The sequence below is a fragment of the Mustela erminea genome, chromosome 6 (assembly GCF_009829155.1).
Source record: "Mustela erminea isolate mMusErm1 chromosome 6, mMusErm1.Pri, whole genome shotgun sequence".
NCBI lineage: Eukaryota > Metazoa > Chordata > Mammalia > Carnivora > Mustelidae > Mustela > Mustela erminea.
The window spans coordinates 119659856-119937624 of NC_045619.1; the positions used below are offsets into that span (position 1 = coordinate 119659856).

Below are 277769 nucleotides of genomic sequence, written 5' to 3' on the forward strand. Positions count from 1 at the left end.
GATGACAGAAATGAAAAACGAAATTTATTATCTGATCTGAAGTGGGGAGTCAGAAGTTGCTGAAGAGATACATATGGCTGATAGAGAGGAAGAGACAAGAGCAAATTTAAAATAAACCCAGGAAAGACTTATTGAAAAAGGTTTTTGTTTTTTGTCTACAGACAATAGAATATGACTCTTTTTGGACTGTAATACAGGTCTAGTTTGTGGATCTACCAGTCGGCTGGGTTAGTCTGGGTCCTCTGAGGAGTAGATACCAAGATGAGATTAGTCCACAAAGGTAGAAACCTTTGAAACAGGAGAAACACCTGTGTGAGAAAAAAAAATGTAGGGTGAACCAGGAAAGGAAGGAGAGCCATCAGACCACAAGGCAAGTCTAACCCTGAGTGAAGAAGAGAAGGAAGAGGTTGGGTGGAATCCTCCAAGATAGCTGTGTGGTTCAAGGAAGGTTCAGCATGGCTGCTAGGGAGTCCTTGAGCCAAAACCAGGTTCTGTGTCTGAGAGAGGTCCTGTGCCTCCCAGGTACACTCTGCTGTGCTCAGCCATGGGCTGGGAGAAGCCTGTGGGAAATGTGGCCCTGTTGCAAAGGTGAAGATGGATTTCAGAGGATCAGCTGGACCTCTTGGTCAATTACACCTCCTCTAGTGGGAAGTTTGCATGACAAATTCTCATGGCCACGAGTTATCCAGTGGAGTGTGCATGATGGCAGTACGATCTTCTGTGGAGTTGGAAGGGACACTGAAGATCAGTGTTCTAAGCCTTTCATTTTGCATATGAAGAGGTGTGGGCATGTAGGGCTAGTGACTTCATTTTTGGATAACCATGGCTGATGGAGCAGATTTTCTCCTTAGAACATTCCGGTCTCCTGAATCTAGTGCTCTTTCCACTGAGCCAATGGCACTAACAAAGTTGTGGGCTGAGTCACAGTTCTTAAAAATTGAAGTTTATATTTTTGATGATAAAACTGTACACATTCTAAAAAATCTGGAAATAAAAAGAAATAAAAAGAAGGAACAATATAACTCATAACTGATCCAACCAAACCCCCAAATTCTCAAACTTTTGTGGTATGTCCTTAATGTTGATCTTCTAAGCATTTTTTTTATATACTGGACTTTATACTGTATAAAATTTGTATCCTGGTATTTTCACATGGCATCATGTGAAATATTGGCATTTCCCATGCTATAAAGATTTTATAAACTTAATTTAAATGATTATATAACTCATTCATCTCTGATTCACTTATCATAAACTGTGTGAGAAAACAAAGGAAAATTTCAGAACATTTATGTTAAGCATTGTCTTTCAAAGGAAATTTCTGAAACTTGTTTCAACATGGGATATATATCAGACAGGCAAAATTTGCAGCAATCCTTCTAGTTCATTCTTCACAATATCCTTTCTCTGATGTTCAAAGAAAAAATTCAGACTGACTTTTTAAACTTCAGAATACTCCTTTTTGGTAGAAAGGACTTTTATTTGTTCTCTATTATTTCAATATATCTGCTTGGTGTATCTACCTATCTGTTTTTGGAGGTTTTTTTTTTTTTTTTAGCTTTTAGAAGCTGGAAATTGGTTAGCAATTTTCAGACTAACTGACCTTGTACAAGAGGATCCTTCCTAGCCAGCCTTTCCTAGTAACTGACTTTCAGAAGAGGATAAACTAGAAGTGATTAAAATCACAAGCTTTAGAATCAGATTTGACTGTGGGCCTCAGCTTGGTCCTGGTCACACAAGTGTGGATAAGTTCTTTAATCTCTGTGAGCTGCAATTTAATGATCTCTGAAATGGGAATAGTGACATATATCATTTGGCTTATGTAAAGGTCACAAGGATGTAAGCAAGGAAAGTTCTTCACACTTATCTTGTATACGGTTGACTGCTAAGTAAGATCACCATTATTACTGTTTCAGGCTTTCCTTTGTTAATGTTTTATTTATTACTTATTTACTAATCTGCTAATGATTTAACCAGAATGACATATCTTGTTCATGTAGTAAACACAGAGGTTTCCTTTCCTTGTCAATGACAATGACAAAGTAGCTTTGCCACCATGTATGTCCCCATGATGTGCTCATTATCCATCAACTAGATAATGGGTCATTACTATAAATGCACAGAAGTTTTAGAGTGAAACACTGAATATTCAGTCAATGACTTATCAATACTTAGAGTTATTAATTGTGGTTAGTATCCTCTGTAGCCAGGGAGCACTTGTTTATAGCTTTGTGTAGGAAATACTGTGCCTCAATCTCAGAGTTGGATTCCAAGCTCCCAGTACAGGTAGTAGGAAGTCCAGCTGGATCCAGTTCAGGGCCCTAATTCACTACTCCTCACATGTGTAGGAATCTGGTGTGTTCCACAGACTCTGGTGATAGAGTGAACAGTTCTGTCCCAACCACTCCCACCTCAGTGTTTGGGGCAGCTGCCCTTGCCTATGCCACCTATAGCTGGAGCAGAGTAGCTGCTAATGAGGCTATGGTGAGGTGGGTGTCTGTTCCCCCTGACCAATCTACCGAAAAGTATCCAGTCAAACCGGGTAGAGCTTCATGGCTGTGCTCTTCTGTTGCTTCATTCAAGATTTCCACGTCGCATGAGGTTGGTCATAACTGCCTCTCCATATTTGGTGAGCCTGGACAGTGTCTTGTGGAAGGTATTTTTTTAAGAAAAATCTCATGTAGGTCTGAGAACGTCTTTCAGTTGCAAAGAATATGTTTATATGGGTTGAATAAAAAATTCATGACCTTTCCCCCACTCCAAACTGAGTAGACTTTGCTTCTTTGTCTTTCTGGTATTAATATTGCAGGGTCACTTAAGACCACACTCACTTTTGTTCCATAGTCAGTATTTTTCCTGCCTGGGTGCTTGTAGAATTTATTTCTTAATTCACTGGATTGGAGGTTTCAGTAATTTCCTCTAATTCTGTAACCCCTTCCTAGCAAACATGGAGCAGCTCTAATCACAGTATGGCCCTGCTTTTTTGGTGACAGCTAATTGGACCACGCCAAAGCTGGGCCATCAGTAATCTTATCCAGAAACTTCTAAGCGGGGAGGAGAAACTGAGTTCTTTTTAGTTGTAGGAATTTAAGCTCAAAAATAATGTGGACTCAAGTACCGATGTTTCATTGAGGAGTCGCCATTCTGAGCTATGTATAGGCAAATAAACAAGGAGGTCAGTTCATGGGCCAGTTTGGATGAAACAGTCAGGGAGTGAAGTTGAATTGTGGGAGATGAAGGTAGAAAGAAAAACAACTGATTATCGTTACTTTTCCCTGGAAGTCTAGCCAAACTGCCATTAGTGGACCTCTGTGAGCTTCTCCTGTACTCTCCCCACGGATGCACAGTTAATCTATTTGCAGAGGTTTCTGTTTCTGTCAAAACATTGACTGAGGCATTCTGATAATTCATTTTTTTTCCCAAAAGGATATCTAATTATGGATTTATATTAACTGTTTTGTTTGAAGGGTTTTTTTTTTCTTTTAATCTACACACAGGGAAATTTGTTTAAGTTATTGCTTCTATCTCAAATAGTCTGTTTTCTTTTTCAGAAACTACTGCAATTTTTAGGTTAAAACACTGTCTTCTCTATCACGTCTCTTGCTCCTTCTTTTTAACTTCTCTCTGCATTAGGGAAGCTTATTTGAATTTTCTTCTATTTACCATGTTAAATTATTTTCAGAGTGGTTTTCTTCTAAAACAATTCCTTTTCTCCTGTTCTACTTTCTTGTTTTGTTTTTTCTTTTCCTTCTTTTCTACTCTAGAATAGTAGCTATGGAAAGTGAAGATTGCCCTTAGTGACATTCACTGTCCAGTTGACAGGTGTGGTGTTTCCTAAGATATAACTGAAGGGCCACTTAATATACATATCTCCTTGCTGATTTTCCAGTGTCTAGGAGGCACTTATTTGTTTGCCTACATATTTGTTTGTTGGGGTAAAATTCACACAGTATCGCATTTAAAAGCGTGCTCCAGGAATTTGCATGTCAGCTTTGCACAGGACGATGTTAATCCCTGTACTATTTTTTGAAGCAAGCATGGCACATAGTGTGACTCTGACTAGCTGAGGTGAAGGGATACTCTGTCCACTGCCTCATTCTCTAAAAAATGAAATCAGGGAAGACCATGCATTGCAGGACCTTCTTTGTACTCTCTCTCATCTGTTCAAGGGATCATTCTCTTCCCACTGAGGCTGATCTGCAGACAGCCGAAGAACAATGTCTGCTTGTCACCGCATTGCTTCCTGGAGCGAGTTAATAAAATGGCACCATGGGAGGCAGCCCTACTGCTTCCTAGCCAGGAGCAGAAGCTCAGCTGGAGCTTCTAACTGAGCCTGAGAATCACCAGGTGGGAGATTTTGGCTATTGTTGGTAGGTGTCCCATCTCCACAGAGAGATGCCATCACCTCTTCATAGAGTGTTCAAATAATTGCAAATAGAATTAAGAAAGCAAATGGTGAGGTTTGGAGGTTGCTTCCAATTGCTGTGAAACACTGAGAATGTTTATGGGAGCCATCTGCATGGTTATTAAACTTATAAAAATTACCTCACAGAGTGTGGAGAAGTCCAAAGTCTTGGTAATTATTAACTGTTTATCCCAAATGACTGGCAAATTGCTAACTGAGAGAAGACTGAGAAGCCATTTGGTATCGGGAAATTCAATCAGAGTTAAAGATTAATCTGCTGTCTCTTGAGGAACAGTTAGAGAAGTTGCCGAAGGGTCTCAGGAGCCGCAGAAATTGTCTCTAAAATGTATTTGCTATTGAGAACACTGCTTTGGGCTCAATGCCAATTAGGCTACTGTCCAAGTGATACATGAATGGCTGAAGTTAGCTAGATAGAGCTTTGGTTCTTGTTAAGTCAAAGAAAATCTGTGATGTAGTTCTCCTTGCTTTCATAAGATGGGAAGAGGATCAATGGATTAGTGTTGAAGTTACACCAATAACTTGCATTAGTGTTGCAGTAGTGTTGCTTTGTTTTCCCCCCCTCTAAGAGTAGGATGAAATAGCTTCGCTGGCATGGTTTTCATTATGTGAGACTAAAATTAGAATAAAGCGCTTCTGAAAACTAAGATCAGTTCCGAGGAAAACAAAATATCCTGACCTATTTAAATCATCATCATTGCCCTTGTTACCTCTTTGGCCTTGTGAAGTGTGGGAGGTAAAACAAGTTACATACAAATTAAAAGTGTTGAGTACACAATGGGAGGAGATGTTGTAATATATTGCATGACCTCAGTTATGTATGTTCATTTAGTTAAAAACCATATTGTGTACCTATTATGTGCCAGACATAGCACATGTGGTCAGCACTATGGGGAGGATGCCATCAGGGAACAAAACAGTTTCTGCCCTCCTGAAACTTACATGTAATAATACTAACAAAGGACTCATGTAATGTTAAATCTCATCAAGGCCATTATGCGCTGCTGGAGACAGCCTCAGTGGCAAAGAAAGAAACCTATGCTTTAAACCTAATTGTGTCACCACAATAACTTTGTGTCCTTTGAAAGTCGCTGGTACTTTCCTTCCTAAAGCTCTGTAAACTCGTGAAGATTGTCTGAGTCTCTTACATTGTCTGATTCTTCTTCTTCTTCTTTTTTATTTTTTTAAAGATTTTTATTTATTTATTTGACAGACAGAGCTCACAAGTAGGCAGAGAGGCAAAGAGAGAGGAGGAAGCAGGCTCCCTGCGGAGCTGAGAGCCCAATCGATCCCAGACCCTGGGATCATGACCTGAGCCGAAGGCAGAGGCTTAACCCACTGAGCCACCCAGGCGCCCCTGTCTGATTCTTCTAATAGATGTTCCATAAATTTTTTTTCAATGAATAGACCTCATATTCTCTTAAATTTGTAGCCTTATGTTTAAAGATTATGGTTTTACAGTTTACTTTTGTCACCGAGAGTCAAGCTTTATGTCTTGCATTTTCCAGTTTTTAGACAAACTCTGTAAAAAAGGAATGGAGGAGAGATGTCCCCCCCCACCATTCAAATGCTAAAGAAGCCAAAGATTGATTCAGCAGTTCCCAGACACTCCTTAACCTGGCATTCCCCTGGTTCTTCTATTTGTGTCTCCATCCAAGGTGATCTTGACTGGTTGGTCATCCATTGTCCATCTGCTTGTCTGTCTGATCTTAGAAGTGTAGGTTATGTCCCTGAGACACAGGGCCCTCTAAACTGTGAGTGAGTCCTCCGCAAATTTAAAATCCCATTTTAGATGTCCCTGGGGGCTCAGTCAGTTAACCATTTGCCTTCAGCTCAGGTCATGATCCCGGGATCCTGGGATCAAGCCCTACATCTTGCTCCCTGTTCAGTGGGGAGCCTGCTTCTCCCTCTGTCTCTGCCTGCCTCTCTGTCTACTTGTGATCTCTCTCTCTGTCAAATAAACAAATAAAATCTTTTAAAAAATCCCATTTTCTAAGTAAAAAGAATTTTTCAAGACTGGCAGTACGATGAAAGATGTTGGGTCCTGAGCCAACAAAGGGATTCCCATTACATGGTAGCTATTTCTCCTTGCTTCTGAGTTCTCCTCTACTGGCTGAGGTGATCTCCAAAATACAGGGAAGGTGTCTGTCTTATATATCTCTGTGGGTCTGATGAGAAGCTTATTTACTGAATAAATGAGTGAATGTATTCAGGCTCTGTCCTTGTCAGTTCAGGCTGCTATAACAAATTATCACAGCCTGGGTGGCTTACATAGCAAGCTTTTATTTCTCAGTTCTGGGGACTGGAGGTCCAAGATGAAGGTGCTGGCAGATCTGATGTCTAGTGAAGGCTCACTTCCTGGTTTAGAGCCTGCTGATTAATTGCTCTACCCTCACATGATGATCTTTTAAAGGTACTATTCATTTCATGAGGGTTCCGCCTTCATGATCTAATTTTCTCCCAAAAGCTTCACTCCCTAATGCCATCACACGGTTGGGGAGAGGATGAGGATTTCAACATATGAATTTTAGGGAGATTAAAAATTAAAAACATTTAATTGATAGCAGGCTTAGTCTCTTTTTCCGGGATCTCTTCTTCCTTTTCTAACATTTCTTCACAAATTATTATGACTATTGGGTTTGTGATCATCATCATATTAAATTTTGTTATAATTTCAGTGTCTATACCTATGTCTGTATTTAGAAACTCAAATCTCTATCCAACCAAGAGGAGCATATTGCAGTTATCACCAAAGGAATTAAAGGAAACCTTTGAAACTTGAATATGGATTAGAAATTATTAGATATCAGAAAAATAGTTAATAATTTTCTAAGGAATGATAATAACACTGTTATTCTGTAGGGAAAAATAGATTTTTAGGAGATGCATGATTGTATATTTAAGGGTAAAGGGACATGTTTATCACTTATTTTCCAATGACTTGCAGTATCTATTTATTATCTATCTATATCCATCCATCCATCTATCTATCTATCTATCTATCTAAAACAAATATGACAAAAAGTTAATATTTTGGATTCTAGATGGCATATCTATGTGGGATCCTCATTCTGTTCTTCCATATATTTGAGCATTTTTGTTAAAAGCCTGGAAAAATGATGTAGAAGATGTTTATGATTTCAGGCATAAACGTGACCCCAAAGTGTCTGCTTCAGGCTTCTGTCCCACCGGAACTGCACATGAACCATGAGTGTTGGAGAATAATCTTCCCTTCAGGAAAGGATTCCTGTGTCTTGTTTGGCAGCCTGTTTTCTGTTTTCCTAATCTTCGCTGTCAAGAAGGTCTCCCTTATGTCTATTGCAAATGGTAAGTGAAATCATTGAGGCTTTGGGGTATTTTGTAATCTTCTGATTTCAAAACTTAGTTGAAGGTTTGGATCTACACACTAGGTTTTTTTGTTTGTTTGTTTGTTTGTTTGTTTTAAATTTTCCTTGAGATTCAAATTCCCATAGGCATTCTGGAATGGCTGGTAAGGCATCCAGTGTAGTCTGATGTTTACCGGAAGCTCTGAAGGGAGACAGGAGGTGGCAGTGATGCTGGGTGGGCTCTGCATCCCTCCTCCACTGTGGCTTCATGCTCTGCTTCGAAGCGAAGCTCTCCTTCCCTGACACTCTATCTGACATAGCACCCCATTACTCTCTCCTTGTTTCCTCGAGTTACTTAAAAAAAAAAAAAAAAAAGTTAAAAACTGTTGCCTAACATTATATCACACATTTGTTATTTATTCATAATTGCCCAGAGTGCTCCTCCACAAGTGGGTGCAATCTGTGAGAGTGAGGTCCTGGACTGTGTCAGAGGCTCCCTAACTTAAATGTGCCTCTGAATCTCCTGGGGGGCTAGCTAAGAAACCAGATCACCAGCCACCCTCCTTGAGTATGTGGTAGGTCTGAGGTGGAACCCAAGCATCTGTATTTCTAGAAAGCTCCCCACTGAGGCTCCCGGTCCCAGCATCAGGTTTTTGGGGACCACAGTTTTATTATGCGCCAATGTATCCCAGGTTGTGGAGTCACCAGTGCTCCCTAAGGACTTGTTGAATGGATGAATGAAGGGATGAATGAAGCTGGCTTGCTGATGTGATCACTGGGCTCTGCAACGGGATAACTTTGAAAACCAGATAACAAGCAGCTGAGGAAGCCAGTGGATTTCCCATTCTTGTGGCTGCTGACTTGGGGCCTATGTCCAGACTTGCTTTCCTTAAAAGAACTTGAACACCTCAAATCATTGTTTTAAGTCTTCTTACCAACCCTTGATAGGGAATTTAGGGATGTTTAGGAAAATTTTAAACTTCTGAGGATGATGTCATAGAGGATAAACTCTATTTAATTCATCCTTAAACACGACAGTGATGTCCAGTATCACCACTGCTATTCAACATAGTACTAGAAGTCCCAGCCTCAGCAATCAGACAACAAAAAGAAATTAAAGGCATCCAAATTGGCAAAGAAGTCAAACTCTCACTCTTTGCAGATGATATGATACTTTATGTGGAAAACCCAAAACACTCCACTCCAAAACTGCTAGAATTCGTACAGGAATTCAGTAAAGTGTCAAGATATAAAATCAATGCACAGACATCAGTTGCATTTCTATACACCAACAGGACAGAAGAAAGAGAAATTAAGGAACCAATCCCATTTAAAATTGCACCCAGAACCATAAGATACCTAAGAATAAACCTAACCAAAGAGGCAAAAAATCTGTATTCAGTAAACTATAAAGTATTCATGAAGGCAATGGAGGAAGATAGAAAGAAATAGAAAAATGTTTCATGCTCCTGGATTGGAAGAACAAATATTGTTAATGTCTATGCTACCTAAAACAATCTACACATTTAACAGAATCCCTATAAAAATGTCATCATGTTTTTTCCAAATAAATGGAACAAATAATTCTAAAATTTATATGGAACCAGAAAAGACCCAGAATAGCCAGAAGAATGTTGAAAAGAAAGCCAAAGTTGGTGGCATAACAATTCCAGACTTTAGGTTCTATTACAGAGCGTTAATCATCAAGCCAGTATGATACCAGCACAAAAACAGACATATAGATCAATGGAACAGAATTGAAAGCCCAGAAATAGATCCTCAACTCTATGGTCAACTAATCTTTGACAAAGCAGGAAAGAATGTCCAATGGAAAAAGACAGTCTCTTCAATAAATGGTGTTGTAAATTGGACAGCCACATGCAGAAAAATGAAATTGGACAATTTCCTTACACCACACACAAAAATAGACTCAAAATGGATGAAAGATCTCAGTGTGAGAAAGGAATCCATCAAAATCCTTGAGGAGAACATAGGAAGCAACCTCTTCCACCTCGGCTGCAGGAACTTCTTCCTAGAAACATCGATAAAGGCTAGGGAAGCAAGGGCAAAAATGAACTAATGGGACTTTAGTATCAAAAGCTTTTGCACAGCAAAGGAAACAGTCAACAAAACAACAACTGACAGAATGGGAGAAGATATATGCAAGTGACATATCAGATAAAGGGCTAGTATCCAAAATCTATAAAGAACTTTTCAAACTCGACACCCAAAGAACAAATAACCCAATCAAGAAATGGACAGAAGACATGAACAGACACTTCTGCAAAGAAGACATTCAAATGGCCGCAGACACATGAAAAAGTTCTCCACATCATTCAGCATCAGGGGAATACAAATCAAAACCACAGTGAGATATCACGTGGTGCAGCCACTCTGGAAAACGGTATAGAGGTTTCTCAAAAAGTTGAAAATAGAGCTACCCTACGACCCAGTAATCGCACTACCAGGTGTTTACCCTAAGGACACAAATGTAGTGATCCAAAGGGGCATGTACACCTGAATGTTTATAGCAGCAATGTCCACAGTAGTCAAACTATGGAAAGAACCTAGCTGTCCATCAACAGATGAATGGATAAAGAAGATGTGGTATATATATACAATGGAATACAATGCAGCCATCAAAACAAATGAAATCTTGTCATTTGCAATGATGTGGATGGAACTAGAGGGTATTATGCTGAGTGAAATAAGCCAATCAGAGAGGGACAATTGTCATATGATCTCTCTGATATGAGGAGTTTGGGGGGCACGGCAAGGGTTTGTGGGAAGTGGGGAGAGAAAGAATGAAACAAGATGGGTTTGGGATGGAGACAAACCATAAGAGACTCTTAATCTCAGGAAAAAAACAGAGGGTTGCTAGGGGGTAGGGGCTAGGGATAGGGTGGCTGGGTTATGGCATTAGGGAGGGTATGTGCTATGGTGGGTGCTATGAAATGTGTAAGCCTGATGATTCAGAGACCTGTACCCCTGGGGCAAATAATATGTTATATGTTAAAAAAAAATAAATAATTCATCCTTAAATGCCCTAATTGGAAAGAAAACCTGGAAGTAGATGATCCAGTGATGTTTATCAGAATGACCTAGTGGTCTGCATTTTCTTTTTGGCTTTGGTGTCTTCCTAGGATGCTTTTCCTTTGTTAGGGATATTGCCTTCTAGTCAGTTCTTTTTCTAAGGGAACTACCATCATTAGAGATACCTCAGCTGGAGTTGCGTGGTTACTTGGGAGGCCACCAAAAGGCTGTTCTCCAATTGTATCTAATCTTCAGAGTCTCATGGAAATCGAATTGTTTTAGTTAAGTGCCATGAATACTTTTCCTCGAGCTACATGTGATAATTCTCTACTGATATAAAAAAAAAAAACAAAACATGCTTTTGGCCCTGTAGAGAACTGGTTAGTGAACTCAGTGCTGGATAATAAGAACAGAACAATCCTAGGTATTATTATTAGCAGTGTGCTGTGTTTGGGTAAAACAATAGTTTCCAAATGACACAAATGATCTCATCTTTCTTGGAATTACTCTGTAATGGACAGTTTGGTGTTTAAGGAACTTAGTTGGGCAGTTTGTGTTAACAGATGTGCATTTGGTCAAGACTGTATACATGTTTTAGAGTGAAGATAAGTTCTAGTCTGAAAATGCATGTGTATGCATATGTACACACACACACACACACACACACACACACACACACACACAGTCGCCAACTAAATATATGGGTGTGCCCCTGGAATCTGAGCTGAAAGAAGGAGTGCTGCCTGGGTGTTGGGGGAGCGGGGGTCTGGGATGTTTTCAAAGTTCTGTTTTGGTGTCAGATTGCGTGGAGATAAAGCATCCATTAATTTCTCAGAGCATCTGGGATCTTTAAAACCAGAAAGAGCCCTACAATTTATCAATCTTAATTTGCTCACACTGCAGTTAGAGAAGACCTCTAGGAAACTCTGACAGGACACAGATGTTCCCCATTCGGCTGCTATCACACACACCAGCGAAGCTGCCCAGCTCCACCCCAACTTCCTCAGCCACCCCCTCACCCCCACCACTGTGCGCTTGGTCCCTTGCATCTTTTGTCTGCTATGCGAGTGCCTAGATAGCACTGAGCAGCAGAAACATGTAAGTCTGTTAGGTATCCTGTGGGCAACCCTCCTTGCACCAGAAAGCTCCCCTATTTTCAGCCATTGGCCCTGGGGGCCAGGCGAAACTTTCAATCTAATACATGTTTGTGTTCTTAATACGGAGATGGAGAGGGTGTTCAGGACACTTAGTTCTCAGCAATGCTGTCCTGCATCAGCTGTGTTGCAGGCTAGTAGAAGGGTTATGATTGTTCCTTCATTATTTTAAGTTCTTTGAAGGCAGGAATTGGATCTAACAAACCTTTTATTTTCCTGTTGTTTCTTCTGTAGTTCCTTATATGGCAATGTTCAAATAGTATGGATGGCTGAATGGGATCATTAGATTCTCACTGCTGTAGTGTCATATATTCATCTTCTCCTTTTAAATTTCTTCTTGGAAATGGGATTGTTAGTCCTGTAGGATTAAAAGCCAACCAACAAACACATTTCTGTATTCGTTAGGTGATTGATTTCCTGCGATGTCCCCTGTCCTGGAGCAGGTTCTGGGCACACAGAAGAATATGAGACAGAGAAAGCTGGTGTCTGAGACAGATAAGTGAGCTGCTGTGGTGTACAGAATGATAAGTGGTATGGGGGCAGGGCAGGGGGCATCCTGGGTTTTATGAATGTGAATAGCCCCATTTGCTATTCTAGTCCAGGGGTCAGGGAGGAGGAAGCAATTCTTATTTTGATCCCTAAAGCATGACAAGGTAAAGATGAGGGTGAATGTTAGCACATATGGTATTTTGTTGTTGTAGTGGTTGCTTTGATGACAAGGAGAGGGATTGTAACTTCCCTACATCTTCCTGATGGGGAGCCTATGCACGGGAAGAAGAGCTGACTTTTCTGATGTGGCACAGAGGCATGAGAGTCTTGGCATTTGCACCATTCCTTTGAATTTAGCCATTATATTTCAGAAGGCTTCAGTAAAAATGTAAATTCTCCCAGGGAGATGTAATTAAAAAGTCGTTATCCATAGATGAATTAAATGATCTCTTCATGTTTTTTAGTCACCTTTCTGGGCTCCAAGGAAATGAGCAATGTGGCCATTGACTTTTGAAGGGAACAAGTGAGGTTCAGAAGGAAGGAAAACCAGAGGGGTAAGATCTTGTGGTTCCCAAGAGGGTTTTAGGAAACACTGTTTCAATCTAGCGTTATGGTCATAGTTTTGTTCTCTTTAGAAGGTTTCATGACCAAGTAAACTGGGAAGCACATGATTAAGAATGGTCTTACTTTTGTTCTCTTTAGAAGGTTTCATGACCAAGTAAATTGGGAAGCACATAATTAAGAAGAGTGAAAGTTTATTTATAAAAGACTTCTCAGAGCCTCCATGATGTCAAGATGCATAGTGATTCTCCAAGAGACGTTATGACACTAAACATTTCCTGAATGTCTTGACTATGGAACCCTCTTGATGGAAATTTTTCTGGTGTTAGTGTTCCAGGAAGCCCACTTTGGAAAATTCTGGTTTGGTATATGGAGTGGTTGAAAGGAAAGACAACTCTAGGAAGGGCCAGAGCATTGGCCAAAGCAGTACATGGTGAAGTTTTGAGTTGACTCATTTTACCAAGGATAAGCCTGATTTCTTGCTTGAATATTTGTTTGTGCCTGACCTGCTGTAGAGTTTGAAATATTTTGGTTCTGTGAACAGTCTCCCCTCATTTATTTATCCTCGTTTTTGAGATTAAAGTTTTATACCATGCTCTCTAAAATAAGGTAGACCTGGGACGCCTGCGTGGCTCAGTTGGTTAAGCGGCTGCCTTTGGCTCAGGTCATGATCCCAGCGTCCTGGAATCGAGTCCCACATTGGGCTCCTTGCTCAGCAGGAGCCTGCTTCTCCGTCTGCCTCTGCCTGCCACTCTGTCTGCCTGTGCTCACTCTGACAAATAAATAAAAAAAAATCTTAAAAAAAAAAAGGTAGACCCATAGAGTGTCTGAACTGTTATGCACTTGCTTTCCAGCAAAATGTGCCAACCTCGTCTATAAATGTCCTATGCAATCCATCTTGTCCACTTGACCTCTTTTATCTCGCTTGGTTTATCAGTTCATCTTGGAAACACACACTTTCACCAGGCTGACCGTGACTATTTATATACATTTGGAAGACATTCCACTGGAAATTACTCTCAAAATGTCCTGTTCAGTATAGCAGGGGAGTGGTAATAGTGGTAATAGGACCTTATAGTTTCATCACTGTTTTCCTTAAGCTAGTTTCCTGCAGTGTTATCAGCCAGTTAAGGATTAAGAAAATCTCCCACAGGCATTCCAAAACTTCCCTCCAACTCTTTTGGTTTCTGGAGCAAGAAACATTTAAGCAATCTCTTTGCTAAAAGCTGAGAAGGCAAAATCTAAGAGCAGAAAAAGGGGGAAAGCTATTTGTTTTCTTTATTTCAACTATTTAATGTTTACCATGCCCAAAGCCTCTGCTTTGTACTGCAAAACATATGGGAAGGGGCACAATGTGGCCATGTAGCCCTTGCCATCAGGAGGCGGACAAGAGAGGAAAACAAGGTATCTGCACAACCGAGTAACGGTCAGGCAGATAAACACCAACACAAAATGCTCCAAGAATCATTCTCTAAGTGGAGTAGAGGAAAAGTTTTCTGTGACTTCAGGAGGTAGTGCTGGAGAAAGGCTTGAAGTATGGCTTTTTCCCTTGAAGGCAATTGGGGATGATGTTCCTTGGGAGGGAAGGCTGAGAACAAAGATGTGTGTTCAAGAAGAAGAGCAATTGTTTGGTTATTAGCACTGGCTCATCGTGGAATGTCAGGTGGAGAGCAGGGGTCAGTCTCGATGCTTCCTCTGCCTCCCACCCTTTTGCTCAATAGGTCCCTAAATCCTATGGGTTTTCTCTCTCAAACTGCCCACCGATCCATGCTTAATTTGTCTCTTCTCACCCATTGCCTTGCAACCAACACCTCCCTGGTTGTCCTCTTTTCCTCCTGGGAGGCTTCTGATCTGCTTTCCACACTGCCACCAGAGCAAACTTGCGGAAGATGAATCCACCCCTTCTATGTGCCTCCTGCATGCCTTCCACAGTGGCCAGCCGGGGAGAGCCCGAATTCCCCATCATGGCCTGCGCTCCACAGTCAGATGAACCTTGGCTCAAAAACTTTATCATTACAAGTTATGTTCCATCTGAGCTGTGTAACTAAACCTCAGTTTCGTCATCCATAAAGTGGGCATCACGAGCAGCCCTCGTTGTTGACTCCACTCCTTCTCTTGCCCTGCCCCCGGCTCCAAGGCCCTGCTTACATCCCCCGGGGGCATGGTGTTCTCACTGTGTCTTACCACTGTCCTCCCATCCCTTCTGTTCCTCCTTCTGCCTGTCTTTTGAGACTCAACCTCCAGCATCTCCTCCTCTAGGAAATCTGCCCAATATCCTCTCTTCTGTCCTCCCTAGTCCCCGAGACCTGTTGTCCATCCCTTTGCTGCATTCCCATCCCCCCTTTACTGACCTCACCATGTTTGTGCCTTCCTCTTCCCATACCTGGCTGACTGTTTCTCCAGGACAGATTCCCAGAAGTGGAATTGCCGGTCAAATGATACATTTTGAAGTTAGATGCCCAGTGCCAAACTGTGTTCTCGAAAGGGTATCAATTTCCACTTCCACAAGCAGGACCTTATTTCCCTTGGCTATTGTCTAGTCGGCCCTGGGTAGGATCACTCTTTTCAGTGTTTGCCAATCTGATAGGTGAAATATGATATATCATTGTTGTTTAATGAGACTTTCTTTGATCTCTACCAGCATTTTGTGGTATTTGTATTTCTACCTTTGTAAATTGCCTCCTTGTTTTATGCTCATTTGTGTGTGTGTGTGTGGAAAATCCCTCTTCCCCTTACTGATTTATAAGATGCCTTTCTATATTCACCTTTAAAAAGATGTATCGCAAAATTACATTTATTTACCTATAAACATATGTCATATGTCTTTTTTTTTTTAACAGTAGAAAAGTTTAAACCTATAAATCTTTTCCCTGGCTATTTTATGGGATTTTTTTTTTTTTTTTTAACATTTGAACCTTAATCTATTCAGAACTTATTTGGATATGGAATGGAAGATAAGGCTCAATCTTCATTTCCCACCCCCCAGACTGGTAGTCCATGATTTTAGTAGTATTTGCTAATAGTCTTTTCCCTGTGAATCACCCATTTGAAATATTTGTATCATATAATAAATTTGTAAGCGTGTGTGTGTGTGTTTGTGTGTGTTCATGCTTACATTTAATCTCTAGATGCTTTATACTTTTCCATTGATCTGTCTTTCCTGTGTGAGTTCTGTGCTATTTTTAGTTAGCGTGGCTTGATAGTACGTTTTGATATTAGCATGTCAACCCTCAACAGTTTTGTTTTTGGTAATTTTCCCTTAGCACTGACCTTGTGACCTGGGAAGGAGGAAAGGAATTATAACCACCTGTCATCCCAGGAGGTGCTAGGGATCCTGGTGACCCAAGCAGATCTGAGTGCCCTGGAGTGGTGTGTTCTTTTAGAAATCCTAAGATTGGGGTATAGTGTCAGATTTGAGGGTGCTTGCAGAGCCTCTGGGTCTCTGTGTTGGCTCAGACCTTCAGCAGTACCTGTGCACTGTGGATGGTTTCTGTAACTGTGAGGGGTGGCTTCTAGAAAGTAGATATGTATCTTCTGGAGAATGATGATAGTGGAGGGCAAGGATTATGGTGAGCGAGGGCAAGGGTTATAGTGAGTGAGGGCCAGAAAAAGAATGACATGATTTTGAACCCTGTTGTCATTCTCATTCATGCTCAGTACCAATGTGATCTCTGTGAGAGGAAGATTTCCACATTCCTAAAATTAGGATAGCTAAGCTGATCTGGTACTCTTAAAATAAGAATATGAGAAATGAAGGATTGCAAGCATGAACGCTGGGTACTAGAACGCTGTGTAAAATGTTCCTCTACAGGAGGAATGAGATGTTGTTTATTCATGCCATGAAATTCTTTTCATTTATTTTTAGGTCCAAGGGGAGAGAGATTTTATCCTCATACATTACCTGGGCCCCTTGCCTATCCTTTCTTGAAGTCAGAGCCCTTGAATTCGCATGCCTTCATTCATATGTTCATGCTGCTCACCACTGAAACTCTCTCGGTCTCTTAACTCAATCCAGTCCCACAAAATACCGACTGCCAGAAACGGATCGGGATAGGCAGCAAGGAAGGTTTGGATTAAGCCCACAGAGAAGTGCTGCTGGAGAACGGTTATGAGAGGAAGGGACATGGTTATACAGGTCAAATTCCACTGAAGCAGGGCTGGGGTTAAGCCTTCTGTGGTCTGCGCTTTCCTAGAGACCAGTGGTTTTCCTTCAAGTAGGTTATCCCCTAGGGGTGTAACGATCTTTTCTTATTGTGCGTTTTTGTAGTGACTAGATTTAGCCTATAAATAGAAATTGCATGAATGTGTTCTTCTGGGAATTTGGAGCAAATCAGCCCTAAACTCAGCATTTGGAAGCAACTTGCCAGATTATGGGCAAAGTATAGTTTCTCCTTTGTAAGAAGAAAATGTCACATTTCTGAGTGGTGGTATCATCAGCAAATGTGCAATATGTGGGATTCTCTGCAACACTGCTGGAGTGTCTTGATGTCTTAGGGCACCTTACAGTCTGCTCTGAGTTTACAAAAATGAAACCCAGATTTTCTTTCTAGAGATGTAAACGGAATTACTCCCATGTAGAAACATGGCCAGGATGAGTACAAATGAGTATTTCATTAGCTTCCAATTGTGTTTTATTATTTTCAGTGTCTGCATTCCTGAATGCAGTAAGTTCAGGGACAGACTCAGGGATGGGAAAAGTGCTGCTTTCAGTATCACTCCCCTAGCATAGGGTAACACTTTGGGGGACAGTCAATAGTCCAAAAAACCCAATCTTCCCCAATCAAGATTTGATTAAATGTGTAATGAGTGCACTAACATATGTCTGGTGTTTGTTTTGTTTTGTTTTATTTTTCACTGGTACCTTGTCTTTACAACTTTTCCCAGGAAATACTGAGTCCCCTTAGTGGGGACCACAGATATTTGTTGAGCATCTACACATGCCAGGCAGATAGATGGGCTCTGGTGGCCCAGAGGCAAAGGCAAAGTCCCTGACCTAAGTGCTGACAACCAGGTGGATGGAGAAATGAACGTACAAGGAGCATCTGTGAGGTTGGGAGGACACATCTGAGGGGCGACTAACCCAGATAGGGGATGGGGATGGGGAGTCACCAAAGGCTTTCAGGAAGTGGTGATATCTGACCTGACTCTTGACAGAGAAGTGAGGGAGGGGATGAGAATGGCACTCCAGGCAGGAGGGAATAGCACTGAGACGTCATGGAAACCTGAGAATTAGCACAGTGTGGGGAGTGAGCTGGGCGCTGTGAGAGAGGGTGTGCCCAGGAGGAAATGGGCATTGCTGGCGCTGTGAAGAGTCTCACGTACCATTGTCTGGAGGGTGAAAAGTGGGCAGCTGAGTCAGGGTGGCAGGCAGGTGACGCAGTTAGACTGGTACTTTGGGATGATCTGTTTGGGGACCGGTGGACAAAGGATGGAAATAGATTGAAGGTATTGAAAGCAATCAGCAAGTCGTCGTTAGTGATCAATGTGGAGAATAAAGCAGACCTGGACTAGAGCAGTGACACAAAGGATGTCACTGGCTTCTGGCTGAACAGATGGTTTTGATGCGGGGATGGAGAAAGAGAGCATCTAGAATAATTCCTTGGATGTTCAGGCAACTGAAAGCAGAGCTATAGGATGAGATAGAGAATGGAGAAGGAGGAACGGGGAGTGGATTCTGGAGAGAGGAGGGTGATGATGTGTTCAGACAGGATATGTGGAACCTGTGTGTACATTTTGTTTGTTTGTTTGTTTTGCATTCATGTCTGTAGCTCAGGAATAAGCCTGGCCTAGAGACATTCCTCCCTCCTTCTGACACCTGGTAACCACTATTCCACTCTCGATGAATGTCACTACTCTATAAAGTTTGTATTAGTGGAATCATACAATATTTGTACTTTTGTGATGTTATAGTATATGTCAGAATTTCCTTCTTTTTTTTTTCTTTAAGATTTTATTGATTTATTTAACAGAGAGAGAGCACAAGCAGGGGCAGAGGGAGCAGGAGAAGCAGGTTCCCTGCTGAGCAGGGGCCCACTGCAGGGCTCGATCCCAGGACCTTGGGATCATGAACACAGCTGAAGACAGATGCTTAACTGACTGAGCCACCCAGGTGTCCCCATTTGTTTGTTTGTTTTGATAATAGTTTGGCAACTATTCTTTCAACTTTTCTCTCTTTGGAGCTTGTGGCAGAGATTGTTGTGTATTCACCAAACTCCATTTCCCTTTGTCTTTGGGGTACATGGCTAAACCACTTTTCCAAGCATGCCTTGTCTTTAAGCAGGGCCGTGTGTCTGACTTCTGGCCAATTGAGTCTATGTGCTGCTTCCAGGCCTGGCCCATAAAAACTTGCTATATCCTGATCCCACCCACTGGCTGAACGCAAGCCTCCAGGGACCTCAGGGAGGGCAGAGCCACAGGACACAAATACTGTTACTGACCAAAAGATGCCATTGTAGATTGTTACATAAGCAAGAAATAAACTTTTATTGTGTCACATCACTGGAATTTGGGGCTGTTTATCATAGCAGTTACTGTACCTTCATATGGGACTGCATAATCTTTCACTTTTGTCTTTCTCAGCACTGCTGCTTCATTGCCTTAAAAGATTAGCTTTGGGGTGCCTGGGTGGCTCAGTCAGTTAAGCATCTGCCTTCAGCTTGGGTCATGATCCCAGGGTACTGGGATGGAGCCCTGCATCGGGCTTCCTGTTGGGCAGAGAGCCTGCTTCTCCCTCTCCCACTCCCCCTGCTTGTGATCCTTCTCTCGCTGTCTCTCTCTATCAAATAAATAAATAAAATCTTAAAAAAAAAAAAAAAAGATTAGCTTTCTTTGTTTCTTTCATCCAGGAGGTAGAAGACAACGCCCCCCCACCCTGCCCGCCCTCAAATTTGCATGTTCCTGCCTCCTTCCCTTCGGAGAATGAGTGGAGAGAATTAGTCTTGCTGAATTCCAAGTTCGAGTGGTCAGGATAGAGAGTCTGACAGGCCCACCCTGGGGCAGATATCCCTCCTTGTGCCAGTCTGCTATGGCCAGAGCAGGGGACCTCTACCCACTAGCTGTGGGCTGCATGGGCTCACCCTGTGGGGAAAGGGGTTCTGGGCTTCACAGGCATCTCTTAAGGTGTCTACCGCAATGCGCTTTCTCGAAATGAGGTCAGAGCTTCCCTGATTTAGTGTCATCTACTGAGCCAGTACCTCAGTGGTGGAGTGGGAGTGGGATGGCTTTAGGAATCTGTGGTTTGGACACTCCAGGTGCTGTGGACACCCCACGCCCGTCAGAGAGCTGCTATATTACAAGACTCCCAGTGATATTTTAATGCCTGATCTTCATGAAAGTGTATACACAATCATCTGAGACACACAGTTAAATGGCCTGCCATCAAAGTTCATCAGAACAGGCCTGTGAAAGCTCTCTTTGATTTAAACCTGAGCCCTATTTCTTTGTGTTTAATCACAATCTCTTGATGGGTTCTCAGTTCCCTTTCGGTTCTGAACCGAGGGTTTCCTTGGACATTGCAGCCTCACATGCTTTTAGGGACGAGGCAAGGGTCATAAATAAAAGCTGCTGAAGGGTTTAAGGCAGTTAGAGACGACTGGATCCTGAGAAAATGGACCATGTGTGTCACGTCAAGGCTTCCAGATTCACAACTGAGTGAACCATCCTAGTCTAACGAACGCGTGTCCAGAGCCTGCCCTCGACCAGAGAGGCTGACAGTTTGGGACCTTCTTCCTTCCAAAGCAAACTGTTCCAAAGCCTTTCATCTTTATTCACGTGACCTCTTTGCCGGGAGTCATTTCTGCGCCTTGTTTTCAGACCCTCCTGCCTTTTTGAAAGAAGAAAAAATGTAGAGAAGGAAACTTCTGAAGTTCGTCTGAACTACATGAAAATCATCAGTGCTGAGGAAAGGCCTTTTGTCTCATGCATCATCATTTCTATTACTATATGTTAGCAACGTGTTTCCCTAAAACCATAGTTGTTTAAATGTTGAAATTAAGGTAATACATAAGCTCAAAGGCAAATTTGGTAGAGAAAAAGTAAGCAAAATGAATTCATCGTTTTCTTCATCCAAAAACAATCACTGAGCATTTGGATGTATTTTCTTCCAGTCTTTTTTCTCTGTGAAGTTTGAGAAATGTATGTATGTATGTATGTATATATATATATATATATATATATATATATATATATATAATTATTTTTTTATTTTTATTTTTTTTAAGAGAGAGAAAGAGACAAAGAGAGAATCCTAAGCAGGCTCCACACCATCCAGCACAAGGTTCAATCTCATGACCCTGAGACCATGACTGGAGCCAAAATCAAGAGTTGGGTGCTCAACTGCCAGAGCCACCCATCTTCTTAAAAGGACATAACATTTATCCTTCCCCAAAGGGTGAAAGACAATTATAAAAATCACTTTTAAGTGATTATGTTCATCTACCCATATGCATATATTTATATATATAATTGCAGTCATCCTGGGTGGGGCATGGGTGCATGTGTCTGAAGTAGCCATTGGATTTCTATCCAGAATCTAAGAAGGAATCCCAAAACCAATAAGAAAAAATAAAGAACCCAATAGAAAAATGAGCCAAGGCTCTTGACCAGCAACTCACAGAAGAGAAATTAAAATGACCAATAAACATATAAATCATCACTAACAATAGAGAAAATGCAATTTTTAAAAAATGAGATGTGATTTTTCATCACCCATTACCTTAGCAGAAATGATCATTGCCATGTATTGGCAAGGAAACAGTTATTCTCATAAACTGGGCTGGAATACAAATTTGTAGAGCTTTTGTGGTACTATGTAATAAAACCTTAAATACCCATCAACTGACTATTCAGCCACACCCATTGCTTAACATCTATCGTAGAGAGATGTGCATCTGTACACCATGCTATCACTGTCATATTGGCCGTAGCAGGATTTTTGGAAGTACCTGTCGATTCACATTGATAGTTTTAAAAAATGGTGGTAGTGTCTACGAATCACTGGCCAATATTTCAGAAGCAAGAGAGGCAGTTACAGCGTGATGGGTGACACTTACGGACTCGTCAGACCTAAAGGTATCCCCATCCAGTTACATCACTGTATAAACAGCAAGCTCTGATCCTCTCTGTGCCTTTCTTCATCTGAAAGTGGGACTTAAAACAGCCCCCACTTTGGTGTGAGAACTCAATCAGGTAGTACCTGTAAAAATCTCAGAATGGCGTCTGACACCTGCCAAGTGCTCCATAACTGTTAGCAGTCATTATAAGTCACCCAGAAAGGTAACCTAGATACATGGTTTAAAAAGAAAATGCAGACACATGCACCCATGCCCCACCCAGGATGACTGCAATTATATATATAAATATATGCACTGCGCAGATTCAGATCTTCAGTCTGCCACCAGCTAGCTGTGTGACCTTGACCAAGTTATTCAACTTCTCTGTATCTCTGTTCCCTTATCTGGGAAATGGGAAGGGTAATAATAGTATCTACCTCATACTGTGGTAAGATTCAGTGAATGGGGGCACAGTGGAATGGTAGTATCTGGGCACTCTGCAGTGGTGGGGGAAGGAAAGTCAGTGTCATTGGATCTGTGCATGGGCTCCACACCACAACCCCCAGTTCATCACACGTACTCCGTGCCCCAGGAGGCAGACTGCCTGCACCTTCCTTGTCTAGGGTTTCCTGCCTTCTGGCATCTGTTTGGGGGCTGGCTGTGTTGGTAGGGGATAGGACAGGGATGAAAGAGAGGCCAGAGAATTCATCCCTCTTACTCTTTCCCTGTGTGGCCATAGATTCGCCCTTTTAAATAATATTTTTAATGTTCTTCGGTTTAATCCTTTCAGTGTTCAGTAAGTGTCCTGCTAGGATGTTGATTAATATAGCCATGGAAAGGAAATGAATGCAAATATGAAACTGTAAGACAAAGCTGTAGAAGAGAGGAAGGCAGCCAAGACTGACACATGTGATATCTTGTTAGTACTCTGGCCACAAATCTGCAGGTTTTAAGGAACCACAGTGACCAAAGTCTCTAGTTGATGACTGCTCTTATGATGTTGCTCATTTTGGGGCACAAGCTAACAAATTGTTTCCACAATATGAGGGGCTCGGTGCTCAGTTAAGATTTTTAGTTTGTGGTCATGTGGTATAGCACAAAACTCTCTTCCGCGGTGAGTATCTGTATTATTTCTGTTGGTGGAGGAAAGTGAATGGGAAAAGGAGGGAGTAGGCAGGCTGCTGTCAACACATAATTAAAAGGATTTTTTCAAGGTCATGTTTTTAAGGAACCTATGATTCTGAGAGATAACAAGGATAAAATGTGGCTTGAGCTACAGAAGCATTGAAAGAATTTTTAGTGATTGTATACAAAACCCTTTGACCTGTGTACTAAGACTTGCCTGAGGCCTTAAAACTCCTTTCAAAATAACCTCATTACAGCTGTGTGAAGGATTGCTACATTTTTACCCACTTCCTATAAATAAGAAAACTATGGCATAGACTTGGCCAAGATGATACAACAGAAAGACCTAATTAAAAAATTAAGCCTCCTGTGAAGTGTGTAAACCTGGCGATTCACAGACCTGTACCCCTGGGGATAAAAATATATGTTTATAAAAAATAAAAAATTAAAAAGTTAAGCCTCCTACGTGATGGAATAATAATTATAGGCAGATTATATTTAAGGAGCAGGAAGCCATCCCACATAACTGTGATTATCTTCTTCTTGTCTCTCATTCATTGGACCCATCGAAAATATCCCTTTTCTCCCATTTTGTCCTGAGTAGCTTTGCATTTACTACTTAATATAACCAAAATGATGTCAGATGTGAAGTTGTTAAAATGTAAATACTCTTTTTTTTTTAAAGATTTTATTTATTTATTTGACAGACAGAGATCATAAGTAGGCAGAGAGGTAAGCAGAGAGAGAGAGAAGAGGAAGCAGGCTCCCTGCAGAGCAGAGAGCCCAATGTGGGGCTCGATCCCAGGACCCTGGGATCATGACCCGAGCCGAAGGCAGAGGCTTTAACCCACTAAGCCACCCAGGCACCCAAAATGTAAATACTCTTAAATAATGAATAGTTAGGCCAAAAATAAATAAAAAATAAATTTAAAAAAATGTAAATACTCTTTAATCGCTGCTTTGGCAAGTGTGGGGAGCATGGGTCAGGGAGATGCTGTCATTTAAAGATGTTACACCGAGAGTCACGGCCATCCTGTTACCACACGGCCATCCTGTTACCACACCATGGGCATTTTTCTCAAATGCGATTCTCAGCAGGAAGTACCACTTTCTGTCTACGCATCTCAAACAGGCCATATCCTCTCTTCGGTGTCCTGAAGTCCCCTTGAGGGAGTGCAGACCGAGTCTAGTTAGAAAAACAGAGAGCAGAAAAATTTTGAAGACAGCCATTATTTGCAAACCAATTTAGAAAAAAAATAAAGCCTCCATCGAAACAGGTTACTAATAACTAAGTAATTAAATATTGCTTGTCAATCAGGTTATTTATGGTCAGTTCATCTATGAGATCATAAACACCAAGAGGGAGGGGAATGTTTTATTTACCATTATATATTCAGTGTTTGCTGATAGTAGCACTGAGAGATAAACCAATGACAGCATATTGAAAATTCCAGGAGTTTATTTGAGCAAAAATTGATTCTAATTGGATAGTGATAAACTAGAAGTATTTAGGAGTACTCAGCTAGACAGGAGCTAGGAAAAAGACATATACAAGGAAAGGAAATTAGTTTACAGCTTAAGGAAAGTCTATAGCTTAATTCTTAATTGGCTGTTTGTGATTGGTTGTTCTCAGATTTGAGGGTTTTTTTTTTTAAGATTGATTTATTTATTTTGAGAGAGAGAGAGAGGACGGGGGGGGGGTGAGGGGAGAGGGTGAGTGAGAGAAAGAATATCGAGGAAACTCCCTGCTGAGCACAGAGCCCCATGTGGGGCTCAATCTCATGACCCTGAGATCATTTCCTGAGCTGAAACCAAGAGTCGGACACTCAGCCAACTAAGCCACCCAGGTGCCCTCAGATTTGAATCTTGTGAGCTTGAAGATTTACACGCTTACACTGGGGTCTGCTTACATAGGCCAAAACAACATCAGAGCCACCATAGTCCAATGGCCTCCTTGTTTAATTAACTTAACAGGAGCCACTAGTGCTTATCTATTAAATGCATAAACGAATGAATTCATAAGCAAAGACTTAGCAGAAGGGGCTGTGGAGAATGAAGAAGTCCTGAGCAGAGAGTATAGAGTTGGATCACGCTGAGATTACAGAAGATAATTCCATTTGGACTTTGTGGCAGATAAATCATAGTCCCCACTCCATCCCGCCCAAGCCTGTGTTCGAATCCATGAAACATGTGAATGTGCTGTGTTCCATGTTGAGGGGAAATTAAGGGTGCAGATGGAACTAAGGATGCTAATCAGGTGATATTAAAGTAATATTATTCTGGATTATCCAAACGAGCCCAGTGTAGTCACAAGGGTCCATTAAAGCAACAGAAGAGGTAGAAGAGGAGGTCATAATTGGAGACTGGCATACTGAGCTGCTGGTTATGAAGATGAAAGAAGGGGCCACAAGCCCATGAATGAACAACCTCTGGAAGCTGGAGAAGGCAAGATAATGGGTTCTCCTGGGGAGCTTCTAGATGGAACATCATCCTCCTAAAACTGATTTTAGCCCAGTGAGACCCATTTCAGACTTCTGACTTGCAGAACTGGAAGCTTTCCTCCTTCCTATCAGAGGTGAGTGTGTGATTTCAGACCTGGCCAACTGGAACATTGCATTTGCCTGGTCATAGTTACTACTTAAGATGCGGACAAATATAAGTCAATTAAGGTAAAAGACTTTTCCTGGGACCCTTGGAAGAGAGGCTTATGGGCTTGAACCCTGGAGATGTGGGGAGCCATCTAACCACCATGGAGAGCCAAAAACTGAAGGCCATGTGAGGAGCTCGGAACCAACAGAGGGAGACAGATTGGATCCCGGGATCAAGCTTCTCTTGAATTTCTATGTTACATGAGCCAATAAACTCCTTTCATATATTTTCGTCATAGAGTGTGGGTTCAGCATGCCTAATACTTTTTCATCTTTGAGAAGATCAGTATTAAAGCAGGCCCATTCCCAACACAGCCAGTTATAACTCTGTGTAGACATGTGGTCAGTTTGAATTTATCTAACCATTAGTGTCAAGATTATATCAGCGAGACAGTACCCTGTGACGGAATTTTGCTGTCACAGATCTCACTTCTGTCTTTGTGTTCTCCACATTAGAATACTGCTGAGCATAATGAAATTCCTCTCTTCATCATTTGAAAACATTAGCTAGTAAGAGTTCTAAATATTACCAGGAGGTCATTTTTAAAGCACAGTAAATTTTTTTTTAATGATTTGTCTTCACTAAAAAAATTTGTTTGGTTTTCTTGTGGTTTATCCATATTTAATTAATCTGTTTCTTAAAAACTCACCAACTTGATTTTATACACATTGGCAGTTTTATTAGTTGAGGCCTATTTGTCACTGGGTTATTCCACATCAAAGAGCAAAATTTTCTTTGTGTGGATGCCTCTTAGGAGGCTTCATCTTGGAGGCAAGCCTGCCTTCTGTTCATATGGGGGGATTTGCCAGTTCAAGGGCTTGCCAGGGCCTGGTGGGTCGTGGGCACAGTGGACTGGGTAGGGACCGTGGTTATCAAGAGAGCCCACATTGGCCGGAAGGGGCCCTGCTCTTCAGGGCCAGCTGTTTCCTGCTGCAGAATGGAGACTCCATTGCTCATCTTCTAGTTTTTCAAACATGGCCATAAATCTGTATATTTATGTGCAGCTCCAAAGTTTTATATATAGGAAACAATTTTTTTAAAAGTACTTTATGGGCCAAATAATTCCAAACAAACAATAAAAGTCATGTCCGCAGGCTGCATTGTGTTTGTCCTTCTAGAATACACGGATTCATCCCCTGCTTCAACAGATGGCATAGGCTTCACTTTGATCATTAGTCTAGTTGTGTTCACTGTGCTGGTTCTTCATCATCATGTGTTTCAGGGCGTTAGTAGTCCTGACACGGCCAACACTGTTGAAAACACTAGCACGGGAAACCCACAGTCATGATGGGAAGATACTAGAGGAAACACAATACGAGAAAATGGTCAGAAAAGAGCAGAAGTTACGCACCCCTAGTGGGTGAATTCTTCAGGGGGTAGGCATGGTTCTAAAAAAGAATGAGAGAATCTTTTAACTTGTGAAAAGTCCACGTCCATGTGATCTTCAAAACTAGCAAGAAGAGAAAAGTGATTGACAAAATGGGAAGCATGGTGAGTGCTGGTTGCAGGACTCAACAATAAAATAGATGCTTATCAAGCTAACGCTTTCTCAGAGAAGGCTAACGATGTGTTGACCTTAGGGATTATACATGGTGGAAGTCCCGTAGCTATTTTTGTGGTGAGCTGTTGATATGTCCATGGATCAAGTCCTGTTTGGGTAAGGAAGTAGCAAAAGTATGAATGTTTTAGCCATTATGGAGTTTGCTGTGACATTTGTGGGTATCCTCAGTGAAAAGATTTATTTGCCTCATCTGATTTTCATTATTGATGGAGATGTTCTTTATTTAAAAAATTGTGTTAAAATATATATGATAAACAATTGACCATTTTAACCATTTTTAAGTGTACTGTTCAGTACATTCACATTGTTTTGTGACCAGTATTACCATCTATCACTAGGAAATTCTCATCATATCCAACAGAAACTCTGCACCCATTAAACACTAACTCCCCATTCCCCTCCCACATCCCCTGGCCACCACCATTCTGCTTTCTGTCTGTATGAATATGACTGTTCTGGGTACCTCATATAAGTGGAATCACACATTTTTTTTGTCCTTTTGAAGCTGTTCTTTTTTTACAAAAGAACATTCAGAAATATTTAGAAATATTTAGAAAGAATATTCAGAAATATGTAACATTCAGTTAAATATTTGTTGAATCCCTAGTGTGTGCTAAACTTTGATTTACATGTGAGGATATGATAGTGGTAACAACATAACTGGTCCTTGCTATTTAAGTGAATGACAGGAGAGAGACGGTAAAGCAATAGACATAAAACAAACAGGATAGTTTCATCATAGAATTTGTACTAAATTTGAGAGGTGCCTGTGTGGCTCAATCGGTTGAGCTTCCTGACTCTTAATCTCAGCTCAGATCTTGAGCTTAGGATCATGAGTTTAAGCCCCAAGTTGGGCTCTACTCTGCGTATGGAGCCTACTTGAAAAAAAAAAATGGAATATACTAAATTTGAGATTCCCATGTCCAAGAGAAGGTGTTGAATAGGAGTTGGGTGGTGAGTGAGCCCACATGACATAACTGAAAGTAAAGAATCAGAGTCATTGTCATAGATACAGATGGCATCTAAATCCATGGACTGGCAGAGGTGAGTTAGAGAGAGTGTAAATATATCAAACTGGGAGCCTAGCACAGAGCACCACAGAACTCCAAGATTTAAAAGTTGAGCAGTGAATGGAGGAGAGCTCAAAAAAGACAAAGTAAGAGTGGTCAGTGAGAAGGAAGATAGGTGGGTGTGGTGATTGAAAAGCCTGGAGAAGAGACTGTCTCCAAAAGGGCAGAGTGGTCAGATGAGCACAGGTAGCTGAGAACTGAGCAGGAGGTGGCTGTTGGATTTGGCCTTATGGAGAACACTGGGGAGCAGGTGACCCCAGGGGTGTGAGGCAAGTGGAGATGTCAACCCTGCACAACTCCTGCAAGAGGTCATGCTATAAAGGAAGTCATGGAATAAGAGACACTTCCTGAGAGAGAAGTTATCATTAAGTGGGAGAAGTCCATGCCCCTCTTTCAAGATTCCAAGAGCTTGCCTGTTCGCTCTCTGCTTTGAGGCGACACCTCAGAATTGCCACCTTTGAACTTATTAACAAATCCACTTATGAACCATCCTTGAAACCTAACATACTTGTAAATAAAACAGCATTTCTAAACACTTCTCTGTTATTAAACCTGAAGTTTAAAACATTTTGGCAGTTTTTTTTTCCCTCTGATCAACTTGTAGCAGCCATTTGTGTAGTAGGTCATATTTTAGTGTAGCTAATATTTTAGTGTAGATAAAATGCTGTTTCATGCTCAGGTGGAAACTTCTCCATTTCAAAACAATTTTATGTGGCAGAATTATTCTTTATCATTAATTAAATGGTGCAGATAGACAGATAAGAGAGGAAGAGAAGGGTTGATATCCTCTCAGGTAATTCCAACAAAGGCACAGATATTTGAGGGGAGCCTGGGTGGCTCAGTCAGTTAAGTATCTGCCTTCAGCTCAGGTCATGATCCTGGGGTCCTGGGATCGAGCCCAAAGTTGGGCTCCCTGCTCAGTGGGAAGTCTACTTCTCTCTCTCCCTCAGCTCCTCTCCCCACTCATGCTTTGTTGCTCTCTCTTTCTCTCTCTCTCAATTGCACACGTGCTCTCTCTCTGAAATAAATAAATACAATCTTTGAAAAAAAAAAAGATGCAGATATTTGAGGAACACCGCTGCTGGTGTACTCAAGGCCATTGGTCACCATCCCTTGACAACAAGCTTGGATTATCAGGCTGCTTAGTACGGAAAGCAAGAGCAGTGTAGGTTTTAAAGAGGAACAGATTAAAAAAAAAAAAAAAAAAGACTACCTTTTTGAACAATTTAAAAGAGGAAATCCACAACATCTTGTCCAAAGCTCTCATAGTGCCCAGGAATTAGTGGCTATATGAGATTTAGAGTTTCCCCAAGACCTCCCAATTTTCGTCAATAGTATCAGCTTGGTCAATAAATTTAGGGCAAAAAGTGGTTTAAGAACATGAATAAACTTAAATTTCCTCTCTGAAAATGCTCTATTCCTTCTATCCAGATAAAACCCGAACCATTCAAAAACCCACGCATTTTCCAGCCAAAGCAGAATGGCTGCGGGAGGGAGGGGCCACATTACATCGTCGCAGCTGCTTCATGAGCCACAGAACTTAACTCTCTCCAGATGTAACCCTTCACTCCTTCCCCCTCCTCATAATTTTTGTCTTGAGTAAAACACAACTAAGTGAGTTTTTTTTTTCCTCATGTGAACTCAAAAGCAGGAGACAAGAAATTGCAACTTCAGTGATAAATACTTGGTGGAATATGCTTTTTCTCCTGCCCTTTGGATATACATATAAGGGTGATGGCATTATGATTTCAAAAGGGTACTTAGAGTGGGATAAAAAGGACTAGATTTAAAAAAAAAATACAGTTCTGTGTATCAAAGGAAAATCTCGGTTCTAAACTAAGAAGGACAGTTTATCAGTGACAACTCTTTTAGAGATAATAGTTTAAGGATGAAGAAGTGTGTGTGTGTGTGTGTGTGTGTGTGTGTGTGTGTGTGTGAGTGAGAGAGAGAGAGAGACCCTGGTTAAGCAGCTAAGGCAATACTCTATGTAATGGCTCATTCTGGCTGTGTTAATAGCCTTCATGTTGTTTTCAGAGTTAGTTGTATGAATACAAGCTGTTGTCTTGGTCTGTCTGTGACCAAGTGAGCTCAGGATCCCTCTACTCCACCATCTTCCCTGACTCTGCAGGTGGTGGTAACAGGATGACTTCAGGAAAAATCCCTCTCAAATAAATAAATAAAATCTTTGGAAAAATAAAACCAGACCCCCAAACTTAGGACTTACAAATTACCAAGCACAAAATGGGCCCAAATTTTATATGGAAAGCTATTTATGGGCACAATCCAAAAGGCTGGATGCCCATATTCCAAGCCTAGGGTGAGGAATCCAATAGCATATCTGTGTATGATCAAGAGAATATCATTTTAATTAATTGACATGTTCTTAGCTTGAATGCAAAATGCAAAAATGTCATGTGTCTGCTTGTGGTATTTATGTATATATGTTTACTTGACTGGAAGAGGGTATGAAGTTCAAAGAATTTTTAATATTTCACGTGCAACTTCAGCTTCATAATAACACTGTCATTATAAAAGCAGACTGTAGTGAAGTCTGGAGATGACAACACTTCAAAGAATTGCAGGGTTGTTAACATCCTAGTTACCTTGTTATAGTCCCATCGATATATACCTATGACACTTGCCTGTATACATTTTAAAATGCTCGGTGCACATATAATACATATATAGATACATTATATATGTGTATATATATATATGATCACATACCCAAGAGTTTATTATTCTTAAATCATGACATGTAGCCTAAGAGGTATTGTTCGCTTTTCTGCCTGGGAACCTTCCTCTTGTATATGTGAGGGAGAATCATCCTTTGGTTATCTCAAGACCTGGCATATGACTGGCCAGGGGATAGGGTGGTGGAGCAGAAGGTTAAGGTGGAAGATCTTCCCTGCTCCCAGGCCACCACGGGCCCCACTTACTGCAGGGAACTCCTGGACATGGACCCCTCAGTGGATACTACTCCCTGCATACGAGCTAATGTGGAAGTAAGGTGTCAGGGCATGTCACACTTCCTTTTATTTGCCCTGCACCTTTATCCTCTACGGGAACTGCACAGCATACTGTTTAAGAGTGGGCTTTGGATTCAGGTCCCTGCAAGCTTGTCTTTCTCTCAGATGAGCTACTTATTACATATATCATTTCTCTTGAGTCTATGGGTTGACAAGAGTCAGGTAATCTACACTGGGCTTGGGGGCAGGTGGTGCTGCTCCAGGTGTCTGTCATCCTCCTCCTGGGAGAAGGAGGTTAACCCTGGCATGTCCCCTTCGTGATGACGAGGCAGCTACTGGACAGCAAGCTTTATTATACCTGCATCTTTTCACGCCCCTGCAAGCTTCCCATTGGCTAACAATTCCCTGGCCAAAGCATGTCATGTGGCCAAACTCAGAATCATGGTAGAGAAGGATAGGCAGCCTTTTGATGGGAGGGACTGCAAAGCCAACCTGGCAAAGGGCATTGATGTGGGGAAGCGTGAAGAATTAGGGCCATTCATACAGTCTGCTATCGAAGGATGGGTCAAATTCCACAGAAATGGGATTCCCAAATGGCACTGCAACATAGGAGGGAAAGAAGTTAGAAACTTCATGCTAAACTTTACTTTCCTATTGTCCTTGGGCAGAGCACCCAGGAGATGATGTTCTTTGTAGGGGACTCCTGTTTCTCCTTGCTCCCCTGTCCTCAGTTTTGTCACTCTACAAAGCTTCCCTTTTCTAATCCCCATGCTGCAGGTCTCAGTCTGTCTTGAAGGAAACGCCACTTCTCCCTCACCAGAGCTCCACGTGGTGTCCATCCCTGCCCACAACACGACGTGTCTGCCTGTCTGAGCATCCAGGCTTGCAGAATGTTCCTTAGGAGACTTTACAGCACGTTCTGCTCTCCCAGTGCAGCTCCCTTCAAGGATTTTCCCACCAGTATGCATTACAGATTCTCCTCTGTACACACACATATTCTCTCTGTCTCTCCTACACAGACACACACACTCATATGTCACATACATACCTTCCAACACCTATGGATGAAAACTAATTCTTGAAGAGAATGTAACACTTAAAGGGAAAATATGGTGTCTTCTGTATACCCCTATCTTCTACCCAGCCCAAAGGAAATGCCCGCTGGCCCCACGATGTCTTCACATTACAGCACTGGGTAAATTCACATCATTACCTTTCCTTGACCCATGGTTCAAATCAAAAGAACCCCAGTCTTCCTTGCTGTTTGTCCAGCAGGGGAGTGAGTTATGAGAGATTCGTTCTTCCAAGTGTACACATGGCATCTTGATTTAAAAATAAAGTATAACATTTCAACATCACAGAACCTGAATTACATAGGAACAGACGTTGATGCTGATGTAGTTAACAGACCTCCTAGGTTGAGGATTAAACTGGAGTTCTATTTGCCAGGGGTTAATCCTTCATTACCTCTGGTTTCCAAAAGATGGAAACAAAACATCAGATTTGTCTTCTATGCAATGAGGTCACTAGACAGCGATGGTTTGTGGCCTTGGCAGGACATTATATGAGCTTGCATTTCCCTAAAATGAAACTGGAAATGTCTAGATATTTTGATATGACAAATTAAATTTATTCCGCCGTGTGGCTTCTAACCAGTAGCTTTTTAGTGTGAGGAGAACTATTTAAAGCACACTGTTCTCAAACTCTGAAGTCCCTGTGGCTTTGGGAGTCAGCTTCAATCTTTGTGAATGTTCTAAAGAATGAGTTTCACTCTCTATATAAATAAAAGTTCTATCTAACTTTTTTGGTGTTGAAGGATGTTGAGAATGTCTCCTCATTCACATGAATCTAAAGAGAGTTTGCACAGCAGAAGAGGACAGGAGTTCTGTGGTTCTCATCTGGACTCTGTAACTAGGTGGAGGGCTCAGCTCCATACGTTCATACCCAGAAGCCCTTATTATTTTTAATAATAATAAATTCTGGGAGAATTTCAAATTAAAATGAAATTTAGAATTTAAAATAAGTTCTGGGAGAATTTGTTCTTTTTAACTTCATCTTTTTAAAGATTATTTATTTATTTGAGAGAGTGAGTGAGAAAGCGTGATTGGGGATGGGCAGAGGGAGAGAGTGAAGTAGACTCGCTGCTGAGCAGGGATCCTGAGATCAGGACCCAATGTAAAGTCAGATGTTTAACCAACTGGGCTAATTTTAAAGGGATCATGGAGGCATGAAAAACCATTTAACTGTTACTTAAATATTTCCTTCTCCATTCTCTGCAGAGAATAAGTAGGTTCTCTTAATTTGGCCGTGGCTTTTGGAGTTAGGCAAACCTGGGTTTGAATCTCAGTTCTGCCACCAGCTATGGTATAGACCATCAAACTACTCACTGCATCTAGACCTCAACTTATCCAGAAAGCAGGAATAATCCTCTTATCTTCCTCGTATGGTGGTTGTGGGAACAGAATGAAAAATGTGTGGAAGGTACTTAGCAGAGGGTTTGACACAGAGGGCAAGCTTAATGCATTTCCATTGTTATTACTTAAAAAAAAAAAAGATTTTATTTATTTATTTGAGAGAGAGGCGGAGAGAGAGAGAGAGCACAAGCAGGGGGAGAAGCAGAAGGGGAAGGAGAGGGAGAAGAAGATTCCCTGCTGAGCATGGAGCCCAGTGTGCGGCTCAGTCCCAGGACCCAGACATCATGACCTGAGCCAAAGGCAGACGCTTAACTGGCTGAGTCACCCAGGTGCCCTTCCATTGTTATTACCGTTAGTATTCCATCCCAAATCCTTCCTACTTCCACTTTGTCCTCATAATAGTCCTTCAGGGACTTCCAGTCAGATAACATCCCCCAGATGTTCTTTTCTCCAGAGTAGCCATCCTCTTCGTGTTGCATGCTTGAGCCTTGTCCTATCCTTGCAGCTTTTCTCAATGATGAAATCCCATCAGGTCAGCTGATGCCTGCAGCTTGCCAGCTTGGACAGACTCCCAAAGCTGAGTGTGGGGTGAGCGTGGGTGGTGGGCAAAGGAGAATCTCCAGTACCCAACATTTACACTGATGGAGATTCCCTGATAAGCACTGGGAAGGAAGATGGTGAGAAGAGCAGAGAGGTGCAGCAGAAAGAAGAGACTGGCTCTGCTCAGTGGGCTCTGATTTTAGCCCATTGGCCAAACCGTGAGAACATACTTATGTCCATTGTCAGGCACTGAGGGATCCACCTTCTTTCTTTCTTCTTTTATTCCCTCCCTCCCTCCCTCCCTTTCTTTCTTCCTTCCTTCTCTTTTTTGGGGGTAAATTTCCTCCTACCACCAAATATGTGGCTCAGTGACACATGCAGCACGCACCCAGTGAATGCTGGTTATATTTGCTTTATTTTCTCAGTCCTGTCATCCATGGTGGTAGCTCTTTTTCTCAGCTATGAGTCACGGCAGATTTAAGAACTATGTGGACCAGCATGGTTAGGGATCAAACCTTATATCCCCTGGTAGAGGCTTCCCTAGAACTTCCCTAACTCAGTAGCAGCACTCTTTGTTTCTAACCAGCAGGGAATTCAAGTCTCTCATCACAAAGCCCACAGCTATCCACTTAGTCTAGAGAACAAGATGGTTATTTCAAGAGAGGAGGAAAGTGGGGGATGAGGATGTGTGTGCTGGTGATGGTGGTAGAAAATTGCAAAACAGAGCACACTAGTAAATTATATGACATGTACAACCGTTTTAATTTCTAATAGTGCATGAAGGCAGTCAGTGAGAGGGAACATAAATATGTATGCATTTATTAAGTACTTGGTAACACTAACCTATTACCTGTGTGGGTAGAAATCAAAAGACTGATACAAAGACACCCTCTTTAAACACTTGAGGCTATCTCTATTATGTGCTGCATCACCTTGTCAAACTGTCCTCCATGGTAGATATTTTTGAACAGAGGATATTATGATTTGAATTTTGTCCTCCCAAAAAGCCTTGTTGGAGTCCTAACTTCCCTTTATCTGAGATGTACCTGGATTTGGAGATAGGTTCTTTAAAACGAGGTCATTGGGATGGACTCTAAAGACTTCTGGCCTAAAGAAATATGTGACAGTAAATTTCTGCTGTTTTAAGCTACCCATTTTGTGCAACTTTGTTATGGCAACCCTAGGAAGCTAATATAGAAGAGAAACATGGAGTTTTTAATAATTACAAATTCTTATGAATTAAAAATTATTAAATATGCTCTGACCCTAGAACGAATTAAGTGAATAAAAGTTAAGTAAAAAAATTTAAAACCAGGAGGTCCACTGTTACTGCTTAAAAAAAAAAAAATCCACCTACATGTTGGAGAGCACAGCAGTTTGCTGTTAACTTGGTTGTTCCTACAACACAGCGCATAATCAAAATAAGCAACAGCACAGAGATATTAAGAACATCCACACTGTGTCATATCATGGTGTCGATAGAAGCTAAATTCAAGACTTTTTATTGTCAAGAGGCACTAGTACCAAGCTACATTTCATGTGGATTTCGGCCAAAAGTCATAAATAACAGAGAACTTGCTCATAAACAATTCCGAAAGGCAGTGTGTCAGGCAGATGGTATTTTGGGGGTGGGGTCAGGGAGAGTTTAACATGGCCAAGCAGAGTTGTACTTTACACACACTGGCCATTCTACACTTGCTGTTGACTTCAGCATCCCTGGGGGCTTATGGTTTTACTCAGCTTCCAATGGAGTCTAAAGTTGCAATGCTTTAAACGTCTCATGCTAAAGAAATCAATCTTTTCATGTCATTAGAGTTTTGAAGGAGAAAATCTGCAATATTTGGGGCAAAGAGCATCAGACCTTATGGATATCAAGTCAAGGTTTTCATATTTTAGCTCTCCGGGAGGGCGCCAGGGTGCCTTATCCTCTAGGGGTAACCCATGAGTATGGCACAAACTTGTCCGACTCCTAAGGGAATTCCACCTTGTCACAGAATTCTGCCCTGAGTTTAGAAAGTACTGACGCAGTTGAGTTTCCACATATAAAATGGCCGGAAGTTACAAAGATGTCAACAGAATTTGTTGAGAAGATCGAGATTTCACTGTACACATCTACATGCAACTACAAAGCCTTTTACTCCTATAAAAGGCATGCTAAGATGTTTTTTCCTCTCACTGTGAACATGCGCAGGGTTCCAGTGGGGCTAGCCTGGAATAGATCCTTCTGTGTGTGTTTTGGTGGTCTTGCCCCTCTCAGACGAGTTTGTGCTGGGATGGTGCTTTGATGGTCAACTACGATATGACTGTATCCCAGATTGGGTTTTGCATTTTTTTAATCTGGGATACGCAGGTACCCTTGAACCATCACAAGCCTTTAGCTATATCGAGGCTTTGAAGCGTGAGTGACATACAACATGAAGTGAAGGATTCATCCTACTGCTTGCTTTAGGCTATAAAGAAAGCATGGAAATACAGGGTTCTTCTTATTGGGATTCATGATTATTGGCCAGAGAAACAGCAGGTATGTATGTATGTATTTATTTATTTATTTAAAAGATTTTATTTACTTATTTGAGAGAGAGCGAGTGTGCACAAACAGGAGTCGGGGGGTGGGGTGGGGACAGAAGCAGGGAGCCCAAAGCAGGCCCTGATCCCAGGACCCCAAGATCATGACCTGAGCTGAAGGCAGATGCTTCACCAACTGAGCCACTCAGGTGCCTCAGAAGTGACAGGTATTTAAATATCTCATAGGGTATAACCAGTAAATTGCTGTATATTGAATTATTGATAAATATCAGAACTCAAAATTAAATGTGTACAACAAATAAATGAGTTCTAATGAAATACAAATTGAAATATTGCTTGAAAGCAATTACCAAAATATCTTAAAATAACGACAGAATTAGGAAGGAAATTTAGTATATTTAGGTTAATGCAAATTGATCTAGTGTTCAGAAGAAACAATGTTTTTAAGAACTAAAAAATCTTTATATGCTTTGACCAAGCAAAGACATGTTAAGTTCATTCACTGAAGTAACCAAAAGAAACCTCATCTATGGAAATATTCAATTTAATGTTATTCTTAATATGGGAATCTGTGAACAAGTATTCCTGATGGGAGGGGAGATGGTTAAACATTGGGAGATGGTCCACTAACTGAATAAAACTTTGGGTCACTATTATAGTAACTTTGCATGGACACTATTCAATAGGAGGATATAAAAATTCATTACAAAGACCCTGGGACTTTGTAATGAAAGCAGATTACAAAAGTTCATGTTCCCCATGATTACTGTGGACATAGGTATATTCATTCATTTATTCTAGAAATGTTTTAGAGCACTGATTATATAGCAGATATTGGTGCTAAGTGCTGTAGACACAAGGTAAAAAGGTATATTTCCTGCTCTCATTAAGGGTTAGTCCAGCTGAAAGATAGTCATGCAAACAAATGGAAAAGTGTAGTTATTCACAAAATGCCATTGGAGGGCAGGAGGGGCCTTCAAGTTGGCTGAAGACACTGGAAAGCTTCAAAAAGAGATAAGATTTTTATATGGACAAAATTTGAAAGGCAGTGTAGAGAAAAACAATCAGTTGTATAAGGGTGGAGGTATTTGAAGTAACTTAAATTTTTAAAAATATCCTTATTGAGATTTGATCCACATATTATAAAACTCACCCATTTAAAGTCTACAATTCAATATTTTCTTGCTGTGTTCATAGAGTATGCAAGCACCACCACAATCTAAGTTTAGAACATTCTCCTCATCCCAAAGAAATGTTGTATTTTCTCTCTTTCAAATTTCTTCCGTTAAATGTTTTTATAATAATAGAAAATAAAAGCATAAAGACAGAAACTTTTGATCTCTGCCATTGTGGAAAAGCTTTACATTGTGTGCAAAACAAACCACAAGTACATAATCGTGTCTTTATTTTTTCCATTTTATTAGTGACAAGGTAAATAGGTTATGTGACAATCTTCACAGATATCTACACATGTATTTAAATAAGAGAAGAAAAAGAAAGGAGTTGAGTTGAAAGAGTGAGGTTTAAGTGGCAACTAGTTCCTGTTGTTTATTGTATAAAAATCTCCAAGAGTATGAAATTTGATTTGCCCATTTTTTCCACACCTTCAAACCAGATGCAAGGATTTCAGCAGGGATATCTAAAATACACATAGACTCTAACAGAGGCATGGTACAACATGAATTATGAAAGTGATTGGCAATGCTATATGGGAAGGAAATACTCTCAGTGCATTGGTAGAGTGTTCCTCAAGTGGAACGGATGCTCAGGAACTGATGACTGGTGAGTTCACCTGATCTCAGGTGTCCCCCTTCCTCCATTTGCTTTCACATCTGAGGTGGCAGAGGGGACCACTGTTTGCATGATGATCCTCTGTCAAGTGCCTGTAGGTAGCAGTGCCCATCCCTCTTGAGAGGACCAGGACCTTGCTCCTTCTGGGTCCCAGTCTTGTTCTAGCATCTCTACTTTCCTCCAGCTATCTATGCAACCCGGTTCACGGGGTCCTACACTTATGTAGCTCTAGGAGTTCTGAGTTTCTTCACATATGTTAGCTTACAAGGCAATGGGTATGTTTTCCCAGGGACATTTTATGACCCCAAATCCTGAGGAGCTAATCCCTGTTGGCCCAAAGTCAGGCATGATGACAAGAGTTAGGGCATTTCTTGGGAGCAGAGAAACCTATTGGACACTCTTCCAATTATAAATAGACAGCCAGCTCCCTGTAAAACCAATTCTACCTAGAGGATTAACATGGAAGACCCCCAGAGGCTAGTGTGGGACCGTCAAACTCTCTAAGGCACCTGCGGTTCTCACCCACAGTCAGCCATACACGCCGGGAGCCAGACTTCAGTCCTCACACACTTGAAACCGCTACCATGACAGGATTTAATTCACAAGTGGGAAAAATATGAACTGCATCAGAGTATTCTTCCATGTGCCTTGCATTTGGTTTCCAGTGAAGCTCTGCAGCTGTAGCCAAATGGCTTGCCTCCAGGTTAAGGCATGACAGAAAATTTAGTGTCTGTGAGTTTGGCTCATGTTTCAAATAAAGTGTGATTGTTGACATTGGGAATACAAATTTTCCAACTGCATTGTAAACTGAAGGATTTTGGTCTGCTTGCTCTATTATATGTAATATTCAGGATATTAATTTAAAAATAACTAATGCCAGTGTAAACATGCTTTAGATACATAGGTCTATAAAATATTGCACATAAATATAAAATTTGTTCAGCATCTCTTCATAGTAATTTTTCATTATCATAAAAAGGATACAAAATTGAGCAGGTTACATGAATTTGGCTGGTCAAGTTTACTTAAAAAAATGATGACATGATGCACGGTTATGGATTATTTACAAGAGTTTTAAACATCAACTTTTTGTGATGGTTAAATTTTAGATGGTGGGAGAATAGCCTAAATAAAGATTAGTTTCCAACGGTATGTACTATAAAGATTAGCAGTAGAAATGAGTAGTAAAGTTAGAATAGGCAATGGTAGATAAAATTCTTAGGAATTCCTTTTCTGGGTTCATCTCACATCTGCATAACTTTATATTTCTTTCCCATGTAAGCTTCACATGTCCTCCCTGTGTATATAAATTTGAGGTATAGTGGAAAAATAGGTATTTAATCCCAAGCTAAATATTGGTATTGCTTCTTATAGATATTAAGAATAATGTTTACCCATATTGTAAAATTGCTTTTTTATTAATGGACTCTAGAAATTTTACCATTACTTTTAATTACTAGACAGGTTCAGGAATACCTTGAAATTTGTGTATTGCTAATTAAGTCAATAGGATTTTTGTTTCTATAAAAGGAACTATAAATACAACATTTGCAAAGCTAAATGAAGCAGACGTGAGTTCCTGGAAATTGTGAATAAAAGTGATTTCAGTTAGCAGGTGATGTAGTCTTAAGTGAAACTGTCTGTGTTTCTTTAACACTGTCTAAATCCTGAAGAAGCTCTATTAATTTATTTGCACAAGATGGTTATCTTAGAAGGGAATTTAGTGAGTGATTTTGAAAACCAGCTAACCAAATTCTAATGTCCAAATTTTCTAGATGACCAGACTATCCGCCTACAGACATGGAAAATAAATAAATAAATTGTTATCCTCAGTTACAAGATCATCTTTGTCGTTTCAAAAGTACTTTCACAGTACCAACAACATATGCTTGTCTCCCTGAGCCATAACTTCATTAGAAACATATCTTTTCCATAGGGAGGTGTCAAATGTTCTGTTGGATGCAGTAGTGTTGGAAGGTTTGGTCCTAGTTCACCTTCCGAAGTCAATTGTGATTCAGACAGTTCATCTCTGTGGCTTGAGTTGGATTTACCTGGAAAGCAACTTGAGTTCCCATGCCCATTTCAGACATCTGCCAAAGACAGAACAACTAAAGCAAAAAACAACTTCCATGATCGCTAATGGTTTCCACAGTGTTGAGGACAGACGTTGCATCGCCCAGAAGGGTCTCTGGGCTCTGTGGCAGCTTCTCCAAAGTGCAGCATAGAGGAGGTGACATTTCTGGGGTGCTTCCATTTCCTAGGTCACTGGCAGGTACAGGGAAATCTTTATTGAACCCTTGTGTTCCTTCTTTTCCTTGAACAGGACCAGTGTTCGCATGCTTTGAGTTTGGGTTTTTCCTTTTCATGCCTCCGCTGCTTTCTCATCTGTCAGTTGCTCCCTGTCATTCATATCATCTTGGGGGGGTCTTGCTCTGTCAAAGAATCCACACTATAAACCAGAGAAAAGAGAGCTATAAAATCAAATCACTCTGGGAATGGGCTGAACTCCTTATTCTAAGGATTTTCACTTTCTGTGTTTTCTAAGGAAATCAGAACTCTGTGGATATTATCTGTCTGATTCTCCAAATGAGGAGGGGAAAGCAGAGTATTCTTTACTTGCAGAGAAGAATTCATTGAGTAGGGCAGAGTGTTTGGGTCCTTCCTCCTATCACGTTATGGTAGTGGGGTAATGTCCCTGTTTTGTATAATCCACTTGTGGACCTGGCGTTTTTTTCCTGATATTATAGCTGCAAGGCCCAAAGACTTCCTGTCTGCTTTTCTGGATGCTTTTTGGAGCCTGCAGAAGCACTAACTGCTGAAGTGTACTGTAGGCTACCTTGGAATGGAATTTTAGAAAAAGAGAGGAGACGTTTGCCTATCTCTCTGTACTTGTGGAACACATAGCATACAGAGGAAAAGTAGATTGATCATTTCTTTTAATCTCTGAACATCTTAGTGACTTTCCAAAGATCAACCATCAGCTTGAGGAAGAAGTGATTCTACAATCTTCATCCTCCCAGATTTCTATTAGTATTTGGTTTAGAAACCTGGAACATCAGTTCTTACTGTTTCTTACACTGAAGCCAAATTCACTGGGTTTCATTGAGAACTATTGAGTCGTCTTTTTTTTTTTTTTCAGGACTAGTACCATATTCTGTCAATTGCCGTATGTCATAGTATCATTTATGGAAACAAAGATAGTGGAAATAAAAGAATAATATAAGAGTTTCTTTCTAAAGGCAATCTATGCTGTAGACTCTGTAGGCTCAGGATGGCACAAAACAGCTTACAATAATGATCAAGAAAGCCATATTTCACTCACATGGCAAGGTTTTCTCAGTTTACTAAGTAAGCCACGTAACTGTTTTAAAATTAAAATACACTATGATTTTGGGGAACCACAACGAAAGTAGTTAACTCAGATGTGACCAGATTAATTACTCTTATAGTTATGTAATTGTGACACTGTTCTTATTTTGGAACGGAAAGCTCTGTGAAACTGGGTAGTCATATTGGTTTTGGGCCAGAAATTAATGCCTTTTGTAGATTTTTACAATAAATTTCAGTAAAACACATGAAAGAGTACATTAAATCGTCCTAATGGAGTTGGACTAATTGGCAAGAGACAAAAAAACAAGTTCCAGAATATAACATGCACAATCTATTTGGCCTGATAGTGCAATTATCAGTTAATTACTATATTAATCGCATCTGCATAGTGCTTATAGAGAAACATCTCAGAGGATTGCTGATAGGACCATGTCAGTAAAAAAGCTTGAGATCTTGATCCAAGCATACTGGAAAGAGGATCACAGGTCTAAACTAAGAAAGTCTTAACTCTCTCCGTATTTATTTACAAGAAAACTCAAGATAAAAGCGGCATTAAACACTCTTGGTCTTCTTACATGTCAGCTATACATGCATAGTAAGTTTGCCAAAACAAACATGATGCAATTTTCCTGTTATGCCTTTTGGTCTGTTAAAAATTCCCAAATCGTTACTCTGGCATTGTCTTTCTAAATCTCTAGGTGCATCCTTGTAAATCCTCTCAGTGGCTTCTCTAATCAACAAAAAAAAGAAAAGAAATAAACTTACCTTCCATAAAGCTAAGGTTAAGATGGCCAGAACCAATAATCCAAGAAGTATTGCTAGTATTATTACCCATAATGGGATTGAGAAGGAAACATTTGGAGTTGCCCAAATAACGGATGTCTTAATCTGAAATGGAAAATAAAGCAAATGAGCTCGAACTCTTGGGTGAAATAAGGCAGTAATTACCACTATAATACTGGGGGGGGGGGCGGTTCGTTCTGAAAATTTCCATGTAATAGTTGAAATCATCTCAGGGGAGATCTGAATGTCTAAAGCACTCAAACATAGAATCTTAAAAACCAGCACATTCTCAGGTCCCCCAGGTTGGATGGAAGATCTAATTACAGACACCTGGTGTGTGTTTGGCTTAGATAAGCCCAGAAACCCTGACATGGAATTGAGGTAGACCAAGACTTAGAACCAATGAGGTGGAAAGGAATGACCTTAAATTGGGCTGGACCTCTTATGGCAGTAATGACTAAACGTAGACCCTCCACAAAGCCAAGTCTGTCCACACACATTTCTCCACAGAACTGAGCTAACCTCATTGAGAGGTGAGTTGAATTGGATCCATCAGACTGCTGAATATGAAAAAAAGTTTAGAAATCACCTAATCTAACCCCCTATTTTCCACATGAGATAAATGAGTCCCAGACAGGCTCAGTGAGCAAAGTGAATGCTAATTGTCCAGATGCATTGGGGCTGACTTCAATCCTAAGTCCACGTTTCAGTTGCTACTAGAACTCATTTTACTTCCCACTGTTGCTAGGGAATTTGGAGGAAAAGGAGAACCTCTCAGCAGACCTGCATGCATCACCTCTCCCTCCCCACATGGGCAGAGCAGCTCTTCTGCCCACGTGCCCTTGGATAGCCAGTCAGCAAAAGAAGTTGTAGACGCCCAGACAAAACCAAGAAGAGCCTAGCCATGATGCTAACACCCTCTGCCAAAGAAGAGAGAAGTAAAAATATTCTTGGATCTAAAATATCCTTCACCAAGGCAAGCCTATCTGGTTTTAAAGAGAAGTAAGCACTGCTCAGTTAAACTAGTCCAAGTTCTCCTTACTTTAAGTATGCTGGTTGGAAGGATCATGGGTTGGGTCCCGACACCTGCTCAGGAGCTCTAGGCCACAGTTCTCTAACCTACCAATCAGGAGATAGTAGAGGCATGGCCAAGGTTGATGGGTCTGGGATGAGTCCTGGAAGGACACATATGGGTGTTTTCGTAGCCTACACTCAAGCATGGGGTCCTGACCATGCTCAGCTCTTTCCTCTGCTTCTTAAATTGGAGCATCCTGCCTCTGTGCTTCTCGGCTTGTCTGGCTTTTCATCGCTCCTTCATCTTGGTCCATTTCCTCTATGCGGCGGACATCCTGATGACTTAATTCACTAAATTCTCCAGCCCCAGATATCATTTACATCCAGACTAAACAAAGGCATCAGGAGTAGAGAGACTGCTAGTCATTCCACATGCACAATGGTGCCAGGGACTTGAATCCCTGTTCTCAGTGAGAAAGAGGCTGGCCTTAATCTGCTCACCTTATCCCTGCCTACTTTGCATGCTAACTCCCGTTGCTGAGCAGTCCCTATTTCATCCAACACATCAGCGGGAAATGCAGCATTCCAAGACCATGCTGCGATGAGCCTCACCCCTCTTGCTGCGGTCTAAAGACAGGACACCTGGTACATGAAGCAATGCACCGCAAGAACTCAAAGCAGTCACGATGCCCCTGGATTCTGTAGCTACGTAACTTATTCCACACTGATCCTTTACGTGTACATGGCTGCATGAGCAAGACAGAGACTGATGACTTCTGAATCACCTTTCTTTATATTCCTTTCCCTTGGTGAATTACATCTAGTACCACCTATGAAAGCAGTGCTCAATCCTCATCGTAAGGTGCTCAGAGAAAGGACATGAAGTGGTCTTTCAAAATGATCCTAATGAAGCAGACTCTTAGAGTTTCAGTAATGAGAATTTCAGAATTTTAGAACCACAAGGGATAGTAGTGATCATGTACTTACCAGCCAGTTACAGTGAGCCAGGAGAGAGGAAATATGGAGCCATGGAAAATTCTAAGGTTTCTTTGCTTTGCCTTTTTTTTTTTGTTTTTTTTTTTTTTAAGGTTTTATTTATTTATTTGACAGAGAGAGAATGTGTATGCACGCAGGCAGAGCAGCAGGCAGGGGAAGCAGCAGACTCCCCACTGAGAACCCTGGGATCCTGACCTGGGCGGAAGGCAGAGTTTTAACCAGCTGAGCCGCCCAGGTGCCCCAATTCTGAAGTTTCTTATAACTGTTTCTTCCCCCTGAGTATACCTCTAAGTGCACTGAGGAAACAACATAGTTTCTGGCAATATTTGGTACATGTACTAGAGATCCCAAAATTTATCAATAGGTAATTTACAGTAACACAAGGAACCATATTCCTGATTTACCTTATTAATACCTTAATTTGCCTCTCATGGTGTCATGTTAAGCATAGGAAGCCATCCCAGTTTTATGGAGAAAGAAAGGCCAGAGGGCCACACACTGTTCTGTTCAATTTGTTAGGTTAGTAAAAAGTAATAGAGCTACCAGTGACTTTGTTGGGTTCCTTTGCCTCTTGGCTAGTATAGGTTTTGATGTTATTATCTAAAAAACTGGTCATTTTGTAGAAACAAGTAGGGAAGGTCACTTACAAAGAGTTAATAATGATATGTGAAGGCTTTTTTTTTTCCCAGCAATGATGGAAAAATATAAGTAAAATATTTAATTGAACAGGATATGCTTATTAGGGTCTCCCGAAGCAGAAAACAGCTTTATAGGTATAATTACAAAATCTATTGGCTTTTTATTTACAGTTACTTCCAAAGTTCCTGACAGCAGTGTCTTAAAAACATTTGAGAGTAGATGATCCCTCCTGTCTTTTCAGTTCCAAAATTCTGAAAATCTCATCACCCAAATGGTCATCAGTCTGCTCCCAGTAACATTATGTTCACTTAAAAAATACCATGTTATTCCCTTTCTCTTGAGTATTTTACAAGTTAAGATTACACATGTCATGTACATTTCCTGTAAGTCATCATATGTAATTAACCAGGAGGAAAGGACAAAGAGTTTTAAAAGAAAGCAAACTGGAAAACTTTCCCCCTGCGCCTGCATTCTGCTTTTCTTGCCTGCTGCCTTTAGGACATCCACTTGGCACTTAAGCAGGCCAAACTTCTCAATCTAAAATGCAAGCAGCTGCAAAGACCTTCCTTGGCCCCTGCTGTTTTCCTAAACTTATCTAGGCTTTGCACCACATAGTCAAGAAGTCACTACGTTGAGGACAGTGGAAATACAGAAAATCAACAACAGTGCCCCAGAGCATTTCTCCGGATTTCCAGTGCAGGGGAGCTAATTGGTTGTTGCTGGAAAGAGATGGATAAAGAATCAAGGGTGACGCATCATTGGAGGAGTCGTATGTGTCTTGGAAAGGCAGGTCTTTCTGAGGACACATTGATCAGGGAGTCATATGACTTATTCATGTGTATAAATGCCAATGGGGCATTTCCTTTATGGGTGGAAACAGATAAAGCCCAACTTTTCCTGAAAGTCAATGCTCTGAATAAATTAGAAACTTAAACTACAAAGGCGAGATTACTAGGGAAAGACACTGGATCACTTTTATAGGGCCAAAGTTTATTTAAATTTGTATTAGAGCTGTGGAAATTACAGAATGGTTTTGGGAACGGTTGCCAAGAAATAAAATGTTGGAAAATGCTAAAACTTTGTTAGTATTTATCTTTGTCTTGCAGCTCATTTCGATAAGCCCACAAGAAACTTAGGTACCCACTGGATAACTAATAGGGAGAAAAACAGGTCTTAATTTTCAGTTTCTTATGACAAAACACTGATTTAGTGTAATAATTTTTCATTCATTTTAAATAAGATTTATTAAATACCCCATGTTCTCTGAAGCTCTGTAGATATGATCATCAGCTCTAAGTTGAAACATTCTGTAACCCTGCTCTAGATCAGTGCGAGCCAATAGAAATATAATGTAACCCACATGTGTAATTTTAAGAATTTTCAGTAGCCACACTAAAAAAGAGGAGAGGTTAATTTTAATAATATATTTAGCCCTAAATATCAAAACTATTATTTCAATATGCAATTGATACCAAAATATCCCCTAAACATTTTAAACTCTGCCCATTTTTAAAATGAAGTCTCCAAAATTTTTATATGTATTTTATATGTGCAGCACATAACAACAAACTAGATTTTCAGTGGTTAAAGGGAAATGTAGTCTCACAGAAAAAAACACAGCTGCATTTAATGGACAAACACCTTACACAGCAACAGTTTTTAGGTTTACATTTAAATGAGTTAAAGTAAAACTACTAGTTCATGCTCACCGTGGCCACCTCTCAGGTACTCACTAACCTCATGTGGCTGATTGCCACCACACTGGACTGCACAGCTCTAGAACATTTTGTATAATCTCACACAATGTTGTATTCGCCCATTTACCTAAGTCCCTCTTTATAAGAGTCATTCCTTAAGAAGGTGGTCCCAAGGCAGAAGGTAGGGTATACTGAGAACTAAAGTTTCCTTGAGAATATGGGCAAGCGATTACAAATATCCACTGTTTTAAGAAAGAAGGGTAAGGTTGACTAACTGAAGTAAGTACTTAAAATTTAGGGAGAAAAACTCAAGTGTGTGCCAACTAATCAATAAACTGTTCCAGTTTATTTTCATGTATCAAGAACCTATAGCTATTTAAAGAAATGGCATAGAATTTTAACAATTCACTTATAATTATCTGCAACTTTAGGAAGTGAGATTCATAAATTTTAAGTGGTTCAGATTTTCTTAAAGTGATGCTAAGTAGGGAACATTTAATCTTACTTTCATCATGTCATAAATCTTGTTGTTCTTCATTATGGTTGAAAGACTATAAATAAATTTTTAATATGCCTACATTTTATCATTGACATTTATGATATGTTTTTGTATATTTTGACAAAATACTAAGGTAGGAAGAGAAAGCTCCCTTGTATTTGCAACTGTAATTAATGTTGACATCTGACAAAATCTTGTATAAACATACTTCATAGGGGTCACAGGAATGTTTTAAATGAATATACCAAGATACCCTACCTACAGTGCCATTTAGAACAAAATAATATCATGAGGTGGACCAGCTGGATGCAAATTTTAACAACATTTAAATAACCCCTGTGAGATAAGCGGTTTGAACTCCAAACAGTTGTTTAATATAGTAATTCCATTTTAAGGTTCTGAAGTTGTGCTAACAAATGAAATGGATTCACAGTTTTTGTATGAGGTTTTCAATAAGGATTCTCATGTACTCTTCTAATAACTACTGTTGGAGTTATACTAGACAATAATATTCCCTCCTAGGTGTCAATTATGGAATTTAGCTTTAGTGGGACAACATATAAATGCCAATGTTTGTTGCTAAGCAAAGAAAGTGTTCAAGTAACTGAATCCTGTTTTTACTGCTGTGCTGTAATGATTGAGCATTCAATCATAGCCCTTTGCATCAGACCACCTTTCCCTTATCTCTGAACACAGCAAGGGTCATGTTTCAAGAGTTCCTTACAAACACAGACATGGGGCAGGCAGTGATAGGGGGCGCTCTTTCCTTCAATGTGTGAAGCTCACATGGGGCTCCAGAAATGGTTGAATCATGACCATGTTGACAAAGGAATACAAACTAATTATCCCATGCAAGGGCGTAGGAAAACAAGTCTCCTTACAAAAGAAGTATCTGAGAAGGTCTCCCCTTTGGCAGAGTATGGATAGGAGCTGTTATGGTTCAACCTAGTCCAACTGATAGAGCACCTGAAAGCAATTCCCTTTTGCTGCATTCTTTTCCAGATAAAAATGACCTTTGAGAAGAACTCACTTAAAAAAAAAAAAAAAAAAAGTCAGCCAGCTCAGAGCACAGTCCTCTCAAACCAAGCCACAGGAAAATCATTTCCCTGCAGCACAGAGCAAACTATCCACCAGCCAGATCTCCACTCTGTCAGGTATTGGGAGACCCGACAGCACCTTCATTCCTAAATGTTTTTCCAATAACCTTACCATAAATGATGTGGTAAATCATCCACCTCAGATAATAGGGCTTTTAAAAAATACAGTGACAAGGGTGGTGGGGATGGGGGAAGAACATGTATCAGATGATTTTGTGGATCTTTTTGAGAGGAGTTGAGAGCAGCAGGCTGTCACCTGTGGCCAGTACAGAAAGACCCAACACTGTTGACGGGATTGGCTGTAACATATGTTTCTGGTATGGAACACATGCTCTGAGAAAACAAAGGGACCCAGATTTATCTCCCTGAGAGAGACAAGCCTTTGAACCTCTTTGGATGAACATTCTATATTAAAACCCAAAGCCTCTGTCTTCTAGGTTGAACGTAAATCCAAACTATAGCAGACATCTTGTGAGGGAAAGAAAGTTGAGATAAATGAAGAAAGATGTGGCCGTGCTTACTTTAAAATGCCACCAAAATTTATGAAAATATTTAGACATTTCCAGGCTGGGCTTCTTTCACTTAACTAGGGAGGGTGAGACATTTTGGGAGGGTTACTATTACTGAGACTTGAGGTGTACCTTGTTCCAGGTATAATGCAGGGCTTCAGAGACATCATTTTACTAACCTTCTCAACAATGCTTTCAGGTGAATGTAATAGCCTGAGGGAGGTACAGTGATTCCCTGAAGATTTCCTAATCAGAGAGGGTGGAGCCAGGATGAAGCCCAAGAGAATGTGTGTGTGTGTGTTTAGTAATATAATCCCATTTTTGTTATTTTTTATTTTTCAAATTTGATTTTCAAAAATCTTCTTAATTTACCCGTATAGTATATTCTTAGTTTCAGAGGTAGAGTTTAGCGACTCATTAGTTGATTATAACACCTAGTGCTCATTCCATCAAGTGGCCTCCTTCATGCCCATCACCCACTTATCTCATCCCCTGCCCCTCTTCCCTCTAGCAACCCTCAGTTTGTTTCTGAAACACGTTTGAAATGTGGGTCTTGCTCTGTGTTGCCTGGCCCTGTGCTAGAGAGTCCTAGTGCTTTTATTTAATTTTTAATTTTTTTAAAAAAGATTTTATTTATTTGACAGACAGAGATCACAAGGAGGCAGAGAGGCAGGCAGAGAGAGAGAGGGAGGAAGCAGGCTCCCTGCTGAGCAGAGAGCCCGATCTGGGGCTCAATCCCAGGACCCTGAGATCATGATCTGAGCCGAAGGCAGAGGGTTTAACACACTGAGCCACCCAGGCGCCCCTTGATTTTTAATTTTTTAAGTAAGTTCCATACCTGGGGTGAAGCCCAACACAGGGCTTGAACTCACAACCCTGAGATCAAGACCTGAGCTGAGATCAACGGTCTGACGCTTAACCAACTGAGCCACCCAGGCGCCCCTCTCAGTACTTTTATTTTATTTATTTATTTGCATTTTATACTTTCAATAGATGCTGAAAAAGCATTTGACAAAGTACAACATCCTTTCTTGATCAAAACTCTTCAAAATGTAGGGATAGAGGGTACATACCTCAATATCATCAAAGCCATCTATGAAAAACCCACAGGAAATATCATTCTCAATGGGGAAAAACAAAGCTTTTCCTCTAAGTTCAGGAACATGGCGGGGCTGTCCACTATCACCACTGCTATTCAACGTAGTACTAGAAGTCCTAGCCTCTCAGTGTTTATAAAGCACAGTGCCAGGGTTGTACCTGATAGACATCCTCAATCCTGATAGTTGCAGTGAGGTCTTAGCATATATGTATTTAAAGTTGCGTGAGTGATGATGCTTTGGATACTCAGGGTTGAAAATCACTAATCAAAGGATTCATCTAATTTAAATTGCTAGAAGTAGACTAGGCTAGAAAGGTTAAATTTTATAACTACATTTTAAGACCTAGGCTGATAAGATGTCATGACAGCATCAACTTATATACCTCACCAAGCAGTGCTTCTCAGACTGAACTGTGGACCTGATGCCCTGATGATTGTAATAAAATGCAGGTTGACTCAGCAGGTCTGGAGTGAGGCTTGTTTCTGAATTTCTGATGATTTCCTAGGTGATGCAGAGGCTGTTATCTGCAAATTGCACTGCGAGTAACCAGGGTTCAAGTCAGGGTTGTATCCAGGGAAGGACCCAGAGGTGAAGATTTAAATCTTACTATTTTTCCCAGAACTCTGGCTGTGATCATCTTCATTGTAAACTCAGGGTTTGGGTGACTATGCCTGCTCATCCTCTGTCCCCTGTGTCTGCATTCCCTCTCTGTGGCCCTGCCATCTGCTGAGGATGACAGCAGTTGTATTGTGATAGAGACCCCCATCAGTAAAGTTTAATAGCCCCAATTTAAAAATAACATTTCAAGACAATAGAGCAAATCAACGAAACTAGGAGCTGGTTCTTTGAAAGAACAGACACATGAAAAAGTGCTCCATATCACTCGGCATCAGGGAAATACAAATCAAAACCACAATGAGATATCACCTCACACCAGTCAGAATGGCTAAAATCAACAAGTCAGGAAATGACAGATGCTGGCGAGGATGCGGAGAAAGGGGAACCCTCCTCCACAGTTGGTGGGAATGCAAGCTGGTGCAGCCACTCTGGAAAACAGCATGGAGGTTCCTCAAAATGTTGAAAATAGAACTGCCCTATGACCCAGCAATTGCACTATTGGGTATTTACCCTAAAGATACAAACGTAGTGGTCCAAAGGGACACGTGCACCCGAATGTTTATAGCAGCAATGTCCACAATAGCCAAACTATGGAAAGAACCTAGATGTCCATCAACAGATGAATGGATCAAGAAGATGTGGTATATATACACAATGGAATACTATGCAGCCATCAAAAGAAATGAAATCTTGCCATTTGCGACAACATGGATGGAACTAGAGCGTATCATGCTTAGCGAAATAAGTCAAGCAGAGAAAGACAACTATCATATGATCTCCCTGATATGAGGAAGTGGTGATGCAACATGGGGGCTTAAGTGGGTAGGAGAAGAATCAATGAAACAAGATGGGATTGGGAGGGAGACATAAGTGACTCTTAATCTTACAAAACAAACTGAGGGTTGCTGGGGGGAGGGGGGTTGGGAGAAGGGGGGTGGGGTTATGGACATTGGGGAGGGTATGTGCTTTGGTGAGTGCTGTGAAGTGTGTAAACCTGGCGATTCACAGACCTGTACCCCTGGGGATAAAAATACATGTTTATTTTTAAAAAATTTTTTTTAAATTAATTAATTAATTAAAAAAAATAACATTTCATTCAAATGAAGCACATATTGTACTCTTTTTTTTTTCCACCTGAAAATTCTAGTTCTTTGCATGGAATGGAAAGATGACTAGGGTCATCCGGTTGTCCCTAAGGAGGAGATTCCCCCCACCCCCAACCCCACCTCACTCCTCATGCTGTCTTTAAAATTAAACAATCAGGACAATTGCATTATAATCATTGCTATCTGGACTTCTTCCAAATAAAATCGCTTGCTTAAAAAGTAGTTGGGGCAGCAGCTCTTCCTGCCCACGGGTCCTGTCCCCGTGCTTTAATAAACCACCATTTTGCACCAAAGATGTCTCAAGAATTCTTTCTTGGTCATCGGCTCCTGACCTCAGCCCACCGAACCTCACCTAGGTTCTAGAACCTCATCATATGGTGTCCCAACGTGGGGCTGTGAGTCCTTACATTTGGACTCTGAGTTTCAGTGCAAAATTGGTGAGTACTTTCTCTTTCCTTTTCCTTTAGTCTCATTTCAGGGGCTTTTCAAGGAGTGTGGTCTTATTGGAACACTTGCATGTCAGTTGCTCAGGCTGTAATCCTCTAGCTCGTGGCTGCTCTGGGAGGAGAGTATCTGTTTTTTGGCTGTAAGTTAGTACCCTGGCCGGAATGGAAATAAGACCCAGAAACTTGATACCCTCTCTTTATTCCTGTTCTTACATAAAGTTGTCTCTCTTGGGCACGGGACAGCCACCTAAGTCACCAGGACGGCTGCCAATCTTAAGACTCCTGTGTGAGGTTTCCTCCTGATAGATCTAATGTGATCCCCTCCACATCCCTGGTCTAGCCACTTCTGGCCAAGAGACCTCCACTGGGAGCCGACTGAAACCAGTACCCGATTGAATTAAAACGCAACCGGGGACCGTTTCCTGGGGAAGTTGGCTGCAAGGACCACATACATGTGTTGGAATGTTGCATAGATCATGATGGATTTCAGTCTTTACTGTTTCTTGTCAGTGTCTTCTACAAACTGCTTATACATTTGAAAAATAACCGAATAAACGAGAACCTTATATCCTTTTTTTAAAAAAAAAAAGTAGTATTGGTCCTGTCCTGTGATTTTTTTGAGTAGAAATTAATAAGTAAATTGAATAAATAAATATAACTATCAGTTTAAAAATTTGATCAAACAATACTAAGTCATTTCCAGATGTAGATAAGAAAATAGTGATCCAGAGAAGGTAACTTTCCTCAAGTCAATATAATAAGCACTTAAACATAGCACAAGATGAATGGTGATTTAAAAAATAAGTATTTAATGAAATTATTGTGCCTCTATATTTTTCAGATACTCACTGCTATGCTTCCCTCTGGGAGTTTTGCTGGTTGATCTTTATAAGGCATCTTCTTAACTTTGAAGGACACCAGGGATGCAAGAGAATAGGGATCATTTTTTCTCTGAAATTAGAAATATTTATTTCAATGTATTCCATGCAAATATTTTTAAAATTACACAGGAAGGAACATTTAAAAAAGTTATAGGAAGCCATACAGTGGTTTTCAGTGTTTTCCATTTCCAAAGCAAAATGTCATTTTCCTTCTTTCTTCTTTTCTCTCTTTTAAAAAAATTTTCCCTATCCAATGATCTATCATACATCCAAATACCCTTTGAGGCATCCATCCCACTGTCCATCCAACTGCCCATCCAGTTATTCATCCTCTTCTCAGTTCTAAAAAGAATTTGTCTTACTAACAAAAGACTTGGTACAATGAACATTAGAATAAAAACAGAAAGTCAGAGTCCTAGAAAGGGGCAAACACAAGGATTAATATAGTTGCTGCTAGTGAAGAACGAAGGGGAGATAGAATGGGTTATAAAATTCTTAGTATTTGATAAAGGGAAATATTTTAGGAGAGAGACTGATACTAAATTATAAAGAAATTTATCACATTTCATCTTGTACAGAAGACCCAGAGAAGGCTTAGTCTCAGCACTGTTAGGATTTGGGGGTTGGATGGGGGACTGTCCTGAGCATTGTAGGATGTGTAGTAGTATCTCTAGTCTGTACCCACTAGATGTCAGCTCTACCCCACCTCTACCCCATACCTCTACCCACAACTCCACCCCAGCTGTGACAACCAAAAATGTCTCTAATTATTGTCAGTGTCCTCCATGGAGCAAAATCCCCTTGGTTAAGAACCACTGACTTAAAGCCATAGAATTTTTGATAAAACTTTGCAGCAAAAAAATTTTTTGTTTAATTGGTTCTTATATAAACTGTTGATTAAAGTCAAAGGAAAATATTTAAGACTCAGTCAAGGAAGGCCGTTTTGAGAACATAAATTTTTGTGGTTCCCCACCATTTAACTTAAGACAGTGATTAAAGCTATCTAGTCTTGGGCTGTAGCTGGCTCATAATGGCTCTTAAGAGAAGACTTAAAATTTCAGGAATTTTGAGTATCAGTTGCCAAACAGAGCCATTATTAAACTTCTATATATGTAACTTTCAGAAAATTATATTTTTAAAAAGGCAAAACACATTCAAAACCCAGTATTTATTAAATATTTTGTTGTATTTTACTAGTACCTATGCTTTTCATAGTCTGTTGTATCTGGAAGGGGAAATACTATATGATGGTGTGCTAGTGCCTCTCTTCCCAACTCCAGATTTGGTGACGTCATGCTGGCAGCTCAAAATCGGCCATGGTGGGAATATTTACACCATAGGAATTAGCAAATACTACACAGCAAATGCTATACACTGGAGCTTTCCTCCCTCCCACAGAGCAGTTTATTAAACATTCACCACCACTTCACCATTTATAATCCAATGTTGGTTTCCTTAGGCCAATCCATCAAGTTGGACTGTATAATTTTGTTTACATTTTTTTTTACAAAGTTTTTTTTTTCCTGTGACTGAATTTTTTTCTCCCGTCAATAAATCCCATTTACTCTAGATGATAAGGACAGGCCAGAGTACGTAAAACGTTTAAATACTTCAAGTCACTGTATCTTTGGCTTTTTCCTTCTTTCTACCCTAACATTCTAAGATAAGTAATTTTATTCATTTGGAAAAATTATTTTTTGGTTATTATTCTTTGGATGTTCTCTTGTCTCCTAGCTTTTCCATTTTTAACTGAAAGTTGAAGTGTTTTTTATTTTTTATTTATTTATCTTAAATTTTATTTTTAAAAGATTTTATTTGTTTATTTGACAGACAGATCACAAGTAGGCAGAGAGGCAGGCATAGAGAGAGGAGGAAGCAGGCTCCCCGCTGAGCAGAGAGCCCGATGTGGGGCTCAATCCCAGGACCCTGGGATCACGACGGGAGCCGAAGGCAGAGGCTTTAGCCCACAGAGCCACCCAGGCACCCCTGAAATGTTTTTTAAAATGTGGAAAAACTTTGCTCATAATCTCTGGCATGTATTTGGTGATTTAAACCAATTTTCTCTACCATCCTGGCTGGTAGGCACAGAAGGAACATGACTAAATTCTGGTCATGAGATTCTGCATCACAATTATATACTCACATGTATGTCTATGCTCCCCAAACTCCAATGAACAAGTTTTCACTAGTCTCCAGGTTCAATTAAAAAAATTGATAGAAAATAATTGTCTTGCTCTCGAAGCTGTATCTTTGAGGAACAAATCAGAGGAGACCTCCGTCTCTGTCTCAACTCTAGATGGGAAGTTTTGTCCTGCCTGATTCTGCATTTATGAATATGAAAGTTTCTTAATGAGTAAAAGGTGGGATTTGAACTCTAGAATGTAGAACATGGAGAAACATATTTCTGAGGGGATTTCTATTCACCTCCTTCCTTTACCCCCTCTGCTCTTGGCCACAGTTTGATTTTCCTTTATGCTTTACTTTATCACCAATCCTTAGTATCCTTTCCAGTGGTTCACAACACCTTGGGTTTTGCTGAGCTTCAGAAACAACTGGCATCAGGGTCAGGGATTCTGATTCAGAAAGATGAGGAAGAAACTATATTTGTCCTACATTGTTAGCAATTTTGATCTTGTTGTTTAACTTATTATTTGTCTCTACTACTTTTCTCCTGAACAAGGTTATATAGAAATGGAGGGTATAAACCATGGGATATAGTGTTTATATCTTCCACAGCACCTTGAACAGCATCAACCCTGGCCGACTGATCATGTAAATGGACAGTGAATGAACCTTCCCACCCCACATAACATCCATTTGATAGCACCTTATAGAAGGTTTAGTTCTTTCAATGGTTGAATTGGACTCCCTCCGCTATCAACTATATTAGAAAATTCCAAAAGTTCTAAGAGAGGTAGTGACATAAAATGGCGGCTGTGGTTCATGAATATGGGCTGTTGACCTGCCCCTCCACTATTTGATTCAGTGATGCAAACTGACACAGTCTGGGGCCGGAACAAATTAAGGTGGTAGGCAAAGAGCCTGCAAACAATACATCTCATAGATGGAACTACTCTTTATTTTAAATTATTCCCCAAAACCAAGGTTTCTTTCATCCTCTTCAGTAGGAAAATGCATTTATTTTTTTTCATTTTCTAGATGCTCTGGTGCTCCAAAGAATGGGGGACATAAGCAGTTAGGCTATGGTCAGCTGGGGTGGCCCCAAAGATACGCTAGTCTTGTGACGGCAGGTCAAAGGCATGGCACAGGTAAGTATTTAATTCATGAACGACAGTTATGAGCACAGTCATATTATTGATTCCACTTTCAAAGTTGAATGCTTTCAGCCAGGGTCTTCACATAACAACTGCACTTTTCTTAGGTTTAAAAGAAATCTCCTCTTCCATATAGCAATCTACTCATGTAATAGCAATCACTGCCATACTGCAGGCAATTTAGGTTTGAGAAAGCAGCTGGCGTTAATATCCCTTGACAATATCTTGTACCTTCAGCCAGCCCCAGCTAGTTACCAATCCTCAGAAAATGCTCTGCTCCTCTGTCACTGCTGCATGATTTTGACCATGGTTTGCAGCTCACTAGCTGCTTCTATTCTGCACTTTTGCATAATGATTTGCTTATGATCTTGGTACTAATAAAAATCCTTTAGCTGGTAACAAGTGGAGAGTGAGGCTTTTGAATTGGTTAAATACATGGTGTGGCTGGTAACATCTTGAGCCCTTCCACTCTGACCTTTCCACTGTTTAATTCCTTTTCAAGAATTCTTTTTGACCACATAGGCCATGTTTAAGTACTCAACATTTGCCAGAAACAAAGCCTTATATGATGACAAAACCCAAGCAATTACTGGTAAAATCTTACACTGTGAAGGATTGTTTCCAGCAACAATCACAGGACAGGGTATCATTTAGGACTAATCTAAATAAAATCTGTTTCTGACCAGTTTGCATGTTCACCAAGTGGACAGAAACAAACATAATGCAGCAAATCATGTCATGCAAGAATTGTAAACTTTCTAGTTTGGAGTAGGAAGGCAGAAAATGTTTACCTCCTTCTGGATTGCATGACAAAACCATTAAAGACCTCCAGTATGTAGTATATTCTTAGAGCAGGAGAGTCAGGGAGGGAGTGAGGGAAAGAGATTGCAGTAAGGAAGGCACTCTTCTTTGGCACTCAGATTTCAAGACTGGAATAAGCAGAAACTGGGCATGTGGAAATGTGGGCGATGGCGGTGCATAAATGCTGGTGACTTGAGCCACTCTTTCTCATTTTGGTTTCGGCTCAGGTCATGATCTGACGTGGGTCATTAAGCCCCATGTCAGGCTCTGTGCTCTGCAGGGAGTCTGCTAGAGATTCTCTTTCTCCTTCTTCCCCTCTCCCTGCTCTCTCTCAAAGAAGTTAATAATCTTTAAAGAAAATAAAGTAATCACATTTCCCTTGACTGTGGGGTCATAATGATTTCAGTTCTTCACCAAAAAGTTATTCTCCCTTATTTTAGTAGGATGTGATGCCCAAAGTAATAAAAGGAATGTATGGTTATCATTGAAGACTGTATGGGCTTGGGAATTCAGTGAGACTGCTCTCCTCAACTCCTCAACTCTGAGATAGGAAGTAACAACCTGAAAGCAGAGTAACCATGAGCAAATTGATGGAAAGGAAGTGTTACTTGAAGAGGTGCCCGGTGCATAGTTGGCACTCCATGGTATTTGTTTAGTGAATGAATAAATAATGGTTTAACTAAAAAAAAAAAAAAAAAAAAACCCAAATCACATAAATTGTGTACTGCACTTATCTCTGGTACAGGCATTTAAAACTGGGGGTTATTTTGCCCCCAAGGGGACATTGTCAATGTCTGGAGACAGTTTTGATAGTGCCAGCTGGGGTGTGGGTTGCATCTAGTGGGTGGGGGGCCAGAGATACTGCTAAACATCCTATAAAGCACTTCCTATAAAGCATTTTATAATCCTATAATGATAGGTCCCCCATAATAAAGAATGATCTGATTTAAAATAGTATGCTGAGATTAAGAAACCCCACTTTTGGTTAAAGAGAAAAAAACTTCACAACCACCATTTCAAAAATACCTTTAAATTTCTCTGTATTTATTTTAGAAACAAAACTAAGATTTGTGAGACTACAGAAGTATTTTGAATCCCAGAAAACATGAAAATCCAGAGCTATTAAATTCTGTATTTATTAGTTAGACTGAAAAGCATTTTACCATTTGATTTTCTACAGTGCAGTGAGCCAGATGAATTTTTTAGTAGTTAAAATATGAGCAAGAATGCATAGATTTGGTAGGGTTTTTAATTTAGCTTATTGTCCCCTCTCTAAATCCTTTCTAAACAACAAGATCACAACATATCACTTAAATAATATCACTTAAATAAACAGCTCTTCCCAAATGGAAAAATTAATTTGTTTAGTATAAAAAATCTTAAAACTTTAAAATGCACACCGTCCACAGAATTATCTGTGGCAGCGTGAGATGCCACAGTACAGATATCCTGAGGCAGCCAAGAATTTACTTATCACACTTATGTGGAATATCACTGAGATGTGTCCTTGCTGGAGCCCAGGCTGTGGGAATATCCCTTTTTCCTTCTTCATTGATTTCTATTTTGACCCTTTTGGGCATATAGCTTTCACTATGCACTTGTACTCACCATCATTCTGCTAATATTTACTAAAGAACTACTATGTACTGGGTGCTGGGTAGAAAGTGGTGAGCTAAATAGATTTATTTGAAGCTAAGTTGGTGTCTAAACGTCTTAGAGACTCAGGATATTTACATTGTCTTCACCTAAAAGATGAAGGATTATTACTCAGCCAAAAAGAAGAAGGAAGTCCTGACTTTTGTGACAACACAGATGGATGAGAAGGGCATTACACTAAGTAAAATAAGTCAGAAAAAGACAAATACTGTATGACATCACTTAACATGTGGAATCTAAAGAAACAGAACTTAGGAATAGAGTAGATCAGGTTGTTGGTTGCCAGAGGCTGGGGGTGGGATGGGATTGGGGAGATGCTGGTCAAAGGGTACAAACTTCCATATACAAGATGAGTGAGTTCTGGGTATCTAATATATAATTAAAAATACCATATTGGATTCTTGAGAGCTGTTAAGAGAGTAGATCTTTAAAGTTATCACCTTCCCTACACACACACACACACAAAGGTAATTACATGAGGGGATGGAGGTGTGAACTAACTTCAGTGCAGTGGCCATTCCAAAACATATCCATGTGTCCAATCATCATGCTATAGCCTTAAACTTCATACGTTATATGTCAACAATGTCTCAATAAAGCTGGAAAGAAAATGTCTTCACCTGATGGGAAAGATGACCAGCTGATATTAGCTGAACATCTCCATAGACGTGTCTTAACAATTTTAAAAATTAAAAACATTAAAATATGTTTAAAATTTTAATAAAAATGTTAAGTTAAAAAATTAAAATTAAGTCTAAAATTTTTAAATGAAAAAATTCAGAATGTTTTAAATTTAAAAATTAAAACATTTAAAAATCCCTTTTTGGAAAACTTCCTGCCAAGCTTTTAAGGAGAGGTTCCCTTGCAAGTATGTGTTATTACCTGGAGGAAGGTCTTAGCCCATAACCGTGATCTGACTTTTAGGACGGCGCTTTCTCCTCCTTCTAGCCTCCCCACTGCACAGGAGATCTGTAAGCACTCGATATTTGTACAATTCTGCAACAAAGCAAAACAAATAAAACAAAATAACAGCAGTGGTGGCCAATCAGTGTCTTTAAATTGTAGAGGAAAATCAACATTCAGTTTATCTGCACTGCATTTTCTCAGAAGTCAGCACCTCATTCATAAATCATTCATTTAAATGACAAACAATTACACAGAAACAACCAAGAGAAAACACAGTTTGGTAGTAATGATGCATCAGTTTTACTGGTGGTGTAGAGATAAAATGGAACGTGAAATACCATACAAGATTTAAGCTTTTTTCTTTCCTAAGGACTTGAAACAACCCTCCTGCAGCAGTGATTAGATTGTTCTGTTTCAATTTCATTACTCAGAACGTGGGAAGACATTTCTTATAGACACAACACCTGACCCTGGACTAAGCAAGTCCTGAAAAGGCTTCAGAGGAAGCTCACTGTATCTATATTATCTCCAAGGCCAAGTGTTCTCAACCCATTTTTTCTAAAACATTCTTCTCTTTCAATTACTTCTTGGTGATAAAACAGAATCTTCTTCAAGTTCCATCCATTAAGCTGTTTTTAACCTAGTTCCTAGTTTTGCCAACTTACAGTGGGTAACTTTTACTCTATGAAATGCATGTTCCAGGGATGTATTTGTTATGATGACATTCTACCTGTCAAATCGTATTTTCCAATTAGATCCAGTATTTGGATCCAATTTATTTCAATTTATTTATTTCATTGAACCCTTCTCGTCCATTTTCTGTGTACCTAGGTACAGGATGGTACTTCTTGAATTGTACTCTGTCACTGATTTGAATTTCTTGAGTGGGCTATGCTTTATTTATTTCTCATGTCTCCAGCACTGGGCTCTGGCCTATTGATGCTCAGTAAACGTTAGTTTATTGAACAGTGTGAGGAGGATTTAATGGAGGCATTTCACTTCAAAATTGCTAAACCACAGAGTAACTTGAGGGACATATTGCCATGAAAATCTTTTCCAAGAACCTCCAAATTCTCTAAAAGCAAAGCAATCAGGAAGGCATATCTGATAAATTCCAGGGAGGTCAGACTTCGACATGCTGCTTCCAAATTCAGGTGAGAGCTGTTCTTGTTCTACTAGGGATTGGGGCACTGAGGTGTTTGGAGTTTTGTGCCTCCGGCAGGAGCAGAAATCCTGGAGGCACTGCAGTCCATGTCCCCTGTGAGGACCCTCATGTTTACCTACATGTCATTACTGACATGCTGTGTATCTCCAGGGCCACCCTCTGCAGGCAAAGGAGGCAAGTGAGAAGGAGGTGATTCTTAGAAGCCCCCCTGGAGCTGTTGGTCCTGGTGAGCTAGCTCTGTTGGAGGATTCTGGGGAAAGATGAATCTTGAAGGGTGAGAAAGAGTGACCTAGCAGTCTAGACAGACAGGGGCAAGACCAGTGCGAGTTCAGAAAAGTGGAGAAAAGGGTACTCGGGGCCAGGGTGGACAGATGGAAATGAGAGGAATGAGAGAAAGTCTAGGTGGTAAAGAATGTTCCTATTGGAGTCAAGGAGTTTAGATTCTATTCAGAAGGTCCCGTTTAAGCAAGGGCTATGATGGGGTTTGAGTTTTAGGGGCAGGTGTTATGGGAGGCAATAATAGGGAGAAGAGAGTGGGAAGCAAGGAGGGTGACAAGGACTTGTTACAAGAGTTCAAGGGAGAGGGGAGGAGGCCTTGAACTAGGTATGGGAACAGAGAAGGGGAAGATGAAGTTTGGGGAAATTCAGGAAGTAGAATAGGAGTTGGTGACAAATTGGAAATTGGGATGAAGGATAGGGAGGACTGGAGGGAGCCCTTTTGGCTTGGGGAACTGAGTGGCTGGGCACTGACATTACTGAGATCGGGAATTCTAGAGGAAAAGCACATTCTGGGGGTCATGGAGATAGAGTTCTAGACATGTTGGGGCTCAGGTGGCTATCAGGCATCCAGATGAACATAGATGCTGAGCCCCTCAGGTCTAGAGTGCAGTAGGGATGGCTAAGATGGCAGGAGGCCTGTAGGCATGGCTGTAGTTCATGACCATGCAGAAAACATTTCCCTGAAGGAGCTAAGTCGGTGGCAGAGGGGAGAGACCCGAGGTTGGTATCCTGAGGTACAGGGACATCTGAGGCTGGGCAGAGTAGAAGCCCACAAACAATTCTAAGAAGATACAGGCCAGCAGACTGGAAGAGAACCAGGGGAGAGTGTTTTGTGGGAGGCCAAGGGACAGGACAGTTTCAGGAAGCGGTTAATAGTATCATAGGCTGAAGAAGGTTTGAAAGATAAGGTTTCTGTAAGCTGAGGAGGGAAGGGACAAGAAGAAAGCCTGGCAAGAGGAGATGGTATGGTCATTGTAAGAGCAGCAGGGGCCTGAGATGAGAAAGACAAGGACGTTTTTGGGCGGAGGAGAAATGTATTTCAGTGTGGCAGATATGAATTTTTCTTATGCAAATTGGAAATTATGATCCCAGCACAGGATGTTGGCACTTTGCACTTTCAAATTCCTAATCAGAAATGGGATTCAGTAAGTTGTTTTTAACTAAACAAAAACCGTAGGAGGTCTTATTGAACTTTTGATTTTAGAATAAACTTTGTATAATCACTTTCTATCCAGAACTGTTTTGACTTGAGGACATAGGGAGGCATATGATTTGCAATTTTTGAACCAATAAAAGACAAAAGAGAATAAAGCACGAATTAACAAAGTCAGAAATGGAAATCAAGAATTGCTTTGCTTTCATCTGCAAGTAATAAGTTTCTGTGATACTCAGGAATTAAAAATAATCTTACATTAAAAACCTTCAATGAGAAAGAATGGGTCGGAAAAAAACCTGACCCTAGAACTGAAGTGCGTATAATTTTCTTCCTTTCTTTCTTTCTTTCTTTCTTTCTTTCTTTCTTTCTTTCTTTCTTTCTTTTTTTTTAAGATTTTATTTATTTGACAGAGATCACAAGTAGACAGAGAGGCAGGTGGGGGGGGGGGAGGCGGGGCGGGCGGGGCAGGAAGCAGGCTCCCTGCTGAGCAGACAGCCTGATGCAGGGCTTGATCCCAGGACCCTGGGATCATGACCTGAGCTGAAGGCAGATGCTTTAACCCACTGACCCACTCAGGTACCCCAGAAGTACATATAATTTTCAAAAGAATTTTAGTTACTGATCATCTCTCCTGCCTCAGTGTACTCATGAGACTTAGACTAAAGCGGGAATCGAAAAACATAAGTAAACCCTGATTTTCTAAATTGTTGGTTCCTATATAGGTTTGGACACTGGTTCTCCAGAGGGCTTTCACATTGATACTGCATACTGCATATTAGAATTCTATAGATGCCTATCATTGTTTTCTTTTTTCAAAATTTATTAAATTTTTTTGTTGAAGTATAATTGACACATAATATTACATTAGTTTCAGTTGTATGACATAATGATTTGATATTTGTATATATTGTGAGATGATTGTTACAGTAAGTCTAGTTACTATCCAACACCACAAATTTATAGTTTTTTTTTATGATCTTGAAGAGCTTTTAAGATCTGCTTTCTTAACACCCATTGAATACACAATACAGGATTGTTAAGTGTAGTACCATTCTGTAGGCCACATCCCCGGGACTTAAATCATTGTTTTCCATTCTATTGTTTCTCTTGGAAACTTTCTTTAAACAATAATATGTGGGATTTTATTAATTTATCCTAAACTGAATAAATTATCCTAAATGAATTCATCCTAAACTAAGAGTACTCTTAGGTTTTGAAAGACATTACCATGCCATAAAAATTTATAGGGACTTGAACCAAAATCTGCCCTCTGCCATAGGTTTTTGCCAGGTAACTTTAGGTACTTCTATTATAATAAACATTCCTCTCTTGACGTAAGTTTAATTGAATAAGTTAGACTTGCTCAATGTACGTTTCTGTCCATTTCCTTGTTTGAAACTTCTTATGAATGTTAGAACATATTCAAGACACATTAAAATAAAACATTTTAGCCTCTTTCTTTTTTTTTTTTTTTTTTTTTTAATTTTAGCCTCTTTTAAGTGTGGAGTTTGGTGGTATTAACATTCACCTTGGGATGAGTAAGAGAATCAAATTGAAAATACTGACTCTTAAGTACTCTCCACAGTTTTGCAAAGGTTTGACTAAGCTCAGGATAGATCTGCCACAGTCTCCCGTGCTAAGACTATGCAGGGTTTGGGCCCAGGAAATCAGAAGACCCCAGGCTCATCTTTTCTGAATCAGCGGAGGAGTCTGAGATGCAAGGACACGTGGGACCACCACCCACCCCAACCCGAACCTCCTGGCCCAGCTCTTTCCATACTCTTAGCGCTCAGTGTTTGGGAATGGGCTCACAGCAGGAGCTCTGTGTTCTGCAAATGCTACTGCATGCCATGTTTTAGGTTTTTAGCATTATTTTTTTAAAAAAGATTTTATTTATTTATTTGACAGAGAGAGATCACAAGTAGGCAGAGAGGCAGGCAGAGAGGGAGAAGCAGGCTCCCTGCTGAGCAGAGAGCCTGACCTGGGGCTCGATCCCAAGACCCAGGTCATGAGATCATGACCTGAGCTGAAGGCAGAGGCTTAACCCACTGAGCCACCCAGGCGCCTAGCATTATTTTTCTACTGTGGCCTGTGTGGCAGATTTAGAAGAGTGAAAACACTATAATGCAAATACACCTTTGTCCACAGGGAAGAGTCCCTTGTTTTCAGGGCCCACATTTCCTGTTGTCAAAACATGGCAGGCAGATCTGAGCATTGAATGAGATGGAGAAACAATAGTTGAAGTTCAAGTCTTCTGTGTTTGGGATTTCTGTCCAATCCAGTCTTTCCTCTCTGATTTGCACACACTGGGATAACTCACCAGAATTTTTGCAGGGCTCTGTCTGTGGGGCTCTGGCATTTGCACATCTCTCTTTCTGACAAGATGAGGGATGGTCGAATTTCGCAGAAAGGCACTCAGCTCGGGGGTGTCCTCTGGGGAGGCAGCGGGCTGCAAAGAGAAAGCAAGAGATTCCTTGTCACCTTTTCATTAGCCTTGAACTCCAGGCATTTTTTTCCCCTCACAGGACTAGGAGTCACAAGAGAAACTGGACCCGTCCTGATTTACCAGAAGTGTGTTCAACCACAAAATGAAATAGATGGGCAGGAATAAGCCTTCCCATTCTCCAATCATAGGAGCTCCTGAAGGATGGGGAATGCATTCCTGGAAAGTTTATCTTGTAAGCATGAGATTTTAAGCAGAAGTGATTCCCTCAGAAGGAAGTGACTTTTCAAGCATGGGTCATTATTTTCCTGTTACTTTTCTCTCATCATATATCAGTGCTGGTGAAACGCAGGAACATTCTGTGTGGTGGGACAGATCCTCAGGTGGCAGGAAAGTGAGGTGCTGGCCATAGGGAAAGAGAGGTAGTCAAGGACCCAACATCAGTATGTCTGGCCCCACACTCCTGAAATTATAAGAAATGCTCCCTCAGGAATGGATCGAATTCTAATAAAAATGAGTTTTCCGAAGCATGCCACATGAACATTATGCTGTAAGGGAGCTTGTTTAGAGCCCGGAGTTTGTTTTGTGAGTGTTCTAGAACTCAATGATTTTATCTCAGACTCCATGCTTAGTACATCTGATAGCTGAATAAATATTTTGAAAGTGCCAATAAATCACACATAATATTTCATTAAAATTCTTCATTTAAGACTGACTGAATATACAATCTTAATTTCCTGTCCCTGCCCCAAGTCCCCCCCACACATGTTCTTTTAAATGGTTTCTCTTTGTAACCCCAGGAGCAGAGTGTGTGTGTGTGCGTGTGTGCGTGTGCGTGTGTGTGTGTGTGTGTGTATGTGTAGTTTTTCCTTTGAGATTTTCATGTTTCATTTCTTTTTTATTGTTCACTGGAAGATATGTTATAGAGTTAACTCTGCATGTAACCAACCTGCAGGGAAAAGGTGCTGGAAGGACATTCGGAATGTTCCTTTATTCCTGTAGTGGTAGCAGTAATAGTAAAATAATAGCCCAAAGAGAAGACAGCTCCGCAGCTTCCTATGTGGTGACGTCAGATGCAGCTTGTGGATGGGTGAAGACCGCGTTTGTGGGTGCCCCCGGTATATCATCATTTACAAATACTTATGGGCAGCCTCTCAGTAACACACAGGACTTATTCTGAGCCAGAGAATGAACATATTACACAGCAGGGGTTGATAAAACATGCTTCTCTCTTTCAGTAATATTGTTTTGCAGATAGAGGAATGTCCCTCCCAAACACCACACTGAGGAAGTCTTCAAATAGCTTACCAACTAGTTTTTGAAAGTGGCATTCCAGAAATTATTTCAAAATATAGAGCAAAACAAGACAAAATAAAACCCCAAAAGCAAAAATGAACAAAAAGCTAAAAACAAGGAAGAAGTTATCCAAGAAATGTAAACAACAGTTACAACCTGTTTTTTAGATGAACTCTGGGAGCCTGTTTCACAATTGATTGTGAACCCGCAGGTCATATTTTTCCTGAATCTGAAACCTTAGAGGTGAGGGCCTCTTAGCACCACATTAGGCAGGCGTTCAGTTCAGAAAACAGTTTGCTAAGTGCTCTGAGAAGCTGGTGGTAAACACTCAACTATCTTGTTTAGAACAAATAAGAAAATTACTCTTTTCTGCAATAAGGAAGAAATTATTAGTAAATATGGTTCTTTCCCCAGCTGCTACTCAGATTTTGACTTCAACAGGAGTTTTCTATTTGCATGAACTCTTCACAAAACTCTTTACTCTGGGATAGGTTTAAATTTATGAGCTAAAGGGATACTGTCTAGCTGGAATGTGCAATACTGTTGGAAAGAAAATAGTTGGGTGCAATCAGATTAAGGGCTTTTTGAATCCAAACAAACACAACATGTACTATCTTCTTATTTGTGATTTCTCTTTGGGTTTCAGGTATGCCTAATACACAAAAGATGGTGGACTTTCCCTCATGTAATCCTTTGTCTATAATTAAATTGAAGTAGAGACAAACCTAGGAGTTTAGTCTACCATGTAATTTTCTTTAAGGCATAAATGTTAAGGATTTGTAAGGAGAGAAAAAAAAATAGATTTTTCTTAACGTCCTGAAAAAAGAATAGTTCATCCCATTGGTGATTTTGAAGCTTTTCTTAGTTGTTGGACATATGTTTTTATATTCTAAAATTTACAGGAGAACCTGAAGACCCTCTTAGGGAGAAGTTAAGGCAAAGAGAAATGGACCCTGGAGAGTGTATTCCGTTTGGTGGCTAAAGATTGGACCTATAGGTACTGTTAAAAATAAAAGATGAATGATTGTCCTCTATTGGGGGCACATGAAAGAGACAGAGAGACGGAGACAGAGAGAGAACGTAAGTGGATTGGGAGCTGTAACAAGTTTCTGCATTCGGAATTAATAAGGAGCAATAAGTAAATGGAGGCAGTTATGAAGGAAAAAAATTCTCTCGAGAGTAAGACAAAATGATGCAAATTTGCCAAGCCAAGCTACAGTCTGTGTGCTCACCGATTAAAACAAAACAAAACAAAAACAAAAAACCCCAAAAACTAGTTGCAGGGCTTGGCGGATGATCCTTGTGTTTCTGCTTCCATGTTTGTGCTATCTGGTTGTAATTTGGGATTCCTGTGAGAATGGTCTTGTTCAAGGCAGTTGGAACCTCCAGCCTTCCATGGCTCCAGAGCCCGTTCTTTGTGCAACACTGGCTTTCTCCCTTGTTACCGTTGCCCTCATCTAACCTCTGCCACATCATGTGGACCTCGGGCTCCTGAGCGGGGGGCCCAGAACATGGTCCTGTGATCCTAGCGCAGGTTGAAGCCAACACCTCGCTTGTCCTACCCTTCTGGCTACAGTGTGACATCCCACAGCCCTTTCTCCCTCTTTTTCTCACCCTTGGCTGTTCATGATGAAACCTTGCCAGCTTAAAAAAGTCCTTTACTCTTTATGTAGCTTGGGTTCCTCAATAGCGTCGGCTTTTTCAACTACATCTTATCTAGAGATCACAGCCTGTCTGGAGGACTCTCCAAACCCCAGGATAAAGTCCACCCAAATAAGATAATGGATAGTTGGAAGTCATTATTTTACGGCCTTGAGAATGGTTTAAGAAATACTTTATTCAACTCTAAAATTTTATTTCAAGAAGGATCTGGAATGAATTAGATTTAATGGATTGGCCCGAATGCTGCAGACAGTTGACTATTTCACAATGTTTTAGATGGCAGGATGTGCTGAAATTGCCACATTAAAATCCTCTATCTCTGAAGCCCTGAGGCAGAACCTTCATGGCCCTCTACTTATGTCCCTGTGTTCAGAGAAGGCAGAGAAATGAACTTGATGAAGTGAAATCATCATGGGAGGAACAGAAAACTGAAGACGGCAGCTGTTTCACTGGGAAGCAAAAGGGAAAGCAGAAGGGAATGTCCCCAAGGCAGTGTCCCACCCTCTGGGCACCAAGAGGGGCCACGCATCTCACTCACTTTTCCTGAACCCTGTCACCCATGCATGCTCCTGTTTGCCTTCATACTTGGGTAACAAAGCAGGCTTAGTGAATCCCCACAAGCCTGGTATGAAGCAAGTACTAAAAAACCTCAAAACTGACAGACTTCTAGTGGCATCTCAGTGTGTCCCCAGTTTAGTCACTGATGTTTTGTATTTGGGCAGCAAGTGAGGTACGTGTGGGTGACAACTTTTGCCCAGGGCCTCCTATGATCACAGTGGTAGCTTTCAAAGGGAGTCTGCTCTTCAAACCTTGGGGACATGAGGGTCACTTGGTGGGGTAACTCAGCTGTACCAGTCAGTGTTATACAAGAAAAAGTGTATCCCATTCAGGCCTTATCCGATTTGGAGGCTTATGTGAGGAGAGTCCAGTTTGGAATGCATGTTCAATTTATAGATGGGTTGTATTTCAGAAGGTTTGAGGCTAGATGTTTGGCACTCAGAATGCATTTCTCTTTAGAGACAATCTTTTAAATGGTGGCTCAGTTTTCAGGCCAACCCACAAAAACCCTACTTTATCTACAATATGGCTTTGATGAGTACAACTATGTATTTATAATAAAAAGTAAAGCCAAGAGGTTGCTATCTGAGTAATTTAAAAAAAATGGGAAAAAAAATCCACATTGTGTTAAATACATTAGTTCTATTAAATGCTAATAGGTTTAATTACCAGACATGAGAAATTATTTTGAGATGTTGTGGAGACCCTGCAGTGGGGGAAGGGGTCCAGGATATTTCAAAGGTTTTAAAGTTGGTGGCATTGGTTCCTTGGAGCAGATGGTCTAGAAAATGCTTCTGAGGAAATCTGGACAGTTGCTTTTTCATCAGCACGTTTGCTTAGACAATTTGGGAGCTGCAATGAAGCAGTAAAGGAGGGAGCCACTTTCAGTGGTTAAGTGGGGGAAAAAATGAGAATATATACAGGAGGCGAAGTGGACAAAAAGGTGTATGTGACCTGCAGAGAAAGCATTTTGCTGAGGGAAAATGAGTTGAGTGGCTAGAGAGGCAAACCTGGTAGGGAACTTGGAAATCCTCCAGAGGATACTTGGGAAAGCTGAGGTGGGATTTTTCTCTCTGACAGGATCACAGCTGGCCTGGGATATTCTGGTGGCTTGTCCAGTGGGCACTAGAGCATCCTCAGGAAGGGCTTGTAGACCTTCTCACAGATGCAGATGTTTCAAGAGGCACTCACTAATTATTCTTTTTAAAGAAATTGTAGAACCAAATCGTAAGTAATTTTTTCTTAGTGGGTAAGTTAGACTGAATGATAGGATTTACTTTTTTTTTTTAAGAGTTTACTTATTTATTAGAGAGAGAGAGAGAAAAAATGAACGGTGGGGAGGGAGAAGAAGAAGCAGACTCTCTACTGAGCAGGGAGCCTGATGCAGGACTTGATCCCAGGACCCTGAGATTATGACCCAAGCTGAAGACAGACACTCAGCCAACTGAGTCACCTGGTACCTGACTAGGATTTAATTTTTACCTATATGAATGTGTTTTGCCACCTTATTCCTTTTATTAAATCTACCCTTTTTTTCTCTGCTTCTTAAAGAACTAAGTTAAAAAAAAAACTACAGATGTTTATCTTCAAATACCTATATTTTAAAAAACTATACTTACCTTTAAATATCTATATTTAAAAGAACAGTAATTAGCTTTGATGCAAGAATCTGAAATTGATACCTAGGTTAAAAAAAATTTCCCTGGGGCACCTGGGTGGCTCAGTGGGTTAAGCCTCTGCCTTTGGCTTGGGTCGTGATCTCAGGCTCTTGGGATCAAGCCCCGCATCAGGCTCTCTGCTCAGCAGGGAGCCTGCTTCCCCCTCTCTCTCTGCCTCCCTCTCTGCCTACTTGTGATCTCTCTCTGTCAAATAAATAAAATATTTTTTAAAAATTCCCAGACCTATTCCATTGAAGATAACTAGATGTAATAAATAATTTGTTCTTTACTAATTTCTAATTCATATTTAAGACAGAGAATAGACTGTTTAGCTTTTATATTATCTAGGAATAAATAAATTTGCCAGGTAAGTTTATAGGGACTTCACCAATAAATTACTTATTATCTTAAGAAGAAAATAATGTTCAAGTACTCTCAATTTGTTGGTAGCTGATTATATAAAATATACTGATAATTAATTAAAAAATCTATTTATTGATAAAAAAGCTTTTTTAGAATCTCTGGGTTATACACACTAAATACAAGTGAAAGTACTCAGAGGACCTGAAAGTAAAAACATTTCAAGTTTTTCATTATTCTGAATTTCAAGCATTCTTACCATTTGTCATTTTGGGAGCTATTCCTTCATATTGTAATCAAATCATCTTATAATCAATTTCCACAAACTGACAGTTTTATAGAAGAAGCATAATTAAGTTGCATTTTAAAAATTACTAGCCTTAGGGGCGCCTGGGTGGCTCAGTCAGTTAAGCATCTGCCTTCAGCTCAGGGTCCTGGGATAGAGTCCTGCGTCAGGTTCCCTGCTCAGCAGGGAGTCTGCCTCTCTCACTCCCTCTGCTCCTCCCCCTGCTCATGCTCTCTTTCTCTCTCTCAAATAAAATCTTAAAAACAATTACTAGCCTTAGATTTTTAATCAAAGTTTATACTTCAAAGAGTATCTGGGTGCTGTCACCACCCCATTTGCATGAATCTGTCAACATTTAAGGCAAGTTATCTGTTGGTATCATTCCAGTCAGTGTAAATGATTGTTGAACTGCAACACAGAAAAAGAATTTACAACCAACATGGCCCATATCACATAAGTTACATAATATATATGAACATATATAAATAATGTCAGATATAAAGCAAACATTACACTCCGGAGTTTAGAGACCTTCCCCAGGTGTCTGTGTTTCAAGGATCACCACTGAAGTAGAGAATCCATAAGGGACGTGTAAAAGGTTTAATTTCTTCAATGTTATACATTCCATTTGAAGATGTTATTTTATTTTTTAAAGATTTTATTTATTTATTTGAAAGAGAGACAGAAGGACCATGAGTAGGGGGAGGGGCAGAGGGAGAGAAAGAGAAGCAGACTCCCTTCTGAGTCGGGTGGAGCCGGACCTGGGGCTCCATGCCAAGACCCTGGGATCAAGACCCTGAGCCAAAGTCAGATGTCTACCTGCCTAAGCCACCCAGGAACCCCAGAAGATGTTATTTTATAATAAGCTACTGTCCTTGTAAGTTCTTAAAATCATCTCAATGAAGAACTGAGAGAGGAAATGAACAAAAAAATTTCCAAGGAGGAAGTCTTTTAAATAAGTTTGTGGAATAGTGACTTATTTATAATTTCTCCATAAAGAAGAAGACCTGTCCTATAAATCCTTTCATACTGAATCCCTTTGTCTTCCTCTCTTGGAATAGAAGGCTTACCGGGTTGAAGAAGAAAGCCTTTCATAACAGTGCCACTGGGTAGAGTAGAGGCAGACCTGCATTCTGAATGGTTGAGTTAGTGTTTCATGAAGTCTGCCCTTTGCTCCATTTTTAATAGAGACTCTGTCTCCCTGAGCTACTGACAATGATTCTTGAAGTTCTTGATTCTTAAAGTTCTCTTTTGAGGATAACATCTGGTTAAACAGGTTATTTTCCCTCATTCAGGTGTAATGTTTTCAAGGGTTTATGCTAATTATGTTCTTTTCTTCCCAGAAGAAACTTAAAGCCAGATTTGGATCTTAATCTGAATGAGATCAGCTGCTTGGACACTTGAGCTCCTGGCTAGTCTGTGACCAGCAAAGCAGCGTGGATGTCAGGTGAGGACTATAGAATGGCAGAATTTTAGGACTCCAGACCCTGCCTCCTACTAGACCCCCAGGTGACTGGATAAGCTTAAGAATCTGAGAAGCACCGCTCTCAGCTTCTCTATAAGCTGCACTAAAGAATGGGGTCCAGAAAGTTCCAGTCTGGGGGTTCTTGGGGCACTGAGATGGCCTTTGGCAAACTATCGCATTTCACCACTTGCTATTGGCAACATCTGGAAAAGCCTACTTGACAAAGATCCTTATATCTTTTGGCAATGTACCAAAAAGACTCTAAAAATAGCATTTTGTACAAATTCTCCAAAACATGACATGTCTATTAATGATTTTGGTTTGGTTGTGCTGCTAGTCAAACCATATGCAAAAGGTATCTATTAAAATAGGTTAAATAAATGACAGGTTACCATGAACAATAAAACCAAGAGAAATTTAAGTTTTCTAGGAGTGACACTTTAAGTTAGGTCTGGCATTTTTTTTTAAGATTTTATTTATTTATTTAAGAGACAGCACATGAGCAGGGGGTTGGGCAGAGGGAGAAGCAGACTCCCTGTGGCCCTGAGCAGGGAGCCTGACACAGGGCTCCATCCCAGAATGGACCTGAGCTGAAGGCAGACACTTAGCTGACTGAGCTACCCAGGTGCCCCAAGGCCTGGCATTTTAACCATAAAACTAAAAGAAAAGGCCATATAGATAATCACCAGAATAACTCATTCTTATAATTACTTTGCTTTAAAAAATATAAGCCATGGGTGTTTTTTGTTTTTTGTTTTTTCCCTTACCATAAAAAAGTAGGCTAGTTAGAAAAAAACAGTTAGACTAGGATCCTACCTTTATATCCTGTGGGTTGATGTCAGGATTTGTTTGACACTGCAGAGGTCCTAGAGTTTGGATATGAAAAATGTAGAGGAGAAATTCGTCCCGGGCAGAGAATGGCCAACCCACCTCCAGAAGGGTGTCACTGATGGTACTTGGTCCAATATTGTGCAGCTACAAGAAAGGAATGCGTAATGGTACAGCGCAAGTCAGGAAGAGGAAATCAAGCTCCATGTACTTCCTACCCATTCTAAAAAGTATTTTGGGTTTTAACACATCTGGGCTATAATGGTGGCAATAGGAAAATACCATCTATATAAGCAAGAGGAGCTCTGAAAGCAAGAGGCGCTGGTGCTCGGAGAAAAAACTTCCTTCTGTGAAGCTCTGAGGGCAGATTTCCTTAGCAAAGACCACATTCACCATGTCTGATCATTGTGATGTTTACCTAAAATTTATATTCATTTAATCGCAGGGCTAGAAATGCAATTTTAATGCTATGCTTTCAAAACCTACTTATTCTTTCTTTGCATTGAAATCTGCCTTTTTCCTGACTACTGACTTGTCAATTGCAACCATATGCAATACACTCTCTTTCACCCTCTGGAAAAATGGTTATCCATCAAATGCCAGAGATGGTCCAGGCTCACCACAGTTCACTTCAAGTGCACATTTCAAAGCTGAGCTCCTTCTGTTTTAATCAGTGACTCTCAAAGAGAGAGAGGCCACCTCTCATAAAGAGATGAGTGTTTTAAACTCATGAAGCCTGTACTCACAGGACAAAAAAACAGCTTGGGAAAGTCACGAAATGTATTTAAATTTATTGTGGTTTTGAAAATTCACTCCAAAGTTAACAGGGAACTTTTTTTTCCCCCACAATTCTGAAAATTATAATGACCAGTAGAACAACTTATAATTTGGTTTTGCCTATTAGGTGGCTCATTTAATTCACTTTATCAAAGCAACATGGCATGCACTGATAACAGTATATTTTGGGGCAGGTCAATAACATGTAGGAAGCACGTGATGATTGCTTTTGTCACCACTGATTACTACCCTAAAATTTTATGATTCATTTATGCTAAGATTAGAAGCAGGGCTTCTCTGAGAATGATTGAATATGTTTGCAAACATTAAAGTTTCACCATTCCTAAGCAGAAACCGGTGCACGCAAGGCCTAATGAATTATTTGACAGCATTTTTTTCTAGCAAGGTTCTTAATCCTAGTAGCCTTGGGGACTATGTTATCCTTTTGCTATCAAGAGAGCTTAGGGCAAAGCTTTGATCCAGGTATGGATGGGGCTTCTGGTTCTGAACCACAGGTTGGGCAGATGACAGAGGTTTTCATGTTGACGCTGTGCAGGAGTTGACACTTCTTTCCCACATATGTACACAGCTCATCAGTTTTAAAATGACTTCATTGTTAACTGTAGAGAATGCTATTCACGTCCCTTGTAGCTTAAGATGAAAGTCACAGTCAGGATTACTAGGTCAGTGGAATGAGTTATGCAGGAAGGGGATAGAGAGCAGTAAATAAGAAGGGATCTCAAACAGAAGATGGCTTTTTCATAAGCTGCTGGTTTGCTTCTGGAAAATATTTTACTAATCAACTGACTATTTCAAATCTCAGAATAAGTTATTCATGTGTGTGTGATATGTGTGTGTTTGATACAATAGCAAATAATTCATAAAATTTTCTCTCTCTGGTACCTTCCGGTTGGTGACCTTCAGTTTAAAGAGCTGGGTAGATTTTAAGGATATTTGAAAATGTAGGAAGAAGCAAAATAAAGTCCAGAGAGCTAGTCATTTTTATGCTTAGGCTGTCCAAACGTTAAAAAAAGGAGATGTAAGGAACATCTGAAAGAGATAAGTAACAAGATAAAATATTCTCGTTCTATAACGGCTCTCACTAAAAAGCAAGTGACTCATACTGTACCCCCTCCCCGCACTGCACAAATCCAAGGTATATAAAGCTCAGATCTCAGGTCGGTGTCTTAAAGTGCTATAAAGAGTTAATTGGTAAAAAGCGTAAGACTAAATTCCTAACACAACTTTAAGATAGGTAAAACCTACCTCATAAATATGTTCCACCAGTGGTCCAACTCCTTCCTCTTTGCGGGGCTCCTCTTCTGGTTCCCAGTTATGAATGGGCAGAACAATCTGCGGAGGGTGGGATACTCTGAAACATGGAATGTTTTGTTAATTGCTGGTGATGACACAGGTGAAAAATGCTTCGCTAGTGTACAGTACACTAACAGCTATGAGTTTTATATATATATACATATATATATATACAATATACTTGAGCAGATATTGCCTATATGGAAAAAGGTATTGAAAGTGATGTTCAGCAAAATAACTAAAGGAATAGTAAAGGATCTGAAACATCTACAGGGATGCTTTTAATGCCTGGTCTCTAGCTCAGAGATAGACTCTTTTATCCTATCTCCTCTCTTGAGCACTAGGGAGCTCTCTTGGGACAGAGAGCTTCCCTGAGTTGAGATAGATAATTTAACATATGGACATATAAATGCATATATCTATCTATAGGTCCTCTGTAAGTGTAAGTGTGTGTGTGTGTGTGTGTGTGTGTGTGTGTGTGTGTGTATACACACAGGGTATATAATCCCTGCTTCAAGCCATATCAAGAAATGGGACTTTTTTGGTGGATAAAAATCTAGAATTCTGTGTTGTGTTAAATGTTGACTTGTGAAGAAATGTAGTTTTGAATTAGATACTTGAAAATAGAAAAGCCACTTGTATATTCCTACTTCTTAGATTTCTTTGGCTTTCCATTAATGCAGCCATACCTCCCCCAAAGCCAGGTCTAGAGCCAAAATAAAGCTTGATCAGTTATCTAGAGGACAACTCTAGGGTGAGAGATGGAGAGACAAATGATGTAATCATGTAAGTAGGATATTAACTTGACACAGAGATATTCTTTGCCTGCAATTTACACCTAGAACATGAGCACTGGCTGAATGCAATGCAGTACAAGGCATTATTCTACATTAAAAGCTGGTTCCAAACTAAATTGTTAATTTTATATTATCTTAAAAAGAATACTTCTCAAAAGAACAATGCTTTTCTAGCAATTTTTAGGTGAAGGATCTTTGAAAGATTTCCTAGACCTCCAGCTAAAAGTAACTTCAACAGAAAATCCCTCTTTTGGCAATTGGAAGTTTTAAGTGCCCTTTTAAGGGCATCAGTAATTAATGCAGCCCCTAGTAACTTCAAATGCTATCTTTATTCCACATCCCCTCCCCAGTAATCTCTTTCTAAAGCAGAAAGCAAAATTTATTGGACTAACGACTGACCCAAGGGCAAGTAATTAATTTCTGCGTGTCCTTATTTCCTCACCTGGAGAATTACGATAAACTCTGGGTTGTATACTACAATTGATTGGAAAACATCTCAAATGCTCTTTGTCAAAGTCACTTTGGCTGCATTGTCTTCTAGGGGTGGGTGGAAGAAGTATAATTTTTAAACTGACAACCCACAGAAATGCTACTAAATTATAAAACCCTTCGCTTTCATCTCTAATGGGCAACTATTAAATTACAAGTGCAGGGTACAGGCTTGCTGAGCTGGTACTTCAACATTCCCTACCCTTACGTCAGTTTGTTGTTATGTCATGCTGCCCTTTCCCACTTGATTTGATTAAATCATGTTCAGATTAAACACTGGGGACTTGGTGAGGAGAAGAGTACAGAACACAGATGGTTACTTTTATTTGAGCAAAGCCCAGAGAGTCTGGGCTTCCATCTCCGTGGAGTCTTCATGACCTAACCACCCAGAACTTTACTTTGCTCTTAGCTTGGCAACAGAAAGTTGACTCCAGGCTCCATATCCACTGTGAGGCTCTAGGGAAAATCCTTATTTATTTACTTATTTGCATAAAGAACACATACAGAGCAGAAGCTGAGCACATTTTCTCTGGAAAGTTTTGTTCTTATAGTCATCTGTCCTGGGGGACTGGTCATAAATGTTCAAGTACCACAGAATTATAAATATTTAGAACTTGACAGGACTATGGAGACAGTGTGTTCACAATCCCTCATTTTATACATGAAAGGAAAACTGATGTTCAGAAAAGTAGGGGTTAGTTGCAGGTGAAGACTTCAGCTTACTCAGGTGTACTCAGGACTTTTCTATTTCCAATGTACAGATGACTCTTGAAAAACACGGGTTTGGACCATGCTGGTTCATTTATGTGGATTTTTAAATTTCTATGTGAGTTTTCATATAAGGTACAGTACGGTAAATGATTTTTTCTCTTCCTTATGATTTTCTTCATAACATTTTCTTTAGTTTACTTTATTATAAGAATACAGTATATAACACATATGCAAAATATGTGTTAGTGAACTGCTTATGTTATCTGGAAGGCTTACTGTCAATAGTAAGCTACTAGTAGTTAAGTTTTCAGGGAGTCAAAGTTACATGTGCAGGGGGTTGGCACCCTAACGTCTGCATTGTTCAGAAGCCAATGGTATAATGCACCACAGGGGCCATGAAGCCGCAGTGATTTTAGTAAAGCCAACTTAAAGAAACTTCCTGCCCCATTTCTGTAACAAAATCTAGTAGAAATCTGTACAGAAAAGATAATCTATGATAGGCCATGACAAATCATGGCAAAACCATTCAAAAGCTATGGCTCCCCAAATTCAGTTATCTACTGTCTAAGACTTTTTCAGATCTGGGGAAATCATGACAAAAAATGGCTCTCTGAAGATTCCAAATGAACAAATGAAACACTGTCCACTCTTTTCAAAATTACCATTTTTTTTTTTTAAGAAGGAAGGAAGGAAGGAAGAATATAATCAACTATTAGCCAAGGATAAACAGCCCTCACAGCTCTTACTGAATAGTGCTCACATGCTAAGATGGAGGATAGAACATTATTCCACCTGAGACCCCCCCAGGGATAAGAAGATTGGGGTACCGGGTAACACCAGACGTTAGGAAAGGATTAGGGAAGCAAGGAATTAGGTTTTTGATAAGTTAAAGTCTGTGTGCTATCGGAAGTTCACATCTGATGCTGTGTTAGTACAGTCTGAATTATTCATTCATAATCATGTTTTCAAACATTGTAAGCCCCAAATAGCAGACTACTATTTATAGTGTGCAACAATGTTGGCTCTACCCATTCTAGCCAGTGTCTATACAGACCACCATTGTTTATGATTGTAGTGTCCCGTGATCAAACCCACTCAATCCTGATTATATGACAAAGGACACAGGTTTATTACCCTTCGTGAGCTCAATGCATGTGGTGCTGCCTCTTGTGGCCAAATTCTCTTGCAGACTTAATGCTAAATTAATCCTTTGTACCAACAAATGACATGTGAATCTACTGAAAGACAGTGTTGACACCATCTGGCTTTGAGAGAAGTGGACTAATTCTCAGTATTTTCTTTCCCATTGAAGAAATAAATGTATTTGAGTTTACTTTTAAAATGATAAAAACAACACTGAACTGAAAAAGAGCTGCTAGAGACAGTGCATGATAAAATACATTGGAATAAACACAACTGGCAAATAAAATGAGATTTTTCTGAAGACTGAACATGGAAGATTTTCAACACAGTAGCTGTTTATTCCTTGAAGAATTAAACATTGAAACCAATATTTTTGCTGAGTATCTGGAATAAAGAGTTTTACGTTGCAAAATGGCTAAAAAGAACTCTAACCCTGTGTTAGAGAATAAACTGTGGTTAAATGTCAGACATTAATCCAGCAATTTAAAAAATTACACCCATACAAGAAACCCAATTTTAATTACCTGTTTTGATTATTGGTAAAATGAATAGATAACTTCCTTCCTTTTTAACAGAGAAATACTGATGACATAAATGATGGCAGAAATATATTTATAAATATTTATCTTATAAAATGGATATATAAGAATAAATACAGCTACATTACACTCTCTGCTGCCTGAGTTATGTCTTATAGAATAAAAACAGTTCCCAATTTAAAATTTGCTTTGGGATTAAAAGACAGTTTCAGTTTATTTTTGGTTAGCAAAACAAAGGTTAACAAAGCTTAAAGAAGGAGACAAAAATTCATATACACTAGTTGTAAATGTTAAAAGATATAAAAATAAGATAGCAAAAAAAATGCTTATTTCTTCTCAGATTTCCTTTAGTGTTTTTCTCAATGTGAAAGAGGAGGGAATTAAAAAAGAAATGCACAAAAATGAAACATCTGGATTAGCTGCAAAGATCTACAAATCAAACAGGTCACTTCTCATGAGTCATGAGTTAAAGAAGAAATCACAAAGGAAATTAGAAAACATTGTGACTGAAACCCAGCATATCAACATTTTGGTATGTGCTCAATCAATTAGAGGGAAATTTATAGCACTAAATGCTTATGTAAGAAAAGAAGAGAGGTCTCCAATCAATGATCTACTTCTACCTAGAGGAAGGAGAAACAGGGAAAATCCAACACAGAGTGAACAGAAGGAAGGAGATAATAATAACATAAAGAAGGAGCTAATGGAACAGAAAACAAAGCAAATAAAAAGAGAGAAAAAAGAGGCACCTGAGTGGCTCAGTCAGTGAGTGTTTGACTCTTCTTTTTTTTTTTTTTTTTTTTTTTTTAAGAAAGTTATTTATTTAACAGAAAGAGCACAAGTAGGCAGAACAGCAGGCAGAGGGAGAGGGAGAAGCAGGCTCTTCGCTGAGCAGGGAGCCTGATGCCAGACTTGATCCCAGACCCTGGGATCATGACCTGAGCTGAAGGCAGTCGCCTATCTGACTGAGCCACCCAGGTACCCTGAGGGTGGCTCTTGATTTCAACTCAGGTAATGAGATCAAGCCCCAGGATGGCACCGTGCTCAGTAGGGAATCTGCTGGAAATTCTCTCTCTCCCTCTGCCCCTACACTCACCCTGTGCTCTTTTTTTTCCTCTCTCTCTCTCCACAAATAAATAAATAAATCTTAAAAAGATAGAGAAAGAGAAAAAAAGAAAAGTCAATGAAATAAAAAAACTGGTTCTGTGAAAAGTTCACTGAACTCTAGCCAGAGTAATCAAAGGAAACATAGAAGGGAGTAAAAGATACAAATTGCAGTGCAGGGAATGATGAGGTCCCACATACATTAAAAGGAAAATGAGAGACTATCATGAGCAACTTTATGCCATACATTTAACAACTGGGATGAAGCAGATAAATTCTTTGAAAGACAAACAGAATGTTTCCTCCATAAGACCAAGATAGGATCTAAATACAAGACAAAACATTGGGAAGGGCATGTGCTATGTATGGTGAGTGCTGGGAAATGTGTAAGCCTGATGATTCACAGACCTGGACCCCTGGGGCAAGTAACCAATATATGTTAATAAAAACAATTTAAAAAAATAAATAAATGCAAGGCAAAAATGTCTTCTTGCACCAAGTCTACTCACTCTTGCCCTGACAGTCCCCATCTGTGCAGTAAGAGAAGAAAAAGAAAAGAGGGGCGCCTCGGGGGGGGGGGGCTTAGTGGGTTAAAGCTTCTGCCTTCAGCTCGGGTCATGATCCCACAGTCCTGGGATCAAGCCCCTCATTGGGCTCTCTGCTCAGTGGGGAGCCTGCTTCCTCGTCTCTCTCTGCCTGCCTCTCTGCCTACTTGTGATCTCTGTCTGTCAAACAAATAAATAAATAAATCTAAAAACAAACAAACAAAAAACCCCCATAATACACACACACACACACACACACACACACACACGAAAAAGAAAATAAAGAAAAAAGAAAGAAAAAGCTTAACCATGTAGTAAACAACTCAACTTTTCCCCAAAAGTGGTGTGTGTAGCCTTTGCCCTCAGATTCTGGGAGGTGAAGTCTAAGATCTAGAAATTGTATGCCTGAAAGATGTATCTTTGTTTTTCTGGGGGCTTGGGGTCACACTGAATATTCTAACCATACAAGTTATTGTGGGGGTTGCCCACATCAGAAAGACCAACAGTGTGAGTCAGGGTGGGAGCCTCATCACATCATATTAGACAACCTGGAGACAGATCAATTAATTCAGTTATTCAATTGATCATGACTATGTAGAGGATCCTTAATAAAAACTGTGAACACTGAGCCTTCGGGAGTTCCCTCAGCTGGGGATACTCCATGCATCCTGTTACACATCCATAAAAGGAAAGAAACATAACCCGGCTCCATGGTGGATAAGAACAGAAGTCTTGTGCTTGGTTCTGCCTCAGGCTCTGACTATGCAATTCTTCCCTTGGATAATTTTAATTTTTATTATACTGATGGGTATAATAGCTTTCAGGGAGCTCTGTCAGTCCTTCTACATGAATTATCAAAGCTGGGGGCAGTTTTGGGAAGCACACAAATCTGCAATTGGTATCAGAAGTAAGGGTAATCTCTTGTGGGTACTATTCCCTCTAACTCTGTATTTGGCTAAACTTTTGCATGTACAGATTGGATTAGTCGGGGAAAAATCAAACTTTTTATTCATAGATGCCATGGCAATGCTATAGAAAATTTAGGAAATCAAAAAACAATAAAGCTACTAGAATTTGTAAGCAAGTTTACCAAGATCTCAGCATACTGCTTGCCTTTCAAGACTTACTGTACATGCAGATCAATGGAACAGAATGGAAGGTCTTGAAGCAGAGCCTCACAGATGGCTAGAGGTGTCAAGTAAGTCGGTGGAGAAAGGATGATCTTTGAGCCAATAGCATAGCAGCAACTGGATATTCTTATGCAACAGTGAACCTTGTGTCTTACCTCACACCAGATACAAATATTAACATAATCACAGACCAAAATGTAAAACTGCAAAACTTGTAGGAGAAAACATGGGGAAAAAATCTTGTGACTCTAGGCAAAGTGAAGACCTTTTCCTACAAGGGGCAAAAAGAGTACAAACTATAAAATATTTATTTATTTGTTTGTTTATTTTTAAAAAAATTATTTATTTACTTTAGGAAGAGAGAGAGGACAAACTATAAAATACTTAAAGTTGGATTTCATACAAATTAAAAACCTTTGCTTTTTGAACATCACTATTTAGAAAATAATAAGCCAGGGGCTCCTGGAAGGCTCTATCATAAAGCATCTGCCTTCGGCTTAACTCATGATCCTAGGGTTCTGGGTTGGAGCCTCATTGGCGGGCCCCCTGGTTAGCAGGGAATCTGCTTCTCCCTCTCCCTTAGTGGCTGTCTCTTTCTCTCTCTCAAATAAATAAATCTAAAAAAAAAGAAAATGTTAATTAAATGGCTAAAAACTAACAAAAACCAACCTGAAGCCCAGGTGGGCAAGTGCACGGCACATCTGAACTTACACTCTGCTGGTGAGAATGCAAAATGGAAATGGCACAGCCACTTTGAAACAGTGTTTGGCGATTTCTTATAAAGTTAAACATACCCTAGCCACACAACTCAACTCCATTTGTGAAAATAAATATCCCAACAAAGACCTTATGTGAATGCTGATAGCAGGCTTATTATTAAGAGCCCCAAACTGGAAACAGCCCAAGGGTTCACCAACCTGTGAATGGATGAATGATTTGGGGGCCTTCCGTAGAGTGGAATACTGCTCAGCAATAAAAAGAAACAGACCACTGATACACGGAAGAACATGGGTGTTTTTTCAAATGTATTCAAATGCAAGTGAAAGAAGCCAGACTCAAAAGCCTACATTCTGTATGGGTGTATTTATATGATTTTTCTGAGAATATAGTGACAGAAGATAGATCAAAGTTGACAGAGCCTGGGGAAGGAGACTGGGTTACCTACAAATGTGCATGAGAAGCTATGTGGGGTGACAGAACTGATTTACATTGAACATCATTGTGGTATCTTAGTCCTTCAAATCGAAAGTCTAAAGAAAGAATTTTACTATGTATAATTTATTCTTCAATAAAACTGACTTAAGACACACACACACACCAAACCCCACAGACCATGAAAAGGTACTTGCAACATGTGTACTTGTTAAAGGATTAGTGTCTCAACTCTAAAATAGGGAAGAGTTCCTTCCTATGAATTAATATGAAAAAATTAAGTCTCTTCATAGAAATATGTCCTAAGAAATTAGTAGAAATTACCCAATTTGGGAGAAATAGAGACAACAAACACATGAAAAACTTACTCAGTCTTGTTTAGAAATCAGGGAACAGCAAATTGAACCTTCAGTTGGATAGAATTTCTCTTTTTTTAAAAAGATTTTACTTATTTTCCAGAGAGAGAGAGAGAGTACACACAAGCAGGCAGAGAGGCAGGCAGAGGCAGTGAGAGAAGCAGGCTCCCTGCCGAGCAACGAGCCCAACGCGGGACTCAATCCCAGGACCAGGGATCATGACCCAAGCCGAAGGCAGCGGCCCAACCAACTGAGCCACCCAGGCGTCCCAGATAGTATTTCTCATCCATCAGATTGGCTCAAAATGAAAAATTTAACCGTTTTGTGAGTTGGTTAATAATGTGTAACAGTGAAAACTTTCCTCTGTGTCTTGTGGAACAAGAAGTAGGTATAATTACTTTGTAATATAGTTTGGCACTATTTAATAAAGTTAAAAAGTTTACACTGTCTGAACCTGAAATTCTGCCTCTAAGCAGGTGCCCTTCTGACATTCTTCCACATGTGTACCAGAAGATATGTACAAGGAATTTTGTAAAAAAGGAAAAAGAAAATTCCAGTAGAATGGATAAGTATGGTGTAGCTTTACCATATGAAATTTCTGCAATTAGAATGAATGGACTATAGGCAAATGCCCTAAAGTGGGTGAATGCCAAAAATGTTTATTTGAGTGAAAAAAAAATTCACAGAAGCATAAACAAAACAAGATTTTGTGTAAATAAGTTTCAAAGAATTCTCTTATAAGCTACATAGCATAATAATTTATAAAGATGCACCTGGAGACAAGCTGCCTGACTTGCATTCTAGCTCCCCACTTCCTAGCTTGTAGCCTTCAGCCCCTTGTGTCAAAATTTCCTCACCCGTGCAGTGAGGATACTGGTACATATTAAGATGTGCTAATGGGCTGGGGTAGCACATAGAAGGATAAATACGAGCTAGGTATTATTATTCTTCTCTAATCCACTAGGTGGAGCCTCACTGGTCCCAGGACTTCAGGAAGGGCTTCCCCCATTGAGAGCAGCAGGGGGCAGCAGTGAGAGAATACATGGAGATGGTGGCTCTGACTACGGTGGCTCTAGTTGCCATTATGGAAGAGTGGGAAGAAAGGGAACTAGGGTTACTGAAGCCCAATGACAATTCAGCCCAGAATACCAATTGCTGTTTTTAGCCAAGTCCTTGTCCTGAAGAAATAAGAATTACAATAAAATCAATGGAGTCCACACTTGCCTAAGATAACTATATACTGTATATTTCTAATTTTTTTTTCTTCCTCCAGGCATGGATTTCCCAAGATGGTAGTCATTCTAAGCCTTTTCCTTGACCATTGTCCTCCTGTCTCTCAACTGACTGCATATTGGTACCTTCTTCAAAGAATAGGACAGAAAGAAAAATACATAAGATGCAGATCCCATCAACCTTCACATTCTAAGAGTTAGGCATTTGTTCAACTCAAGATATGGTATGGTGAGGCTGAATTTTCATTATGCCGAAATAATTACTGGATAAGTGAGACTTTCATGCAATCACAAGTTTGTCAAATTTATCTGACTTCCTAGTCTGATTATTGAACTGTCAGTTTGGGGAATAAAGTGATCTCTCGTTTTGATATCCTTTGAGTTAATTACCAGATAGGGTTTACTATAGTTTTCAATGGAAGTCTAATGATAGGTAGAAAAGAGTGAAAATTTAACCAAAGTGAATTGTGATTGCTAATGCATTAGGAAAATTCCATATAGTTTTTACTAGTGTTTTTTCATAATTAAACCTGTTACAGTATACTTTACTACAATATCTTGATTCTTACTTACCCTCTTATTTCTACTTGAGCTACAGCAGTGATGTTGATTTGCAGGCTCACAAAATTGCTGTCCGGGTTGTCCTTATTGGAACTAAAACACAGTGACAATATGATTTAAATATATTTTTTTCAAACATATTTTAATATGCGATCATAAAAAACATTCTGTAGATCAAAAGAACAAACATTACTAATACAATCATTCAGAAAACAATGGTGTATTCATTCTATAAAATCATAACCACTTGAAAATGGAAATGCTAAGATTCTTTATGAGTAAGAGTAATGTAATAACTTTCCACAAGGAGACATCTTATCTGAAAACACAACAGACGTCTAGAAAAGCTAACGTTTTTTGTTTCAGTGGCTAAACCAAAAAGCAGTGAGCTGAGTTCATTTTCCAGTTTCTACCTTGGACACATTCCTTAACTTCTCTGTGCATCACATTCATCGCCCATTAAATGGGAAAGGAAGGCACAGTCAACTCCTGATTCTCCATGCTAATAAAGAAGAGAACTAGCACGAATAATCCAAGAGCAGCACAGAATGGAAAAAGCGTTTGTGTTTGGTTCTGGAATGCATCATACCATAGATTGTTTTGGCAGCAAATTTATCTTCCTTATGGTTTATTTCTGAAGTAATATTAAAATAAGTGTACATTCACTGCACGTTCACTGGCTAAGGTGGGGGGCGGGAGGGAATTAGAAGCATAGCCAATGGCAGGAAGAAGTAAGACCCCAGGAATTTTGGCAGCTCATGCCAAGACAATTAGGAGATGACAGAGGTATTGTCTAGTGCATCAAGAATCTCAAAATAAAAGGTACGCGTTTAATAATGTTTCTTTGAACAGTGACAAAATAATTTTTAAGTCTTGTTTTTTTTCCTCTCAAACAAATATAATTACTATGAAACTTAATTTTTTAAAAAGATTTATTTATTTATTTTTTAAAGATTTTATTTATTTATTTGACAGACAGAGATCACAAGTAGGCAGAGAGGCAGGCAGAGAGAGAGAGAGAGAGAGAGAGAGAGGGAAGCAGGCTTCCTGCAGAGCAGGGAGCCCGATGCGGGGCTCGATCCCAGGACCCTGAGATCATGACCCGAGCCGAAGGCAGCAGCCCAAACCACTGAGCCACCCAGGCGCCCCTATTTATTTATTTTAGAGAAAGAGAGCATGGGAGGGTTGAGGAGCAGAGGGAGAGGGAGAGAGAAACTCAATTTGATTCCATGCTGAGTACAGAGCCTGAAGCAGGGCTCCATCTCATGACCCTGAGGTCACAACCTGAGCCAGAACCAAGAGTCGGAAGCTTAACCGACCAAACCACCCAGGTACACCTACATATGAAATTTAATCTTTAAAAAATGCTTGTTAGCATCCAGTGTTGTCAAGAAAATGAAGCTTGGTCTCATAAGAGGCTGGACCAATAGCTGAGCTTTGAATGCAGATGCCATTTGCCTTTAGAACCCCATGTGCTTTCCCTAGAGTCACCCTCATATCCCAAAGATAGTGCAGCCTTCAGCAAACAGCTGTGGCCACACCACTATGGACGGGTAATGTTTATTTCCAGATCTCATTAAGAAGAGAAAGCCTCCTCTTTTCATCATTGACTTTTCACGCAGTTTCAATGGATAAGCTTTCACGTTTCAGTGGTGGTAATGGGGTATGTTCTGACTAGCTTTTGAAGCTTTCCAAATGTGGGGGCAGGAGGGGAGATGATAAGAGTTGGCTTTCAGAGGAGGAGACAGGATCGTTCCCACAATGCTTTTGAAAAGTCTTGTCAGATTGTATATACTGATAAGGGCACTTAAACCACAAACACACATAAAAGATATAAACAGGCCAATGTCAGGCTCATTTCCTGTCATGGGGCATCATAGCTAACCTTGTGATGAGCCTAGGGAGACTTGTTCACCAAAGTTTGAACCCCAGTTTCCGGGCCACTTTATTATTATCCTATCTGGGGAAAATCAGTCAACTAAAGAGGTTTTTAAATTTTTATTTATTTATTTATTTTACTGTCTTGCTAACCAGCAAGACGTCATTAAGTAATTCTCCTTCTCGCACATTGTGTAGTTAGTTCCAAATGCATGGCGGGAAACTCTAGTTTAGAAATTTAAGTCTCATCATTCCACACCTTACCCAGACTTGGTTCAGTTTTCTAGTTCTCACTGCTTTGCAGCAGCAGATATAAAAATCAAGGGAAAAAAGTTTCATTTAAGCTGTCCCATAATGCCATTGCATTTTGTTTCCATGTTGTTGAAAGGACACAACTGTCTCTACACACAACACCCTGAAAATGTAAATAGGTGTGAGGCACTGAAATCGTCTCCAGACAGAAGTCTCATCCAAAGCTGGCAGAGGTTAATGAGAGCAACGGCAGACATGGAGACTAGATCTGGTTGGCTAATCATAATCATCCTGTCACACAGCCTTGTCGTGACACTTGGTGCTGCAGTCAACTGGGGGGATCAGCAACATCTCCTGGTAAGAAAGGCACCGGGCTTGATATACAACTTAGATGCTTCCTTGACCTCTTCCTGGAAGGAAACCTCCCTTGCTAATACCACTGCTGCGTTCAAACAAGCAATCCATCACCACCCTCGACGCTGAGCTATTTATGCTGTCGGTGCTAGCTCTAAGCAGGAATGATGGATTTCCTCTCCACAGCTACACCCTATGTCGTGTACCAGGGATAAACATGTTTTTTACTTATTGTTCTGATGCTATTTTCTTTTTCCTTACTGTTTCCTATTTTCTAACATTCCTTCTGTGCTTTCTGTGGCCTTTGGAATGTCAGCAAATACAATACAATGTTCATTTCACCACTGCCAAGGAAGCAATGTCAATGACATCACGAAGACCTATTTGTATGTGGGAATTGCGATCTGAGACCCGCTGCACTCAGGGAGGGGAGTGTTTACATGTCACACACAGTCACAGCATGAAGAGACCATTTAAGGCAAACATTTGGTAACAAACTATTTTACGTTTATTAATATATAAAGCCCTGTTTCTCTTTTGGGTTCTGTTTGTGGAAAAGCGTATTAAATATGGGTAACAGTGGTCAATGTGATCAAAAACTTGAGAACTTAGACTTCAGAGCATTTGGTTTAATTTATTTTTGGTTTTAACGCATTTAAATTGAAAGCAAATTATCCATTAAATCCTTATTTATGTCTTTGGAGTCGGCCAACAAAGCATGTAGATAAACGCTCACCTCTGTGTTAGGTATCCTCAAATATTTTTACCTCTGAAATGTCTGTTTTGGGAATTTGATACTTTATATACGCCTATAGCCTCTATGGTTCTTCATTTCTGCATTTTTTTTTTCAGGATAATGTTAAAATAGTCATGAGTTTCTATAGCATGTAAGGATGGAATATAATCATGGCCCATTCTTTTAGATGCAGGGGGATGTTAAAATGTGGCCATTTCTATTTTCCATAAAATTTAGCACTTCATTGCTGAATTCACTATTTGAATGATGATCTCCAGGATGAATTTGGGGAAGACATTTAGAACATCATTTGGTGTCCTTTGCTCCTTGAGTGAATTACTAGTTGTGTTCATTCTACTACCTGTAAGTGTAATCAAAAGTAAGAAGGATGTGTCAAGGAATTTGTTTTGCATCTTTGCACCACATTTTCTTCCTAAATAAGGGCCTTATATTTCATGATAGATTATCTTCATGCCATTTCAGGACCAATGTAACAGACAGTGATGGCGAGGAAAAGAAACTTTAGGCTCCTGCCTGTAGTGATGGTGGTCCTCACTATGAAGTGCCGTTACTTTTTTTCTTTTTTTTTTTGAAATGTACAGATATTTTCCAAATGAAAATATTTAGGACTACCTGAAACTTTTGGAAAATATACACTTATAGCGATACACAGAAGTGATTTAATAAACTTTTGTAAAATGCTATTACAGAATTAATTCTTCTGTATTACTAATCACTATCATATATCACTAATATGGGTAGAATTTTTAAAAATCTCAAAATGAATATTGTCTAATATTAAGTTAATGTAAAAAAATACCCAGTTAAGGTCAGAAAAGACCAAAGGTAAGTTAGAAAACCTTCCTTCTTAGAAATCTATCATAAAATTTAGGGGATTTGGTTTGTAGTATTGGTTGTAGATTTTTAAAAAATTTTTAAGAAGATTTATTTATTTGAGAGAGAGAGCATGAATGGGAGGGGCAAAGGGAGAAGGAGAGAGAATCACAAGATGACTCCATGCTCAGCATGGAGCCCAATGCGGAGCTATCTCAGGACCCTGAGATCATGAACTGAGCCAAAACCGAGTCAGTTACTTAACTAACTGTACCACCTAGGTTGTAGATTTGAAGAATCTGCTATATTCTTAGAGAGTTTATATACTTTTTAAAAACTCTAAACCTTCAATCAAAGTAGCTATTAAAAAGTAATCCTTTACACAAAGTCAACACTCTCCAATCACTTCTTAGAGGGCAGGAGGTGAGATTGAGCCACACTTCACACTAGTATTTGAGAACCAAATTGTAGAGGCTGACTTCAGAGTTGTGTTCTAGTTAGAATAAGGGTTCACCATGCTGAGCATATGCTTTTTGTATCAATGTTGTTCAAACACTTAAAATTGCAAACCATGAAAGAAATATATACATTTCAGAGGGTGTCTTACTATACATATTTCCATTTATCTAATTGGATTATTTCATGAACAGGACATTGATATATTATATTTCATTCAATCTCCTTTTCTTTTAATACTGGCCTGGAGTCATTAAATTGATCCCATTCCTGGCTATGGGTTGAAGTCCATAGTGGGCTTTCACGTACACTGCTCCCTACAAGTCTTATCCTCATTAAATATTATTTTCAGCCATGAAGGAGCAAACAGAATAGACAGTGAAAAAGCAGTTGCTCTTGAATATCTGAAAAAGTCAGTCTTAGGGAAAAGATGTAGCTATTTACATGCTTTGACTTGGAATTACCAGAGAAGGCCTGGAAGGAAGGCTCTGAATGAATATATGATTATACCTTCTCACAAGGAAACTATCAGAGACTCATTAACTCTTGAAGAGTTAGATTTAAGACTGCAAATGTATAACCTATGCTTTTTGCAAAAATTTTATCCTTAAGGATTAGCTGATCCCCAGGTGAGAGCATGGTAGGTATGTAGAAGGGGTGCTGGTAAGGGTGGGAGAAGGAAGGCAAATCAGACTGAGGAAAAATGGAGGTAAATGGTGGTGGGAGGGTACTCAGGACAAAATTTTACTGAAATGACTTGGTTTATAGATGAATCTCTTTCCTTAAAAAAAAAAATAATGAATGAATAAATAAAAAATAAATAGATAACAAAATTGAAATAGCAGAAACAAAGGAAAAAATGATCTGCGGAAGTCTGGGTTCTAATTTCAGGAGAACTTTTAAGGTTAAGGAGCTTAAAGAGTGGTCATTCATTTCACTGTGGATCTCTTGAATGCTAACCATCATTTAGGCACTTAAAGATCTAACCTTCTGATTTGGAGATCGAAGTTAATGCTCATGTTTGTTTTCTCAAGACGTGGAACAGCAAATCGGAGGCCCAGAGAATACTAGAAGAAAAAAAAATCAGAAGACACTAAGTTTATGACAGGGAGGGACTTCCTACACAGTGTAGAAATCTTTTTTAAGTCATCCCTGCAAATCCCCACCCGAGATTACTGGCCTTTTCTCTGCTTCCACCTGGATTGTTGAGAGGAAGTCATGCAGCCAAGACTGCGGGACCCAGACAATTCAAGTCCCTATATGTTTTTTTCCTTCCCTTCATTTAGCCCTGTACAGACTCTTCTCTGGCTGCCTTCCTATGTGCTAAATTAAAAGCAACCTAAATATACAAGCGATGCTTGATTTGGAAAGCTCTAATGCTTATGTTTCATGCACATTTAGGTGATCATTGAAATTATGCCTGCAAAGCCTATGCAGATATATGGAAAATGCTTCTAATGTAATGATGACCCATAAAGAAACAGGTTACACAGTTGTATGTGCAACGTGTTTTACCTAGTGTTTTAAAAGTTTATCGATGGAAAAATTACTGTACAGGAGTGAGGGTGTATGGTAAGAAAATATACCAGGATAACATTCTATGGCTATGTTAAGGTTATAAGTGCAGGGATTGTTTTTTCCACCTTTATTTTCTAAAGTTTTGAACCTGCTCTTACTGTTTTCTTGAGGACACATTTTTAATACTTTGGGAAAGTTTTAAAATGGGAAACATCCAACGATAATATAAATAAGGAAGTAAAAATAAGAGCTAGGTAATTATATGACTTACTCTCCCATGTACTGTGCTAAGCCTTAAATGCCTTGTCTTACATAATCATGACAACCACCCCACAGGTAGGTATTGCGATTCCTGACATTTTACTATTGAGCAGTAATTTGAGGATTAGGGTGTTCAAGTGCCTTCCTCCAGGTGCACAGTAAATGAATTGTAGAGTTGGAATTGAAATTCCTACAAACTGACTCCAAGACCTGTACTCTTGACCACTATGCTGTAAAAATAAAATCCGTAATTAAAAACTCATGTTAATATGAACCAGTAATAATATGAACTAATAAGAGACCTTCATGTGTAAACCTGGCGATTCACAGACCTGTACCCCTGGGGCTAATAATACATTATATGTTTATAAAAAAATAAAAAATAAATTAAAAAATAACAGACCTTCTTTTTTATCATAAATCATCATTATTTCACTAGCCCTTACTGATTGTGCTACAAGCCAGGAACTTCCCTAGTAGCGTCATATAATTGCACTGCTCCAAATAGTCCTAAACATGGGGATTCTCCATTTCAGTGTGACTCGTCCAGGTTTCACAACTGTTAAATGGCAAAGCTGGGATTTAAGCCCAGGTGTGTCTAATTTTTAAGCCCATACATCCTTATGCTGAAGCCATGATGAATTCCTTTATATTAACAAATGTGTGATTTTCAGTCAGACCCCGGGGACTTTGCACATAAACTTCTCTCTTCTTTGGAAACCTCTTAAAACTTTTCCTACTTTTTCTACTTGAAGAGGTTCTACTCATGCTTCAAAAATCAGGACAAGAGATCCTCCTGCAATATACTGTCTGATCCCACAGGCCAGGTCAGGCAGAAATTTTCTCTTTATTCCCTGTCTCCTTCTTTGTTACTCTCCTATCACTCAACCTCTGATATTGCTACTTTTGAGTTTCTTTTTGAGTGGGGATTGTATATTTTCATCTTGATATTGTGAGACTCTAGCTTACCATCAGGCATACAGAAGGGGTACAATAAAAATGGCTGAAAGAATGATATGAGAGAGTGTGCTATTGTCTGCCCAGTTCCAGTGATGGGGATCTTACTGTATTGTGGTGAAGCCTGGCTAATGTTGGTGTTCATTATAGAACAAGTCGTCCTGGGACAGAGATACAACAATGATGATGTGACAGTTTCATATCAGTAAGAGACCCGTGTGTTTTCAAAGAATCAAACACTAGATCTCTGGGCACTGATTCTAAAGAGCCCTTATGGAACCACTACTTTTTGGATTGAAAGATTTCCTGATTGAGAGATTTACAAGTTTTTATTAGTCCTATTGGCATACATTTTATATCACTATAGATATACAAAAATGACATCACTACTTAAAACTCAGAAGTAATACTTCTGAATATTACCTTGAGGTTTTTTTTTGTTTTTTTTTTTTTTTTAAGATTTTATTTATTTATTTGCCAGGGAGAGGGCACAAGCAGGGGGAGCAAGAGGCCGAGGGAAGGAGATAAGCAGGCCCCTTGAGGAGCAGGGAGCTTCATGTTATGCTGGACTAGACCCAGGAGCCGGCGATTATGAACTGAGCCGAAGGCAGATGCTTAACCAACTGAGCCACCCAGGTGCCCTGCCTTGAATGTTTTATTAAATTAAAATAAAAAGTGACTTGAAAACTATTTTTTTTAAATACTGGGACTGAAATAAATGGACCTGGTGATTTATAATGCTTTTTAATATTTAGGGCTGATTTTACATTTGGAATTTTACTACAATCCACTGAGACCATTTTTTTAAAAATACAAAATGAAGAAGTAAATAAATCAAAATGTTTTGTAACAAAACAGAATGCAATAAAAATGTGATGTATTTAAGGGCATTAAAGGGTGAGATAAGAAAGCTATTAGGTTTCTTCCACTATAGACCTCACAGATAAATGAATACAAACAATTTACTTCCTTGACTCCCCAAAATTATTTGCTGGTAAAATGGATTGACATCCTGTCACATAAACACATTTGTGGTTAAGACCACACTGCCATTTTTACCCTCCACTTAGAATGTCACCAGTGGGCAATTTTTTCCCCAAGATTATTCTTAGTTATTAATGATCTTAGATGATCTCTGGTTTACATTTAACATTTTTATTACTGAAAAAGGAATGAGTGCCTGGTCACCTCTAGATGCAAACACTGTTGTTACCATGTCAATTTCCTCCTTTTTGGCCTTGGGTAGACCTCTTTCACACCAAACTTGGTGGATTTTCCAAGGAAAATCCAATGGAAACTAGTAAAAGGACTTAGAGTTTTTAGATAAAAGGATTCAAATGAAAAATGTTCTAACTTCTTAGCTTAGAAATCCCATTCTATATTTCATGGCTTCATTTAAAAATCTCAACTCATCTGTTATTCATTAGTTTTTATCCAAGTACTTTTCCAAATTTTGCAGACTGGATAGAACATGGACTTTGTGTTCAGTCCTGGTTTAAGCCTTGGTTTTGTCATTCATTACCTGTGTGACTTTGGGAAATTTATTTGACATTTCTCAGTTTCTTCATCTATAACAAAAGAGAAATACTTAGCTCATGGGATTGTTGGTTTTGAAAATTTAAATGAGATAACATAAAAAAAAAAAAAATCCAGTGATGGGTTTGTAACACAGAGGGCAATCAGTTCATGTTAGCTAATAAAAATCTACTTATAAAATTTTATCTTGCATTTAAATATTTACTTTTTTTTTGACCCAGCAAGTGAGTTTACTAGACTATAGCTTGGCACACTTTGTAAATATCTGGGATCAGTGGAATAGAGTTTATTAGGGTATAGAAAAGCAAAAATATTATTCTAGCACAATACCCTAAAGTATGAATTCAGAATAGATATTTCTTGATAGTTTCAAATGCTCAAATAAGTGTGAGAGATCATGGGTTAAAAGGTTTATTTATTGAAGGACTGCTCAGCATCTTTAAAATGTAAAAGTGCACCTGATTGCCCCAAAGGCAGATATGATACTCAGCAGTGACCACAGAACTCATTTAAAGGCTTATTTCAAGGGATCAGTACTCTTTGGAATATACTTTGGAAAGCTATTCTAATAAAAACCTATGCAATTATAAATTTTTATAAATTTTTTTTTCAAATAGGCCACTTTACTGATAATCATAACTATTTATTTTAAAACAGGGCTATGTATGTTTCATTTATGCAGCATTTAATTATGCAGTATTTGCAGATTTCAGATTTTTTTCTGATTTATGACTTCAAAATAAGTATTCCCACTGAGATATTTATTATAAGAAGTTACTATGTGTATTTAAATGGCTATTGAATAAAATAAACTTATTGTCCACAAGTAATCCTGAATGTGAAAATTTCCTAAATCTGGAAACAAAGAAAAAGAAGAAAAACATGTCCTTATTCTATCAAAAGCACATTATAGATCATTATTAACTCTTTTGTTTCTCTTGCTTCAATTTTCTGTATTATTCTTCAATTAAAGTGCATGGAAAATATAGACCGGGCAAAACTAACTCAAAAGCTGGGTTATAGTAACATTTTAATGCAAAAATGCTATGAATGATAATGAATGAATGATATTCATATGGGAGGCATATCAAAAATAGAAGCTTAATCATCTTTGCTAAAAACTTTAATTATGTTATTTTTTAAGTTATTTACTGAATACAAAGAAAAAAATTGCAATGACATTTGAAGAAAAAATATCCCAAGAAAAAATGTGTAGCAAAAATATCTTCATAAAGCATCTAAAAGACAAGTAAGAGTAAAGTCAAAAGAGAAAGCATATAAAAGTCTTCATCTTTTTGTGTGTTTAACCTCAGAGTCCCTGCTCTGTATAGGATATAATGCTCAATTCACCACCCTGGTAATTTCCTGCCCAATTTGTTTTAGTTGCCAGGTGCTAACCTGCTGAGTACTAATTGGGGAGCTTTGTACTAGCTCTCTTTAAAATTCAATTAGAACTTAGTAAGGGCTTCTGGTTTTCTCTTACATTTGTTCCAGCCACCATAGGGTTCCCAAGGTCACACACCACCATCCTGGTTATATTTTCCATCTTGTATTCACAGCTCAGTGGTCGCAGCCCCTGCAATGGGAAAGAACACCAGCGTAGAGCTCAGGGGGTAAATAAGTTACATCCTGTCCCAAAGGCAATGCGGTGGGCCAGGAAGCTTCTCTTGATTTCAAACACCTGTGCGGGCAACTGTGCCCAAGAATTCATGTGTGACTCAGAAGAGAAACTTGAGAGAAAAAAAATCAAATTTTTATTATAAGAAGAAATTGGATTGGTAAACATAGTTAATGTGTTTCCCTGAGGAGGAAAATGCTTACTATATAAAATAAGGAACATTTTAGAAATATTTTCACTATTGCTAATGTTAAATTTGGGCCTTAAAGATCACAGATAAGTAAAGATCACTGAACAAAGTTATTCTTACAATAAATGAAATGACGGGTATTAATAGACAGGTATTTATAGAGGATATTGTATGACGCAAGAAGCATTTGTAAGGGATCTGCTCTGAACACAAATTCTTACACACCATGGTCCCAGTTTGAGATTACACACTATTAATCTTAGTTCCATCCTCTAAATACTTCAGATGGGAAGAGAGAATACTTTGATGTTTACCCAGGGCTTCCTGTCTCCCTTCTTCCCCCTATATCCTATTTTCATTAGAAAGTATAAAAACTCAAGTTTGAAGAGGTATTTAGAACTGTGTGCTGGACAAGTCAGCAAGGTTACACCTGACAAGAGGGAGAAGTAAAGGAGCTTTATCTTTGAACTTCTTTCCTCCACTCCAGCTCTACCTTTTGTCTTCATGCTACCCCAGCCACCTTGAAATCCATACCTGCTCTCCACCCTGAGCCCCTTTCCATTTGTCAAAACCTAATGTGCCTATGGCCCTGATCCACCTTTGGCAATAGCTACGAATGTCCACCCATTATTTCCCCCTCATTTATTAAGAGCCACTAATGTATGACCCATCTTTCCATTCCCAGAGATAAACTTGCAATATGAAGACTTTCACAAAGGAGCATCCTTTTGGGAATTTCTGCCCCAGGAGAGATCCAAGGAAGAGAGTTCTGAATATGAGGACCATTGGTCCATCTGTCAGCTCTACTGAGATTTCATCTAAGGAAGTAATGTGACTTTTCACATAAGTTTCAGAAACCATCCTCCATTCCATTCTTTCCACTTAATTCAGAAAAACTAAGATCCAACACCAAAACAAAGAAGTGCCAAGAAAACACATCCAGGTAAGGAATTTTCTGAGTAAATCATATGCTTTGAGAAAATTAACTTCAGGGGAACGGGGGCAGTGTGCGGGGGGTGGGGGGGTTGTATCTGTTCTATTCCTAATGCCTAGGACAGTGCTGGGCACAAAGTAGCAAATGGTAGATACAGAGCAGAAGTAGTTCACACTACTTCCTAAGAGAGTCTGAAATGACACAGACAGAAACCCAAGTAACTATAAAATCCTCGCTCCTGTAATCAACAAGGGAGGCATGTCCACTCATAAGAAAGACTGAATGACTGGTATCTAGAGGCAATTTAATACCTGCTCTTTCCAAATAACCTGAATGATATCCTAAGCAGCTAAGAAACATAGTTTCAAAAACCTGGTAATACTCTCTCCTCTGGAAAGTAGAATTAGAATGTATAAATTCTTAAGGATCTGTAACTAACCCTAATTGCACAGAAAGAATTTTGTGTTCGAATTATTAACTCAGTCCTGAAAACAGAAAAAAGAACCCAGCAAAATCTTTTCAAAATGTCCATGAGTCTTTTTAATATAATTCAAGGACTTTGTTTCTATAGTAAATATTTTATCTTATCTAAAGGTTAAAAGTTACATGTACATTTTTTTCAACTTCCTAGAAATAACTTTTTTTTCACATCAATCAAAGATCTTTTCTAACCCCAGAACCTCCCACTCTTTTTCTTTTTTTAACCTTTATTTCCTTTCCCGGAGTGAAACAATGATTGTTTTTCTAGATATTTCTAGATTATTTTCCTTAGCTATTCCAGGGTCACTCCTGCTCTAATCCATTTATAGCTCTTAACATAGTATTCATTCACTAAAAATATTTACTGTGTACCTGCTGTTTGCCAACCATTGATAAAATGATCCCTTGTCCTCAGTGAATTTCCAGTGAGCCTAACAATTGTAATAAGTAATCACAAGCACTTGTAACAAGGAATGGAAACATAATCAGTATAGTTTGAATTTTATGATAGGAGAGAGTCATAGTGATAGGGGAGGTTAAGCACCTAGATTTAAGGACCAGAAAAGCCCCACCTGAAAGAAGTGACATCAAAGCTGGGCAGTGCAGATCAGTGGTTCAGAGCCCGGGGTCAGACCTAACAGTGGATGTGTGAGTCTCACTTCTGCTACATACTAGCTGTGTAACCTTGGGCATGTTGCTGAATTTCTCCTCGTCTCTAAAGTAGGGCATACTGACAGACTTGCCGTTTCTCTATAAGGCTGTTGTGAGGATTAAGTAAATTAAATCCATATAAGATCTCAGAGCAGTGCCCAGCCCATCTCAATTGCTCAGTAAATGTCTGCAGCTTCAATCATGACCCAGATGAAGTCTGAAGGATAAAGAGAAAGAAGGAAACTCAATAAGGGGGAGGAGGGAGTGGAACTGGTGCATCAGAGAGAAGGAACAGCAGCTACAGTCTCTGTAGCAAGAGAGCACGTGGGTATTATAGAAACAGGAGACAAAGTCAGTCCTGCTGGAATTTAGGGTGTGTGATAAAGGAAGGACTAGAAGCCCGGTGGTGAGGCTAAAGGGGAGAACAAGAGTGATAGAATTGAGGTCCTTGTAGTTATGAAGGGATTTGGATATTATCCTAAAAGCAATGGGGTTTTTTAGCAAGAAGAGATCGGGTCAGATTTGCATAGGAAAGGGAGACGACTACCCCTCTGGCGAGCAGAGCAAAGGCAGGCAGGTGGGGGAGATGAGTTAGGAGACTGTTGTCATCTCAGCAAAAGATCACATCAGCTCAGATGAAGGCAGTGAGAGTGGTGGTTAGGTGGAGAGAGGAGATGAACTGGAAAGTCTGGGATGGAGTGGGCTGCAGAAACAAGGTGGTTACTGGTCCTCTGGGACAGGAAATGGGAGTGGGGGAGAAGCACGAGTGTGGGAAGATGACAAGCCTAGTTCTGGACACGCTGACTGGGAGGTGGGTATGAGGCAGAGGAATGCAGTATGGGAGGTCTCCTAAATAGCCAAGTTCATCGACAGAAAGTAGAATTGTGCTTACCAGGGGCTGGAGGAAGAGGGACTTAGTGTTGGGTGTAGATGGAGTACAGGGTCTCCATCAGGTAAGATGAAAAAGTTCTGTGCTGGGTGTTGCACCAGAATGTGGGTGTACTTAATGTCACTGAACCACACATTTAAAAAGTGGCCCAAATGGTAAAATTTTATATTGTGTATATTTTACAACAGTAATAATATCAATAAGAATCATAATATAAAGTACATAGGCCCTTATTCTTAGAAGAATTTAGAAAATGTCACCAAAGGGAAGTATGAAGTCTGGCTCAGTGAAGGTTTCCAGAGAAAAATGGTCAGCATCCATATTTTCAAAAAGATGAAGTTTTCAGCAAAAGAATAACAAAACTTACAATCAGATAATCCTAATATGTTTCCCCCTGGAGAAAAATGTTTAAAAGAAAGAGAAAAGAAAAAAACCTTGAACTGCGTTTAAATAAAAAATACACAAATCTCAAACTGCTTAAAAACAAAACAAAAAAAAATAAATTAGAATGTGGCTTAGTCATGTGAAATTCATAGACAGAGCAAAATCTCTGCCCAAGGGAAACTGATGGAAGAAAAATAGTTAAAGACTTCTTTGAGATTATGGATAATGTCTGTTGTAATGTTTACAGCCAAAGATAGAAGCGATAAAGGTTCTCCCGTATTTTCCACACACCAAAGGGAACAGTAAACTGGATGTTTTGCTAAAAGAACATTTTAGAATAGATGCTTTGTTTCATGAAGTCAGGGGTGGAGGACCATGAAGGAATCAAATGAAAATAGGAGTAGAGCCCTGGAATATTTAAAAAAATAACATACTTGAACTTTTTTGTTTGTTTATATGGTATTTGCATGTGAGTGGGTATAGGTGATATTTTTCTACAAATCTGCAACAGAAAGTTGTGATTTTTATGACTGCCAAAGATACATGATTATTACTCACCTGGATTTATTTTTTTACTATGAAGATAATTTAACCAACAGATAAACTACAAGAGTAGAGGTATAAGTAGAGAATTTTACATTCCTTACATTTTTTAATGCCCATAAAGTATCAACGTCACAGCAATTTGCTAACATCTCTTTAGGGGAATTATTCTTCATTGAATTATTTAGTCATTCGAATGCTCAAACTCCTCAGAGTCTGTGGTATTTGGCAACTAACAGACAGTTAACAAATCGTAGTTAAAGGAGCAAACCCATCAGCAATTCCTGAAGGGGAGTCCCATCGTGCCTGGCTCCCATGAAAGGGTGTTAAGCTGGGTCTCTTCCCCAGTTTGTACATTTCTCAAGACAAGAAACTCTCCGTTATCCTGCAGTGTATTTATAGTGGCTTTTAAGACCAAGTGGTTAAAAATACAGCAGAATCTTAGAATGCCCCGAGTAGGAAGATTCATGGTCTGATAAGGAAAGATCATTAAAAAACATGGCTGTCAGTTTAATAAATGGTGGCATTGCCCGACCGACAAATGATGAAGACCTGGCTTTTCTTGGTCCCAGGCCCAAAAAGGTGGGCCACGAAGGGGAAAAAAATGAATGTTTCCTTTCCACTGCCTGTCTAGGCTGTTATCAGTGCTCAGCTGGGACTGGTTGGACCTTCCTCGTAAGCAATAATGAAAACCAGACCTCCTGGGACCTGCTTGAAGTGCAAAGGAACTAAAAACAAAGGCCTGAAAATAGCCAGCGAGGGTGGGAGTTAGCAGGGGAATCAACCCATAGGTCGCATTAGCGAGCTTCTCCTGTAGCCAGTTGTATTCTCTTCCTTGCTCTCCATCTTTGGCCAATTTATCTCTGCACTATGGCCAAGAAAGATTCAAATACTGCTTAAGACCACTCCCTTTCCTGGCTTATTGCTATTATGATGATCAAAGTAAGGTGCCATTTCGTCCTCCTTTATTTGGGAAGAAAGTCTCAGCTAAGATGGCTCGACTTAACATTGATTTGACTTCAAATATATAACTAGCTCTTTTCTACTCTGAATATTGGGCAAGGCATTACCTTGTTGCTGCGTTCAATCCCAACATAGTCTGCCTCTTCTGGTATCATCACAAAGAGTTCAGCTTCATAGGCACCTTCTCCTTCATTTCTTGCATTGATCATGAGCGTAAGATGATTTTCATCTCCAATGATGACCTGATTCTTATCTCTAAAATGCAGTTTAAAGCGAATATTAGGTAACATATTTCTCTGGATTCATAGTTACTTTATTTAAAGACTAGGAAGAAAAGGAGAAAGATGTGGGAATATAAGACTTGGACAAGAAGATAGTTCTCCATGAGGAGCTGGTAAGAAGAAGTGAGAGAACAGCATCTCTAGGGCAGGAAAACATCCTGGTAATATTTAACAACAAGCTCTCAAAAAAGGGCATGGGAGGGGTTCCAACTTGTAGCTGATTTCAATTTCTGAAATCTTCGTTTGCTGATTCCAGTGGTGTAAATCTTCCCACTGTGGTCAATTTCAGGCTACTGACCTACTTCATCTGCCAGCAAAAATTCCAGGAAATTTGACAGCTGGCTCACAAGCCGGGATGAGGCAGCTCTGGGACATGACTGAACACACCCAACAGGAAGAAGATGAACAATGGGAAAAAAGGGAGAGACCTTTTGGAAACGAATAAGGGAGGGTGGTGTGAATGCCCAGTGAGCCGTAAGAGGGAAGAAAGAGGCAGGTAAAATAAGATATCGAATAGCTGATTGAGGATTTTGAGGAAATTCTCTCCAAACCTCAAACTGAGCCAACATTTGGAAATGCCTTTGCCACTTTCGACCCTTAATCAAAGCTATTGCCTTGGATACTGGCTAAACTGGGAAGTTCAGGGAAAAAAATCTGCCAAGCAGATTTCAAACACTGGCAGTGGGATCGACTTTGGGTGTGTGTGTATTGGGGGTGAGGAGCATGAATCTGTTTTTCCCCACAGAGGATGTTTTATCTTGGTCTCATTTCTTTCCATAACAAAATGTAGACCAGTTACCAGTGCTAGACTGGGGACTCCCCATTGCAGGCAACTGGGAAGCCCTTTGATTCTTTCCTTTTTGTTTTTTTGTTTTTTTGGGGGGTTTTGTTTTGTAAAGATTTTTTTATTTATTCAGAGAGAAAGGGAGGGTGAGAGAAAGAGAACATGAACAGGGAGGAGGGGTAGAAGGAGAGGGAGAAGCAGACTCCCTGCTGAGCAAGGAGACCTGACACTGGTCTCCGTCCCAGGACCCAGGGATCATGATCTGAGCCAAAGGCAGATGCTTAACCCACTGAGCCACCCAGATGCCCCAAAGGACTTAGATTCTTTTTTGTTTTTTTTTAAGATTTTTATTTATTTATTTGACAGACAGAGATCACAAGTAGGCAGAGAGGCAGGCAGAGAGAGAAAAGGAAGCAGGCTCCCCGCTGAACAGAGAGCCCGATGTGGGGCTCAATCCCAGAGCCCTGGGATCATGACCTGAGCCGAAGGCAGAGGCTTTAACCCACTGAGCCACACAGGTGCCCCAGGACTTAGATTCTTAATTTGATTTTGGGACACCTTCTGCTTTACTTCACAGAATGCCATTAATTTTTTTCCAGAAAATTAAAAAAATCAATTTCATTTTGGCAAGTTTAAGGATGATTCTGAGTCATGAGGTGCTGCAAAAGCTGGTTTGGGTTAGGTATAGCTAGAACCAGCCTGAGTCTCCTGCTCCCAGGACTAAGGCAAGTATGGACAACCTGAATCACCAACCCCTAAGAGAAGTTCACTTTGAACAAGCACTTTTTCCCCCTACTTTTGCTGAAAGATGGTAAAATCGTAGGATGTGTCGGTTGACACCAGTGACAAAGAACTGACCTAAAACACAGGCTAAACAAAAGTGTAGCCAAGCTCAAGAATTTCATGCAGAGTATTTTTTTTTTTGTAGTAGTATTAGTAGTTGGAAGTGTATACTTTCTCCAGAGAAGCTTTAAATAAACACCTGTATTCCATTAGATAAAGTGTACACGTTTATTTATTTAAACTTACTGTCTAGCTGACAGCTTCAAGTCAGGAATGCACACGTTGTCTTCTCCACAATCCACAAGGATGTGAGCCTGTGTTGTGCAAACAGCCGTCAGGAATAATCTGGGAAAACCTGAATCGCATCCTTTTTTTTTTGAAAAGTATGAACAAGTCCACAAATTAAACCAAAGCCTTCATTTTGCTCAGCAGCTTCTGCCCCACTAGACACCCTAGCCGAGGCAGTGATCTCCCAAAACAGCCGAATTGACATAATTGCCTGATTCTCATTCATTCTGTGGTGTCCCTAAAGGAGGCCACTCTGGCCGTGTTTGGAGAATCACAGACTGTATTGCTTCCCTCATAGACACAGTATGAACAAAGTAAACCTCGGTTGCACAAGGTGAAGGGCCTCTCCAAACATGATGATGCAGTGTTTCAGGAAACACTTTAGCTCTCCAGTGGGACGAGTTTGTGTGCAGGAATGCAGACAAGAGTGGCTGGGTTTGGTCTTAAGGTCACAGGAGCGTTGCCCAGGGCCTGACTGGGAATCAACCATCCAGGGTTGTCAGGGACCTACCTGTTGGGTCACAGTGTTTTCCCTGTAGTAATTCAATATCGGTTTCACTTCCAAGCCTTCTTTAAAGGTGGATTCATCCAAACTGTAATTCAAACTAATGTTGATTGGAGATAATTTATCTCTGAATTCAGTTTCATCCTAGGGAAAATAATCATACACTCAAGGAAGGCTCCAGGAAATAGCTACAAGATGTTAGTCTGTGAAAGGCAGGCGACATTTGACTTCAGTCAGTGGAAGTGAACGATCAGGTGATTATCATGGCAGCCGGCTTAGGTTTGTGTGCGATACAGTAGGCAGCTTAATTAATTAATACATGTTCAGGGATGAAATCGTTTAGGGCTGAGGCCTCATGGAAGTACATGCTTCAAGAGGCAATCTTCAGGTTCCCACATAGATGAGTAAAATTGCAAAGGAAAACAACTATACTTATATATGGAATAAATGTCATGGAAAGTTTTGTGAATTGGGCTCAGGGGGAGAAGACATCTTGATTCTCCCCCTCTTATCATCTCTTTAAGTTTGCGTGAACTTCAAAACACCTTTAGCACCCTTGAACTCCCTCAGAAAATGAAACAGTTCCCTTTAAGGTGAAGAGGATAGCACAAGCAAAGGCCCTGAGCACTTAGTAGGACCACCTCAGACCACGCAGAGGAAATGCCACTTTCAGATGTGTGACAGTCATGGTCATAATGAGACTTAAGGGTCATGTGCCCAGATTTTCATTCTAGAACATTCCAGAGCACATTTGTGAACTTTGTCCTCACTGGGTTCTCTCACCCCCTCACTAAGTCCGCTCAGGGAGGAGACTAAATGAGAGAGAGAGAGAGAGAGAGAGAGAGAGAAACCCCACAACTGCTAAGAAGCTGGAGTAATAGTATTATACATATTTTAGCTCTTCTGTTTCATGGTAGGCTTTGGAGTTATTGTCAATATACATTTCTTTAAAAATATAATTATAAATTACTTTCAATAAAAATGTTGAATTGCCTAAACGTTTCCCAAGTTGGCTCTGAAATGCATGTTGATAACATCTGGCCAAACATTTTCATGTAGGAGAAAAATTCAAATAAATGGCATTTAACGTTTATGGTGTTATGGGAGGGAGGCAGTGAGAAATGAAAACCACCTGAGTTAGTACCAGTATCAGGATAATGTGCAGAACAGAAAGGCCATCAGGTCAGCTGCCTCGGAGCACAAGAACAGGGCAAGGGACCTTATAATAAAGTTTGCTCCTATAAAAGGAAAATAGACGTGGATATCTGTCCACAAGTATGATGAGTCACTAGAGAAAAATGGTTGGAATCTGAATCTGAATGTTAGAGGCCAGAGAGGAGATTCTGGAACACTTACTCGGAGGTAAACGACAAAATCCTGGCATTGGAGGGACTTCTGCCGCTTTATGGGGAGTGGAAAGACGCGATGTGACTGATGATTGTCAAGGAAGAGTGTGCGCTTTATGGCTCCTTTTTGTTTCAGGGCGTCCAAGTGCACCTCTGCAGTCAGACCTAGGGACAGAAATAAAGCAAACACAATCGGGAAAGGAAAAGTATTCTGTGAATGCAGCGCTCGAATGAATTTCTATTTCAACTTGCTTATTCAGAAAACATTGTTTTCATAGTTGGATCAAAAACGATACACAAGCTGAAAAAAGTTTGAGAAAACACTCTCAAAGCTGAGAAACTTGTTTTGTCATGGTTTTACACAGTCATTTCCCACCCCCCCATTATTATATTTCTTTTTGCAGATAATATCAATGCCAATCACTCAAGTAATAGTTATGTAGATGTTTCCATATATACAGTAGAAATCTTCATATTAAAAAAATGACTCTATCAAAGTTTTCTATGGTCTGTGCTGAGAAATGCTTATTGCTGGTTTTGCCTAGTATAATGGAGGAGTGTAGAAATGAAAACATGCTCACCTACTGTATTTGAAATGCTCTGGCCTGTTACAGACGCACATACTCTTAAAGAGAAGCTATGGAAAATAATAGTCAATAATGTATTGGTTAGTAAAGTTTTGAATCTGAAGTAGAGATCTTACTTTATCTCACCCAAGATAAAATGAATACATCATTTTTCCTCTGTACTTCTCATTATACACAAAAACAACTACCTAAAGATACGTATATTTGTAAGATCTATCTATCTATCTATATATCTATCTATCTCACCAGTGGACCACAACACTCATAGAATTAAGATGGGTAACATTAATATATTGGAAAATAATACTTTAAAGTATTACTAGAAGGTAACTGATTTGATTAGTGGATTAAGTAATCAATTACTTGCTGCATTTATTCCATAAATACATATGAATATGTCCCCTGTGTTAGGGAGGGAAGAATTAGGCAGTACAGAGCCTGGGGTTGAGCAAGAACATGAGTCCATTTGAGGAACCCGCAGGAATTCTGTTTGGTTGGAGTGTTGGAGCAAGGTGGGGAAGCCCAAGGAGGCCAGGCTGGTTGGGTTAGTCTGCAGGGAACAAGGCTTTGAAAAGTCATTTTAAAGACTTTGGATTTCACCCTAAGAAGCGTGGAGCACCATGTGATGATTAAGTCGTATCCCCATTCAGCTTAGGAGGAGGAGGGAACTTGGTGGTTAACTTGCTGGGTGTAGGTACAACTTGAGGCAGAGATCCTACAGGAGGGTGAGGTGGGATGCGGGTGGGGGAGAGAAAAAGAACATGAGAAGCAGAGGAAGGCTGTCTCCTGGTAGGTAGACACAATGATGCGGTGTGTAGGCACAATAAAAAGAGGGCAGATGTGCACAAGAAACACTCTATGGTTTTGCCTAGAACATGACCTAAACTCAATCCAGAGAGACGTCGCCACAGCTTGTAGGATGACCTGCCCTGGGACCTGTTCTGTGGCCAAAGAGGGAAGGAGAAATGACCCGTGGTCTCTACCTGGCTTTGCAGCATGTGCTTACATCTTTCCTGAAAAATGTCAGGCCCTCACAAGCCAGCATCTGAGATGGGGCTTTTTCACATTTTGAAGAAATTAAAACTATAAGAAAATACTTAAGTATGACTCAAAGACAGTCTTAACGATTTTACTAATAATGTACCATAGTGGGATTTGAATATTTCAACAGCATCCCAAAACTGTAAATAAGCCCTAATCATACTTTAATTATGTGTCAGCTTCCTGCATTGAATATAATGAAAATGTGTCGCATCTGGGACTCATCTATCTGCCGTGACCTCAGTCAATGTCTCCCTTCGGGGTAAATAATTTGCCACATGCCATTAAGCCAATAGTTTCCTGAGATGTCTGCTGTTACAAGTTCTTGGATCCCTTCCCCCGAGAAATCACAAATTCCAGCCCACTTCTACTTCAATTAGAATTATTTAAGAAAGATGGAAGTTAACCCTATCTTTAGATTTTGTAGCATGTCTGGCTTTCAAAATCAAAATGTTTTTCCATGTCCCACTTTTTTTGGGAAGTACCTGGTTACTTGTCAAAATCAGTTCATTAACTTTTACAAGAGAAATTCCTCTTTGTAATGAAATCATCAGCCTATGTGAATTAAAAGAATTTTATGTATGGTATTTTGTTGGAGTTGGACCTTGTTTTTTCCTTGTGAGAAAGTGTTTGGTGGACAAATGATGTTAGCAGGTGATTTATGAATTATATCAATTATGTGTCAGTGCTGTTCTCTATTTCTTTCTTAGTTCTTCCTCTTTGTTACCTCCCTAACAGTAACTGGATGACTGTGACTTTGTTCATACAACTTTAAAATACCTGGTACAGCTTACTGAGTTATTAATAACAGTACCTCAGCCTACACCTGCCAGTTTAAAAAGGTCTTTTACAGAAAAGAGTTGCCAATTCAAAATATTCCAAGAACCTTATTCTGATCTAAAAGGAAAACCTCAAAATCTTATAGTAGTAAACCAAAGTATTCACTTTTTAAGAAAATTCTTATTTTTTATTTTTTTAAATTATTTTTATTAACATAGAATGTGTTATTTGCCCCAGGGGTACAGGTCTGTGAATCATCAGGCTTACACATTTCACAGCACTCACCATAGCCCATACAAGACAATTTTTATTACTGGGGTGCCTGCTTGGCTCAGTCTGTAGAGCACATGACTCTTGAACTCAGGGTCCTGAGTTCAAGCCCCACATTGGGCAGGGACCCTACTTAAAACAAAAAGACATAATCCTATCAGATATCAAAAAATGTTATGAAGTTTTGATAAGTAAAATATTATTAATACAATTTTTATTACTGAAATACAGTTGATATATGTTATATTTGTTTCAGGCAGTAATACGATGATTCAACCACTCTGTATCTTACTCACTGCTCACCATAAGTATAGCTACCTTCTATCACCGTACAAAGTTAAAAACAAAATTATTGACTCTATTCCCTATGCTGTCCTTTTCATCACTGTGACTTATTTATTTTATAACTGGAAGTCTGGACCTCTTAATCTCCTTCATCTATTTTGCCTATCTCTCTTACCCCCTCCTCTCTGCCAACCACCTGTTTGTTCTGTGTATGAGTCTGATTCTGGTTTTCTTTTGTTTACTCATTTGTGTTTTAGATTCCACATATAAGTGAAATCAAGATATTTGTTTTCTCTGTTTGACTTACAGTAACTTTGCATAATATCTTCTAGGTCCATCCATGTTGTTACAAATGGCAAAATCTAATTCTTTTTTATAACTGAGTACTTTCACTGTAAATATATACACCACATCTTCCTTATCCATTCAGCTATTAATGGACACTTGGGTTGCTTCCATATCTTGGTTATTGTAAATAAGGCTGCAATAAACATAAGGGTGTGTATATCTTTTTGAATTAATGTTTTTGTTGAAATATTCATTCCAAATTTAGCAAAACACATGCATATAAAAATATACATATATATTCACTGTATGTTTTATATATCAGACAGTTAGGCCCACTAACAGGTCTATACCTAATTATGAAGTACCCTTGAGTTGTCAGGGAAAGCTGTGATCTATAATTAATTAGTGTTAAAATTGCAAACTTGATCACATTCAATATGGTACCTTAGTCTGAAAGGTCTGATTGGAACAAAAGCACTAAATCAACCCAGAACCCTCATCACACAAATTCTAAAGGAAACTTTGCCTATAGTGCTTCTAATAGATTAGAAGTCAGGACAATACATGACAATTCCTCCGACACTGGTCCTGACTCAATGCACGGTTGGAATAATGATACTGTTATTTAATGGCATGCATAGCCATGCATGACGGAGAAAGAATGAGGTGGATACGAAACAGGATTTAAAAGTACAAAGCAATTCATTTTTTAGAAAAGTTTATTTAATTTAAGTAATCTCTACATCCAACGTGGGGGTCGAACTCGTGACCCCAAGACCAAGTGTCACATGCTTCTCTGACTGAGCCAGCCAGGCATCCCTTATTTTTCAGTCTAAGCACTTTAATCTGATTTCAGTGACAGCAAATATTTTGCATAGAGGTAGACTATTGGAAAAGGTTCTCTTACATTTGAAAAGTGGATAGTGATGGTCTTTCACATTTGTCAAATGAAATATTTTACTAAATACTTTTTTTTAATTGATTAATAACAATATTAATATTTATTGTGCTGTTTTTATTCTTTTTTTCTAATTTGAAAATGCCAGTAGCAGATACTTTAATAAAACTACACAACCATTTGAAAGACACAGAAATTTACATTGATGGATGCAAAGAACTATTTCCCAGTAAGGCTTCACTTAAATGATTTTCAAATGTAGAATACAATATATCAAATACTGACAAATATCCTAGGAAAGCAAATCAACAAATGCCTGTCAATCATTTTGGAAATACTGACCTACATTCCTAAAATAAATTTTAAAAGTATCAGAGAAACACCTTCTAGACTGAACCAGCTGTTAATTTTTATCTTCAAGTACCCTGAGCCATCATTAATTCTAAATTTTTGCATGTGAAGATGAAACATTTTTCAGAGAATGCATGTGATAGAATGAAATAAGTTATTATCAAGAGACATGTATTTATTCATTTGCCCACATAACAAATTCCATCTTACCTTAATAATATGATTTAAATGCAATAACGAAAACAGCTCAGGAAAAGAAACATTTTCTTGAAACAAAGTAATACTCTTTCCATAAAACCAAACAAACCCTGTATCTGTTAAAAATACTTAAATTGTATTTAAAAAAAAAAAAAACTAAAATGCGTTAGAAAAAGTGATCTAATTCAAAACCGCACTTTATATCAGAGCGTGCCACACTCAGATCCTTGAAAGCATCCCGTCCTGAGTAGGGTCCATTCAGTTGTGACTGTGGGAACACCAGACTCTTTGGGGAAATACTGAAGTCTTAGCACTCTTGCCCAAGTTGCTCCCACAGTTCATTTTAGTGAATCATGCCAGGGTAAGGACAGACACTGGCTCTTTCACATATTTTCTCAGATCAGGTTTTCATTATAATACTTTATGGTTTTAAACCATTTAAAAATGTGCTTCGGGCATTTCCCAGTTATTTTAAAAAACCAGTGAAGGAGAGGGCACGCCTCCCGGAATTGGGGAGCGCCCAGCAAAAGACATTTTTTTCAAAGATTTCTTCAGGGTCCTCCTCACACCCCTACCCCCATCCCCGACCTCTACCCAGGAAGGCTTTGACTTTGGTATGAACTCCTGTCAAAAGGCCATCAACAACACACTGAGATTGGGTGGAAATAAGTTCTCTGGGTCAAGCCTGGTTTGTTCAGCATTCTGACATTCTCAGGAACTGAACATCCTGTCTGAGTTAGACCACACCTTCTGGAAAATGAGGGCAAATCTCAAAACACTCCCAAGTATTTCTTGATTTTTTTCAGAGGATATACCCTGTTGGCATTACCCAATATGACAGACTTCTGACTCTTGAGGACCCACATACTGAGAAACAAAGTAGCATATTCTCAAGCTCTGTTACAACTGAATTCCATTTGTAGTTCCTTCAGATGACCAGCAAGATGGAGAAGGAACACTTTCAAAAGTGAAAGAAGTGGTGTTCTCCTATGGCTCACCAGAGGATCTGCAATGCTACTAATATTCATGATAATGAGATTAGGGCCACAACAATAGAGGTGAGAGCACAAAAATTGCTATTTTTATCATGTTTGCTTTTTTTTTTTTTTTTTAAGATTCTATTTATTTACTTGACAGATCACAGGTAGGCAGAGAGGCAGGCAGAGAGAGAGGGGAGGAAGCAGGCTCCCTGTTGAGCAGAGAGCCCAATTCGGGGCTCGATCCCAGGACCCTGGGACCATGACCCGAGCCGAAGGCAGAGGCGTTAACCCACTGGGCCACCCAGGCACCCCATCTTGTTTGCTTTTTGATTGTGCACACTAAATTACAAAATGGATGTGTGTTTTCAGCCCAGGAAACTGAGTGGTTTAACCAAAGCTTGTTAAAAAAAAGTTTGGAAAGCGGTATCCATAAGCATATGCAAATGTAAGAGTCAAAGTATTTTATTCTATTTTCAGTTTGGTTGATATTTATTTAAGCATGCCAAGGATCCAAAAGAGATCTCTAAGATTTGTTACATTGGGAATTTCCACAAATGTTTTTATGCTTCTTTCACTTGGAGCCTGTAGATTAGGGAAGTAGCCTTTTTGAAAGAAAAACTATTTTTTTCCTCTATCTGTATTTGTTTTTATCTAAATAGATTGAAAAACTTGAGTGTACATTCATGCCTCCCATTCCAGATTAGTACAAGAAATATTCTAGCTTTCCTCCTTTCTGTGTTTGTGCCTTTCTTCTCTGACACTGAGAAGTGACCTGCCATTCTCCTCATCATATCTGCTTATACTTCAATCTCTCTGAATATTATTATCTTAAAGATATTTTTTGAGCATCGTTGAAAAAATGTTACAGTAGCTTTGCATGCACAATAGTGATTTGACAAGTTTGTATACCATACCCTCAGCCTAACACCCAACTGGGGCTTTTCTGAGCTCCCGAGTCCCACGCCCCACCCCGGAAGTGGCATTACCCGAAGGGGCCCAGGTGATTTGTATCCATATCAGAGTTTGAGAAGCACTGAGTGAACTCACCAGGCCACAGGGGACAGAGACTCTGGAACCTGGCATGTTTTATTTTCCAGATTGATAATCATTGGGTTCAGCAGAAGCTGGGCATCCACAGTCACAACCGGCCTTGCTCTGCAGGGAGAAGACAGGGTTATAAGAGCCATGGGAGCGACACCCCACTTTCAGAGGCCGCCGCCAACACCCCCAGCCTTTGTGCTAAGAATTTGTCTCCCTGTCTGAACAGGTGGGCTCCAGACTTAACTCAATACCTTAAAACACATGCGGTCGTCATGAATACAGATCAAGGACGCTGGGCGTCCATCAAGCAAAACTGCATCCACGGAGCTGCTTGGCGGATGGAGTGGGCTCCGGGGACTTGCGTGATACTGCCGGGAGGCGCGCTCTGGGATCTCCTCTATTCATATCTGAGGAAACGCATCCTTCTCTACTCACTCACACCTGTAAGTCCTTGACTTTGGCCAGTTTTGTTTCCTGATGGGCTGATGGTTTTCTTATTTTGATGGATAATTTTCTATCCAAGCTTTGACGATAGAGCTAAACACATAAGGGCGGTTGCATACTCCACGGGAACCCTGGCTCTCAATCCTGACTGTGTGTTGGAAGCGCCCAAGGAGCTCTCAGAGAGGTCAAAAGACCTTGGGGGTCTATGCTGGGTGTCGGCAGGTGAACCAAACCCTCCAGGTGTTTCTAATGTGCAGCCAGGATGGAGAAGAGGAACTAAATGTACAGCAAACTCAATTTTCACTACCACTCAGGTAACAATAATGAGACAAGCAAGTAAGTCATTGGGGAAGGGGACCGGGCAATTTTTAAGCCCTGTTCCAAGGTAGGACAGCTAAGAGCCAGGTCTCCCAATGACAATGTGAAATGATGTTGCATTGGATAAGTTTTCCTCTGAGGGGAGGGAGGGCCACGCTTTGGGATGGTGCGTGTTTAGGGCATGACTTACCACAGTGGGCCCCCCGGGAATTTTCCTAAACTTTATACTATTCATCTGTGCTCTGTTGCATAATTTTGTTTTTAATATTGTGTTACCTCCAGTCCTTGGCAAAGCAGAGGGCAAGAGTGAGTTAGATGTGCAAGAGAATCACTGGGGCAAATATCTATGAGGAAAAAGAAAGTGGGAGGGAGGAGGCTGGCAGCAGCCCTCAGACCGTGATGTAGGGCTGGTGTCTGTGAAGGAATAAGGGAGGGGGGATGAGGACTGGGTGGTGGATTTAGGCCTTAGCAACTAGCCCATGAGTTCATCGGCCCTGAGTGGGGCATCATCAAGGCCACACTGTAAGTAAGCATAGCCCCATCCTTTAGACACCTAAGACACCCGAGCTTTCCAATCATCTGATTCTAACCCGAAGTGGTGAGTCATGGGTACACATCAGTCTATGAGTATGTCTTGGGACTGATGAAGGAGGAAAATCTCACTTACTCGAGGAGACCTAACTTTAGAACCATTCTGGGGGTTAGGCTATGTTAGCATTATGTGCCCAGAACACACGGGTCTGCTCTCTGCCTTTTGTTTTGATATCCTGATCTAATGTTTTGAATTTCTATAAAACTTTTTTTTTAAGAAGAAAAAAAATCTATAACTTTTGAGCACCAACTGTCTACTCGTAGCTTACGATTCTGTGTATGTTACCTACAGATTCTCACTTAGTCTTCTTCACAAAAATTAACTTCTAAAGCAAGTATTGTTACCACTCTTCAATAAACAAAAAAATCAGAGGCTCAGAAAGGTGTAGGGACTTGCCCAAGCCTACACATGAGTGTGTGGAATGGCTAGGCTTTTGGATCTAGACCTGTCAGATGTGAACTCTTGTTCAGTACTTGCTTTTGGAGTATTAATTCTTGGGAACATTCCATTCCCTAACTTAGTCTCCATGCCTGATTTATAGAAACCTCCTCCCACTGGTACCCCTTCTCTATAAGCAAATTTTAATGCATTTCCAAAGAGAAGAATTCAGACATAGTAACATCTAAAGAATGCCTCATTTTATAAGTTCTGCTAAGATTCATATCTTCATTTAACATGTTAGTAGGGGCCGGAAGTTTGGTCATGAGGTATGAGATTAAAGAGACAGAGAGATGAAAGAAAGGCAAACAGTTGAGAGCAAAACTTCCTCCAAACGTTAAAAAGAGCATCTAAATGTTCTCCAGAGTAAAGAGCTGGGAAACTAGGGCAAAAAGGAAATATACTTGAAACAATTAGAGGGACATTTGCATGCCACAAACCACGTACCTGTAAACAGCTACTTTTCCTGTTCCGAATGCACCTACAATTAAATCTAAAAAAAAGACAAAAACTCAAAACACATGCACATGTTTTGTAGAAAAAAAATCTAAGCTCTTATTCATAATAGCATACAGGGCATCCCGAAATGCTGATTGTAGAGTGAGGCTCATCTGGTAAGAGCAGCAAATTGCACCTTCCTTAAGACATTCTGGAAAGGATGTTGGAACCTCAGTGTAACTCAGTAGGACAGGCAACCTGGTAGCTCTCAATCCCTTCTGGACTCAAGAATTCCAACTTTCTAGAAATGCTTTAAAAAATACATCATAGGGGCCCCTGGGTGGCTCAGTCGTTAGGCGTCTGCCTTCAGCTCTGGTCATGATCCCAGGGTCCTGGGATCAATCCCTGCATTGGGCTCCCTTCTCTGTGGAAAGCCTGCTTCTCCCTCTCCCACTCCCCAACCTTGTGTTCCCTTTCTCACTCTCTCTCTGTCAAATAAATAAATAAATCTTTAAAAAAATAAATAAAATTAAAATGCATCATAATACCATTTCTCCTATCCTGGAGATGAAGATGTAGACTGAAGGCCTACATCTTAAGGAAAGTGAAAGGGAAGAACCAGGTCCTTTAGTGCCTGTATGTACCGGGCATGTTACACACCTTGTTTTCCCTTCCCTTCCAGCAATGATGCTGGGAAGCTGGTCTTATTACAAAGTGGGACATTCTGACCTTCCCTCCTTTTGACACAAGCATTTGCTCTTTATAAATAGTGGGACAGTGAGTATCCTCTTGGCAAAGTGGTCTGTAGTTTATGAACTAATTGATGTGTCATTATAATGATCTTAAATAACAACAACAACAACAACAATAATAATAGTAATAAATAGCACGTGTTGAACACTTACTCTTGGCCAGGAATTCTTTAGAAGGATTGACCTTAATTACTCCTAACAAGAAGCTATGAAGCCTCCATTATTTTGCACAATTTTGCAAGTGGGTAAATGGAGGCTTAAGAAAGTGAACCTATAGGGCGCCTGGGTGGTTCAGTGGGTTCAGCCTCTACCTTCCACTCAGGTCATGTTCTCAGGGTCCTTGGATCGAGCCCCACATCGGGCTCTCTGCACAGCAGGGAGCCTGCTTCCCCCTCTCTCTCTGCCTGCCTCTCTGCCTACTTGTGATCTCTCTCTGTCAAATAAATAAATAAAATCTTAAGAAAAAAAGGAAATAAAAAATCTTTAAAGAAAAAAAAAAGAAGGTGAACCTATAAATTCACTGAAGACCACACTAGGTGAGAGGTGGGGCTGGTCTACGGTGTTGGGCAACAGAACGGTCATAGGCTGTCTGAGGGGTAATACTCACACTGGTTGCAGTGTTTGGCTAATACATGGGTAAAGCAGTCTGTTTTCCTAAATCTAATACATAATGGTTACTCTTGGTAGATGCAATGAAACAAACACACAAATGACAATGGCTGAATCTGTAGTATAAAATTTATACTGGTTGTTGTTGATGTGAGAAAACTGGACCAGGTGGAAATAATGGCCACAGAAGAAAACTTACAACAGTTGAGACCATAAGTGGTTAATCCTAGCAGAGCAGAAATGAAAACGAAAAAAAAAAAGGGGGGGGGATGTCTCTGGACAGTCCACATGGAAAACCGATCAAGGAATTCAATTGGTTTAATGGAGTTTGCACAGGAAAATGATTTGTAGCACGTTCCCTCAGCACTCACCTTTCCTGGATATAGGAGCAGCATTGGACTGCAAACGTGATTCCCTTTAGAGGCTGGAAGTGCCCTTGGCCTGAGCTCTCAGCTAATGATGGATGGAAGCAGGCGATAACAAGGAATGCCGCCTCCTTACCCTCCAGTGGGATAACTCTGGAGGCAGGTCCCCAGCTTCTGCTGCCCATTGTGTCAACCTGCTTTATACCCATCTTCCTTCCCATGGCCTTCTTCCCTCCACACTTAGCAATGTTTCTTTGGACAATTTCTCCCATGACCCGCTTGCTTTCTAAACCTTGTCTTCATGTCTGTGCTGGAAGACCACAACCTAAGACAACAATAGTTCTTACTAAAAGTGTTTGTTTTTTAAAAGAAAGGGACTCCAACATCTTCAAGGTTAAAACCACAGTGGAGATGTCTTGTGTTTTACAGAATCAGAATCAGATTCAGATCATAGGTTCGAGACTAGACTTCAAAGCTCCGTAGCTAAAAAAGCGCATATGTGAATGTTCGAAGAAGTCAAATCCAGTTCATCCTGAGGAGTTCTTTCTTTGTGAGATTAAAAGACACAGTAAGAAAAAAGAAAATGTGACCAGCTATGGCTTACGGCATAAAACAGTCTTTTCCAAAGAGTCCAGTCTTCGAAGCCAGAAGCCAACGTTACCGAGTCTGCCAATTTTTTAAAATTGTAGCACAGTTTCAACTTTCTCAAATATTTTCACATTTATTTTTTCTTGTTACATTCATCTCTTCCAGCATATCTGTGCATTTCTGCTATGTTGAGGAGGAAGAGCTACTGATCTGTGGAAATGGGAATTCTGTTCTCCCTATGTACCGCTCTCCAGGAGTTACACAGAACACCAGCGGCCCTTAGCCTCATGTCTGTCTGTTGGCCTGACGCCAGACAAGAGAGTTCTATTAAGAAAACAGATTCCAGAGGAATTAGGTGCTTTGCTTTTGGCTCCAAATGCGGTGAAATATTAATATACCAAGATTAGAGACTCCATAAAGATGAGTTTTAAGAATGGACTCCTCTGGAAATGGCCAGGAAAACAAGACTGTAAGCCTTTCCAGGGCAGGAATCTTTCTTCGGGCTCACATACCACAACTACTTCATGGAATGGTACAGGTAGAATAAATGAAAGAAGAAAAGAATCTTTGCATCTATAGTACCGGCAGTGGGCCAGATTGGGAACAGGAGCTTTATAAATACTTGAAATTGGAGAATAAGTAATAATGAGATAAAGTACTAAAGATGGAAGAGATGAAGAAAAGGGGACAGTTGTTAAGATAGGTTCATGGAAACCGCAGTTAAATTCTGCTGGATTTCTGCATATGTGAGTGTGCAGGCATTCATGTATACACACACACCCCAAGCTCCAGATTCTAGAAAATTCCAGAAAGGTGTATAGAAGCTGCATCATGACTAGATCATCATTGTAGACAAGAAGCTGAGAGACATCCCCTGACAGTAATAAGCAAAAGGCCTTTTCCTGTAGGAACTTTGATTCCTGTGCCTCAGGGTGGGAATTTTACTGCTCTGGAAAAATAAAGTAACTGGTGAAAAAAGCCACAATTTTCTTCATGAGAATGCGGCCACAGTTACTCAGAGGCCAAGAAAACAGTTATCTAGCAGGAAAGTATGTTTTCCTTTGGAGACACCACCTTGGTATTTTGCCTGCTGGAAGGCCAGAAAAATTTACACTCAGGACCTTCAATTTCTGGGATCTCTCAAAGGGGGAGAATTGATCTGCCAATTTGTGTTCCTAACCAGTTTGCCCTTTTGAAATAAGTGATTTGTTTAAATAAATACTATGTGGTTTCCATACAGTTATATAATCCTTATATATACATACATATATATTGATATTTGTATGTATATGTCTATACACTATACATACATCCATAAAGATATACGTATGGGTATATGGACATACACACCACTTTTTTTAATCTTACATAATTCTGTCATGCTTAGGAATTTAAAGGATAATCTGAAGAGAAAGTAATTTTGGTACTGATACTTGGGATTCGTAACTCTGCAAACTTTCTTTCTCTCTTTGAGATAACAGGTCTTATACCATTAGCTAATGTTTATTTTCCTTTCTTCTAGAAACTTCTTTTTTTTTTTTTTAAGATTTTGTTTATTTATTTGACAGACAAAGATTACAAGTAGGCTGAGAGGAAGGCAGAGAGAGAAAGGAGGAAGAAGGCTCCCTGCTGAGCAGGAAAGCCCAATGTGGGGCTCGATCTCAGGACCCTGAGATCATGACCTGAGCTGAAGGCAGAGGCTTCAACCCACTGAGCCACTCAGGTGCCCCTCTTCTAGAAACTTCTTAAACACAGATTCTGAAAACAAAAAATTTTTCCTTTCTTTACGTAAGACTCAGTTTTTTGTTTTTTTTTTTTTTAAGAAATAACTGGTGATTAAAATCCATTCTTTCCCCTTAATCTAAAATTACTCCCCAAATCTTGGAGCCCTTTGTTATCACCCCACTTTGCCTGAGAAACAGTTTATTTTCCTTTTGGCTTTTGATGAAACAACTGCGTACTTTTAGGGATTCATAAAGGGAAACATTAGCATGAATGCAGGATCAGCTGGCAAGAAAAAATATCCCTAAAAATGTGAGGTCATAGGAGATGTATTACACCTCTGTTCTGTATTCTGTTTCTCCAAAATTTTTATTATTAAATGAGTAAAAAGAAAAGAGGCAAACTTTCAAAGTGGTACTTGGTCTATAGAGCCTGATTTGATTAATCTAGAAAGGAAATTTTAGAATTGGAAGAAGTTCTATGTGAAAGCATCAGCTTTGTTTTGAGTGTGGTTGTAAGTGGGCAGGAGGAGTGGCAATTTCCTAGGGGTGGGGGGAGGGGCGCTGATGGAAGAGCAGCGATAGTAATGCATTGTGGGACCACCCAGAATCCTTTAGGGGAAGTCTTTTTTGCCATCCAAGTGCCTCCATTTCATAAGATGTGAGCTTTCTGAGCCTTTCTTACCTTTCCTTCCTACTCTCTCATCTTGTTGAGAAGTGTACTACGGCATAGGTCTGTGGCTGAAAATGCCATCAGAGCCCTCCTTTTATATTTTGGAATTAAGACACATTTACTATTTTAGAGTAATCCTAGACAATGAGAATCACCATAAAGAACCTCCAAAAAATTAAGAAATATGGGAATGTACAGCTAATAGTTATATAAAAAGATTACAATTACTCCAGACAGAAGGCCTCCTTAATGTGACCAAAACAATGTGGAAATCACAAAAGAATTTTAAAGTATACATTCTTTTGCAAAAAGTCAAAGCAGGGTCCACTGAGAAATGAAAGAAACAGGGATGATGTTTATAAAGTATACGCTTGATCAAATGTGAGTATTTTTCAATGCTTACAAGAATGTCTGACACATAGTAAAAAAAAAAATAATTATTATTAACCCTAATTCATACTGATCCTGCACAAATTAATAATAAAACTATAAACATCCTAATAAAAAGGCTGTAGAGGGGCAATTCACATAAAAATAATTAGCTATGACCAATAGATATCTAAAAAGATGTTCAGCCTCAATAGTAAGCAAAGAAATCCAAATGAAAGGAACCATGAGATATCATTTTTTACCTTTCCATTGGAAGAGATGAAGGATTCATAGCCGGCAGTATTGGGTGGAGAGCAGAGGACTGAGAACTCATGCTCTCTGTGTGAAGGAGGGTAAAGGGGCCCGGTTTTCTTGGAAGGCAGTTTGCCAGTGGGTCTGACAATGCAGACTTTTGCCCTCGCATTTGCACTTCTAGGAATTTGTCTTGAGGCTCTTCTGGACAATTGTGCAGACATGTGTCAGGCAAAAGTGAACTTTGTAAACCCTTTGAGTATACAAATTCCTTAGTTATAATAATCCCAGGAGGTACATACTTTAATTATTCCCATTTTTTTTAAATGAGGAAAATGAGATACAGAGAAGCTAAACAGAGTGGAGGACAAGGCCAAGTTTAAACCCAGGCAGTCTGGCTGCAGAGCCAACACGCTTTCTTATTTTACCATGCTGCTTCCCAGAAGCACGTCTACAGGCCATTTTTTCCTCTTTTTAAACGTTTTTAAAATTAAGCTCTATTTTACGTACAGTGAACTGCATCCTTTTCCTGTCCTGTTCTAAGAGCTCTGATAAAAGTATTCCGTCGTATAACCACCGTGACAATCAAGAACAGGTCCATCGTCCTCAAATGTTACCTGTGCTGTCTTCAAACCTGCCCCCTCCCAGCCCAGGAGTCCTCTGTTTTCCAGAATGTCAGAGAAATGGAAGCATCCGTATGTAGCCTTTTGGGTCTGGTGTCCTTCACTCAGCTCAGTGCGTCTGAGGGTCCTCCACCACACTGGGTGTATCATGAATTCCCTCCTTTTTCTCGCTGAGCAGTGTCCCACTGTTTGGATGGCCCACAGTCAGTCCATCCCCGGCTAGTGGGGATGTTGTGTCCAGTTTTGGGAAAGTCACTAGGAACACGCGTGTACAGTTTTTTGTGTGTCTACAGGCCGGTTTTGATTTGTACCTTCTCTTGTTGAATCTCTCTATCATCTCCGAAGCCCTCTTTTAAAGGAGTGTTTGATTTCAAGTGGAAAATGAATGGAGGATAAGAAATCGGGAATTCTAAATTCCAGTTCACTTTGCCGCTGGTTTCCTGGTGACTCTGTACAAGTTGCTCTTCTCTGCCAACTGTCTGGCCAGATCTTCAAGGTTCTCATTGTTCAAGAAAGCCAGGAGCTCTGCAGAATTGGTTGGGGCTGCTGACTATGCCTTCTCTGCCCTGTTCTGGTCCAGGACTCCCCTGTGCCTGTTAGGCAGCCTTGCTCCTGCAGAGTTTGCCTCCACATGATGAGATGGCCAGTTTCTGGCTTTCTCCCTGGCTTACCCAGACTCGGGCCTCAGACCTGCTTACCTCTCGGACTCAGCTGCCAGAGCTCATGATCCAAAGCCTTCTGGCTCCTGTCTTACCATTAGGGATGCTCACAATTCACAGTATTCCCGCCAGGCCCTTCTCCTCACGATCAGGCACCATCTCTGCTCAGGCCTCCCCTTAGTACATAAGTGTTTTCAAGACAAATGGTGGTTGTCCAGGAGAATTGTTCACCTGGACCCACCTGGGCTCCTCTCATTTTCCTACAGGGTTGTTCTTCAGAGAGATGGTGGGATTAAAGATGATGTATTTAAAAATGGGGTTAAAGGTGATGGGTAAATATGGCAATGTTGACTGGTAAGTAGGTTATGAAATTGGCTCAAGTATTTGGCACCAGAGAAACAGCTCATGTCTGTGGGAAGCAGGCATTTAGATAAGTCTCCTTGAGTTTGGCAAATGCGTTAATCTAAAAATAGACAGAGGCCGCCTTTCTTCCTTGCTTTTTTATTGCAACATGCAAAATATTACTGAGAGGAAGGTTATGAGTTGAGGAAGAAATGCCTGAAAAAAATGCATGGTTTTATCCCAGAAAGTAATAATCCTAACAATCTGTCTGAAATGCTTCCAAATGAACTCTGAAGAAAAACATTTATGAGTTGGAATGCAGTATTAGGTTGCAACATTCTAATTTACTGAGAGTTTATTTTCCTTTTTTAAAAAAAAAAATCCCACACAAAATAAGAGTGAAATATCAAACGATGAGTCCACCGCCTTAGGAAAACAGTTTTCCAAACGTTACTAGCATACTGTGGCTGCAAGAATCACCTTTTAGCCTCGGCTGTTGCTTGATGCTTTCCTAGTTGCATTCTGTGTCACTGAGTTAAGGGCATTTCACTTTATCCTTGGTGTGGCCACCCTTCCAGTAAGTGTGCTGTCTGGTCGGTTGCTAAAAGTCTTGGACAAAAGTAGGTTTCTTTAGGAACTGCCCCATTTATAAATGGCTGTCTGTAGGGAATGATTTCACAGTCTGTAGAAGGGCTTGGTATCTCATGAGACACTTGCCCCACTTCTAGCCTGATAGGTAAAAGCCTAGGATTAAAACCCTGTGGGACTTTATATGTTTGTTAAGTGTTAGGGACTGAATTGTGTCCCCTCTTCAGGAGATTATATGTTGAAGTCCGAACCCCCCAGTACATAAGAATGTGACTGTATTTGGAGACAGGGTCTTTAAAGAAGTAATTAAGTTAAAATGAGGTCTTAAGGGGGGCCCTAATCTAAGAGCACTGGCCCAGGCACACTGAAAGGGAAGACCATGTGCAGACACAAGGAGAAGATGGCCATCTAAAAGCCAAGGAGAGAGGCCTCAGAGAAAGGAATCCTACCCACATCTTGATCTTTGACTTCTAGCCTCCAGAACCATGAGGAGATAGATTGCTATCTCACCCTCAGCATGTGGCACTTTGTAATGGCAGCCATAACAGACCGATACACTAAAAACACACATTTATAAATTTGCAAGGGAAGCAGGAGAGGAAGGGAAGAACATTTATGCAGTGGTTCCTTCATTCAGACTTCTTACTGAATACCCACCATGAGCCAAGTCTTGTCCCAGGTACCAAAAATTCAGCAGAGGGCGAGCAGGTACAGCCCTTGACCTTGAGGCATTTACAGTCTATCAGCCATCTCTCCAAAGGGGCTTAAAAATGTAGGCATGTAACCCCCCAAATCAGAGTTTCTGGGTGTGACTTACTTCCCCAGGTCACTAATGTCCTGATAAGAATAAGGATATTGGATTTTTCCCCACTGCACATTTGAGCAGCTGGCATAGAGAAGTCATCAGGGACAGAAAGAAAAGGAAGCTGGGGATGAGCTAATGAGCTTCCTTTATTTCAAAATTTAGCGCAAGGGCTGGCCAGATCCTGAGCTTTCTGTTGTCCACTCATGCTCTCATGAATTTTTGTTAGGGTTGGTAGTTTTTAGGAAACCAGCTATTAATAATGTCACCACAGGAAAATGTCAGTAAGAAAATCCAAAGTCATGGCCATATAGAAAGAAGAGCATCACATAAGCAACGTTTGCAAAGATGAAGTACTGACAAGGATTTTGTTCATGTTAGCTGTTTTGCAAATGTCTCATCTTTTCTCTTGTAGGAGGCTTTAGGCTTAAGTTACCTGAGTCATCACCTTAAGGCTCAGGTCTGGCTCAAAGAGCCTGGATCTCTGCCTTAGAGCGAGATTCCTAACCCTCCCATCTTCATTTGGTGGGCTGTGTTAAGAAGTAACAGCAATTGACTATGTTGAATTATTTAATTTGCAAACTGTCTTCTCAACAGTCTAGAGGGGTTGAGAAGCTAAAGTTAGGAGAGGTAAGTGGTATGTCTGGGCTACAGAGGTGATAATGATGAGTGAAGAAGTGAGACTATGGGTCACCTGAGTCCAGGTTGGTGGTGTTTCTATCACACTGGCTACTGGTTCTCCTGGTTGATCAGTGTGAACAGAAATTGCCATTTAGATGTCCAGTGAATACAGAGCTAGGGTAAAGGGTTCTGTTTGTCAAGAATGAGTGTACCACTTGAATTGAGCTTCCCATGATCCCAGGAGAAGGTGTCAGTTTATTTTAAAAGGCATCGACATCTCTGCTTACATTTCCATTCTTATTCTGCATAAGAATAAAATAGTTTACTGGATTTAAGCAGAGCTGGAAGAGAGTGGCCAGGTAAAAGGAGAGGAGAGCAACAGTTTATATGCCAACATGTGTGGCTATGGGGAAATTAGTTCATTTGTTCATTTATTCATTCATTTGCATTCATTTATTCAACACATATTTACTGGGTACCTTCAATGCCACCCACTGCTTTGGGCATAAGTGATTCCATAGTGAGCAAAACCAAATCCAGTGTTTGCTCTCCCCTAATATAATGTCCAGTCTAGTGGGGTAAAATACATATTTATCAAATAATCACGCAAATGTGTAATTTCAATCTGAGATAAGTATTTTTAGAGAAAGGACAACAGGAAAGATTTCCTAAGGAAGTGACATTTGAACCAAGTTCATAAGTGGGAAATGAACTCCCGGGAAAATGTCCAGGGTGTACAAAGACAGAAGGGATGCTTCAAGTGAATTGCTCTAAAATATGGCTTTTAAATCACATGTTAATACATTAAAAATGACTTATAGAAAGCACATGCAGTGGGAGGTCAGAAATAATGCAGAGGTTCTAAGTCTTGGAGAACTTCCTTCTACTCCTCCACATCCTGCCCCCGCCACCCATAAAAGGAACCATGGCAAGGCATCAAGTTTTTATTAACATATCTTTACAAGTAAGATCAAGTATAAATGATATCCTGTCATATTTATTGTTGCCTTGGGTTTCATAAAGAGGCAAGCTTCTATGACTGAGTGTTTAGAAGGGAGTTAGTTCAAAGTGAAACTGACAGACTTCTGTTTCTGGTCCAGTGCAGGAGACGCTGGGAAGTCACCACTCCATCTTAATGACACATAAAAAGCTGAATGAACTGAAGAAAAAAAAAAAAAGAAAGAAAAAAAAGAAAAAACAAACAAAGCCCAAAAAACCCAATAGCTCTTCTTAGATCCCTAAAAGAAGTGAGATCACAGGGCAAGCTGGGGCTCCAAACTGGAGAAACTGACAGGCAGATACAGTGAACCACTTACTGGGGCAGCAACCTCCATGGGAACCAGTAAAGGATGCAGAAATCTGAACGGTGGTTGATGAATGGCTGGATGCTCAGTGTGGATGACTCTGGGGATTAAAAACTCTACCAGGGATCCAGTCACTGGGGGTGGGGGAAGGTGTGCTTTTGTGAGTTTTACTTCCTGGATGGCTACCAAGTTCTGACTGACTGGGGGGAGAGAAATACTGACTCCAGCCCACTCTTGAAGTCCAGCCCAACATAAAGAGTGGGACTAAGAAGCATGTATAAAGTTTACAGTCCAAAGGCATAGGTTCCCTAAAAGATGGTGACCTAACTCATAAGATTATAAAAGACATCCTCTCCCCCAACACCTACCACCACATTGCCAAGGCCTCTTTATAGCAGTTCCTTTTATTCAGTATATCATGCCCAGTTATCATAATGTTACAGGATGTAACTACAAGGCACAATATATATAGGGGAAAGAGAGAGAGCGAGCAAGCATAAAAACCAGACTCAGAAAAGGCAGGGATGTTGGAATTACCAGACATGGAATTTAAAACAACTGTAATTGATATGATAAGGGCTCTAATGGATAAAAAAGACAGCATACAAGAACAGATGTTCAAGGTAAGCAGAAAGGAGGAAATTCTAAGAACCAAAAAGAAGTGATAGAGATCTGAAACACTGTAACAGAAAAGAATATCTCTGATGGACTCATTAGTAACCTGCACACAGCAGAGGAAAAATATCTGAGCTAGAGAGTATATCAACAGAAACCAACCAAACTGAAAAGCATAGAGAAGAAGACTGGGGGGAGAAAAAACAAAAACAAAAACAGAACAGAATACCCAAGGACTGTGGGATGACTACAAAAGGTGTAATGTATGCATAATTGGAATACCACAGGGAGAAAAAAGAAAGGAACAGAAGAAATGTTCAAATAATAATGATGACTATTTTCTTGAAATTAATGTCAGATACCAAACCAAAGATCCAGGAAGCTCAGAGAACACTAAAAAGGATATGTGGCAAAATAATTACACCTATGAATATCATTTTCAAACTACAGAAAGAAAAAAAAGAAAAAGAAAGAAAATAGGGGAAAAGTTCTGAAGGAAGCCAGAGGGGGGAAATACCTTAATTATAGAAGAAAAAATATACCACTATATCGATCTTTTCTCTGGAAATCATGCAAAGAAGAAAAGAATGAAGTAAAATACTTGAAATCTTAAGAGGAAAAAAAAACTGTTTGTTTTTTTTTTAACCCTGCAAAATTACCCTTCAAAAGTGGATGAAAAACAAAGGCCTTCTCAGGCAAACAAAAATTGAGGAAATTTATTGACAATAGTTCTACCTTCAAAATATGTTAAAAAGAAGTTCTTCAGAGAGGAGGAAATGGTGTAAGTCAGAAACCTGGATCCACATAAAGAAATGAAGTGGTGGAGAAGGAATAAGTGAAAGTAAAACAGAAAAATCTTACTTTTCTTATCCTGTATTGATTTAATACATAAAACAAAACAATAGCAACACTGTATTTGACTATGTAGATATATAATTTATACTTTGTATGTACATTTTATTTACACATAGTGTGTTTCTGGGTGTGTGTGTGTATCATATAAATATAAGGCAGCATTGATACAAGGAATAGAAAGGAAGAATTAGGATTATTTTATTATTTATAAGGTACCCACAGGCATGTGAAGTGCTACAGTGTTATTTGACAGTGGGTTGGATTAGTTATAAAAGTATATTGCAAACCCTGAAGCAGCCACTTAATAAAAGTTAAAAAGAAGTATAAAGAAGTATATTCTAAGTAAGAAGAAAAAAATGGAATCATAAAAATGTTCAATTAAAAATACAAAGGCAGAAAAAGAAAGACAATAATAAGAATAAAGAACAAAGGCAACAATGAAAGGTACTAACAAATATAGTAGAACTTAATCTAATTATATCAGTAACGACTTTGAGCTTCAATGGTATATATACAACAGTTAAAATACAGATATTGTCAGACGGGATCAAAAAATAAGACCTAACTATATGTTGTTTATAGGACACACACTTTAAATATAAAGATGCACATAGAATAAAAAGTGAATGGAGAAAGATACCATGTTAACAGTAATCAAAAGAAAGTAGGAGTATTACTAACTTTAGACATAGAAGACTCCAGCCTAAGCAAAGTTATCAGAAATAAAGAAGGGATTACATAATAATAAGGGAGCAAGTTCTCCAAGAAGACATAATGATCCTTAACACGTATGTGCCGAATAACAGAGTGCCAAAATATATGAGGTAAAAGTTAATAGAAATGCAAGAGAAATAGATTAATCCACTATTAATTATAGTTGGAGATTTCAACACCTTTCTATCAGAAATTAATAGATCCAGCAGGCGAAAATCAATGAGGGAATACTTGAACTCAACATCATCAATCAACTGGATATAACTGAAATCCATAGACTGCTTCATCTAAGAAGAACTGAATGCACAATCTTCTCAAGCCCATATGGAATATTGACCAAGATAGGCCATAATGTAGACCATGAAACACACTCTAACAAATTTTTTTTAAAGATAAGATTTTTTAAAATTTATTTACTTCACAGAGATCACAAGTAGGCTGAGAGGCAGGCAGAGAGAGACGAGGAAGCAGGCTCCCCACTGAGCAGACAGCCCGATGTGGGGATCAGTCCCAAGACCCTGGGACCATGATCTGAGCCGAAGGCAGAGGCTTTAACCCACCCAGCCACCCAGGTGCCCCCACACTCTAACAAATTTAAAAGACTAGAAGTCATACAATGTTTGGTCTCAGACCACAGTGGAATAAAACTAGAAATCAACAACAGAGAGATAGCTGGAAAATCCCAAAGTATTAGCAGATTAAATGACATACTTCTAAACAACACATGGCTCAAAGAAGAAAACCCAAGAGAAATTAAACAATATTTTAAATTAAGTGAAAATCAAAACACAACTTAACAGAATTTGTGGAAGTTAGTAAAAGTGCCCAGAGGGAAATTTTTATAATCAAATACATAAGTTAGAAAAGAAGAAAGATATAAAATAAATAAACTAGGCTTCTGCCTTAGGAAAGTAGAAAAAGAGGAACAAATTAAATCCAAAGTAAGCAGAAGAAAAGAAATAATAATTAGATCAGAAATCAATGTAATTGAAAATAGAAAATCAATAGAGAAAATCAACAAAGCTATGAGCTAGTTCACTGAAAAGATCAATAGAATCAATAAGCCTCTAGCCCAGCTAAATAAGACAAAAATAGAGAGGACACAAATTACTAGTAATATAAATAAATGAAGGGGTGTTATGAGAGATCCCATAGACATTAAAGGGATAATAAAGGAATATAACTCTATGCCCACAAATCTGATAATGTAGTTGAAATGGACCAATTTCTTAAAGACACAATCTCCCAAAACTAACACAAGAAGAAAGGGGTAATTGGAATAGATCTATTAAGTAAATTAAATTGAGAATTAATAACCTTCCAAAACAAAAAAACACAAGGACAAGATGAGTTCACTTGTGAGTTCTACTGAAGATTTAAGAAAGAAATTATATAAATTATCTATATTCTCTTCCAGAAGATGCAAGCAGAGGGAATATGCCTTAACTCATTCTATGATGCCAGCTATACCCTATCAAAATGAGACAAAGACAATACAAAGAAAAAGAACTATGAGTGAATACTTCTCATAAGCATAGATGTAAAAATCTTCAAAATATTTGCAAATTGAATCCAACAATGTATAAAAAGTATTGTATTATCACAATCAAATGTGATTTAGGTATACAAGGCTAAGTCAGCATCTGAAAATCAATTAATGTAATCTATTACATTGAAAAGCTACAGAAGAAAAAAAAATCACATGATCATACCAATAGATGCAGAAAAAGAATTCAACAATATCTTATACTTATGACAAAAACTCTCAGTAAACTAGGAATAGTTTACTTCTTCAAGTTTATGAAGACTATCTACAAAAAACCCTACAACTAACATTATACTCAATGGTAAGAAATTTGAAGCTTTCCCATCAAGATTAGGAACAAGACAACAATGTCCCTTCTCACCACTGCTTTTTAAAATCATAACAGAAAGGGCACCTGGATGGCTCAGTGGGTTAAGCCTCTGCCTTTGGCTCAGGTCATGGTCTCAGGGTCTTAGGATCACGCCCCATATCGAGCCCCACATCGGGCTTTCTGCTCAGCAGGGAGCCTGCTTCCCTTTCTCTCTGCCCACTTGTGATCTCTCTCTCTCTCTCTCTCTGTGTCAAATAAATAAATAAAATCTTTTAAAAAATTAAAATCATAACAGAAGTCCTAGCTAATGCAATAAGACAAGGTAAGGAAATAAAAGGTATATAGACTGGGAATACAAGAATAAAACTATCTTTGTTCACAGATGGTATGATCATCTAAGTATAAAATCCAAAAGAATCAACAAATGAACTCCTGAAACTAATAAGTAATTATAGCAAGGTTGCAGGGCACTGCAATATAGGCCAATATACAAAAGTCAATTATTGTCTCATACCAGCTATAAACAAGTGAATTTGCAATTAAAAGCACAGTACCATTTACATTACCATCCATCCCCCAAAATGAAATACTTAGGAATAAATCTAGAAAAATATGTACAAGTCTATATGAGCATAATTTAAGAAACTCTGATGAAAAATATCAGTGAACTCAGTAAGTGGAACAGTGTTCCATGTTCATGGATAGAAAAACTCAATACAGTTAAGATGTCATTGCTCTATAGATTCAGTGCAATCCCAGTCCAGATCTTAGCAAGTTGTTTTGTGGTTATCAGCAAACTGATATAAAGTGTATATTGAGGGGCAAAAGATGCAAAATAGCCAATATAATATTGAAGGAGAACAAAGTTGGGAGAACTGACACTACCCTACTAGAAGACCTACTATAAATCTACTCTAATCAAGACAGCATGGTGTTGGTGAAAGAATAAACAAATAAATCAATGGAACAGAATTGAGAACTCAGAAATACACCCATATAAATATGGTCAACTGATCTTTGACATAGGTGTCAAGGTAATACAATGGAGCAAAAATAGTATCTTCAGCAGATGGTGCTGGAAAAACTAAACGTCTACATGCAAAAAACAAACAAATACCCACAGCCCTAGATACAGACCTTACACACCTCACAAAAATGAGCTCAGATCACAGACTTACATGTAAAACACAAAACTATAAAACTTCTGTAAGATAGCATAGAAGAAAGCCTATAGATGACCTGGGGTAGGATGATGACTTTTTAGATAAAACACGAAAGACATGATCCATGAAAGGAAGAACTGATAAGCTAGGACAGATTAAAATTAAAAACTTCTACTCTGTGAAAACCAATGTCAAGAGAATGAGAAGATAAGCCACAAACTGGAAAAAATACTTGCAAAACATACATCTCATAAAGGATGTTATGCAAAATATACAAAGAACCCTTAAAACTTAATAATAAGAAAACAACCTCATTTAAAAAAAATGAGCCAAAGCCCTTCACAGACACCTCACCAGAGAAGAAATACAGATGGCAAATGAGCATATGTAAAAAAATGAGCCAAAGCCCTTCACAGACACCTCACCAGAGAAGATATACAGATGGCAAATGAGCATATGTAAAGATGCTCCTCAGGGAAATGCAAATTAAAACAAGATATCATTACACACCTATTAGGAAGACCCAAGTTCAGATCATCGATAACATCAAATGCGAGTTATTTTGAAACTATAGGAGCTTTTTTACTCACTTCTTGTGGGGATGCAGGAAGGGCAAAGGTGGCCGAGTCTGTTTATTCCCACACACCTGTAGGCTGCCCAGATGTTACTGCCCTACTCACCTGGTCACCTGGTTCCGGGCAATGCTTTCACATGGGGCACTTCAATGGCTTTTGCCCTCAAGTTTCTTTTTCATGACAGCTCATTCTACTCATTGTTAAATAACTGAAGTAAAAGTATCACTTTGAAATATAAAACAGAATCTCTTTTTCCATTATTTTCCTCATAAAGTACCAACTTTTTGACATGCTATTTAAGGCCCTTTATTACCTGCCCCAAATTTACCTTTCGTTGAATCTCTCCATTTATGCTCCCTTCTATTTGAACCACATTACTTCCAAAATCGCCTTTTCTTGTGCTGAGTCTTTCTCATGCTATATTCCTCTCCTGGAATGCTGTCTCCTTATTAAAATCACACTTGTATCTTAAGACCTTGCTTAACCATTATTTCCCCTGTGAAGCTTCCTTTGAACACCTTGAAAAAGAGAAGAAACTTCTCTCTTTAACTCGTTTATTAATTTTTGCTGTTTTATACTACAGTTAATTGTTGGATGCCTTATTATGTTCATGTTTGCCCTGTTTCTTAAAGGCATGGATTATGTCAGAATAGTGTCAATGTACTCATTTATAACTAATATTTTGCTATATTATTAGTGCTGTTAGAATGCTGTTAGAATGCGGTGCTGTTCAGAATGCTGATGGCTTTATATGTATTATCTAATTTAACATCTAGAACCCCCCTTTAAAGGAGGAACTATTTTTAGGTGTTACTATATCCATTTTACCAATGAGGACTGAAGCTTTTGGAGGTTACATAACTCATCAAGCATACACAGTAAGTCAGGGTTATAGGTGGAATTTGAACACTTGCCCATGAAGGCAGGGTCATTGTTTAATTTAGTGTTATATCCCCCCAAACCTAGAAGAGGGCACGTGAAAGACACTTAATGAGTATTTGTTGAATAAAATGATAAATTGTATTTCCAAAGTAAAATCTCTTGCATATCGTATAACTATTTTAATAAATATTAAATATTAAAATTATTTAATAAATATTAGTAAATATTTTAATCATCCTTAAAGATGAAGAAAAAATGGTTGCTGTTCTCAACATTAGCTGAATAATATTAAGATTGTCCAAATACCTGTTGCTAACAACTAAAATGAAAAATGTTGACTTACAAAATATAGGCTGAACAATGAAAATGTAATTTGTTGATTTCAAGCAATACTGAAGATGGTTTGCCACATAGCTATAATATATGGCAAAGTGGCAATCTATGGAAGTACATTATAAGTCTTGACATCATAGCTGCCATGATAAAACCTACTGTCTTAGATTTTGATTTCTAAATATTGTTCTTCAAGAAACTGTAGGTCTTTGAAGAATGGTTGATTCCAGGGCTGGAGAGGGAAATTACAAAATAAGCTTGGAGCATAATGTGTTGATATAAAGCATGGAAATGCTCATAAAAGGATGGGAAATACTAAAAAGAGCAGTAAGAATGAACTGGAAAGGGTTCCCAATGGCAAAATATAGAGCACATAAGGCAACATATATAAACAAATATAGTAATGGATTATAGTCCTTAAAATAAATATCCATGAGTTCACACAGATATAGAAAATTGAATAAATGAATGGGTAGAAGAAACATCCTTTTTCTTTAATTTTTTATTTTTTATTTTAATTCTAGTATATTTAATATACAGTGTTATCTTAGTTTCAGGTGTACAATATAGTGATTCAACAATTCTATTCATTAGTCAGTGCTCATCATGATAACAGTACTCTTCATCTCCTCTACCTATTTCACCCATCCCTCCATTCTCCTCCCCTCTGGTAACCATTACTTTGTTCTTTATAGTTGAGTCTGTTTCTTTTTCTCATTGCTCATTTGTTTTGTTTCTTAAATTCTACACGTGAGTGAAATCATGTGGTATTTGCCTTTCTTCCACTAGCATTATACTCTCTAGATCCATCCATGTATTTGAAAATGACAAGATTTCATTCCTTTTTAGGGCTGAGTAATAATCTATTGTATGTACATACCACTTCTTATTTATCCATTCATCTATTAATGGACTGCTTTTATAATTTGGCTATTGTAAAAATGCTGCAGTAAACATAAGGGTGCATATATCTTTTTGAATTAGTGTTTTCATATTCTCTGGGTAAAGATCTGGTAGTGAAATTATGGGATCATATGTTAGTTCTAATTTTAATTTTTAGAGGAAGCTTCCCCAGTAGCTGTATCAGTTTGCATTCCCACCAACAATGCATGAGGGTTCCTCTTTGTCCACATCCTCACCAACATTTGTTGTTTCTTGTGTTTTGATTTTAGATGTTCTGATAGGTATGAGGTGATATTGCATTGTTGTTTTTAAAAAATTTTTTAATTTTTTTATAAACTTATAATGTATTATTAGCCCCAGAGGAACAGGTCTGTGAATCGCCAGCTTTACACACTTCACAGCACTCACCATAGCACATACCCTCCCCCAGTGTCCATAACCCCACCACCCTCTCCCGACCTTCCCTCCGCCCAGCAACCCTCAGTTTGTTTTGTGAGATTAAGAGTCTCTTATGGTTTGTCTCCCTCCCTATCTCATCTTGTTTCATTTATTCTTTTCCTACCCTCAAACCCCCCATGTTGCCTCTCCACTTCCTCATATCAGGGAGATCATATGATAGTTGTCTTTCTCTGGTTGACTTATTTCACTAAGCATAATACCCTCTAGTTCCATCCACGTCATCGCAAATGGCAAGATTTCATTTCTTTTGATGGCTGCATAGTATTCCATCATATACATATACCACTTCTTTATCCATTCATCTGTTGATGGACATCTAGGTTCTTTCCATAGTGTGGCTATTGTGGACGTTGCTGCTATAAACATTTGGGTGCACGTGCCCCTTCAGATCACTACGTTTGTATCTTTAGGGTAAATACCCAGTACTGCAATTGCTGGGTCGTAACGTAGCTCTACTTTCAACATTTTGAGGAACCTCCATGCTGTTTTCTAGAGTGGTTACACCAGGTTGCATTCCCACCAACAGTGTAGGAGGGTTCCCCTTTCTCCGCATTCTCGCCAGCATCTGTCATTTCCTGACTTGTTAATTTTAGCCATTCTGACTGGTGTGAGGTGGTATCTCACTGTGGTTTTGATTTGTATTTCCCTGATGCCCAGTGATGTGGAGCACTTTTTCATGGGTCTGTTGGCCATCTGGATGTCTTCTCTGCAGAAATGTCTATTCATGTCCTCTGCTCATTTCTTGATTGGATTATTTGTTCTTTGGGTGTTGAGTTTGCTACGCTCTTTATAGATTTTGGATACTTGACCTTTATCTGATATGTAATTTGCAAATATCTTCTCCCATTCTGTCAGTTGTCTTTTGGTTTTGTTAACTGTTTCCTTTGCTGTGCAAAAGCTTTTGATCTTGATGAAATCCCGATAGTTCACTTTTGCCCTTGCTTCCCTTGCCTTTGGTGATGTTCCTAGGAAGAAATTGCTGCAACTGAGATGGAAGAGGTTGCTGCCAGTGTTCTCCTCAAGGATTTTGATGGATTCCTTTCTCACATTGAGGTCCTTCAACCATTTTGAGTCTATTTTTGTGTGTGGTGTAAGGAAATGGTCAAATTTCATTTTTCTGCGATGTGGCTGTCCAATTTTCCCAACACCATTTGTTGAAGAGGCTGTCTTTTTTCCACTGGACATTTTTTCCTGCTTTGTCCAAGATTAGTTGACCATAGAGTCGAGGGTCTATTTCTGGGCTCTCTATTCTGTTCCATTGATCCATGTGTCTGTTTTTGTGCCAGTACCATACTGTCTTGATGATGACAGCTTTGTAATAGAGCTTGAAGCCCAGATTTGTGATGCCACCAACTTTGGCTTTCTTTTTCAACATTCCTTTGGCTATTCGAGATCTTTTCTTGTTCCATATAAATTTTAGGATTATTTGTTCCATTTCTTTGAAAAAAATGGATGGGATTTTGATAGGAATTGCATTAAATGTATAGATTGCTTTAGGTAACATAGACATTTTCACAATATTTGTTCTTCCAATCCATGAACATGGAACATTTTTCCATTTCTTTGTGTCTTCCTCAATTTCTTTCATGAGTACTTTACAGTTTTCTGAGTATAGATTCTTTGCCTCTTTAGTTAGGTTTATTCCTAGGTATCTTATGGTTTTGGATGCAATTGTAAATGGGATTGACTCCTTAATTTCTCTTTCTTCTGTCTTGTTCTTGGTGTAAAGAAATGCAACTGATTTCTGTGCATTGATTTTATATCCTCATTGTAGTTTTGATTTGCATTTCCCTGATGACAAGTGATGTTGAGCATCTTTTCGTGTGTCTGTTGGCCATATGTAATGCCTCTTTGGAGAAGTCTCTGGTCATGTCTTCTGACCATTTTTAACTAGATTATTTATGTTTTGGTGCTGAGTTGTAGAAGTTCTTTATATATTTTGGATATTAACGCTTTATCAGATATATAATTTGCAAATATTTTCTCCCATTCAGTATATCGTCTTTTAGTTTTGTGGTTTCCTTTGCCGTGCAGAAGCCTTTTATTTTGATGTAGTCCCAATAATTTATTTTTGCTTTTGTTTCCCTTGCCTCAGGAGACATATCTAGAAAAATTTTGCTATAGCTGATGTCAGAGAAATGACTGCCTGTGCTCTCTTCTAGGATTTTTATGGTTTCACACCTCACATTAAGGTCCTTGATCCATTTTAAGTTTATTTTTGTGTGTTGTGTAAGAAATCACTCCAGGTGGGTGCCTGGGTGGCTCAGTCAGTTAAGCATCTGCCTTCAGCTCAGGTCATGATCCCAAGGTTCTGGGATTGAGTTCCATGTTTGGCTCCCTGCTCAGGAGGGAGTCTGCTTCTCCTTCTGCCCCTTCTCCCCACTTATTTTCTCTCTCTCTCTCAAATACATAAAAATCTTAAAAAAAAAAAAAAGTGCTCCAGTTTCATTCTTTTGCATGTAAGTGTTCAGTTTTCTCAACACCATTTGTTGAAAAGACTTTTCTTTTCCCCATTGGACATTCTGGCCTCCTTTGTTGAAGATTAATTGATTGTATAATCATGGGTTTATTTCTGGGCTCTCTATTCTGTTCCATTGGCCTATGCTTCTATTTTTGTCCCAGTACCAATACTGTTCAGATTTCTACAGCTTTGTAGTCTAACTTGATATCTGAGATTGTGATACCTCTAGTCATCTTCTTCTTTTTCAAGATTGTTTTTGCTCTTTGGGGTCTTTTGTGGTTACATACGAATTTTAAAATTGTTTGTATGGGATCACAAAATTTTAAGATAATTTGTTCTAGTTCTGTGAAAAATGCGGTTGGTATTTTGATAGGGATTGCATTTAATCTGTAGATTGCTTTTGGTAATAGGGACATTTTAACGATATTTGTTCTTCCAATCTATGAGCATAGAATGTCTTCCCATTTCTTTGTGTCATCTTCAATTTCTTTCATCAGTGTTTTATAGTTTTCAGAGTACAGGCTTTTCACCTTCTTGGTTAAGTTCATTCCTAGGTATTTTATTATTATTATTATTATTTTTATTATTATATTTATTTGTCAGAGAGAGAGAGGGAAAGAGAGCGAGCACAGGCAGACAGAATGGCAGGCAGTGGCAGAGGGAGAAGCAGGCTCCCTGCCGAGCAAGGAGCCCGATGTGGGACTCGATCCCAGGACGCTGGGATCATGACCCGAGCCGAAGGCAGCTGCTTGACCAACTGGGCCACCCAGGCATCCCGTATTTTATTATTTTTGATGGAATTATAAAAAAGGATTGTTTTCTTACTTTCTCTTTCTGCTGCTTCATTATTATTATATAGAAATGCAACAGATTTCTGCATGTTGATTTTGTATCCTGAAATCTTACTGAATTCATTTCTCAGTTTTAGTAGTGTTTTGGTGGAGTCTTTAGGGTTTCTGTATATATATCATGTCATCTGCAAATAGTGACAGTGTTACTTATTTCTTACCAGTCTGGATTTCTTTTATTTCTTTTTGTTGTCTGATTGCTGTGGCTAGGACTTCCAGTCCTGTGTTGAACAAAAGTTGTGAGAATGGACATCCTTATCTTGTTCTTGAGCTTAGGAGCAAGGCTCTGTTTTCCACCATTGAGTATAATGTTAACTGTGGGTTTTCATGTATGGCCTTTATTATGTTGAGGTACATTATCTCTAAAACTACTTGATTTGGGTTTTCATCATGAATGGATATTGTACTTTGTCAAATCCTTTTCCTGCATTTATTGGAATGATCAGATGTTTTTTTATCCTTTCTCTTATTGATGTGATATATCACTTTAATCAACTTGGGAATATTAGACCACCCTTGTATAAGTAAATCTCACTTGATCATGGTGGATGATTTTCTTTAAATGTATTATTGGATTCAATTTGCTAATATTTCGTTGGGGATTTTTGCATCTATGTTCTTCAGAGATACTGACCTACAGTTCTCTTTTTTTTGGTAGTGTCTTTATCTGGAATGCAGTAAGTCTAGATCTTGGATTAGAGGATAAGGGGAGCATGGAGTTCAAAAAGACCCTTGGAGAAGCTTTCCATTCATCTACATCACATTCAGGGGAGGGAAGTAAGAATCTGAGAAACTGAGTTACTAATGGAGCATTATCTTGGGAGAGGTGGCTCTAGGACTTATGGATTTTATCTGTCCATTCACTTTCACTTCTATTTTATGACCTGGATTCAAGTCCAGAAACTCTGTCAGTTGACTTACTTAGTTAATTCCATTTAATCTAATTCATAAGATATTTTATAACAAAGGTTATATACTAATTTCTAATGTGTTTATAATGAAATTATGAAAATCTTGCTCAGTAAAGAACATAATGTTTTACTTTTCAGGAGAACTTGAGTAGCAATTTGAGGAGCAGAAATAAACTTTGACTATAGGATCTGAATTTAGTTCAACTAAACTTCAAATCAATTTCAAGAAGCTCAAGGTTTGATTATGCATTATTCCCTTGGTTAAAGCCACCCTTTTATTTCTTCTTATATGTAGATGCTTTCTTTCTTGTTCGCACATACACACACACACACACACACATACACACAGAGTGCTCGTTAAAACAGAGTCTTTTTTTTTTTTTTTTCATTTGGTATAATTGTCTGAGATGGCTTTATGGTATAATCATCAGACATTATGGGCCTGAACAAGACAATGATAGTCTTGGCATTCAGCCCATGTCTTCCCCCAGTTTTTATTGCCTGTAAGATTTCTGTGCCTCAACAAAACCTGTACTTCCCCTCCTCCACCCTCCAATGTCTGGGCTATGCATCTAGCAGATGGTCTTGTTATACAATCATGTTTAACAGGATTACGCTAGATCATTGAATTGTAGGGATTTCTGGCTATCACAGCTGCTTCTTCTCTGAAATGCTTTCACTCAATTAATGTCTACAAGATACTCCTCTGGCCAACCCTCATTTTCTAATCAGCACCAACACAGAAACCTGAATACATCCATATTTTAAATAGGAAAAATAATTTTGGTGCCAGAAATGAATATACTAATGACTCCTATTATTGTAGGTGTACCAATGACAATATGCATGGTAAGAAATTGAAACAAATAATGAGTGGGTAACTAGATATTAGGAAAATTATACCAAATATTATTTCTATGGTAGACTATATTTCTAAAACAAAATCTTCCCATATCTGTCCATTCTACCATACTTTTCTCAGGCCCTCAGGATCAAAATTCCAGAGTCCTCCTTAACATCTCTTCCTTACTCACCCCACCTCCTTTACATTCTATCACAGCAAGTCATTAACAAGTCTTGACTTGTTTTACATTTACATTTGCATTATTTCCTTAGATTTTTTCCTTTCAGTTGCCATCGTTATCACCTAGTTCAGGTCCAATAAATGCCCTCAACTGCCTAAGAGCTTAAGAAGGAAGAACATTTTCCATTCTTGGCACCCAGTAAATCACAGTAGTGAGTAATGGGAGAAGTCCCTCGTGCCTCATCTCCCACTTTGGTGGGGGAGGTCAGATGGGTGAACGATGGAACTACATCATAGCAGGGCCGTAACCTTCTGATATTAGAAGCTTCTAGGGAGGGTCCAGCAACAGGAATTTTATGAGTGCATCTCAACCCAACAGAGTCTCAATATCAGTGTTCATCTGGGGTGGGAGAAGCCAATATGGTGTTGTAAATTAAGAATGGGGGCTATGGAAATTAAATAAACAAAAGAAAATAATGTCAACTAAGGTGCATAAGAAAAGAATACCTCCAAGGTAGTCTTGTTTTAAAACTTCATTGGAGAGCTGCCATTTTTCATATTATATAAACAATGCCATTTTGTCTTTATATCAACTTACTATATCTAATTTCACAGATAAGGAGATTGAAGAGAAATTAGGAAACTGTCTTATGCTTATATAGCCAGGCAACAGTGGAGTCTAGTTTGAAACCCATTTTGTCCATCTCCAGAATCCAAGAAGGCAGCTTTTCAACACTTCACGTGGCCCAATATGTCTGTGAAGTAAAGTAGTTTTGATTCTGTTCATGTCAATCAAATGGATTTCCTTCTTTTGTTCTAAGCCATTTCACAACATTTTGTAAAAATCTTTTCCTGACTTAGTGCAAACACACATAACCCAGTGAAGCAAGTATTGTTAGCCCCATAATATCAGGTATGGAGTAGAAGCTCAGAGAAATCAAGTAATTTGTCCATTGCCACATAGCCCATCAATGATGGATGAGAATCTTAATCTGGGCAGTCTGATTTCCCTTCCCCCATTCCCAGTCACACTGCTAACTTCAATAGGTTATTTTTATACTGGTTTGATATTTCCTAAAAAGAAGGAAGTGGAGTGTCATCTAATCTTACCCTATAAACTCTGTTGGGATACACATACATACACAAAAAATACACATGCATACACACACACATATATACATGTGTGAGTGTATGTATGTGTGCAGGAGAAATATTAAAAAATAATATTCCAGTGGATATTAGCTATGTCTTCTATGCAGTAGATGGCACAGCAGTAATAATTACTATAATTGCAATAATGTTAGCAATATAACTGGTCCCATGTCTGCTTTTTGGTAGCATTCTTTTTCCCTAAGACAAGGAAACTAAGTGCCTGGTCCTGCTGAAATACAGAACATCTGTAACTTTTAGAAGAGATCAGGTGATAGAGTAAACGTAAATCAAACCACCTTTTACATGTCTGTGCTTTTGATTATTTCAGGTACTAGGTGACCTGATTTCTAGTCAGTCTGGGAGATGAAACAGCTGTAATTCACAATAAATATACATCAAACATCACAATCAACCTTATTCTTTCTTCCTGCAGAAGGCAGCTGGATTGTATCAAAAACATGTAAAGAACACTTGCTGCTATCTAGCCCATGGGGCAACCTATGCACCCTGCCATTAAAATAGGAAGGTTTCCTAGCAGTGTGCCCAGAAGTGGGTTGATGGCAGGTGGTGAAGACCAGGGAAAGCAACCCAGCTCAGCTTGCAGACATAGCTGCTAAGCCCTGGGTGCCTAAAATGGGGTAAAAGTGTTCACCTTAGGAATGGGAAAAATAACCCCATCAGAAACCATCACTTGGGTCAGCACAGTTTTTTAAGTGTGTTCCATTTAGTAGCAGCTCCGAGGTGTTTGAAGGATTTCAGTGCAGAATTTCAAACTACTGTTCACTTGTACATTTGTCTTTACGTGAATTTTGCAGGTGACCACGTAGTTGAAGAGTTTGGGGATTTTGTTTCTGATATATTTAGAATGAGGACCTGGAACAGGGCCACTGAGAATCTACATCTTGTATGAATTTAAAAAGGCAGCCCCGTGTGGAGGAAACCCCTTGGGATTTGAATCTGTCCTCACTTGGCCCTTGGCTGGGCACAACCTGTACATAATTTGTAGCCCTGATCATATTAGCTTGGCTTCTAGAAGTTTCTCAGGGGAAGTGGAGGTGCCTGTATAAGGGGCTACAGAGCTTATATATTTTCCTCAACTAAATCCTTTAATGAAGATCAAATAATTACAAAATTGCCAGAAGCTAACAATATTTTTCTTATGACATACTTTTAAAATTCATAAGCATAATGTTCAGCAACCATGTTTGAATTTTTTCAGATGTTATGATACTCAAAAAAAGTTTTGCATTTAAAGACTTCAGTATTATAGTGCTCACCCTTCGTTGGGGTTATTTAACTGTCTTCCTCACCTAGAATGTCAGCTCTGGGAATGTAGGGACTATGTATATCTTGATACTATGTCCCCAGCACAATGTCTAATATGTAGTAAATATTAATACATATTTTTTGACTGAATGAAGGAATTTCTTACTTATTTTTCTTTTGTACTCTGAAGCTAAAGGAACAAACATAAAAATATCGATGAACAGTTTAATGATGATTTTTATTATTTTAATTTTTAAAACAAAATATTTTCCTCTCAATTATATTCTTCACTTCTTACCACAGCTTTTATTTCCTAGGGCCATTTTGTTTTGTTTTGTCTTGTCTTGCTGGGACATCAAAGTGGATATTTACTGGGATACTTGCACAATCCACCGATCAACTCCTATTTTCTTTTAGAAAATGTCACCCTTTGTCTCATAGCATGTAAGATTCCTTTCCTCAGGATTTGGGACTAAGATAAATAGTAGACAGTCTCTCTGAGTGAGTAAAACTGCAATATGCAAACTCTGGAGTTGAAACACTACTAGGTGCTCAAAGAAATATTGGCAAGAGACGGAGAGGGAGGGAGAGAAGGAAGGGAGGGAAGAGGGAGAGAGAGAAAGAGAGAAGCAGATGTATAAAGAAAAGCAGAGATGTGTTTAAGAGAGAGACAGAAAGGAAGGCCAAACATGACAATCTTGGATCCCAGTTAGTCCCTTCCAGAGGCCTGGCAGAGTTCCTGTCATTAGGTTTCCTTGAGATATTCTATGGCTTTAATATAAAACTCTCCCTTTATGGCATTAGCCAGGTTAAGGTAGGTTACTTCCTAACAAGTACAATAATGTATTTTATTTTATTTTATTTTTTAATTTTTTATTTTTTTTTATTTTTTTTTTTAAAGATTTTATTTATTCATTTGACACAGAGAGATCACAAGTAGGCAGAGAGGCAGGCAGAGAGAGAGAGAGGAGGAAGCAGGCTCCCCGCGGAGCAGAGAACCCGATGCGGAACTCGATCCCAGGACCCTGAGATCATGACCTGAGCCGAAGGCAGCGGCTTAACCCACTGAGCCACCCAGGCGCCCCACAATAATGTATTTTAAATGAAAGTCAGTGGGGGCATCATTTTAAATGCACAGATAACTTCCAGGAAATGTAGAAAAGTGCATGAAAAATTAAATATTTTCAATGGGCCTTCCTTAATTTTTCCAGATAAGACCAGAGCATGTCTTAGGCCCATGCATCCCAATGGCAGTAATCACACAGAGGCCGTCTGGAGAAAAGACCTTGGGCTAGTTTGACAACCTTCTAAAGAATAAATGGAATGCTAGAGCTGAGCTAACAGGCAGTTGCCAAAAGAGAACACTGCACATCTGACTACTTAGGCATGGGAACTGAGCACAAAGACTCTAGAGCTGTGTTTCTCAAAGTAGGGTCCTGGGTAAGAACATAAATCCCTGAAGCCCATCTCAGTCTCCATAAGTCAAACTGTCAGAAGGGGAGCCATGCATTCAACCTGTACAAGTAGACTCAGTGGGGGACCGGCACGCACAGTGCTTCAGAGCTGACCACTCAGGGTGTGATGTGAAGCTTAGTAGCAGGGAAAACATTTGGGAATTGACTGGAAAGGGGGAATCTTTCCCACTCCCTTGACCTACTGAATGGCTCTAATGAGGCATCCAGTCAATTCGATGTTCAAAAATGGGGAACATGTTCTATATCATTCATTCCCAGCTGGGTTGTGCCCTGGCATCATCCAGGTTACTTAACTGTTACTCTGGTCCATGTTCTACCCTCCAGAGATTCTGACTTGGGAGAGTCTGATTCTGAGTCTGGAGTGTGACCAGAGCAGATACACTATTTAAAATTCCCCAGATAATTCCCCAGAAGATGTGCAGAAGAGATTGAGAGCCTCTGCTTATTGAGGATGACTAGATATATCCTAGAAGAAAGTCAGCTTGTTAAATGGTTTCTGGAACTCCTAGGAGGCACGGTAATCTGAAAGCAGAGTAATTTTGATTTGGAAGAGCAGAACCGTAGAGAGAAAGAAAACTTTATTTCTTTTTAAGCTCCAGGAAGAACTGGTTTGGAAAAAATCACAAGACAGACCCTGGGGGACTAGGACATAGAGTTTATAAAATGAATTATAGAGTTTAGAAATCATGCCACCCAAAAATCTTTGGGGGTGGGGAAGACTGCTGTTTCCCAGGCAAAACCTAAGAATACTGCAACCCCATTAGGGTTAGAGTAATAAAATGCCCCGGTGGAAAATTAGCAATGGCTAAAGGAATAATCTAGGGGGATTATAAAAACAATTTCAGAGACCAGAAAACCCAACCTGCAAGTGTCTGGGTCCTAACCATGGCATAGAAGCACATGCTGGGAGTGGCCTGGAAGAAGACAAAATAGAACGAGGATGCAGGATACATGGAACTTTGGAACAGTGGCCACTCCACAGGCCATTGATTGACTACAGAAGCTCGAGCAACACATCAAAGATCAGGAGAGGCTGGGTTATCCTTCCGGCAGAAACTAGTAAAAACAGATGATGCATTCAGGCTGCATGCCCCTGTGTCAGTCCCAGGACAATAGGCAAACACTTTGCTATTCAGTCCTTGAAAGACGGTGGAAGAGGGAGGAAGGGGAGAATTCTAAATCATGAACATTTACTCAACTGAGATTAAGTCTGAATCTGGAAGTGACTGTGAGATTAAGGTTTTCCCCATAACGGAAATGGAGGCTGGAGACAAGCCAAGTGGAATTTCTGTGTAGAATAATGGGGGGGGGGGGGGAGAGAAGAAGGGGGGAAAAAACAAAAAAAGAAAAAAGGAGAAAAAAAAGAATAATGAGGACAGTTACATGTCTAATTCCTGAATTACACCTGTGAATTTCAAATCTACTCTTCTAGTGAATGGAATGTAGTTACCCGTCCATTAGGTGATTTTCCTCTGCATAGGTCCCTGGGGACTTGGTGTCAATATAAAGAGGCTTCTTTGAGTGGCATTATTTTGTAAAAAGATGAGGATCAAGGAAAACATCATAGGATCATGAATCACCAGACATCTGTATTTCCGTTTGAGAGGCAGAACTGGAACCAGAACCCAAGTCTACTAAGATGTCCAGATGTACACTGAACGCCTCAAGACAATCTTGAGGGAAAAGAATTCACTTAGTGGCTTTATCAGTCCTGCCTTAGTAAAGATCATTCACTTTACAGACAGAGGGATAGGCTGCATAACTTCATTGGTTAGTATAAATTGAATCAGCCTCGGTAGATAAAGTTAACGAATTGCCTCAAATGACCTTTTTCTGATTGTTAAGAAGGGGTAAAAGAAAACATAAGAGGTGACTAATTACCAGCACTTACCTACTTTAGCTTTTCTCTTTCCTGTCCTACTTCTGCTCCCCACTCCCTCAACTCCCCACCCACCCCCAGAAGGAATATTCCTTGAGAGAAAAATTGTTTCATGTTTCTCTCCTTCCTGGTTTTTCTTTAGGAGACTTCAAAAGAAGTTGATGAATGGCCTGTGTGATCGATACATCCTGTATCTCCTTTACTTGGGGGAAGGTCCAGGCCATCCTCTCTGTCAGTTTCCCTAAGGTGAGAATATGACAAGCACAATGACTGGCAATAACTTTCCAAAATAACTGTTTATCTAAAGTTACAACCCAAGAGTTAAATTTTGTGAATCATCCTGACGTATTTTGGGAAGGAATCATAAAAGGGAGGATTATTTAAAATAGAATATATTATGAATAACCCCCCCCAAACTAAAACCCACTACCTTCATTGATTGGACAGTATAATATAACCTAAGAAAATAAACTTAACTTAGATGCTCTTGAAGATATGGAAGATATTTGTATACAATATAGTACTAAGTCTACTTTGAGCCCACTACAACATTTATGTTAGTGCCCTAAAAGACTTCTGGCAAATTTATGAGAATACGTTGCAGTATCCTTTTTGCCTGATCCCAAAGGGGAAGAGAAAGTGGAAGGATGAAATTAGCGATGTATATTTAGGTAGTCAGTTTATTGGAATGGTGCCCCAAACCAGAAAAAAAACTCTACATATGGAAAATGCCCAATTAGGGGAAGGGTGGTGGAAAGAGACAAGGTTTTAATAAATAGTTAAAGCTGTCAGTTAACTATTACTGATTTCTATGTGTTTATTGAAAACATCTTAAAATAACTAACATAAACGTGAAAATTGAACCGTAAAACCAAGAAGTCTAATGTTCTTTGCTAAAAACCCTGGGATTACTAAAACAATCCTTTAAGACAAACTGTATTTTCCTACAGCACACACATATCATGAATTATGTCACTGTACTGTCTAATTTCCATGAGACCTCAATATGAATTAAGTCATCAAAAAGAGCTTACAATCTTTACTATGAACCAATTCCTTTTGCTTCAGTTTGAAATATTCAATCTATTTTGAAAAAAACCCCAAAATATGGTGAGAAAATATTTACACTCCAAGAACATGAGTTTTAGGACAGAAATGTTGAAGTTCATGAGTTCATTAATAGAAATTATGAGCTCGAGAGAGAATGACAAGCTGAAAATAAATTGCTCTAGCTGGCTCCGAGGCAAGCTGTCTTTATCAATGGAGAACAACTCACTGAGGGGTTTCAAATAACAACTTTGGTTGCAAAGTTGACAAGTCATACATCCAGTGTGGCTTTTCAAACGCCATCTTGCCTTTCTAAAACCATCTCCTGGTGGGAAAAGGAAGGTTTATTTTATCTGCCTTCAAATGCTTGTGGAAGTCACCTAGGAATCATGCACAAAAGCCCCGGGTCGTCCAGGGTTAAACTGGGCCTTTGCCTTTATGAGGCAAAGGGATGCATGGGGTTAAGGGGAATGCACAGTCCTGAGAATAGGCTTCTTTCCAGGAAGTGGGCTTTCTGGCAGGAGAGGAAAGGAACCCTTACCTGGGTAATCATTCTTGTCTATGTCTGAGTCTCCTCTTAGAGTAAAGCCGAAGCCCGAAGGGATGGTCTGTGAGGCCCACACTCCCTGCAGAGTTTGGGAAGGCTTGGTGTTTAAGCCATCCTTGTTCCCGTTGTAAATGAGCACTTTGCCTCTTTGATCCTTGCCTGCAAAGGGTGCACCGATGGCAATGTCTGCAAACAGGGACACATGAACACATTTTTTAAGGAAAGAAGAAGGTTTTAGAGATAGAATTAAGTGCAATCGAAGAGTGGCATCCTGGAATCCAAAGGGCTCATTACGTTTTCCAGGAAAATTTTGTAATATTGCAGCAACCATAAATTATTTGTCTTTTCTCCATCCAGCAAACACTTATTGAGTGACCACTGTGTGTTGGACCCAGTGGGTATGACAGTGAACCAGATGCTGCTTTTAGAAAGACTGTATCCCAGTGCAGGTAATAGACAATTTGAATAGAGAGACAATCAAGAAAAGATGGAAAGTGACACATTCTATGCAGAAGAATCAAAAATATTAATGTAATGGAGAATGGTGGTTATTTCTAAATTTGGCGATCGGACAGTGTTGCTAAGGCTCGTGTTGAAACTGAAAGCTGGAGACAAGGCAGAACCAACTGTGTGAAATCAGAGGGGAGAACACTCCGGGCAGAAAGAACTGGTGTGCCAAGGGCCAAAGTTGGAAAGAGCAGGGCCCATTGGAGGAGCAGGTAGAGGGTGGTCTACACGGGAACTTAGTGAGCAACAGGGAGGGCTGGGTCACATCACTAGGCTGGGTAAAACAGGGGAGGCACATTTGCAAGGTACTTATGAATTTCTTGTCAAAAGAAATAAATAATCTCTTGCATAAAGACTATTTAATGTAATGATTACATTGTCCCATGAAGGGGAGCAGGTTGCATTTTACAGTAGAGGACATTGGGGAACCCAGAAAGAACCCTATCGCCTGACTCCCCCTTAAATATAGCACTCAACGAAAAAATTAACTTCCACACATTGTGTTCATCAGGATTGTTCTAAACAACACACACAAAGACTGAGTTTTACATAAAAAAGAGCACCAAGAACACAATAACATAATAGCTCACCCCAGGGGAGGATGGTTACGTGTCCTCACTTTGTTGTTTATTTCTTTTTGCTCCTAAATAAGTCCGGTAAAACTAAGTAAATCATGAATTGATTTTACTACATAATGAGGATCATAATTCCAGTTTCATTTAATAATGATAAATATTCCTATCTCAGATTGGGGTGGAAATTAAAGATCTCATCAGGTACCACGCGCAAAGAGGCCTTTCCTTTACCTCCTCTAAGTCAGTCCACATCTGTCCTGTGTTTCCTCCCAGTTTGCAATTATTTTGCCCACTTTATACTCAAAAACAGTGAGGCACAGAGAGGCAGAACCCTCTTTATGTCATTAAAAATGTTTCTCTTATCTTTCAAAAATATCATGAAGTGTTTGAGAAAAAAGACAAATAGAGAAAACTGTGGTGGAAAAGATGATAGATAATTTAACATTATTTATTTGGCTTGGTGCTCAGGGAAAAGGCAGTTTCTGAAAAGCAGCGTATCAGTTAAAGATGAACTTGTCTCTTTTTTATTATTTTCCTGGAGCCGTGAGCTTTTAACATGCATTTATGTTTTATGGCACTTAAAGAATTACTAACCATACATTTCTGGGATGTCTTTTTGTCAGAGAAAACATAAAAACACAATATCCCTTGCCAAAGGTACTAATGAATACTAATCTGAGACAAACACTCCCTAAGCTATTTTGTTGGAGCAAATTCCTGTCACTCCCTTGAACTTTAAGAAACCCACTATACTATACCTTGCTTCATAATTATAAGCAAAACTCTGTGTGAGCTGCACGTTCTGAGAAGGTACTTGCAAGGCGTTCACAAATTCTTAGCTTAAAGAATCACGATCCTGAACCAAGAATTTAACATAACTCTACTGCAAACACTGAAGTTGCCTTTGAGCTGAAGTTTACAGACCAATTAAAATCCAGCATAACCTAGACTAGTCCATGTGTGTTAATCACAAGGCAATATACTTGTCCATATGTCGACATGTACTTATCTGTCCTGACTCTGTACATAACAAAAGGTTCTCTAGTTTTCTTTGAGTCACTAAATCCAAATATCACTTTAAAAAGTAACTGCTGCCTTTTATTAAGAGCTGTTATATATAAACTTGAAACTGCCTTAAGGTTTTTAATAATTTATTAAAAACCAATAATAGTAACCGTACCATACACACCACTGTAAAGACTTTAAGATGTCATTGTTTCCTTCGTGTCCTGGTAACAGGAATAATGACAAATAAACAATTTCCATGTATTGGTATCAATTACCATTGTATCCATCTTGGTTCAGGTCTCCCAAGTGTGCCACAGCACTACCGAATCTCCCAAAAACCTCGGTGCCTGCAAGGATCTGCGGGTCCCTGAAGACAAGCGCGCTCACTTGTAAATACAGGTAAACTTGCCCTACTTCTCTAGGGCTGCTCTCAAATTCGCGTTCCATAAAGAGCGGTGCCCCGATCAATATGTCATCCATTCTGTATGGAAAAAGAGAGAGGTCAGAGCACCGACAGACCCGAGATTCTTTGGGGGTACAAGTTTAATCAACCAGATTAGTACATTTCTATTGGTATTTTTCCTTTCCCAGGGTACATTTTACAGTCATCGTATATCTTTCATCACTTCGCTATGTCGCTGGGATAGAATGTTGCAGGAATGTAAGAGTTGTTACACTGAACTTAAAAAAAAAGTTATTTATTTATTTATTTATTTGAGAGAGAGAGTGCACAAGTAGGAGGAGGGGTAGAGGGAGAAGGAGAAGAGGAAGCAGCCTCCACACCGAGTGGGGAGTCTGACGTGAGGCTTGATCGCACCACCCTGAGATCATGACCTGAGCTGAAACCGGGAGCTGGATGCTTAACTAACTGAGCCACCTGGGCACCCATACACTGAGCTTTTGAACTATGTTACCATGACTACTTTAAGAAAACCACAGACACTTTATTCTTTTCAAAAGCTTCTTAGTGCATTTCTGGAAAATGTAGCTATACAAGTAAAACAGATCAAAAAAGATCTAAAAAAAGGTTTTTCTCAAAGTGGATTAGAGTTTGTCTATGACAATAGAACTATACACTTAATTTATGAAGTTTTCTTGCGGGAATAAGATTTAAAATAAATTTTGCCTCCTTCTGTCCTCTTGTTTACTTCATTTAAATACAAAACAGAGTCCAGAAAGGGTTGTGGGACTGCCTAGAAAGATGGAAAGTAAATTCCCCCCCCAAATAAGACTTGATAGTTATTCTCTATAAATGTAGATATTATAGCAGGAAACTAGTAGATAATTTTTTTTTAAGGTTGAAAAAAATTCAAGAAACAAATATCTAGGCAAATTAATTAGAGATAAAGATAAAACCATCAGGAGAACAAAACCCAAGTGGGTAAAGGTATTTCCTTCCTTCTCAGAGTCAATGGGCAGGAAGAGGAATAGAACAGAGCCTTCTAAGCTGCTTGAATTCTTAAAAATGTATGCACATATCATTTTTATTTTAGAAATTTTGGAAAAAGTCACATCAACCGAAGTTCATACTTTGATTGATACTAATGACCTCTGCAGACATCCTGATCTTGGGAGATGCAACAATCTTCAGAGTGATCTCAGGCATAAACAGAAATCTGCACTTTACTTTTATGCCTATATAGACTAGGTAACATGCAGAAACTTGCCAACTCAACTAAAAATATTACCATTCATCTAACAGGCAGGGATGAGGTGGGACAGTTACTGAGAACACAAAACCTCCTTTAAGGTCTGAGACATCTACAAGACACTCCAACAATACTCTGACCTGCCTCTCTCTCCAACTTCTTGCCTTCCCTATGGTGGCCATCTATTCTCCATTTCCCTGTATGATTCTCAAGATCTTCTGTGTAACAGCTGTATTTAAGACATGGTGATAAGTTACTCAAGGAATATAATCACTACTAGGTCAACCCTGTTCCTGATTAATGTACAAGCAAGGTCAAATTACTACTAGTTTACCTATAGACAAGGCAGAATGAAAAAAAAAAAAAAAGCATATGAAAAATCCAAACTGAATCCTCAAGATTCCAGACAGGAGAGAGAGCTGGAACTTCAAGAAAGTTAAGGATGGCTCATAGAGGAGAGGGCATTGCACCTGTATGGGATTCTGACAGGAGGTTCTGGAGGCAGGCTTGCCAGGTGGCAGCACTCTGAGCCCCAAGCAAGTATCCTGAGTGGAGCCAGGTCAAGTGAGTGGTTCAGGTGGGCTCCATGCTAGAGATGCCAATGATTTTAATTGGAAAAAACAAGCTATACAAAGAATTCTTAATTCTTAATAATATGAAATAGTAATAACAATAATACAGTAGCAGTAACATATAAAATATGATATTATATATTACATAAAATACATTATTGTTGTTATATGTTATCAGTGTTAAATGTGTATAATATATAATAGGAGCAATAAGAAAACAACCCAATTAAAAACTGGGTGAAAAAAATTAAAAAATAAAAACTGGGCGAAAGATTTGAACAGGTATCTCATCAAAGAAGATTTACAGATAGCAAACAAGCATATGAAAAGATTCTCAATATCGTATGTTATTAGGGAACTGGATATTAAAGCAACGAGATGCCACTAAAATGATAAATATCCAAAATTCTGACAGCACTGAATACTGGCGAGGATGTGGAGCGACAGGAACTCTCATTCATCGCTGGTGAGGATGGAAAGCAGTCCAGCTGCTTTGGAAGATGGTGTGGCAGTTTCTTACAAAACTAAACACAGGTTTACCACATGAGACGCTCCTAGGTAGTTACACAAATCAGTTGAAAATTTATGTCCACACAAAAACCTCCAGTTGCCATAAACTGGGAGCAACCAAGATATCCTTCCACAGATGGATGGATAATCAACTATACCACATCATATAGCAGAATATTACTCGGCAATAAAAAGAAAGGAACGACGAAGCCACAGAATGGCACAGAGGCAACTTTAAAGCCAGTCTGGTAGGTGACAGAAGCTGGTCTCAAAAGGCTACATACAGAAGGATTCCAAGTTTATAATGTTCTGGAAAGGACAAAACTAAAAAGATCAGTAGTTGGCAGGAGGGCGGGGAGGGGAGAGGAATGAATGGATGGAGCACGGGGCATTCTGAGGGCAGTGAAAGCATTCCCCATGACACTGGACCTGGATCCCTGACATTATGCATCTGGAAAAGCCCACAGAATGTATAACACAGATGGAACCCTAATGTGAGCTGTGCACTTCAGTCAATAATGTATCAATAGCTTGATGGTAACAAATATACCGCACCAATGCCAGACAGTAGTGAGAGTAAAAACTGAGTGTGGAGGGGAGAGGGAATGTATGGGAACGCTCTGTAATTCCTGCTCGAGTTTTCCATAAACCCAAGCTGTCCTGAAAAATACAGCTAGCCTAAACAACAACAACAACAAAAACAAAAGATAATTGGGAAAGTAAGTTGAGCCCAGACGATATGAGAAAAGCACGAGTTTTGATGTTCTACTGATCTGGGTTTAAAACCTGCTCTTTCAGTCACCAGCTGAGTCCTACTGAACAAGTTACTTTGCCTAAAAAATGTAGAAAAGGTAGAAATAGGCTACTTTATCGGATACATCACTGGAGATCTCCCTCAGTCTCCGTCTTCATCTCTGTCCCTCTTTGTGTGTTTCTATTTCCAAATGTGCATGCACACACGCACACACTGGTCAAACTATAGTGTTTAATACATGATAGGTATTATGAAGGCACTGGCCTGGGTGTTGAAGGGAAACACAATATTTTTATATTCTAGCAATGTAAGCAGAAAGAGTTCTTGTTCAAAGAGCAAAATTCATCCCCCTTCTCGCTCTCCTCTCTTGAAGGAGCTAGAAACACGGTGAAATGTGATTTGGGATGGTCTGGGGCTGCCAGCTACTTCTAGGAGAGCCTCTTTTGTCCGACAGCAGGAGACCTAACACATAGTTTCTAGCTAGAAAGACTTTGAGTGTCACTTGGGCAAGCTGTAAGAAGGAAGTGAGGGGTGATTATAGATATAGTCGAGGAATGGCTATTTTTTTTTAAATTTTATTTTAATTCCAATATTGGTGACGCACGGTAGTCTATTAGTTTCAGGCATATAGTATAGTGAGGCAACACTGCGGTCCACCCCCCGGGGCTCACCGTGACAAGAGCATTCCTGGAGGTAGGTAGGGGGATGGGTAAATAGGAATGACCGTTATTTTGATCTCAAGTTCCTGAACCTAAGTTGATAGCTATGCTTAGGTAAAATATTTTCTTAAAAATCTTACAAGTAACTTGATTTAAAAAAAAAAAAAAAAAAAGGTTTCATTGCTGGCCATCTCGTTCTGCTCCAGGACCAGAGGACACAAGGTCTGGATTTATTTTAGCCCCTGGCCTTCCCATGGCAGGGACCTGGTTGTTTCTCCTTCTGTTATAATTATCGCCAGTGTGGAGAGGTATTTGTTAAACACCTAATTGTGTGTGTTGCTGCCTTGTACTTCAAAGATGTCTGAAATCACTGGACTCTGATGTAGAGATGGAGTGGGACCATTTTCTCCTTCTCTAAAGAAGGAACAAGCCCTATAATTGGTCCCTGAGGGGGCAAAATAGATGCAGGACTGGCACAGTTTGCTGTCTACATTTTTCACTGCCAACACTGAGTTCTAGTAATGGAAAATTACTTGACCCATCATTGCGAGAGCCTAGCACATCCATGGAACCTTTGGATTCTTAGAGGATTATGACAGCATTGATTTATTTTGTTAGAAATATATTTCCCTAGATATTTAAGTGTAAGTCTTCTAAAATGTTCTAAATGCCATAAAAACAGAGAAAGACATTTGTTTTTCATTTATAATTGTGTTTCCCTAAGTTTGAAAGACAATAACTGCCTTGGATTTAATTGGTACAATGTGCCTTATAGAATACTTTACACTTAAGAGTCAATACTATTTTATTGTAGCAATATTACTTAAGAGCCACCATACATATTATTGTTTAGGCTGGTGTTTTTAAATCTTGGTTTGCAATGTATTAGTGGATTGTGAAATCAATTCAGTGGGTTCGGACAAGCAATTTAAAAAAAAATGAAATAGAAAAGAACAGAAAACAGAATGAATGCATTACATGAGGGTAAATATTGTTCCATCAAACTTTTGTTTCAGTTCTATGTGTGTGTGCCAGGTTGCAATGTCAAATGTATTTCTTAGTATGGACCACAAGGCAAAGAAGTCCCTGAAAAACCATTGCAGTAGGCTATGTGTGCCATTGGATGGTTTCAAAATTAGTTTGGCAAATCCTGCTTTTGAATGTGTCCAATCCAAGTTTAACGTTTGAAAATATTTTATAAGTAAAGCTATTTTTCAGTGACTTTCTGAAACGTAGTTGTGTAATAGGTTGGGTACCATTCTAAGAGAATTATGTATATATCACCCATCCCGTATGGTTTTGTAATCTCAAAAAATTAATGTTGAAGAAATATTATTACTATTAATGATGAAGTTTTCAGTAAAATCCATCCACTCTGTTTGGGTCATGTTGCTGGTTTGGATGAGATCTGAGTTACTATGTAGAGGCACTTCAAAAAATATACACAGTTACATTTTATCCAAATGTCTAATATTTAAGCAGTTTTCTTTAAAATCTCTAGGTAATGTACACTCAGGTTTTGTGTCTCTTTTTATGTTTAAATCTGCCCTAATAATATAATACAGTGCAAGGCTCAATTTCTCATCCTTCACATGTTGTTTAAGACAGAAACATTGTAAATATTTGCCTGAAAAGCAAATCATAAATAGTGACAAAGAATGAGACAGAAAGACAGGACCCAACAACAAGAATGTTCAATATAAGAATCTAGATTCAAGTTTTCTGAGTCAAATGGTGTTAATGTGTTGGTTTCACATATAAACTTTTCTATGTACCTTTTTTCCCAGTAGTAGATAGATATTGCATGTTAATGTCCATAATTAATTTTTGGAACATAGTTATTTATTAACAGAATGCAGATTTGTAGATTTTAAACTACAGTCGATACCTTATCAGCTGAATTGTTTTACAGTGGGCAAGAACTAACACAGCTGATCATACACATTACAGAAATCAATTTCAATTTATGACTTCTTTCTGTTTTAGTTTTCTGGATTTTCTATTTACTTCAACCATAGTAGTAAAACCTATATGAGAGAATACATACTTGGGCTAAATCTAGGGCAAAAACATAATTACCCAAACCTGATTCCTTTCAAATAAGTTTTCTCTAAAATGTTCTCAAGTTAACAAACTGCTAAAATTCTCTTGAAATTTAACTCCTCTGGGCCCCACAGAGGCAAAAAAACAATCCAATCAATTAAATTGTAATTCTGTGAGTTTCTGAATTAGTATAAATATTGTAAGTTTCAAAAGCCATAAGAAAAAACCTAATTTGCTTGCTTGGGCTCAAGATGAAAAATTCCATCTCCCTTTGTTAAGTTTGTCCAGAAATTCCTAACAGTTTACATTGGCAGAGTTTATAGCTCTGGCTATCTTAAGATAACTAAACTAAAGTTAATTTCACCAGCTTGTTTATATTTTCAATACACTCATGAGCTTGACAATATCAACCACCAACCAGCACACACACCACTGTTCTGTCTTAACTTTTGGAGTCACTCACAACACCTGGAGATTTTTTAAAATTAAAAAAATATTGGGAAAAATGTCCATCAATTTACTAATATGGTCAGCATTACTTAATGCCTTTGTCTTTTCTCCCCCTGATGTCGAGATTTTGGAGTATTTGCAGGGACCTTGCTTTTGTTGCAAAGTGGATAGAAAAGATGTCATATGCTGTCAAAGAATGCCACTAGGTAGCCTCGTGCACAGAAGTACTTAATTATCTCTTGGCCGGAGAAGGGAGAGTCTGGTTTAATCCCACAGAATGTGTGGAGTCCTAACTTCTGAACCATAACCAATCAACTAAGCAAGTGATACTCTTTTTTTTTTTTTATTTGACAGAGAGAAGAGCACACAAGCAGGTCGAGCAGTAGGCAGAGGGAGAGGAGGAAGCAGGCTCCCTGCCGAGCAGGGAGCCCTACACAGGGCTTGATCCCAGGATCCTGGGATCATGACCTGAGCAGAAGGCAGCCGTTTAACCAACTGAGTCAGCCAAGTGCCCCTGCCAAGTGATATTCTTAATCCTATTCTAAGTCACTGCATAGCATCCACTCAGATCCAAGGATTAGAAGAAGTAGGCCTTTAAAAAAAAAAAAAAAAAGCCTATTGAAAAATTAGAATTTGGACCAAAAAAATGGGAATTAAATCTCAGTTTTAATACTGAACTCTACTGGTGATTAATGTTCACTGATGAGTCCTTGATCACTGATAAATGCTGGGAAAGCTAAAAAGGGTTTTGTGAATTTAAAAAATATATACAGGAGTTACAGACTATAAAATTATATATAAATCATTACTACTGACTAAGTAAAATGCAGCAGACTAGTATGGCTATTTTAAATATAATCACAGAGACTGATTTTTCTTATATGCCATGACACTAAAAACTATAACTGAATTTTTGTCTCATGAATCAGTTGTTTTTTATCATCACTGAAGACAGTCTTAAAGTTCTTTGGGTGAAAATAACTTCGAAATTATGATTTCATATTTTTAGAAATTGGAAGTATGACCTTGCTTATAAAAATAATAGGAGTTAATAAAATGCACACTTAATAAACAGGGATGTAAATTCTTACCAAAAATTAGAGTGAAACACTTAAACACACACATACAAAATCTGTAACAGTCAAATTTATAGAAGAGACTAGAACTGTGGTTATCAGAAGTGGGGAGGTAGGGCAAAAGGGAGATGTCGGTCAAAGGGTACAAAGTTGGAATAACACAGGATGTATGATTTCTAGAGTTCTTGTAGCATGGTGACTTCAGACAGTAACACTGTATTGTGTACTAGGAGTTTGCTAAGAGAATAGACCTCTGGTGTTACCAACACACACACACACACACACACACGCACACAGTAGGCACACACACACACATATGGTGACTATGTAATGGAACACACAGCTGGCTGAATAGATAGATCCCATAGATGAGTATGTTAATTAGCTTGAATACAATGATCATTTCATTGCACATATGTATATCAAAACATCATGTCGTACACATTAATCATATATGATATTTATTTTAAAAAATAAAAAAGGTCATGGATTGTTTCAGTGACAAATACACTAATTTCGCAGCTTTTTAAAAGTGAGAGGCATGCCATTTTACTCAATGACACTGAAAGTTCCTAATTCTTATAGATTATAAATCCTTGGACACTGAAGTTATATATATTTTTCCTGCCAGCTATTTTATAGAGCTTTAGTATAGAGTTCTCTGTAGGTAGCAAGAAAAATTCTGTTGGGTAAGTCAGCAGAAGTTCTGGGATCTAATCGAGACCTTTGCCTAATTAGTGTGCAAGCTTAGGCAAGTTGCTGAGCTTTTGTGTCTCAGTTTCTTTGCAGAGGAATTTTAGATAGCTTCATTGGATTGTAGTTTGGGTCATCCTATGTTATTAGACATACACTACGCATGAAGTCACTCTGAGAAGGGAAAAAACACTGTCTTTAATCATGCTTGACAAAATTGTATTGCTTAAGGCAATATTAGGCATGCCTTCCTGCCTGCCTTCCTTCCTTCCTTCCTTCCTTCTTCCTTTCAAGGTTTTATTATTTGAATGGAGAGACAGTGAGAGAGGGAACACAAGCAGGGGGAGTAGGAGAGGGAGAAGCTGGCTTCCCGTGGAGCAAGGAGCCCGATGTGGGGCTTGATCCCAGGACCCTGGGACAGTGACCTGAGCCAAAGGCAGATGCTGAACGACTGAGCCACCCAGGCACCCCAATACTAGGTTTTTCAATAGTTTCAGTGGAGAATAGAGATTTTTGCACTTGAAAGGACTAAAATTTGGGAAGACAGACATTCATGTTTCCTGTAAATCCCATCCAATTTTCGGATCTCTGCTAGAAGTCTTGTCAGAAGTTAGAATGACAAAAGCACTCTTTCTCAAAATGAGGCCACATGTGTTCTGACTTGGAGCCATCATAGGAGTTCGAGAAAAGTCACTAGCACACGTATGATTTGATTTGCTGCCTTTCTTTTCTGGTTCTACTAAGATTTCCGAGGGAACACATTTTTTTTTTTTTTAAGATTTTATTTATTTATTTATTTGACAGACAGAGATCACAAGTAGGCAGAGAGGCAGGCAGAGAGAGAGGAGGAAGGAGGCGCTCTCCCGAGCAGAGAGCCTGATGAGGGGCTCGATCCCAGGACCCCGGGATCATGACCTGAGCTGAAGGCAGAGGCTTTAACCCACTGAGCCACCCAGGCGCCCCCCGAAGGAACACATTTTATGTCTCTGCCCTGATGGGTTCTTCCGCACCTTCTCCAGGGACAAATACCTGCCCAGGGAGGTGAAGACACTACTGTCACTACAAACGGTGGTTTTCAGAGCTCCATCTTGGGATCAAGTAATAAACCTAGACACACAAGATGTCTATTTGAAAGCTAACAATATCAAGTAATTTTTCTTGAAACACAAATGCTGCAAAGACTGATTAGTGGCAAATTAGATCTTTGTTATTGCAATCTCAGACTTCATGTGAGTTGTCTTTCTGTATTTGGGATGAAAGGTTCTCAACGGCCTCTTAGCTTACTCATTTATAATAGGGCCTTGAACTTCCATAGTGTTACAGTAACTAAGAACGACAAATTACATACAGATTTACAATCTATGGGCATGTTAAGAATGGTCTTATTAAGGGGTTCCTGGGCTGGCCTAGTTGGTTAAGTGCCCGACTCTTGATTTCGGCTCAGGTCACCGTCTTAGGGTCATGGGATTGAGTCCCGTGGCAGGCTCCGTGCTCAGTGGGGAATCTGCTTGAGATTCTTTCCCCCTTTCTCTCCCTCTTCCCCTTCCCCTGCTTTCTCTCTCTCTCTCAAATAAATAAATAAATCTTAAAAAAAAAAAAGAATGGCAATATTAAGATAACAGATGTCCTTTTTTTGATGCATCTAAAGAATTAAAGAATATACTGCCTAATAAAAAAGAAAGAATGGTCATAGCAATTTTTTTTAAAGAACATCAAGATAGAACAAATTACCCCTGAAAAATTCTTGTGTTTCTTACTACCATGTTGTTTTGATCAGCAGGAGACCAAAGAGATCCTTTCCTCACAAGTGTTCTTGCTCTTTTCTTAACATGGAAAAAAAAAAAAAAAAGTTCTATAAATGTTGTCACAGAGCTTTGCTGTGGACTGGAATGAACAGCGTTTCCAGGAAGGAGGCAGTGCCCTGCAGGGCATAGTGTTGAACTGGGGGAAAACTGGAAGGATTCAGTTCATGCAGAGTGAAGAAAAAGAAGGGCACACACTGAGTTCATCTGGGCCCTAGAAATCATAGCAGCGTGTGGCTCCCTGGGGGTGGGGGCGGTGCTGGGAGGTTGTATTTGTTGTGTCACCATCTGTTGGAAAAAATGTGTCTGCGCATATTCCCAAGGCCATTATGGGATTTTTGTTGTTGTTGTTACTAAAGTGCAGACTTCCTCCATTGGGACAACATGCCCCGTTGTTTTGGACTCAAAAGTACTTCTTTAGCCACCCCTCCCACTCCCCGCCTTCTTTTGTAGACTGCTAAAAGGTGCTGAGAACAAATCAGTCCCTCTAGGTTGGAAATTGTGAAGGGTGGTCCTAATCGTTACTTTCTTTTCACAGTTCAGTTGGAGATGAAAGCAATTTAATTTTCAATGACTTGCTTCCAAGATAAGATTGCCATTCAAATATACTTTCAGAGTATCTCCAGAGTGCAGCCACTACAGTTTCCTGCCTCTGGCGTTGCTGGCCATTCCCTTGCTTCGTGTTGTCCAGTGGTTCATGAGGTGTGTCCTTCTTGGAAACACTCATTCTGTCTATAGCAGAGCCCGTGTAGTGCTGCGTAAGACCGTTTTTAATTGCACTGGCTCACAGACCTTTGTGATCCTGCGTCCCTCTGCCTCCTCTCCAAGCCCCTCTGATGTCCTTGGGCTTCCAGCAGCTCCCACCTCCAGGAATCTCTTCCCCATGGGCCCCACTTCCTGCAGATCACTCCTCCAGCAAAAAGTACAGAGAGTTCCCATATACCTTTGCCGCCACAGGCACAGCCTCCCTCTTTCTCAATATCTCCCACCAGCATGGTGCATGCGTTACGATCAATGAAACTTCAGTGACCCATGGACATCCCCGAACTGGACAAATGTATAAGTACGTGGATCCACCATTGCAGTGTTTTACAGAGCAGCTTCACCCCTAAAAATCCTATGTCTGTTTATCCCTCCTCTCCCAACTGGCCTCCGGCAACCCCTGATCCATTTACTGTGTCCACGATGTTGCCTTTTCCAGGATGTCATATAGTTAGAATCATATTGTCTGTAACCTTCTCAGATTGGCTTCTTTCACTTTCCAATATGCAATTAAGCTTTCTCCATGTGTTTTCATGCTTGACAGCTCTTTTCTTTTTAGCACCTACCAATATTCTGTTGTCTGAATGTAACAGAGTCTACTTACATGTTTACCTCCTGAAGGACATCTTGCTTTCAGCCCTTCCATTTTTTCATTCCCTTCTGGTGCTCATCACCATCTGAATATGCTTTACTTGACATATTGACTTTTTGTCTGTAGTACCCAACTCCCCACCTCTAATAGAATCTCTATGGGGATAGGGGTCTCTATTCTGTTCTTTGCTATAGCCCAGCACCTAGAATAGTGCTAGTGTATAGTAGATGCTCAAGAAATACATACTGAATGGAAGGATAATAAAAGAAGATATTTTCCAGGGGCCTGTGGGCAGCTAAGTCAGTTAGATGTGTGACTCTTGATTTCAACTCAGGTTATGATCTCAGGGTCATGGGATTGAGCCCTGCATCAAGCTCCACACTCATCACAGAGTCTGTTTGTCCCTTTTCCTCTGCTCTCCGCCACCCCTCCCAATGCTCTCTCTCTCTCAAATAAATAAATAAATAAATAAATCTTAAAAAAAGATATTAAAAGGTGCAAAAAAGTTTAAATTTATCCTCCAGGCTTGTGCCATCGTAATATATTAAGTACATTTCTATCTATATGTAAATCATAGCTAATGTCTACCGATGATGTATCTATAAAGTGTTTGCTTCGTCCAGATCCTGCAATGTAACCAGGATTCTGCAGGTATTTGATTTCTATAAAAATGTGAACTCTCTGAGAGCAGAGACCTATTTTGCCTTATTGGTCACTATATTCTGGGCACTGAGAATAACAGCTGACACACAGTAGGTGTTCCAATGATATATATTGGATGGCTAATCAGTTTACCTCCGTGTATTGGCTTTCTTATTTAATCGTCTGTTTTATCTTATCAGTTGGGTGGTTTTAGTGAACCAAAGAGAGGTTTAATAATAGCTTGTTTTAAAGGAATGATTTAAACACAACCATAGTTTATCATGGTATTTGGTCCTAGCTCCACTGTAATTTACTGTCATACTCTGAAAAGCTCACGTTATTATTTTATCTTCTCCATGGGCAATACTAGTATGTTGATTAAACCAATGTCAGGAGAAAAATGTTTATTGATGTGCAAATGGTTTATGAATGTATCACATGCTAAGTAAGGCTAAAGAGAGACAGATGAACAAAAGCTTTAATGGCTTTGGATTTCAAATGGTCAAGGACTATTCAATTCATTATGTTAAAGATAAAAGTAAGTAAAACAGTCCTTTTCTGGAAGCGGGAGATGTGGAAAACCTTTGTAAAGACATAAAATAGGACGACAGAATTCTTTAGTAGATGTATCCTCTTGCCCTGAACCAAAAAACAATTAAAACAAGAGAGCCTCTATCTTCTTGAGGAAGTATGGAAGGATCTATTTCATGAAGGAAAAAAAAAAATACAACATATTTGTGGATGAATATAACATATGGTGAGTGAGGAAGTTCTTATAAACTTACCCGTCATTGTTAACATCTGACACTGTGACCGTATATCCAAAATAAGATGCCATCTGCAAAGGAATACCATAAGATGACATAGTTTGTGTTCAAAAATAATTTTTATAGCCCTCTCTCCATTTTTTCCTGAAGGATGCATCTCACCGCAACAGACTTCTGCATTACATTCATGGGCTCCTGGACATGGACAGAGTCTTAAAGTCATTTATTCTGACCCCATGCATAATTTCCCTTCAGTACCCCTGACATCTGCTTGGTTATCCTCTGTGGATATTCAACAATCAGCCCATTCAATTTGTGGACACAGTTCGAATTTTCTTTGCTAAAATTGGCCCTTCTAGTCCTTCATCCTATTTAATTCTGCAATGTTGAACCTCACGGAATAAATCAAATTCCACTTCTATATGAAATTTCATAGAAAATATTTGTATCTAGCTCACCATTGTGGCCTCTCTTTAGTAGAGATAATGCATGTGATACCAAAGAAAAGATGATACCCATGAACCGCCCAGAGAAGAGTTAAGTAGGATTTACAGTCTTTGCTTTGGGTTCTTTATATCAGTGAAGCATAAAAAGGGCTTCAATTTCACAGGAACGGGTCTCACTATCAATTCATATTGAGCTCATTGTCAACTAAGGTTTCTAAGTCTCTTCTGAGTATAACTGTGAGCCACATTCTATCTCTTAAGTTTTTTGTTTTTCAAGCTATGTTTTCAAACTTTATCATCTTTTCAGATTCAGCCTATAGTTTGAACTTGTCAAGATGTTTTGTTTCCATGTTTTGGCATCCAGTGCTTTAGCTCACTTAGCCCCCCATCATCTTCTAATGTAATCAGACTACAATCCACTGGAAAGTGTCCTCCACAGAAGGCAGAGGCTTTGGTCTGTGTTGTCCACTCTTCTGTCTGCACTACCTGACCAGGGTCTAGCTCAGAGTGGGTACCAGGTTCCAGATACTCTTTGCAGAGGGAATGAATACATGAGTTAATAATAATTAAGCAATAATTAAGTTCTCCCACCTCTTTTCTCTATTCCAAACATATATAGCTGTTATAGACAAATGTTTGTGTCCCTTCTTTCCCTCCAATTCAAATATTGATCTTAACCCCCCACTATAATGGTATTAGAAGGTAAGGCCTTTGGGAAGTGATTAGGTAATGAAGGTAATGACTTCATAACTCCTTATGAATGGAGTTAGTGCCCTTATAAAAAAAGACCGCAGAGAGCTCACTAGCCCTCCTCCACCACACGAGGACCCAAGAATATGGCTACCTATATGAATCAAGAAGTCCAACTCTCAAGTCCAAATCTGCCTACCTTTTGATCCTGGGCTTCCTAGCCTTCCAGAACTGTTAGAAATAAACAGTTGGGTTTTTTAGCTACCCAATCTATTGCACTTTTATTATAGTATTCTGAAGACTAAGATACAGTTACCAGGTGCCAAATGCTCTTTGCAGAGGGAATGAAGGCATGAGTTAACTGTGCAATAGTAATTCAGTTCTCCCACCTCTCTTCTATATTCCAAACATATATAGTGAAATTCTTATTTCTGGTGTGGCATTGTGGCCTTCACTCAGAGGAATTTCATCATTTATGCATTAACTGCTGAGGTTCAAGACTGAAGAACTAGGTGGTATGGAGGACTAGAAGTTATAGAAAGGCCAAATTTAATAATGCTTGAAGAGTTTCTAATGATAAAAATGTGAAAGAGATCTGGACAAAAGAGAAGTCTTGCCAGATTTTCAATAAGCCATTAATTACCATTACTTGAGAATAGCTCAAAATGTGTAAGTTCATCTAAATTCACTATTGTCCCGGCCTTACTTATCCATATTTACCACAAGAGTATCATAGGGGACATTTTTAAATGCTTTGTTGAAAATTGCAGAGTAACAGATAGACTAAAGCCCCAGTTTTGCAGCTTGGGAGGAATGTCAAAAATGCTCTGTGTTCAGTAAAAAGTTCTATCAATCAAAATTACTAGATAAATATACTATTCCAAATCTACATCTCTAGCTAAGAGTGGAGCATTCAAGGATCCTAAACCATGATCCAGAAGGTCAAGATGTAACTTGGCCAGATTTGAATGTGAGGCTTCTTAGAAGTTCAGTAGTGTGGGTTTCTGGTTAGGAGAAAATGTGGGTTGCCCAGAGAAACTGATTCAGTTAATGACTGGCTCCTTTAGATGGTCATACCACATTTACAGTTTAAAGAAATGTGACAAATTTCAAAAGGTCACAATACCCTGGACAACTCAGGGTGGTGGATAAAGTATGATCTCAGCCCACATTAGGTTAGGAGAATGACAGGCACTTCCCTCATTCATAAGACCTCAGCCAGTCCCTGGGAAGAAGGAACCAGAACCAGATAGTTGGTCAACCTCCACATAATGCTGGGATGGGGAGAGGGCTCCAATTGCAGTAAGGAACGGAGTCAGGCCCATTGATTCTGACTGATACAATGGGGCCTATGAGAAAAGAAGCCTGTGTCTTCTTGTAGGAACTCACCACCAGGCATACTACACATGGGCCTACAACGTAACAGGATTGTTCTCAGAACCTAGTAGTTAGTGACACCGCTGCATGAGAGCTGGGATCTTATCTGTCTGATGCACGGTTTTATTTCCAGCATGTAGAACAGTTTCCAGCACATAGTAAGTCCTCAGTGAACTTTTATTTTATGAATGAATAATTGATGTTAATATTGCAATGTACTATTAGTACTGAGTGACATTGTTTGATATTAAAAGGTCCTCACCTGTTCGCCAGTGAAATTCTGAATAAAAGTCATATCTGTAGAGTTAATGATTGAAACCTGAAATCATAGAGATTAGAGAGGTTACATCATTTGACAGAATTGGAGAAAAAAAAACATTCTAAATTACAGCTTAAGTCATTTTCAAATTTGGAGAAGAGTAGTTAATAATTAGCTTTATGTAAAACAAAAATGTAATCCCATAAGAATGATCTTTAAAAAAATCAAATTGAACTTTTATTTATGGCTAAGTCTGTGATACTTTCAGATAAAACGAATGCTTTCTAATGTGAAAAGGGAAAATAGAAATTGAATTCAAATGGATGCTGAGAGCATTTAACCTGATGGCCAGTTAATTGATCGAATCAGGTTTTTTTTCTAAATTAATTTCTGTGTTTATGGTATTATGAGAAACTAATGATTATGGCTCTTTACAAAAAAATAAAAATTTTATTTTATTTTTTAAGGATAATAACATTGTTATATTGTTATAACATTTATAATAACATTTATTTCATTAAATAAATTTAATGAAAGTCTCAAAATATAAGTTAATGAGAAAAAAATGAAAATGTTAAATGTTACCGCATAGCGAAAATATTACTTTTAATTCCATTCAGCCAACCTAAAACCTGCAGACATTACATTCACTAGACTTTTAAAAAAATAAATGTTGTCTAAAATATAACTTTTCTTTTCAGAAGGTCTCTTGATTTTCATTTCCTAATTTTGTGGTCAGTAGGTATAATGATTCTGAACAGTATCCCTACAAAGTTCACGTTGCCCAGAATTTCAGGTGGGGACCTTACTTAGAAATAGGGTCTTTTTAGATGAAATACATTAAGGAACTTGAAATTAAATCATCCTGGATTTAGGGTGGGTCCTATATCCAAAGACTGATGTCCTCATCAGAGAGGAGAGGACCTACATAGGCACAGATGGAAGAAGGCCATCTGGAGGTAGAGGCAGAGATTGGAGTCATGCTCACATACCAAAAAAGGCAGTGACCACCTAAAGCTGGAACAGATGAAAAAGGTCCCTTGTCTGACACTGGGATTTCAGACTCTGGTCTCCTGAACTATGAGAAAATAATTGTATGCTGTTTTAAGCCACCCAGTTTGTGGTAATTTGTCATAGCCATCTCAGGAAACTAATACACAAGTTCAATAACAATTGATTTTCTCATTTCTACCATTGGAGGCATATTAAAATGCTGAGCACATCGGCAACAGTATCCTTTGCAATTATTCCTGGGTGATGCCCAAGGATCGTGCTGGCTTCGTGGGTGTGACCTCTGCACCATCACAAAGGTCCCCATGCTCCATCAGGCCCCACCCTTGGTTTAATGCCCGGCTGTTGTGATCCTAAAATTCTTAATAATTTTGAACAAAGGGATCTGTATCTTCATTTTGTACCAGGTCCCACAAACTCTGTAGCTTGTCCTATACACAGATCAGAAAAAAAAAAAATCCAGCTTCACTTGTTTTCCTTCCTTTTCATTAAGCAAACAAGCATGGATCTGTAGGGGCTCACTAATAAAAGGCATTTTAAACCATTCAAAAGTTGAGTGAAATGAAACATTTCTTTGCATCTCTAAGAAAATATCCAACAATGTATTCTTTGTACTCACATATCCAAAATTCTGTGCTCCTCTTGGAACGCCAGCAACCAGTTCTGGGGGATAAAATTAGCCATTGAGAGGGGGATTACATATATTTTAAAGCTATCCAACACATCAATTAAAGACAGTGCCTTTTACAGGAGTAACCATCATGTGGGCAGCTGGAAGTGTGAAGTCACTGTTTTGTGTTTGCTTTTGCTTCTACTACAGACCATGGAAAACAGAACAAAAGTTGTACTGTGAGATTTACCAGTCTTCATCACTGGTCTCCATGTGTTTTTGCCTGTACAGCAAAAGCCTGGCTTCTCAGCTCTGTGTGTGATTTGTAGGCTAAACCTCTTACTCTGGCTTCTCCAGCTTTCACTGTGGCAACGTCTTTTTTTTTTTTTTTTTTTTTTAAGATTTTATTTATTTACCCAACAGAGATCACAAGTAGGCAGAGAGGCAGGCAGAGAGAGAGAAGAGGAAGCAGGCTCCCTGCTGAGCAGAGAGCCCCATGCGGGGCTCGATCCCAGGACCCTGAGATCACGACCCGAGCCGAAGGCAGAGTCTTCAATCCACTGAGCCACCCAGGCACCCCTGTGGCAACGTCTTTTGTGTTAGTGTAAAAAGTACAGCTTCTGTCACAGTAACATGTTAAAACAATTCCAGTTACCTAAAGAAGCACCATCATAAATGACATTAAGTCCCCTTGGAAATGTTTGCTGGTAGCAGAATTAGTGGGTCACCTGGTAGTTAAGCATCCCCCAAAAGGGAAGCTTCATGAACAGAAATGGAAAAGGCAGACCTGGGGGAATGTGTCCATATAACTCATTGCACTATTATCTGGCTCTAGATTCAGAAGATAATGGTGTTATTCTCGGGCCTGCCATATACCTGGGATGTGTCACTGAACCCCATTTTTTCCAGTCACCTGTAATTGGTGGGAGTTGGAATTGCTGATTATCAAAGATCTTTCAGTTCTTATTTCTACAAATCTAGAGCATCTGATTCATTGGGGTTAAAAATTTAGTTTAATTTAAATAGGAAGGACCTGGAAGAGAATCACTTCCATTTGAATTTCCCTTCCCCTCCTCCTGCCCTGAAAGGTACAGCACAAGTTCTAGCATCAACTATATCTGGTGTGCAGTGTTCTAGAAGAGGTGGGGGATCATGCTGTTAGCATTAATAATCAAAGAAGTTTCATTTGGGGTTCTATGTTAGACTTTTCAGTAGTAATTCCATTCATTCAATAAATAAATATGTATAGGCAAATGGAGTATACAGTAGTGAGCAAAATGGACAAAATTCCCTACTTTCACAGAACTTATACTCTCGTTGGAAGAGACAGTCAATTTAAAAAGAAGAGTCAATGAAATGGCATATTTGAAGAGGATCAGTGTAGTGAGTGAGAGAAAACAAATAGTAAATTGCTACAGAGAATGCTGGGGGGAGATGAGGAAGGACTTATAACTTCTACGGCACAACTGGCAGGAAAGGATATGGCAAGAAAGTGACATTAGAGCAAAGACTGAAGAAAGTGAGGCTATAAATATTATGGAGAAGTTGGAAAAGTATGTTCTAGTCAGAAAGAATGGCAAGTGCAAAGGTCCTGAGGTAGAAGTGTTTCTGGCATGTTCAAAGAGCAGTAAGGAGACCAGAGTGGCTGGAGGAGAGGAAATGAGATGTAAAGGGGTAGGAGATGAGGTCAAAGTAACTAGTAGCCTGATGAATGGAGTCTCTCAGGTCATTGTGAAGACTTGAATTTCAGACAGAATGAGTTGAAAAATCACTGGATCAAAGAAGTTACACAATTTGACTTCTGTTTCTGAAGGACCACTTTGGTTGCTGAATTTAGAACAGACTACAGGAGGGCAAGGGTAGAAGCAGGGAGACTGGGTAGGAGTCTACTGCAATGGAGTTGGGGGACTTGCATCAGAGTAGAAGCTGTGCATAAAGTGAGAAGTGGTCAGATTCCAGTCATATTTTGAGAGTTTAGTTAGTAGGATTTGCTCATGACTTGAATATGGATGGGGTGTGAGAGAAAGAGTGCAGTCCAAGGCTGACTTCCAAGGTGTTCAGCTTGAGCAACTGGGAGCATGGCATTGTCCTAGAGATGATGGAGGGTAAGCCATGTTTCGGGGAGGAGGTCAGGCATTTGCTTATGAGCACAGTAAGTTTGAGACAGCTATTCAAATAGAGATGTTGAGTATTGAGTTTGAGGTTCTAGATCTTGGAACATGTACCCCTGAACCTAGAATTCAGTATCATCTGGAGAAGTACCATGGACCTGTAATTCAGGATAAACTGAAAAAATAAGTGAGATAGGATGAGATTACCAAAATTCAGAGGAAAGAAACAGTCCAAATATTTAACCCTGGGACACTTCAATGAGATGAGGAAAATTAAAGGGGAATCAATAAAATAGAAGGAGAAGGAACTGCCAGTACTGGATATTTGAATGAAGAAATGAGGAGGTAATGATGAAGTCTGTCAAATGCTCCTAATGGTTAAGGAAGATGAGCTGCATGGAAGCCTCTGTTTGCTTGACAGAAGCTGTTTCAGCTGAGCAGTGGTTTTAAGAGGAGCGGGGTAGTGGAACTGGTAGACAGAGATACAGGCAGAGAAGAGTGACAGCTCTTTTGAAGCAGAGACTATAGGGGCTTGCTGGAGGGGGGAAGTGGAAAAAGAGATTTTGTTTTTAAGACGTGAAAAATAACAGTATGCTTGTATATTCATGGGAATGATTTAAAAAAAAAAAGAAAAGAAAACACTGATGATATGAGATAGAGAATTAGGAATGGCTGGAGTTCCTTCTTTGATTCATGAGAGGGAATGGAGCCTGGTGTAAACTGTAGAGGTTGACTTTACACAGGAGCATGGATTGCTCAACTACAGCAATTGGAGGGAAAGTGAAGCATGTCCTTGAAGAATAAACCAGGCTCAGAAAAACTAAGCTATCTGAACAGATTTCTGGGAAAGGTGGCAGAACTGGTAGCTAGCACACTGCTCAGTTTTCAATAATCTTTATTTAGTATGAATTAAATTGGCATGTAACAGCAAACCACCATCCAACATACTGGAGTTGACTGATTCCAGAAAGACCGACTATCCCATTTGAAATACATGACAACCACTACTAAGCATTCCATAAACAATCAGAATTCCGTTTAGAAGACAACAACCCTCACAGTCAGTAACATTGGGGTCTTCAGGCTCATATGGTTACAACACTAGGAATTATTAAAAGTAAATGTTGGTTTAAAATGTTCGTAATTATTTAAAAATGATCAAGGTGGGGAAATTGGAGTTTAAGGTGAGTTAGAACTATCACTCAAATATAAAGATATTCAGTTGGGAGGGAAAATAACTGACTCTTCTTAGATCCATTTCAGTAACTCATGATAAACCTTGTATGTATGGACCACATCTTCTTTATCCATTCGTCTGTTCAAGGGCATCTTGGCTCTTTCCACGTTTTGGCAATGGTGGCCATTGCTGCTATGAACATTGGGGTACCCATGGCCCTTTTTTTCACTGCATCTGTATCTTTGGGGTAAACTCCCTATTAATTTCCATGGGTCAGGACTAAATGCTGTACTGGGTGGGCAAACTTCCAAGAGTTTAATATTGTTTAAAATCACTTGGCATATTTTACAGTTTTCTTTGCTTAATCACTGAGTGATTATAAGATTTGACTCTTCTAAGGTACTAGGAATTCAGTTTTATCCTGATGGTGCCTAATTCAAGAGTTCTTCCTTCTTATAGCTAATATTTAAATGGCATTTGTTATGTATCAGGAATTATTCTACTGTTTCATGAACATGTAGGATTAGTTTATTTAATCTCATAAGAATCCCATGATATAGATAATACTATCATCATCATCATCATTATTCCTTATCATTATCATCATCGCCATCACCTTCATCATTACCACCAACCATCTTTTAGAAATTAAGACACAGAGGCACTGAGATTCAGGTAACTAGGTCACGGAGCTGGTAAGTGGCAAAGTCAGGGTTGAAACTCAAGTGGTCTGGGTCCAAAGTCCATGCTTTTAACTACCACAATAGATTGTCTTTTAATATCTTGAAGAAAAAAATAAATGGAAAGATAGGACCTTTAAAAATTAGCTCATATTTCAAGGAAAAATTTTTTTAAAGAAAAAAAAACACCCTGCTTTCAACCCCTACCTCACTGCATAAAGTGTTTTATTCTCTGTGAATTTCTGCTTTGTGGGTCCTGTTGACGTGAAACAATTAAAAGAGCTCTAATGATTTCTAGGGATGGCCACATTTCATTTACTCTTAATGCTTTGTGAGTTCATTAAAACACATTAGTAAAAAGTAGTTAAGGTTCGTATGAAACAAGATGAAAATACTGATTGATTGATGATTGAGTCATTCAATAATCAATACCAGTCTTGTATGTGATAGGTATTCCTATGGACTGAATATTTGTGTCCCCCCCAAAATTTGTAGTATTGAAACCTAACCCCTAATGTGATGGTCTCAGGAGGCAGGGTTTCTGAAAGGTGATTAGGTCATGAGGGTTGGATTCATTTCATGTTTAGAACTTTATTCTAGTACTTACTACAATTTTTAACAATTATTTTATTTATTTATTTCACGGAGAACACAAGTAGGCAGAGAGACAGGCAGAGAGAGAGAGGGGGAAGCAGATGCCCCGCCAAGCAGAGAGACCAATATGGGGCTCGATCCCAGGACCCTAGGATCATGACCTGAGCCGAAGGCTTAGACTTAACCCACTGAGCCACCTAGGCGCCCACTACTACAATTTTTAATCAGGTATTTTGGGTTATTCTTTAATGCCTATCAGGCCCACTAGGACCATACACTCAGTTCAAGGACCATCTGTTCACCTCTGTGTGTTCAGCACTTAACACAGAGCCTGGCGTAGAGTAGGTGCTCAAAAAATATTGGACAAATAAGTGAATGCTAAACGCCTTACGAGAGAGAGAAATGAGATGAGATGAGATAGGAGTTTACAGAAGGAAGTGAAAGAAGGAATTCTGCAGGAGACGACAATTGAAATTATACTAAAAAAAAAAAAAAAGTAGCATTTCACCACTGGAATTTAGAGTGGCTTCAGACTCAGTGGATTGAAACCAGGGATGACAGCCTTCTCAAGATATAGAGGACAGAGGTGAGGGGCATATATGAGAATAGGGGTTAATTCATTCCATTATTTTGGGCTTGAGCATGTCCAAAGGGGAAAAGGAAATAACATGGAGATGTTGTTTTGGAGTCCATAGGGAGTTTAGTATGGATATGTCTAACATGAGATCCCAGAAATTAAATTAAATATGGGAGATGTTGATTTCTCAAATTTGATCTCTCACTAACAGCATAGCTTTTGTGTAGGCCATTTAATCACCTTATTTTTTAATGCGTAACATAGGATTACTGTACTTGTGTTTTGTTGCTTAACTACATTTTATAAAGATGGATATTCAGTCTTACGGAATTTCTTGAGACTTAAAAAGCTGTGCTGAAGTGTATTTTGTTTGTTTTTCTAGAGATTGTTATCATATACATTCTGGGATTCCATTTTTATACATTTTGTGTAGTGAAGAAAATTACATTTATAAAGGGGCTTTTTAGGTCACCTTATCTTTCCTCGTGCTTTATAAATGCCTTACATTCAATAATGTCTCTCACCTTGCTCAGAGTCTCCAGTAAATTCCCCAGCAGCAACTGAATATCCTGTGTTAAAGAAAAGAAAAACCAATCACACTTGAAGGCTTTACAAATGAGCTATGTCTAGAAAAACAAAAGAATTACCATAGTACTGTTTGCTCAGAAATCTCAACAAATACCGTAACATAAAAGTTTAGGGTTCTGCAGAGGGAAAAATTAGTGATGCCAAGATGAGCAGTTCTGTACTAAATCCTGGAAGCATAATCAATCTGCTTCTTCTGAGGCCTGGCAGCACAATTTTGATTCTGAAGGATGCTTCATAATCCACCTTAAAGTGTAAATGGGGGCCACCTCATTTTAGGGTTGCTGACTCATCAGGATCAGAGGTGATGCTCTGAAAGGTATCCTTTTTGCTCAGGTTTTGCTACTGCTTATCATCAAGAAGGTCTGTTTCCTAATTTCTTTAGGATGGTTTTCCACAAATTGCACTTACCTCTAAAGCGAGGTGAGTTAAAAAATATAACTACATTTTGCTTAATTTATCAAGCAATCAAAATGCCAAAAGTGGGAAGGAACAGAGGTTCAATGAGGTCGTATGGTTTGCATATAATACATTTTGACAACATTCTAGCAACTAGAAGGTCTTTTGTTGTTGCTCTAAAAACTGGAAAGGACCGCTAGCATGTTGCCCCTATAGTGCTGGACAGCTCCACTAACTCATACTCTCTACAATTGGCAAAATATTTTATGTGCAACACACTATGATGGTTGGTGTTTGATTGCATAACTGCATACTACAGCCTAAATCAAAACACAAAAGCAACCATCAAAATCCTCCAGTAAGTAAGATATTGACTTTGGGGCTGAGGCCAGTGTTTTATTCTGTGAAGGATGTATGCACCTAAGTCTAGTTTATTGACATTTTTAAAATTAAAAAATGGTTGTTGAATATGCAGAAAGAATCTGTTACAGAGTCTATAAAGTAGGCTAAATCTAAAGAAAAGACTTTTATAACATGGCTCGACAAAAATAAAGTCCATTCTAAGCTAGCAAAGAATGAAAATTTGCATAAGTTGCAGAATAATATTAGATAAGTGAGGAATAAAATTTGCATCTACATTTAATATGTTTGCCTTTTAAGAACAACGAGTGGGTTGAGCAACAATTCTCACCAAGGTAACTATCATCATAGGAAGCTGGAGCCACGTCCGTCTGTTTTTCTCGAGCCAATTTCCTTAGAATATCCTTGAATGAGTAATTTGCAATGATATCGGCAATACTGGCAGAGATCACCTGACCTGTGTTCAAACAAATGAATACATTAGCTGAATGAATGCAAGAGGCAGGCTCTCTTTGGGCAGAATCTGAATAACATATCCTCCCCTGAAAATAATCATGGAATTGCTTGCATTTTTGACGATGAATTTTCCCACCTGCCAAACTGCAAGGTAAAGCTGGTTACAGCTGGATAGAACTTTATATTCTGACAGAAGAACCAAAGATGAACTACATAATTTTATCTGTCTTCCCAATGCCTTCACAATACATACGCCATCTCCAAGTGGGAAAAGTATCTGAATAAAGACACCTGTTGGCAAAATTTATGGATTAAATTTTTTTAAAGATTTTATTTATTTATTTGACAGACAGAGATCACAAGTAGACAGACACGCAGGCAGAGAGAGAGGAGGAAGCGGGCTCCCTGCTCGATCCCAGGACCCTGAGATCATGACCTGAGCCGAAGGCAGAGGTTTAGCCCACTGAGCCACCCAGGAGCCCCTGGGTTAAATTTTTAATCTGGAACATCGTGGCTAGAAGAAACATCATCTAATTCTGAGATCACCTAGCCAAAACATGACTTCTTATAGGTGGGGAAACTGAGGCCCAGAGAGCGTGAGTGGTTTCCCTCAAATCATGTGGTTTTGTATTCAGGGTATTTCATTACAACCAAGGTCGTCTTTGGCATTCTAAGAAAATTTTTTGTGTTCTCACAAAATACAGATTAAATCTAAATCACTTAATTAATAGATTGTGAAATCTATCAGTTATGTAAGAGAGGGAATTACATAACCTTTGAGCCCTTTGTTATGCTAAAATTTTAATGCTAAAATGTATACATAGAGAATAAATTAGGACAATGGGAGGCTATGAGGTCCAGTGAGACCCAGAATTTTAGAAAAAAAAAAAGAAAAGAAAAGAAAAAGGAATCCATGGCTGCCAACAATGATATGCTAAGAACTGGCTAATATCTCCCAAATAAAGTCACTATTAAAAGTCTTGAAATACGATCATATTGGGGTGGTCAAATAACCAGAAGATGGCCAGCAATTTTCCACCACAATTTCCATGCATTCCTATATTTATAATGGACATCTAAGGGACAAGTGTGATCTCATGCTTTTTGGGAGAAAACTGGAGAAAGGATTTCAAGAAACCAATATTTAATATTAATATTAGTTTGAAAGCCAAATTATTCTTTGGGAATTTAGTGATAATTCACAGTCTTTCTGTTTGAAGTCCAAAAGGAATAAAATTATCAAATCTGACCACAAATATTTCCCAGTGACTGCCTGAAATGACTGTGAACAATTTGCCAATTTTCTCTGGTTTAAATCTAAATACCGGCTTCTCACCTCCCACGTACACACTGCCTTCATCTGTTTCCTTTAGCTGCTTCAATATACATTATAATCTTAAGCCTAAATAAAATTTGACATTACCTATCACAGACAACGCTTCTAAATCTCCTTGATATGGTTAGTTTTCAGCAAATCATCAGTATCTGACATTTTAACTTAAGGAAAGGAAAAAAGTATCTAATCAAGTGAATTAGATTGATTATCTAGTCAAGTGAATTAGAAGAAAATCTTTTTAAACACACATAATCTTTACTTTATAACCATCTGCTGCATAAAACAGTTTTTCAATTTACAAAATAATTTTAAGACTGAAATGTTAATTATTTGATGTTCATAGTTGTATTTATATATATGAACGAAGCTTAACAGTAATTTCACACACAATTTTATCATAAACCCATCTCCCAGATCTCTTCCATTGGTTTTTTTAAAAAAAATTTGTAGTTTCTTATTAATTTATTTTTTATTTTAATTCCAGTATAGTTGACACCCAGTGTTATATTAGTTTCAGGTGTACAACGTAGTGATACAATAATTCTATTCATTACTCAGTGCTTGTCAAAAGAAATGTACTCTTAATCCCTTTCACATATTTCACTCATCCCTTGCCCCCCCTTTCCCCTCTGATAACCATCATTTTGTTCTCTATAGTCAGGGTCTGTGTTTTGATTTTTCTCTTTTTTAAATTTGTTCATTTGTTTTGTTTCTTAAATTCCACATATGAATGAAATAATAGAATTTGTCTTTCTATGATTCACTTATTTCACTGAGTAATATACTCTCTAGATCCACCCATGGAGGGGCAAATGGCAAGATTTCATTCTTGTTTATGGCTGAGTATTATTCCATTGTTATATACCACTTCTTTATCCATTCATCTCTTGATGCACAGCTGGCCTGCTTCCATAATTAGGGTGTTGTAATGAATGCTGAAATAAACATGGGGGTGCATGTACCTTTCTGATTTAGTGTTTTTGTATTCTTTGTGTAAATACCCAGTAGTGAAATAATGGGATCATTTGGTAATTCTATTTTTAATTTTCAGAGGAAGCCTTCACAGTGGCTACACCAGTTTGCATTCCCACCAAAAGTGCATCAGGACACCGTTTTCTCTACATCCTTGCCAACATTTGTTGCTTCTTCTGTTGTGATTATAGCCATTCTGCTAGGTGTGAAGTGATATCTCATTGTGGTTTTGATTTTCATTTCCCTGATGATTAGTGACACTGAGCATCTTTTCATGCGTCTCTTAGCATCTATGTGTCTTTGAAGAAATGTCTGTTCAACTTTTCTGACCACTTTTAATTGGAATATCTATTTTTTGGTGTTGAGTTGTGGAAGTTCTTTATATATTTTAGATACTTATTCTTTATTGGGTTTATCATTTGCAAATATCTTTTCCCATTCAGTAGGTTGTTTTCCAGTTTTGTTAATTGCTTCCTTTGCCATGTAGATTTTTATTTTGAAATAGTCGCAATACCTTATTTTTGGTTTTGTTTCCCTTGCCTCAGGAGACATACCTAGAAAATGTTGCCATGGCCAATGTCAGAGAAATGACTGCCTGAGCTCTCTTCTAGGATTTTATGGTTTCAGGTCTCACATTTAGGTCCATGATCCATTTTGAGTATATTTTTGTGTATAGTGTCAAAAGTCCTCCAATTTCATTTTTTGGTATGTAATTGTTTAGTTTTCTCAATACCATTTCTTTTTAAATTAAGAATTTATTTATTTGACAGAGAAAGATCACAAGTAGGCAGAGAGGCAGGCAGAGAGAGAGAGAGAGAGGAGGAAGCAGGCTCCCCGCGGAACAGAGAGCCCGATGTGGGACTTGATCCCAGGACCCTGAGATCATGACCTGAGCCGAAGGCAGTGGCTTAACCCATTGAGCCACTCAGGCGCCCTCAATACCATTTTTTGAAGAGACTTTTTCCCATTGGATATTCTTGCCTCCTTTGTTGAAGATTAATTGAGTGTATAATCATGAGTATATTTCTGGGCTCTCCATTCTGTTCCATTGGCCTGTGTGTCTATTTTTGTGCCCGTACTACACTGTTTTGATTTCTACAGTTTTGTAGTATAACTTGAAATCTGGAATTGTGATACCTCCATTTTGCTTTTCTTTTTCAAGATTGCTATGGCTAACCAGGGCTGTTTGTGGTTCCATACAAATTTTAGGATTGTTAGGATATATTCACAGAACTAGGACAAACAATCCTAAAATTTGTACGGAACCACAAACAGCCTATTGATATGTTATTTTTGCCATTTTAATAACTTATGCATCTTGGTGTGCACCTCCTTCCATTGATTTTACTGGGGACTCCCTGTACCTCCTGGATCTGGATTTCTGTTTCCTTCCCCAGATTTGGAAAGTTTTCTGCTATTATTTCTTCAGATAAATTTTCTGCCCCCTTTTCTTTCTCTTCTGGGACCCTTCTAATGTGAAAGTGATTATGCTTGATGGTGTCACTGAATTCCTGAAGTCTTTTCATTTTGCATTACTTTTTCCCCCTCACTTGTCAGCTTGGTTTCTTTCCATTGCTCTGTCCTCCAAGTCACTGATCTGTTCCTCTGCTTCCTCTAGTCTATTATTTATTTCATTTCATGCATTTTTAATGTGATTTATTGTTCTTCATCTCTGATTGGTTCCTTTTTATGTTTTCTATCTTTTTGATAAGGGTCATTGCTGTCCTCCACTCGTTCCTCAAGTTCCATGTGTCTCTTTATCATTACTACTTTAAAGGTCTTTTTTTTTTTAAAGATTTTATTTATATATTGACAGAGAGATCACAAGTAGGCAGAAAGGCAGGCAGAGGGGCGGGGGGATGCAGGCTCCCTGATGAGCAGAGAGCCCCATATGGGGCTCGATCCCGGGATGCCAGGATCACGACCCGAGCTGAAGGCAAAGGCTTAACCACTGAGCCACCCAGGTGCCCCGTATCATTACTACTTTAAATTCTCCATTGGGCATATTATTTATCTCCATTTTGCTTAGGTCTCGTACTGTGCTATTTGTCCCATTCTTCCATTTGGGACATAATCCTCTGTCTCCTCATTTCATCCAAATCTCTGTGTCTGTTTGTGTGTACTAGGAAAGTCAGCTACATCTCCTGCTCTTGAAAGGAGTGGCCTTATGAAACAGAGAAGCTCAACACAGCAGTGTCACCGGTTCATGAGAAGCTGGCACTTCAGAAGTGTCTCCTATGTGTGTCATATGTGCCCTGTTGCTGTGGCTGAGCTACTTTTCCTTCAGTCCAGGCATCCACAGTAACTCTCTTTGCCTGTTGTGGGCAGGGTTTGGTCCCTCTGCTGTTAGTGGGCCAATCTGGGGCCGCCTTGGGCTTGAGTGGAGTCAGACCAGGCATCTGCCAGAGATGCAGCATCACTGAACCGCCCCCCCCCCCCCGCCATGTTGTTGCCTGAGAAACTCTCACTGGTGGGCACAGCAGTGTCTGTCCCCCACAGCAGGTGTCTGCCCACTTCTGGGGCCACAGTCTGACAGGTGCATGTGGTTACCTTTTCCTCTCCCCAGGCCAGGAGCCACTGTGGAATGCTGCTGGCCCTTGTCAAGGCTGCTGGCACACTGCCAGGCTGGTGGCACCACTTTGGATGTCTTCTGGTCAAGAGTATTAAAGGAATGGATCCTCAAAGTGCACGGGGGCAGGAGGCAAAGCATTAATAGGTGTTTTGCTGGTCTGTGGGAGGGGGCCTGCAGCAGCTGCGACTGAGGCTGGTCTGGCTGGAGGGGGACAGATTGACAGAAGTGCAAAGGGTAGGCTGACAGTGTTAGCAAGTTCTGTAGTGAGTGTTAGCAGCACCACCACGCTGCAAGGTGGCGTGTTTATGCTGGGGGTCTTGGGAGGAAATGGCACCTGTCAGCTCCTTTCTTTCTGGAGAAGTTCCCTAATTGTCTCTGCTCCATCAGTGCACACTCTGAGTTTAGTAGCCAACTCTCCTTCCCGTGGATCCCAGTTACTTTACAAACCACAGCTTCTATGCTGTATCTCCCCAGGGGCTGTTTATTGTGCTATCTCTTTAGAGAGGGACTCAGTTTCCTCTTGCCTGGTTCGTTCTCTCGGAGCCGAGTTCATTGATTTTTAAAGTTCCAGGTTTTAAGTCCCATTGGTTATAAGAACCCATGAAAGGCAGTCCCTCTGGTTTTCAAAGCCAATATCATAGGGATTTGTCATCCCCCTGAGGAATCCCTGACATGATAGCCTATTTCCCTCCCTTCTCTGGCCCTGCAGTGTCCTTCCCTCCCAAGGACAGCCCGGGGGTCTGGTTAGCTCCCTACCACATCTCCGCCCTACCTCCCTTCTTCAGTATGGTCTCTTCTCTACAGTTAGTTATAGCATTTGTTCTGCCAATCTTGGGGCTGTTTTCTGGGCTATTGACACTGATGGGAGTGTTTTCTAGTTGTATCTGTGGGACAAGGGGAGCTTAGGGTCCTCCTACTCCAGCATCTTTTTCAGACTCCCAATATTTATACTCTTCCATTGGCTTTTTAATATGATCTGGTGTCTACCATTTTAAAAGAAAAACTTTACTCAACTATTCACCTCTCTCATAGCCTACTCTATCTTTATCCTTAATGTTACAGCCAAAATTCAGCGAATATTCTCCATCACTTCTCTGTAGGCATCCCACCCACACCCATGGCTTTACTTGTTACCAATACACAAGTGATGGAGGTTTGTATTTTAGCCTAGATGTCTTCTCAGACCTGAAGCCCGTATATCTAAACACTAATGTGAAAAGCCTTGTATATCTCAAACATTTTCATATTCAACAAAACCAAAAGCAAACTCATAGTCTTCCGTCTCCATTCCACTCCAAATTTGTTCTCATCTCAGTGAACGGGACCCACGTATACCCACACAAATGCAAAAGTCAGAAAGTTATGCTGGGCATCCTCCCCTCCCCTCCCTACCCTCACCCTCACATACCCAACCCATTAGCTAGGTGGCCCGTTTTCCTTCCAAAGCATCTCTCTAATTTCTCCTCCTATTCAATCTGTACTATTAACTTTTCTAAGTAGCAAGTGTCTTTAACTAAACCTTATAGTTAGTTTACCTTATAAACTTATAACAGACTTATCACTTTATAATGGCTTTGGAGATACCTCACTTTGGCCAACTCTAATCCATTTTCCACATAGTGGCCAGAGTGATCTTTTCAAAACACAGATCTGATCATAGCATTCCATGCTTAAAACTCTCCAACCATTTCCCATTATTCTCAAGACAAGCAACAATGTAGCTACGGCCATCTATTTAAACTCCTGCAATCTACCAGGGACTTCTTATTGTTTTCAGGATAAAGACAAAGTTGATTATATTGGCCTGCAAGCCCTTCATGGCCAAGGGTCCTGCTCCATACCTCTCAGCAGCTCCTCCCCGATCTCCTGACTCTGGTCACCCTGGCTTCCCTTCCTCTCACCTGACTGTTCAATTTCAGATCATAGAACCTTCCCATATAGTCCCTTCTCTCTTTGCTAGTTACCTCCTAGCAAAGTTCAGATCTCCCTTCAGGGTTGCTTGCTTTCAAGTTAGTTGACCTTAGGGTAGCTGCTGGCCTATGTAACACCTTTCTAAGAATTAGGAGGCATCGGCCTGTACAGGCTGATGCTGTCCTGCACCTAGCTCGAGGCTCCCTAAGCAGAGCACAGGTTGTAATTTCAGTCACAGAGGACAAAACATCTGCAAGGGCCGTCCTAGGAGAAGCTTTCTCCACTCTTAACGGCTCCATCATGACATACCTGTCCTTCACGGCAAGGACCATGTGCAGAGTGTCTTGTACTTGGCACGAGTGCTGGACGAATGCCCCCACCTTCCCCCACGTATAAACCTTGTGAGGATAGGAACAATGTCTGTCTTTACTCATCACCGTATCCCCAGCATCTGGCACAAACCCTGGCACAGCCTCTGTAAATACTTGGTGAATTAATGAATTAAGCTGCAGCAGTATCTTAAAATATCATTTATATAACAATGTTCAAGGGGAAATGATAGCTCAATCATTTGGGCAATTATGAACATGGATAAAACAAATGAATATAATAAAAGGTTAACATTGGATTGTTCCTTGTACCTCATCTCTATGTTAGTAACAACAAATGGGCATTTCTTCTCTGCTAGTGGGACGTACCTTGCCAATAAAAGCTTCCTGGTCCTCCTACTATGAGGTCTCCATTCTACAAAACAGAAACAGCAATGATTAGAAAAAGAAAACAGACTTTTTAAAAAAAATTAACATATAACATATTATTTGGTTCAGGGGTACAGGTCTGTGATTCGTCTGTCTTACACAATTCACAGTGAAGCACTCACCATATCACTATGCTCGGTGATGTCCATCACCCAGCCATCCCATCCCTCCAGACTTTTTTTTTTTTAAGTGATAAATCATTGTGAATAGGCATTGCTCTAACAATTTGTTATACATAAAAAAGCAATTTTTAAATGAGGCCCTTCTATCAGAGGCATGCAGCTCATTTTATTTCCTATTCTTGCTTTCCACTATTTAGTGTGTTAACCTATTAAATAATTTTCATTGGACTCCATTAGCTAAGTTGAATTCTCTTCCTTGAGGATATATAAATTCAGTGCTCTGGCACTGCCTCAGATAAGCAAAATATATACAAGTTTAATGCTGTGTAATTTAGCAGACATGATCTTTTGAGCTTTTGCCACAAAAAGAAAATTTGGGTTCTATTTATCTCAAGGCAACAGTAATGCTTATTTTATCCATACATCTCTATCCAGCCCCCTCGCTCCCTCTCAGGAGAGAAAGTAAAAACTCCAGATTAGCAAATACAAATTTTTCCTTCTCTTTAAAACCCCATCTTCCAAGCTCTCCAACCTTAACTTTCAGTGGAAGGGAAAAAAGGACAATGATAAAAAAGGCAATGAACTTGGTATGCGAAATAATTTTTTCTATACTATTTCCATAACGATGAAATCCTTGTCCCCTCTTGTCTTACTAGGCATCTCTGTTTTTAATTTTGTGAAAGGATGTGTGAATTTTGACACTAATGTTAAATCTCATCAGTGAATTATAGCTACGAGATAAAGCGATTTATTGATTCTTGTGATTTTTTTTTTTTTTTTTTGAAGCACATTTCTCTCACGGAGTTTTTGAGATTTTTTCATTTAAAATGACTATCACACACACAAAAATAAAATGACTATCACAAGAGATGGAAAGAAAGACTGTTGCTTTTCCTCATATGTATTTCTGTGCTATTTTAATAGTTTGTCATCTGCATAGATTAATGAAAATAAAGAGCAAACAAAAATATTTGAAGAAGTTGCCCAAACAGGCCAGATATATACCTTAAAGGTTCTTTTGGTGGTGGTGGTTTATGGGGAGTGGGGATGAGAGTGAGAGACAGAAGGCACCCCCCCAAAAAAAAGAACCCACAAAAACAAACAAACAAAAAAAACACAACCGAGAGAGTCAATTATCATATGGTTTCACTTATGTGTGGAGCATAACAAATAGCATGGAGGACATGGGGACTTAGAGTGGAGAAGGGAGTTGGGGGAAATTGGAAGCGGAGGTGAACCATGAGAGACTATGGACTCTGAAAAACAATCTGAGGGTTTTGAAGGGACGGGGGGTGGGAGGTTGGGGTACCAGGTGGTGGGTATTATAGAGGGCACGGATTGCATGGAGCACGGGGTGTGGTGCAAAAATAATGAATACTGTTATGCTGCAAAAAAAAAAAAAAAAAAAAAAAAAAAAAAAAACACAACCAAACGAACAGATAAAACAAATATTAGAAGCTACAAGACCAAAGGCATTCACCTTATAAAAATCCAGACTAAATCCTGCTTGGCAGTAACCCTGGCCTTCTGGATCAGCATTACCTAGAGTGATCAAAACAAAGGATTGTTATAAAATCATCATTTCCAAGATATATTTTAATAACCAATTCAGGATATTCTGTTGTTTTCTCTATAGACTTCTAAATTTAAAATGACCAATATATGTTTTGTATTTAAAAAAATTCAATCTGAGTGAGTTCTGAAATATATTTCCAGTTATTTTCTTGTCCTAAATGTCATTGAGATCCTGTAGTAAGATCACTAGGAATAACGTCCCTTGGAGCCATGATATTTGGGTTTTACAACTCATGTTTGTTTGAAGAAATAAACTCTCCTCCTCTCAGCTATGTTCTGCATTGCCCAAGTGGCAGTAGTGTTTTTCCGAGCTGCCTGTGTGTTCTGTGGGAAGCCACACATGTCATTCCTAAGGAAATCCCTTGAGAAAAAGAGAGGTAAACATGGGCACCTGGGCAGATGCTTTCTGCTGAGGACACCAAAAGGATTCCAATTTTAATGATTATCAAAAGGAAATTCATTTGAAATTATTCTTTTTTTTTAAGATTTTATTTATTTATTTAACAGACAGAGATCACAAGTAGGCAGAGAGGCAGGCAGAGAGAGAGGAGGAAGCAGGCTCCCCGCTGAGCAGAGAGCCCGATGTGGGGCTTGATCCCAGGACCCTGAGATTATGACCTGAGCTGAAGGCAGAGGCTTTAAACCACTGAGCCACGCAGGTGCCCCTGAAATTATTCTATTAGCATGAGTTAGGTACATTTGGAAATTGTATTTTTGGTCACAACAAATTACATGGGTGCATTGGAATATCAGTGTTCTCAAAAGAGAAAGCCCTCTAGTAATGGCTTATTTTGCACTCTATCCAATATAATTCACTAACTGAATATCCAATAGGTCTTTATCATACTGTTTTTAAGATTATGAGCAGATCAACCAGTGGATTCACAGGAGATTGTTAGAAAGTTTCTAGGACATTAGGATCAGGAATTTAGTACTGTCTACAGCTTTTAAAATTTTATTTTATCTTATTTATTATTTGACACAGAGGGAGAGAGAGAGGCAGAGCATAAGCAGGGGGAGCAGGAGTGGGAGAAGCAGACTCCCGGCTAAGCAGGGAGCCTGATGCAGGGCTCAATCCCAGGACCCTGGGATCATGACCTGAGCTGAAAGCAGACACTTAACCCACTGAGCCACCCAGGTGCCCCCAGTCTACAACTTCTAAAGTGCTTAGCATAAAATCAAAATGTAGTTCAGTTGAGGAGGCATCTCAATCATTATGTAGCTTGGTATGAACATGCAAATAATTACTCCTTTTTTATCAAGGATATTCCTGAATGGAAACTAAAGTAAGAGCAGGAAAGGAAGTGGACCTCATAGGAAAAATGTATAGACTAGGTGTGCCTGTTTCAGAAGATTTTTGATAGATCTGGCCTTTCTAGCTTTTTCTAGAAGGTCTTCTGTTTTTTTCTTTCCGTGGTTAGTCCTTGGATAATTTTAGCATTGTCATCATCCATTCTTCTCCAGATGCTCCCTGTATATTATAATACACTGTTCTATCGAATACACACTATTTTTTTATAATACCTGTTTTTAATTCTAACGTCCATTAATATCTTGTGGGGTTTTTTAAAAGCTAAAGTTTTTTTTCCCCAGCTTTATTCAGGTATACTTAATATACAAAAAAACCTGTATATTTTAGTATGTGCATTTTGATGAATTTGGACATAGGCATACATCCATGAAACCATCATCAAAATCAAAGTAACAAGGATTTCTATCACCTACAAAAAAATTCTTGTGTCCCCTTGTTTGTTTTTTTTGGGTAAAAATATTTTAACATGAGATTTACCCTCTGCAATTTTTAAGTGCACAACATCTTACACTGTATTTTTATGAAATTTCTTCCATATTTTAAACTATATTTTATGGTTCATAGTACTAATGCTACAAAGTTCCCTAAAGTTTCATCTGTATAACTTCTGATGTCTGGGTACCAATTTTCTGGAAGTTCATGTGTGTAAATATTTCTATATGAATACCTGATATATGATTCTGTAAACACATATGTGTAATCTTGAGTATATTTGAAAATATATTAACCTCTTTAGAAATCCATTTTAAAAGCAAGTCTTTCTTTCATTTTTAATATTGTAAATTATTCAAAAAGGAAGAAATATGACCATTTTGGGAAATTATTTTCTTCAAAACAGGAAACTGAAAAAATTAAGAGAAAATACTCATTTCTTTATGAAACTCATGGAGAAATAACCAACTCCAAATGTTTATTTGAAGCGGTGGTTAGAAGAGAATGTGAGGTGATTTTTTTTTTTGTAGAGTTGTCATTCATGAGACCTAAAAGAATCTATCTTCCTGGAACTTTGGAGCATCTGTAAACCTTACAATTATGTCCCAGAATGAACTGAGGAATCCAGGGAATCGTGCTGATCACTCACTACTGTTTGTTGGAAGACCGCATGTAAATAATCCTCCCCTGAATTATGAATGATCCTAAGAGCTGTAGGCCTGTCATGAATATGAATGGGCAGATTAGTTCCCATATTACTTAACCGACCAGTGGGGTATGTTTGTGGTATGGAATGAACATGAGAGAGTTCTTTAAATTCTCTTTTGAAAATAATATTCCTGATGTTCCTTCTGTGATATTGACCATATGCTCCTGAACAAGCTGGCTTTGTGTTAATGAACTGTGAACTCCCAGGGGAAGGACAGGAAGTCCGCTCCTTGAGTGAATTTAAGGAGGAAGAAGTATTTGTAGTAAGAGAGTGACCACGAGGAATATGAAAACTATAGCTGTGTACTAGAGTTGAAAGAATTTTTGGCGATTTATTTAGCTATTCTGCAATTCCACATAACCTCCATATTTACCTTCGTCAAGTTGTTCTTTTATTTAGGAAAATAAACAGTAAGTAAATTGGCATCATCATGTGCCCGTGTCACCCAAGACATAGGACGGCTACAATTATTATTTTCAGAGAAAGGCTCAGACTCATATCTAAGTGCCATGTACTCTGTTTTGACTTGAGTGCAGAACAAGAGGCAGTGACAAGTTATATAAACAATTACCCCCCATGCTGGTTGAAGAGTATGATAGATCCCCAAGGCAAGAAGATTGTGAAAATGAAAGACGGACCCATCACTGCAGCTTTATAGTTTACTGTGCTAGGGAAGCCTTTGTAGCAAAGTCATGAAAATGTGATATGAACAGGACTGGTGAAACACATTCTGTGTTAAATCTCAGCTCTACTATTAGTTTTCTAAGTAAATCCAGGACTTTATTTCTCTCTCTTCCTGACTTTTTAGCGAAATAGAAATGGCCTCACACTGAACCAAGGAACACAGCACCGTAAGTGGGACATGACTCAAAATATGCCTTTGTTGGCTGTTGCCTGTGCCTGGGAAGTTTCCTCTTGCCCTCTCCAACAGCCATTTGCCTAGAGAGCCCTTCCTGTGGTCCGGTCTTGAAAAGCTCCTCTCCTTACCCAGGCAGGCCATGTCACTCCCAACTCGCTTGCCTTATTGTATTTTTTCTTTACAGCACTTTTCGCTATCTGATGTTTTATTTATTCTTTAAAAAACATTATTTTCATTGATATATAATAGACATATAACATATTATTATTTCAAGGTATATAACATCATGATTTGCTGTATGTATATACTACAAAATGATCACTACAGTAAGTCCAGTTAACACCCATCACTATAGATCATTATAAAATTTTTCCTCATAATGAGAACTTTTAAGATCCCCTCTCTTAGCAACTTTCAAATATACAATACAGTATTTTTTTTTAAGATTTTATTTATTTATTTGACACAGAGAGAGATCACAAGTAGGCAGAGCGGCAGGCAGAGAGAGGGGGGGAGCAGGCTCCCTGATGTGGGGCTCGATCCTAGGACCCGAGATCATGACCTGAGCTGAAGGCAGAGGCTTTAACCCACTGAGTCACCCAGGAGCCCCTACAGTATAGTATTCTTAATTATAGTTATCCTGCTGGACTTTACAGCTCTTGCACGTCTTTGTCTTATAACTGGACATTTGTACCCTTTGACTACCTTCACCACTTTGACCCATATCCCCACCCCTCACCTTGAGCAACGACCAATCTGTTCTCTGTATCTATGATTTTGGAGTTTTTTTGGGGGGGGGGTTCTTTTGTTAAGTTTTGTATACAAGTGGTATTTTTCTTTGGTATTTGTCTTTCTCTGGCTGACTTATTTCACTTAGCATAATGCCTTCAAGGTCCATCCATGTTGTCACAAATGGCAGAATTTCCTTTTTCTTATGGTTAAATAACATTCCATTGTACATAATGTACAATGTCTTCATTACCCATTTGTCCTCCGAATGTGCCTAGATTGTTTCCATGTCTTGCCTGATCTGTGCAATGTTGCTGTGACCAGGGAGGGGCAGATATCTTTTTCAGATACTGATTTCATTTCCTTTGGATCTATACCCAGATGTAGAACTGTTGGATCTGAACACTTACATGTTTGTTGTCTGTTTCCCCCAGTAGGATGTAAGTTTCTTAAAGTTTGGGTTTTATTTTCTCTTGTTCTGTGCTTTATGCCCCAAACATAGAATAATTAGTGTTCACTGTGTTGAACAGATACATAACCGAGTCTCATTATCAACAAGGAACCTCTGTTTTAAAGCTGCTTAAAATAAAACCTTAATTTCACAGATTATTCATTCAGTGACATTTGTCATAATGTGAGGAAGTGGCTAATTTATTTCAATATTTTTAAACAGAAGTCATAATCTTCTCTTTGCCAAAATCCTCCCCCAAAACCATCTGAGTTAGCTATTTCACTGTAATCTTCAGATTAAATTTCAGCGGTTTATTAACCCTCTGATATCACTGGTCCATTCTTTAACTTCATTGTTTTATTTCTGATATGTGTTCATTACTGTGCCAAAATTAATCATGAATCTAAAAAAACAGCCACACAAAATGGTGAAATTTTACTCACAGTTTTGGAAATCTAATTTGGGATTAGGTTGTTAAAAAATCAATTCCCTGAAGTCAGTTACCAGAATGTTCCTTCTAATGACATTTCTTTCCTCAGTGTGGTTTTGCGAACTATCAAGAATACAAATGAAAAATCCATTGGTTGCTTTCCGATGAATCCTGATGATGGACATAACAAATAGAAAACTGGAAGAATTCACAAAAGGGACTGAGTACATCAACCAATTGGAAATGCTGTCCCAAGTCCATGGGTGCTCCCTCAAGAAATGATTAAATAGCAGTGCCCCAAAGATGGCGCTCACAGGCTTACTTCTGTGGATGCTTCGCTGGAAGACCTCTAGACTGGGCAGATGAGACTTACACTCTAAGTCTTACACTCTAAGTGTACAGTCTTTTTAAAAAATGGAGATTAAACACCTAAAGGAGAGACATGTATCATGCAGATAACGGAGCACACAACTGCCAAAGAAAGCAACAGCCGTCAAGAACACAGGCTGTGGGATGCCTGGGAGGTTCCATCGGGTAAGCATCCAACTCTTGATTTTGGCTCAGGCCATGATCTCAAGGTTGTGAGATCAAGCCCCATGATGGGCTCTGTGCAGGGTGTGGAGTCTGACTAAGGTTCTCTCTGCCTCTCCCTCTGCCCTCCCTTCCACTCGTGTTCTCTCTTCCTCTGAAGAAGAAGAAAAAGAAGAAGAAGAAGAAGAAGAACACCACCACCACAACACAGGCTGGACAGACAGATGTCAGAGCGCCCCCGGTTCCCAGCACACTAGCTAGCTAAGACCACTCCCGCCATTGAAAAGTGAAGTGGGTGGTCAGCATTCTTCAGATCACAGTGTGAGTTTTGAATAGCAACTGAGAGTTTAAGGCCTAACAATTCTACTGCAAAATAACTAAATGATATTTTCTACAACATGGAGGAGAATCAACAGAATTCTGGGTCTTGTCCCCATGTCACAACAAGGCTTTGCAAAAGATGTCCATAATCTTTAACCCATCTCTTTTTCCTCATCAGTGGTGTTCTGACTTTGCCTGAACCATCTACCACAGAAGAGCTCTTGAGCTAAATTACAGTTTCAAGGAATAAAATCACTTACTGTTGCGACAAGGAGAGTATTCTGCATATGCACTGAAGTTCTGGATTGCTACATAGCAAGTGCCAACTGGATCCTTTTCTGGTGTTGGTTTAAGAGTTCTCCAGTGATACAAAGGAGCGCAGGCCTGTGACACATCAAAGACAATATTTTCTTGACATTGTTTCCTCATACTATGATAGGATTTAGTTGGTTGACTAAGGTACTTAAATTCATGACAAACTATGTTAAATTAGGGAGTGAATTCTTTGGCTTCTGGCATGCTGGTAAGTACCTCAGTAGTCAGAGTTAATGAAACTTCCAAAGCCAGTTTTTTACCATTAACACACCATAGAATTAGAACAAATTAAACAGATAGAAAGGAATGAGTTTTCCCTTACAGGATTTTAAGTTAAATAAGTGTCATCTGGTGAAAGTAATTATTTCCTAATGGCAAAGAACTCAGATTTCTTTTCCTTTAAAAAAAAAAAATTGGACCTACCTAGAATGAAATGATCATTGAAACAGTGAATAAATCAGTGTGATGTCTTAAAATGAGGATAGTTAATTTCTTTGTCTAGTTGTTGTGTTAAGAAATTATTTTCAAATCACAGGAGGCAGAGAAATCCACAAACTTCTGTTTTGTGGATTTTTGTGGATTTCCCTGGTTTATCGCTCACGGTATATCCTACAACGTTTTAAATAATGACTTTCATTTGGACACCCTTACCATAGTGTGCTTGACTTTATTTTTCATTTAATGAAAAATTCATCCACAACAAAACAAAAATTAATTTATTTCGCAACAAAACAAAAATTAATTTAAACAACAGTAAAAAACAAAACAAAACAAAAACACGATTCTTGCATAAAATACACTGGTCACTTCTCCAGAAGCTTGGATTCTAACAAAAGCATGGTATTTGCAAGGATATCAAATAGGAAAGAGAATACATGAAATCTTCTTTAATCAAATTAAACAATATTAATTTTGTTATGAATGAGAGAGGCAATAAAATAATTGTGTAGAAAACATAGGCATCTTTTTTTACCTGTTTTGCTAGCTTGAATCCTGATTATTCAAGTGTTCATTATCCTAAGGACACAGAATTGCAGATTCCTAGAATACAGAACCCCTAGTCTACCTCCTAATTTGATGGTATCACTCCTAATACAATGCCACAAAAATGAAGGCAGACACTAATTTTAAAGTCTTTTCAAGATTCTAAACATGTCCTTGATAATGGGCTCAACATGTAACTACTTTCAGTAAAAAATAACTTATAGTCTCAAGTAAGATGTGTGTTTCCACTACTTGAGTTTTCTGGCATCATGAGGTGTTGGCCAATACCTAAAAACCATGTATCTCATCCATTTCCCTATCTTAGGTCCCTCTTGTTAAACTGACAAGTTATATGGTTAATATGTTTAACGTAAAGTTCCCACAGCAAAAAGCAGGAATGTGGGCAGAGCAGGCATTCACCTGTGCCTGTGCCTCTGGCAGTCTGCCAACAGACCTCACCTGCCAGCTTCCCACGGCACACTTAAATGCCGGGAAACTTCTTCCCAGTACTTGCCTGCTGTCAGCTCTAGCAAGTTACCCTTTTTATATCTGTTCAGTTTCACACTGATGTGAAACATACTGACGAGATGAATTTGGCCTGTGACCCAAACTTTAAACATACACCCAGGACACCTGGATATTCAAAAGGATACTTCAGCATTTTGAAGTTCTAGTAATTATCACATAGGGTAGAATTGACTTCTTTACCCTGCTAAACTTCCGTGCTCAAAGGAAAAAAATTAACTTGAAATATACTTAATATTATCTTATCTCCTTTCATGTAATTTTGAAAATGCAATCATGCCCCTGAATTAACCATTTTTCTTATGAGCATGGCATATGATTTCATTTTTAGTGATTCTGAGGGCTTCTACAAGTATTGGATAAATGCACAAAATGTACAGTACCTAAAAGATTTTTTTAAACCCCAAGTTGTTATTGGATAGAATTAGCTTTCCAAAGCAATTCCCATGTCATACACCACCAAAGGATAAAAAAAAAAAAAATTGTTTAACCAACTCTAGAATGTGAAAACCATATCAGTGCAGATACAATCCAAACAGAGACCATACTGTAAATTCTGAATTTGTAACGGGAGAGGGCTATCTGTATTTTATACATTACCTGTTTATATCAAAATGTCCTTGGGGGGTTAATCACAGACCAAATAAAGCAAGGCCTTTCCTTGAGATACTTATTAAATCGTAATTCAGGCAGATTTAAACAAATCTTAAAAGCAAAGTTATTGCTTTATTGTTGTAAGGAAATGAAAGCCAATGGTTTAAAAAATTCTCCTGACAAGAAAATTTCCAGATCAGCCTAATGCGGTCTTTTGTTTCTCAACAACTTAGACATGTATCATTACTTGAAATAATAAGAGAATAGAATTATAAGGTCATAGCATTTTGAAGTTGAATCATATCTAATTGGGAGTGAGATTATTTGTTTTAAAAAGTATTAATGTATTCAGAGAACCACATAGTAGTTATATTTTTAAACAGAATTTTCCTTTAATTTTAAAAATGATCAATGATGCCACAGTAAATAAACTTTTAAAGAATCCCGATGGCAGTGCTATTTCTCTGGTCAATTTGTAATCAGCCCTTTAAATCAATATTAAGCAATAAAATATTTGCCTCCTTAATGCTTAGCTTTTATTTTTCTATCTTCCTTATTTGTTTTTGAAATATTCAAAAATATCTCACAGATATGGAAAACAGGCTTTATCTCCTTTAAATTTAAACGCTAAAGTAGATTCTCTAATTTTAAGCACTAACTTTATTTTTAGAACACTGATAAATTTATCATTAAAAATATGGCATGTCCTTACATGAAAGTATTTTTGTAAGTATGAGCCTTAAAACATTTCAGAATACATATTATCCCAAAGCATCCGCATGAATCATACTCACCACAACTTCCCCTTTGTGAGCTTTCACTGTTGCTCCGAACCACTGATTCGATTTAAATTCTATAGGTTCCTTGGTTCCATTAACTCTGATCTTTCTGTTGTCTGACAGGGACGACATGGAATTGTTAATAATTCGTAAAATGTGGCAGCCAGATCTAATATGTAAAAATGAATGCGTCCATTAAAAATACTTGAAAAACAATCTTCATACATGGAAGGGATAGTTCCAACCAAGACTTTTCATTTAGAAAAATACCAAATGAAAATGCATATTTGAACATGACATTTCATAACATTTCATAACTTACAAGATGCATTTTTTTTTTACAACGTATGTTTTCACAGATAACTGTATTGTAAACTTGATGTGGACTTGCTAGTCTTGAATCTACAGGTTTGTCATTGGTTTATAAAAGATTGAAGGCCAGATATTTATAACTCCCTAAGGAATTCCAAATCTTTTCCAATAGGGAAACACATAGGAATCTCCAAGATCAGAAAAGCACAAGTTTCTTGGCATGAGTTAGCAGGAATGATTGTGAAGGACTCCAAGGTCTTGGTTTTTAACTGAGTAACATGTTTCCATGCAGCCACAGAAAATAACACCTCAACGCAGTTCATATACACTTTGCAGATGTCACAATGAGGGGGCCATCTGGGTAGAAACTCAACTCAATTATAGCACACTTCAGGTCTTAATAAAAAGCAGATATCTCTTCTTTCACTCTTGATTCCCAGTCAGTGTATGTCCCACGTGGTTCTAACCACATGGTTTTAACTGGAGCTTCGTCAGTAATAGCTAATGAATTTCAAAAGACATTTGTACCAAGGCATTTATTTGTATGTATTTCCTTTGGTATGCATTTCATTTTTCTTCCTTGACTCTGTAATAAATGCATTACAAAATGAACTTTTAAATCCTATTAAGTGAGGCCAAAATATACATGTAATTAACATTAAATTGAGTTTACATATGATTACAGACTTTTACAAATTATATGCACTCAATCTTAATCTAAAATTTACATTTTACATGTTAGTAGAAAATCATGAATTTCCTTCTTAAAAACCTTCTTAAAAACACTTTTGTTGCTTCTGAGCATTAAGAAAAAAAAAAAAAAGTTCTGTAAATCCTTACTCAAAATGCACACAACTAGCAAAGAACTGGAGAATCTTACAGATTACAGCATAAACGTAACAATATAAACATTTCTATAGGCACTTTGGAAGACTGTAGAATTCGGAGACAACCTTGTCACCATTAATTGAGTGATTGGGGACAATTCTTTTAATCTTCAGGGTTTTGATTTTTTCTGTAAAATGAGGCCACGAATACCTTCCCTCTTTCCTCTTTTACAGGTGATCAAAGTCATAACGATCACATGTGATAAACCAAACTGAAAGTGCTTTCTTTATAAGCTGAGGAGCTGTACACTACAGAAATCATGTGGCCATATAACTGAAAGTCCAAACCCTTTACAAATATCTCTTAGGTTAAGTTTCCAGATTTCTACGTAAGAGATATTTGTAAAGGGTTTAAGTCCAAGAACTGGAAAGGACCTCACACATACACACACATATATGTTATTTATTGTTGGTGATTTTTGGTACTCAGCAATGAAATTAGTAACAGCTCTCAAGATTGTCGGTGTGGTTTTGATTGATTACAGGGAAAAAGTACAACACAGTGACTTTGAAATTTCCAATATGCTAAAAAGCCATGAAAAGACCAGCACCTCTAAAATTTCAAATACCCTTAAAGGAGATCCCGAAACGACTTTCTGGGAAAAGATAAAAGGCACTTTTAAATTGACCTTGTTTTGCTAGAGAAAATGATGTGACTTGGCCTTTGTGACTCCGGAGGCATCTTTTCCGCTGTTCTGAGGTAGTAACTGGATTAAAAGTGTCAACTGTGGGTTATCATCCAGCAACAAATTTCTTCTGGACCAAGAATACAATGAATGGACTTCACTAATTCCACTAATTCCACACCCAATCCAAGGACTACGAGGGAGACTTCTACTGTCCTCGGTCTGCATTTACAGAGCTGAGCTTCAATCTTGATCTGTCATGCATTCATTGATCTTCGAAGTGGACAAACCACCTTTTCAAAATTCTGCATTATTATTCTGTAAATTCTCTAACTTTAAATCTAATATCATAATTTCCTAAAATTTCAAATGAGCGAAATATACTTGGGCTTGACTATGGAAGTGAACTTTCCCAATTTCCCACCTTCCTTTTCTGAGCAAGATTCTTCCATGCCAAACACCCCAACACAAAGCTCCATGCTATCTGTTGCACCGTGGTGCTCAAGAAACCTCTGGTGCAAGGACAATGTGTTTGATTTGATTTCATCTGATCTTTACTGACAACAACCTCCAGGCAATATCTGTAAACAGCAAGATTTCTGTCCTGTGGAGCCCTCTTCTCTACGGCAGAGAGCTGAAACCTTGGAATGTCCATTTCCCATTCTTACAAGTAAGACTCTGGTTGAATGAGATGCTCGCAAGAGGTCTGGGAAGAGAAAATGGAAAGCCATTGTGTTCTTGTGGCGATTGTGGGCACACATGCACATCAGTGATGACAGATATGATGTTCTTCGTGCAGCTCTCAAGCATCCCTTGATAGATAGGCAGATGGATAGATAGATGGATAGATTCAGCTCATTCTTGTTTTAAAGATTCTATTTATTTATTTCATTTTTTAAAAAAGATTTTATTTATTTATTTTACAGACAGAGATCACAAGTAGGCAGAGAGGCAGGCAGAGAGAAAGGGGGAAGCAGGCTCCCCGCTGAGCAGAGAGCCCGATGCGGGGCTTGATCCCACGACCCTGAGATCATGACCCAAGCCGAAGGCAGAGGCTTAACCCACTGAGCCACCCAGGTGCTCCTCTATTTATTTATTTTAGAGAGAGATCGAGCATGCATGAACCAGGGGAGGAGCAAAAGCAGAGGGAGAGCGAAAATCCCAAGCAGACTTCTCGGGGAGTGTGGAGCCCGATGAGGGGCTCAATTTCATGATGCTGTGAACATGACCTGAGCCACAATCAAAAGTCAGACACTTAACCGACTGATCCCCGAGGCGCTCCTGGCTCATTCATTTTAATTCTTGCTCAGCATTGTATCCTACTCAATCTCTATTTTAATTATCCATTCTACCTACATGTGAACATTTGGGTTTTTTTCCATTTTTCTACTACATCCTTATATCCTTCACCACCCACACATGTGGAAGAATGTCTCTCTGGCACCAGAGTAGAGATGACATTGCTGGGTCACACAGAGTCACCATATCTGCTTTCTCGGCCGTACCAGAGTAGCTACAATTCCCATGCTCTCTAGCAGTGCACGAAAGAGGGGCCGGCAGCTTTCATCCCTGTAGGTGTCTAAGTTTTTGCCCATCCAGATGACGGGTACCCCTTTGGTTTTTGACTTCTTCGGCATTTCCCTGATTATTAGCAAGGTGATCATCTTTTTTCTACCTATGACCCACACACCTATTTCTTCTGTGAATTTCCAATCCATATCTTTGTTCATTCTCTTGTTTGGTGATTAGTTTTACTGATTTCTAAGAATTCAGCACATATTCTGGGTATTGATTCTTCCCCGCACATGTATGTTGCAAATATCTTCCCCTGATTTTTGCTTGTTTTTTAACTTTGTTTAAGGAGTTGTTGTCCATCTGGAGTTTTTTTTTTAACACGTGTCCCAGATATCTTACTTATTTTCAGTATGAAAGTCCAGTTGTCCCAACACCAGTTATTGAACTATCCATCTTTATTCTTGGAGAGTTGTAATTCCACCTCTGCAGTGATTAACTCCTGACATGATCTGGCCCCTGCCTGCTTTTCCAGCATCAACTCCTCCAACTGCCCAGGCTCGTTAAGCTGCTGACACATTGATTTTCTGTTCCTTGGACATGCTCAGCTTTTGCCGGCTTCTCATTGTACTTACTATTCCTGCTGGCACAGTTTTTCACATGGTTGAGCACTATCTGAGATGATCTTATTTGTTGGCTTGCATGCTTACTGTCTGTCTCCTTCAGAATATATGTAAATCTCATGAGCAGAGGCACGAATTCTCTGCTTCTTTGTATTTTCCACTTTTAGGATGGTGCCTGGCACATAGTATGCCCTACATAAGTGTTTGTTGAATGAATGACCAAGCCTCCATCTGTTTACTTGGAAGTCTGTCTAGGTTATCGGTTAGTATGTTCTCATTTTCATGTCAGATATGATCTGGGGCCCCCTGGCTGGCTCAGTAGATACAGCATGCAACTCTTGATCTCGGGGTTATGAGTTCAAGCCCCATGTTGAGTGTAGAGGTTACTTTAAAAAACAAACAAACAAACAAAAAAAAAAACCTTAAAAAAAAAATATGATCTAGGGGGGAAAAAAACCCTAAAGATAAAATCAAAAGATCTGTAGGCCAGACTGGAAAATTTAGATGGGTGGCAGCAATCAAATTGGTTTGGCTTGTCCCACATTTTTGGGCTTTGAAGCCACCTCTCTTAAATTGGAAGTGTGATCTCTGGGCAATCGGGGTACAAATCCCAGTGGGTGGCAAGCCTACTAACTTTTGGGTTATTTTTCACGGGAATATTCATTTCAGAGTGGGAATGAGGGAGTGTAGAATATGTGCACATATGGGCTCCAAGCAGATTTTTCTAATTGTTTACTTAGTTAAATGGGAGGAATTACAAGAAGTGAAGATAGATCACCATGGGGGGGAGAAGGGAAGAGCTGAAACGGACACAGGTGCAGCAGAACATTCTGGTAAATGGGGGGATTTCTGAAAACTAGGAATAGGAAAGTAGGAAGGTCCCCGACCTCGTGCTGGAACACAGTAAGCTTCCTAATACCTTCAGTCATTACTTTAAGGGCAGGGGCTTGATTCTTAAAGTTGTTGCAGGAGCTGTCCAGACATTTTTAATCAGGAAAAGCATAAAAAGGTATCTTTAAACATTTGTTTGTAATCTTTCCCATAATCAATGTATGCTGTAAAAATTTCATTTAAATTGAAGCTACATATCTGAGAACAAGGATTACTCCTTTGTAAAATTCAAAATATTACAGCTGTGGCAGGAAACACATCCAAGAAAAGAACCTATGTTGATTTTTATGCCCCAGAAAATTAAACTTCTAAAGGTATGATTCCTAATACCCTAAAACCACTATTAAAAACCATTAAAGAGCAGCTCTGTAGGCTTCATACTCTTGATCATCTTAGTGTGAGTTTTCAAGTATTTGAGGAACTGTGAAAAATTCATTTTTCCATGTAATGTTTAAGAAATTGAATTATAATTATAAATTGTAATGGTATTCTTCCCTCCCTCAGTTTTATTGAGATATAATTGTCATATAGCACTGTATAAATTTAAGGTGTACAGCATCATGATTATATATATATATATGTATATATATGTATACATATAATGAAATGATTACAATAATAAGTTAGTAAACACCCATTATTCTCACATATAGATTAAAAAAAGATATTTTGGGGGGGCGCCTGGGTGGCTCAGTGGGTTAAGCCGCTGTCTTCAGCTCAGGTCATGATCCCAGGGTCCTGGGATTGAGCCCCACATTGGGCTCTCTGCTCAGCGGGGAGCCTGCTTCTCCCTCTCTTTGCCTGCCTCTCTGCCTACTTGTGATCTCTGTCTGTTAAATAAATAAATAAAATCTTTTTTTTAAAATTTAAAAAAAGATTTTTTTTCCCCTGATGGTAAGAACTCTTAGGATCTACTCTCTTACCACCTCTCATATATACTATATGGAAGTGTTAGCCATAGTCATCATGGTGTATGTTTTATCCCCAGAACTTGTTTTAGAACTTGTTTTATAACTGTATTATAACTGGAAGTTTGTACCTTTTGACCACCTTCCTCCAATTCCCCCCACCTCTGGTAACCACAAATCTGATCTCTTTGAGTTTTTGTTCTTGTTGTTGCTATTGTTTTCTCTTAGAGTTCACATATAAGTGAGATTATATAACATTTGTCTTTCTCTTCTTATACACTGAGCATAATGCCCTCGAGTTCTGTCCATGTTGTCGCAAATGACAGGGCTTTCTCCTTTTTAATGGTTGAATAATATTTCTGTATACATCTATATGTATATATATACACCACATCTTTATCCATTCATCTGTCGATGGACAGAAGTGTGTTATTCTGATTAAATGAATAGTCTATACATTTATTTATAGACTTATTTGTATCATATATGTATACAAATTATGGAAGCAGCCCAAGTGTCCATCGACAGATGAATGATTGATAAAGGAGATGTGGTGTGTATGTACACACACACACATACACACAGGAATATTATACAGCCATCAAAACATGAAATCTTGTCTTTTGCAATGAAGTGGATGCAGAGATCATGGGGGAAGAAAGGAAAAAATGAAATGGGACAAAACCAGAGAGGGAGACAAACCTCAGGAAACAAACTGAGGGTTGCTGGAGTGTAAGGGATTGGGGGGGTAGTGGGGTGATGGACATTAGGGACAGTATGTGCTACGGTGAATGCTGTGAATTGTGTAAGACTGATGAATCATAGACCTCTACCCCTGAAATAAAAAATAATAAATAAAGTAAGTAAATAAATAAATAAATAATAAATAATGAATCTTTAAAAATTTTTAAAAATAAAAACAAAAAAAACATAAAGGGCCAAAGACTTTTCAAATCAAAATTCTTTCATATATATACACAATGGAATACTATGCAGCCATCAAAAGAAATGAAATCTTGCCATTTGCAACAACATGGATGGAACTAGAGCGTATCATGCTTAGTGAAATAAGTCAAGCAGAGAAAGACAACTACCATATGATCTCCCTGATATGAGGAAGTGGTGATGCAACATGGGGGCTTAAGTGGGTAGGAGAAGAATCAATGAAACAGGATGGGATTGGGAGGGAGACAAACCATAAGTGACTCTTAATCTCACAAAACAAACTGAGGGTTGCTGGGGGGAGGAGGTTTGGGAGAAGGGGGTGGGATTATGGACACTGGGGAGGGTATGTGCTTTGGTGAGTGCTGTGAAGTGTGTAAACCTGGTGATTCACAGACCTGTACCCCTGGGGATAAAAACATATGTTTATAAAAAATAAAAAATTTAAAAAAAAAAGTCAAACAATATAATGTAATGAAACTTGTATGAAGATTTATATAAGGCACTAAGTGTAAGGTCTTTGGAATCCTAATCCCTGGACATAGGAGATATTAAGTTTGGCAAGCCTAACCAACCACTCAGAGTTGAAGGGGCTTTTAGCTCATTCCTCTAGTCTAAAACATTTCTTTTCTGGAAATCATGAAGGTTTTATTTAAAATTATTATTTTCCTATCGCTATTTAAATGTTTGTTTCTATAAATAATGTCATATAGTTTCCCTGATCTGGATGAGAATATAAATTTTCTGGTACAGTTATTTCCACATCTATATTGTCTTACCAAGAATAAAGATCATATTTCCAACTTGACTTTTCAACAACCAATAGTGTCTAGCCAGTGTTCTTCAGACATTTGTTTAATAATAATGCAGATGAGTTTTCTACCTCATATAATATCATTTGAGATGCTTTTCATATGCCAGTTAACTCAGGTCGTACGTAAGGTGTGTTCTAGAAATACATATGGGCTTTTGTTGGTTCGATGTGATTTTTTGGATGAATGTTCTGCTAATTTATCTGATGCAGTTAGGGAAACAAATGTTAATAAATGAGAGACTCATCTCCCTAAGGGGAAATGGTAAGCCACCTCTGGTATTTCAGATTAAAAATAAAACAAAACAAAAACACCCCTAGCATGACATGGAAGTCTAAAAGGCAGAGCGTGTACGGCTGAATTGTACAGAGACATCACCTTTGACCTCATCTGCTCCAACACACTCCACTCTTCTGTGCTGACTAGAACAGTTTTCTCTTTCAGCTCACCCACGGCTGGGATGGACACACATCTCACATACGCACACCCTTGCACACAAACATACACACACACATCCCTCTTCAGCTCTGACCTTTAATGATACCCTCTCTGAACAGCTGTCCCTGAAAACACACAAGTCACCCTCCAGGCAGTGACAGGAGCCCTCCCTCTGCACACCTAAAGCCTTCTTCACACTCTGCTTTTACAGCACTTGTCCCGGTCTACCGCAGCCAGGCACTGATGCTCTCGTCCACTGGACTTGCATTATCACAAGGTCAGAGACTATGTCCGTCTTGTTCACAGGCATCCTTGGCAATCAGTAATGCTGCGCTCCCAAATTCCATTCACTAGTCTGTTCCTGCTGATTCTTCCTTCCAAAGCCCTCTCAAATCCATCCGTTTCTTTCCATACCTGTTGCCATTTCCCTAGCTGGGACCACCATTTCTTTAGCCACAGGTTCTGCAACAGCCTCCTGACTGGTGTCCCCTCCCCCAGGTTTGCCACTTACAGATTCATTCTCTGTCCGGAAGTCAGAGTTGTCACGCTACCCTAACCTCGCTAGTGTCATCCCTTCGTTCCCAAGCACCGTGATTTCCTTTGAGCTCTTTGAATTCCTCAGACTTTCTCTCAGCTCTAGACTTTCTCCCACTTGGAATAATTACCTGGCCTCCAAAGTCTTGGCCATAGTTAAAGCTGGGGGACAGACAAGTCTCAACATAGCTTCTGTGTCACCTTCACATGGGCAGGAACACAGCAGGCTTCTGTTTAGTGCCCAACAATTTATTTGCTTCAAGAAGTAATGAAAACCTCTCAGCATGGGAATCTCAGGAAGCAGATTAAATGACATAAATCTCTTCAATATGACCTCAAAGCAATGCTTTTCAATACAGGATATGATTGGGTTTCAGGATGAAGGCTGTATAAACTTGCCTCCCAATAATGCTTGCAAATGTATTTACACTAACTCCCCTCATATGCTTGCATTCTCCTCGGGATCTCAGCGCTGTTGCCGGAAGATGTAGTAAAAAGGATCCCAACCGTTCATTTAACAAAACGGTTCATTTCTCTGGTTTAAAAAAAAAAAAAAGGCATCACCATTCCCAATGGCACATAAAATAAGCATTTCAGAATTCAAATGTTCTGTGTCTGCAGCGTATCCTCATGGAAGATTAACACTCAGGATGGAACTGTTCTCTGGGAGATCTTAAATCCTATTCCAAATGAGTAGACTCAAGCCATAAGGTGGGCAGAGGCAAAAATTTACTCCTTCCAAAGATAAACTCAGATTATGAATGTGCCCCGTCCCTGCGCACAGCCTGCTCATCAATCCCGTGACGTCACTGCTCAGTTCACACTTTCTCAATCTCCCAACCCTCTCCTACCACCTTCTTGCACTCAGCTGGTAACCTTGCTTCTTATTTCATGGAGAAAATGCAAGACATGAGAAAAGGCCATCTTCCTCCTCCTGTCTCCTGACCCACCAACCTCTCTCACTGGTGCCCTCACTGTGCCGTGTCCTGTCCCTGGGGAAGAGCTGTCCCTGAGCCCCTCCATTTGTGTAAGAGTTGCACACCCCCTTTCCCATCTTCTCAGGACTTTGTTCCTGTAGGTCCCCTTCTTTTTCCGTCACCATTGCTTTCCTCTCAATGGGATGAGCCTAATGGGCTGCAAACACGCTGAAATAGGTTCTCCATGACTACGTTCCTCTGATCCCATGTATAGTAAGAGTTCTTGGTCCTTGCTGTCCCCATCCGTCCTCTCATTTTCTCTCTTGAAAACTCCACTGCAACCATTTCTGTTTGTCAGCAGTACTTTCCCGTGGCCAAGCAAACCTGCCCATTTCCGTCCTCCTTTCACAAGACTTGCCTCAGTGGGTTCATGACTTCTACCTCAATGGCCCTCCTTCTCAGTGCTTCTTACACATCCTCCTCCATTCTTCAACATTTCCCCAAATGTCAGGCCCAGCTCATTCTCTTCTCTTGGCTCTGCTTTGCTTCCCCCTTCTCTCACCATACTCACTCCCCAAGGTGTGGTCCTGAATATCTTCCACACACTCATGACTTCCAAATGTCAGTATCCAAGCCTCTGGCTTGAGCTCCAACTTTACTGATCTACCTTCTCAAGTGACTTTGTCTGGATCTCTAATAAGCAGCTCAAATTTCACATGTCTGGATTTGACTCCTAGTATATTTTTCTAAGACTTGCTCCTTCCCTGTTGTTCCCAATCTCTGTCCCATTCCTCCACTACTTGGGTCAAAATTCTTCCACACCTTTCATCTGTTCCATAATGCAATTCTACCACTTGCATTTTCAAATGAACCCCAGATCCTACCATATTTCAACCCTAACTGCTATCACCCAAGCCTAACCATACTTCTCTCTCAGTGGACAATGAGAAGAGTCTAGTCTCCTTGCTTGTCTATAGTCTGTTAAACTAAGCCTTGGAAAAATCAAATTCAAATTATCTTACTTGTCTACTCAAAACCACCAGTGGTTGCCCATCACTCCACGAATAAAATCTAAAACATTGACCCTGGCCTTTAAGGTACCTGCCTATATACTTGGCTCTCTGGCCTCATTTTCTGTCACTCTTTCCCTGACTTACTTCAATCTAGTCCAGTAGCCTCCATCTCCCAAGGACACACTCATCTCTAGATTTCAACAATGACTTCACTACAAGCTGGACCACTACCCATCCTTCAATATTGCTTCATTCCTTCCTTCACTTAATTTAGGTCCTTGCTCAAATATTCCACCTCCTCAATAAAACTATAACCACCTGTGATAAGCAAAATAATAGCCCCCCAAATGTTTACATTAATCACCCCCAAACCTGTGAATATTATAGGTGGCGTGGTGAAGGGGAATTAAGGTTTCTTACTAGCTGACCTTAAGATACAGAGGTTATCCAGGTGGGACCATTTTCATAACAAAGATTCTTTCTTTCTTTCTTTCTTTCTTTCTTTTTAATATTTTATTTATCTTTAAGAGAGAGAGAGTCACCATAAGTGACTCTTAATCTCACAAAATAAACTGAGGGTTGCTGGGGGGAGGTGGGTTGGGAGAAGGGGGGTGGGGTTATGGACATTGGGGAGGGTATGTGCTTTGGTGAGTGCTGTGAAGTGTGTAAACCTGGCGATTCACAGACCTGTACCCCTGGGGATAAAAATATATGTTTATAAAAAATAAAAAATTAAAAAAATTTAAAAAAAAAAAAAAAAAGAGCGTGCTTGAGTAGGGGAGGAGTGCAGAGGGAGAAGCAGACTCCCTGCTGAGCAGGGAACCCTGTGTAGGACTCTATCCCAGGACACTGGGATCATGACCTGAGCTGAAGGCAGATGCTTAACCAACAGAGCTCCCCAGGCACTCATAACAAGGATCCTTTAGAGTGAAAGATGGAGGCAGGAAAGGAGGGCAAGAGACACGCCAGGGGGAGAATGACTCAGCCTGACATTGCTGGTTTTGGAAAATGTGGGAGGGCCATGAACCAAGGAATGTGGGCAACCTTGGAAACTGGAAAAATCAAGAGAATAGTTTCTTCTCTTAGAGCCTCCAGCAGAAATACAACTCTGCCAACACCTTGATTTTAGTTCAACCAGACCTAGTTTCAATTTGGCCTCCAAAACTGTAAGCTAATCAGTTTGTGTTGTTTAAAGTCACTAAGTGTGTGATAATTTGTTACAGCAGCACCAGGAACACAACAGCCACCCAAATCTAAAATAAATACATGGGTGCAGACACACACCACTCATTTTCCCTTGCTCTTATCTTCCTTTTTCTTAATTTGCCACTGGCTATGCCCTGTAAACCCCACAAGAATACGTAAGGCCTTGAACTCTGTTTAGAACTGTTTAGAATAGAATCTGCTTGTAGAAAGTTACTAACACTAATCTGGTCACTGAAATTTGATTTTATTGTTTGCCAACATGAAGCTTTACTTTCAACTCGGTTGCTGTCTTTAGATAATGTTTTCATAAGTAAGGTGGGTTAAAATTTACTAACAGGTGACACATAGACCAGTGGAACAGAGTAGAGAGCCCAGATATGGGCCTTCAACTCTATGGTCAAATAATCTTCGACAAGACAGGAAAAAATATACAGTGGAAAAAAGACAGTCTCTTCAATAAATGGTGCTGGGAAAACTGGGCAGCTATATGTAGAAGAATGAAACTCGACCATTCTCTTATACCGTACACAAAGATAAACTCAAAATGGATAAAAGACCTCAATGTGAGACAGGAATCCATCAGAATCCTAGAGGAGAACATAGGCAGTAATCTCTTCAATATCAGCCACAGCAACTTCTTTCAAGATTTGTCTCCAAAGGCAAAGAAACAAAAGCGAAAATGAACTTTTGGGACTTCTTCAAAATCAAAAGCATCTTCACAGCAAAGGAAACAGTCAACAAAACAAAGAGGCAACCCACGGAATGGGAGAAGATATTTGCAAATGACAGTACAGACAAAAGGTTGATATCCAGGATCTATAAAGAACTCCTGAAACTCAATACACACAAAACAGACAATCATATCAAAAAATGGGCAGAAGATATGAACAGACACTTCTCCAATGAAGACATACAAATGGCTATCAGACACGTGAAAAAATGTTCATCATCACCAGCCATCAGGGAGATTCAAATTAAAACCACATTGAGATATCACCTTACACCAGTTAGAATGGCTACACTTAGCAAGACAGGAAACAACATGTGTTGGAGGGGATGAGGAGAAAGGGGAACCCTCTTCCACTGTTGGTGGGAATGCAAGTTGGTGCAGCCTCTTTGGAGAACAGTGTGGAGATTCCTCAAGAAATTAAAAATAGAACTTCCCTATGACCCTGCAATTGCACTACTGGGTATTTACCCCAAAGATACAGATGTAGTGAAAAGAAGGGCCATCTGTACCCCAATGTTTATAGCAGCAATGGCCACGGTCGCCAAACTGTGGAAAGAACCAAGATGCCCTTCAACGGACGAATAGATAAGGAAGATGTGGTCCATATACACTATGGAGTATTATGCCTCCATCAGAAAGGACAAATACCCAACTTTTGTAGCAACATGGACGGGACTGGAAGAGATTATGCTGAGTGAAATAAGTCAAGCAGAGAGAGTCAATTATCATATGGTTTCACTTATTTGTGGAGCATAACAAATAGCATGGAGGACATGGGGAGATAGAGAGGAGAAGGGAGTTGGGGGAAATTGGGAGGGGAGGTGAACCATGAGAGACTATGGACTCTGAAAAACAATCTGAGGGTTTTGAAGGGGTGGGGGGTGGGAGGTCAGGGTACCAGGTGGTGGGTATTATAGAGGGCACAGATTGCATGGAGCACTGGGTGTGGTGCAAAAATAATGAATACTTTTATGCTGAAGAAAAAATAAAAAATAAATTAAAAAAACATTTACTAACAGGTGCTTTGAGGAGATAAAGACATTATGATTGAATAGCATGTCCCCCAAGGAGCCTGATTGAAAGGATGAAGGGTATTCAATCTTCCCAGACAATATTTGTGGTAGAGAATGGAGTCCAGATGGGTCAGGTTAAGGACTGATTTTTGTTATAAAGTTTTTCTCATATTTTTGTATCTGCTGACAGAAACACCTTCATCTCCTTGCCATGTATCTGCTCTCTACCGTAAGTGTGAGGGTGGGACTATAGTCCCAAAGAACCATTTCAGTGTCCCCAAAATATGACCTACAAAATATGTCCAATAGGGATAAAAGAAAAACCTGTTTTAATCACATTTTTTCCAAAGACAATTGCTTTTATTGCATTTCCTATCTAGTGTTCTTTTAAAGGTTATAGATACAATTTTATTAGGTGTGGGTTAAAAAAAAAAAGTGTGAAATAAGTTGGCATGGCCTGCTTTGGCCTACCAAATGCGAGGAGAAGTTGTATATGTCAAATCTAGGCAGAAGCTTTCACAGACAATGTACAGTTTTCTACCCGCCTTTACAGTTGAGTGCTCTTGAAAGCACACATCAGTAAGGAAACTCAATGGATCTGCATCCTTGGGTGACTTGAACAAGCAATTCCTTACCAACTCATCAAACATTCAACGTGAGCAAGTGATACACTGGTGTGTGATGGTTAATTTTATGTGTCAGCTTGACTGGCTCAAGATATTTGACTGAATGTTATTTCTGGAGATGTCTGTGAGGGTGTTCCAAGATGAAATTAGCATTTGAATTGATAGGATCTGTACAGTGGTTTGCCCGCATGAGCAGCCTCTTCTTGTAAAAGGCTCTCGAAACTGTCATGGCAGACCATCAAGTCTATATTCCTATTGATTCAGGGACAATCAAAAATGGACACAGGCAATAATTCTGCATCTTCTTATTTTTACACATGTAATTGTTACTGGAAAAAAGCTTGGTCTTCAATATTTGGAAACATGTAACCATACAAAAACTGAATTTTTTAACTACTCTACCATCCATACCAAATTTTCACAACCCTTCAGTGAACTCGATAACTTCATTTAGAAATATTTGCGTGTTAATTTTTACCACTATTTTTCCTGATCATAAATAAATACCTGATCATGGTTTTGAAAATGAGGCTAAGAAATGCATTTTTAAAAAAAGAAGAAGAAAAATCCAATTTTAATCACACGTCCCAAAGACAGCCTCTCATCACATACCCCTTCCTGTGCTCTTCAACAGATCTAGATAAAGTTTTGAATTTTATGTTTTTCCCTTAACATTAAACAAAACCATTTTCTCATAGTGATTAGGCCATAATTTGCTTGACTACCCACATTGAGGATATTTGGAAACATCACTTTTTTACTGTTTATGCCTCCTTTCTTCTAAAAAAGGATTGGCAACAACTTCAGAATTAACATCTAAAACGTATCTCCCATTGGGAATGGCAGGAAGAAAGAAGCCAGAAGTATCAGAAAATCATGGCTGGGAGAGAAGATGTTCTGGATGGTTGAGGACATAGGTCCAGGGAGAGCAGGGACATGTGTGTATACGTAACACACATTTGAGAGATACCCAGGACTTCGACATATCTTGCTGAAGACGTAAGTTGTGTAAGCGGTGTGGCAAGCTGGAGACATCTGGGCAAGTCACAGGGAATGACAACCAAGACACATGAGAAATGGAGCCAGAAGCTGACTAGAGGGAGCTGGCTTCACTCTTTGTCAACACCATGCACGGATATGGGGCTCTTTGGACACAACAGGTGAAGTTCGAACGCACACATCTAAACCAGTCACCTTCTATACCCAAGTGCTTTTTTCCGCTTTCAGAAAAATTTTACAATTTCCTACCTTTCTCCCAGAGTGCTGCATGGGCTCTTCTTACCAAGGCCCTGGAAGCCTGTTCCATCGCACAGACCTCTAGTTTCTTGAAAGAATTTTTCAGATTAGGCAACAGGCGCCTAATGCTCATACTACTCAACTTGCTGTGGAGCAGGTCTGTTTCCCATTTCTAGTTAGAGTTTCAAGGACTTCTTTTTTCTAATTGCTTCCTTGGCCACTATGCACTGTAGGGACCACTGCCTCCTCCCTTCTCGTATCAGGACTTGGTTATATTCTGTTGCGTGGAAGTGTAAGCCATTTGGGAAAAGCTTAGGGACGTTGATGGCATCTGTCTGGGCAGCGTGTCAGGCATGGTAGCTGTCATGAGTTGCTCCCAGAACAAGCGAACCATCCAGCTTCCATGATTCAGTGGGGTCAGCAATGCATATATATGTATCTATATATTTTTCTGATTAGCAGCCCTGATACTAATTTTGCATTATGAATTCTTCATAGAGCTGGTTCTATCGGGGCTGTCTCCCCCGCCCCTTTTTCCACTTTCAGCTGAACTTCCCAAAGCCTAGATTTCTGCTGTCCATGAGTTCTGTCACATTTGGGTTATTTCCTCTGTCATTTACTTGATAGCTCTGACCTACATTTTTTCTTCTCTTTGTTCCTGAACAAAACCTGATTTCTTTCTGAGGAAGTTGGAAAAAGCCAGACTTATGCGACCAATATGTTTCCTAACCCTCACATGAGAAAAAGGGCACACCCAATATTATCAAAAAGCAACCTCTGTACCAGTCACGGCACCAGATGCTTTAAGCTGCTTCTTATTGTGGGCTCACTTAACACAAAATAAAACAGACCCCCAACACAAAGGCTTCCTTCCGGTCCCCAAGCTAAAACACAACTCTAAGAAAAATCTTACCATTTCAGAGCTTTGAAATATCCTAACCAAACTGTCTTCCATTTTCGGGTTTTGTTTTATTGTTGTTGTTTTAAACACAGAGATGCTAAATTAAGGCCAGGCAAATTTTAGTACTTTTTCTCAGATGACTTCCAAATCTCAATGGCCCCGCCCACCTCTTCCTGTTCATTCTTAATGTGGGTCCCTAATTGCCAGTGGTTCCCAGCTGTCTTGCCTCACCATTACTTTTAGTGTTATTATGATTATCGTCATTAATTAGCACATGCCATTATCTGTCTCCTCAAAATGTTCCATTTGTGTATTTAAAATAATCAGATATCTGCACACTATGCCTGTGCTACTATTGTTGCAATTTGCCCTTCATCATTCCAAAGATGAGGCTCTATTCATTCTGTCTCATCCCTCCCTCCGTTAGCAAAAGGGCTGTAATCTCACAGTTTTACTTACTCCACGCACGGGTTTGGGAAATGTAGGAAAAAGATGAAATGAGCCTTGGAGCAGATTTAGAAAGGAAAGGCATGAATGTGGCAGATGTGATATTTTAAATTGTTTAAGACACGGGGCACAGTTTAGACAGTTCCCGAGGCAAAAGTGAAAGAGATCAATTTGGTGAAGGGGGAATTTTATTCTAGTGAAGTAAGAGAGAAAGACAGAAGGGAGATGAGGGAAGTGGGTTTTTTTTTTTTGCAACCACTTGATTTTGTACAGAGCAGGAAAATTATCTACTCTTTGCACCTCCCCCACTGCCATATGCTTCCCTAAGGTTTCCTTCCTCCCTACTTGAAAGGACCACAGATTTTAATAGTGTTCATGCATTTGAAGTGCTGGGCTACTCCTGGTGTCCCGGTTTTTCATTTACACTGAGAAGTCATTTTTAAAATCCAGCTTACATGATAAGGTCAAAATAAAATAAATGATCACTTAAATGAAAAAAATCGAACTAAATGGAAGTTTTAAAAAGAAAGAAAGGCAGTTGACCTTACAACTGAAGTTCAAGATCACAACCAGATCCGCAGACTAAATTATAGGCCAGTCTCCTTCAATGCCTAGGTTGGGAGAGTTTGTTAGGCTACCACCGTGAACACTAAATTGTAGATGCCCCAGGGGCCTGAACAAGTTGAAACAGAGTCATTAAAAGGTCAAATTTACTTGAATTCACATGTAATAGGAAAGCCAGACAGAGAAAAGATGGGGAAGTTACAACTATATGTTTAGAGGAATATTTGAAATGTAATACATATTTGTGCCTGAGTCAGCGTGCTCTCTTATGTGAACATCAGATGTGGGTGTTAGCACTCAAAGCCACTACATTTTGTCAGGCAGAGAAATTTTCTTCCTCTTTAGGGAAAACCATACATGGCTGCCAAGCGGCAGAGATTAAGACAGGAGGCTGTTGACCTGGGACTCTGAGGGGCCACAGCACGCTGTGAGAAGCTGCAACAAACCAAGGACATAGACAACCCATCCTTCCCATCAAGACAAAGCCTCCTTCTAAGACCTCTGCTCTCCACAACCTTCAACCCCAACTGCTTTTCCCTTCTTGATCTTCCCTGGAAGATCATTTTAATTGGACTTTGTAAAGGTAATTGGGGGCTGAGGGGAAGGAGGTATGAAGGCAGGGCAAGCAGTGCGTCACCTCCATAGACTCTGACCCTGAATTTGCACCCTATTAGGACCCGTCCTCTCCCACTCCCGGAAGGAAGGCGGGGCAAAGAGGCAGGCTCTGTCGCAGGCAGGCAGACCTTTTTTGCAACCCGGCATCTACTGCTTACTGCGGTCTTGGGGACAGCTCTTTTTGAACACCTTTGATGTCAGTTTCCTTATTCATAAAATGCGTTTTATGGATTAGAAATAAGGTGTATAAGAGGCTGTTACATAGTAGGTGATCAGTAAATGTGATGACATTGACTGCCAGACCCCGAGTCAGCAGCACCTGTGTTTCTGCCTTTCATCTTTGGTTCCAAGATCATCCTGTACCCAAGAACAGGGACTTAAACTGCGAAGAGCTATACTGACTCCCACTGCCCCTCCTCTCTCCCCCAGCTTCGCAGTAAATGGCAACCCCTGGCAGTTCTATTATCTGGAGCGCCTGGATAAAGAAATAGGTAGAAATGATGTGTTGAGAGCTAGCTCCCACTCAGTAGCCAACATGGAGCCCCGAGGTCCTCAGATTCCTTTTGCCCTCCATTCCCAGGCCATTCCCAACAGCAACCAAGGTTCCTGGGCCCACAGTACCCCCTGATGGCTAACAGGGGAAACTTTCTTTCCTCAAAGATTCTTCTCAGTGAGACTCCCCCAAGCATTCACACAGCTCACTGTCTTGTTCATTCCACCGGGGACCATTCATGTCTCACAAACGTGTGACTTCCTCTGCCTTGCTTCTTTTTTATCTTCATTTTTGCTCAATTATTTCAGGAACATCTATCTCCCTCCCCGTTTCTTCCCCTTATTTTGTTCCACTTATGAATCCTCAAATCACTACAGTTATGGTTGCTAAGTATAATAGGATGAGGGCATCTATCTACCATAAAAACAAAAAACAAACAAACAAAAACCTCCATTCATTTAGAAGCCAAATAAGATAGAGTGTAGAACCAGCAGCATTAATCTCTAGAACACTTAGAGATACCCAGATGTCTTCCTCAGAACTTGCACAGAAGGGACGCCATTCACCCCTGGTTCTTTCTCTAACTAACACTGACCTTTTCTCGATATTCTTATTATTTTTCTATTTATTTAATTGTTAAAACTGTGTAGGTTTGTCCCCTACTGTTTCACTACATATATAATTCAGTTACAATAAGGGTTAACTGCATTCCTGTGGGCTGTTCTGGAAACCAAACCAAAGCAAAATCTTGCAGCATTATTTCTCCATGGAAAGTGAATTTAGATCCCCAAAAAGTTGCTCTAGAAGGAACTTTTGGAAAATCTACCTATTGTAATTTAACATTGGACATTTTTTTGGTTGGGAGTGTTCAGTTTTTAAAAACTCATATTGATGTCTGTATTCTCTGGTTTTCATCTGTTGAACCATGACATCTACTGGGATTAGTACTTAGAAAGGTATTCAGATGTAACCTATCTGTGCAGACATCGGTTCTTCTTTTATCAAAGGAAAAATATACTAACCAGATTCTGATTTGGTATGTTATAGGAATGTTCTAGCAGGTTATAAAACTCATGTCCATGATACAGTTTGCTTCTTGGTAGAAATACAAGAATATCTCTTAAAATATAAATACTTAACTTCCCTTAACTTAAATTCAAATAATACCATTGACTTATGTCTTTATTTATCCAGGCCTGGGTTTTAGAGACTTTTAAAAACACAAATGGGGTGCGCCTGGGTGGCTCAGTGGGTTAAGCCGCTGCCTTCGGCTCAGGTCATGATCTCAGGATCCTGGGATGGAGTCCCACATCAGGCTCTCTGCTCAGCAGGGAGCCTGCTTCCCTCTCTCTCTCTCTCTCTGCCTGCCTCTCCATCTACTTGTGATTTCTCTCTGTCAAATAAATAAATAAAATCTTTAAAAAATAATAAATAAATAAATAAATAAAAACACAAATGGTTTTGATATGGGTTATTTTAAAAGCCATTAATTATAAGCTTTATCCTGACTTAGAAAATTTATTCTCAAACTAGACGTAGGTCAGTAATCAGAAGCATTTAAAATCCTAATTAAACAACGAGTTAAAAGATATCTTTTACAAATTAACATCAAGTGGCTTAATTTTTCTAATTTCTAATACATTTAAAAGTAAAAGCTTATAAAAATTGGGACAGAATAACTGAGTTACTTAATAAAATGGGAAATGAGTCATTGTGACTATATATAGATACATGTGAAAAATATAATTTGAGAATGTTTTCATGAAGTATTTTCTTAATTTGGGCATAACTCAAGGTAAGCCTTGCATAGGATTTTTTTTTCTTTGAAATGGCTTCCGTATTGATAGAATCAAAATTATTTAATTTTTTAAAATAGAAAGTTGCAAATTGGATAAAGTAACAGGTAAATACCATCCTTCCAATTTCATAAAAATGCTGTGAAAGTGGATTTTCTACATACATTCTAAGTGCACACTAATGTAATAATGATGAAGAATGATGTCATAAAAATACTTGTGTGGTACAAAAGGTATTTTAACTGATCATCAAAGAACATTATTTGAGTACACATTCTTACGAAAAGAGATATTTGGTTTCTGATAATGTATACCTTTGGAATTCATAAAGTTTTAGAGGTACAAATTAAAACATTCAGTGTTAATGTTTTTGAAAGCATTACGGTAAAATTATTTTCTCAGGACCCAAAGAGAAAACACCAGAGGAAACCTAACCAGCCTGAATTGGTTAAAATGTATTTTCCCTTTAATTAAATAAGAAACATCTGTCTAGGGATTTTGGAAATGGATGTAATCCATCCACACTCTGCCTGTACTAGTTTGCATCCAATATCCAATATTTTGAAAGAAAATTCTTTCTTTCTGTAAAGAATTAAACAGCAACATGGAGAGATGTCTGGGGTCTATAGCAGCTGAGTCTTGCCTCCAGAATTTGGGCACTGGAAATGTTAAGGATCTGTCTTTTCCTGGATTTGTCCTTGGGAAGCAACCAAACTCTCTCCATAATCACGGTTAAGGTAGAACATATGTATTTCTTCAAAGCATCCACTGAAAATGCTCATCTTGGGACAGTAAGGAAACAGAAGTTACTAGGACACATCCAAATATTCAAGGTCAAAGCACCAAGGTTCCCTCTCTGGGGTTCACCGGACATTTTCCTTGCCTTCACTCACTAAGCTGATTTCTCTAGGGACCTGAACAGCCCACAACACAAGACTCATCAGACAGGCCAAATGAGTACAACCAAAGTGGGGAGTTAAGTCCCGGATGCCTCTGGTTCTTTGAAACCAGGACACACCGTTGAGAATGACAAATATCACTTACTGGTGTTGTCAAACGATATCTGCCTGCACTGCGCAGACCCCTCGGCGGGCCAAGGACAGTAATAGACGGCTCCCCCTTCCACGATGTCTGGCTGGGTGGTGTTGGCTTTGGGCGCCCCCACCAAGACACTCGCTCTGCGAAAGGTTAGAGAAAATCACTCCTTGGGAATCATAAAAGTGGGACGCGAAGCAGTCCGTAGCGGGCGTGCTCCCTGAGACTAGGGTTGGGGTCGGGGACAGAAACATATTTATGCTGGAGACCGACTGTCAAACTTGATTTCCTGTTGCAAACCTACGGGCGTCTGAAACCTGGTTTTAAGAGGGTGCAGATAGTCCTAATTCTTCTCTAGGTGGAGCTATGTATACAGTGAGATGAGTGAAGAGGGGAAAAAAAATAGCAAAGGACAGAGCCCAGCTGCTTGTAGCCGACAGCACTTGCGCCCAGACACTTAATTGTTACAGGCTATGCAAAAACAGACCGTGTTGTGGTCCGTTGTTTAAATTCGCTTGTTCGGTCCCGGTCCCGTTTTCCCCTTTGTATGATGCTCGAGTCTTTGCTCGGGTCCTGGGAGGTCCCCAGGGCTTGCGTTTTCTATGCAAGTGGCACGTCTCTACTTCAAAGTTCACAAGGCACATCTAGCATGGAAGGGGGACAAGAGGCGGGGGGAGCCTGACGGGACCCCAAGTGCGCAGCGGGATGGAATCCCAGGAATCTCCTTCCACCGGGCTGCGGGGACGGGCGCGCGTCCCCCGGCAGACGGGCAGGGACCCAACCTGTGTCCGGATTCGTTCCCGCGCGCGACCTCCCTGCGCTGGGCGACTTACGTGCGAGCGGCAGGTATATGGAAGTCCACCGCGTAGCCGAAGTAGCTGCCCTCGGGGCCGCTGTACACCGTGAGCTTGTCCACGTCCAAGTTGAACGCCTGCGAGGCGGGGGTCCACAGCACGCCCAGCGCGGCGGAGAAGCACCAGAGGGGCGCGAGCGGAGGCGCCAGGCTGCCCCGGGGACCGCGGCGGGCCCCGGCAGACATCGCCCTCCGCCCCGGCGGGTGCTCAACGGGGAGCAGGAGCCCGAGACGCCGGCCCGGCTCCTTCGCGGGGGCGGCGGGTGGCGGTCCCCAGATGCCCGCGTCCTGGGTCGGGGCGCGCGGCACGTCCGCGGTGACAGCCCCCGGCGCTCCGCCGCGCGTCCGCTGCGTTCTGCTGCTCGCCTGCTCGGCGGCCCGCTCAGGGGCTGGCGGAGGGGATGCCAGCCCTCCTCTGGCAGCGGGAGGGGACCCGGCGCGCTCACGGCGCCTCCTAGCGGCGAATCCGCGGGCTGCGGGCGGGAGCCCCGGAGACTCCCTGCCGCCCGAGCCCCTGCTGGAGGCCGGCGCCAGGAGCCTGCTTCGGCCGCCTGGCTATCCATTGCAGTCGCACCTCATCGACGATCTGAATCCCGCACATCCCACTTCAGGCCATTGTTTTGGGGAGCTGTGCCCCCCGCATGGGACGAGAGTCCGCTCTAGTTTCTCCTAAACGGAAGAATGCGAAAGCGCACCCCACCACGAGGCAAGAAAAAGCCGGGCTCCTAGCATCACCTCTGCAGCCTGATGACCCCTCAGGGTCCACGCGCGCGTTCGCCTGTGGCTGAGCGCTTAAATCCAACAATACTCTCTTCCACCCCCACCCGACCCCCCAGCAGGGGTAACGGGTAAACAAAACCTTTCTGTAGGTCTTTCTCAAAGGCTCCGGGGGCGGGGGAGCAGGAGGAGGGCATGTGAATTCCTTGGTCCCAAATCTTCCATGGCTCCGTGTAATTGTGATGAAGAGAAACAAAGTTAGAAATGTTCGAATTAAAGATTTACCCTCAGCTCCCCTACAGAAGTCCAAACGTCAGTTCCATTTCATGGGTACTAATGATCTCTTTCTGGGTCCTCTGCTTGGGGGAGGGACTGAAGAATGAGTAGGATGAAGAAGAATGGTATAGATCCTCACATCCCATGCTTTTCCGGGGAAACAAGGCTAATGCGTGAACAAGCAATTAAGGAAGAGTTAGCCTTGGGGTGGGGGCGGGGGTTGGAGCTAAAGAGCAAAAGAGTGTAGAAACAGGAAAGGTAAGCAATTTCCGAAGTATTTTAAGGCAAGTTGTGGCAGATGTAGACTTGGGCTGGAATTGGAGTGGGAGGCTTGGATTTAGGCATTATGGGCGGAAACATTGAGAGAAAGGATCACTGACACCAGGCTGAGAGGCAAGGATTGTATAAAGGCTAGAATAAAAGAGTGGGTCAGGGAGTGTCAGGAAATAGGGATGGATCTCCCGAGACAGAGGATCTTAGTAACAAGAACATTTATTGAGGCTGAGAGAGCCAGTTCTAGAACAGAGGCATGAGGCACCCACAGGGATTGAAAACATTTGCTGGCAAGGAGGTGGGTAGGGGGAGGTGCAGGGAGCGGTTGTTAGAAGCAAGGGAAAGCCAAGAAGCTATCCCCCAGATGCACTGGCTGACGAAGACCTCGACCTGATTCACAGAAAGTAGGAGAGCGAAAGCCACCACATCAATGAGAAGGGAGAAGGTCAGGGGATTCATGGCAGTATGAAAGTGAAGGGGCGTCCAAGGTGATTGTGAAGGTATCCAGTTAGAAGGTATCCAGAGAAGAATACAAACAGTAGACATGGGCAAGGAGAGGTTGGGAGGCTGCCGTGAGTCAAATGCTGGCCTTGTTGAGTCTGAGATGAGTCTGGCAGCCCCAGAGGCTCTGGAAGCATAAATTTCCGGCAGTGGTCAGTCTGGCGGGGCAGATTTGGGAGTCTGTCCACAGGAAAACTCTAAGCCCACGGAAAAGCTGGATTTTCTCATGTCTCTCACATCAGACCTCCCTTGGTAGATTGATTTGAATTTTATGTCTTTATCTTTGCTGATCCCTGTAAAAATAGTAAGAAATCAATAAGTTATTGGACTACCTGGCAAATCATCTCATCTGGATCATTTCCTAACTAGATAGTCCTTTCCCAGATAAGGACTTACTAGTAGATGGTAGAAAATACTTTTTTTTTTTTTTCCTCAGTCCAAAAGTCCATTTGTGTTGTGTTGGACATGGAGTCTGGGACTCTGGTTAGGTTACAATGTTAATAACAGTGATGTTCCCTGTAGTAAATTTCAAAGAGTAATTCATATGAAACATACACATGGTCGTATGGCACATTCAGAGCTGTTGCTGACATTGAGACTAAGGGATAACCTCAACTCTGCAGCTTGCTGACACTGGCATGTTGAAATCTGGAAATTCGTCATACTGCAGGGCAGTCTTAGATAGAAGAAGAATGCCTAAATAGGTAGAAGGTAGTAATATTGTCTTAGACATGTGGCTGGCCCCCATACCAACTTACTGGGCGGAAGTCGCTATATGATATAAAATGCTTTGACTTGTATAGGGCAACACATCACCAGGGTATCCCTTTTTGTACTTCCTTGTGTTGCAATATTTCCAGCGTATTATTTATCCTTTTATTCAAAATAGAGTCAATAGAGTAGAGTTCTACTTACCGCCACACAATTGGGTACATGTACTGTTCTTCTTTCCTAATACATACTTGTTCTTAACTTACACAGTAAGCTTATATTCTTAATGGCATCCTTTCCACCCCACAGATGAGTACATTTAGGTTTGGAGAAATGCAATAATATCCATATTTATAGAGCAAAGAAATGGTATAATATGAACCCAGGACTGTCAGATATCAAAACCAGTTCCTCATGCCATGGCGTCTGTAAGAACATTTTTAAAAGGTATGATAATAATGAAAAGTCACCTTTCTAGAATTAGTAAGCTATGCTGGGCTGACCCTTTGGATATCCCTGTGAGTAGTGATTGAGAGGTCACATTCTCCAAGAGGTCTTGAAACAAGGTTTGGTGGTACCCTGGTATTGAAAGAGTGGAGGGAAAGCAAACTAACTTGAAGCTCTTTGACCTCCCTGGGAGGCCAGAAGCCTGAGAGAGTAGTAAATCTCCGAAGAAGCCAGGCGGAAAAAGAAACGAAAAGGAAAGGAAAAAAAAAAAAAAAAACCCTGCAATAATTACAGGGACAGGATAGGTCTGAATAGGTGTCTTGTACATTTCATTCTTCTGACACATGGGAACCATGCCAATCAGTAAGGCCTGGGGTGCTGTCAAAGAAACACATGGACAGTGACAGGTCTCACGCTGAATGAGAAGTTTGACATTTTAAAGATCTACTAACATTGATTTATTTGTCAGAAAAGCAAGCCTGGGAATTGTTTATCATGCATGTGAGTTTGTGTGTATGTTTAATACTGGGAAAGGTATACATCGTTGTTTCCCTAAAAAGAAAAGAACCCAAAGGTCAAAGATGGAACAGATTTGGCCCAAACTCTCCAAAAATAAATAAGTAAAAAGTATTACAGGAAAAAATGGTCTCTGGGTTGCAGCCATGTACTGAATACTTAAAAATAGAGATGCTGTAACATTTAACCATTAGTGCATACTTCTTAGCAGAAGACCAAATGCATTTCTTATTTAATAACCAAGTGTTGTTCCTACTATGTTTAAATCTATATCTTTATATGATATAATGTGATCCTGCCTTCAAATCAAGAGGTAGGAAAATCCCGACATGATTACTTCATTCATACAACCACATCTTCAGTATGTTAATAGAACCATTTACAAAACTAGCCAATGTAAAAAATAGTGTGTTGTTGGAGGTTCCAATGGCTTTAAAGATGAATGCACCAAAAAAATGAAAGGCAGGTTTTTTTTTTTTAAAGATTTTATTTATTTATTTGACAGACAGAGATCACAAATAGGCAGAGAAGCAGGCAGAGAGAGAGAGAGAGAGAGGAGGAAGCAGGCTCCCCGCTGAGCGGAGAGCCCAATGCGGGGCTCGATCCCAGAACACTGGGATCATGACCTGAGCTGAAGGCAGAGGCTTTAACCCACTGAGCCACCCAGGCGCCCCAAAAGGCAGTTTTTAAATTTCATCTCATATTTTAGGTAATTGACATGATCTTGGGAGTCTCTCTCTTTTTTTTTTTTTTTTAAAGATTTTATTTATTTATTTGACAGACAGAGATCACAAGTAGGTGGAGAGGCAGGCAGAGAGAGAGAGAGAGAGAGGGAAGCAGGCTCCCTGCTGAGCAGAGAGCCCAATGCGGGGCTCGATCCCAGGACCCTGAGATCATGCCCTGAGCCACCCAGGTGCCCCATCTTGGGATTTTCTTTTGCTCAGCTATGTTCAGTTTTTCTACATTATTAGAAACAACTGATTTCTAGAAGCCTGTTGGTTCAACTTAAGGCAAACTTTTAAATCCATCAAGTATCTCTGCTAACATAAGCTTATGTCTGCAAAGTTTCTATTCTGGTACCTGGAGGGTGACTCTCACTAAAGAAAAATTATTATTATTATTATTATTATTATTATTATTATTGCCTTTTTGATAATTTCATTTGAAATTCTCTTTTGCGGTTTCCTTTCAGGATCTTACTAGCTATTTTTGAGTTACAAGTGCTATAGCCATGGCCCGCGTGTTGGCAGATGTTGAAGCACGGCCAACAGTTAGTCTAGCGGCAAGAAAATTCCCACTAGTCAAAAACAGACTCTGACTTGCTCTCTTTTTAGCATGAGCCCTTTAAATACAGCTCTGCTTTAAACAAAAATAAAAATAAATAAAGTCTTCCTCCAAAGGGAAGGTAACTAAGGAAAATAATGCTCTTTCAAATCCTTGACATTTGGGGGTAAACCTTCCCGAGAAGCAAATCCACAGGGAGACCTGAACGTATACTCAGGATCTTGAGTGATGTACAGATTTCAGTTAGGGCCAGCTTGCTCCAGAATCCTGAAGAACCTGCATGTGTTGGCTGGGTTTGTGAGGTGGGCCTTTGACATAACTGGCCAAATGACTGAATAACATTATTGGCCAAAGTGACTGAAGCGAATTTCCTGGCTCGGGGTAGGAGGGGCGGAGGGGGTATGGGGAGTGGGCTCACAACATCTTAGCCGTTAGGTTCCCCAGAGAATGCCAAATAGAAGCTTATGCCTCGGGTGCCAAATAAGACTGTAGGGATATATTCAGGGGACTTATTACTATCATTAAATTTCAGTAAGGCTAAACCTTCACCTGGTTCACGGCAGTACCATGCTAGGCTTTAGAAAAGAGGGTCACTTAAAATGGGGAACAAGGCATTCTTCCCCACCTGTGCCTATCCCAGGTGTCTTAGTCCATCCGAGCTGCCAAAACAAAATACCACAGAATAGGTGGCTTATAAAAAACAAAAATGTCTTTCTCACACTTCTGGAGGCTGAAGAGCATCAGAGAAGCTCTCCAGCCGTAGGTGGGAAGTCACGGAGGAAGCCCTCCAATGGCAGGAGGACAGGAAGGCTGGAACATCTGATTTGTTGATGCGAGTGTGCTTTCGTTTATTTTTATTTCAAGATTTTATGATATGATGTGTTTTAAACCCCAGGCTAGGTTGCTGTGTTTATTCAGCCTCTGGAAGACAACACAAGGGTGCCTAGGACTGCCCTCTAGTGTCTGTGATCCTATGGAATTTTCTCATGAAAAATGATTTGATCTCACAACCACTTAGATGGTTTTTTTTGTTTTGTTTTTATTAAAAAGTTTCCCAATATTGAGTGGATCTCTCCCACATTCATCACCATATTTGTCTCCTTATTATAGCTTTGCAAATCATCAGGTGAAAAAGAAAAAAAGAAGATAGTCAAGAGGGATAGAGGGAAGGAATTTGCCCATAAAAATAATATTTCTTGGGGCACCTGGGTGGCTCGGTGGGTTAAGCCTCTGCCTTCTGTTCAGGTCATGATCCCAGCATTCTGGGATCGAGCCCCACATTAGCCTCTCTGCTCAGCAGGGAGCCTGCTTCCTCCTCTCTTTCGCTCTGCCTGCCTCTCTGCCTACTTGTGATCTCTGACTGTCAAATAAATAAATAAATAAATCTTAAAAAAAATAATATTTATTATTTTCCTAGACAACTGCAAATTCCAGATCAGGTTTCCATGTGATCCATATAAAGACTAAGTCTGACTCGAACTCACTTGCCTACTTGATTTTGTGGTTTGTTCATTCATTTTCTTTAACCATTCAGCAATAAGCATGGGCTCCCGCTATGTCTTTGCCAACCCTGGAGAAATAATTGTGACCTAAAGAGACAGAGTTTCTCCTTTCATGGAGCCTATGATGTAGTGAGGAGGTAGGTGGCCAACAAGCTAGCAACCTGATAACAAGAAGATTAATGGATAAATTAATAAGCTTCAGGAGGAAAACTAAGAAGGTATGCTTGGAGAATAATGGGGATGTGAGTAAGCTGGGAAAACTTTTATGAGATCTTTTTCCACAAAGAATACATAAATGTGACAAGCCAAAGATTAAAACAGACTATTCATGCCAGAACTTTATATATGTATATATATATAGAGAGAGAGAGAGAAATCTCTATATATTCATATTTAGTTATAATCCTGTTCACTCAGATCTGGAAAACAAGGAATCCTATAACTTGTTTAGGGCCATTGACTTAGAGAAGTTTAGTTTTAGCAGAATTCATCTGTGTACCCAGAATCAAGTTAGGGCGTTTAGTGTATTTTGTCATCTGTGTAACTTACATAAAAAAGCCTCCTACTTACCATGACAGTGAGTAATGCATGCCCATGGCCTTGATCACTTCAATTCCCTCTGTTCAGGAATGCCCTAATCTGTTTCCAGTCTTAGCAATCTTTAAGAGAACGACTTGAAGGTTGGAAGTAAATTTTTTGTCTTCTACTTAGATGGCTTAAAACGTGACTAATTGACTTAAGTTGACCTTTCTGGTTTTTATTGTTTTGACTTATTAAAAAATGCGTCCTTTTCCCAAAGGCCTCTGGGCACATGCACAAAAAAATAGAAATATGACAAGTTAAATTAAAACCAGCAGATGAAAGTTAAAATACCCTCATAAAGGAAAAAGAAAGATGCCAAGTCAAGTTACTGGAAGGAGAAAACTAAACCAAATGGACTAGGCTTAGCCCAGTTTTCAACTGGTTTGCAAGGAGAACTTGTTCAAAGTAGATCTTAGAGTAACTACCTGCAAAATTCCTGAAAAAATTGTGCCACTACTTAGTGTGCTACCAAATCAGGGAAATAATGGTAATCCCAGAGAGGGAAGGGCTCTAAATTGTGATTCTTTTTCTAATAATGTTGCAATTGTTGTGCAGCCCTTAGTCCCTGTGTGATCTCACTCATTTGCATCTCTCTCTTGCAAGGTGAGAGGTTAGCCCTAAACATTGTGAACATTTCTCTCTCGAATCCTAAATTTCTGCTGTCAGCTCAGTCATGGTATGCTTCTCTCTGGAAACCAATGCTGTTCATATGTGTTGAGGCCGTGTGGGCATTAAGAACATGAATTCCAGAGCCAGATATCTGGGTTCACAGCCTAGTTTTGCCACTTACTTATAAGACCTATAAGCCACTTACCTTACCTGTATGGGCAAGTTACTTACCACTTCTATGCCTCAATTTCCCCAACTATAAAATGAAGATACTAACAGTATATCATCACAAAGACCTATGAGGACTCAGTGAGTTCACATGTATAAACCTATATGAGACCCCATATGAAAAGCAACATAAGTGTTAGTCATTATTATTACTTACATTTCTAATTGGTTATTGAATGACATTTCTTTTCTTCTCCATTATCCACATGTGCCTACTTTTCACCAGGGACATCAGGTACTCACTGTTTGGCCAACCCTAGCCTGGAGATGGTCATACTCCCGACCACTGTGCCTTGTTGTCTTGTTTGAGACTTCTCAGTTAATATTCCTTTGGAGGAGAGCAGTCTGTAGAGAGGTTACCAGAAAATCTTGAGAGTATTTTTTGTTTTGTTTTGTTTTCTTGTTTTTGGTGGGTAACAAATGATGTTTTAGGCATATTAATTTAAAAGTTAGGGGGCGCCTGGGTGGCTCAGTCGGTTAAGCTGCTGCCTTCGGCTCAGGTCATGATCTCAGGGTCCTGGGATCGAGTCCTGCATCGGGCTTTCTGCTCAGCAGGGAGCCTGCTTCCTCCTTTCTCTCTCTACCTGCCTCTCTGCCTACTTGTGATCTCTCTCTGTCAAATAAATAAATAAAATCTTAAAAAAAAATAAAATTTAGGTAAATGGGGGAGAAACAGAGAATAGCTGGTACATAGATATATTAGTCTACATGTGAAAAAACAAAGATCAGAATTAAGGAGGTACAATGCAATGACAATGGGTAGTCAAAAGTTTTGTTTTTAGTGTATTGTGCATAGTGGTTTTTTTTTAATGTATACTTTTTAAAAAATATTTTATTTATTTATTTGACACAGAGAGAGAGAGAGAGAGATCACAAGTAGGCAGAGAGGCAGGCGGGGGCGGGAGGAAGCAGGCTCCCTCCTGAGCAGAGAGTCTGATGCAGGGCTCCATCCCAGGACGCTGAGATCATGACCTGAGCTGAAGGCAGAGGCTTAACCCACTGAGGCACACAACTGCCTCCAAATGTATACTTCTATACTTTTAAATTTGAACTTTTTGAATCTCTGGGTTACTGTCTTAAAAAAATTCTCAGCTAGTATGTTTTCAAATATTATTTCTTTTCTACTGCCATCTCCTATTAAAATGTCAGTTAGGGTATGTTTAACTTTCTCATAGTATAGTCTGTACTCTTACTTTATTTGACATTTTCCGTCTGTTTATTTCTACATGTTTTGTCTTAATATTTTTCTTCTGATTTATCTTTCATCTTACTGATTATCACTATAATTGTGACTAATCTGATGCTAAATCAGTCTATCAAGTTTTGCATTTTGGGTAGCGTATCCTTAAGTTATAGAATTGCCAAGGTTAGTTTATTGTCATAGCTTCTAGTTCTCTGCCAAAGTTATTAATCTTATTTTTATTTTATTAAATATTTTCAGGGTTATTTTAGATTTTTGGTCTGTTAACTTTATTATGTGAATTGTGGGGGAGATGTCTGTTTATTTTATCTGTTGTTTCTCTTGTGTTTTGGTCACATCTTTTCTCTTTGTGTGCCTCTTACATAGCAACATTTTTAAAAAATTAAATGCAGGTTTATATTTAGAAGGTACACAAGTAACCTAAGGCCTAGAATTAATCTCTTTTGTCCAGATAGAGTTTACACTTACTTCTGGCAGGCTTCATAGGCAATAATACTTCTAATTCACTTTAATCAATTTTCATAGATCAAGGTGATTCAAATCTGGGCTTGTTTCTGGAAGGGCCAATCTATTTCCAATTCATCCTTAGAGTATAAACTCTTGGGGTCTTAACCTTAAGTGTGGAATATTTACCATTGAACAAACTTCTTCCAAGACAATGGATTACAACTTTTGTTCCCTTAACCCTATAAGCCCTTCTCACCCCAACCTCTCCTTATTCCATCTCATTAGAAAAATAAAAGATTCTTCTAGGGAAACATGGCTCCAGATATTGGCTACCAAGTCTCATGGACATTGGCTTGGCAATTCCTTATAAATTCTCCAATGCCTTTAAGACTATGGCAAAAATACTATGTCAACTTCTAAAAGTTGTACTTAGCAGAAGGGTTATCTGAAATATCTACTCTGGCATTACCAGAATTTGAGTCTGGATAATTTGGGTGAATTATGGTGCTCCTTTTAAAAATGTAAAATTCTAATGTGGGACTTAGTTTAAGGAAAAGAATTTAGCTTCAGGTATTTTGAATTTGGAGTAAAATTTATATACACATGTAGAGTTGTCCAATAATTGGTTTGAATACAGGACAAAACCTTAATGAATAAGTCAACCAATTCTTGAGTTAGATTTTTACATGTAGAGAAGAACATTTACCAAAGCATTTATCTCTTGCTCTATGGTCCAACTGCAGAAATAATAGGTGAACTATATGCTAACGGGTTACTAATATTTATTGGTCATGAGCTTGATGCTTTCCTTTACCCTTTATATATATAATCTCTTTTAATATTTTTAAAATATTCCATTCTGAAAATGAGGAAACCTAAACTTTATGGGGTTAAGTAACTTGCAGGAGGTCACATGTCTGGTAAGTGATAAATAAATGTCCCTCTGATTCCCAAAAACTAACTTACTTACTTTCTCTCTCTCTTTTTTTTTTTTAGATTTTATTTATTTATTTGACAGAGAGAGAAATCACAAGTAGGCAGAGGGGCAGGCAGAGGGGGAGGGGGAAGCAGGATCCCTGCTGAGTAGGGAGCCCAATTCGGGGCTCGATCCCAGGACCCTGAGACCATGACCTGAGCCGAAGGTAGAGGCTTAACCCACTGAGCCACCCAGGCGCCCCAAGAACTTACTTTTTCTATTACCCCATTTCTATTTTCTAGACTTGGGCTAGGAAACTATAACCAGACTCTTTGAAAAATCAACATAAGAGACATTGAAACAAGTGCTATTACTGAGTGAGCCCAGGGACAACACCTAGTATCAACAAGCTGATCCAGGGACCAACTTGTGTGTCTAAAATCATTCTCCAATAAAAGGAAGAGGATCCCTTAGAGAAGTGGCTGATTCTAGGGCTAGGGAAGGAAATATGTAAGATTAAGTTGGAGCATCCTGTGGTGTAGAAAATAAGGAGTGCTCAAAAAACAAAATTGATGGGGGCACCCAGGTGGCCCAGTCAGTTGAGATTCCAACTCTTGGTTTCAGTTCAGGTCTTGTTCTCAGGGTTGTGAGTTCAAACCCCACACTGGGCTCTACCCCGGATGTAGTCTACTTAAAAAAACAAAAATAAAAAACACAAAAAAAAAAAACCATAAAAGAACAATTAATGGGGGCATCAAGGGGACACAAGAGTGAATCTGAAAGCTCCCAAAGGCTCCTTGGACAACAAAATAAATAATATAGTATTGGATTATAACCCAAAGTATAAAAGAAATTATCAGAGCCTTGTTATGGCCTGAATTGCTCCCCCTCATCCCCACCAAATTCGATGTGTTAAAAGCCTTAACCCCCAGTGTGAACATATTTGGAGATAGGGCTTCTAAGGAAGTAAATCAAGGCTCATAAGAGTGGGTTTTTAACCCAGTAAGAAAAGGAAGAGACACCAGAGATCTCTCTCCATGCAAATGCAGAGAAGAAAGGCCAAATAAAGAAATAGTGAAACGTGGCCATCTGCAAACCAAGGAGAGAGTTCTCATCAACCCTACTGTTACCTTGATCTTAGACTCCCAGCCTCTAAAACTGTAAGGAAATAAATTTCTATTTAAGTCATCTAGTCTGTGGTATTTTGTTATGGCAACCCTAGCAGACTAATACAAGTCCATAGTGATAAAAATAAATGATCAAATACATAAAGAAACACGGAGAAAAGACAAGGTCCCATATGGAAGAACTTTTTTTTAAAGTGTGTGGACACTGCCTCTTAAGAAGATGAAGTGAAAATTCCTACCCCCTAAATGTGGACAGCACACAGTGACCTTCTAACAAAGACTGAGGGTAGAGAGGGGGTAAATATTCAGAAGATTAATATCAGTAGTAATTGATAAAATACCCTTGATGACGTGACGAAATGGTACTTTGCTATGTCCGTGTTCTCCCTCCCCAAAACTATAATCCCAATGAAACCAAGAGAAAAGCAACAAACAAACCCAAATTGCGGGACACTCTACAAAATATCTGACCAGTATTCCTCCAGAGTGTCAACGATGGGCAAAAGAAGAAGTCTTAAAACTAAGGGTCACCCCTTAAAGGAGCCTGAGAGGACATGACTGTTGAATGTGATGTGGTACCCTGGGTGAGATCCTGGAACAGACAGAGGAGAGGTGAAAACTAAAGACATCTGTCTAAGGTGTGAGCTTCAGTTAGTAACGTATCAGTTTGGTTGGTAAGTTCAACATGTGTGTCATATTAATGTAATACCTTAACAGGGGACACTGGACACAGAGCATATACAGAAACTACCTTTACTATTTTGTTTTGCCAGTTTTCCATAAATCTGAAAGTATTCTAAATTAAAATATCTATTTAAAACGCGCATGTAAAATTGCCTATTTGTTATATCTTCTATATAGTTTCGGTTCCTACACTCTTTCTCTGGATATTCCAAAGGGAATTTTTATTTGCTTTATCTTGGGGCGGGGGGGGGGGGGAGTTTAGTTCAGTTTTGCTTCTTCTCACTGAGCAGGACCCATTTTTTTTGCAGTTACTATTAGTGCCACATCTTGGCAGAAGCCCAGAAGATAAGGAAGCCCGGGGTGGGGAGGGCCCCTCAGAATTGAGCAGGGTTAGCTGTAGGGATGAGAAATTCCTGTACATGTACTTTACAGATGCCTGTGTGCAGTCCCTGTATTTGAGACATCTCCACAGCTTTACCCCTCTCTGCCTTAGTCATCAATTTCTTTCTCCCTTTGTAGAGAATCTTTGAAAATTCCTGAGAACAATATTTGCTTTTAGATGTTTTGGATTAAATCCTCTATTGTCTTTTTCCTTTGAATCCTCTTGTTCTCCCTTTTCCCACAGAGAGACTCCCAGATTTTTCATTTTATTTTAAGATTATATTACTGAACCAGATGATCCGACTTCATCCTTTGCTTCTCGGGCTCAAAAGGAAAAAGAATAAAAGCCCATGCTGTGGGATTTAACAAACACTTCTACCTCTTCCCTTCCAGACCCTGTCAGCTGCACTGTTCCAACAGCACTCAAAGTAGATCTACAACTCCAAACCCCATTCCTCCTGGATTTTAGTGCTGGCTTTCCACCAAAAACTTGCTCCAGCTGTACGGGCCTCTAATTTCCTTAACTCTTTCCTTTTCTCTACTCACATTTTGAGAGAGATGAAGGAAAGGAGAGTCTACAAGTGTTTATCAACCACCTGGAATATGGTGGCCACTGAGATTACAGCAGTGACTGAGGCAGGCGAGGCCCCTGCCCACATAGAAGCTGCATTCTAATGGGTGGGTGGCAACCATGAAGCACTTCTTATTGTTACAAGATTTATTTGCATGTGTGATTTCAGTTAGTCCTGATGATGTAGGCACTCTTGTTATTCCCACTTACAGAGACACAGATGCTAACTGACTTACTCAATGGCATACAGCTAAGTGCATGATGGAGATACAATTTAAATCCAAGGGCTCAGATTCCAGAATATTGGATTCCTAACCATTATAAATATTGGTGCCATTGTTCTTTGGGGGTAGGTAAACAACTATCCCATTTCTTTCTAATCTAAATGCATATATATATATATCTTTTTTTTTTTAAAGGTTTTACTTATTCGAGAGAAAGAGTGTGCGTGCAAGAACACAAAGTGGGGGGAAGGGCAGAGGGAGAGGGAGAAGCAGGTGCCCTGCTGAGCAGGAAGCCCCAAGGTGGGGGGAAGGGCAGAGGAAGAAGGGGGAAACAGGCACCCCGCTGAGCAGGAAGCCCCATCCGGGGCTCTATCCCAGGACCCTGGGATCACGACCTGAGCTGAAGGCAGACCCTAAACTGACTGAGCCACCCAGGTTGTCCCTGTATGCTGCTTAACTAAAAATATCTGTAATGGTTCTTTATTACAATTCTAAAAAAAATCAGTTCATTTTTTAAGGTAAATGGATTAAGTTTTTTAAGGAAAATGAATTAAGTTGTCATTCAATAGTTGCTTATGTGGCGTAGCACCGGTCCCCTCTCTTTCCCATTTCCGTAGGGAGCCGCCGGCCGCTCCACCTTCCGGCCCCTATTACAGAGTATGCGGGTGGTTCAGGTGGATGCAGCCTATAGGTAGGCTTTGATTGGCACTAGCCAAATAGCCTGTGCTGTCTTTCTGGCCACATGATTGGTGGGGGCGAGGTTAGGAATAAACCAATCAGTGTCTGGCATTCTAATAGCCACCATGATTGGTTCAGGTTTATATAACTAGAGGTGAGAGGTGAGTCTCTTTCACCTCTCGATTAGGAAAGAGGAAAAAGTGTCCCAAGTGCTGCCCAGGGCTCATGGAGGGGGAACTGAGAGAAGCAGAAATACATGGAGCCAGAGTTCTGATTGCACCACGCCTTGCATCTGCCGGGCTTTTCAACTTTTCAGTGATGTGAGTTGTAAATACGTTTTATTGTTTAAGCCACTTTGAGTTGGAGTTTCTTTTAGTTTCATTGAAAATCATGCCGTCTGACACAAATAATTTTTATATTAGGCATATAAATTCTAAGTAAGTAGGTTTTTCAAAAACAAGTTTCTCCAGAAACGTGGGGGGAGGGGGACCCCACTAAATTATCTAGAAAGCTGCAAATATCCGGAGAACATTTGCAAACAAATTTGAATCTTTGACTTATGTGAAGGGAAAAAAAAAAAAAAGTAAAATACACCTGGTCCGGTGTTTACTTGGTTTCACACATGAAGATAATCAAGATTGTGAGTTAATAGTTTGGGGCATGTAACAGATGTAACAGATGCTCTGTTAATTGGCCCGCAATATGCTGGTTTCAAATTGTAGCATACAATTGTCTTGGATATTGTTGCTAAAAACACTCCTGTTTTTGCCAAACAACACTGTTTTGGAGGTTTGCCATCACAAACACAGAAAGCTTGCTGTGGTGAGAATTTGTCCTTTTGGTGGGACCATGAGACAACACTACATCATAATTATGTGAGAGGCAAGACATCAGCCTGTATGTCTTCAGTTAATCACATCTTACCCAGTAACTTTAAAAGCACAGCTTCATTCTCAATGGCTGGTAACTAAGAGTGAGGATAATAGTGATGTGATTAGGACTTTAAAATGTACAGGAAATTGCTTTCTGTCTAAAAGTGTGTACACATCCAAGGACATTCCCTCCATGTCCAATTTAATGTTCCATGCAGATCTTACCCTCCAAGGATATAAGACCAAAGCTAATCAAGAATCATTTGGGATGTTCCACAGACTTTTACCAACTAGGGAAGACACAGTCAGCTCTCCGATAGAAGAACTCCCTATAGTTTTCTGCTTCCCTATTAACTTTGTTGGCCCAAGATGCCTATAGAATAACAGCGAAAATGGCAGCCTTCTACTCTGCTCTTAGAACAAAATATTTAGAAAATAGAGGTCTGGCTCCAGTGGTAGGAAACAGAAGTAGTTAGAAGATTTTACCTCCCGTTTTTATTCTTTTAATATGAACTACCGTGTCTGACAATTGGGATGTAGACAGGAATAAATCATATATTTATTCCCATAAGAATAAAATAACTCTGCCCTGTTATTAAAACTAATGAGGGAGAAATTCATGTCTAGTCAAGTATAACATCACATGCTCGCAGCACCTAGGCTCTGGACAGATTGGGCCCCAAGAGCCAGTTTTTATGAGTTATATGGAATTTGCAACGTAATTTTTGATGGGAACAAATGTGATTATCAATAAGTCAGCTCACTGGTTTGTTCATAATGGTCTCTTAATGGAACAGTATACCACAGTACCCAACCACGACGTTAATGGTGCTTCTGGGATGGAAGGTTTTGGACCACACTTCCATTGCTGTCCTTTTCCCTGGCTGCAGTGGGATTGCTGTCCTTCTTGGCTACTGAGTAGGAACATGGCAGAGAAGTGTGGAGAAAGTCATTGGTGGGTAGGAATAGGCAAGACCTCAAGTATGGAAGGAAATAGGACTGAGGGGCTCTTGGAGAGAGGGTAAGAGCGTTCTTGAGCCAGGAGAGGAGAAAGTCATGGCTCCTAACAGCGTAAGACCTATGGTCTCTGCTTATGACCTCTCTCCTTTTTTAAAAATTTTTGTCTTTGAGGACGACATCAAGGATGTGGATTTTGTCTGAGGCCATTTCAGAGACCTAGGAAATGATGGAACATTAATTAAAGAATTGGGGGTTTCAGTGAATCTTGACATAAGGCTGGGCTCTCCTGATGTTACCAAACACCTCAGAGTTCTGTATTAGTAGAATTTTCAGCGCCTACAGCCATCTGATGGAAAGTCAAAATTGAATAGATGTCAAACATTACCCTGACATGAACATCACTGTAACAAAGGCCTCGTTATAATCTCCTTTCCCTATTCAAGGCAAACAAAATTTGACTTCTCTTTGAAATGTGAGCAGAGTTAAAATTTTATTTTTCCTTATTATTTATGAATTTTAATTTAGTTCAATTTTATTTTAGGAAGTACACCTTCATTTTTCAATGAAAAACCTAAGTAAACATCTTTTATATATTTTGTTTATGTGAACAAAAACCCTTCTTCAGTAAAATAAGCTATATATACTTTTGTTGTAAAGGAAAAGTGTCCATACCTTCCATTAGCTCCTCAAAACTTTGATGGTCCCCCAAATGGCCAAGCTTCACTGCTCTGTGAAAATGAAAGTACAGATATTAATTACGGGTCTGTTCATAGTTACAACTTGGGAGAAGAGCCGGAGATTTTTCCCGTAACATTCAAAACGGTGACTTCAGGGATTATTCATTTGAAAGGACTGACTTCCTTCTTTTAGGATGACAAAAATTTTGTACTTGGGGGTTTTAACCTGTCTTAGCAGTTTACAAAAGAGAAATGTTGAAAATATATTTATATATAAACATAAAATATTATAATACTTATAGATATTATTGAAGGATCAATATGAATGTAAGTTATCCAAGCTGATAGTAATCCCTGATCATTAAATTATTATTTCTTGGTATGACAGTTGGTCCGGATTGTCAGTAAGGCGAAACAGTGTACTGTGTAAGCTCCTCGGGATTGGGAAGGCTACCTTCTGTGTTCCTTGAACCTCTCTAAAAACCCGGTCTCTCGCTCTCCATCTTTCTGTGTATATCATAATATTATACTTGAATTCCATACTCAGCAGAATAAATATTCCCGGCAAGTTTAGTTATCTTTCTTTTGTCTTCTCATTACCCGTGCCCCCACCCCCCGCCAATCTACTCAATAGTCTAGTTATCCTCTTCAGGTATTATTCTCTCTCAATATCTTCTGCTACTCTTAATTCTGATATTCCACTGCAATAATCTTTGCTCACTTCAGCAGCTTTCTGTTACCACAGGCCTTGTGAAATTCTGCCATGCTTCAGTCTCCTGGCTTGGCAAGAAAAATCAAGAACAGAAGCATTGGATAACCATCGCCTGAGCACATTCCGTGGACATCAGACAATGTGCTAGGTGCTGGGGATGACATGCTTGGTCTCTGCTCTCTGGGAGTTCAAATCTAGGCAGATTGAGCAACCTGATGAGATCTTTCTGGAAGCTTCTGTTCTCTGCTAGGAAGGGAAAGAGCTGTTGGAATGAGTAGTCTGGGAGGTTGCTTCCCTGCCATATTTACCTATAGACATATCCCCGAGCACATTATGGGCGCTTAGTAAACATCCCATGCCTGCCTCCTTCTCCAGAGGGCCAAGAAGACATGCGAAGATGGTGGCCATTTTATAAATCAATTCATTTCAACTTTAATCACTCTGAGAACATTCCAATTTTCCTACCAAAAAAAGTTCCATTCCTTTTTGACAACTATGATGATGTATCAGTACCTTGAGGAAGACTGCTTTGGACTTCATTTAACCAGCCAGTCACTCAGCCAGGTAACAGGTTCCCCGAGCCCAGGTGGTTATGTGCCAGATTCCGGGCATTCAGCAGAGAACAAGACAAAGCCCCCATCCTCAGGAGTCTGTGGTCTATTAGAGAGAGATGGAAATCCATTATGTTGTCCTGTGCCTCATTTCTCTTAAGCCTGCTCTAATTTCGTGTAAGTCCTATAAGCAGTATAAATAGCTGATTTGCTTTGCCTGGTAGAGCCAAACTTGGAACACCTAACTTCGAAGCCCCCAGTGTGTGATGAGGCCCGGGACAGTGGCTCACTCAATGGCAGTAGCTGTGGCTTCTCTGCTACTGTGGTTAGTTTCACTGGCTCTGTGTGGATCACTTTCTAGTAGAGAGACAGTGGGAACCTTGCGTACTCTGAATAGCATCACCATAGTGTTCTTTTGCCAAGTTCTCGTACAAGATAGACTGTCTGCCATTTGTGTGTGCTCCTGTGAAACTCATAAAGGTGGATGTGATCCGTGCTAAGACTAAGAGATTTTCCAGAGATACTGTAATTTGGTTTCTGGGAAAACAAATGGTAAGCCAAAGCCTAGGATTCAGCCTTCAAAGCTAAGGGCAGATATTCCGGCAGAGTGGGGTTTGAACTGTGGGAGGTTCCACTCCTCCCTCATCCTAACCCTGCCTACACCTTGCTCTAATGCATTGAGAACATGACATGTATTCCTCTGTCCTCATTCAGAGACCCTGTGCTAACATGCACTGGAAACAAGGACTTTGTTCAAATTGTACTATCAGGTTTTCTCATTATTTCCCACACTAGTTTCCAGAGGGAATGAATATTATTTTAGCCACCCACCTACAATCTGGGAGAAGGAAAACATTCCCGAATCTGATGATTGAGGACCTGTGGTCTTCTAAGCTGATTAGTGTACCCACTTGGCCCTGTGATGGTTAATTTTATGTGTCTACTTGTCTAAGCTGCAGTGCCCATATATTTAGTCAAACATTACTCTAGGTGAGCCTGTGAGGGTGTTTTTTGATGAGATTAACATTCACTTTGGTGGACTTTGAATAAAACTGATCATTCCCCGTGGTAATGTAGGTGGGCCTCAACTAATTAGTTGATGACCTGCATAGAACAAAAGACTACCTTCCTCTAAGGAAGAGGGAATTCTGCCAACAGATAGCCTTTGCATTTGAACTGCAACGCTGACTCTTCCTTGGGTCTCTAGCCCGCCAGCCCACCCTGCAGATTTTGATCTGGTCCGCCTCCACAACTGTGTGAGCCAATTCCTTAAACTCTATCTCCCTCTGTCTCTCTCAAGCTCTCTCTTTCCCTCCCGTCCTCCTTCCCTCCCTACCTCTCTCCATGTACATATGTGCATATATGGGTGTGTGTATGTATGTGGATACACGTACACATCCTACATTCTAAGGAACTCTAATCAACAGACATCTGGGCTACCAACAAACACCTGGCCCTTTGGTCCCCAAACGTTGTGCTGCTATAGCTCTAATGGAGTGGTGCTTATGTATAATGACCCCTCCCTGAAAAGAAGTAGTAGTCATGGAATTTGGAGGGTGCACAAGAAAGAATACGGAGGGAGAATAGTTCTGTGAAGCAAAAAAGGGAGGCTAAGCCCATGTACTTTGCCTGTGCCATAGCAGCACCCTAGCTGAGCCCTGGACCTATTCAAAACATTACACGGTAGGTATTCAACAAGAATTTTAGTGGCCTTGTATCTGCCATAACATTACACTATGCTGCCAACTAATGGGCATGTGTTTGGAAGGATTTGGACCCCTGGAACGCATTTTCTTCTTGATCAAATTGAGCACTTAACACTGAGAAATTTAAAATGAAATGTGACCAGTTATTGGAAATTGTGGTCAAAGAAAGAAGTGGTGACAACAATAGATTACCTACCATCTGTTCTAAGGTCCCATTTTTAATGGATAGGCACATAGGTGGTTGGCAAAAGAGATGGTGTAATAATCTTATACCCTGGATTGATTTCACTCAGATACCATTTTTCCCCTTCGCTTTCTCTGTGGAAAAATTTGACTCTCTTAATTGACATGTTTCCTGCGGTGGTCCCACTTTGACAAGGACTCTGCTTTCTTACAGTGCCCACCACTCCTCCTGTTGTCCCTCCCTTCCCATTCCTATCAGAGCACAGCCTTGTTCCCACTGGTTGCTCTTGTTCCAATAATGAGTGTTTACAAGCCACCGATCTGTTGACTCCAGTGTGGTCAGAAGGACAGTGACTCAAATTCTATTGGTTCAAGTTTTTCAACTTATTAAATGGACTGCTTAGGAATAAGAGTTTTAGGTAGCTAGACTAAGCTGACCAGAAGAAGTTTATCTGATTGATTATATATTTTAAAACATTTAAAAATTATCAGTTTCTAACTCTAAACACGTTCACAGATTACCTAAGCATCAACAGATGACATGGTCCCCTGTATCCTCACAGATTATCTGGCCACATTCTACTTCCACAGTTTGATCACATAAAATCATAATTTTGTCATCATTTTGTCTCCCAGTCCTTTAGAATATTGTTCTAGAACAATAGTTCCACACCTTGGCTTGGGATTTTATAAAAGTACTGTTTTTAAACTTTGTGCCAAAGTCCTACCTCTGAGTATTAGGATTCAGTAGATCTAGGAAGAGACTAAATGATCTATTGTCTTAATATCCTAGGTGATTCTGTTGTCAGACCAAACAGCTGACGGTTCTAGACCTTCCAAGTCAGGTTCCATCTGCCCACTGTAGACAGATGATCAGCCATATGGATCATATCAACTGATACTCTATATTAACTCTGGAGGAGAACCTCTTACTAAAAAAGACACATGCGCTACATATCCCTAACAGAATTCAGTTGTAATGACTCACACAGCCACTGGCCAGAACACTCCCTTTTGTATCAATCATTGTTCCACTGCTCCTGGTCCCTTGCCATCCCTGGCACAGCTGTTAACCTAACAGCTGGCCAGTATTAAGGAAGCTCTTCTTATACATGTATGAGGAGTTCCATAGCTAATGCTGGGCCTCTGGGAGGGAGGGAGTCAGGGAGATTTGTGAGTCTGGGCTTGTCTCCAAAAACAATGTACATTCTGCCCATGCCAGCTGCTGAAAGACCCTGACTTCTGACTCTCCAAGGTAACTAGAGATGCTATCTTCAAGGTCGTCTTGCCCCATACCCTCTATTCATGCTCATCTTGATCATCAAAACCCAAGATTCCCTTCTCTACCTTGGACCCCAAAGAGTGTTGTTAGAAGAGGTTCTAGGCAACCAGTGCCATTAAAATCAGCCACTGGGAAGTGTCTGGCTCAAAGAGGTAGTTGAGGGAAACTCTCTTCCATCTCAGCAATGATCTGGGACCTGTTAGGATTTTCCCTGGGTAGTGCCACCCCTCCCTTCCTGGTAGAAGAGTCAGAGCAGGTAGAGGGTGGTGTCCAAGTTCATTTAGCCCCTTTTATGACTCATTCCACTAAAACTCAAGGGGGAAATTGCTTTTAATAAAAGCTGCTGCAACTGTTTTCTTGTGTTTCCGGGGTGGGGGGTGTTCCCACCCCCGGTACAAAGCTTTCACTTAGGCTGATTCTTGCTTTCTAGCCAATGGCCACCCTCACATCTGTGTTTTCTCCCCATCTCTTCTTTCTCCAGAGCTAGACTGTTCGGATTGAATTCCTTAACTGGATGTAATAAATTCCTCTCAAAGCTGCTGGTTCTTGAGTCTCTAGTGGTCAAGTGATCTTTTCACCAGTACCCTTTCTAGGTTCCTGGGATGGATCATCATAACTCAGGTGCAGCAACCAAACTCTCATCCTTTGGGTAGCTGAAGGCAGTAGATCCAAAACATGCAGCAAGACTCAGGAAGAGGAATCAGTACTACTTCCCAGCATGTAGGGAAAAAACCGTAGAAGAATACCAAGTCCCCATAGGGTTTCTCCCTCTGCTTCCCCTAGAAGTTGCCCCAAGTACTGAGCTATTTCCTAATTACTTTGTCATCATTTTTTTTTAAAGATTTTACTTATTTATTTGACAGAGATCACAAGCAGGCAGTGAAGTAGGCAGAGAGAGAGGAAGGGAAGCAGGCTCCCCGCTGAGCAGAGATCCTGACGCGGGACTCGATCCCAGGGCCCTGGGATCGTGACCTGAGCCGAAGGCAGAGGCTTTAACCCACTGAGCCCCCCAGGCACCCCATACTTTGTCATTATTTAACTCTTAACTTTTTTCTTTCATGTTCCTGGGTTGTTAGTCCTCTGAAGGGACGAATAATGAGCTGTATCTACTCTGTGTCTTCGTAGTATCTGGTACAGGCTCTTACTTGGAATGGAGGACAAATAAAAATCAATACACCCAGAAGGACTGAGAAACACAAACATGCACATAACTGGAGCCATCTCCATGTACGAAGATAGAATTAAGTGGAATGAGCTCAAAGGGTTTTCTCGTTAAATGATCAGCGACCTCTAGGGGAGTCAAGGAAAGATAGGAAGAGTCTACCAGTCCTTCTAGGAGGGGGTGGTGCAAATTTAACAAAAGGGTTTTCGAGACCGGCTAAAGCATACCCTGCAAGGAGAGCCTAAGCAACACACTGTGGATTTGTCCAGATCTTCCCCCCAGCAACAAAGACGTACAGTGGTGACCATCTTCAGTGCTTCCTCAGTCACACACCTAGTGTTAACCAGGGTGGGCTAGAGACTCATGTCTGGAATCCTCCTTCTCCAAGCCTTTGTTCTGTACCAGCTGTGACCTCTTTTTTTTCTTTTTTTCTTCTTCTTTTTCTTTTTTTCTTCAAAGTCCCTGTAACTAAGCACAGAAAAGAACTCATCTTTGCTCCAGTCACTGCTTCCAGTACTGTCCCCGAGTGCTGGAGCCTTGGGAACTGATTCTTAGGAAGATTTTGCTTCTCCTAACATGTTCGGCAAATGCCTGCCAGCCTCTCTGGGTTAATGCTGTATCTCTGTCCTTCCTCTCTGCCTGGACCAAACCGTGTTTGGATTCTCTTTGTAGGCTTTCTTCTGTTTACGAGAGGAGGATCTCTTTGTCCAGGCAGCTTACTCTGTTCACTTATTTTAAGCAGCTTTGGTGGGAGCAACCCCTTCCTGCTTAGAGTCTGGGCTGAAAGTGGACTTGCGCTGTGCTGCCATGACACCCCCTGTGGCTCAAAATCAAACCACTCAGAGACCGTGTCCCACTACTCACGTTGGCCTCAGGGGCTTGTGGGCGCAATGGTTAATAAGGGATGAGAGAGGGTGGATGCTGCTGTTCCTAACTGGGGGGAGGGGAGGTGGTTTGATGATGGGGAAAAGAGTACACAGTAATGTTCCTGCATAATCCATCACCGGTTTACTTGATCATAACAATACGTGTAATTTGGGGTCAGTGAATAGATTCTATGGTCCAGCATCACATACTGAAGAAATTAGATCTTTGTTTTCAGATGGGAGATAAAATAGGAGGAGGCAGGGGCAGGTTGGTGAGGCACTAGCTCAGCACAAGAGATGGGGAGGCCTATGGCTACATCATGCGGAGAAAGGGGTAATACTTGTGACCGGGTAATGGAATGGAAGGAGTGAGGGAGGGAAGGTTAGGGACCACAAGGCCAGAAGAACACTGATGCTGCTGCCACCACCTGGGAAACTGGAGAATGTGGTGTGGGCTCTGCGTGAGTCAGCGAGCTGCCTCAGGGACAAGAGGTCAGCCACCCACGCTCAGTGGCTCACATGTCATTCAGTCTTGGGTTCTGGAGTTGGCTTGAGCCCCGGCACTTCTCTTCGGGGACAGATTTTGCAGGCTGATGTTCCCCACACCTGCTTATTTTCATCAGACATTCTACCGCCAGGTCATAGAATTCTGCTTGCTGCTGGCATGTCTATGTTCACGGACTTGTGTGAGTGTCTTTCTGCTACAGTCCTGGGGGAAGACGGTTGGGGCACCTGTGTGACTCTGTTGGTTGAGTGTCTGACTCTTGGTTTCAGCTCAGGTCACGGTTTCAGGGTCCTGGGATCAAGCCTTCCATCAGGGTCTGTGCTCAGCGGGGGGTCTGCTTGAGGCTTCTCTCTCTCTCCCTTTACCTGCCCCCCTCCTTGCACATACTCGCAATCTCTCTCTCTCAAATAAATAAATTAAAAATAAAAAAGGAGGCTGTGTCTTCTCCAGGGGGATAGTCCTTGTATATCTCCTATACCCTCTCTATAAATTATGATGATAGGGGCCAAAAAGTAGGTTTTTCATGAATTCTTTAAAATATTTTTTTTTCTTTTTCTTTCTTTCTTCTTCTTCTTCTTCTTTTTTTTTTTCCTTTCTTTTTTTTTTTTTTTCCAGTTTGCATGTGGAGGGGACTGGGGGTTGGGTGAGGGAGTGAGAAAGAGGGACAGCTTGGGAGATGCATTTTTAGCACTATAGGAGTATTTTGTAGTGTGGTTTGGCTTTTGTTTCTGTTTTGTTTTTGAGAGCGGTAAGCCCAAAACTCAATTTGTTTTTGATTAGTCGTAATTGCTGAAAAGAGACCCTTTGTCTTGGGCAAAGCCAGAGAGGAGTGTATAGCAGTAATGTAATCCCAGATACTTGATGGAGGCAATGTAATTAAGGCCAACCATGATAAGTGCAGAGAGGGCTGAGGCATTAAGTGTAAAAAGGTTGGAAATCGTGCTAGATTCAAAAGATGGGGTTTTGAATACATCTGGATGATGGCTAAATCATCTCTAGTAATGTAGGTGAGCCGTTTAAATCTGAGAGCCTGAGTTTCTGAATAGGGCCAAGTTATAGGATTACATCTCTGTTTACATGAGGTCCTGGCCAGTAGCTCTGTGTGTGTGTGTGTGTGTGTGTGTGTGTGTGTGTGTGTGTGTTTTGATTTTAGCTCTGGGAACTAGAGTTAGGGTGTCTTGTGTACTTCCAGTGCTCCAAAATTTTTTTTCTCTTAACAAATCAGACATTCTAAATTTCATGTGGAAGTATTCAGAAATACAGTAACTGGAAAGACTTGAGTCAAGCCATTAACAGCTTGCTGGCACTAAATAAGGAAATACGAGACGATCCTGCTGGTACTGATGAACCTTTGTGTGGACTGAGAAACTTTTTCCTGGTCACAGGAAGAGGCGGCCCCATGGCTTGTCCTTCCCAGCCACATCTGTCTTCTGTGAATTTACAGCTCCCTGGGTACTAAAAGAATAATGAAAAGATTTCTTCTTTTCCTCATCAAAGTTCTGGGACCCACCTACCTCCACTTCCGCTGCCTCTTTCCTCCAAAGAAAGGTACTTTACAGTATGTATTTAAGTTAGAAACACTCCAAAATTTATTTATTTTATTTTTTAAAAAGATTATTTATTTATTTATTTGACAGAGGTCACAAGTAGGCAGAGAGGCAGGCAGAGAAAGAGAGGAGGAAGCAGGCTCCCTGCTGGGCAGAGAGCCCGATGTGGGGCTCGATCCCAGGACCCTGGGAACCGAAGGCAGAGGCTGTAACCCACTGAGCCACCCAGGCGCCCGAAACACTCAAAAATTTAAAGAAATAAAATCCCTCAAAGTATAAATCACAAATTCTATTAGCATGCCATCAATTTCGGTGCAAATCACATAATCCCAGCATCCACTGGACAAAATTTCGGCACATAAATTGTCTTTGAAATGATGACATCAGAAGTGACTTTGTATTAAATGCAATGGAAACATGGAGCAGCTCTAATTTTTACTGACAACACTGAAAACATTGCATACTAATATAACTACATATCTTGCCATTTATTAAACAACTTTATTGTATTTTCCATGCCAACTCTCAAAACATTAAAATGCAGAAACCATGTGCAGAGAACATGTCTTTAGTGCTGGCAAACTGATACCACATCATGTCTTGGGGTCAAAAGATATTTCTCTTACAGTAAGGGCTGTTAATTTTGACTCAGTCTGTATTTAGGAAATCATTCCACAGCTATTAAGAGTTAACTCAATTTAAAAAAATAAAATTTTTTTTATTATAAAACCAACACATTCATTTAAAGGAAAAATTAGAATATACAATTGAGCATAACAAAGAAAATGGGTCTATAGTACTCTTTTCCCAGAATTAAGCCCTGTTAAAAGCTTGGTGCACATTCTTTCGGGTCTTTCACTGTGTATGTTTATATGTGTGTGGCAGGGTGACCAGCCATCCCCATGGCCCAGCTGAGGAGTTTGCTGCAATACTGGACTTTCAGTTTTCCCCGTGATCAGTTCTGGGCAAGCTGGTGGAGCTGGTTTGTGCAGGTGCCCTTGTGTGCGTGTGCGCACACACACATACACACACGCAGCAATAAATAACACCGCTTTTATTAGAAACCATAAGTGCAAGGCCAGTACTAAGCTCTTTACATGCAGTAAAGTAACAATCATTATTGTTAATTGTCAAGAGAGAAACTAAAGCTTAGAGAGCCTTTTCTTCATTCATGAGTGTCCTATTACATCCTAAAAGCATTTTCCTATTGGGACAGGGTAGCAATATAAACCCTTTGTCAGCCACATGGGTGTATTTCTTTTCTAGTTTGCCATTTCCTTTTTAAATTTTTCTTATGGGTTTCTACATACAGAAATTATAAAATTTTATGTGTCCGTGCTCTCATTACGCTTAGTAGGTCTTTTTCTATCCCAAGCCCATATAAAGTCACTTAGAACTTCTACTAGTACTCTTTAAAATTTTCTCCAGTTTTATCAAGATATAATTGATATAAAATGTTATATTAGTTCAGGGCAAACAACATGATTTGATATATGTATCTATTTGCAAAATGGTTATAAGTTTAGATACCACCCATCCTATCACATGGTTACAATTTTCATCTTGTGATCAGAACTTTGAAGATTGGGGTGCCTGGGTGGCTCAGTGGGTTAAAGCCTCTGCCTTCAGCTCAGGTCATGATCTCGGGTCGTGGGATCGAGCCCCACATTGGGCTCTTTGCTCAGCAGGGAGCCTGCTTCCCCCTCTCTCTCTGCCTACTTGTGATCTCTGTCTGTCAAATAAATAAATAAAAATCTTAAAAAAAAAAAAAGAACTTTGAAGATCTCCTCTCTTAACAACTTTCAGATATGCAAAGCAAGATCAGTAACTATAGTCTTCATGTTGTACATGACAACCTTGGGACTTAGTTATCTCAGAACTGGAAGTTTGTACCTTTTGACCACCCTCACAAATTATGCCAACTCCCATTTCTGGCAAATTCAGTCTGTTCTCTGTATCTAGGAATTCAATTTTTTTATTTGTAAAAAATTCCACATAGAAGTGAGATAATATAAGATCTGTTTTTCTCTGACCTATTTCACTTAGCGTAGTGCTGTCAGGATCCATCTAAGTGTTGCAAATGACGAGATTTCACTCTTCTATAGCTGAATAACATTCTTTTGTGTGTGTATACCACATTTTCTCTATCCACTCATTTGTGCACGGATAAACAACAGCATAGTTTGTTCCCGTTTCTTGGCTATTGTATATAATGTTGCAATGAACATGGGGGGCACAGATACAGTCTTGAGATAGTGATTTATTTTCCTTTGGATAAATACCCAGAAGTAGAATAGCTGGATCATATAGTAACTCTATTTTTCATGTTTTGAGCATCCTCCGTACTGTTTTGGATAGTGGCAACACCAATTTACGTTGTCACCAATAATGCACGAGGGTTCCCTTTCCTCCTCATCCTCGAAAATGCTCGTTATTTCTTGTCTTTTGGAAAATAGCCCTTCTAACAGGTGTGAGGTAATACCTCATTTTCTTTTATTTGCATTTCCCTGATTAATGATGTTGAACATATTTTCATTTATCTGTTGCCATCTGTATGTCTTCTTTGGAATAAATGTCTATTCAGATCTTCTCATAGTTTAGTCAAATTATTATTATTATTATTATTATTATTATTATTTGACTATTGAAGTATATGAAATATTTAATATTTATCTATTCTGCATATTAACCCCTTATCAGATAACATGATTTGCAAATATTTTCTCCCATTTAGTAGGTTGGCTTCTTTTGCTGTATAGAAGGTTTTTAGTTTGATGTGGTCCCACTTATTTATTTTTGTTATTATTGCCTTTGCTTATGGTATAAAATTTAAAAAAAAAACACTCATTGCCAAGAACAATGTCAACAAGTTTACTCCTTATGTTTTTGTCTGGGAGTTTTATGATTTCAGGTCTTATGTTCATGACCTTAATCCATTTGATTTTTGTATATGGGAGGTTCAGTTTCATTCTTAAGCATGAGGCTGCCCCGTTTTCCCATCACTATTGAATGGACTGTTCTCTGTTCTCCGCCCCCCCCATACATTCTTAGCTCCTTTGTCATAAATTGATCATACATACATGGTTTATTGCTGGGGTCTTTGTTCTTCGTTGATTTTATGTATTTTTTTTATGCCAATAGTGTGTTTTGATGACTATAGCTTTGTAAGATAGTTTAAAATCAGAAAGTTTGATGTCTCCTTCTTTGTTCTTGGCCAGGATCACTTTGGCTCTTCAAGATCTTTTGCAGTTCCATATTATTTTTAAGATTATTTGTTATATGTCTGTGAAAAATGCCATTGGAATTTTGATGGAGATTTCATTGAATCTATAGATTGCTTTGGATAGTATGGACATTTTAACAATATTTATTCTTCCATCAGTAAACATTTATTTGTGTCTTCTTTCATTAGTGTCCTCTATGCTCAGTGTACACTAGGTTATTACCTTCTTCATTAAATGTATTCCTAGGTATTTTATTCTTTTTGATGCAATTATAAATGGGATTTTTAAAAATTTTTCTTTCTGAAAAAAAAATTTTTTTTCTTTCTGTTGGGTCATTATTAGTGTGTAGAAACCCAACAGATTTTTGTGAATTGATTTTTGTAACCTTCAACTTTGCTGAATTCATGTATTCTAAAAGGTGCATTTATATATATATATATATATACGTATATATATATATATGTGTGTGTGTGTATATATATATATATAAAATATGTCATCTGAAAATTGAGACAGTTTTTACTTCTTCCTTTTTTTTTTTTTTTTAAGATTTTATTTATTTGAGGTGCCTGGGTGGCTCAGTCATTAATCATCTGCCTTCGGCTCAGGTCACGATCCCAGGGTCCTGGGATCAAGCCCCACATTGGGCTCTCTGTTGGCGGAGACTGCTTCTCCCTCTCCCACTACCCCTGCTTGTATTCCCTTTCTCACTGTCTCTCTCTTTCTGTCAAATAAATACATAAAATCTTTTAAAGAAGATTTTATGTATTTATATGAGAGAGAGCATGAGTGAGAGAGCACAGCAGAGGGAGCACCGGAAGGAGAGGGAGAAACAGACTCCCCACAGATCAGGGACCCTGATGTGGGGCAACTTCTTCCTTTCTGATACGGGTGTCTTTTATTCATTTTTTCTTGCCTTGTTGCTCTAGCAAGTGGCACAAGTGGGCATCCTTGTCTTACTCCTGATCTTTGAGGAAACACTTTCAGTTTTTCATCATTGACTAAGAAGTTAACTGTGGGCTTCTTATATATGGTTTTTATGTTTTGTTTAATTTTTAATTTTTTTAAGAGAAGAAGGGTGGGAAGGAGCAGGGGGAGAGAAAGAAAATCTTAAGCAGGCTCCGTGCCCAGTGCAGAGCCCAATGCAGGGTTCAGTCTCACAACCCTGAGATCATGACCTAAGCCAAAACCAAGAGCTGGGCAGTTAACTGACTGAGCTATCTCAGTGCCCCTGGGGGCTTTCTATAATTTTTTATTTTTTTATGTTGAGGGATGTTCCCTGTTCACCTGCCGAGTTTTTATCATGAATAGACATTGAGTTTGTAGAATGGCTTTTCTGCATCTATTAAGACAATCACCTATTTGTTATCCCTTGTGTCTTTCAAATGATGCATCATGTTGATTTGCAGATGTTGAACCATCCTTGCCTGACAGGGATAAATTCCACTTGATCATTGTGTGTCATCCTTTTAAAATGCGTTGTCAAATTTATTTTGATAATACTCTGTTGAAGATTTTGCATCCATGTTCAGGGACACTGGCCTGTAATTTTGTAGTGTTCCTGTCTGGTTTTGGTGTCAGGATAATATTGTAAAATGATTTTGGAAGTATTGCCTCCTCTTCAATTTTGTGGAAAAATTTGAGAAGAATTGGTGTTAATTCTTTAAACATTTGATAAAATTTACCAGTTAAGCCATGTGGTCCTAAACTTCTGTTTATTGGTAGAGTTTTTTGGTTTTTGTTTGTTTGTTTGTTTTACAAATTCAATCTAAGTAGTAATCAGTATGTTCAGATTTTTTTTTTAAAGATTTTATTTATTTATTTGACAGAGAGGCAGGCAGAGAGAAGGGGGGGGCATGTTCTCTGCCGAGCAGAGAGCCCCATGCAGGGCTTGATCCCAGGAACCTGGGATCATGACCTGAGCTGAAGGCAGAGGCTTTAACCCACTGAGCCACACAGGTGCCCCAGTATGTTCAGAGTTTATATGAAGGTTCCATGTTGCTATACATTTTTACATTTCCTCTAGATTGTCTAATTTGTTGGCATAATTTGTGTCATAGTCTCTTATGATTCTATTTGTGTAGTTTCAGTTGTAATTTCTTCCATTTCTGATTTTAAACCCCTTTTTTTCCTACCTCTGTGAGTGCAACTAAAGGTTTGTTAATTTTATTTACATTTTCAAAAAAAAAAAAAACCTCTTAGGGCACCTGGGTGGCTCAGTGGGTAAAGCCTCTGCCTTTGGCTCAGGTCATGATCTCAGGGTCCTGGGATCGAGTCCCACATCAGGCTCTCTGCCCGGCAGGGAGCCTGCTTCCTCCTCCCTCTCTCTCTGCCTGCCTCTCTGCCTACTTGTGATCTCTCTCTGTCAAATAAATAAATAAAATCTTTAAAAAAAAAAAACCTCTTAGTTTTTGTTGTTGTTGTTGTTGTTTGTTTGTTTGTTTTAGTTTAGATCTGAGGGAGATTCTGTGGGAGAGCTCTTCTGTTGTATTGTTTCATCTCCATTTCATTTATCTCTGCTCTGATCTTTATTATTTCATTCCCACTAACTGTGAACTTAGTTTGCTTTTTTTTTCTAGTTTCTTGAGGTGTAAAGTCAGTTTGTTTATTTGAGATCTTTCTTGTTTCTTAGTGTAGATGTTTATTGCTATAAACTTCTCTTTTACAACTGAGTCTATTGTTTCCCACAAACATTGTTATGTTGTATTTCTACTTTCATTTGTCTTTAGATATTTAAAAACTTCTTTTCTGATTTCTTTTTGAAACCATTGGTTGTTCAGCCTCAAGTAATTTAACCTCCACATATTTGTGAGTTTTCTAGTATTTTCTTCTTATATTTGCTTTCTGGTTTCATACATTGTGGTCAGAAAAGGTGCTTGATAGGATTTCAATCTTTTTAAATTTATTAAGACTTGTTTTGTGGCCTAACATATGATCTATTTTTCATTAAGCTTGAGAAGAATGTGCATTTTGTTGCTTTTGGATGAAATGTTATGGAAATGATGTTTAAGTCCATCTGGTCTAAGGTATAGATTCAATCCAATGTTTCCTTATTGATTTTCCATCTTGATGATTGTTTAAGGTGAGTTATTGAGATCAACCACTTTTAATGTATTGCTGTCTATTTCTCCCTTCAGGTTTGTTAATATTTGCTTTATTTATTTAGGTGCTCCTATATCACAGGCATAAATATTTACAAATATAAATATAATGTATAATATAAAAATATAAATACAAATAATATAATCATATATAGAAATTATATTCTAAATAAAAATACAATTATGTGCAAAATTATATAAATACATAATTATATGTATATATATAATATAAATCCTTACAAATATTATATCCTCTCATTGACTTGACCCCTTCATTATTATCTAATGACCCTCTTTGTCCCTTATTATAGTCTTTGTCTGAACATCTATTTTATTTTTTTATTTTTAAGATTTTTTTATTTATTCATTTGAGAGAGAGACAGTGAGAGAGAGAGCATGAGTGAGGAGAAGGTCAGAGGAAGAAGCAGACTCCCCATGGAGCTGGGAGCCCAATGCGGGACTCGATCCCGGGACTCCGGGATCATGACCTGAGCCGAAGGCAGTCGTCCAACCAACTGAGCCACCCAGGCGTCCCTGAACATCTATTTTATTAATGGAAGTATAACTACTGTCACCATTTTGTAATTGTTTTCTGGCTGTTTTTTAATTCCTTTGTTCCTTTATTCTCTTGCTCTCTTCCTTTGTGATTTGATGATTTTTCTGTAGCAGTATGCTTAGATTCTTTTCACTTTATCTTTTGTGTATCTGTTAAGGGTTTTTGCTTTGTGATTACCATGAAGCTTATATAAACATCTATTTTAAGCTGATAATTTAATTTAGAATACATACTTAGGCTCTACATTTTTATTCTCCCCCTGTTTTATGTTTTAATGTCACATTTTACATAATTTTTGAAGTTATTTTTAATAGTTTTGTCGTTTAAACTTCATGCTAGACTTATAGGTGATTTACCCACCAAGATGACATTAGAGTATTCTGAATTTATATTTACCTTTACCAGTGTGGTATATACTTTCTATGTTTTCTTGTTACTTACTAGCATCCCTTCCTTTCAACTTGAAGTAGTCCCTTTAACATCTCTTGTAATGCCATTGTAATGGTGACAAATTTCTTGTTTTACTTATCTGAAACACTGTCTTTTCTTAAATTATGAAGGACAACTTTTCTTGGTAGAGGACTCTTGGTTGAATTTTTTTTCTTTCAGCACTTTGAATGTATTGCGTTATACCCTTCAGCCTTTAAAGTTTCTGCCGGAAAATGTGCTGATAGTCTTATGGGAGTTCCATTATATGTTAAGTTGTTTTTGTGTTGTTGCTTTAAAGAGTCTTTCCTTGTCTTTAACTTCTGCAATTTAATTTTACGTGTCTCTCTGGATTCATCTTAACTAGAACATTCAGGTTTCTTGGCTTTGGATGTATGCTTCTTTTGCCTCGTTAGGGATGTTTTCAGCCTTTATTCTTTAAATAAGCTTTTTGCCCCTTCTTATTCTGTGACTCCTTATATATATAACCTTTAATCTACACTTTTTTCATCCGTTTTTCTTTTAGCTCCTCTCTTAGGATGAATTTCACTGTTACATATATGAGCTCACAGATCCCTTTCTTCCACTTCATTTGTTCCACTGCTGAAATCCCATTATTGGGGTTTTCTTTCTTTCTTTTTTTTTAAAGACTTTATTTATTTATTTGAGAAAGAGAATGAGAGAGTGCATGAGAGGCAAGAGGGTCAGAGGAAGAAGCAGACTCCCTGTGGAACAGGAAGCCCAATATGGGACTTGATCCCAGGATTCCAGGATCATGACCTTGGCTGAAGGCAGATTTTAACCAACTGATCCACCCAGGTGCCCCAAGGGTTTTCCAGTTCAGTTATTATATTATTCAGCTTTGTGATTTTGTTTGGTACTTGTTTATATCTCTTTGTTGACATTCTCACTCTGTTCATATATTATTTTCTTGAGGTCACTGAGCATCTCTAGGACCATTATTTTAAAACTTTATCAGGTAAGTCACTCATCTCCATTTCACTAAGGTCTATTTCTTGAGTTTCATCTTTTGTTTGCAACGTATTTCTCTGTTTCTTCATTTCCCTCGACTCTCATTGTTATTTCTATGTGTTAGATAAAATGGTCACCATTCCCCGCCTTAAGGGAGTGTTCTCCTGTGGGAGATGAACCTTGTCATTTAGCCCTGCCCTTGCACTTGGTTGTTTCTTTGAACTTTCAATCTAAGCTGTCTTTGCTTTTAGTAGCTCCCAGTAGTTGAGCATGTGACAAGACTTTTTAGTGTCCAAAAAGAAAGGGTCTAAGCACCCCGGATGCAGGCTAATTAGAAGCCTGGCTATAGGCAGCATATCCTTTAAAAATTTTCATTCAAGTATAGCTGACACACAATGTTACATTGTTTCAGGTGTGCGACATAGTGATTTGGCAGGTTTATACATTATGCCATGCTCATAACAAGTATAGGTACCCCCTGTCACCATAGAATGCTATAACAGTACTGCTGACTATATTTTCTATGCTGTGCCTTTTATTCCCGTGACTTATTCATTCCAGAACTGGAAGCCTGTATCTCCCACTCCTTTTCACCCATTTTGCCATTCTACCCACACCCTCCCTTCTTGGAATTATCAGTTTGTTTTCTGTATGTATAGGTCTGATTCTGCTCTGTTTGTTTTCTTATTTTGTTTTTTTTAGATTCCACAAATGACTGAAATCACTGGTACTTGTCTTTCTCAGTCTGATTTATTTCACTGAGTATAATATCCCCTAGGTCCATGCATGTTGTCACAAATGCCATGATCTCATCCTTTCTTGTGGATGCATGACCTTCCATTGTGTGTGTATGTACACACATCTTCCTTATCCATTTGTCTGTTGATGGAAGTCATCCCATGCATCTTTTCCAACCACAAAGGTATGAAGACTGAAATAAATCACAAGAAAAAAACTGCAAAAATATAAACATGTGAGGGATAATCAACATGATACTGAACAACCAATGGGTCAAGAAAGCAATCAAAGAAGAAATAAAAAAAATAGATGGAGACAGATGAAAATGAAAACAATGGTTCAAGATCTCTTGGACACAGCAAAAGTAGTTCTAAGAGGGAAATATATAGCAATACGTAGCTGCTTGCCCCCTCTGCACTGAGCTCTGGAAGAATAGCCAATTTCTTTGTTACCATCCTTTGGGATTGTTGAAAGTAACCTTCAGAGCCAGACCATCAAATATGTTCTATGGATGGCAGCTGCAAAAGCTCCCTTCGTGGAGACTGAACTGGAGTAGGAGAGGGAGTAGGAGAGAGAATATAAAGATGGGGTCCATCAGCCTCCCCAATCTCTGGAGAAGATCGTATTCAGTGCCTAGGTTTGTATTAAATTAGGAATCTGATCTTCATGCTGAAGAAAAGACAAGCAAATAGGCCTCTTTCATGGAAAGACTGAGAGATGGGCATTTTAGTTTGCCGTTTTTGTGCTGAGCCCTGGGAGGTTAGCCACAGTTAGTCCTTGTGATCCTGTTTGTTTGCTATAGCCTTGTGGGTCCTCTCAGAGATGGGTGTTTTGAGGTTCCATCTCTCAAGTGTGGTTCTTAAAAATTGGGGGTCTATATGTTGGGTCCAGCATTTTCATTCCTGTGTAGGAGTTACTCAGCTAGTATCTGAATTTCTTTCAGAGAGAATTGTTTCATATACAGTGCTAGATATATTGTGTTCATGGAAGGAGGTAAGTCCAGAAAGCTCCTAAGTCTTCATCTTGAACTGGAACCCTTACTAGTACACCGGTAGTGTCAAATGCATTTGAATATATTTTATTACCAGGTGTGAGATATAGGGATCTAACTAATATTTTTCTCAAATGGATACCTGTTGAAATACAAATAATCCATCTTTTTCCCTTTGATTTGAAATATTGTGTATTAATACACATATGTATTATGTGTATCTGAGCTAATTTCTGCAACTTCTATTTTGCCACATTCATCTCTCTGTTCCTGGGTCTGTATCACACTTTATTAATTATTATAATTCTATTATGTGGACAGATGGGCAGAAGAAGTGTTGTTAATCCCAACCCCAATTTAGGACATGAGGGAGTAAACATGGACCTATAGGTAACAATTTGGCCATGAAGGATTTTTTCCAACTCAACTGTGGTTTGTTATGTGCACTAGGAGGAATACTGCCTGTTTCAAACTATGTGTTGATGTTTTACAGTTCCCATAGAGACAGACCACGGCGACTTACAGTGAGGTTTTACCTTGCAAAGTTCTTAATAGAAATAACAGACAACTTTTAACTTCATGTCTGTTTTATTGCTGTATAACACAAACAGTGAACTTCTAGTGTTCTCTTACCTTGAGAGTACTGAGGTACTTCACTCTTCTTCTTTTTGTTTTTTTAAAAGATTTTATTTATATATTTGATGGATAGAGATCACAAGTAGGCAGAGAAGCAGGCAGAGAGGGAGGGGGAAACAGGCTCTCCGCTGAGCAGAGAGCCTGATGCAGGGCTCGATGCCAGGACCCTGAGATCATGACCTGAGCCAAAGGCAGAGGCTTAACCCACTGAGCCACCCAGATGGCCCTACTTCATTCTTCTTAATTAAGTTTCATGTATTTCCTGGTTAAATAAGGAGGTCTGAAGGGATGGTGAGGATAGAACGGCAATAACAAAACTGTAGAAACGAAACAGCTGTAATTGTAAAGGTATCACAGAATCTGGAATTTTGGTCCCATTTTCAAGTGGCTCAATGAAGGGATCCATGTTTTCCTTCAACTGTGTTATTAACAGTAATTAAAGATACAAAGGAAAATATCAGTGGCACTACTTAATTGTAGGGATAAATGTTTCCCCCGTTGAGTGGTGCTATTAAAAACTTTAAGCTGGTTTTATCTGTTGCTTCGGGAAGTATAGTTAAAGCACCAAGAAAAAAGACAAATGATTTTTCCTTATGCTATAATTTCTTAGTGGCCAGAAATTGATGTATCACCAAAAACATGCTTGGCCTGTTAACAGTTTGCTTTGTCTGTAAACAAATGATAAATATAGTTTGAAAAGTTTATCAGGTTTTAATAAACAAGACAGTTGTTTTGTGGTCTAGTCCTTGAGTGTGTAGTTTTTTTTGTTTTGTTTTGTTTTGTTTCGTTTTTTACTTTTAGTTGCATTGTTACAGTGTTCAAGCAAAGGCATCCCAAAATAGCCAACTGAGAGACAAAGGCCATCTAAATTCAGGCTTTGTTGGAATTTATAATCAACTCCATGCATCCTAAGAACTTAATGTAGTTCATAAAGATTACAGCGAGCAAATGAGTTTTAAAGTCAGATATAAATGAAAGATATAAAACATATATCAGTTTGGTTGGTCAGTGCAGAATAATCAGAGGCACAGATCTTCTGTAATCAATAAAAATCTGTAGTATGCCATTTGTTCTCAAATTATATGGAAAAACTGCTAGGAGACTGCTATAGAGCCCTGTGAGACCCGTATGTTGAAATCTAATCTCCAAAGAAATGATACTTGAAAGTGGAGCCTTTAGGAAGTGTTTAGATCCCACTGGGATTAGTGCCCTCATCAAAGAGACTCCAGAGAGCTGCCTTGCTCCTTCTACCAGGTGAGCACCCAGCAAAATGAAGGCTGTCTAAGAACCAGAAAGCAGGCTCTCACCAGCACCAGATCTGCTAGCATCTTGATCCTGGAACTCCCAGTCTCCACAACTGTGACGAATTCTTGTTGTTTATAAGCCACTCATCTATGTTACTTAGTTAGAGCAGCCCAAATGAACGAAGACAGAGACATTTCAGTAGCCTCGGGCTCTGACTTTTCAATTTCTTTGTCATGTGCACTTTTAAATAAAAAGTTGGGAATTTCTTTTATAATTTATTAATTCATCCAACAAATATTTTTCAAGTTCCTGAGGTGTGCCAGATCTTAGGTGGATAGACACAGCAGAAGTAGATAAAAATCCTTCAAGTCATGAAGCTTACATTCTAGAGAGGAAAGACTGACAATAGAAGTCATAGAGCATAACGATATACCAAATGGTAAAAACCGGTGTGGAAGAAAGTAACACAAGGTAAGGGGGAGAGGAAATGTCCGGTCAGAAATTTGTAGGGAGCTGTTAATAATTTAGAGTAGACAGGGAGGGGCTCACCAATAAGAACTTGTACAAAGATCTAGAGGAAATGAGAGCATGAGCCATGTGGGTATCTTGGGGAAGAACATTCCGGGCAGGAAGAGCAGGAGGCACACAGGCCATTCCCAGTGGATCTAGAGCACAGGGAAGCAGTGTGGATGGAGTTCAGGAGGAGAAGGTAGGGAGGTGAGTTGAGACCAATAGGGAGTGGAAAAGGGGGTTGCACAATGTGGGGGACTTTAAGACCATGTAAGGATGGGAAATCTGGAGGATTTTTTTAAAAGATTTATTTATTTGAGAGCATGCACACACGAGTGGGGGAGGGGCAGAGGAAGAAGGAGAGAGAGAATCTCAAGCAGACTCCCCACCTAGCCACAGAGCCCCACAGAGAGCCCAATCTCTCGACCTGAAGATCATGACCTGAACCAAAGTCATGAGTCAGAAGCTTAACTGACTGAGCCACCCAGGTGCCCCAAGTCTGGGGGATTTTGAGTGGAAGCATGGCTTTTGGCTCCGACCTTAACAGGATCCCTCAGCGCCAGCACTGAAAATAGATCTTGAGAAGTCAAGGTAGGGGATGCAGAGGTCTAATTAGGAGGTTTTTGCAATAATGTAAGAAGAAGGTCATGGAGATACGAAGTGATTACCTTCTATTTTGAAGGTACAGCCAATAGTATTTGCTCGTGAAGGAGAGAAATAAAGACAGCATCATGATTTGTGGTCTGAGCAATGAGAAGAATGAAGTTTATCTAACCAAAAATAGCAATCATGCTTATCTCACTGGTTTCTCTGGCTGTGGTTCTGGGCTTCTAGTCTTTTACTTTGGGCCACACCAATCTGATTCCTTTTTTTTTTTTTTTTTAAATTAAAAAACAGAAAGAGCAGTTTAGGTTAACAGAAAAATTGAACAGAAAGCACAGAGATTTCCCATAGACCTATGCTCCCCTACCATGCACATCCTCCCCCATTGTCAACACCCTCCCCCAGAGCGGGACATGCGTTAAAAATTGATGAACCTACACTGACACATCATAATCGTCCAAAGTCGATAGTTTACAGTAGGGTTCACTCTTGGTGTTGTACATATTGTGGACAAATGTATAACATGCATTGACCATTGCAGTATCCCACAGAATACTTTCAATGCCCTCAAAAATCCTCTGTGCTCTGCCTATTTGTCCCCGCCCACCGACATCGCACAACCACTGATCTTTCTACTGTTTCCAGTTTCACTTTTTCCAAAATGTCCTATAGTTGGAATTACAAACTATGTACATTTTTCAGGTTGGCTTCATATTCTCGGCAGTATGCATTTAAATTTCCTCCATGGCTTGATGATTCATTACTTTTTTGGTGTTGTTAAAATCCCATAAGAAGTGTATTCAGTCACCTCCTGAAGGTTACCTGTGTTCCTTGCAAGTTTTGGTAATTATGAATAAAGCTGCTATAAATGTCCATGTGTAGGTTTTGGGGTAGACACAGTTTTTTTACTTTTGGGGGTTAATACCAAGAAGGGTGATTCCTAGGTTGTCTGGTCAGATATGGTTAGTTTTATAAGAAACCACCAGACTGTCTTCCAAAGTGACTGTACTGTTTTGTGTTCTTACTTATGGCGAATGAGTTGGTGTTGCTCTGCATCCCAGCCAGCAGTTGGTATAGTCAGTGTTTAAGGTTTTTCCCATTCTAATATGTGTCCTGCAGTATCTCATTGCTGGTTTAATTGATTTCATGGTAAACGGTTGCCATAAGATGTTGTTTTGTTGTTTTTTAATTACCTAGCATTTTCCAAGACCTTATTCTCCTGGATCACTAAAGCCTTTTGGACTTCCTCTCAGATTTTAGAAAGATTTTCTTGGGTCTCAGATTAGACAAAACAATAAACAAGTCCCTATATCGGGCATCGCTAAGAGACAAAATCCTCTGAGACCTGGAGCCCGTCAGTCATGGATGGCTTCAGTACACTTGGCTATCTCCCTACTCTGGCCAATTATGTGTGACTCTGTGACTCTCCATCTTGTTTCTAAATAAGAATATTCCCTTTGGCGTGCCAGACTGTTCCCATTCTATGCTTAGTCTATTAGAGTGCATGAACATGTCAGCCATCATACTCAAACTAATAAGTTTTAAATTTATGCCTCCAACGTGAACTTTTTTTTTTTTTTTAAAGATTTTATTTATTTATTTGACAGAGAACACAAGTAGGCAGAGAGGCAGGCAGAGAGAGAGGAGGAAGCAGGCTCCCTGCTGAGCAGAGAGCCCGATGCGGGACTCGATCCCAGGACCCTGAGATCATGACCTGAGCCGAAGGCAGCGGCTTAACCCACTGAGCCACCCAGGCGCCCCAACGTGAACTTCTTACCTAAATTTTAGCCTTGTATTTTTAGGTATCTAGAGAAGACCTTAGTCTTGAGTATCTTGCAATTTTATTTTTGCCATCCCTCAAATCTCTCTCTGATGTTTGCAGGTGATCGTCTTGTGTGTTCATCTCTTTTCCTCACATCCTCCTTGAATGCATCGGCGGGGCTTCCGTCAGAGAATATCCCCCACCGGTAGGACAGTTCTCACCTCTGCCACTCTTACCTGGAGTCCTACAATAGCTCCCTAGCTGGTTTCTTGCCCTGACTTCTGCACCTTTTATGATCTATCCCTATGGAGCAGCTAGAGTGTTCCCCAGTCTTCTGCAGGCGTAAATGACCTATTGTGTCAGTTTAAGGTGTACAGCATGTTGATTTGACAATGGAGTGAGCTTTTAAATCACATCCTGTCACCTTGTTCCACGTTCTCCAGTGGCATCCCATCATGATCAGAGTAAAGTCCAGAGTTCTCACCACGGCCTGAAGCCCCTGGGTTTATCATTTCTGCCTGCTTTTCCCAAACTGATCTCCTGTCTTGTCTTTCTCAGTGCCAGCTCTCAAACTTGCAGAGTAACTTTCCATCGCAGGGCCTTTGCACTTGCTTCTCTCTCTGCTCCAGATGCCTTCCCAGGTGCTTCCTTCACTAGCCTACTCTCATCCCCTAGCTCTCAGGTCTCCCTCATCTTCTGAGGTAATGCAGTTGCTACCTCTGCAATTGGTCCCATTCACTTTCTATCACATTTCCTATTTGTATTTCCTTCATGGCACTTCTAAGTTATCATTATGGGAAATTATCTCATTTGCCTACATATTTGCAGTTTGCCTCTCTCCAGCAGAATGTAAGCTCCCCGAGGACAGCATCCTTCTCATATCCCTCATGGGGACCGGGAGCTTAGACCAGTGTCTGGCACATAGTGGGGGCTCAAAACACATTGGCTGAATGAATATATTTGAAACTCAGCACTTCCCTCCAGTAATTTCTCATCCTATTCTTCCATCAGATACTAAATGACTTTCTTTCTCAAGTTGCATTTTCTCAATCCTCTAAAGGAAAATTCTGGAGTCCTCTTTACTTCCTCTCTTTTGTTTGTACCCAATATCCCGTACAGCCCTCCAAGTACATACTGTTGATCTTTCTTTCTGTGATTTTTCAGATTCCTTCTTCCCTTTCTTAGTCATGGTCCATATCATTGATCTGTTTTTCCATCTTTGGTCTTTCTATATTTTCCTAGGATTCTGGAGAGTGATGCCAGACCGATGTTTCTAAAAGATTTGTTGTCAAATGTCATGCCCAAATAGGGTATATTCCTTTTAGGAGTTGGAAGCAAGTACAAAAATATCTCTCTGTACAATTGTTGCTAAGGAGAAGCTTAAAGGAGTGAATGTGATTCACTATTAGAGTAACTAAACCACTGTGGGATATTTTGTATGTATTTTGCTGTTGAAACCAGTATCCTTGAATTTTATCCAGAAACCACCAGTTTAAATTTAAACTAGTAGATGTGTCCTTGGTAATCTGGTGATTTAATTCTGAAATAATAATTGCACAAGCCAATATTAAGTCTTTAAAGTAGAAATTTTAAAGAGTGAAATAAGGTTGCTCTCTCTAGCATTACCCATGGGGCTCCTTGCTTTGACTCTAATGATCAGTTGCAGTGACTGAGATGAAAATATTCTTTGACTTGGAAAATGATAGTGCTAGCTGTTATTAACTTGCTATAATGGCCTTTTGACAAGGCACAATTTTTATTTTATTTATTCTTTTTTACCTTCTTTTTTACTGATTGCTTGCTCACCAGGCATCCAGAAATTTTTATCTCCTGTTGACCCCTCACAAGGACCTGTTGGCTGTACATGGATGGCATTGAGTTTGAAGCAGATTTCCCGAGAAAAATGAAAAAATTGACATAATTTATAAATCAGGCTATGCAGAGTTGGTTTGTGTGAAATGATCTCGCAAATGAGTTTACACTTGGATTAAGCGATCTTTTCGAGATGCTGGATGTTTAGTCTGTATTTGGTCCAGACCTTCCCTGAGATGGCAATGAGAAGCTGCTCCTTTGGCTCCTCCCAATGATCAGGTTCCTGGGTGCTCCTGTCCTGCTGGAGTCACTTCATTCATGGTCTCTGAGCTTGGCCATGTGTCTAATGTTGGCCATTGAAACACCAACGAATGAAATGTGAGTGGAAGCTTGCTTGGCATGAGCACATTGAGACTTGCCTCTTGGACCACTCCTTTTGAGTCATGCTTTTGTGTTGTGGCAAAACTCAAGCAGCTGTGTGGTGAGGTCCACATAGACATGAATGGAAGACCCTGGAAACCACCCCATGTGAATTCCTAGGGCTAGCCTGCACCAGCTCAGCCGCATGAGCACGGCCATTGGGAGTTTCCCACTATCCCAGCATCCCAGCCCCAACATGTAGTTTTCCCTTCATGAAATAACTTTGGCCTTTCTACCCTCATTTCAGTTACACATCCTTGACCTAATAACAGGCATAATACAACCTTAATGCAGCATTTGCTATATACCAGGCACAGAGATAAGTGGTTCCTTATTGTGTGATAACTCTATGGTAATGAAAGTGTCAAAACATTTCCTTCCCCCTCCCCAGTCACTGGCTTAAACCATAAGTTGTCAAATACTCTTTCCCATCCTTCAGCAGATTCTTGGTTAGTGTAATTCATTGAACAATTGCTTATTCAGTTCCCACTGTGTATTAAGCACTGCTGATGCAGTAGTGACAAAAAGAAGCAAACATCCTTATCCTTACAGAGCCTAGTAGGAAAATACAGATAATAAAATAAGTGTATCAGTTAGCTTAGAGTTAGTTGTGTGGTAACAACCTTCAAGGACAATGACAAAGATTACATTATATGGCCTTTGTAGGTTGGCTGCTATATCTGTGAGGCTTGGGATATCTGAGTGACGAGAATTTCAAGGAAAGGGAAAGTAAGTGCAAAGGTCCTGAGGCAGGAGTGTGTAGGATAATTTGAAAATTGGCTAAGAGACCACTTGTGACTGGAATATATCAGTGTCTTTGTAGGGTGGTTATAGGAATACGATGAGAGAAGAAATGGGGTGTATGTGGGTACAGATCCTATCTGGCAATACTGACCAGTGGGAGGACTTAAGCTTTGATCATGAACAAGAAAGGCAACTGTTGGAGGGTTTTGAGCAGGATAGTGACATGATCTGAACTGCATTTCAGTAAAATTGTTCTGTCTACTGTGTTGAAAATAGGCTGTAGAGGGGCAAGGTTTTGGGAGCCAGGGCACTAGGTGGGGGAGGCTTTTTGGAATAATCTAGGAAAAAGAAAGTGGTAGCTTGTAGCCAGAATGGAAGCAGTGTGGTGGTGAAAGTGGCTGGATTGTGGACATATTTTGGAGGTAAAACTGATAGGTTCCTTTGCTGGTTTGATTGTGGGGAGGGGGTGGGGTGGAGACAAAGAATTATTTTAGGAGTCCTTAACTTTCAGCTCACTTAAAGCTACAGAATGAATCTGGTCTAAAGCTTGAATTTCAAACCCTTCTCTCTCCATCCCCCACCCTTACTGCGACTCTGCCTATTGGGACTGGGGCTTAGCAAAGTGCTGGGGATGGGGTTCCAGTGTGCTGGGCCAAGGAGGCAGCGGAGGGAAGGCATGTAACTGGAGAATCTTGCTGCTGTCTCTTGGCTGGCTGTACTCTGTCCCTGGGTGAGACTAACCCGCCATTGATCTTCTCATGTATGTGTTCCCAGGGGTGTTCTCTCCACCGGGGACGAGGATGAGTTCTTTACAGCATGCTGAGGGGCTCCCTTCTACAGTTCCCTGATGTGTGACATACTAGACTCCTGTGGGCTGCTCTCCTAGCTGGGCCACCTGGACATAGTTCAAACACAGCTACCCCATGCCCACCCCCGGTATCCCCAGTAAGTAGAAATGAAGGTCATTCCACCAGGCTTCTCTAGTTCTCTTTCCGTGTTGTTCAGAACAGCATATGAAATACATTATATGTTTATAAAAAAAAACAAAAAACAAAACACAAAACAGCAAATGAACATCTCTCCAGGGCTACTGTCTGAGAGGGTCTCTCAATGCTGTAGGCACCCATGGTTATAAAAAGGGTTTCCACTGATGCCTCTTTCATTTGGTTTTTAGAGAGGGGAGTCCCAGGACCCACTCCCAAACATGGTTTGAGGAGGAAACGCCCTTTGAATATTGCACTCCCACAAGGAGACCCCACCCCAGAGACCCTCTCTGCTCACCCTCTTCCTCTCTTACACAGAGAAAGGAGGAAAGTGGCGATAGGACAGGAGCTGGTCAAGCAGGGCAGCATTGCTGAACCGGAAGAACCAGTGCTGGGGGGGCTGGAAACTGATTGCAGAAGCAAGGGTGCCGATGGGCTTGGCTCCCTGCCCCTGGAGACCACAGACTCCCTGCTTGTCCGTCCAGCTTTGCCTTTGGCTTAGGGATGGGTGGGTCCTACTCGGAGACTTGTGTTTGAGCCCCTGCTCTGCCACGGACCAGGGACCTTGGGCCTTAACCTCCGAGTTTTTGCTTTCTCCCCTGTGGAGTGGGGACGTAGCATGAACTCAGCCAAGTAGCCTCTGTCTGCCCTTCTGGATAGCCCTCCTGCCTGCTCCTTGCAAGGGCTCCCTCTTCATGGATGTCACCCCTTTGGGAATGCCTGGTTTTGATTCCTTTTTTTTTTTTTTTTAAAGATTTTATTTATTTATTTGACAGAGAGAGATCACAAGTAGGCAGAGAGGCAGGCAGAGATAGAGGAGGAAGCAGGCTCCCTGCCGAGCAGAGAGCCCGATGCGGGACTCGATCTCAGGACCCTGAGATCATGACCTGAGCTGAAGGCAGCGGCCTAACCCACTGAGCCACCCAGGCGCCCCTGGTTTTGATTTCTAAATACCCCTGTCCTGGCCATCACACCTTTTCCTCTTTGAAACATTGCCCCAGGCTGCTTGCCTTTGGCCTCCTCCCTCCTCTCTTTCTGCAACCTCAGCACTCTGCACCCCGTCTTCTTAAACACTGAAGCATGAGACTGCAGCTCCTTGGTGTGGGACTCTGCCCCCAGGCCCCACATGCTTTTGCTCCATAAACGTTAAGACTCCTCTGCAGCCCAGCCAGACCTGCTCTCTGCTCAAGGTTCTGTTTCATACAAGGAGAGAGAGAGAATCCTCTGTACCAAGAGCAGTCTTTTTTTTTTTTTTTTTCCTGAATTTTAAAAAATGCCATCACCTGGGATTTTTACCTACTCTCCTAACCAATCCCATTTCAGATTTCACCTGTCAAGTCAGGGGGGCCACCCAATATCCTCACTGGTTGGAGATGGGACCTTTAGTGAGTTGAACCTTAATGTTACTTTATTCTTCATTATCTTTTTTTTTTTGATTTTTTTTTTATTTATTTGACAGAGAGCACAAGTAGGCAGAGAGGCAAGCAGAGAGAGAGAGAGAGGAGGAAGCAGGCCCCCTGCCGAGCAGAGAGCCCAATGCGGGACTTGATCCCAGAACCCTGAGATCATGACCTGAGCTGAAGGCAGAGGCTTTAACCCACTGAGCCACCCAGGCGCCCCAATTCTTCATTATCTTTTATTGTAGCTGTACCAGGTGTCACATGTACTGAGGATAGTGGGGACTGGGGGAAGGGGACTCTTATAACCCCAGCAGTTTAAGGGAAAAATCAATTCATGGGCACCTGGGTGGCTTAGGGAGTTAAGGATCTGCCCAGGGGCCTGGGATCGAGCCCCGCATCGGGCTCTCTGCTCAGCGGAAAGTCCGTTTCTCCCTTTCTCTCTCCCTCTGCCTCTCCCATGGGCATGCTCACAAGCACACACACCCTCTCTCTCAAATAAATAAATAAAATCTTAAAAAAATACAATTCATGAAAATTCCCTTATTCAAGTGGGCGATTATTAAAATGGATTAAAAATGGGTGTTGTATTGAATAACAACTCGACATACCACGGTTGAGTCCCAAGTTTGTTTGTTAAGGTGTTATTAGAACCTCAGATGGGAATGAGATTTGGTTGCTACCTCTTAGAATCCCCAGACTTACTGCTGTGATTATTAGCATTGTACCTGAGGTCACAGACCTCCATTGGGGAATGTTCTCAAAACTGTCATCCTGTTCTCTAAGAGGCTGGATTGTTTGGGAGCTTGAACATTTTAAATGTGGTTCTATTTTGGTTTTATGTTTTATTTTTTATTTTATTTTTATTTATTTATTTTTTTGTTTGTTTTAATTCTGTCCAGTCCCAGATTTGTGCACCATCTCCTTTAGAAAAGGAGTATTTTTGGTTGGTCAGGGTATGGAGTCATTATTTGGCAAGTGAATGACCTGAAAATTGATGATAAACATTGTAATTCCCACCACTTTGAACCAGAAAGTGCATGCAAAATATTTAGAATTGTCACAATAAGCCAGTTCGTAGGTGAGGAAAACAAGATAGAAACAGAGCAACTTTTTCAGGAATGCGTAGCTAGTGAGTAGAAGGACCTGCGTCAGGGGTCCACATGCCCTCAGAAACGTCCACGAGGTTGGCTTTTGGTTCCAAACTCTTGCAAGGTTGTGTATTTCAATTAGGATTCTGGAACTCTGCCATAGAAGAAAACGTGGTACCGACTATCTTGAAATTTTAAGAATGAATAGATGAGAAGTGTGACAGTAACTAAATAAGACATTATAGGAAATTTAGTACATTAAAAAAAAACAACAACACCTTTTTTAGTTTTTCTGGAGCACTGTGATTTTGACACGGCACCTTTCCCCTATTAAATTTTTAACGCGATTACTTGTGTGTTTATGTGACAACATGTTTTAATCTAATTCTGCAAGACAGCTAAAAATGGCTTGCATTTGCTTTTTCACTCAAAATATTTGTTTGGAATTAGTCACTTGGTTTAATATGTAAGCCCAGTTAGTGCGAACAAGAGAAGAAGTGCATTGACAGGGAGGAAAATGTTATTGCATAATGTAACCACTGTGTTGATAGAATGAGTTAGTGTTCTTCCGTGGAGATGTTTAGCATTAATTCTGATTTGGAAAGGGGCAAAAAAAAATTACTTGTACTGTGAGTCTTCTACTCAAATCATAATACTTTGATGGCAAAGCATTTTTTTCATACTTAGAAATTGTTTTAAGTTGTATACCCTGATAGGATATTATACTATGTTTATATGCCAGTAAATCACATGATGTATTTTTTTTTCCTCCATTTAGATCAATACTTTTTACAAACTCTGGGCTGGTGTGAATTTGGAATGCAGTGCAAGTGTCTCCAAGTCCATATGGCAATTCTGCGACTTTCACATTCCGTCTTCTTCAGGAGGAAAAGGTAAGCAGAAAAGAAAACAAAAACGACCATTGATCATCCAGTGTGTACTGGGATGCTTTATCTTTAATATCTCATTTAGTCTATATAGCAGTGAGCACTAAGTTCTTGGGAGTGAAAATGACTATCATTGTCAACTTCATCTTACATAAAATACAAATAAAAGTATTTAAGTTGATCAAACCAATACCAGGAGCAAATATTCAGAGATGAGACCAGGCATTTTTGTGCCTCATTGTACTGAGTTGTGCAAAAGTCACCCTGTCTTCAAAAGCACGCGACACTGTTTTCTGGACTCGGGGCCACCAGGGCCACTGGAGATCAGGGACAGGGTACAAGGGACAGACAAACCCAGCCTTGTCTCTCAGCTCTGCCATGTTCTGATCATGTGATCAGGCACAGGAACTTCGTCTCTAAACTTCAGGTACTATACTTGTAAAAGTGCAGTAGGGTTGTTGAAAAGTCTTAGGAAAAGCCCAGTGGCTGCGGCAGAGACACCATAAAAAGGGGATCTGTAATTATAATTGAAAAATGTTGCGGAAGTAATACTTGACATACTGTCAGAACTAAAGCTGAACTTGACCCGCAATGTGACCTTTGTTTCTAGTTGGCCTCTTTTCTCTGATTGTTAGCAAGAATCTTATGCTGAGAAATTAAGCAAGAGAAAATGATTTCCGTCGGCTACTACGGACTATAAATGGGAGTCGAGAACAGTCACAGCTTACCTCATTTGACTTTGGTAATAAGTGTGTGAGACAGGTGTAATTATTTATTCCCGTTTAACAGCAGAGGAATGAGAATTCAAACATGAGTGACCTAGCCAGCACACTGCCTCGTGCCTCGCAGCTAGGCACTGCATGCTTGCCAAATGAGTGAGTCAAATACGTGAGAGAGCCACGATTTATAATTTCGGGTTCAGTGCTCTTTCTGGCTTCTTGTCTGTCTTCCTGGAATGGACTGGGGTGAGCCTAAAACAGCAGTGGTATCCTGTGTTACTCATTTGGCAATGAGGGTTTGATTTTGAAAGGAGAGGAATATGTTGGTTTCATTAGCCTTTATCTGTCTCTGTTGCTTAGTTCGTCGATCATTATTTATCCCATGTCCCTATCATCAACCTCCTTCCTTTCAACTGAGCTACAACTGATCTATAACCTTGTATTGTTAGTCCAAGTACATAATTTAATGATTTGATGTGTGTATACCATATCGCAGATGATAACCACAGGTTTAGTGGACATCCATCACTGCCCATAGTTACAGACCTTTGTTCTTAGGATGAGAACTTTGAAGATCTACTCTCTTAGCGACGTTCAAATATGTTTCACAGTCTTGATAGCTGTATTCAGCACACTATACATTATATCCTCAGGACTCATTTATCTTGTAAGTGGAAGTTTGTACCTTTTGAGCAATTGTCTATTTCACCCACCCCTCCCTCAACCCACCCACAATCCAACCCCTGTCTCTGACAACCACCAGCATGTTCTCTGAGTCTGAGTTCATTTTTTTTTAATCCATGTATAAATGAGATAATACAGTACTTGTCTGTGTCTGACTTCTTTCACTCAGCATAATAGCCTCTAGGTCCTTCTCTGTTGTCACAAATGGAAGGTTTCTTTTTTTCTCCTGGGTGAAGAGTATTCGGTTGTAAATGTATATACCACACCTTCTATATCCATTCACCTAATCATGGACTTTTAGGGTGTCCACATATCTTGGCTGTTGTGAATAATGCTTCAGCAAACATGGGAGTGCATCCATCCCTTGGATAACATGTTTTATTTCCTTTGGATATACACCCAGAAGTAGGATTTCTGGATTCTATGACAGTTCTGTTTTTAAGTTTTTGAGGACTCTCCATCCTGTTCTCCACAGTGGCTGAAGTGCTTTACAGTCCCACCAACAGTGCACTAGGAGTCCCTTTTCTCCGCATCCTTGTCTATTTTGTTATCTCTTGTCTTCTTGATGATTAACTATTCATACAGCTGTGAAGTGATAATGTAGTTTTGATTTGCATTTCGCTGGTGATTACTGAATACCTTTTCTTGCACCGGTTGGCCATTTGGATGTCTTCTTTGGAAAATGTCTATTTAATTTTCTGTGCCCATTTTAAAATCCAGTTGTTAGGGATTTTTGAAAATTGAGTTGTATGAGGGGCACCTGGGTGGCTCAGTCAGTTAAGCGTCTGCCTTCGGCTCAAGTCATGATCTAGCAATCCTATTCACCGGGGAGCCTGGTTGTTCCTCTCCCTCTGCCCCTCTCCCTGCTTGTACTCTGCCTCTGCCTCTCTCTCTCAAATAAATAAATAAAATATTTCTTAAAAATTGAATTGTATGAATTCTTTATAAATATTGGATATTCACTCATTTGATGGGCTTGCAAGTATTCTTACCCACTCTGTAGGTTGTCTTTTCATTTGTTGATGGTTTTTTTGTAGTGCAGGAGCTTTAAGTTTAATGTAGTCCTGTATATAGATTTTTTTTTCTTTCCTTCTTCTTCTTTTTTAAGATCTTATTTATTTGACAGAGATATGCGAGAGAGCACAAGCAGGGCTTGCTGCAAGCAGAAGGAGAGGGAGAAGTAGACCCACCACTGAGCAGGGAGCCAGACATGGGGCTTCATTCCAGGACCCCAGGATCATGACCTTAGCTGAAGGCAGATACCCCACTGATGGAATCACCACCCAGCCACCCCTCAGTTTTTAATTTCTTTTTTTTTCATTTGTACTTTTGGAGACCTATCCAAAAAAATCATTGTTGAGACTAATGTTAAGAAGCTTCTTCCCTATGTTTTCTTTTAGGAGTTTTATGATTTGGGGCATTATGTTTAAGTCTTTAATCAATTTTGAGTTAATTTTTGTTCCTGGAGTAATTTAGGGGCCCAATTTAATTTTTCTGTGTATGTTTACCCAAATTTCCCATGACCATTTATTGAAAAGGCTAACCTTTCCCTACCAGATGTTTCTGGTTCCCTTACCAAATATTAGTTGATTGCATATGTGGGGATTTAATTCTGGGCTCTCTGTACTATCGGTGTGTCTATTTTTATATACCATACTCTTTTGATACTAGCTTCGTAGTATAGTTTGAAATCAGGATGTGATGCCTCTGACTTTTTTCTGATTTCTCATGATTGCTTTGGTTATTTGGGGTTTTCTGGGGTACCATATATATTTTGAGATTGTTTCTATTATTTCTGTGAAAAATGTCAATAGAATTTTTATAGGGACTGTATTTAATCTGTAGTTTACTTTGGGTAGCACAATTTAATATTAGTTTTTTCTTTAATTTTATTAATACATTACATTTTTTGTTTTGTATTTGTTGAACTCTCTTTCCATCCCAGGGATAAATCCCAATTGGTCATGGTGTGTGATCCTTATAACAAATTCTTGAATTCAGTTTGCTAATATTTTCTTGAGCATTTTTACATCTCTGTTCATCTGGGATATTGGTCTATAGTTTTTTTGTTTTGTTTTGTTTTGTTTTTTGTTTTTTCTTTTTGGAGCGCCCTTACCTGGCTTTGTTATTAAGGTAATATTGGCCTTGTAAAATAAGTCTGGAATGGTTTCTGCCTCTTCTAATTTTGGAACAGAATGAGATGAATTGGTGTTAATTCTTTAAATGTTTGGTAAAATTCACCAGTGAAGCGATCTGGTCATGGACTTTTCTTTGTTGGGAAGTTTCTAGCTATCAGTTCAGTCTCCTTACTAATAATTAGTCTGTTCAGATTTTCTATTCATGATTCAATTTTGATAGGCTGTATGTCTCCAGCAATCTATCCATTTCTTCTAGGTGTTTTGACATATAATTGTTTGTCATAGTTTCTTGTGATCCTTTTATGTCTCTGGTATCCACTATAACTTCTTCACTTTCATTTCTTTTTTTTTTTTTTAAAGATTTTATTTATTTATTTGACAGAGAACACAAGTAGGCAGAGAGGCAGGCAGAGAGAGAGAGAGAGAGAGAAGCCGGCTCTGCACTGAGCAGAGAGCCCAATGCGGGGCTCGATCCCAGGACCCTGGGATCATGACCTGGGCCGAAGGCAGAGGCTTTAACCTGCTGAGCTACCCAGGCGCCCCTTCACTTTCATTTCTGATCTCTCTCATTTGAGTCCTTCCTTTTTCCCTTGGTGGGTCTGGCTAATTGTCAGTTTAAAAAAATCTTATCAAAAACCCACCTCTTAGTTTCACAGATCTTTTCTGTTTTCTCTTTAGTCTCAATTTCATTTATTTCCCACCTGACCTTTGTTCTTTTCTTCCTTTTTCTAAATTTGGGCTTAGTTAGTTCTTCTTTTTCTAGTTTCTTAAGGTATAGTTAGGTCATTTATTTGAGTATTTTCATGTTTCTTAATGTGTCAGTTGCTATAAACTTCCCTCCTACAACAGTTTTTGCTGCATCCTGTTCATTTTTATATAATTGTATTTTCCATTTTCATTTGTCTGAGGTATTTTTCTGAACTTTGCCTTGATTTCTTCTTTGGCCATTTGCTAGCATGTTGTTTAATCTCCATGTATTTTTAAAATTTTCCAGTTTTTCTTGTAATTCTAATTTCATACCATTGTGGTCAGAGAAGAAGCTTGATATGATTTTAGTCTTCTTAAATTTATTAAGGCTTATTTTGTGGTATAACCTGCAATTAATGCTGAATTATATTCCATTGTGCTTCGGCAGAATGTGCATTCTGTTGCGTGGGGATGGAATGTTGTTGAAATGTTATGTCCATCTAGTTTAACATGTAGATTTTGAATTTAAGTAGTTATTGGTAGGTATAGACTTACTGTTGTCATTTTGCTCATTGTTTCTGTTTTGATTCCTTTGCGCCTTCTTTTCCTGCTCTCTTTGCGATTTGATGAGCTTCTTTAAAGGTATGCTTAGATCCTCTCTGTGCATCTATTGTGATGTACTTTAGGTTTTTCCTTGTGGTTAACATGAGTCTTGCATAAAAAATCTTAGATTTATACTAGTCTTCTAAGTTAATAACAACTTAAGTTTGAACACATTTTAAAACACTGCATTTTTTTCTAATCTACAGGTTTTATGATTTTCATATCATAATTTATGTATTTTTATCTTGTGTATTAACTAAAAATTACTATATTTTTAATTATTTTTACTTCTTGTCTTTTATTTATACTAGGTTTAAGAGTGATTAGCTCACCACCATTGCATTACAGTATTAATTTAAATAAATATTTAACTTTGTAAAATTTATACTTGAACAGGTTTTCCTGGTTTAAGCTTATTCCCTTTAACATTTATTGTAAGGCCAATCTAGTAGTGATGAACTCATTTAGTTTTTCCAGACAGGAAATTATCTCTGCTTCAGTTCTCAAGGAAAATTTTGCTGGGTATGATATTCTTGGTTGTTGGTTTTTCCTTTCATCACTTTGAATATATTGTGCCACTTTCTTCTGGCCTAGAAAGTTTGACATAACTTTCAACAAAGCTGACAGAAAACCCTGATTAGTCTTATCATGGTTCTCTTGTGTATAACAACTTGTTTTTCTCTTGATGCTTTAAAGAACTCTGCTTATCTTTGTCATTTTCATTACTATATGACTCTTTTATATCCTATATGACTCAGTGTGGATATCTTTGGTTTCTTATTTGGAACTCTGAGATCTGGATTTGGAAGTCTGTTTCCTTCATCAGATTAAGGAAGTTTTCAGCCATTATTCCTTCAGTGTTGTACCTCGTCTGTCTCTTCTCCTTCTGGGACTCTATGATGCAATATTACTTTACCTGATACTGTCCTCTATATTCCTTAAGTGTCATCACTTCTTTATTTTGCTGCTCTGATCAGATGAATTCCACTGCCCTGTTTAAGGGTAGTGCTGATTCTTTCTTGTGCTTTGTCTCTTCCATTGTTGAACCCATGTATTTTTATTTTAGTTCAGTTACTGTATTCTTCAGCTCTTTGTTTTCTCTCTGGTACTTTCTTAAGTTTTCTTAGTGAAATCTTACTTTGTTCATGTATTGTTCTCCTGACCTTGATCATACTTATGATAATTATTTTGAACTCTTAATTAGGTAAATCACCTACCTCTTCATAACATCTTTTACTGATGTTCTTCTTATTGTTTCATATAGAACATATTCCTCTGTTTCTTTTTTCCCCCTGATTCTCCATGTTGGTTTTTACATAGTAGATAAAATAACCACCTCTCCCAGTCTTGATGGAGTCTTGCCAGAGATGAGACTTATTGTTCTATCCTGTTCTAGCTTTTATTTGTTTCTCAAACTTTGTGATTGTCCCAACTGTCTGATTTGCTTTTCTTTTCAGCTTTTATTTTAATTTCAGTTAGTTAACAGTCAGTGTTATGTTTCAGGTAGACAATGTAGTGATTCATCAGTTCCATACACCACTCAGTGCTCATCAAAACAAGGGCATTCCTTATTTCGATCATGTATTTCACCATTATCCCACCTACTTCCCCTCTGGTGACTATCAGTTTGTTCTCTAAGAGTCTGAGTCTTTCCCTTTGCTCATCTGTTTTGTTTCTTAAATTCCACATGTGAGTGAGATCATATGGTATTTCTCTTTCTCTGATTGACTTATTTCACTTAGCATTATACTCTCTTGTTCCATTCTTGTTGTTGCAAATGGCAGATGTCATTCTTTCGTGGTTGAATAATACTCCATTTTGTGTGTGTGTGTGTGTGTGTGTGTATGTACCACTTCTTTATCATTCATCTATGAATGGACACTTGGGCTGCTTCCATGATTTTGCTATTATAAATAATGCTGAATAAACACAGAAGGGCATGTATCCTTTTGAACAGGTATTCTTCTTTTTTTTTTTTTTTTGGTAAATACCAAGTAGAGTGATTACTACTACTACCATGTAGTAGTTCTGTTTTTAACTTTTGAGGAACCTCCATACTGTTTTCCACTGGTGATTGCACCAGTTTCCTTTATCGCCAACAGTGTATGAGGGTTCCTCTTTCTTCATATACTCACTAGCATTTGTTATTTCTTGTGGTTTTGATTTTAGCCATTCTGACAGGTGTGAGGTGATATCTCATTATAGTTTCAATTTGCATTTCCCTGATGATAAGTGATGATAAGCATCTTTTCATATGTTAGGCATCTGGATGTCTGCTTTTAAGAATTGGCTGTCCATGTCTTTCATGTCTTCTATCCATTTTTTTTTTTTTTTAAGATTTATTTTTCAGTCAGTGGAGAGGGCTGCGGAGAGGGGGAGAGAGCACAGCGAGGGAGGCAGACAGAGGGAGAGAGAGAAATCCAAGCAGATTCTCTCTGGAGCCCAACATGGGGCTCAATCCCACACCCCCAAGATCACAAGTCAAGCAGAAATCAAGAGTTTTGGACGTTCAACTGACTGAAGCACTCAAGTGTCCCTTTCTGTATATTTTAAATTAGACTATTTGTTTTTGGTGTGTTAAGTTCTTTATATATTTTGGATACGAACCCTTCATTGGATATGTTATTTACAAGTGTCTTTTCCCATTTAGTAGATTATCTTTTAGTTTTGTTCATTGTTTCCTTTGCTGTGTAGGAACTTTTTATTTTCATGTAAGCCCAAATTTTATTTTTGCTTTTGCTTTCCTTGCCTCTGGTGACCTGTTTAGAAAATTATGTTGCAATGGCTGATGTCAGAGAAATGATTGCTTATATGTGCTCTCTTCTAAGATTTTTATGGTTTCATGTCTCACATTTAGGTCTGTGATCAACTTTGAGTTTATTTTTGTGTATGGTGTAAGTAAGTGGCCCAGTCTCATTCTTTTGTATATAACTGTCCAATTTTCTCAACACATTTTGTTGAAGAGACTGTCTTTTTCCCATTAGATATTCTTATCTCCTTTGTTGAAGATTAATTGACCATATAATTCTGGGTTCATTTCTGGGTTGTCTATTCTGTTCCATTGATCTATGTGTCTATTTTTGTGCCAGTACCGTACTGTTTTAAATTATTACAGCTTTGTAATATAACTTGAAGTCTGGAATTGTGATAATTTCAGCTTTTCTTTTCTTTTTCAAGATTGCTTTGGCTAATCAGGGTCTCTTATGGTTCCACACAAATTTTAGGATTTTTTTGTTCTAGTTTTGTGAATAATGCTCTTGTGTTTTGATAATGTGTAAATTGCCTTGGGTAGTATACACATCTTAATATTTTTTCTTTCAATCCATGAGCATGGAATGTCTTCCCATTTCTTTCTGTCATCTTCAATTTCTTTCATCAGTGTTTTATAGTTTTCAGAGTATGAGTCTTTCACCTATTTGGCTAGGTTTATTCTTAGTTATCTTATTAATTTTTGGTGTAATTGTAAATGGGGTTGTTTTCTTAATTTCTCTTTATGCTGCTTCATTATTAGTGTATGGAAATGCAGTAGGTTTCTGTACACTGATTTTGTATCTTGCAACTTTACTGAATTTACCAGCTCTAATAATTTTTTGGTGGAGTCTTCAGGTTTTTGTTTTTTTTTTAAGGTTTTATTTATATGAGATAGTGTGAGAATGAGCAGGGGAGAGGGACAGAGGGAGAAGAAGCCAGCTCCCTGCTCACTAGGCAGCCCAGTGCAGGACTCGATCCCAAGACCCTGAGATCACGATCTGAGCTGAAGGCAGCTGCTAAACTAACTGAGGCATTCAGATGCCCCTTTAGGGTTTTCTATATGGCATCATATTATCTGAAAATAGTGAAAGTTTTACTTCTTCCTTACTGATTTGGACGGTATTGATTGATTGATTGACTGATTGTCTAACTACTGTACCTAAGACTTTCAGTACTATGTTGAATAAAAGTGGTGAGAGTGGTCATCCTTGTCTTGTTTCTGGCGGTAGGGGGGAAGCTTTCAGTGTTTTCCCATTGAGGATGATGTTCACTATGAATGCTTCACATTTATGGGCTTTATTATGTTGAGGTTTGTTCCCTCTAAACTTGCCTTGTTAAGGGCTTTTATCATGAATGGATGTTTTGCTTTGTCAGCTACTTTTTCTGCATCTATTGAAATGATTATATGGTTTTTATTCTTTCTCTTATTGATGTGATTTATCATATTGATTTGTGAATATCAAACCATGTATGTATCCCAGTGATAAATGCGACTTGATCATGGTGAATTTTTTTTTAGTGTATTGTTTGCTAGTATTTGAGGATTTTTCCATCTATGTTGAACAGAGATACTGGCTTGTAATTCTGTTTTTTTTTGTGGTGTCCTAATCTGGTTTTGGTGTCAGGATAGTACTGGCCTCATAGAATGTATTTGGAAGTTTTCCTTCTATTTTTTGGGAACAGTTTGAGTAGGATAGGTATCAACTCATCTTCAAATGCTTGGTCCAATTTTTCTGTGAAGCCATCTGGTCCTGGATTTTTGTTTATTGGGAGTTTCTTATTATTGACTCTCTCCTTGCTGGCAATTGGTCTGTTCAAATTTTCTATTTCTTTCTGCTTTAGTTGTTATATGTTTGTAGGAATTTATCCATTTCTTCTAGATTTTATAATTTGTTGGCATACAGGTTTTCATAATATTATCTTACAATTGTTTGTATTAATGTGGTGTTGGTTGTTATTTCTCCTTTTTTTTTTTTTAAGATTTTATTTATTTATCTGCCAGAGAGAGAGAGAGAGAGAGAGACAGAGAGAGAGAGACAAGCAGGGGGAGTAGCCCAGGTGGGGGAGAAGTGGACTCCCCACCAAGCAGGGAGCCTGATGTGGGACTTGATCCCAGGATCCTGGGATCATGACCTGAGCCGAAGGCAGATGCCTAACCTACTGAGCCACCCAGGCATCCTATTTTGCCTCTTTCACTTGTGATTTTATTTGAGTCCTTTTTCTTTCCATCTTTTATGAGTCTAGCTAAAAGTTTATTGACTTTGTTGGTTTTTTTCAAAGATCTATTCTGTTTTTAAATTTATATAATTTATCTCTGCTCTAATCTCTATGATTTCCTTCCTTCTGCTGGCTTGGGTTTGTTTTTGTTCTTTTTTAGCTCCTTTGGTTTTAAGGTTAAGTTGTTGCAGATTTTTTCTTGCTTCTTGAGGTAGGCCTGTATTGCTATAAACTTCCCTCTTAAAACTGCTTTTGCTGCATCCCCCAGGTTTTGGATGATAGTGTTTTGTTTTCATTTGTTTCCATGTAATTTTTGATTTGGAGCCCAGAGTTTTAAAAGTCAGTTGACTCAGTACTAGGTGAGCCTACAGGGTGAATGATAGCCTGATCCCCGTCCTTAAAAAGACAACAGCCTGAGGAGATACAACATAGAAGCACAGTTTGCACAATGGGAGGAAGACCTGTTTATACTGATTTCAGAGCATGTTGGGGCTACTTCTCTAGGAATAAAGGAGCTAGCAGGTGCCGTTTTGTTCCCCCAACCCAGCTTAGAAACAGAGCCACCTGTGGCAGCTAGTGCGACAAAGACAATTGCTACCTAACCTGCTAGCAGTGTGCCTCACCCATAAGTTCTCTGAGGAGTCATCCACTGAAGCCTGCTTGCCTTGTTCCTGGGCTCAGCACCAATTCTGCTATGCTCTGTGCACTCCACCTAGCCACCAGCTGCACAGATACTAAGTGCCTTAGCCATTAGGCTCCATGACCAACCACTATGCACAGATACTACGTGGCTGAGCCCAGACCTGGATGCACAGATGCTGCTCACACCTGGCTAAAATCACTACCATGCTATACGCCTCAGGCCACCACTGCACTTCAGGGGATCTGACCTAGGACTAGTGCCAATTTTGCTAACACCACTTCCCCATCCCCATGCCCTTCTACAGTCACGCCCCTCAGAGGTGGCCGCCCTGGGTCACACTAACATAGAGCACAAGCATAGCCTACAAGAGGCAGAGAGTCAGTGCAGACATCTAGACTGAAAGGAAAACTGACTCTGACACAATCGAAGGATGCAAGCAAAACACACAGGAGACTCCTGAAGAAAGACTGCATTGAAGGAATTACACTTTTAAGCCAAGTGTCTTTCTCAGTGATTGTCTATAACTGAATTTGTTTCCCAAGAAGTGTTAATCCAGATGCAGCAGGTGATGTTAGCCACATTGTAAAATCCTCCTTGCTCAGCTGAAAAATAACCAAGGGCTGTCTTGTTACCAAATACAACTTTTGGCCAGAAACTCTAAGCTTTACTGGACAGCTATTGCTCTAGCAGCAGATTCTTCAGTAATTTCAAGAATTAAGAAGTATGGCCTCATTTACATTCATCTTTAACCAGGGAAGTAGGGACCTGCCAGAAGGAGTGACTCCTAAATCATGAAAGCCCGCTAGTAGGTCTTTTCTAACTTGACCATATAAAGTCAGGAGAGTTAACCAATGAAATATCGTACTTCTCTTGTGGAAAGTTATGAGAAAGGTTAGATTTTTCTCAGTAGCTGAAATATTAGTCTCAATGTTGTTCCAGTGGCCTAGGAGGTACTGATGCGGGCATTATCTTTCCAGGGCAATGCCAGAGTAATAGAAGAGAAGAAAAAGAATTTTTATATTCAGGTAAAGTAGAATATCTTTATCTGTTGTCTTGCGCAGAAGCAGTCTTCCCCAATGTCAGCTACTTCTCTTCCTCATCAGTGAGATTTGGAGGTTCCCAGTGTCTATATAGGATCTGATGTTAGGTGAAGACTTACTCAGCCATGAGGCATTTATCCAGGGCTCAGCGTCTTCTAATTTTGCAGACTTGTCAATGGTCAGATCACTTGGTAAGGTATTTTCCAATCAATTCTGAGGGCTGTTTTTTTCCGATGACATTTCCAGAACACCGAATCACCAGGCTTCACACTGAGACCAACAGGATCCTTTCAACTGGAATCCAGGAAGACTTCTTTAACCTGTTGATGATAGGCTTTAGCATAAGACATAAACCAGAGCTGGTCATATTAGCATGAGAAAATGAGAGATAATGAAAGATCAGCAGAAAGTTGTATACCAATAGACACTGGTCTGTCAGTCTATCCTGTGTGGAAAGAGTTTGTTTCCCAAAGGGGATACTGAGAACAGTCAGCAAGACTAAAAGCAATACCTCAGGCCAGGGAAGTCTGGTAGCTTTGGCAAGTTTACTGCTTTTAAGTCTGAGGATCCCATTAGTTCTCTTGACCTTGCCTGCAGATTGAGGATGATAGGGACAATGGTAATTCCACGAAGGTTGCAAGGTTTTTGTTAAGGCTCATATGATAGGGGTTCTGTAAACTGGGCACCTCAATCATTGTAGTTTCAGGAAGGTATAGCAAATGGGAAACACTCTCTAACAGCTTCTTTGCCACTGGACATCAGCCTTGCATCGGAGAAAGCTTCAACCCATCCAGAAAACACACCTACAATAGCAAGAAGAGATGGGTAACTCCTACTCAGTGGCAGCTCAATGAAGTGCAGGTGCAGGTGTTCAAGGGGTCCAGAAGGAGGCCTGAAGCCTCTGAGAACAAAGCCAGTTTCTCTAGGATTATGGAGCTAACAGGTCAGACGTTGTTGGTAGACTATTGAAGAAATTTTATAGGAGTCTCTCTGTCAATGTCTTTTCATAATTGGAGTCTGTTTAAATGCACTATGGTAGGTGAAGGAGTGCAAAAACCAAAAAATGGGGCTTGTCAGGGTTCCAGGAAGAACTAAGTGGTTGTCTTGGGTTTCCTGTGGCCCTGACGGCTAGAGCCATGATTTAGTCTTCTTAATTTCTGACTCAGGAGCACACCATTGCCATTTTAAAAGGACATCAGGATGACAAAAGTCTGGCAATGAGGGGCAGTTTCTTACAGGAGAATGGACTCTACACATGTTGCAATCTTAAAATTAGGATGTAAAAAAGGCTTAGTATTACTTATTGACAGTGTTTTCCATATAATTTACATATCAAATAAACCCAGTTACTTTAACAAGCCCTTTGGAATATTCCAGGTTAAGAAGATTTCACTTAGAATTTCATTTTGGGAAAGGTTGTGAAACAATATTAAAAAAAAATTTTTAAAGCACTTGTCTAAACTGGATCACAGATAATCACGGAACTTAATAATTAAAAGATGAACTTTCACAATCTGTTGCCAGAAGCAGACCAGAAGTCCAAGAATACTGTCCTTTTAACAGAAAGAAAACCAAATTCTAAAATGGTGGCAGCTTCCTTTTGACATTAAAATTCATTTAAAATAAATTCATTTTAATCTTAGCCAGCTTGACCACACATTAAAGATGCCTTTTCCACAAGTTTGTACAATTTTCTTTTTATATTATGATTTTGTCCAATGTTTTTCCTCTTTAAATAATCACATTTGCCTTAGGATTAAATTGTTTCTTTTCCCTCAACAACAAAGTGTATGTATTTTCATTTCTCATACCTTCTCTTTCTGAAAACCAATCCTGCTTTCCTGGCATACAAAGATGTTTTCCTTATTATTTTTAGTACATTTAATTACACATATTATTTTGAATTCTTAATGCTTAGAAACCTTCATTTCTAGTGAAAACTAAGAAGTGAACGATTATAAAGTGCTTTACCAGCATTCTTTAAATTTGCAAATTTATGAATATATTTCATAATTTCTAGAAACATATGCTTTTTTCAATTTTCCAATATCTCACTAACACATCCAGTTATCTTCTGGTTTCTCTGTAGTAAGAAGCCAAAGTAGATAAACTTAGGTACAGTAACTAATGTTGCATTATTTTATCTTATTGGGAATTGATCTAGATTTTAACTTTTTTTTAACTTTTCAATGAATTTTTTTTTAAAGATGTTACTTTTAAGTGATCTCTACACCCAACACAGGGCTTGAAACTACAACCCCAAGATTAAGAGTTGCATGTTCCACTGAGCCAGGCCAGGTACCCCAAATATTTTCAGTGAATTTAACTTATCATTTAGCAAACCTTCAAGGTTTTAAGTTATTAAGATTTAGGAAACTATTTAAAAAGCTTACTTAGAAATTTTTATTCCATCTACTTGTTCTTAACATTTATGTCTAGATTACCTATGAAAACTCCATTAAAACCTAGACAAAAGCAACTATCATTCTAAGCCATTTTTTGTTCACAAATTGCAAAAGATACAATGTGAATTTAACAGGTAAATTCAAGTAGAATAAAAGATGATTATCTGCATTATATTCAATATTGATAATTCTAAACATGTTTGTTTTAAAAACAGATTTAAATTTAACTTACTGAAGATGACCCCAGAACTTATGAACTTGAATAACATTTGGGTTATGTCCATTACATTTGAAAGTTTAATTACATAGGTGCTTAATTTTTTGAGCCAATTAAATAGAGCTTACAAATTAATTTTAGCAATAACATCTGGGGGTAGAAAACATCACACGTCTATAACACATACACATAGACACACATGAACATGTGAAACCAGAGATCATAATCATGGCTTCTGTCTTAAAATTATTGCCATTGTTATAAAAGTTGGATCTAAATTTATTTTTCTGGTAGATGGAATATGTTAAAGTTACCTGTCCAGATAGTTTAAGCTTTCCCAGATAAAAAGCTTTCCCTTTTTTATCTTTGGAGAACACAGTTAAGATTTTTATGTCCACTTTGGCATATATATTTTATAAATATAGTACATATAATATTTAAAATGTACCTGAATTACCCCCATCAAAAAGATGGTCTAGATGAGAGTTCTGGGGAAGACCTTGGAAAAAATGGGAATAAAGCACACTCCTCCTGGAAGGGCTTTGATTCACTTAAGGTCAGAATTTTTGCAATACTTAAAAGCCTTTTGAGACACACAGGCGGGGTTTTCAGAATCTGCACAAAGGATTGGCGGACTTCGAACCGCTTCTGGAAGCACACCCCTGCTTTTATCAAGACTAGATTTGTAGAACAAGGGCAGTTTTTAATTCCTCAAAGAACTGGGTTGCCACCTAAATGATATTAAGAACTAACCTCCATTCATCTATGCTAGAATGTCTTTCTTTCCCTCTGGGTAGCATTATTTTAAAAGGTAATTGCATAATAGTCACTCAAGAGTGGAAAGACAGTTCAGACAGAGAATTACTAGGATGCGTACTCAAATGATAGAGGGGAACATCAGGAGTTATATCAGTCTTACAATCCTTTGTTCTAGGTATCTTTTCCTCTTTTTCGGTAATGAATTTCAGTGAAAGTACTTTGGAAATTTGAAACCTTCAGGAGGCTTCATCATGCCAGTTAAAATAGGTATCCCATTCTATTTAACTGGAACCCTTGCCTTCAAGTGCATTTCTTAAGTGATCTTACTAATTGGAATGTTCCTCAAAATGACCATTGCATTCTTAAGTCCTAATTCCCCTGAGGACTGGCAGCAGGTTTGTAAGACCCTAGGTGCAAATGGAATTAACCCACGTTTCTGTCTGGCCTTATTTTGCCCACCTCCCTCTCCACCTAATGGTTAGCAAGCCAAGTTTTTTTTTTTTTTTTTTTCCTGCTTGATGAATAAGTTTATTATTGTCTTTATCTGAAAAATCTTCATAGAAAGTTGTGGTTTGGTTTATTAGCTCTCAGCAGCCTGCTCTTGAGCTCGAAGGAAGCTTGCCTTCTTCTGAGCTACCCAATCTTTCTTTTGGGCAAGAGACATTTTGGGACGATTCCACCTCTTCTTTTTAACTTCTTTCTTAGGCTTCTTCTCATAGACTGGGTTCTCTCGTATAGCAGCATGAGCTTTCTTATACATCTCCTCCATCATGTCTGGAGTTATGTTGTTCTTTATGTATTGAGAGAATTGTTTCTTATATGCATCTTCATCTTCTTCCATTAGGTAATGCATATAATCTGCAACATTCTGACCCATGATGTGCTTTCGATGTACTTCTGCATTGAATTCCTTGCTTTCTGAATCATAACCAGGGAATCGTTTGGTACTGTGAGGGATAGACAAGCCTCCATCCACTGCTTCCTTGAGGGCCCCCAAAACTTTATTTCCAGTAGTAGTTCTGGCAAGCCCTGCATCCAAATAGCAGGTGAAGGCACCAGGTTGACCATCAATGCTTTCCACATTGTATTCATCTCCAGTCACTTCCACTTGGCCTTCATAGATCTTGTCCATGCTAAACCTATTAAGGAGCCTGCGGGCCAGCAGCAGGCCGGTACAATATGCTGCAGCATAATTTTTCAGGCCAACTTTCACACCATACTTTGGGAGTTCATGAGCAGAAGCTGCACAAACTATCATATCTCCTTCTATGCGGGCATAAGCAATCTGACAGATGATATCTCTGTTGGTTACACAAACTATCATCCTGTATTTAGGTGTGTTGTACTTATTTTTATCTTGAATTACCAAGCTTAGTAATTCTTGGTAACTTGAAACAAGCTTAGTAAGATTTTGCTGTTTTTGCTAGTTATCTGCAATTTCTGGGACTATAGTTCTAAGACATAAACTATATAGGTGTGCTGGAAAGTGGTATGCTTGACTCTTGAGAATGTAAGCATCCCATTAGCTAAGCCTTTGGTTTTCTCAAAGCCAAACTAACACCTAGAACAGGTGTGCCTCAGGGTTGGAAATTGTGGGTGATTCACAGTGGAGCTCATTGCACAGAAGTTTTCTTGAGTTCAGTGGGTGACATAGTGTCATTCTAACCCATTCTGTGAGCAACATGTTCTGTTATGGGAGTCTTCTAAAGGTGGGAAGCCCCTTAACAGCCTTTACATGCTTAGCCTGTGCCCACTGATGTTTGAAGCTTTTTGGCCTCCAAGATCCCTGTTAGCAATAGCTTTTTTTTTTTTTTAAAGATTTTATTTATTTATTTGACAGAGTTCACAAGTAGGCAGAGAGGCAGGCAGAGAGAGAGAGAGAGAGAGAGAGAGAGACAGACAGAAGCAGGCTCCCCAACGAGCAGGGAGCCCGATGCAGGACTCGATCCCAGGACCCGGGGATCATGACCTGAGCCGAAGGCAGAGGCTTTAACCCACTGGGCCACCCAGGCGCCCCAGCAATAGCTTTTATCTACACAAAACAAGACAAACTTGCACCTTAATGTCTCTGCAGTAATCAAGAGATGTTACTGTGTCTGGGACACAAGAAGCCCTTTATGCACCACCAATTCCTATGGAACCTTATTGAGGTTTTCCACCTGGGGAATTGTGGTATGAAAGGCTAGGGCTTAGCTCTGGTGGATCCTTCTGCTGCCTCAGTTGGGCCCTGTGCAAAACTGCCAGCTCATTTTGGGTTTCTGGCCTGTCTGTCCTTTCAAGCTGACCTGCTCTGTGAAGGAAATACAACTAGTTTGGAAGCTCAAATTTAAGATAACAGTGGTGCTCACAACTGAGAGGAGTTTACCTGCAGCTCTCAGAAATAGCAGGAAAGTGGACTCAAAAGCTTCTTGAGTTCCATGCCCGTGTTTTTTGTCAATGAATGCTATTGGAGTTCACTTAGGATCCCATTACTGCTATTAAATCTGTTAAATAACAAACATTCAACCAAGTAAAATTTAAACATATAACTGGTTTTATTAAATGGCTCATGAATCAAGCAGCATCCCATCTAGTAAACAGAGGGAGACTTTGAGGAGCTGTACAAAATGGAAGGTTTTTCTAGGAAGGAGGGTAGGCCAAGAAAGTTACTAGCAAAATAAAAGGATTATTTAAGGCAAGATCACCTTCCCTAACAAGGAAGATCAGGGGATCTTATTTTGCATCCCACTCTTCCTTTGGAGATGAAGATGGCCTGTGTGGCAAGTCACCTCATTGATGCTGACCAGAAAATTCCTGACTGACCAGTTAAGACTGTGTTTCTGGTGGAGGTTGAATTAGGGGTTAAGTTCCAGTTTACTGAGTGGAACTGAATAAACTGTCATAAGATTTTGGGCCTGTGATTTTCTTTTTTTTTTGGTAGAGTCTTGAGGGTTTTCTATTTGTAGTATATATTTATTTATATATATAGTATATATAGTATATTATTTATAGTATCATGTCATCTGCAAATTGTTTTACTTCTTCCTTACCAATTTGGATGCTTTTCTTTTTCTTGTCTGATTGCTGTGGCTAGAACACCCAGTATTATACTGAATAAAACTGGAGAGAGTGGACATTTTTTTCTTGTTGATATTCTTGGGTAAAAGCTTTTAGTTTTTCACTATTAAGTATGATGTAAGCTATGGGTTTGTTATAATGGTCTTTATTATGTTTCCTCTATGCCTTCTTTGTTGACAGTTTTTATGAATGGATATTGAATTTTGTCAAATGCTTTTTCTGCGTCTATTGAGATGATCATATGCTTTTTATCTTTCATTTTCTTAATGTGGTATATCTTGTTAATTTCTTTGCAAATACTAAATCATTGGAATAAATTTCATTGGGTTGTGTTAAATGATCCTCTTAATGTATTTTTTGAATTTGCTAATATTTTGTTGAGGGCTTTTGTATCTATGTTCCTCAGAGGCACTGGTCTATAATTTTTTTTTTTTTGGTAGTGTCTTTGTCTGGTTTGGATATCAGGTTAATGCTGGCTTCCTAGACTGATTGGGAGCCTTTCTTCCTCTTGTATTTATTTGGAATAGCTTGAGAAGTGTATGTATTAACTTGTCTGTAAATGTTAAGTAGGATGGACCAATGATGTCATCTGGTCCTGCACTTTTGTTGGTGGGGAGATTTTTTTTCTTAACCGACTCAACTTGGTTACTAGTAATAAGTCTTTGTAGATAGTCTATTTCATCCTGATTCAGTCTTAGAAGTTTGTGTTTTTTTCACATCTCCTAGCTTATCCAGTTTGTTGGAAGATAATATTATTCATAATAGTCTCTTAAAATCTTTTGTATTTCTTTGGTGTTAGTTGTAACTTTTCTTTTACTGCTGATTTTATTTGAATTTCTTTTTATCTTGACTAGTCTAAGGTTTTGTCACTATTTTTAAAAATCGTTTCCAAGAATCTGCTCTTAGTTTCATTGATCTTTTCTATTATTTTTTTAGTTTTCTTTCTTTTATTTCTGTTCTGATCTAGTATTTCCTTGCTTCTACTAATGTAGGGCTGTTTTCTTTAGACATAGGCTATATACTTCCTTCTTAGAGCTGCTTTTGCTATAGCCCAAACATTTTAAACTGTAGTGTTTATAATTTCTCTCCAGATATTTTTTGCTTCCCTCTTTGATTTCTTGACATTTTGGATGTGTAGTAGGTAGTATATTATTTAGCCTCCATTTGTTTGTATTTTTTCCAGTTCTTAAAATTTCTAGTTTCTTACCATTATTTATCTGTTAATGTTAAGCTACAGATTTTTTACTCTTAAATAAACTTAATACTTCTGCAGTACTCACTAGTTATGTATTACATATAAGCACATTGTATACATACACACACACACACAAATTTATTCATGGATTTAATATTTGTATAGGATCTTTGTGCTGATGATCATAGGAAATATTTGGTTGTAATCTTTCTTGTAAAGTCTTTGTCAGGTTCTGGTCTCGTTTCAGCACCATTTTGGCTTCATAAAATAAATACTGTTTTGTCTATTTCCTGGGGGTACTGGTTTACAATTTGTATTATTTTCTCATCAGTGTTTGGAAGCATTTGCTTTCAGTTTTGTATTCCAATATTCTCAACCCCTGGTGACTGCTAATCCCATTGCTGTTTCTATGGCTTGCCCATTCTGGACATTTCACAGAAATAGAATCATATAATAGATGATCTTTTTGTGACAG

General features: G+C 39.5%; 2 protein-coding genes and 1 long non-coding RNA gene across 3 annotated transcripts; 1 reads left to right on the top strand and 2 right to left on the bottom strand.

Moving 5' to 3' along the window:
* Positions 1–38285: 38285 nt before the first annotated feature.
* Positions 38286–211456, bottom strand: ITGA8 (integrin subunit alpha 8). Its single transcript, XM_032349497.1, has 30 exons — positions 211164–211456; positions 210340–210473; positions 189269–189369; positions 186317–186440; positions 180188–180249; positions 178526–178571; positions 170912–171037; positions 169761–169805; positions 164107–164150; positions 162480–162536; positions 159723–159775; positions 147009–147214; positions 144638–144829; positions 113420–113465; positions 111187–111294; positions 105043–105098; positions 104472–104626; positions 103122–103259; positions 102569–102636; positions 100582–100729; positions 95306–95398; positions 90538–90617; positions 85053–85133; positions 75234–75339; positions 73179–73337; positions 64955–65083; positions 60011–60124; positions 53365–53466; positions 42777–42899; positions 38286–41130 (listed from the first exon to the last, which is right to left on the bottom strand). The coding sequence occupies exons 1-30, from the start codon at positions 211367–211369 to the stop codon at positions 41044–41046; spliced, it is 3189 nt and encodes a 1062-aa protein (XP_032205388.1). The 5' UTR covers positions 211370–211456; the 3' UTR covers positions 38286–41043.
* Positions 87939–101535, top strand: LOC116594280. Its single transcript, XR_004287135.1, has 3 exons — positions 87939–88013; positions 96316–96573; positions 101045–101535. It is a non-coding gene; the product is annotated as an uncharacterized LOC116594280 (long non-coding RNA).
* A 62097-nt stretch (positions 211457–273553) lies between the features above and the next one.
* LOC116594281 (60S ribosomal protein L5-like) lies at positions 273554–274410 on the bottom strand. Its single transcript, XM_032349498.1, has one exon. It carries the CDS (start codon positions 274364–274366, stop codon positions 273623–273625), a length of 744 nt encoding a protein of 247 aa, XP_032205389.1. The 5' UTR covers positions 274367–274410; the 3' UTR covers positions 273554–273622.
* Between the last annotated feature and the right edge of the window lie 3359 nt (positions 274411–277769).

Coding starts and splice junctions, on each gene's coding strand:
- ITGA8 (XM_032349497.1), bottom strand. CDS start 211,369: ATGTCTGCCGGGGCCCGCCGCGGTCCCCGGGGCAGCCTGGCGCCTCCG. Junction 90,618..95,305: donor CTATGGTGGCTGGAACAAAT/GTAAGAGAAAAC, acceptor TTTTTCTTCTAG/TATTCTCTGGGCCTCCGATT. Junction 85,134..90,537: donor TTCGATCTCCAAATCAGAAG/GTTAGATCTTTA, acceptor ACTGTGTTTTAG/TTCCAATAAGGACAACCCGG.
- LOC116594281 (XM_032349498.1), bottom strand. CDS start 274,366: ATGATAGTTTGTGTAACCAACAGAGATATCATCTGTCAGATTGCTTAT.